This window comes from Lepus europaeus, chromosome 5 (assembly GCF_033115175.1).
Source record: "Lepus europaeus isolate LE1 chromosome 5, mLepTim1.pri, whole genome shotgun sequence".
Classification (NCBI taxonomy): Eukaryota; Metazoa; Chordata; class Mammalia; order Lagomorpha; family Leporidae; genus Lepus; species Lepus europaeus.
The window spans coordinates 102,720,641-102,940,924 of NC_084831.1; the positions used below are offsets into that span (position 1 = coordinate 102,720,641).

At 43.0% G+C, this 220,284-nt stretch overlaps 4 protein-coding genes across 12 annotated transcripts; 1 reads left to right on the top strand and 3 right to left on the bottom strand.

The window, feature by feature from the left end:
• Positions 1-19,255: 19,255 nt before the first annotated feature.
• Positions 19,256-73,308, top strand: GPSM2 (G protein signaling modulator 2). 2 transcript variants are annotated; one of them, XM_062191864.1, is made up of 15 exons: positions 19,256-19,344; positions 33,580-33,883; positions 43,782-44,003; positions 44,379-44,514; positions 45,168-45,310; positions 45,833-45,956; positions 46,069-46,184; positions 48,333-48,488; positions 49,447-49,555; positions 50,352-50,481; positions 54,358-54,428; positions 59,797-59,973; positions 63,319-63,478; positions 64,211-64,428; positions 72,342-73,308. In XM_062191864.1, exons 2-15 carry the CDS (start codon positions 33,828-33,830, stop codon positions 72,564-72,566), a joined length of 2,043 nt encoding a protein of 680 aa, XP_062047848.1. In that variant the 5' UTR covers positions 19,256-19,344; positions 33,580-33,827; the 3' UTR covers positions 72,567-73,308. The 2 variants fall into 2 exon arrangements, with proteins under 2 accessions (XP_062047848.1, XP_062047849.1); XM_062191865.1 differs by lacking the exon at positions 33,580-33,883 and having other exon boundaries at positions 19,264-19,344.
• Positions 73,309-74,996: 1,688 nt separating this feature from the next.
• Positions 74,997-103,138, bottom strand: CLCC1 (chloride channel CLIC like 1). Of its 5 annotated transcripts, XM_062191871.1 has the most exons (13): positions 103,021-103,138; positions 94,325-94,438; positions 93,591-93,730; positions 92,912-93,013; positions 88,775-88,882; positions 86,358-86,579; positions 86,011-86,151; positions 83,962-84,055; positions 82,020-82,117; positions 81,617-81,763; positions 79,633-79,974; positions 76,888-77,182; positions 74,997-75,282 (listed from the first exon to the last, which is right to left on the bottom strand). In XM_062191871.1, the coding sequence occupies exons 3-12, from the start codon at positions 93,717-93,719 to the stop codon at positions 76,922-76,924; spliced, it is 1,644 nt and encodes a 547-aa protein (XP_062047855.1). In that variant the 5' UTR covers positions 93,720-93,730; positions 94,325-94,438; positions 103,021-103,138; the 3' UTR covers positions 74,997-75,282; positions 76,888-76,921. The 5 variants fall into 5 exon arrangements, with proteins under 5 accessions (XP_062047855.1, XP_062047852.1, XP_062047853.1 ...); XM_062191868.1 differs by lacking the exon at positions 94,325-94,438 and having other exon boundaries at positions 103,021-103,129; XM_062191869.1 differs by lacking the exons at positions 94,325-94,438; positions 103,021-103,138 and adding an exon at positions 102,746-102,929.
• Positions 103,139-107,306: 4,168 nt separating this feature from the next.
• Positions 107,307-184,521, bottom strand: WDR47 (WD repeat domain 47). Of its 4 annotated transcripts, none has more exons than XM_062191875.1 (15): positions 184,413-184,521; positions 158,124-158,290; positions 154,891-154,974; positions 146,748-146,832; positions 143,894-144,696; positions 138,780-138,903; positions 134,872-135,050; positions 129,923-130,183; positions 126,806-126,881; positions 125,119-125,276; positions 119,610-119,779; positions 118,906-119,076; positions 117,655-117,786; positions 111,272-111,490; positions 107,307-108,636 (listed from the first exon to the last, which is right to left on the bottom strand). In XM_062191875.1, the coding sequence occupies exons 2-15, from the start codon at positions 158,279-158,281 to the stop codon at positions 108,494-108,496; spliced, it is 2,763 nt and encodes a 920-aa protein (XP_062047859.1). In that variant the 5' UTR covers positions 158,282-158,290; positions 184,413-184,521; the 3' UTR covers positions 107,307-108,493. The 4 variants fall into 4 exon arrangements, with proteins under 4 accessions (XP_062047859.1, XP_062047858.1, XP_062047857.1 ...); XM_062191874.1 differs by having other exon boundaries at positions 138,780-138,906; XM_062191873.1 differs by having other exon boundaries at positions 146,727-146,832.
• Positions 184,522-194,086: 9,565 nt separating this feature from the next.
• On the bottom strand, positions 194,087-208,590 carry TAF13 (TATA-box binding protein associated factor 13). The gene is made up of 4 exons (XM_062193461.1): positions 208,501-208,590; positions 207,571-207,649; positions 199,060-199,157; positions 194,087-195,338 (listed from the first exon to the last, which is right to left on the bottom strand). The coding sequence occupies exons 1-4, from the start codon at positions 208,525-208,527 to the stop codon at positions 195,168-195,170; spliced, it is 375 nt and encodes a 124-aa protein (XP_062049445.1). The 5' UTR covers positions 208,528-208,590; the 3' UTR covers positions 194,087-195,167.
• Between the last annotated feature and the right edge of the window lie 11,694 nt (positions 208,591-220,284).

The following is a 220,284-nucleotide window of genomic DNA, read 5'->3' on the forward strand; positions in this document are numbered from 1 at the left end:
TCTCCTGTGCGGATAGCAGAGACCTAAGTACTTGGGCCATCATCCACTGCTTTCCCAGGTGCATGAACAGGAATCTGGATCATAAATGGAGTAGCCAGGACTTGAACTGGCTCTCCAGTACGGGATGCCAGTGTCACAAGTGGCTGCTTAACCACTGAGCTACAATGCTGGATCCCGTGACCAGATCTTTTCAACCTCCCTTAGGAAATCCTATCTGGAGTTCTCCAAAATAGGAGTTTGAGGTGCAACCAAAGTATTCATGGTTTTAAGTACCATAGGGTTGGGCATTTGGCCTAGCCTTTAAGATCTAGTTGAGATACTTGCCACCATATTGGAGGGCCTGGGTTCAAAGCCCAGCTCTAGCTCCTGATTCCAGCTTCCTACTAAGTAGTGATAGCTCAAGTAGTTGGGTTCCTGTGACCCACATGAAATTCCTGGACTGAGATCCTGGTGTGAGCATTTGGGGAGTGTACCAGTGGACGGGAGCTCTTTCTCTCTCGGCTGTCAAATGAAACTAAAATAAAATACTCCGGATGTCATTTGCCCGTGTATCACAAACTGGCTCTAAGTCTTATCTACTGAAAGCCAGCTCAACTCAAACTTGACCACCCACCTTACCATTCCTGTGTTTTCCTTTAAGATTTATTTTTAATTGATGCATAGTAACTGCACATATCTATGTGGCACAATTTCTATACATGTACACATTATGTTTAAATCAGGCTAATTAGCATATCCATCACCTGAAATATTGACTATTTCTTTTTAGCAAAACATTCAAAATCCTTTATTGCAGCTATTTTGAAATATATAATGCATTTTGTCTACTACCATGCATTAGTGTCTACTGTTCAGTAGAACACCCCTTCTCCTGCACCCCTCCTGGCCTCTGGTAACCACTATTTTAGTCTCAAGTTCTATGCTATCAACATTTTCTACTAGTTTTTCTTTCTCTTTTCACTATGAAAGAGAGAGAGAGGGATCTTTCATCTGCAGATCACTCCACAAATGCCTACAAGGCTGGGGCTGGGCCAGACCCAGGCCAGGACCCCAAAACTCAACCCAGGTCTCCCATGTGGGTGGCAGGGATGCAAGTACTTGAGCCATCACCTGCTGCCTCTGAGGGTGCGCGTTAGCAGGAAGTTGGAATTGGGAGCAGAGCCAGGACTCACACCCAGGCACTCAGCTAGAGGATGCGGACATCCCAAGCGGCATCTTCACCACTAGGCCAAATGCCTGCCCTGCCTCAACCTTCTTAAACTCCCATAGGTATGCAATCATGTGACATTCGTCTTTGTATGTCTGGCTCATTTCACTTAGCACAATGTCCTACAAGGTTCCTTCTTCACCTGTCTCTCCAGACACTCTGGTTCCCTTCCCCTGATTTTCCTTTGTATGTTCAAAGGTAGAAGAACTAACAGAAATATGCCCAAGGGACAGAGAAGCCTCTACCAGCCTTGAGCTAAACATGCCTCTCTTCGAATTAGGGCCAATCAGGAGCCTGGGGGCAGAGGCTGCTGGCCTCAGGGCAGCTTGGGGATCCTCCTGGGAAAGATCAAAGCAAAACCAGCTTCCATTTGTTGCAGGGCCTTTTTCTTTTTAAAAAAAAAAACAAAATTTTAAATACCCATTTAGGAGTCTTTTCTTGATCTGTGAGCTTTTGAGACAACTCCTTAGGAACAGTAAAATGATTTCAAGTTTTACATGGAGTTACTGAGGCTCTGTCTTGCCCAGAGCCCCAGCCAGGCTCTGAGGTTTGCTATTCCAGCCTGACCACAGTCTCTGGCCAGCCTCCCTTTCTCATACAATGATGGGGTTGGGTGAGCCAGTCTCTGAAGTCCTCTTGCCATCCAAACTTTTATGATTTATTAGACAACCTCAAAGCTAAAATAATATGTTTGACCAAAAAAAAAAAAAATGAGCTAAGTTCTCCAAGGAAAAGGAATTGCTAAATGTGGTGAAGACATCTATGAAGCATTGCACAAAATGTTTAATTTATAGATACATGCCGGGGTCAGATTACTCAGTCAAAAAGATAGCTCTGGGGAGCAGGAGGGAGGAGCGAGCAAGAGATCATTGCAGGGTTCCTTTAAGCCATTTGTAGAGGTTAGTGTAGACTGTAAAGCCAGGGACATCTTCATGAGCAGAATTACAAGCTCCTCTGACCCAACTTGGACAACAAGGGAAAATGCACAGTCACAAGCCAGGTGGGAAAGCAGGAGGAGAGAGAGATGGACTTGAACTCTGGCTTCTCTGTTCGCTAGCTGCATGTCATCCTGCAAGTTATCTAACTTGTCTCAGTCTTCTCTTCTGAAACACAGGAACCATTGCCCTGAGCTCACAGCTTGCTGGATGACTGCACGAGATGACTCATGGACAGCACTTGGCATAGTGTGCGGCGCAGAATGAGGATCACAGACATGGTAGGAAAACAAGACCGCTCTTAGCCTTGGAAGACTGAAGGAACCCAGGTGCAGAAGAACCATGTATAGAAGACAATCTCTAAAAGGGCCTTAAAATTATTTTTAAGACCTACCCATAAAATGAGGGCAGGTATTTGGTGTATGGTTAAGACACTTGAGGGGTATAGCAGGCTAAGCCTCCGGCTGCAGCATTGGCATCCCACGTGGGTGCTGGTTTGTGTCCCAACTGTGCCTCTTCTGATCCAGCTCTTTGCTGGTGGCCTGGGAAAGCAATAGAAGATGGCCCAAGTGCTTGGGCTCCTCTGCACCTGCATGGGAGACCCGGAAGAAACTCATGGTTCCTGGCTTTGGATTGGGTCAGCTCTGCCATTGAGGTCATCTGGGGAGTGAAATAGCAGATGGAAGACCTTTCTCTCTCTTTCTATTTCTCTGTCTGTCTATAACGCTGCCTCAAAAAAAAAAGACACTTGGGATGCCTGCATCTCATATAGAGGTGCCTGACTTCAAGTCCTGACTCTGATTCCAATCCAGCTTCCTATTAAAGTACACCCTTGGAGGTAGCAAGTGATTGCTCAAATAGTTGAGTCCTTGCCTCCCACATGAGAGACCTGGATGTAGTTCCTGAGTCCTGTTTGTAGCCCGGCCCAGCCCCAGCTATTGCAGACATTTGAGAGTAACCAGCAGGTGGATGATTTTGCTCACTCTCTGCCTTTCAAATAAATAAATTTTAAAAACTTTAAATCTACTCATAAATGAATTTATTATTTGGAAATGAAAAAGATCACTAAGTTTTAAGCAAAATATTGTCTAATTTTTGAGGGCAAAAAGATGCCTCCAGAGAAAAGAGGAAGGCAAGACAGATTCTAGTTTTGTAGGAGTTTTAATGACCCACGGCACAACCCCAAAGCCATCCTCTTGCTCTCTCTGCATGTTGAGGGACTCAGGCTGAGCTCCAAGTCTTTGTTAAGGAGGAAAAGAGCTTTTGTTGGCCAGATCCCAGTTTCTAAGTATTTGAGTTCAACTGATGAAATGACACTTAAAAAGGATAAGAGAGAGACACTACTAAGATAAGCCAAAGCCTGAGAAACCTTCTCATAACACACAGGAAAACAGCTTTTCTGTGTGTGTATACAGAATATCCAGAGGATTTTTTCTGGGAATGGACAGTCCACATCCTTACCACTATAATGGGCCCCTTACCAGTAGCTGAAGGAACTGGAACATCTTCCAACATCAATACCCACTTCAACCTTGGAATCCAATGGTGCAGTCAAAGAGATTCTGGTTAGACGCCAACAGAACCTTCCTGTAGAACCCAGTTTGACATACTCAAGTCAGGTGAATACATTTGGGGCCACAACTGCTTATGCTGCTCCACTGACCATTGTGAGCTCAGCAACAGCTCACAGGTCAGTCTGAGCATGGATACTTTGAACAGATGAAGGCGGGACATCACAGTGACCCAGCCTGGGAGAGCTCATCGACAGGGGCACTGAGTGGAGATGAACAACAAGGTGCTCACCATGCTGACGGCCATTCCCTGTGCGGTCTACCTCGTTATGAAGTCCAAATCTGGTGCTGAAATGCGAATCTAAGCTCACTGACTTGCTTCTTTAGGAGAAGATAAGCATGACTGGGATGACTGGGAATCTGATGGGATCCATTAAGAATGTCTATGGATGGGAAGACTCAATCTCCTTGGTGGTTAATGGGCAGAGATGATCAGCAAATCATTGTTTCTGGATGATAGGTGATATTTCCTCTCTTCACTAAGCCAATTTAATCACAGTGCAATTTTACATATTATGGGAATGTCCTCATCACCAAAGAAAACCATGGGGCTATGGTCCTGGGACGATCTCTGGACCTCCCCGATACCCTCTGTTCTGTGTGTAGACCTCTGCTAGCCATGCAAATGGAGCAAATGTGCATGATCTAGGCACAGAGGAGAAAGCAGGCCTTGTTGCTGTTCTCCCTTCCCTGCCTCCCTGCACTAAGGCACTGGTAAGCACAGCCACCTAACACCCTACCCTCCTGGAAATAGCCCTCCTTCCTGACTTTGCCATGAGTAAGAGTTGATTCTTGGAGGTAACGGGTCAGCACTCCAAACGTGTCTTACTCCTTTATCTATTCATTGTTTAGAAAGAGAATTAATTACATGAGGCACCTTAAGTATTGGATCTCCCAGTATTTTTGTACCACTCAAAGAGACATGCTACTCTGATTCTGCAACCAACACAAAGCTGCAGTCAACACAGACATTAACCCAGGTATTGTTTGTTTTTGACAGGCAGAGTGGACAGTGAGAGAGACAGAGAGAAAGGTCTTTCTTTTCCGTTGGTTCACCCCTCAATGGCCGCTGTGGCCAGCACACCATGCCGATCTGAAGCCAGGAGCCAGGTGCTTCTCCTGGTCTCCTGTGCAGGTGCAGGGCCCAAGGACTTGGGCCATCCTCCACTGCACTCCGGGGCCACAGCAGAGAGCTGGACTGGAAGAGGAGCAACCGGGACAGAATCCGGCACCCCGACCAGGACTAGAACCTGGGGTGCCAGCGCCGCAGGCGGAGGATTAGCCTATTGAGCCACGGCGCCGGCCCCAGGTATTGGTTTTAATCATATGTAGGACATAGACAAATTACATTTTTATCATTAACCCAGGTGCAAGCCTATCCACTTCCAAGCTTGAGCGATCATGCTAGGGGGTTTCTATGCTCTGCCAAGTGTGATGTAGTCGACTGCTATTGTCCAACTGTTTTAGATCATAGTTTCAGACCAGAGTCTCACAGTGTGGGGGGGCACCTTCCCAGAATGGAGTCTCGGGTTTTCCAAAATGGAGTCCCTACTGTCAAGGTGTTACTTCAAAACCAGATGCAGGTGTCCCAAGCAGTGGCTCAGTTGACGAAATGCCTGCCCCGACTATGCCTTTCCAAATTCACTTATTCATTCAATGATTTGAGAAGCGGAGAGAGAGAATTCCCATACACTGGTTCACTCCTTAAATGCCTGCAATGGCCTGGAATGGGCAAGGCCCAAGTCAGGAACTAGGAACCCAATCCAGGTCTCCATGTAGGTAGCATGCTCCCTCCCACAGCTGCATTACCAGTAAGCTGGAGTTGAGAGCCAGAATCAGACATCAAAGCCAGGTACTCTGATATGGGATGTAGACAGCCTAACTGGGGTCTTAACCATTAAGCCAAGTGTGTGCTCCACATTTCCTCTTTTAAAAGCCACCTTTCTCTCCTTTGTATAAAGGAGAAATGAGAGGCTGGCGCTGTGGCTTAGCAGGTAAAGTCACTGCCCACATCCCATATGGTTGCCAGTTCCTGTCCTGAATGCTCCACTTTCAGTTCACCTCCCTGCTAATGGCCTGGGAAAACAACAGAAGATGGCTCAAGTGTTCAGGTCCCTGCCACCCACATGGGAGACCCAGAAGAAGTTCCTGGCTCCTGGCTTCAACCTGGCCCAGCCCCAGCCATTACAGCCACCTGGGGAGTAAACCAGCAGAATGAAGATCTCTCTGTCTCTCCTCTCTCTGTAGCTTTGACTTTCATTAAATAAATAAATATTAAAGAAGAAGAAGAAGAAATGAAATGAGAAACAAAGGCTCATAAAACACTGAGCTGCCAAAGACATTAGCAATCACCAAGATAAATACCCTTGCTCATGAACGAGTTTTCCGAGGAGACGGAAGAGGGACTGGCTCACCCTGGAAAAGCACTTTTCACAGAGGTGAGGCAGTGTGTACACCTTCCTGCCCTGTGAACAAGAGTTTGGATCAGGGCTGCCACTTCCTAGCTTCCTAGTCTGGGGAAGTTACTTAATATCTCTGATTCTTCTTCTCCTACTTTGTAAAATAGTGCTGACAACCCTACTTCAAAGTGTTGCTGTAAGAGTTCAAAGAGATCATGCATTTACTTAGCACAGCATCTGTCCTGTCCATAAATGGCAGCCATTATGGTGGAACCAAAGACCTTATGCCCTGTGAGTCCTCTCCACCCTCACCCCCAGTATGAGGAGTCCTGACGAGCCAGTTAGATATTTGGGAATTCATACAGAGTAGTGGTCCCTAAATAAATGTGACATGTGGAGCTGGATTATGCCATTTTAGCTTGAATGCAGGCACAGGGTTTAGAGCAGTGCCTGGTATATAACAGTGTCTGATAAACACTAGCTCTAGAATTTTTTAAGCTATTATACAAACTATCCCAATATTTCAAAAGTCAGCTTTTTTTAGTCCTTTGGAAAGTTTTTTATATACGTGATGAGGATTTGAAATATAACTGTTAGAAATTATCCCATGGTGGGGCTGATGCTGTGGTGCAGCAGGTTAACACCCCGGCCAGAAGCACCGGCATCCCATATGGGCACTGGTTCCGAGACCCGGCTGCTCCACTTCCAATCCAGCTCTCTGCTATGGCCTGGGAAAGCAGTAGAAGATGGCCCAAATCTTTGGGCCCCTGCACCCATGTGGGAGACCCGGAAGAAGCTCCTGGCTCCTGGCTTCAGATCGGCGCAGCCACGGCCATTGGGGAGTAAACCATCGGATGGAAGACCTCTCTCTCTTCCCCCACCCCGCCTTTCCTCTCTCTGTGTAATGCTGGCTAAAAAAAAAATAAAAAATAAAATAAAAAAGGAAGAAAGAAAGAAAAAGAAATTATGCCATGGTAAAAAAAAAAAATAGCTACCAATATTTCCCCAGCCCCTTTCTTGTGAAATCACAAAGCTCTTTCAAGTGGCAATAAACTGGACCCCCTCAACATGATTATGAAGTGAATATTGCCTAATCCAATGCTGAAATACCCACTTTTATTGGACAATATTAGCTTCTATATTAGAATACCGGAAGTGATGACTGTATGAAAGATAAATGAGCAACATTTAGCCCTTCATTATGGGCTTGTGCAGGCTAAACAAATCATTAAGTAATTAATGCTCACAGCGCCCAACGGGGTGAGGTATTTCTTGACCCTCTCAAGTCAGGCCATTATCTCAGAGATGAAAAAACAGTGTAAGACTAAATAGTTTAGGACAGGAAGCAATTACCTGCTCAGCGGATAGCACTACTTTGAATCTCAACATTTCCAACCAGGAGTATCCAGGCACTTTACAAACTCTAATTAGACACCCCCAGGGACTTAACAGATGTCTTGTTTAACTGCATGGAACAGGATGAAGAAAGGGAAGCAGTTCAGCTTATGTTACACAGTGAGGATTTAGTTCCTTGGAATCAAGCAGCAGGGCGAGTGAGGAAAATGAATGCTTACTGAGCATCTACAATGTGCTTGGCCAGGCACTGAGTGCATCATCTCTCCAGTCCCTTCCACAGTCCCCAAGGTAAATACTATCTCACTCCCATTTATGTATGTATGTATGTATGTATTTAAAAGGTACTCCCCAAATGGTCCAATAGCCGGGGCTGTGCCAAGTGGAAGCCAGGAGCCAGGAACTCCACCCAGGTCTCTCATACGGGTGGTGACAGGGACCCAAGCACTTGGGCCATCCTCCACTGCTTTCCCAAGTGGATTAGCAGGGAGCTGGCTCAAAAGCAGAGCAGCCGGGACTTGAACCTGTGTTCTGATATGGGATGTGCTACAACATTGGCCCCATGTATCATTCCTTCTTGAAGATGAGAAGCAACCCCAAGGAACAGAGCAGATGGGTCAGTCTTAATTCCAAAGACAACTTGCCTCAACTCCCGATAAATCACATGTCACACAGAGGAAGAAGTAGAAATAGATTCATCAGACATAATTTTTACAGGATTTAGTAATTGTATTTCCTTGGTAATTGTGTCAGTTTCCTTGCACTGATGCAACAAATAATTTTTAAAAGACACAACATCTCAACAAGTTAAGTTGAAGATCTAATTGACTTTCACATGTAGCCCTTATTTGGAATGCTGGGGCCCCTAAGTATTTTAGATTTGGGAGTTTTTAAAATTTCAGAATATTTGCATAAACTACTGGTGAAGTATTCCTAATCCAAAAACCCAAAATCTGAAATCTGAAACTTTTTGAACTCCAACATGGTGTCCCCAAATTTACAAATTTCTGAGCGTTTGAGATTTCTGATTAGGGATGCTCAACCTGTACTAGTGGTTCGTGAACTGGGCAGTGTCCCTCGACAAAATAGAAAGGTGCTCTGATGAGCTGAGTAGAGAGGACTGAAAGGGGCCGGTGCTGTGGCGTAGCAGGTTAAGCATCCACCTGTGGTACCGGCATCCCATGTGGGAGGCAGCTGGAGTCCCGGCTGCTCCACTTCCATCCAGCTCCCTGCTGATGGCCTGGGAAAGCAGTAGAAGATGACCCAAATGCTTGAGCTCTTGCACTTATGCGGGAGACCCAGAAGAAGCTCCAGGCTCCTGGCTTCAAATCAGCCCAGCACTGGCCATCGCAGCTATTTAGGGAGTGAACCAATGGATGGAAGACCTCTCTGTCTCCCCCTTTCTCTGTAAGTCTGCCTCACAAGTAAGTAAATCAATAAAAAAAAAAAAAAAAAAAGACTGAAAAAGGCAGAAACCAGGAACAAAAAGTGGACTGGTCATTTCCAAGTCACTTTCCCTATGGGGTTAAAGTGAGAGGTAACCTCTCGTCATTATTTTGGAAAATTGGCTCATTTGAAAGCTCCATTGGCAGACATGGCATCTAGCACATGTGACTCCCTCTAATTTTGGTCTGGTCTTTTGGGGGCAAGTGCAGGAGCTCAATCCTCCCACAAATTTTATTTAGCAAAAATATCATAAACGTACTGATGTAAAACAACACAAATATATTATCTTTCATTTCTGAAGGTTGGAAATCTGACAGTGATTTCTCTGCACTAAGATCAAGATGCAGGCAGGCCTCTGCTCATTCTGGAGGCTCCAGGGGAGGGTCTGTCCTCCCACCTTTTCCAGCCTCTACCTCCCTTGCCGTGACCCTTTCCTCCCTCTCAAAGCCAGCATCACAGCGCCTTCAAATCTCTGAGTCCAGCCCTCCTGTCTCCCTCTCACTGCTAAGGCCCCTTGTGATTGTGTTGGGCCCACCCAGTTAATGTCCCCTTCTCTAGTTGCCTAACCTCATGAGACCTGCACAATCCCTTTGTCATGCAAGAGATTCCCACACTCTCAGGACATTACTCTGTGTGTGTTTGTGTGTGTTTTATTTGAAAGGCAGAGTTACAGAGAAGGAGAGAGAGAGAGAGATATCATCCATCCACTGGTTCACTCCCCAAATGGCCACAGTGGCTGGGGCATGGTCAGGCCAAAGCCAGGAGCCAGGAGCTTCTTCCAGGTCTCCTACATGTGTGCAGGGGCCCAAGCACTTGGGCCATCTTCCCCTGCCTTCCTGGGTACATTAGCGGGGAGCTGGATTGGAAGTGGAGCTTGGACCAAGTAGGGCTTGGACCGGTGCCCATACAGGATGCCAGCGCCACAGGTGGCAATTTATCCTGTTATGCCACAACACCAGTGGGGGCCATTATTTTGATTTACCACCATTTTCTCTATGTTTTGGAGAACTCAGAATCAAAACTAGGACCCATGCAGCACCATTTCATCCCCAGGCAGTGTCTCTCATATCCTCAAGGGGGCGCCACCCCTCCCCCCTCCCGAGCTCCTCTCCTTGTGGAGCTTGGTCCTCCCTGGAACAGCCTTAAATTGTTGAGATCCAGTGAATACTGGAGAAGGGCTTTGCTCCAAAGCGGAAAGCTTAAAAGAATTAAAAAATGATAACGGCTGATCTGTGCAAGGGCATTAACGGATCTCAAAATAATTATGCTATTTGAATTGCTTTTTTGTATGATTCCACTTACATAAAATTCCAGAAAACACAAGATATAGAATGACAGAATGATAAGTGTTTGCCTGGAGTTGGGGCAGAGGTTGGGGAAGGGAGGGAGCGATTCCCACGGGGCATGAGGCAATGTTTGGGGGTCATGGAGATGCCCTGCTGGTTTCACAGGTGTGTATTTATGGCAGCCTGGGGTTCCCAGGCATGTGCATATGTCAGAGCCGAACAAATCATGCCTTTATATGCTGTCTATTGCATGTCAGTTATAGTTCAAAGAGAGCTGCTAAACATAATACATAAAAAGAAACTTTGAAATCCTGCAAGGGCGCACAGGAACTTCATAAACGAGCTAATAGAGCCAGGGGCAAATGTCTCACATTGCAGTCATCTTAGCTGTGAAGTTCTTCAGAAAAAGTCTCAGTGCCGCATTCAGATGCTGCTGTCTCAGATTTGGAAGGTAACACACTGGGGAGTTTATTATGAATACTTTCTAATTCCTTAGCTTGGCATAAGAGGCCCTTTGTGAACCGAGGATTCCTACTTTCCAACCTGTCTTCCCACCACGCCCTGCCCTAACACTCAGGCTGCAACTACCCCAAGCTATTTGGAGCTCGTCAAGCTCACCTGCTCTTCTGTGTTGCTGTCTGGGAATATGCGGCTGTGCTCTCTGCCTCCAGTGGCCTGCCTTTCTCTGACCACAAGAGGTTGGTGTTTCCTTCGTTGCCAGCCCCCTCCCTCTCCCAATCGTGTCGGGTCTGTCTAGGGTGCTTGCCTGTCTGCACTCACACCAGAGGATGCAACAGGGACTCCATGGAACTGGATCCGCTCAGCACGCGTCCCAGAGATAAACGTTGGCAGCTAGGGAGTGTCTGCAGGGAAGGAGACCCACCAGAGGGGGCGTTTGGTGTCAGTAGGGGGTGGCAGTGACACTCCTGCAGCCTGAACCAGAGGCAGTTGGTTCTTGGGAGGGCAGGACCGCCCTAGGGGCTTTCAGAAATGAAGTCAGAGCTGCTGCTGGCATTTAGTGCCTGGAAGAGGTGTGTGTGTGTGTGTGTGTGTGTGAACAATCCTGTACAAAGAGTGACCTCGTCCCAAATGCCAACAGGACCCTCACCAAAGAACACTGCTCTAAAGATAAAACGTGTTTTCTCTGTGAAGACCACAATTAGGGCTCCTCCTTTGATTTCGGTTGAGTGTGATGAGCAGGGTTGGTGTTAGGACCCCCAGTCTAGAGCAGCTCACTTCCTTTGCCCGCCCCCATTCCTTCTTCAATAAATACACTGCTCCTACCCACCCGGGACCGTCCCTTCATGCCGATCTCCGTGCCTGCTGTCTGCCTCACAGTCCTCCCACCTCCCCCCGGTTATCTCTTACTCATCCCTCAGCATGCCACTTCCTCCAGAACCTTCCCTCACCCCTACCTTGGGTCAAGGTCCCTGACAAAAGTCCTCAGAAAACACTCTGTGTATCTGTTTAATAGTACAGATCGCAAGGATAAATTATTGCTGCAAGGAAGAAGGGGAAAGAAAGAGAGGAAGTAGGAAGGCTAGGGCGGGAGGGAGGGAGGGCCATTTGGCTGCTTGCGAAGGGTGGGACGCCACAAGGGGTGAAAACATCATTAGACCCTGCTCCTCGTTGAGGAACTTAGGTATATCATCTACGCGGTAGATGTGTTTGTAGAGTTGTTTGTGGGGACGAGGTAAGTACAGTTGTGCTTCTCTGACGGAGTGGGGACGTGTTCTGAGAGCTGCATCATCGGGCGATTTCATCATGTGAGCGTCATAGAGTGGCACCAGGCGGTAGCATCTCAGGGGCCGCCATCATGCACACAGACGTTGTGACCGAAGCATCATCACACAGTGCATGACTATGCATAAACAGCCTTGCTCAGGCTCTGACGCAGCGCGCTGCTCAATGAATGTTAGATGTTTCTTTCCTCCGTCTCTCCTTCTCCCCTAACGGGAGGACAGGTAAGAGCAGAGAATCAATGGAGAAAGCTGGGACCAAAAAGCCTTTAAACCCAGCCCAACAGAGAAGAGAACGTCCGCACACCTTTTGAATAGGGCTGACAGGCTGAGCGCGCACGACGCTGTCCTACAGAGAGCTGGTGGTCAGGGTAGGATGTCAGGGCTGTGAGTAGAGGCAGTGGTCCAGGTTCATAGACACTGCCGTAGCAGCGTGGCTCAGATGGTCTTCAGACAGCTACACTTTCCTGCACAGCGTCCCCCGCATGCCAGCAACTGTGTGTAGCATGACTGCACCTGGTGTCTCAGGAGAAACTCGACCCCACTGGGAAGTGGGACACCACTAAAAAGTTCTTTATGTCTCTGAGACCAGGTGCTAACTAACGTCCTACTGATACAGAAAAAGAAAAACAACAGTTTGGAAAGGGTCGGTGACAACTGTTGAAGGTGGAATCTAGTACGGGAGAAAGGGCTCCCAATAATGGCAACTTAGATTCTGAAGATTTTCCTGCCAAAAGCAAACCTCTGGGCACATTTGCAATCCCATAATTAAGACTGATGATAGCATCATAAAACAGTGGTATTATCTTCAGAGGAGAATGTGAGGACGCCTCCTATCCTGAAAGCAAACTGACTCAGAAGTCGGGCACATGGGAGACTGCTAGGGGAGGCATAATAGTCTCGCTTCCTCTACACAATCCACCCTATGAACAAAGGCTGCTAAAGAAGCCGCATGGAACGATGGGCTTGAAGCTTCCTTTGCACATGACACCATGCCAATTAAGTACACTTAGTGTGTTGCTACAGACAGCCTCCAGATGTGATCTTAAAGAGTGACACTGCCCACCTCACTTTAGAGAACCTTGGCAGCTAATCCTGTTAAGGAACAGAAGTGTCATCTCTTGGTTAAATTCCTGAACTACTTACTCACTTTGTCAAAGAGGATTCTTAAACCTACCATTTTTGTTCCATCAGCCCTAAAGGGTTTCCATACTCAACTGCCTTTGCCAACTCAACAGTCCTAGTTTTATTTTTATTTATTTATATATCTGTTTAAATTTTTATTTACTTGAAAGGCTGGGAGACATAGACACAGAAGCAGAGAGAGAGAGAGAGAGAGAGAGAGAGAGAGAAAGAGAGAGAGAGAGAGAGAGAGAGAGAGAGATCTCCCATGTGGTAATTCATTCCCCCAAATGCCTTCAAAGGCTGGGGAACTAGGCCAGGTGTAGGCCAGCAACCAGAAACTCCATCCAGATATCCCAAGGGGATGGAAGGGACCCAGCTTCTCAAGCCATCACCTGCTGCCTCCAGCAGAGTATACATTAGCAGAAAGCTGTAATTGGAAGTGGAGCTGGGGCACAAACCCAGTTACTCTGATATGGGCTGCAGGTCTCCCAAGTGGCATCGTACGTGCTGCCTCAAACACCTGCTCCCAGTCCTGGTTTTAAAATTGCAGTCTGATGTCCTGTGACCCCTCAGTCCCCGGATGCTTGGTCATCTCAGCACAGCACAGATGCCCTGCTCCTGGCAACTCCTAAGCTCCCCATTATCCTCCCTCCCACAAGCATTTAATCCTTACTGTGTTTTTAAATAGAAATTACTGCATGTTTTAAAGAGAAGGACACCAGAAGGAAGTGACAGAGAGTGACACATATATGGGGAATATACAAATTCATAGTAATTTTTTGTAGTTTTTATACTTACATATTTATATTTTTATATTATGTAGTTTGTGTATTACTTTATGTTTTTCTGCTTATTGTGGGAAATGAGAAAAATTGCAAAAAGTATAGAGTCAGATTGTTTCCACATAATTCTTTCTACTATTTATATATATATATATATATTTTTTTTTAATTAGGCAGGAGAGAGAGAAAACAAGCACTCTCATCTAATTCTTTCCCCAAATGCCTGCAATGACCTGCTAGACTGGGCTAGATCCAGGAACTGGGAACATAATCCAGGTCTCCCACATGGGTGGCAGGAACTCAACACCTGTTCCATCATCTGCTTCCTTTCAGGACCTGAATTAGCAGGAAGTTGGAGTCAGGAGTTGGAGATGGGTATGAAATGTTGTGCATGGTACTTCAACGTGGAACACTGGGATTTTAACCAGTGGCTTACCTACTATGCCAAATGCTTGTCCCTCTAGTGTGTATTGACTTGAGGTCATAATATATAAACAATTTTGTGCTATGATTTTTTAAAAAAGATTTATTTATTTTGAAAGTCAGAGTTACAGAGAGATAAATCTTCCATGTACTGGTTAACTCCCACATGGCCACAGGCCAAAGCCAGGAGCCAGGAGCTTGTTTCATCCAGGTCTCCCATGTGGGTGTCAGGGGCCCAAACATTTGGGCCATCTTCCACTGCTTTTTCCATGCCATTAGCAGAGAGCTGTATCAGAAGTGGAGCAGCTGGGACATGAACCAATACCCATAGAGGATGTTGGTGTTGCTGGTTAACCCACTATACTGCAACCCCATACACCATGATTATTTTTAACAAAACATCAACATTTCCTCATTTTATTAAAAGCTTTGACATAAATACATTTTAAGTGAATTTACTTGAGAGGCAGAGGAAGGGAGATAGCTGTAGAGCTCCCATCTACTGTTGGGCTTCCCAAATGTCCACACATTGGTCCACTGAGAGTGGACCAATCTGAAGCTGGGAGCCGGGGACTCAATCCAGGTCTCCCCCATGGGTGGCAGGAACCTACCTGAGTTATCATCACTGCCTCCCAATGTCTGCGTTAGCAGGAAGCTGGAGTCAGGTATTGAACCCAGGTGCTCTGATAGGCACATAGGCATCCTAACTACTAGGATAAATGCCTGCCCTACACCTGTTCTTTTGTTTTTTTAAATAGTTTAGCTGTTTCTTCATTTATATGAAAGTGTGGTAGGAGGGAGGGAGAGAGAGAGAGAAAGAGAAAGAGCGAGAGCGAGAGCGAGAGAGAGAGAGAGAGAGAGCGAGCAGAGAGTCTTCCATTTGTTGGTTCACTCCTGCAGCAACCAGGGCCAGGCCAGGCTGAAGCCAGGAGCCAGGGACTCCGGTTCTCCCATGTGGTTGATGGGGATCCATCTACCTAAGCCAATACCTGCCACCTCCCAGGTGTGCATTAGCAGGAAGCTAGAACCAGAAGCGGAACTGAGACTCAAACCCAGGCATTCTGATATAAGACATGGGCATCCCAAAGCGGCATCTTAACCACCATGTCAAATGCCCGCCCCACAATTCTTGTTTCCAGTAGTTATATCCACTACATAGCTACAGGGTTCTCTTACTAATCATCCCTCTAATGATTGACATTTAGGTTGGATCTACATTGACATTTTAAAATAACATAGCAGTAAACAGTCTTGCCTGTGTTTACATTGTGTCTGTTGGATTGATTCTTAGAAAAGTATTAGGACAGAGTTTAAGTACTTTACTACTTGGCTACATATACAACATTGATTTCAGAAAGTCCATACAGGAGTCAGCATCGTCGTGGTAGAGCAAGTTGGGCTGCCACCTGTGACTCTGGCATCCCATGTGAGCGCTGGTCTGATTCCTGGCTGTTCCACTCACCATCCAACTCCTGGGAGGGCAGAGGAGGATGACCCAAGTCCCTCCCTTGGAGAGAGTTTAGGGTTCCTGATTTCGGCCTGCCCAGCTTCAGCCATTGCAACCTCTGCCTCACTTCTGTAACTCTGCCTTTCAAATAAATAAAATAAATCTGTTTTAAAAATAAATCTTTAAAAAATCCATACAAACATATATCCTTACAAACAATGTGGGAATGAGATATTGATGTAGTCTCTGTAACATCAAATAATAACATTTAATGGGACCAGCATTGTAGTACAGAAGGTTAAGGTTCCTTATGTGTGTCTTTCACGTAAAAATTAAAAATATAAACCTTATTTCTTAACATAAGCTCCATCAAATTCAAGACACTTTTTAAAAAAATTTTAAAGTCAGAGTTACACAGAGAGAGAGGAGAGGCAGAAAAAGAGAGGTCTTCCATCCACTGGTTCACTCCCCAATTGGTCACATCGGCCCAAGCTGCACAGACCAAAGCCAGGAGCCCGGAGCTTTTTCTGGGTCTCCCACACAGGTGCAGGGGCCCAAGGACTTGGGCCATTCTCTGCTGCTTTCCAAGGCCATAGCAGAGAGCTGGTTCAGAAATGGAGTAGCTGGGACTCAAACCCGTGTCCAAATGGGATGCCAGCACTGCAGGCGGTGGCTTTTCCTGCTATACCACAGCGCCCGGCTCCAAGACACTTTTGTAAGTGATAATACCGACCATTTAGCCCATCCCTAAAGCACTGAGGTCCTGGGACTTCAACTGTGGCAGTGCAGTCATTTTTATATTTAAATGAAGAAAAATAGGTGGTCTTTAAATACTTTTTTAAGATTAGCAACCAAAATGAAGTCAGAAGGAGCCAAACCAGGAGTGTAAAAGGAATGCCTGGTGATTTCCCAGCTACGCTCTGGCAAAGGTGCCCTTGGATGATGAACGGAATGAGCAAGAGCATTGTCACGGTGGAGAAGGACTCTCTGAGCAAACTTTCCGGGGCATTTTTCTGCTCTAACTTGGCTAACTTTTTCAAAACACTCCCTTAATTGTTCTTTGTTCCTCCAGAAAGTCAACAAGCGAAATGCCTTGAGCATCCCCAAAACTGGTGTCACGACTTTGGTCATATTCTGCCTACTTTCGCCCTGACTGCTTTTACTGAGTGACAGGATTGCTCTGTGTTGCTCATTACCATATTCCTAGTTCCTACAATAGTTCCTGACACACAGCATTCAATAAATACTTGCAGAATATGGAAATGATAAGCCGAGAGCTGAGGGATGAAGAGCCACAGCTTTAAAGAACCTGGGGGAAAACTGAGGCAGAGGGACCTGCCTGGGAGGAGATCCTGAGAGAGCACTGCAGTCTGGTCTGTCCTAGGGCTGGTGCAGTGCTCTATGGAAGCAGGGAGGGAAGGGAGCCAGGAGAGGGAAGCAGAGAACAGGTGCGGGGGGCCAGGCGGCTTCGGGTTCTGTGGGCCACGTAAGAGCTTGGATTTTGTTTTAAATTAAATGGGAAGGGGCTAGCACTGTAGCCTAAGGGTAAAGCCGCTGCCAGCAATGCCAGCATCCAATATGGGCGCTGGTTCGTATCCCGGCTGCTCCACTTCCGATCCAGCTCTCTGCTATGTCCTGGGAAAGCAGTACAAGATGGCCCAAGTCTTGGGCCCCTGCACCCACATGGCAGACCCAGAAAAAGCTCCTGGCTCCTGGCTTCGGATCGGCTCACCTCTGGCCATTTCTGCCAATTGGGGAGTGAACCAGCAGATGGAAGACCCCTCCCCCCTCTGGCTCTTCTTCTCTGTGTAATTCTGACTTTCAAATAAATAAATAAATCTTTTAAAAATAAATAAGTGGAAAGTCACTAAGGGTTTTCAATCAGGAAAGTGACACAATCTGATTTATGCCTCTTGAAAGATAATTCAACCTGTGTGACTAGGAACATGGAGATAGCTAATATCAGAAATAGGAAGTCACGTGTGAATGAGAAGATTTGCACAGGGTGGGTGGGGGGGAATAATGATTCATTTTGGACATGTTGGATCTGACATCTTGTACTTCCTTTTATAGGATCCATGCCCACCCCCCTCAAAGAATTTATGAGTAAGAAAGAATTATAATACCTACCTCTAGTACAGCCAGATAATTCAGTTGTTGTTTACAAGAACTTGATGATGTTAGAGGTGCTTGTTGATGATAATGATAACAGGTGCCATGTATCAAGCAGTTCTGTGTCAGGCACTGTTAACCCCATTGCAAACCTCACCTCACTGGCAACACAAGCCTTATTAGAAGCGGATGTATGGCCTGTGTTTTCCAGCTGCGGACACGAAGGCTAAGGAAGATACAGAGCCCATTGAGGGTCAATCGGCCCGTGAGTGGCAGAGCTGGAACTCAGACCCAGGCCCAGTTTATGCCAAAGCTGTTCCTTTAGGCAACCTGCCGCAACACCTACCTACTGAGACACGCTGCCTGGGTTACAGAGCATGACCGTCATTCAGAAAGATCCTGAAGCTGGGCTCTTCAATGGACCCTCAACCCTGCAGAAACATTCACATTTCACTTCAGTATACAAATATCTTTGGGAGATAACCTAGCTGGATTAACCAGATTCTTTGCCGCGGAGACTGTAGGATTGGTGTTTTGTGAAGAACAACCTGAGACCTAGTTTTTGGTCCGCTGGATATGAAGGGAAGGTAGATGGAAATGCAACTTCTTTCCAGGGTATTCGGACTGTAGCCGCTGACAGCCAAATGCAACCCGTTTTCCTGGGAGCCAGCGACTCTGCAAGTCCACAGGTTTGCTTTTCCAGCAGCTGCAAACTCCAGAACTGTATACTGAGGCTGCCTTGTTCAGACTTTCACACGGGCCCCTCTGTTCCGTTCACAGAAACCTCTTTTTCTTAAACACCCCGCATCCGTGGCTCGGGAAACCCAATCTAGCGCGGGACGAGCCTGAAGGGAACGACGCACTTGTACGGACGCCCATCTTTTAAAAGGGTCTCAGGCCAGACCCTCTCGGAACTCTCGTATCTACTGCCCACCTTTCAGTGTCTGTGGTAGACAGCACAGGAAAGAAACGGCAGGGTGAGGACAGGTTCCGGAGCAGAGAACCAAGCCCCCGAGGTCCCACCCCCGCAACGCCCCACGGGGGTCCCCCGAGGCCCCCAGGGGCCTGGCACATCAGTCCTCAGACGACAGGGAGGAGGCGGCGCGGGGGCGAGTGCCCCGCCCCTCCCGGGATAGCCCCACCCCTCCTCGTCCTCCGCCGCCGCCCATTGGCTGGTCCGAAAGACGCGGGGCGTTGTCGGTTTGAATGGGAGCGCCTGGAGCTGGGGCGCAGGCGCAGAGGAGGGGAGGTGCGGAGGGCAGGCAGCGCTGTGGGACCCCTGGGCAGCTGAAGGAAGCTCGGGGGAGGCGAGGAGACCGCGGAGCTCTAGCCCACGTGACCTGCAGCGGGAGGGGCGGGGGCGTGCGCCGGCTCTCGGTGCCCCCGCCTGGCGCGGCGCCGGGGCCGCGCGGACCCGCCTGGAGGAGGGGCCCTGACCGCTGGCCGGTCGCCCCGGGCGGCCGCTGCTGCAGCTTCGCCCCGTCGGCCGCGCACCCCCGGACCAGCCTGTCCGCGGGAGGTGAGTTCTGCCGCGGGGCAGGGACTGAGGCGTTTGAGGGGGGACCCGGCAGGCAAGGTGACTGGGAAGGGGTGCCTGAGGGAGGCGGCTTCGGTCTCGGGGGTCGGGGGGCGACCGCCTTTGTTCTCGGGGGGCTGAGCTCGGGGCGCGGCGGTCGCGGCGACCGGGCAGTGGGCGCTGCGGGGCCGCGGCTTCGCGGGCGTCGGGCTCCGGCACCCAGAAGTCGGCGAGGAGCCGCTCGCAGCAGTTCGCGCTCTCGCTTGCTTTCTTGTTAATTTTTAGGGCGAGTAAAGCGTTAAGAACCTTCTTTCCTGATTTCTTTTTAAAAGAATCCTAGTGAGCCTTCCCACCATTCCAAAAAAGTTGTACTTAGGAAATGCATGAAGTTTGTATTCCTTAAATAAAAGGTTTCTTGTGTGTGTGTGTGTGTGGGGGGGTGTCCCAGGCTATATCGGCTCCTCACGTATTGTGTGAGCGAGCCAGAAAGTCCGAACACCTGTGGAATTAAATCCCAAATCACTCTGTGTCGTGCGCTTGCTAGCCAAACCCGGCCAGTGTTTTGTCAGATGTTTGCGTTATTTGTCACATATTTTGTCAGATATTTGCGAACTTTTGGGCACCAACCTGTCGACTTACTATAGAAATTGGGTAGCAGCTGCAAAAAGCCCAAGTATAAAATGTGAGGAAAACCGTTCCTTATATAAAAGGGAAAAAAGGAACATCTGCGATTTCTTTACGTTTTCATGGTAATCAGTTCGATCTTTTTAACTCGTCTCGCTTGAATTCCGTTAAAGAAAACGAACAGGGATAGCACTTTTATTTTCCCTAATGCATAATTTATCGGTCGCTGAGCAGTCGAAGGGCCCGAGCGGGTTCTCGGCTTGCTTTCTGCCGCCCTGCGGTGCCGCGCCTCGGCGTGCGGCCACCCCGCTGCGTTTGCGCGCTGCCGCCCGAGAAAGGTGCACCCAGATCCCCCGCTGGGTTACAGCCGGGGTGATTACTGCTGATGAACACCGCTTGTGTTTGGCTGGATTGTTCCGAAGTAAGTAACATTTGAAAAAAGGGGAAGATCGCTGCTGGTTGACCTGGGTGTGTGCGAGGAGGGTGGGGCTCAGGGACTTCTCTATACCTTTGCCAGGGATTCGTTTCCGCACGTTACTTCTCTGGCTATTATTTATAATGGAAGGAGTTTGTGACGTTGTTGAAGAGGCATCAGCATTGGCAAGACAAGCAGTTCAGCTGTATTTTCTTTATCAAATGAGACGTGGTATTAAAAAATGTGTTTTAATGGAAGGGTGAGACTTCATAGTAGGCTAATTACAGCAGTGATAGGATATTGTAATGTGTTTTTTTAAGGAATTTATTGACACTAGATTTTCAGAGTCATAGCAAATATATGATAATTACTACAACACGATTCTCATAAAAGTTTTTTAAAATACTTAAGCATAAAATCTAATAGTTACTTAAAATTTTTTGGAATTAGTTCTATGGAATTTTAAAATTGAAAACCTGATGTAGACTTAGATTATTTTAAATCTGTTCTAATAGACATATCCTAGTTTATAATATAAACCACAATAATTATTGCTGCTAGATTTTATTGAGCACTTTTGTTATATTCAGAGTCAGGCACCTGGTTAAGTGCTTTACATTCCTTTCATCACAACACAGGGTAGATCAGCACCATTGTGCCCACACCAACTCTTGAGAGTTTAACCAGTGTTAAGATCACATAACTCACTGTGTTGGATTCAAAACCATGGCCTGGTCCCAAAGCACATGCTGTGTTGTTTTGTGTGTCTGTGTTAATTCCATGTGTCCCTGGATTCCATTTGTAGGGGCGTACTTTAAAAAGATGTCTGTAGGTGGTGTGTTTTGGTGTGAACTATGCAGAAATATTTCAGTCCTTCTTTTAGATCTATCTTGCTTAGATCTATCTTCCTTTCCTTATAAATATATAACATGTTCAGTATCTTTTTAGTCACCTTTTTAAAACTTTTATAAATTGAAGAAGACTTTCCTGAGTTAATTAAGGGACTATGAATATATTTTTTACTGTGGAGAGAAATATGTTAAAGTCAGATTTTCTCACTATTGCAGGATTCTTTGCTACTGCATAGTTTCTCTCTTCTTCCCAGGCAAGAAAAAGCAATGTGTTTGGTTTTGTGAGATGACAAAAGAAAGCTTCCTTTTTGATAGTTATGTTTGGATTTTTTTTTTTTTTTAAGATTTGTTTATTTATTTGAAAGGCAGAGCTACAGAGAGGCAGAGGTAGAGAGAGAGAAAGGTCTTCCATTTGCTGGTTCAGTCCCCAGATGGCTGCAATGGCCAGAGCTGGGCAGATCCGAAGCCAGGAGCTTCTTCCAGGTCTCCTACGCAAGTGCAGGGGTCCAAGGACTTGGGCCTTCTTCTGCTGTCTCAGGCCGTAACAAAGAGCTAGATTGAAAGTTGAGCAGCCCATATGAAATGCCACCAGTGCAGGCGGCAGCTTTACCTGCTATGCCACAGTGCTGGCTCCTCTTTGGAGTTTTTATAGGATCTTTATCTCTTTTGTCTTCCCACTCTGCACTATTTGTTGTCAGTGGTTCGTCTTCTTTGTGAAGATCCAATTTTACTATTCTTTGGTTGAAAAAAAGATTCCTCAGTGTGTAAATACAAATTCAAGTATGTGCTGCAGTCCCATGTTCAGAATTCCTTACCATTTGGTACTGTACTACCTTTTCAGACTCCTCCTAACCCAATATTCTTGTCCTGGAACACATTCTGTACGTTCCCACCTCCTTACTTTTACTTGAGCCATTTCCCTTGATGATAGTACTTTTCCTCCATTTAAGATCTACCCATCCAGGAACAGATGTTTGACCTCAGTGGTTAAGACATTCCCTTCCCACTTCAGAGTACCTGGGTTGGATTCCTGGCTCTGGTTCTGGACTCCAGTTTCCTACCAGTACAGACCCTGGGAAGCAGTGATGATGTCTAAAGTAATTAGATTCCTGTCACCTACAGTACTGGATTGAGTTTCTCAGCTGGCTTTGACCCACTTCTGCCCCTGCTGTTGAGTTTGGGGAGTGAGCCAGTGGATGGGAGTCCTATCTCCATTCCTGTCTCTGTGTCTTTCTGCCTCTCAAATAAAAATAAATTAAAAAACCAACTATTTGTCCTTCAACGTGTAGTACAGTTTTCTTTGCTTTCGAAGGGTAAAATTGGCTGGAGTAACTCAGATGCCTGCACCCACATGGGGAACCTGAATGGAGTTCTCGGCTCCTGGCTTTGGCCTAACCCATTCCCGCCTGCTGCGTTCATTTAGGGAGTGAATCAGTGGATGGAAGATCTAGCTCTCTGTCTCTATGCCTTTTAAATAAAATGAAAATAATTTAAAAATTTTAAATCTAAAACTTATTATTTCTAGAATTTTCTGGTTAATGATTCTGGACCACAGTTGAACAGGTTTACTAAAACTGTACAAAGTGAAACCAGTATAGTAATAAATGTATAATAAATAATATAGTGAGACCACTATAGTAAAAAGTATCTATGGGTCATGTTCTCTGTTGGCTTGGTAACCAGTTTTTCTCAAAGTTGTGTACTCCCCATTGTTTACTAATAAGTATTTCTCTTTTTTGTCTGCTGTAGTAATGTCTTTATAAAAGTATAAGTGTATTTAAGGTTTTCTTTTTTCTTAACGATACCAATTTTTTTTAATTATTATTACTTATTCATGAGACAGAGACAGACAGAGGTCCTGTTTGCTGACTCACTTCCCAAATGAGCCAGACCAGACCAGCCAAATATGGGAGCCAGGAATTCATTACAGATCTCCCACATGGGTAGCAGGGATTTAACTACTTGAGCCATCACCTGCTGTTTCCCAGGATATTTATTGTTAGGAAGAGGGTATTAGGAGTCAGGAATCTAACCTAGTACCTTGATATGGGATGTTGGTGCCTCAACTGGTGTCTTCATAACTAGGCCAAAGCCTGTCTGTATATTTATTTTTAATTTACTTCTCTGAGCCTACGTATGTCATGTTTGTCCAATAATTTTTATAAGCCCTAAAATGATAAAATTTAAATATGTATTCTTAAATTTTTAATTTATTATCACTTATTTCTATTTTATTTGAAAGGCAGAGAGAAAGAGAGCACAGCTGAGTGACAGTGAAAGGTCTTGTATCTGCTGAGCCACTCAACAGCTGGGGCTAGGACAGGCCAAAGCCAGGAGCCCAGAACTCAATCTCGATCTCCCATGTGGGTTGCAGGGACCCAAGCACTTGGGCCATCGTCTGTTGACTTCCATGTTGTGCATTAGCAGGGATCTGAAATTGCAAGCCAGTACTGGAACCCAGGCACTCTGTTATGGGATGTGGGCATCTTAACTGCTATGCCAAATATCCATCCTGTTTTTATTTATTAAGAAAATTATTGTAGATATGAAAGTGAAAGGCAGCAACAAATATGTATATATACACACACAAACACAAACATTGTTAGGCATTTTTTGGTAGAAAGTTGACTGTGAATCATCAGTATTTTTTGATTGCACACATTTTCTTGTATTCTTGCTTTTATAACCCGAAGAGTCAGTTGGGAAGCACTGAATACATAATTGGGTTGATTAAAAGTTATAGTATCTTGACATAACTGGTTAAGCTGCCACCTGCAACTCAGGCATCCTGTATGGGCATCAGTTTGAGTCCTGGCTGTTCCACTTCTGATCCAGTTCCTGGGAAAGCAGCAGAAGATGGCCCAAGCAATTCGGCCATTGCACCACGTGGAAGATCCAGATGAAGCTCCTGACTCCTGGCTTTGGCCTGGCTCAGCCCCAGCCATTAGGGCCATTTGGGGAGTGAATCAGTGGTTGGAAAATCTCTCTCTCTCTCTCTCTCCCTCCCTCCCTTCCTCTTTCCCTCCCTCTCCCTGTCTCTCTCTGTAACTCTGCCTTTCAAATAAAGTAAAAAAAAACTTGCAGTATCCTTTTTAAAGTTATTGTATCTGCTATAACTTTTGATTTTATACTTTGTTTTCAATTGTATGTGCTTATAATTAGCTAGAAATAATTTTTCTTAATTTTTTATTATTTTTTTGACAGGCAGAGTTAGACAGAAAGGTCTTCCTTCCGTTGGTTCTCCCCCCAAAATGGCCACTACAGCCGGCGCGCTGCGTCAATCCAAAGCCAGGAGCCAGGTGCTTCCTCCTGGTCTCCCATGCAGGTGCAGGGACCCAAGCACTTGGGCCATCCTCCAACTGCCTTCCCGGGCCACAGCAGAGAGCTGGACTGGAAGAGGAGCAACCGGGACAGAACCGGCGCCCCAACCGCTACTAAAACCTGGGGTGCTGGCGCCACAGGTGGAGGATTAGCGAAGTGAGCCACGGCGCTAGCCATAATTTTTTTTATATAAGTATCTAATTTAAACTCTTTCAAAAGGTTATTAATTTTACTAATGGATTGAAAGGAACATAGCCATTTCATTTTATTTGAGAAGCAAAAAGAGGCAGAGTCCATTAGCCATTGCCTGCTGCCTTCCAGGGTGTGCATTAGCTGGAATTGGAAGTAGACCTGGGACTCCAAGCCAGGCACTCCAACATGGGATGTAGGTTTCCCAAGTGGCAGGCAGCTTAACCACTATGCCCAGCACCTGCCCCTAAAATACTTTTGTAGAAGAGAAAGTTAACTTTATTCTTAAATTTTGGAATTCATTTCAGTGAGAAATAAGACCAAATAATAATTAGAGAAGTACTAGTTTTATTTTAATTGGTGTATAAAACACCTTTTTCCTACAGTTGAACATATCTGTATTTCTAAGTATAAAATAATTTTACTAGAGTAGAATCTTCAATTCTTAATTTTTTTGCAGGGAAAATGGAAACCAAGATTAGGAGTGTTGAATAAAGTTATCTTTTTGTCTTTGAACATTTTAAGCAATTGCTTTATTCTCTATTAAGTTACTGTAATCATTAAGAATTGTAATTATAAAACAGCAGTTCAGGCTGGCGCCACGGCTTACTAGGCTAATCCTCCACCTGCGGTGCCGGCACACCAGGTTCTAGTCCCGGTCAGGGCACCGGCTTCTGTCCCGGTTGCCCCTCTTCTAGGCCAGCTCTCTGCTATGGCCTGGGAGTGCAGTGGAGGATGGCCCAAGTCCTTGGGCCCTACACCCCATAGGAGACCAGGAGAAGCACCTGGCTCCTGCCTTCAGATAAGAATGGTGTGCCAGCTGTGGCGGCCATTGGAGGGTGAACCAACGGCAAAGGAAGACCTTTCTCTCTCTCTGTCTCTCACTGTCCACTCTGCCTGTCCCCCCCCAAAAAATCCACTGATTCACTCTCCAAATGCTCCTGCCAGCCAGTGCAGTAATTACTATTTCCATAATGTAGAAATTGATGGAAACTGCTGTTGAACTTCAAATAGTCATCATTTTCCATGGAAGTAGACTAATACGCTTGGTCCTTTCTCACAGTTTAATAACAGTACTAAAATAAAGGCTTGAAATATTAAAAATCACTTTCAGGCCTGCACCGTGGCTTAACAGGCTAATCCTCTGCCTTGCAGCACCAGCACACCGGGTTCTAGTCCCAGTCAGGGCGCCGGATTCTATCCCGGTTGCCCTCTTCCAGGCCAGCTCTCTGCTATGGCCCGGGAAGGCAGTGGAGGATGGCCCAAGTGCTTGGGCCCTGCACCCGCATGGGAGACCGGGAGAAGCACCTGGCTTTCAGATCAGCACGATGCGCCGGCTGCAGCGGCCATTGGAGGGTGAACCAACGGCAAAAAGGAAGACCTTTCTCTCTCTCTCTCTCTCTCACTATCCACTCTGTCAAAAAAAAAAAAATTTTAAAAATCACTTTCTTTTAGATTATATTTCACTTTAGTTTTTATTTATGTAAAAATTTCATGTGTGGCTTTTATTATTTTATATTTTTATTATAAAAATTATTATTCAAATTATTATTTTTGGTTATCCAGGTAGTAGATTGGATATCTTTTGGCTTTATATGGTGGGTAAAAATTTAAATGTTCCTCCCCAGACTAGCAAGTTTATACAGTCATCCCTTGGTATCCATAGAGGATTGGATACAGAGGCCCCCCCCCCCAAATATTAAAGAATAAAAATGTGTTTGAAATGAATTAGACCTTACTTTATGTATATGCATAGGTGATATATATTTTTTAAAGATTTCTTTTTTATTTGAAAGAGTTACAGAGAGAGGTTTTCCATCTACTGCTTCACTTCCCAAATGGCTGCAACAACTAGCACTTGGCCAGGCCATGGTCAGGAACCAGAGCTTCATCCAGGTCTTCCAGGCAGGGGCCCAAATGCTTGGGCTGTTAGCAGGGAACTGGATGGGAAATAGAGCAGCCAGGACATGAACCAGTGCCCGTGTGTGGAATACTGGTGTCTCAAGCAGTTTTACCCACTATTGTACAATGCTGGCCCCTGATATGTTATATTGACCTACACAGATTAATTTCAAATACATTTAGGAGCCCACCTCACTGCTGGTTTGCATTTAGATTTATTTGGAAATCTATAACACTTATTCTAACCCATCTATTGAACATTTATTCTACTTATTAACCTGGTTAATAGTCATGAACAGTTTATCAGTTTTTATAACGTGTGCTTAGTTAGCAGTTAACACCGTTAGATATGTGTTTTCTAAACTAACTTGACCTATGTAAACTAACTTCTCACAGACTGAACATTGCTTATTATTAAAGATTGCAATAAGTTAGAGCAACTTTAAATGAAGTACGTATTTTAGAACTATGTTTGCCTGAGGCGAACTTTATGATTAAGTTTTTGCAGCATAATCTGTAAAATCTGTTTTGCAGTGTAATCTGTTTATGCATTATGATTAAGTATTGGGGTTGTGAATCTACATTTGTTGTATATGACAATTGTCAGTTAATACTAAAACCTTGCTCAACACTGTTAGAGATAAGACACATGAGTATATAATCTTGAGTTCATCTGTAGAGTATTTTGCAACTGTTTGATTGTATTACTGATTTACAGGATGAGTGTGTTGAGTACAGAACTAGGACTTTTATTTATTACTTTCATTTTTTCCCTTCCTGGTGGGATTTCTCTTTAATTTTCCAACTGGACTTGCTACAGAATTAATATTTAAATCTCATTGATAGCTTTTAATATTTTAGTTTTAAAATTTGGGCAGAAATTCAGGGATATCAGTCAATCAGTTCTGCTTTATTCCTCTAAAGCCTTGTTTATTCATCAGATTTTAAAATCTGATTTCAGGTTACCTCAAGCCTAATGTCTTCATTTTTCTTTTATTGATTACTTATAAATATAGATTTCACTATGTTTAAGTATTTTGTTTTCTCTCTGCATAATATCACTCTTGTAATCCACCCTGCCTTTCACTGTGGGTATTGCTACTGTTTCATCTATCTGCAAGACTGGAAATCTTGTAACTTTCTGTTACTGCATGGCCCCACCCTCTCACATCTAGAAAATGGGCATTGTTTTCATTTTGCACCAGGTAGTCTTGGCCAGTTTACACGCCCAGCCATTCTGGGGCCTGACTTCCCTTGCTTCTCAGACACTAGTTTGTCACATCAGTGGTATGTTCTAGTGCCATAGTATTTTTTACTGCCTGTAGTTGGCTCCTCCACACCCATCACAGTAAAATAAAATCAGACACTGACTTTTTCTCTGTTGGGCCTTGCTCACCCTCTTCTTTCTTGTACAGTGTCTTCTCATATTCTTCTATTTCATTAGCTCACTTCTCTTACCACCCGACTCCTAATTTTGTATTTGTTGCTGCTGCTTCTTGCCATCTTGTTTTCCCTTTGTCTCTCAGATAAAATGGAGTTAGAAACAGAAGTTTAGATTAGGAGATAAGCTACATTTAGTCCACCCAAGTGAATTAGTGTCTACTTAATAAATGCATAATGCGGCTGGCGCCGTTGCTTGCGGCGCCGGCACACTGGGTTCTAGTCCCGGTTGGGGCGCCGGATTCTATCCCGGTTGCCCCTCTTGCAGGCCAGCTCTCTGCTATGGCCCAGGAAGGCAGTGGAGGATGGCCCAAGTGCTTGGGCCCTGCACCCACATGGGAGACCGGGAGAAGCGCCTGGCTCCTGGCTTCGGATCAGTGAGATGCGCCGACCGCAGCGGCCACTGGAGGGTGAACCAACGGTAAAAAGGAAGACCTTTCTCTGTCTCTCTCTCACTATCCACTCTGCCTGTAAAAAATAAATAAATAAATAAAAATAAATGCATAATGCTAGAAGTGGATGTTTTGGCATCCTCCTTTATTACCCCCTTAATTATTGCAGTGTGTTTGTTACTGTAATTTGTACCCTGAATTCTAATATTGTAGAGCTTTTGTTTTAAATATGTTCTTGATTCTTCCTCAGTATTTATCCCTGCTGGATTTGACAAAGAGCTACTGTGTCTAACTGGAAACATGACAGCTAAAAGGGATTTGGAGATTTTACATATTGTACCGTAGAAAGAATTATTGGGATATGAAAAGGGTAAAAAATTTAAATAATCTGGAGGCAAGAAAGTCACAGTCATTGTTTGCTGGGTGTTTTCCAGTTTAGATTCTTCTATGAAAGAAACAGGCCAGAAGTTATTGGTGTTTAAGTTGTATTCAGGAACAGATAGTTTAGGTAAATTCAAGAAAGTATATTTTCTTGAATTTATAAATATACATAATATATATAATTTCTTGGAAAAAATATATATAAATGTTAGTATCTATCCCCTACTTTGTCCCAATGCTCTAGTTTGCAGACTATAGCTGATGGAGTATAGCAGGGCCAGGATTCCTTTGACTAAGAGCAAGCCTTTCTTTTCTGTGCTGATTACATACCTTTCACAGGGCCTACAGGGTCCACCTGTCCGGTATCAAAGGAGTCTCCCTGCTTGACTTTCTAATCAGATAATAAAACATGAGGCAAAAGAGTTATATGTACTAGTTGATCTTTCTGTGTGATTCTATTTCTGGTATATGGAAAAACTGCTTTTTCTTTCTCTAAGTTCCAATCCGAAGATGCTGTAAGCTCACAGTTTTCTTGGGTATTTGGAGTATTGATGTAACTAAGGGCTATATGCGTTCCTTACAAATTATAGTTTTCTTTTTAAAAACTTTATTTTAATTTTATTTGAACAGAGAGAGAAAGAGAAAAATGCACACACATACACACTATGCAGTCAAATCTTCTACCCAATGATTCACTCTTCAAATGCCCATGGCGGCCAGGGATGTGCCAGGCTGAATCCAGGAACTGAGAACTCAATCCTGGGACTGTGACAGGGACCTGAGTACCTGTAACCATCATCTCCTGCCTCCCAGAGTATTCACAGGAAGCTGGATGAGAAAAGAGTCAGGACTCAAACCAGGCATTCCAAGTGGCAACTTAACTGCTATGGCAAATGCCTGCCTTTTTTAATTGTCCTATTGGAGTTAAAAGTTAATAATGGGATGATAGCTGTGACATTGTGGGGTATAGTAGGTTAAGATGCCACTAGCAGTGCCAGCACCCTAAATCAGTTCAGGTCCTTGCTACTCCACTTCTGATCCAGCTTCCTGCTGATGCACCTGGGAGAGCAGCAGAAGATGGCCAAAGTTGTTGGTCCCTGCCACCCATGTGGGAGACACAAATGGAGATCCAGGCTCTTGGCTTTGGCCTGGCCCAGCCCCAGCCACAGCCATTGCAGTTATCTAGGGAGTGAACCAGAGGATGGAAGATCTGTCTCTCCCTCTCTACCACTCTGCCTTTCAAATAAATAAATAAATCCTTAAAAAAAAAAACAAACTTCTTAGTATTCTTTTAAACCTTTAATTTCCACTCCAGCTCCCAGTCCTGTCATTAAATTTTCTTTTTTAAAAAATATTTATTTGTTTTCATTTTATTTGAAAGATAGACAAAGATCTTCCATCCTCTAGTTCACTCCCTCAAATGCCTACAACAGTTAGGGCTGGGCCGGGTTGAGGTCATGAGCCAGGAACTCCATCCCAGCCTCCCATGTGGGTGGCAGGGAGCCAAGTACTCAAGCCAGCATCTGTTGTTGCCTCCCTTCTTACTAATCCACAGAGGCCGGATGGAAAGCAGAGTATCCAGGACTTGAACCAGGCACTCCAGTATTGCATGCTGGTGTCCTAAGCAGTGACCTAACTGCTGCACCAAACACCTACCCCAAATCTTCTTATCCTGATGAACAAATTTGCAGTTTAATATTTCCTGCAAATTTTAATAGTTTGTGTGTGTGTTAAATAGAAGTTGATTTAACTCCATATAAGGTGGAGCATGAGTAATGAACACATTGTTACTAAATTGCTTAGAGAGTTCATACAACATGAATCATAAATCAAGAATTGCTTGCTTGTTAGGTTAAGTAATTTTAAGATATGAAATACTACTTAATGCTAAATAACTTAATTGTTATGGAGATTGTAACGTAAGAGTGACTTGTTAGGATACTCTTCTTTTGAAATTAGTAAGACCGTATTATAAATTGTTCTTAGTAAAATAGTGAATTGCATTCTCTCTGTCTTGTTTGTTTTAATTATTTTTAAAATGGCTCTCTGTAGTTTTCAAGTATTCTGCATCCTCATTTGTATACATTTGTTAATTTGTCAAACATTTGAAAGACTGCATGTGCATACTTTATTAAGTATGAACTTAACATTTCTAAATGATTGGTAAAATTTAAAATTTCATTATGATCTCATGGATGAGAAAAATATTTAAGTATAATTTAAGATAGCTTTAAATTAAATTAATCCTGATATCTTTCCTCTGCCCCATTTTGTAAATAACAGGCTAAATAAACCTCATAGTGAGAATGGAAGCTGGGTTGCCAGTTTAGCTGTTGTATAATCTAGATACACTTTGGAGCTACTGCTCTGAATATCTGCACTAATTTCTTTTAGTGATGTTATTTATTAAGGGAAAAGGAGGCATAATGGAATTCTGAACAAAAGGAAAAGAGATTTGTTGGATTAATAACTATTGCTTCCTTTGTTGGCCAAGAGAAGGGATAAGAGAAATAATATTTTGTGTTTCTTCTATGCCAAACTGGTCATTAATGTGAAAACTTCATTTCCTGTTGGAAGCTTCATCAGTATTCCCAAGGCTAGTCCTTTCCACCTTCCTCTCTCTCTGACCTTACTGCTCTATTCTCTACTACTCTAACTGTACTTCTTTAACAATAGAGTGGTATCAGTTATTAAGTCTGGTTTATGTCATAGCTAAAATAGTTAAAAGGATATAGTGTGGAATAGGAATGAGGCTTTATATTATTTGGTAGCAGAAGAAAGAACCAGGACAAATGAGTAGAAATGGAAAGATCACTCAAAGTATAAAAAAACTTCCTAATAGGGCTTTTCAAACAACTTTCTAATGGAACCATTCCAAATTAGGATGAGCTGTTTTAAGATCTTTGGGGGAGGTGGGGTGGATGCTGGCTTCACCACTTCCGATCCAGCTCCCTGTTGATGGCCTGGGAAGGCAGTGGAAGATGGCCCAAGTGCTTGGGCCACTCCACCCATGTTGGAGCCCCAGAAGAAGCTCCTGGCTTCAGATCAGCCCAGCTCTGGGCATTGCAGCCATTTGGGGAGTAAACCAGCAGATAGAAGATCTCTCTATCTCCTTTTCTCTCTCTCTCTCCAACTCTGCTTCTCAAATAAATCAATAAATCTTTAAAAATAAAATAAAAGACCTTTCTGGGAATGCTGTAGTAAAGTTTTGGACTAATTGTTCTGAAGGTTTTGTTTTTTTAAACAGTACTGAGATTCTGGGACTTGAGGACTGTATACTATTAATTTATTTTGGACTATATTTGTATATGTCATTTTTTTCCTGAACTGTTACCTTAAATGATATAATCAATATCTGATGTGTTGTAGCTTCTTTGTGATATATATGAGTGGGGACTCATTTTCATTCATTTTTATTTATTCTGTCTAGGACTTAGTGTGCCTCTTTAATCTGCTGATTCATGTCTTCAATTCTGAGAAATGCTGTCTATTACTAAAGATTTTGCCTTTACTCTTCTCCCTCTTTGTCCTCCTGGCACTCCTATTAGATGTGTTAGAGCTTTTCATTTTGTCCTCCTTTTCTCTGAACTGCTGCTTAATATTTTTCATTTCTTTATCTGTTTATCATTCTGTAACTTATATCAGCTCTGCTTCTTTACTACATTGAGTTATTAATATCAGTGTTCATGGCAATACTTTTATGAATAGCAAAAAAAAAAAGTCTCAAAAACCATAGTCCAGATGCTGATCAACAATAGAACATGAGGCTGGCATTGTGGTGCAGTGGGTTAAGCAACACCAGCATCCCATATCAGGGTTTGGATTCAAGTCCTGGCTGCTCAGCTTCTGATCCAGCTTATACTAATGCACTTGCAGTGTCTCCTGGGTTATCATCTTCTTTCTCCTCCTAAGTGATCTCTAAAATTAATTTTATTATTCCCTTGCTTATCTTTATAACTTCACTACAAATGTCTATTTAGCCCTAAATAACGTATCATTTAGGTTTTTAAAAAAGATTTATTTATTATTTGAAAGGCAGAGCAACTGAGAGAGAGGGAGAGGGAAAGGGAGGGATGGGGAGAGAGAGAGAGAGAGAGAGAGAGAGAGAGAGAGAAACACCCACACAAATGGAGGGGGAGAGAGATACCTTTTGTCAGCTGGTTCACTGCTTAAAAACCCCCAATAGCCAAGACTAGGCCAGGCCAAATTCAGGAGCCTGGGACTCCATCTGGATCTCACATAGGTGGAGACCCCCAAGCACCTCCCAAGGTGCATTAGCAGGAAACTAGATGGGAAGCAGAGCAGCCAGGACTCAAACCAGCACACTGATATGGAGTAAATCGTCCCAGTGGCAGCCCAATATGCTGCACCAGAACCCCCACCCCATGACTTGTTAAGCTTTTAAAAGCTTAAATATCATAATTTTTAGATACTAATGTGATACATACCCTTCTATGATTGTTTATAGTAGAAAGTATTACATAAAATTGCTGTATTTCAAACCAGCTTTGAAAACTAAAGTACAGTTCTCAAACCAGCTACATACACTCACATTCTTATTTAAAGCTCCCGGTGGTGGTTAAGCCCTCTACTGTTTTCTGCAGTGATGGACATGACAGCCGTCTGTGGAGTTAGCTGTGTGATTATGTTTAGCTCAGGGTTACTTTAGGTTGTTCTTTGAAAATAGGACTTCAAAGCAAAGCATCTTGTATTCCTTTTGCAGAGATGTTGCTGAAGTGCTGCTGAAAGGGCCAGAGATGCAAGGATTTGGGACACATTTTGAACCTTTAAGCTGTCTGACATTGACCTCCTTTCATTATTAATAAAGAAGAAGCAGGAGCTTAGGATGCATTAATACCAACTCATTAATATACTAACTGGACAATGTTCTGCACACAATTCTGCGTTGTAAAGAACTGGATTGGCACAGAATAAAATAATTCATATTTTACTCGCTTGTAATATGATTCAATGGAGGAAAACCTGATAAGCATGAGGGAAGACCATTCTTTTCATGTTCGTTACAGGTAAGACTGTTGGTTTCTTAGTGGGTGACTTTTAGTCCTTATTTAAACATGTATTTTAACTCTGACCATTTCAGATTTCAATTAAAAAATATTCAAAATACACCAGCTATAGTTAGTATCTTTTGTAGTTGTTTTAAAGTTTTTGTATCCTTTCTTTGGAAAATGGTATAGAGACCAATTATGTTGTACTATAGTTTGCTTATTAATGTTCTTTGAAAGACTTTACAAATAGTTACTTTATATTTTATAACTTTTTATGTAATACAAGTAAAAATGGAATACGTTTCAAAATATTTGGCAGTAAAAGATGGAGTGTTAAACAGTTTTTAAATGGTGATTTTCCACAAATTAGAATTTTAAATAAATGGGTATTAAATATATTTGGAATGGGTAGGTAGGTACTTTCTAAACATGACAAACCAGTAGCCATTTTAATATTTAGTGATAAAATGTTAATGATGTTCCTGATATGGTTAGGAACAAAGCAAGGATGTCTACTCTATCATTATTTAACGTTCATCTGAAAGTTTTGGTTATTGCACTAAACCATAAGCACAAATATCATTACTTAGATGATTAAATAAAAAACTTGCTTGAATTAAATAAACATCAGAAATTTGTAGCAATGGATGGAAATCAAAATCCTTGAAAATATTTTCTTCCAAATCTGAAATGTCTTAACATACAATGGGGTCTTAAAAAGTTCATGGAAATGAGCATTATAAAAAAATTCTGTCTACATTTTTCAGAAGATTTATTCATTTACAACATTCTGTTTTAAAAAAGAGTTACAGAGAGAGAGGGAGAGATACTCTGGTTTCTCTTCAGATCGTGTAAATCTTTCATCTTTTACAGAGAGAGAGAGAGGGAGAAAGACTTCTTCCATCCTCTGGTTTACTCCCTAGATGGCTGCAATAGCCAAGGCTGGGCCAGACCTAAGCAAAGAGCCTGGAGCTTCATCCAGGTCTCCCTTGTGGGTGCAGGCACCCAAGTACTTGGGCCATCTTCTTCTCAGGCCATTAGCAGTGAGCTGGATTGGAAGTGGAGCAGCCAGGACACAAATAGGAGCCTGGATGGGATGCCAGCATTGTAAGTGGCAGCTTTACCTGCTATACCACAATGCCAGTCCCAGTAAAGACATTTATAATAAAAATGTTAAAGCTTCAAATGGAAGAAAATGAAAGACATTCAACACAATTAAGATGAGTTTTGAATATGCAGAATGCCCTCACCAGCCCTTTAGACCATATTTCCAGAAACCTTGTAGTTTTCTTACATAGTTTCTTCCCTTGTCAATCTCCTTATCCAGCATGAAGTATTACCAATTTTGTCTCCTAAATGTTTCTTAGATTCATCTACTTATTTACATCTTTCTTACCACCACATGTCATGCTGTTCATGTCTCAGTGTCTTTGCTCATGCTGTACCTTATGACTTGAATTTTTTTCCTACTTTCTTTGTTTCACTAATTTTACTCAGCGTCTAAGATTGAGCTCAGAGATCTCCTCTTGGGAACCATTTTTAAACTCCATAGTTTGCCTGTGTGTTCACATTACATCCTTGCATATCTTCCTTAACACCAAATTGAGCGTGTCTGTTTCTGTGGTCATACTTTTCTTCCTCACCACTCCCTTCTTTGTTAGCTCCTTAGAGTAACCATAGGCTTAGCTTGTTGTTTGACATATAAGGTCATTGAACTTTTTTTTTTTTTTTAAGATTTAATTTATTTATTTGAAAAGCAGAGTTACAGAGAGTCAGATGCTGGCCCACTCCTAAGATGGCTGCAATGGTTGGAGCTATGCCAATCCAAAGCCAAGAGCCAGGAGATTCCTCCAGGTCTCCCATGTGGGTGCAAGGGCCCAAGCACTTGGGCCATCTTCTGCTGCTTTCCCAGGCCACAGCAGAGAGCTGGATTGGAAGTGGAGCAGCCAGGACTCAAACTGGCATCCAGACCAGGACTTTAACCGGCTGCACCACAGCACCAGCCCCAGGGGCATTGAACTTCATTGGACATAACCATCATGTAAATCTACCAAGATATTTGTGTCTCACTGAACATTCCTGATAATACTGTAAGAACAGTAGATAAGGAGGGAATGAGTTATACTTTTACATGTAGGAAGATCTTAGATTTGTCCTTTTTCCATAACATGGCACAGGTCAAACATTGTTACAGGACTTCACCAAACTATGCTTAAAAATTTGAACTTGTTGGGGCTGGCACTGTGGCACAGCGGGGTAACGCCCTGGCCTGCAGCGCTGGCATCCCAGATGGGTGCTGGTTCGAGACCCGGCTGCTCTGCTTCCAATCCAGCTCTCTGCTGTGGTGTGGGAAAGCAGTGGGGGATACGCAAGTCCTTGGGCCCCTGCACCCATGTGGGAGACCCAGAGGAGGCTCCTGGCTCTTGGCTTCAGATCGGCACAGCTCTGGCCGTTGCAGCCAGTTGGGGAGTGAACCAGCGGATGGAAGACCGACCTCCCTCTCCCTCTCTCCCTCTCTCCCTCTCTCCCTCTCTCCCTCTCTCCCTCTCTCCCTCTCCCCCTCTCCCCCTCTCCCCCTCTCCCCCTCTCCCCCTCTCCCCCTCTCCCCCTCTCCCCCTCTCCCCCTCTCCCTCTCCCTCTCTTCCTCTCCCTCCTCCTCTTCCTCTTCCTCTTCCTCTTTTCTCTCTGTGTAACTCTGACTTTCAAATAAATAAATAAATCTTTAAAAAAAATTTTGAACTTGTTATGTTGAGTCATGGCCTAGCCTAAGTTACTCTCCTTCTTTAGTAAATACTTAACATGAAGTGTTTAGGTTCTTTTGTTACAGAGTCCTTCATCTAACACTGGAGGAGTTTCTGTACAATGAGTTTGTAATTTTGAAATGAAATAGATCTTGGGACATCAGAATACCATGTGAAATATACCTGTTTGGGAAGGTGGACACTGATAGCACAATGGAGCTAATGTCTAAACTGAAAAATTTTATATGATTTTAAGGAATTATTATTTCTTTAGATATATATTTTTAAGTATAATATGATATTTTTTAAAAAGACTTTTTTAGAGACATTAAAATATTTACAAATGAAATTATATGCATTCTGGATTATACTTCAAAATAATTTGGGGTTGGAGGAGTGAGGATGTAGCAGAGATGAAACATATCGATAATAACATCTTATGTGTTGGTAATTGTTGGAATTGAAAAATGGATATGTAAAGTTCATTTTACTAGTTTCTCTAGTTTTGTATTTCTTTGGGAATATCCTTGTTCATACTTTGTAATGTGAATAATAAATATTTCAATAATTTAATATTATAAAAATTAGTTGTAAAGAGTACAACTTAGGTATTGACTTATTTCATTTTTATAAAGATAGTTATTAATAATATTCTTTCCTGAGAAATATTTTGAGATAACAGGGAGTAGTAGAAAGAGCTCTGGATTTGGAGACAAAGACAGGATTTCATTTCTCACCTTTGACATCCACTAATGTTAAACAGGCCATTTACCTGTCTGAGCATCAGTTTCTTCGTCTGTAATAATATCCATTTCAGAAGGTTATTTTGAGAATTAAATTTGATATGTTAAAAATCACTTTTAAAACTAAGTTGCCATGTAGTTTAAAATAATTTTGCACTACTCTTTCTGTTACAACATGAACTAGAATAGCTTAGAGCTATGTGGCAAGTTGAATGGATGAAAATTGCTGATTAGGGCCAGGACTGGTGATGAATGTGGAGTTAGGATTTATCATAGGGGATTCCACAGTGGAGAAGAGGATGGTACCTTGTTGTGGCCACTAAGTCCTGAGTCTCATTATTTGTTCTAAATTAGTATATAAATACTAATTTAGACATAATTACTATTACTCAATCGCTTTCATTGACATACTATTAACACAAGATACCAACTGAGGAAACAGAAGATGGTAAAGATCAAAATCTAGTGTGAAATAAAAGTTTAAAAATTTAGAAACTTTTAAATTGAAATTACATGTTTGTGTAGAAAATTAGGAATTACCTCTAAAATGTTCAATTTATTAGGAAAAATGTAAGCATTTAAGTCAGGATAGTAGTCATGTATTTATAGATATTAGAATTCTTTGATTATAGAACTAGAAAGAACTTTAGGAGAACAAAAGAAACTTTTGTATGTGGGATGTATTTTAATGGAAAGGTATTTTCCTGGTTTATCCTCTACACCCAGAAATGTTCTTTGTTTTCAACCCAACTGGTAAACAAATGAAGTAATTCTATTCCCTTATAGTGACAGAGAGGATATACAATTACTTTTTCTCTGTTACTATTTAATGATCTTCTAAAAAATTTATAGATTAACCTGCCCTATTTTGCAATTACATATATCTGATTGAGGTGTTGCAGATTTTGCCAGAATACTGATTTTTTTTCTAATATGTCAGACCCAATAGTGGATCTCAGAATTAATTATAAACAAGAGAGCTTTGGACTATACATTGGGCACTGGTTGCTGAAATAACTTTCTAAGACGGTCTCTCCTATAGAGCAGTCTCACAGCACGGCCTGGGAGGACAGCCATCTGGGTAGCAGGGTGCCTGTTTGCTATCTCTGTTTCTAATGACAGTTATATAAAAAGCCTTTTTACAGATGTGTAACTCTTAGAACACCATGTGTCCTGTAGTTAAATTTTGTTGGGTATCACATCATTTGGATTCATGGTTCTAGTGTAATTTTGTTTAAGTTTAAATCTAAAAGGTCAAATGTTTGTGACGAAGATATTTATTTGAAGAACACACTTCTGTGCTTTTTGTGGCTCTAGACAAACACTTCTAAACGTCTGTGTTTAAGAGTCTGTGGTGTTGTGGGTTTTTTTTTATTATTTATTTATTTTTATTTGAGAGGTAGAATTACAGACAGAGAGGGAGAGACACATAAAAAGGTCTTCCATAAGCTGGCTCACTCTCCAAATGGCCACAATAACTGGAGCTATGCCAATCCAAAGCCAGGAGCCAGGAGCTTCTTCCAGGTCTCCCACTCAGGTGCAGGAGCCCATGTACTTGGGTCATCCTCTACTGCTTTCCCAGGCCATAGCAGAGAGCTGGATTGGAAGAGGAGCACCTGGGACACGAACCAGCGTCCTTATGGGATACTGGTGTCGCAGAGGCTTATCCTACTATACCACATGCTGGTCCATAATCCTCTAATTTTTAAATGCCTTGTGTCTGAGTAGACAGTTTTGCTTTAACCCTCATTTCTTTACCTGAACTGATGGTGCTGCCTTGTGTGACAATCTCCCTGTCTCTTCCTCAGTTAAATAATGAGCCATCATCATTAGTGTTCCACTTCATGGTGGGGTGGTTTTGTTTTTTGTTTTTTGTTTTTTTTTTTTAATTAAACTTTTTGCAGTTTTGTTCTGCTCTAAATATCCTTTCATATATATCATTTTGAATTTGGATAAGTAAACCTAAGGTCAGTTTCTACCAGTGAGAATGCTTGATATACAATTTTTTTATACAGAGTGTTTAACTTACAGCTGTTTAATATGAAAAGTTATTTATATAGAAAAGTATCTACCAGTTTTTTCCTGTGATAATTGTTAGAAGTTCAATAGTTTCAGTACTTTGGACAAATAAGACAACTAGTTCAGGTTGTCATCTAGCAAAAGAATCTCATGTTTACAAATTAATATTTTGCTGACTTATTTCCCTTTACACACAGAATATGCCACTAACCTCATAGAATCTTAAAAAGGCAGACATTGGATGCCGTGGTTAAGATTCTGGTTGGGATGCCTGCATCCCATATCGGAATACTTGGGATAGATCCTGCTTCTGCTTCCAGTTTCAGCTTCCTGCTAATGCACACAATGGGAGGTAGCAGGTGATAGTTAATGTACTTTGGTCCTTGCCATCTACATAGGAGATCCCCACTGAGCTCCCAGCCCTGGCTTCAGCCTAGCCCAGCCTTGGCTGTTGTGGGCATTTGCAGACAGAACTAGTGGAAAATATTCATTCTCTCTCTCTCTGCCTTTGAAATAAATTTAAAAGTAAATAAATATTAAAAATTAAATCTTAAATAATCTTCATTTCTTTTATGAGATACTCTGATTTTCAAAACTACAATTCTAAGGGAAAAGTTTTAACTTATGAAAGATACAAGTAGGCTTATAAATTGTGAAATGACATATATAGTGATATAGAGTTTGACAACTGATTTATCTTCCCATGTGTTTTAGATCTTCCATCCTATATCTAATTGTTTTGATCTAATGAGGCAAAATGTTAAGTCAAGGTTTACTTGCATTATTTTGCAGAGATTCATAAATTGAAAATGAAGTCACTAGTCTTACTGTGAATAAGAAATAGCCATTGGCTAAATCACTGGAAGTTAAAAAAGATAAATGACTTTATAAATCTGCTTTTTCTGGGCCACAAGTCTGCTTTAAACCTTTCCAATGGCTCTGTTAGTCCTAGTCTAGACTTTTCTTTTAGCTTTATTGGATTTATTTTCTGTTTTTGTAATCTCATTTTGATTTATGGGTCTAAGTTACCTTACAGTGTTATAGACCTAAAACGCAGCACCTGAAGAAACATGTTCATTGACCTGATATCAGATATGTAAAGTATAATCATATTTGAATGATATTAGAGTAGGTGGGAGTTTAATTCACATTCCTGTTACAGCAGTGTCTCTACTCCAGTTTGCACAATAGAATTACCTGAGGACTTAAAGAAAAAAATACAGATGGCCAGACTTCAGGCAGAGTGGGACCTAGCCTTGAGAGTTTTTAAAGGGGCTCTGTATGAGCTCTGCTGTTGTGCAGCCAGGATCTTTGTTGCTGCTGCTGCTGCTCTTTATTTATGTGGAAGGCAGAGTGACAAAGAGGAGAGACAGAGATCTTCCATCTAGTGGTTCACTCCTCAAATGCCCACAGTAGCTGGGGCTGGGCCATGTCAAAGCTAGGAACCAGGAACTCCACCCATGGGGGGCAGAGACTCAAGTACTTGGGCAATTATCTTCTGCCTTCCCAGGTGCATTAGCAGGAAGCTGGATCAAAGCTGAGTGGCTGGGACTCAGACCAACACTCTAATATGGGATGCAGCTGTCCCAAGCAGTGGCTTTTTAACCTGCTGTACCACAATTCCTGCTCTACAGCCAGGAATAAGGACCTCTCTTCCATTAAATGGCTCAAAGCTAATTCTGATAAGGAGTAAATTAGTACTGTTTCAAAAATTAAAAAGTTGAATGAGCTTAATCAGCTTTTCAAAGGGCAAAATGTATCCCTCTGATGGTATGTAGAATAATTTTATGTATTTTTAAATTTTAAGTTACATATTTATTATGCATTAGATAATAAATACAAATATCACATCAGATTTGTTCAAGGATACTGATTTGGATGAAGATAGATTTTTTTTTAAAGATTTAATTTATTTGAAGGCAGAGTTACAGAGAAGCAGAGACAGAGAGAGAGAGGTCTCCCATATGCTGCTTCACTCCCCAGATGGCCACAATGGTGGAGCTGTGCTGATACAAAGCCAGGAGCCAGGAGTTTCTTCCAGGTCTCCCAAGTGGGTGCAGGGGCCCAAGGACTTAGGCCATCTTCCACTGCTATCCCAGGCCATAGCAAAGAGCTGGATTGGAAGTGGGGCAGCTGGGACTTGAACCGGAGCCCATATGGGAAGCTGCACTGCAGGTGGTGGCTTTACCCGCTGCAGCACAGTGCCAGCCGTGATTATGCAATCTTGACATAGATGAAGTGAATAGACATGGCAGAAATTATGAAGATGCTGAAGAAACACAGTGGTGACTTTGATGATGGAGATCTGCTAAAGTTTAGTATTAGAACCCAAAGTATCATTTTTTTCTCTCAGATATATTTATTTAATTTCTTTTTAAAGGTTTATTTATTTATTTGAAAGGCAGAAATATATATATATATATATATACATATGTATATATATATATATATATAGAGAGAGAGAGAGAGAGAGAAGGATGACAGCTATCTTCCCTCTGCTGGTTCCCTCCCCAGATAGCCGTATCTGCCAGTGCTGGGCCAGGCCAAAGCCAACAGCCAAGAGCTGCTTCTGTGTGTCCACATGGGTGCAGGGGCCCAAGCGCTTGGACCATCTTCTACTGTTTTCTCAGGTGCATTAGCAGGGAGCCAGATCAGAAGTAGAGCAGCCAGTTCTTGAACCAGCTCTCTGTGGGATGCTGGCACTGCAGGCAGAGGCTTAACCTTCTAGGCCACCGCACCGGCCCCCTCCCAGATATATTTATAGTGACTTAATACTTCTGGCTGTTTTCAGTACACGGACAGATGTTGAGAATTAGAATTTATGCAGATGTTTAAATTTTTTATAATTTAATTGCTTGTCTTTAGTCCTTTTGTGAGAGTGTCCTTGTGGATCAGATATTTTGCTCCATTTTTTCAGGATATAGATGGTGGTATATGGTAAGAAGGAGAAGAAAAGTGAGTGAGTGTTTGTGTGTATGTTGTGTGTGTAACCCAGTGAGGGGAAGAGAAAGAAGGAGAATGGAGGGAGGGAGAGAGGGCAGGCGGACAGGCGAGTGGATCACTTGGTGGATAAATGGGTAGAGAACAATATTATTTATAGGACCTCACCTTCTTTATTTATTTATTTTTTAAGATTTATTTATGCCGGCACTGCCGTAGCTCAATAGGCTAATCCTCCGCCTGCGGCACTGGCACACTGGGTTCTAGTCCCGGTCGGGGCGCCAGATTCTGTCCCAGTTGCTCCTCTTCCAGTCCATCTCTCTGCTGTGGCCTGGGAGTGCAGTGGAGGATGGCCCAAGTGCTTGGGCCCTGCACCTGCATGGGCGACCAGGAGAAGCACCTGGCTCCTGGCTTTGGATCAGCGCGGTGTGCCGACCATAGCGCGACGGCCGCAGCGGCCATTGAGGGGTGAACCAACGGAAAAGGAAGACCTTTCTCTCTGTCTCTCTGTCTCTCTCTCACTGTCCACTCTGCCTGTCAAAAAAAAAAAAAGATTTATTTATTTGGGGGCCAGCACTGTGGCATAGTGGGAAGGGCCACTGACTTGGGCCATCTTCTACTGCTTTTCCAGGCCATAGCAGAGAGCTGGGTCGGAAGTGGAGCAGCCTGGACTCGAACCAGCACCCATATGGGATGTTGGTACTGCAGGCGGCGGCTTTACCTGCTATGCCACAGCACTGGCTAGGACCTCACCTTCTGAGGCCCTCCTTGCCTTCCTCAAACTCTCAGGGACCCTGTCTGCCACAACTCAATAGTTTAGGAGACACTACTTTTGCTTTAGGTTCTCTCACTAGTTGAGTGGGTTGCTCTGGATGAGCCAGTTAAAGTGAGCACCAGGGGGACAGGTATTTGGTGCACCAGTTAAGATGCATCTTGGGATGCCCACATTACATGTCAGAGTGCCTGGTTTGAGTCTTGGCTCTGCTTCATGCTGATGTACAAGGTGGCAAGTGATGGTGCAAGTACTTGTGTCCCTGCTACTCATATGGGAAACCTGGATTGAGTTCTAGAGTTATTGCTTCTGCATGGATGGCCCCAACTGTTGCAGGCATTTGGAGAGTGAATCAGCAAATGGAAGATTCTGTCTCTCTCCTCTTACTCTCTACCTTTCACATAAAATAATGACAAAAATTTTTTAAATTATTCAAAACGAGTTCCGCTATTCTATCCTATGTAACAGACCTCTGAGGCTTAAGAGATGTTTAAATAGGCAAATTATCTTTTGCTACAAATAACTGTCTACTGTTTTATCAGCAATATGTGTGTATGTATGTAGATATATTTTTCAATTATAGAGGCAGCTGTTCTGAGCATGAGTAGCCACATAGTTGCATTCAAATTGTATTACTGAAAGTTAAAAACACTGAAATGTAGTTGTTATGTTGTAAACGTCTGCCCTGTATAATCTTATAGAATGGAAGCTTCCTGCCTCGAGCTCGCTTTGGAAGGGGAGCGGCTGTGTAAATCAGGGGACTGCCGTGCTGGTGTGTCATTTTTTGAAGCAGCAGTTCAAGTTGGAACCGAGGACCTAAAAACACTTAGCGCTATTTACAGCCAGCTGGGGAATGCTTATTTCTATTTGCATGATTATGCCAAAGCATTAGAATACCATCATCATGATTTAACTCTTGCAAGGTAATTAAGCTTTTTAATACTCTTCCTCCCTTAATTTTTGCTTTAAAAGATATTTCCATTCAATTAAAAAAAAAACTAACCTAATACATTTAATGAGTTCTAGTTCAGTAGCATTGCTTTTGAAAACTCATCTTTAGGCCAAACTATTACATGAATGAATAGTAGTGAAATAATCCTAGAGTTTAACTAAATGAATAAAAAAGTAATTACATTCAAATGCCAAAATGTTGTATTAAATTTTTAAAGTAGATGTCAAGCCTAATGGGTCTTTTTTGACTAAAGCATGTCGATGTCCTCTAGAAAGACTGCATTTTGCCTGCTTTGTATTCATGCACCATTTATGTATTTAATAACGTTCCCTTTTTTCTTTTCCAGGACCATCGGAGACCAGTTGGGTGAAGCTAAAGCTAGTGGAAATCTGGGAAATACCTTAAAGGTCCTTGGGAATTTTGATGAAGCTATAGTTTGTTGTCAACGACATCTAGATATTTCTAGAGAGCTTAATGACAAGGTAATAAGGAAACATTAGATGGTAGCCCAAATGCTTTCATTGAAATTGCTTTTTGCTTTAAACTATTTAATTATTTGTTAGTTTATCTAAAAAAAAAAAAAAAAGTCCATAGAAGCAAAAGAGGAAATGTAAAAGAAAAATTAAAATACAGATAAGTAGGAACATAATGAGACATCCTTCATTCATAACTAATCATTCGTTTGGTTCTAGATGGATGACCAATATAAAAATTTATTTTAAAGATTTATTTATTTGAAAGGCAGATCGACAGAGAGAGACAGAGCTTCTCCATTCACTGTTCACTCCCTAAATGGCTGCAACAGCCAGATCTGAGTCAGGCCAAAAGCAAGAGCCAGGAATTCCATCCTGTCTCTCACATGGGTAGCAGAGACCCAAGTACTTGGAACATTATTTTCGCCTTCACAAGCCTTATTAGTAAGGCGTTGAATCATAGCAGATCAGCCAGGACTTGAAATAGCATTCTGATATAGGATGCCAGCATTGTACTTGGTGCTTAACCTTCTGTACCATCACATTGGCCTTCAAAATGCCCCCTTGACAGTAGTATCAAAGATATTATAAATATATGTCTAAGTATTATAAAACCTGGCCTCTGATTTCCAAAGTGTAAATTTTACTTGTATCTTCATTAGGTTGGAGAAGCAAGGGCACTGTACAATCTCGGGAATGTATATCATGCCAAAGGGAAGAGCTTTGGCTGCCCTGGTCCCCAGGATGTCGGGGAATTTCCGGAAGAAGTGAGAAACGCTCTGCAGGCAGCTGTGGATTTTTATGAGTGAGTAGGGCTGAAGTGGTCATGGGGCCTAGCTGGGCTGTGGATCTGCTGTTGGTTCTCTATCCAGTAGTAGGTCTTTAGGTTTGGCAAAGGTTTTATGATTATGGGCTGGCAAATAAAAATAAGCCATCAGTCGTTTGTTTACATGTTACAGTATTATAGTAGTAATCTCCCGCTTTCATTTAAACTGCAGACCAGTGCCACTTAGTGGTGAAAACAAGAAATATCAATGGTTCGTCTAAATTATTTGGAGTAAATTTAGTATTTTACCAATAGAATTTTATAGGACTTCTCAGCTATGGGGGTTCTGGGACTAACTCTTGGGCAGAAACTTTCTTGAATGTGTCAATCAAGTGTTTACAGTTACTTCCTATAATTGCCCTCCCTCGTAGATATATCTTTAAACTGTTGCACATTATGGCTATAAGCTTAATACATTTTTTTCTGATTAAAAGAATTTGATCTGTAAATCAAATATTGTTTTCCAAGCTTGTTTTTTCACCATTTTTTATTATCACTTAGGGAAAATCTGTCATTGGTAACTGCTTTGGGTGACCGAGCAGCCCAAGGACGAGCCTTTGGAAATCTTGGAAACACACATTACCTCCTGGGCAACTTCAGGGATGCAGTTATAGCTCATGAACAGGTACAGGGGAGGCCTCAGAGCTGCAGCACTTCCTCCGTCGAAGTTCTGAACAATGATTACATTACTCTTCAGTTTAATTCTAGCTGTGTCTAATTCAAGTTTTCTGTTTCAGCGTCTCCTTATTGCAAAAGAGTTTGGAGATAAGGCGGCGGAAAGAAGAGCATATAGCAACCTTGGGAATGCATACATATTTCTCGGTGAATTTGAGACTGCTTCTGAGTACTACAGGTTAGTCTAATATTTCTGTAGATAAATGCAAAATGAGTGAGTAGTTCTGCAATCACATTCAATCATAGACTTTGGGCTTAAAATTTGTTTGCTGCTGCATAGCAGCAGCAGCACATTGGGCTTGTAAGCCTCAGCTGCACCAGAAGCCATCAAGGCCTTGCTTTCGGTATTGTTTGAGAGTTAAGTAACAGAATATATTAAGCAATAGCATAGTGCCTGGTACCTGGTACTCAATGCATACTGTACCCAAGACTTAATAGTATGAAATCCCGGTTCTTTTAGTACTTTTGTTCTAAACTGTTGAGGTCTTTTAAAGCCTGTGTGATATGTATGTGTGTATGCTTTATTTCACCTACTTATGGGTAGGAAGAGAGTCCAAAGGAAAGCCTGGTAACAAAAATTTGCACTGGTCCCGAAGCTCTGTTCATCTGCCTGGGGAATTGGTAATCCCAGCTTCTAATGCATAGTCTTTCCAATCTGTCAGTAGAATCAAAACAGAGATATTAGCAAAATGTAGAGTGCTTCAGGTTGCCTGGTCTATGCTTCCTAGATTGTTGGGAATTTTCTCCAGTTATTGGGGATCCAAGTCAGTTTGAACCAAAGCACAGGGATTGATTCGTATTTCTTTGTTAAAAAGAACCCACTCTAAGAGTTCTGGAGAGTTTCTCATCTAAAAAAAGCTAAAATTGCTTTAGGTCTGTCTAAAAAATTGAACAGCATCTCACTCTGCTTTAAACATTAACAAATGGTTACTGTTGTTAGTTACTTAGGAAATATGTTCCCACATAAATTGTATCACTGTGTGAGGAGTATAGTACATATTTTGCTTTTAAATATGTTTTAAAGCCAAACTATATAGAAAAGAGCTAATTATTAAATAGGATAGCTGTATTCAATACTGAAATATTCTATTGTAATGTAGAAAGTGGCTGTTTGACTAAAGAAACCTGAGTAAAAGATAATCAGTTTTTCCCCCAGTAAGCAGGGAGGAACTCAGAGCTTCACATATATTCTAAAAGTAGTAGTTAGAAATAGTTTTGAAATTCTGTTTTTGGGATTATTTTCAGATCCACAAAAGAAGACTGTCATTACACATCCAGTTGCTTCAGGATACAAAGCAGTAGCTCGGTAAACTTCAGTTTAGTAATTGAAGTTAATTCCAGAAAGGTTTCTGACAAGTTAATGATCACAGAGTAGTGGTGTGTCCGAAGGCTGCGCCCCAGGGTCTGAAGACAATTCCAGAAGTGTTCAAAAATGAGGGGAGGACAGGCAATGTTAGAATGAGTACATATGATGACAGCTTTGGTGTTTCACCATTAAATACGTAATTTCTAATTTCTTTGCATAAAATACCTGTATTTGGCAGAAATTATGGAAAAGAATTATGTACATTATTAGATTTAAAAGTATCTGTTGGTTTAAACACACTGAAATAGCACTGATGCTTGTAGAGCATCAGCTCTGCACAAGATGCCATTCTGAGTACTTGCTGTTCATCTCCTCCTCACAAAAGCCCTGTGAGGAAGCTGGCACACAGAAAGGCCGAGTGACTCGCCCCCGTCACAGAGCTCGTAATTGGCACAGCTGGGATGTGAGTCCAGGCATCCAGCTCCAGGATTCCTGCTTTTACCTGTTGTACTGGCTTCTCACCTGACAGTACCATGTGTCGGGTAGAATGTGGATAATGTTTAAACCAAGTGTTCCGTATTTTTCATGAATTGGTGGCAGCCTACACATAAGAATTTATGGAGTTATTTAGGATTTTGACAAAATAAAGGAAACATGATGATTGAAAGCAGTTATTTTGTGGACAAAAGCTTCTTTAAGTTATTGTCAGTGTAAAAAAGACACTTTTTTTAAATGTTGATCCTCTGTCAGTCTTAGGCACCTGAACTCTTGCTTCAGCACTCCTTTACTTGGGTGAATTATTTGAACTCTTAAGTTTATTCTGAAAATCTGAATCTGCTTTTTTTTGTTTCAAAAACATCATTTGTCTAAAAGTAATGGAAAAAGTCTGAGCTGTTTGGCTGTAGACCAGATTTACTTAAAAGGCAGCAGAAAGGAGCCTAGAGGACAAGTAATGGTTTTACGATTATTATAGTCAAAACTAAAATTGACCAGTATATAAGAATTAACGTCTGCTTTTAGGAAGACACTGCTGTTGGCTCGACAGCTTAAAGACAGAGCCGTGGAAGCACAGTCTTGTTACAGCCTTGGAAACACATACACTTTACTTCAAGACTATGAGAAAGCCATTGATTATCATCTGAAGCACTTAGCAATTGCTCGAGAGCTAAACGACAGGTAAGTTCTCCATTTTTTTTTTAAACCATAGTTAAGATGAAATTGAATCCCCAGAATGTTTCTTTTTTCCTTTTCCTTTTGTTTCCTTTGCTTTCTTCTTCATTTCTTTTTAAGCAATATCCTCTGATTCAGTAATGTCCCCACATATCAGTGTTGAAGGGTGGCCTGGTACAGGGTCAGTCTGGTTCCCGTGACGGGGTCAGGCTCAGCCGCCTCCACGGAAGCCTTTCTGACTAGACCAGTGTGGGAGTGATCAATATTGCCCAGTGACAGGGGAAGCTGCTGCCCACCTCAGCCTGGCACTGAGCTGCCAGGCAGGAACAGCATCCTTTAGGTCCAGAGCTTTCAGGTTTCTTTCTCTCCCCCCCCCCCCCCCAAGATAAGCTGGTAGTTCTGTTTTATATAAAATGTGATTTTCAATGAAGGTCGCTAATTTGTGATATTTGCTTTAGAAGAGATTTTTAACTCAGAAGGAACTTTTCAGTGCAGTTGCCTACACTGAGGAATGCTACCTCAGAGAGTTAGTTCTCTTTCCTGGTGATCACACACTGAGTGGTTCCCTGATAGAACTATTACAGAAAGGAAGTAGACTAGTCGGATAGAAGACTTACCCTGAGATTTTTATAGTTTAAAAGAATGTTTTCCTTGTTTTAATATGACTCGAGTTTAGTATTACCTGGCTTGCTCTCGTTCTCTCTCTCTCTCTCTCTCTCTCTCTCTCTATATATATATATATATATATACACACACACATACATACATATAAGATATAAATATTATGTTGTATATTATGAATATATATTATATATTTCTACCTAGCATCATGATGGTATGTTCTTTATACAAAAGACCAAGTGAATCCAAATTATTTATACTTGTAATTACTGCTAGGTGGCTTGTGTTCTCTACCCATACCTTTTTTCAGATAATTGCATGTTAGCTTTGAATTATGTTTTAGAATTGGTGAAGGAAGAGCATGTTGGAGCTTAGGAAATGCATACACAGCTCTAGGAAATCATGATCAAGCGATGCATTTTGCTGAAAAGCACTTGGAAATTTCAAGAGAGGTATGAAACTTTCAGTGCTATGGTAATTTACAAATGAGTGCTGAGTGGAGGGAACCCTGTTATTTCTCCACATTGTTTTATATGGCTGAAAAATACTGTTCACTTGACATCCACAAAGCATTTTGAGACATATCCAAGTTGGCTTCCATGTAGGAAGCCAGGAAAGCAAGACTGGGCTTGGAGGAAAAGATGAACATTCCTAAAACATACCCCAGCCCGTCCCTGCCTCTGCATGAAGTAGCATGGCACTGAAGAAGAAATATGGTTTTCAGAATCAAGGACTGGTTCCTGTTACATTTCTTCCACTTGATGGCCATTTGAACTTGGAAACCTTTTCTGAGCCTCATCTTAAGATGGGAGTAATATCCACCTTGCAAATTGTTAAGACAGTTAGAAATGACATATATATACAAAGCACGGATGTCTGGGACTGGGTTAATGAATGGTACCTCTTAAGTTTGGAAATTTTAGGGAACTTTTATTCATGGAATGTCAAGTTAATGTCACAGGATGACTTACACTATTCTTTAATATGATCTCAGCAGTCTAATAGTAACTGATATTTACTAACTAAAGAGTTTTGGTTATTAGTGGTACTATGGTTTTTTTTTTTTCTCTAGTCTTTAAAAAACTATTACTGGAAAAACCCTTTCATTCACTCATAGTCTCAGAATTCTAACACAACCATTTTCATTTATCTATTTTTTTTTTCAATTTTTAGGTTCACATTTTTAACTGATCTTCATCATTAATATCTTTAAATACTATTCTGAAATCTAAATGCTTGTGGTTGTAGGTTGGGGATAGAAGTGGTGAACTAACAGCACGACTGAACCTCTCAGATCTTCAAATGGTTCTTGGTCTAAGCTACAGCACCAATAGTTCCATAATGTCTGAAAATATTGAAATTGATAACAGCTTGCATGGTAAGTAATAGGCCTTCTAAAACTCAATTTATTTTATTTTATTTTTTCCTCAAGACTTATTTATTTGAAAGGCAGAGTTACCAAGAAAGGAGAGACAGAGAGAGATCCTCCATCCACTGGTTCACTCCCTAAATGGCTGCAACATCTATGGCTGGGCCAGGCTGAAGCAAGGAGCCAGAACTCCATCTTGGTCTTCACATGGGTGCAGGGGCTCAAGGACTTGGGCCATCTTCCACTGCTTTCCCAGGCCATAGCAGAGAGCTGGATCGGAAGTGGAGCAGTTGGGACTTGAACTGGCGCCCATATGGGATGCCAGTGTTGCAGGTGCCAGCTTAATCCACTGTGCAACAACACCAGCCCCATACTCAATTTCTTTATCCTCAAAATTTTCATTTAAATTACTTATCACATATTTAACACATCTAAAGAGAATATTTAAGTTTAACATTTTACATTTTTTTTTTACTTTACACTGTCCTATTGTTAGTATAGAAATATTTTATAGTTTTCATCATGAATTTAAGAATGGTCAAGGTATAGTTTTTTGTTGAAAATACATTTAAATTCTGTATCTTTACAGATCATATAAAACACCCGCTTTATCCTTTTTATTTCAAGTAGTTTTATGTTTCATTTTGTTAAATTCCCCACACACACACATTTTCTTTTTTCCTTTGAGATGGAGAGAGACAGAGGGAGCACCGATCTGTGGTTCTCTGTTCAGATAACTGTGTCCCATATCCAAGTGCGGGGGTTCAACTCCTGGCTTCATCTCGTGGCTTGGTTCCTGCCACCCACATGGGAAACCTGGACTGAGCTCCTGGCTCCCACCTTGGGCCTGGCCCACCTGTTGCAGGCGTTTGGGGAGCGCACCTGCAGTGGGGGCAGTGCTGGCGCTCCTGCTCCTGCTCTTGCTCTCTCTTCCTCTCCCTTGGCAAAGAAATAAATGAAAGGTCTGCTTCCTGAGCTTGAGGAATTCTTAGTCTGAAGAACGTTAACTGACATACAGATAGATATTCTGCACTTGAAAGTCAGTGAAAACTCTAGCTTTTATCTTTCCAATTTCCTTCTCTAAATCCCTAAGAAGAAAAGGATGAGGTAAAAGAAAATAGTAGTTAAGCAGTTAGTAGCTAAATAAGTTATTGTGATTAAGACTTTCAAAGAATACCTAGTGAAAAATTCTGAAGTGTGAACTGTGTCATAGTGACTGTTACTTTACTGTGTAAAAGCTTTCCTGTGTTTCACTTTCAAGTAGCCTGTGCTGTAAGAGCTATAGACCCTCTGGCTATAGACCCTCTGTTTCCTTTTATAACAGAGCTTGAAAAAGACATCAGTGTTCACTGTCTGGACTTCTTCACCTCCTGTTCTCTCCTGAGTCTATTCCGCTGAAGCTTTTAGCCTCACTATGACCTTGAAACTACTTTTCAAAGTTTAGTTTAAAAAAAATAATAAAAACTGCATTTTACCAAATTCGCTGACCAGTTTTCAGATGTGGACTGACTTGATTTCTCAGCAGTGGTAATTCCCGCGGCAACATAGCGTACCTAGCTGCTCTCTAGGATTACTCCGCCTCTCTGCCGTGCCACTGCCATTCTTCAGACTCCTCTGCTGTTCTTCATCTTCTCAGCCTTCACATTGTAGTGCTCCGGGTTCAGCTCCTGGCCTCTTCTCCCTCCCCTGTCCTCTCACTCACTGTTTTTTATCCATCTGTCCTTTTCTTCTGTCTGACTTGATGTTTTCTCCTTCTGTGCTGTGGGTCAGTGTGTCCAGTGGAACACTCTGTGATGATGGAAATGTTCTGTTTCTGTGATTGTCTAATATAATAGCCACATATGGTTGATGAACACTTGAAATGTAGCCAGTGCAAAAGAAGCAATGAATTTTTAATATTATTTAATTAAATTGTAAAAAGCCATAGGTAGCTACAGTCCGTCAGACCGCATGGCTGTCATGATGTCATCCATGTGCTTGACTTAGAGCAGTAGATCGTGTGCATTCTGATGAGTTTCAAATTCATATTTCCATTCAAAATTTCTCAAGTTGAATTTGAGACATAAATATAATATTCTCATACCATCCATAGTGAGGCATTATTGAAAACCTATGAAAAGAACAAAATTAAAAAGTCCAGTAATACCATATTGAAGTTGCAGGGTAATGGAAACTCATACAGGCTTGATGGGATAGAAATTGGTATGTTCTTGGCCGGTGCCGCGGCTCACTAGGCTAATCCTCCACCTGCGGCACTGGCACACCAGGTTCTAGTCCCGGTCAGGGCGCCGGATTCTGTCCCGGTTGCCCCTCTTCCAGGCCAGCTCTCTGCTGTGGCCAGGGAGTGCAGTGGAGGATGGCCCAAGCCCTTGGGCCCTGCACCCGCATGGGAGACCAGGAGAAGTACCTGGCTCCCTGGCTTCAGATCAGCGTGGTGCACCAGCCGTGGCAGCCATTGGAGGGTGAACCAACGGCAAAGGAAGACCTTTCTCTCTGTCTCTGTCTCTCTCACTGTCCACTCTGCCTGTCAAAAAATAAATAAATAAATAAATGAAGTTGGTATGTTCTTTTTTTATGATTATTTATTTGAAAGGAAAAATCAGAGAAACTAGGGCAGTTGGGTGGGGAGGTGTATTTCATCCACTTATTCACTCCCCATATTGCCGCAACAGCTGGGACTCAACCAGGCTGAAGCCGGGGGCCCAGAGCTACATCTAGGTGTCCACATGAGTGGCGGTGGTCCAAGTCCTTGGGCCATCCTCCACTGCCTTCTCAGGTACATCAGCAAGTTGAATCAGAAATAGAGCAACCATGTCTCAAACTAACACTCATATGGGATGTTGACAGCACAGGCGGCAGCTTAACCTGCTGTGCCGCAGTGCCAGCCCGTGAAATTGGCACATTCTGAAGCACAGCTGTCAATGTTCTGGTGAAGTTAAGAGTGTTCCATCTGTGCGACCCAGCAGTTGTGTTCCCAGTTGTGGACCCCTGATATCCATACTGGAAGAAATTCTTACTCACGTACACAGGGAGACATTTCCAAGAATTTCTGTACTATTCTATAACAGCAAAAATTTGTAAGCAGTCTAAATATGTCTCTAGTAAAAATTGACAATTTGTTATTCCTAAAATGGTAATGAAAATGAATTAAACTAAAGTGCACAGTGTTGCTGCATGGCTTAGACATAATAGGTAATGAAAATCTAGAAAAGCACAGGGAGGAAGAGGAAAATTATTAGTGTTGGTAATGTTTTCTTTATAAAACTGGGTGTTAGGTATCAAACATTCTCATACCGTTTAAATATATCTTCTTAAAAAAACTGAATAGATATGGAAATTCTCTGTATTTAGTATTTAATAACTTTATAGAAAAACCACTTTTAAGAACTATACCTTTTATTTAACTAGTTTCCTGACTGGTAGGAAATCTACCATCTTATGAGACCGCAGGATGAAAAGGAGTAACAGGAGAGTGCTGGGAATACTGCTTGGATTCTCTTCCCAAGATTGAAGGCAGAAAGCCTTTTCTTTATTTTTTTACTTATTCAAACCACTCTATAGTTTTGTTTTTTGAGACTGTGTGGAATGTATAAAACCAGTTATTTTAAAATGCCTCTTCTAAATTAAGGGGTAATGTTAGTAACCAATGTTAGTTTCCAACCAGAATATAACTTCCTTACATCAAAGCGTTTCAGAGGGCGTGTAGAGTCTACTTTCATGTAGTTGGTGTGGAAAAATTATTGTTCTTAATTGAATACAGTTTGTACCTGTGTCTTCCTTTCATTTGGGTTTGTATAGATAAACTTTAGACTTAAATAACATAATGATGCTGTGTTTGCACTCCTAATGCCTCCCTTGTTTATTTGAATTTCTTTTTTTATAAAGGTGCACGCCCCAAGTTGGGACGCCGACACAGTATGGAAAATATGGAACTTATGAAATTAACACCAGAAAAGGTTGGCCATTTTTGTTTTTTTAAATTTCATGAGCTGGGATAGGTGTGTAGCCTAGCAGTTCAGACTCTGGTTAAGATACGTATCCCATGAGGCTGGCACTATGGAGCAGTAGGTTAATCTTCTGCCTGCAGCGCTGGCATCCTATAGGGCACCAGTTCTAGTCCCGGCTGCTCCTCTTCCAGTCCAGCTCTCTGCTGTGGCCTGGGAAAGCAATAGAAGATTGGCCCAGCTCAAGCCTTCGTGGCCAACTGAGGAGTGAAGCAGCAGATGGAAGACCTTTCTCTCTCCCTCTCACTGTCTGTAACTCTACCTGTCAAATAAATAAATAAAATCTTAAAAAAAAAAAAAAAAGATACCTGCATCCCACGTCAGAGTTCCTGGGTTTGAGTACTGCCTCTGGCTCCTGAATGGAGTTTTCTACTGATGCAGACCTGGGAAGCAGCAAATAGTTGGATTCCTACCACTCATGGAGGAGACCTAGATTGAGTTCCCAGCTCTCAGCTACAGCATGGTCCAGCCCCAGCCATTGTGGGCATTTGGGCAATGAATCAACAAATAGGAGTTCACTCTTTCTGTCTCTCAAGTGAATGCAATTTACCTTTAAAAAAATCAGAAAAAGTACAGTGCACAAAAAATAGAGTATGTATAGGGGCTGGCATTATGGCATAGTGGGTAAAGCCACCACCTACAATGCCAGCATCCCATATGGGCACCGGTTTTATTCCTGGCTGCTCCACTTCTGATCCAGCTCTCTGCTAAAGCACCTAGAAAAGCAGTGGAGATGGCCCAAGTGCCTTGGCCCCTGCACCCATCTGGGAGACCAGTATGAATCTCCTGGGCCCTGGCTTCAGTCCATCCTGGACCTGGCCATTGCAGCCATTTCTGGGAGGTGAACCAATGGATAGAAGATCTTTCTCTGTCTCACCTCTCTCTCTCTGAAACTCCGCCATTCAAATAAAATGTAAAAAAGAAAGAATGTGTATGGTACATTACCAGCTGTTTTAAGAAAAAGATTGGGGCTTGTGTGGTGGTGCAGCAGGTTAAGCTGCCACCTGCAATGCATCCTGTATCAGAGTACTGGTTACAGTCCCAGCTACCCTGTTTCTGAAACAGCTCCCTGCTGATGCACCTGGAAAGCAGCACAAGGTGGCCCAAGTACCTGGGTCCCTACCACCCACATGGAGACCTGGACGGAGTTCCAGGCTCCTGGTTTCAGCCTGTCTTAGCCCCTGCCATTGCAGCCATTTGGGAGGCAAACCAACAAATGGAAGATCTCATGTTTCTCTCTCTCTCTTCTACCCTTCTCCCCTCCCTTCTCTCTGCCTTTTAAATAAATTGTAAAAAAAGAAAATTTTATATTGTCTATATGAGGGGCCTTCAAAAATTTCATGGAAGGGGCCAGTGTTACAGCACAGCAGGTTAAGCCACTGCCTATATCCCATAGGGGTACTGATTCAAGTCCTGGCTGCTCCACTTCCAATCCAGCTCCCTGCTAACGTACCTGGGGAAAGCAGCGGAAGATGACCCAAGTGCTTGGGCCCCTGCCATCCACATTGGAGACCCAGATGGGAGTTCCAGCCCCTCCACAAACTTTGAAGTACCTTGTGTAATACCCTTTGTAGAATCATAAAACATTATAAAGTTTTTATTTATTTGAAAGCCAGAGTGACATACTTCTGCTTGTTTTCTGCTTGCTCATTTCCCAAATGCCTACTACAGCCAGGGCTGGACCAGGCAGAAGCCAGGAGCCAGAAGCTCTATCTTGGTCTCCCACATGGGTAGTAGGTACTCAAGTATTTGGGCCATATTCTCTTTCCCAGGTGCATTAGCAGGGAGCCAGATCAGAAGTGGAGCAGCTGGAATTCAAACCAGCACTCTTGACATGGGATATGGGTGTCCCAGGCAACAGCTTAATCTGCTGCACCATAAGCCCCAACCCATAGATTATTCTTTTTTTTAATTTTTTTTTATTTTTTATTTTTGACAGGCAGAGTGGACAGTGAGAGAGAGAGACAGAGAGAAAGGTCTTCCTTTGCCGTTGGTTCACCCTCCAATGGCTGCCGCGGCCGGCGCGCCGCACTGATCCAAAGACAGGAGCCAGGTGCTTCTCCTGGTCTCCCATGCGGGTGCAGGGCCCAAGCACTTGGGCCATCCTCCACTGCCTTCCCGGGCCATAGCAGAGAGCTGGCTTGGAAGAGGGGCAACCGGGACAGAATCCGGCGCCCCGACCGGGACTAGAACCCGGTGTGCTGGCACCACTAGGCGGAGGATTAGCCTGTTGAGCCACGGCACCAGCTTCATAGTATATTCTTTAAAATACTTTTTATGAAATACATTCATTAGAAAATTCCAGCAAGGAAATTAATGTCACCAAGTATCCCACCTCTGTGGTTACAGTTAATACTTTAGTATCTATTCATCTAGCATTTTCATATGAATGCTGTATTATATACTATTTTCTAATATGTGGTAATATGCCAATGACATCTTTCCATGTCATGCAATATTCTTCTACCTTATGATTTTATAATTAGCATGATTTTTATTTTAAAAAGAGATAGAGGTTTCATCTGCTGCTTCACTCCCCAAATACAAGTAACAGGCAGAACAAAGCCAGGAGCCCAGATCTCAATATCTAGGTATCTCACATGGGTTGCAGGGATCCAAGTACTTAAACTATCACCTGCTGCTAGGGTGTACATTATCGGGAAGCTGAATCAGAAGTAGAGGCAGGACTTAAACCAGGCACTCCAATATTGGATGCAGGGGCTTAACTCCCGTACCAAATGCCTGCCCCTGTAATTTTTAAATACTGATACTTTAATAGCCTTGAAAAAAAATTTCAACATCTAATTGTCTTAGACTCATAGCCAAGATTTTTTTATTCTAATCATAGTTGTTTAAAAAAGTGGTGGTAACTTCTGAAGGATCTTGTAATTTTTTCCTAAAATATCTATTGCTTACCTTGTGAGTTGTTTTCAAACATAAATCTGTTAAACCCACAATTTAAAAAAAATTGAGGGCAGTTTTAAGGTCTCTTTTTTTCTGTAGGAACCTATTAGTAAGTAGCAGAAGTAACCTGCTCTCTTCTTCCTGCTTCTGTAAATGGTACTGATACTACACTTGATAAGTTTCAATTCTGTAATTCTCCAAGAGCCAAGTTTTACCTTTAATTTCAAATAGGTTTGAGTGGAATTGTTATGGCTTTGTGTTGATTTATTCACAGTAAAGTTGTCAAAGAATTCAACAAAGTGACAGAGTATCCATAGGAAGAAGGGAGACTCTGGGTTAAAATGCTTCTTGGGAAAAAGACTGGAGACTTGAATGTCTGAACCTGGATGTCTGAAATGCCTTTCTGCTACTGACATTGGATTGGTTTTGTTCTTTTTTTTTTTTTTTTTTTTTTTTTTTAGGATTTTTATTTTTTATTTATTTGAAAGGCAGAGTTAGAGGGAGAGACAGAATGAGAGATCTTCTGTCTACGGGTTCACTCCCTAAATGACCACAACAGACTGGATTGGCAGGAGCCAAAAGCTTCTTCCAGATCCCCCACATGGGTGCAGGAGCCAAGCACTTGAGCCATCTTCCACTGCTTTCCCAGGCACAACAGCAGGGAGCTGGATCAGAAGTGGGGAAGCCAGGACTCAAACTGGCGCCCTTATGAGATGCTTGCATCACAGGCAGAGGCTTACCCTCCTATGCCCCACCAGCCCTGACTATAGAATTCTTGATTGGAAACAATTTTCCTTCGCAATTTTTAAGACATTTCTCCTATTTTCTTTACACTAAGTAACTTTCCCATACCATATAACTATATGGGAACCATTTTTATTTTCTATTTTTTAAAAGATTTTATTTATTAAAGGAAGAGACAGAAAGGTTTTCCATCTGCCTCAACGGCTGGAACTGTGTCGATCCGAAGCCGGGAGCCATTTCTGGGTCTCACACGCAGGTGCATCTTCCATTGCTTTGCCAGGCCATAGTGGAGCACTGGGTTAGCTGGGTCTTGAACTGGTGCCTATAGGGATGCCGGTGCTGCAGGCAGAGGCTTAGCCCACTACTCCACAGCACCAGCCCTAACATTTTTAATTTCCCACATTTCTGCTGAATTTTCTCACCTTAAGAGCCATTACCTTTTTGTTCAATCAATAATCTATGAATTCCACTCCAGCAAGTAATTTCTCCTTGTAACCCATACATGCAAAGGAACAGATGGCTTGGTTCACTTATTTGCTGCATGTCTCACACCCATATATCATTCTATTTATTTATTTATTTATTTAGAAAGTCAGAGTTACACAGAGAGGAGAGGCATAGAGAGAGGTCTTCCATCTGATGGTTCACTCCCCAGTTGGCCGCAACAGCCGGAGCTGCACTGATCTGAAGCCAGGAGCTTCTTCCGGGTCTCCCACGCTGGTGCAGGGGCCCAAGGACTTAGGCCATCTTCTGCTTTCCCAGGCCATAGCAGAGAGCTGGATTGGAAGTGGAGCAGCCGGGTCTCTAATTGGCGCCCATATGGGATGTCAGCGTTTCAAGCCAGGGTGTTAACCCACTGTGCCACAGTGCTGGCCCTTCCTACCATTCTCAAGACAGGTTATTCCAATTTGTGCCATACGGACTTTTCTGGGTTGATGGATATGTTCTGTATTGTGATTATAGTTTGGAGTTTTATGGCTTCCAACCATACACTTAAAGTGTATGCATTTGACTGCATATGAGCTTTACCTATAAACAAATGTGCCTCATCAGAACTGGTAATTATTACATAGCATGTACCTTGTCAACACTTCAGACTGAATGTTGAGGTGCAAGTGTTACAGAGCTACAGTAGGTACCTATCTAATTTCTTCTGTATTCAGTGTTATTGAATCTGTTCATTTAGAGGTTGTCGTACTGTTTAAACTAGATCTAGACCTATCCAAGTTGATTTTTGCCTATTGACATTTTGGTATTGCATGAAAACAGTTTTAGCCACAGAAAAATCACCAGTGCTATATAATTTTTGATGTTAATTATGCTTAAAAATTTTGCATATGCCCAAAATTTCTAGTTGTAGCAAATTTCCAAATAACTCACATCCAGAATAAAATTTTGACTCCTTTTGATTTGTTTAAGGTTTATTTACAGGATTTTGGTAAAACTTTTCTTCTTAGAGTCTTAAAGCCACCATTTTAATGTTCTGATAATGAGAAATCCACAATGTACATTTGGTACAAGCTCTTAAAAACAGTGAAATATACTGAAAAGGGGGATTTATTAAGAGACCTAAAATTCTTCTCCCCAAAAGTGAGATGTCAGATTAATATTACAGGAAGCCAGAGAGAGTTGGTTTTTTTTCATGTCCTTCTTTCCATTTATATTTTTGTAGGTACAGAACTGGAACAGTGAAATTCTCGCTAAACAAAAACCTCTTATTGCCAAACCGTCTGCAAAGCTACTCTTTGTCAATAGACTGAAAGGGAAAAAATACAAAACTCATTCCTCCACTAAAGTTCTCCAAGATGCCAGTAATTCCATTGACCACCGAGCTCCAAATTGTCAGAGGGTATGTTCAAGTTTTTCAGTATTGTTTGCGTTCCTACATTTTAGTTTTCATGTATCCATACTGACTTTTTGGAAATTTAGACATTTAATGTATAATATCTGTCATTCAAACAAATTGGTTCATAGTACCTTATCCTTTCTTTTCTTGAGACTTATTTATTTGAAAGTCAGAGTTACACAGAAAGAGGGAGGGAGGTCTTCCATCTGATGGTTCACTCCCCAATTGGCCGCAATGGCCGGAGCTGCGCCGATCCGAAGCCAGGAGCTTCTTCCCGGTCTCCCACATGGGTGCAGGGGCCCAAGGAGTAGGACCATCTTCTACTGCTTTCTCAGGCCATAGCAGAGAGCTGGATTGGAAGTGGAGCAGCTGGGTCTCGAATGGGCACCCATATGGGATGCTGACACTCCAGGCCAGGGCATTAACCTGCTGCGCCAGCCTCATATCCTTTCTCTCTTCTTTTGAGCTAAAATTAGGACTTAAAGTTGCTTACATTGCTTTGCACAGTAACTATTACTTTGTGTTTCAAATCATTACTGTTGGTCAGAATACTGCCATTTATTTCACTGCACTGTCTCCTAATGAAACTATCCTCCACAAATTAAATTTAGCTGTTTGAAGAGTTGAGGTTTTAATTATTTTCTTTGAGAAGGGCAAGGAAAGAAAGAGAACACAAATAAGAGCTTCCATCTTTGGCTCACTCCCCAAGTGCCTGAAAAGCTGGGAACTCAATACACTTCTCCCAAGTTGGGTGATGGGGACCTGCTGCCGCCCAGGGTGCACATTACCAGGAAGCTGGAATTGGAAGCTGAGTGGGACTTAACCCAGGCTTTTTTTTTTTTTTTTTTTTTTTTTTTTTGACAGGCAGAGTGGATAGTGAGAGAGACAGAGAGAAAGGTCTTCCTTTTTGCCGTTGGTTCACCCTCCAATGGCCGCTGCGGCCGGTGCATCTCGCTGATCCGAAGCCAGGAGCCAGGTGCTTCTCCTGGTCTCCCATGCGGGTGCAGGGCCCAAGCACTTGGGCCATCCTCCACTGCCTTCCCGGGCCATAGCAGAGAGCTGGCCTGGAAGAGGGGCAACCGGGATAGAATCCGGCGCCCCAACCGGGACTAGAACCCAGTGTGCCGGTGCCGCAAGGTGGAGGATTAGCCTGTTAAGGCACGGTGCTGGCCTAACCCAGGCATTCTGATATAGGATGCAGGAACCTGAAGCAGAATCCCAAGTGCTAAGTCAAACCCCTGGCCTGTTCAATGATTTTTAAATACTATTTTAGAATGAAAAGTATCTGATGGGGCTGGCACTGTAGAAGAGTGGGTAAAGCCGCCACCTGCAGTGCTAGCATCCCATATGGGCACTGGTTTGAGTCCCAGCTGCTCCACTTCCAATCCAACTCTCTGCTGTGGCCTGGGAAAGCAGTAGAAGATGGCCCAAGCCATTGGGTCCCTGCACCTACGTGGGAGACTCAGAAGAAGCTCCTGGCTTCAGATTGGCGCAGCTCTGGCCATTGTGGCCAACTTGGGAGTGAACCAGCAGATGGAAGCTCTCTCTGTCTCTCCTCTGTGTAACTCTTTCAAATGAATAAATGAATCTTTAAAAAAAAAAAAAAAGTATCTGTTAACAACTTCTCTTGTACATTGTGATTTAATGCTATAACTAGTACTCAAACAGTATTTTTCACTTTGTGTTTCTATGTGGGTGCAAACTGTTGAAATCTTTATATACAGAAGATTAATTTAGCATATATTAAGAGAATTGAAAATGAATCTTGATGTGAATGGAAGGGGAGAGGGAGCGGGAAAGGGGAGGGTTGCAGGTAGGAGGGAAGTTATTGGGGGGGAAGCCATTGTAATCCATAAGCTGTACTTTGGAAATTTATATGCATTAAATAAAAGTTAAAATCAATTTAGTAAATGTAATATATTTTAAAATAAAATATGCCTGTGTGAGGGAAATATCTAGCTACGCTATATTCTTATAAAAGAGAATTGCAAAGAGGGTACTCCATACTGTCCAGTCCACTTTTTAAGTAATGAGAACCTTTGAAAGGATTGCACATTTTTGTTTTCTTGAATAGTCTGTTGGTTCTCTTCTCACATTGTATTTATTGTCTCTCTCACTGTCTATTTTTTGACAGGTAGAGTTTATAAAAAAATAAAAAATCTTGGAAATCACTGTGCAAGGAAAATAGTTGCTTTCTGAAATTCTGTTGCTGAAAAATCTTAGAATAGGATTTATAACCTATGTTACTGCCCTACTCCTGCAGTCATGTACCATATAACATTTCACTCAGGAACGGACTGCACGTGACAGTACATACACCACACAGCCCAGGGTGTGCCATCTGGGCCTAAGGAAGTACTGAGCCTTGTACAACATCATCACCCGGTGATGTATTTCTCAGAATGTTTCCCTGTTGGGAAGTGATATGTGACTGTATTTGCATAATTTATTCCATATCTATAGCAATTTTTTCTCTTTTAAGATTTTATTTGAAAGGCAGAGTTAGAAGCAGAGAGAGAGAAGGAAAGAGGTCTTCCATCCGTTGGTTCACTCCCCAGATGGTTGCAATGGCTAGAATTGTGCCAATCCAAAGCCAGGAGCTTCTTCCGGGTCTCCCACACAGGTACAGGGGCCAAAGGGCTTTGGCCATCTTCCACTGCTTTCCCAGGCCATAGCAGAGAGCTGAATCAGAAGTGGAGCAGCCGGGACTCAAACTGGTGCCCATATGGGATGCTGGCACTGCAGGTGGTGACTTTATCAGCTATGCCACAGTGCCAGCCCCAGCAATTCTCTTAAGTCTGATTCTTTAGGCTTGGAAATATAGGAATTAAAAAATGGAAGTAGGGGGCCAGTGCTGTGGTACAGAGCTGGCATCTCATATGGGCGTCAGTTAAAGTCCTAGCTGCTCCATTTATGATCCAGCTTCCTGCTAATGTGCCTGGGAAAGCAGCAGAAAATGGCCCAAGTCCTCAGGCCCCTGTCCCACATGGGAGACTTGGATGAAGCTCCTGGCTTTGGATCAGCTCAGCTCCAGCTATGCAGCCATTTGGGAAGTGAACCAGTGGATGGAACACCTGTTTTTCCCTCTCTCTGTAACTTTTTCAAACAAATGAATCTTTAAAAAAAAAAAAAAAAAAGCTGAAGTAACTATAAATGCTTTTTTGTTGGATTTACATAACTTTGTTACCAATATTGCCATCTTTTATTCTTCCTGAAGATAAAAGGTCAATTTTTTTTTTAGTCTTCATCCTTGACCTTTTGCATTTCAGTCCATTAGGATGATCACTGATGCTCTAAGAATACTGCTAGAATTCCCAAGTATAACTGATTTTTCTCTCAATGTTTTAGAAAATCAGTGCGGAGACTGTCGGAGATGAAGGCTTCTTTGACCTCTTAAGCCGATTTCAAAGCAACAGGATGGATGACCAGAGGTGCTGCTTGCAAGACAAGAACTGCCACACATCTTCAGCAGCAGCTTCTTCCACTCCCCCCAGAATGATGCAAAAAAGTAAGTCATCTATTCTCCTTTAGTTTTAATAGTTCTCTATGATATTCTTATGTCTGAGAATTTGGTAATAAATGAGCTTAAATCTAGGTATATCTAAAAAGCTAATATTTTATAGTTCAAGTTTTTTTCAGTTCCCTTAGACCCACCTATTTTTATTCCAATGTGCTTTTTACTATGTAACACCTTATTTTCTTTGGAGTTAGGAAAAGTCTGACTAAAAAGTAAAAATGAGGGCAAAATGATAGTTTTTTGTAACTTTTTATCATAAATAAAATGTAAAGACTTCATATCTGGATTACGAAAGGCAGGCATGGCCAGACTAGAAAGCTCAGCTTAGCTGCAGAGTTCAAGACTGGCCTTTGACCTAGAAAGCTCAGAAAGAGGCTACCAAAAGACTTCTGAGCTACAGACCAAGACTAGTCAGCAACAATGAACTCAAAATAATGATTCCTGTCCTGGGAGCGGAATTTAAAACTGTCCAAGAAAAAGTTTATTTGTCATTGGAAATTTACCTGTGTCAAGTTAACATTTTGGGTGCCATTAGGTGAAGGGAAGTACAGCCAACTGAGGCTCCCCTGTAGAACTCCGGGCTTGGTTCCTGCTCCCTGCCGATGCCAGCCACAGCTGGACAGTCCAAGCCGCTCGCTCTGGAGTGTTGATGTTGGCAAGGCAGAGAAGGATGAACGTGCCTAGACGGTCTTGTAACATCTTGGGTTTTTTTTCTGCTCGTAGCTCCATCCGTTTCTGTGGTGTCCCCCAACACAGATGAGTTTTTAGACCTTCTCGCCAGCTCACAGAGCCGCCGACTAGATGACCAGAGGGCTAGCTTCAGTAATTTGCCAGGGCTTCGTCTGACACAGAGTAACACCCAGTCAGTTCTCGACCACCTGCGGACTAAAGGCAGCCAGGAACCCGATGAAGACTTCTTTGACATTCTTGTGAAGTGTCAGGTATGTCCATGTATTCTTTTCCTTCCTTCTTTAGCTCAGAAACCATTAGGAGCTTGGCAGCGTTGTAATCTGCATTCAGGAAGCACTTATTTTGTCCATAATTCAACAAAAAAATGATTGGAAAACCTGTTTTGTCCCAGGTACTACTTTTGGCATTGGGGATATACTGCCCTTTGAAGGACTCTACATTTTAGTTGGGAGAGACAATGAACAAGAGTTTGTCTATATACACATATATGCAAGGGTACTTCAAGAAGTCTGTGGGGAAAAAAAGGCTTTGAAATCCCTCATAGTTTTTTCATAATATACATTTCTCATGAACGTTTTAGAGACCCCTGGCATATATATATGAGTTCAGAGACAAAGAGACAAAGTGTGTGAATCAGATCATGGTGCTACTATGAAAAAAGGTAAAGGAGTAATGGACAACCAAGGGTGCTGGTGGGGGAGGGGTGTGTGTGTCTGTTAGGATAGTTAAGAGGATATCTCAATGAAATGAAGTAGTCAGCTATGTGAATGGTTTGGCAAAGAGTATTTATGTCAAGACATGTAAGTCCTCTTTGCCATTCCTTGAACCTGCTAAGCTTTTATATTCAAAGTAAAGTAGCCAGTGTGACTGCTGTGAACTGGGCAGGCAGAGGGGAGAGCAGCCAGGGCCTGATGAACCATGCATGTATGAGGAAGCCACTAGAGAGCTCTGCAGGAGCATCCTGGCTCCTGGTGGAGCCAAGTAGAGCAGCCAGCGTTGTAGCCTAGAAACCAGGCAAAGGGTGACTTACACAGGGTAGCAGTAGTAGTGATCTGCACCTAGAATAGGGATATAGTTTGAAGCTACAGTTGCTGGGCAAGAAGAATGAGGGAAAGAGAAAAGACAGACTTTTGGCATGAATAATTGGATAAATGAATGGTGCCTATTACAATGGAAACTAGAGGAAAAGTGAGTTTGGGGAAAAAGCAAGAGTTCTATTTTATGTACATTTAATTTAGAATACTCAGAAAATGAAATGGGAGTCGGCACTGTGGCATAGCAGGTAAAGCTGCCCCTAGCAACGCCAGCAGCCTGGCATCTGCTCCACTTCTGATCTTTCTGCTGTTGAGCCTGGGCCCCTGCCACCCAAATGGGAGGCCCAGATGAGGCTTCTGGCTTCAGAATGGCTCCAGCACTGGCCAGTGCAGCCATTTAGGGAGTAAACAAGCAGATGGAAGAGTCTCTAACTGCCTTTCAAAGATGAATAGAACTTTCAAAAGAAAGAAAAGAAACGGAATGATTGAATAGGCTATTAAACAGATGTAAAAGCTGGAGCCTGAGGGAAAAGTTAGTTTGGGAGTAGTCAGCACGCAGCTAGTACTCAAATCCTGGAAAAGATTAGCCAGAGAACAGACTGGCTCCTGACTCCAGCTTCCTGCTAATGCAGACCGTGACAGGCAGCAGTGACGGTCCAGGTAGTCAGGTCTCTGCCAGCCATGTGGGAGACCCAAACTCTGTTCCTGGATCCCACCTTCGGCCCTGTGCACCTGGAAAGTGAACCTGCAGATGGGAACTTGTCTCTTCTCTGTGCCCCTCAAATAGATAGATGGAAACAGGAAGAGGCCCTGTCAAGGCATTCCAGGATCTGCTAGCAAAGCACTTACCGCCAGAGTTGGAAGAACCCAGAGAATGGGTATGGTGGAAGCCAAGTGAAGAGAGTGTCTTAGGAGTGTTTAGCTGTAGCAAGTGCTGCGGAGAAGCCAAGTAAGATATCTCAACTACATGATTTGGCAACATGGAAGTTATTAGTTGTTTTACTGGTATGATTGGGACAAAGAATTGAGCCAGTTGAGAATATAGAAAACTTAACAAGGGGTTTTGCTTAAAAAGAGGAGCAAGGAAATGGATCGTTAGCTGGAGAAGGATATGGAATAAACCGGGATTAGTGCAGACGTCTAGACAGGAAGGGGCAGGTAGAGTGGAGCCAGTGAGGCAGCAGCGGACAGGATGCTCGAAGGTGAGAGGGAAAACAAGGTATAGGTGCGGACAGGTTTGGAGATGGGAACAAATGGGAATTCTCCCTGGTTGCTTTGATTTTTCTCAGGAAAGCAAGAAGTAGAATTATTAGCCAAGAATGGGTTGGGGCATTACAAATTCAAAAGAAAGTACAAAATAGTTAACTTTGAGAAACTAAACTGACCAAGGAAAGGATTATTGATTTAGGCCACTGGAAGTAAGGCTGGTCAGTACAACTAGTTTCTTCAGTCACCAATCTTGATTAAACAAGCAACTGTGTTTTGCCAGGAGAACATTAGTTGGGGACATTTTAATAATATTGGGGGGGCCGGTGCTGTGGGTTAATCCTCTGCCTGCGGCATCCCATATGGGCACCGGTTCGAGTCCCAGCTGCTCCTCTTCTAATCTGGCTCTCTGCTATAGCCTGGGAAAGCAGTAGGAGATGGCCCAAGTCCTTGGACCCACGTGTGAGACCAGGAGGAAGCTCCGGCCATTTGGAGAGTGAACCAACGGAAGGAAGACCTTTCTCTGTCTCTCCCTCTCACTGTCTGTAGCTCTACCTCTCAAAATCTTAAAAATAGACTTGGGAATCTAGGCTGTAAGAAGGGAAATAAGGAAATGAAAAGTTACAGTAAACTGTAGCCGTAGGCCCAGTGGATTCAAGAAATATTGTAGAAACATACCTAAATAATACATGAAGCAAAACTGAAGGGAGATTTGGAGACTTAAATTAAGGAAACAGAGGAGGTGAATACAATATACCAACCAGATCTAATGGCCACTGTACCCACAACAGTAGCATGCACATTCGAGTGCACTGGGAGATTCTCGTAATTTGTGGCCTAATGTGTATCATCTATTCCATCTCAAAAAGATTTAAAATAATACAGTACCTTCCCTAACCACATGGGGTGAAATTAGAAGTAATAACAGAAGGAATGCTAGAAAAATCAGACAAATGGAAAGGATGCAGAGAAGGCAGTGATTGTGAGAAATCTCAAACATCTTTCATCCACTGGCTCACTCCCTAAATGTCCAGAGCTGGGCTAGGCTGAAGCTAGGCACCAGGAGCTTCATTGGGTCTCCTGCATGGGTGCAGGGCCCAAGCACTTGGGCTGTCTTCCACTGCTTTAGCAGGAAGCTGGGTCGGAAGTGAAGCAGCAAGGACTCAAACCAGTGCCCAGATGGGATGCCACAGTGCTGGCCCCGACTGTGAGAATTTATAACTTGACGTTTATTTTAATGTCAGCATCTACAATCATCCAACTAATACTTCAGGAACTAGAAAAAGAACCAAAGACAAAAAGCATTTTTTAAAAAGATTAATAAAGATGCAAATTACTAAAATCACAAATTACTAAAACCAGCAAATGGAAGACCTCTCTCTGTAACTCTACTTCTCAAATCTTTGAAAGCTTTGAGAAACAAAGTTACGTACAGAGGAAGAGAGGTCTTCCACCTGCTGGTTCACTCCCTAAATGGCTGCAATGGCTGGGCCCATCCAAAGACAGGAGCTTCTTCTAGGTCTCCCACATGGGTGCAGGGTACCAAGCACTTAGGCCATCTTCTGCTGCTTTCCCAGGTCATAGCAGAGAGCTGGATAGAAAGGAGCAGCCGGGACACAAACCAGCAGCCCTGAGTTAAGCCGCCTCCTGCAGTGCTGGCATCCTATACTATGCCACAGGGCCAAACCTAGAGTGCATCATTAATCAAAAACTCCCCAGCAAAGAAAAGCCCTGAATCTTGGCTTACTGCGAACTTCTGCCAAACATTAACAACTAACACTAATCGTTCTCAAACTCTAAGATTGATTGATTTAAAAGGCAGAGTGACAGGCAGTGAGAGAGGTCTTCCATCCTCTGGTTCACTCCCCAAATGGCCAGTGGCACCGATCTGGAGCCAGGAGCTTCTTCCGGGTCCCCCACATGGGTACAGGGGCCTAAGGACAGGGGCCATCTTCCACTACTTTCCCAGGCCATAGCAGAGAGATGGATCACAAGTGGAGCAACTGGGACTTGGACGATATGGGTGCTGGCACTGCAGGTGGTGGCTTTACCTGCTATGCCGCAGCACCAGCCCAGAGGGAACACTTTCTAATTCATGTTATGAGGCCAGTATTGCCCAAAGACACTACAAGTATAGACCACAATGTTCTTTATGAATAACAGAATACTACAAATATTAAAGGGGTTATACACCATTACCAAGTGAGATTTACTCCTGGAATATAAAAATCATTCAGTGTAAGAAAACCCATCCGGGGCTGGCATAGTGGGCTAAAACCTCCGCTTATGGCACCAGCGTCCCATATAGGTAACTGGGTCAAGTCCCAGCTGCTCCTCTTCAGATCCATCTCTGTGCCATGGCCTGCGAAAGCAGTAGAAGATGGTCCAAGTCCGTGGGCCCCTGCACCTGGCTCCTAGCTTCAGATCGGCCCAGCTCAGGCCGCTGTGGCCATAGATGGAAGACCTCGCTCCCTGTCTGTAACTCTAAACTCTACCTCTCAAAATAAATATTAAAAAAAAAATCCATCAAGTAATACAACATATTAACAATGAAGGGGGAAAGAAACACATGATCTCAGCAAATGCAGAGGAAACATTCAACAAAACTCATGATAAAAACTCAAATTAGGAATGGTAGGAACTACTATACTAATCATGCTTGAAAACCCCACAGCTAACATCATACACTCAGTGGTGACAGACTAAAAGCTTTTCTTCCAAGATAAGGAAAAGACTAGAATGCCTACCTTTTGCAACTTCTATTCAACATCATACTGGGTGTTCTAGCCAGAGCAGTTAGGTAAGAAATAAAAGACATTCAAATTGGAAAGCAAGTATCCCCGTTTGTGGGTGATATGATTTTATATATAGGAAACACTATAAAGATTCCACATATACAAAAACCTGCTAGAATGAATGAATTCAACATAGTAGCAGGAAATAAAGTCAATGCAAACAAAAATCAGTTGGGGCACACATTTGGCACAATAGTTAAAATGCCAGTTGGGATACCCATAATTCCATACCACCTTGGCTTTTGATTCCAGCTTCAAGCTAACACTCACCTTGCGTGTCTGGGTCCCTGCGACTCACATGAGAGTCAGTGTCCAGCTTCTGGCTGTGGCTTGGCCCAGCCCCAACTATTGTAGACATTTGTGGAATGAACCAACAAATCAGATATCCCTGTCTGCCTTTCAGATAAATAAAACCAGTTGCATTTTGTACCCTACCAATGAACTGAGAAGGAAATCAAGGAAACTAAGTAATTCCATTTAAAATACTATCAAAAAATTACCAGTAGAAACTATATAAAACATTGCTGTAAGAGATTAAAGAAAACATAAATAGATGGAAAGACATCCCATGTTCTTGGATTGGAAGATTTATTACTAAAATTTCACCACTGCCCAAGGTAATCTACAGATCAATGTGATCCCTATCAAAAATAGAAAAACCCACCCCAGAATTACTGTGAAATCTCTAGGGACCCTAAATATTATAACATCTTGAGAAACAACAGCAAAGCTGTAGGATTTGTACTTCCTGATTTCCAAACACACTATACTGCAGTGTGGTACTGTCATACAGACACACAGACCAATGGAATAGAGTGCCCAGACAGCGTATATGGTGAAATGATTGAACGAGAGTGCCGACTTACTCCTTTTGTGCTAACAGAACATCGTAGCCCGTGTAACTTACAATGAACAGAAATCTGGTTTGCGGTTCTGGTGGCTGCAAAGGCTAAAAGATGGTACCAGCATCTGGTGAGCCCCTTTGTGCTGTGCCATCTTAGAGACCGCAGGGCCGATAAGCAAGAGGAGGCTGAGCTCACTGTTACAGCCAGCCCCCTCTTTAATGACTCACTCCTCTGGAATAAAGAAATTCATCCATTATCACCTCCTGCCAGGCCCCAACCCATGAACTGTGGGAGACAGTCACGTCATAGGCACCAAGATCATTAAGTGGGAGAAAGGATAGACTCATCAATAGGTCCAGGCAACACACATGAAGGATGTAGGTGGACTCTTACCCAACACCATATACAACAGTTAACTCAAAATGGATGAGGGTCCTAAGCATCAGAACTAAAACTGTCAGGCCGGCGCTGTGGCTCACTAGGCTAATCCTCCGCCTGCAGCGCCAGCACCCTGGGTTCTAGTCCCAGTTGGGGCGCTGGATTCTGTCCCAGTTGCTCCTCTTCCAGTCCAGCTCTCTGCTGTGGCCCTGGAAGGCAGTGGAGGATGGCCCAAGTGCTTGGGCCCTGCACCCACATGGGAGACCGGGAGGAAGCACCTGGCTCCTGATTGGCGCAGCGCGCCGGCTGTAGTAGCCATGTAGGGGGTGAACCAATGGAAGGAAGACCTTTCTCTCTGTGTCTCTAACTCTGCCTGTCAAAAAAAAAAAAAAAAAGTCAAACTCTCAAAGTTTGGGAAAATTTGTGACATTAGGTTTCACAATAATTTCTTGGTTATACACCAAAGGCACAGGCAACAACAAAAAAATGACATACCTAAATAAAAAAACCTGCACACTATTGACAGAGGACATTATTAACAGAGTAAAAAGGCAACCCACAGAAAATACTTGGAAATTACATATCTGACACAAGATTAATATTCAGAATATAGGAACTACTAAAACTAGAAGTCAACCTAATTAAAAAATGGGCAAAGAACCTGAACAGACATTTCTTCAAAGAGAGTAAGAGGGTGAGGAATGACCCTGCAGAACAAAGGGGTAAGAACGAGGTGAGGAATGAGCATGCTAGGTCAGAGGTCTCGGAACTTAGGTGCTGGAGTGTTGGGTTAGCTGGAGGACGTTGGTATCATCAAGGATTCTGACAGGAGAAATGAGGCAGTCAAGTGAGGTGTGGGAGGTGGAGGGGGCAGTGACTGGGAGGCCAGCAAACAGCTGCACCTCAGTGTTACGGAGTTAAATGTCAGGGCATGAGCACTTAGCACAGAGCCTCGCCATCTGCTATCCACACTGCCATCTTCATTCTTGAGCTTTAAGACATTGTATGGTTTTAAATGCTCATATTTTATTTGATTAATAATATATTTAATATTCTTCTAATAAAAGGACCAATAAGGTTACAACTTACATTTTAGGAGCAAACAGAAGGAAAAGAGCTCCATGATTTCAGTCATAATATCAAAGAAAGGGAAATGGTAGTTACCCTGACTGGATCAATGCACACTGTATACATGGGTTGAGATGCTACATACATTCACTATAGCCCATAAATATGTACAATTGTTACTTTTAAAAAGTAAAGATTAAAAGTTGAAGGAAAATTTTAGTTCAAACTATTATTGGGCCTAAGACATGATAGGCAAACTTTTCCTATAAAGGACCAGACAGCAAAAATGCTGGCATTTGTAGGCCATATGCTCTGCTGTCATGGCTCAGCTTTGCCCTTACAGCAGGAAAGTCGCCTGCAAGTGGCACCTAACAAATGTTTTGGGGATCAAATGAAAACAAAACTATCTATAAAGGCAGGCATTGGGGATATAGGGTGCTGTCTACTGGCCTAAAATAGTGTTTAAGTTAGTGCTTCAGGGTTTTTGTACGTAGCATTACATTTCTAGAAATATGCTAAGTTATATTGTTGGTACATATTATGGTAAAATTAGTCTTGAACTGCCAGATTTGTGTACAGTTGACCTTGCACTTTAACCCCAGATTATTCCTGTGACCAAGTATAACTGAAATAAATGACTTCACATGGTACACTCACTTTTACATAGTACTTGTACAGCCAGACGTTTATGGAATGCTTATTCTGATAATATATATGCATATATCCTGTCACTTTAAATAGAAAACTACCAGGTGAGGCAAAAAGTTTACAGCTGCATTTTCTTGTTATGACTGACAGACATAATACAACCTGCTGTTCCCATCTTATGCGTTTTCAGGGGTCCAGATTAGATGATCAAAGATGCGCACCACCACCTGCCACCACAAAGGGCCCCACGGTACCAGATGAAGACTTTTTCAGCCTTATTTTACGATCTCAGGCGAAAAGAATGGATGAACAGAGAGTTCTCCTACAAAGAGATCCAAACAGAGACGCTGAATTTGGACTAAAGGACCTTTTGCAAAGTAATGCTCTGCTGGAATTACAAAATCCAGGAAAGTAATCAGCAAACCACTAAGTACTATGGATATTTTTAAAGAAAAGATCTTATTTCCTTTCAGAACACTACAAGGAAATTCAATCTATTATTTTTCCTTAAAAGGAAAATTTATAGCACCGTGAAACAGCTTAAAATGTGTTTAGAATGATGTCAGTACTTCCCTTCTGTCATAGGATGAAGAGTTCACTTCTTCCCGGCACTGCCTGAGTTCAGGGCAGAGGTATCTGCCAGGTGCTTCTTGAGCTTGTGACCACTGCTTGGGGTTGTTCTGTGGCAACTTGTTAGAGTCACTTACTAGTATCTGTGAAGGACGATTTAAATGAATCCTAGAGTAGAATTTAACCCTGAAATTTTTAAAAAATCTTGATGACATTTTTTATACTTAACCATGGATATAGTGGGGATTTATGCAGTTTAATAAAAATAATGTACTTGACCAGTGTAAAAAAGTTATAGAAGATAGTCTTGTTTAAAAAAAAAAACAAACTAGGTTTCTCTAAGAAAAATCTCTTTTCAATATTTTTAGGCCAAAGCCAATGTAAAAGAAACTCAAGCGCTCAGCTGAGCCACCACCTGGCCTGCCCAGGTTTATGGTCTCCATTCAACCACGTAACCCTCCTTCCCCGGTCCGAGTGACTGGGCACTCTATCCCCTTCATTCTGACAGGTGCCCTGCCCTCGATAAAACCTTATTACTTTGCAAAAAAAAAAAAAGAAAAAGAAACTCAAATAAACTGCTTTCCACATGTTTTGGGTAGTTTGACTCTTCTGTTGTATAATACTGCTATAAAATAAACTTTTATAAGATCTAATGTAAAAAATGACAAAAGCCAAGGTCAGTTAAGCCACCCCTTGGGACACCTGTATCCTGTATCAGATTTCCAGTTAGAGTCTCAGCTACTTCATCTTTTTTTAAATGTAATATGTAATGTACAGGAGTGAAATTGACATTGAGAATTACTATTGCTTTTTTTAAAGATTGATTTTATTTATTTGAAAGAGTTACAAAGAGGTAGAGACAGAGAGAGGTCTTCCATTGCTGGTTCACTCCCCAGATGGCCACAACAGCTGGAGCTGTGCCAATCCGAAGCCAGGAGCTTCCTCCGGGTCTCCCAGGTGGGTGCAGGGGCCCAAAGACTTGGGCCAGCCTCCACTGCATTCCCAAGGCCATAGCAGAGAGCTGGATCGGAAGAGGAGCAGCCGGGACTAGAACCAGTGCCCATATGGGATGCCAGCACTTCAGGCCAGGGCTTTAATCCGTTGCACCACAACGCCGGCCCCCCCCAGCTACTTCATTTTGGATCCCGCTCCTTGCTAATGCATCCTGGGAGGCAGCAGATGATGGCTCAAGTGCTTGGGCCTCTGCCAGAGGGAGTTCCGGGCTCCTTCCACCTGACTAGCCTTGGCTATTGTGGGCATGTGGGTAGTGAACAGGTGGATGGAAGATCTCTCTGAAGCACATGAACATAAACAAAACCAAAGAAAAACTAGGCCACAAAGAGAAAACAGATGAAAACTCAGAAGAAATGAAGTATGAAATGTCATTTGGGACCTTGGCTGTTGTGAACCCTATCCTTCCTTACCCTAGAGACTGAAGGCCATCTCCAAGGGTGCAGAATGGGAGATGACAACCAAGAATAGCCGAAAAAGGAGAATGGGACAGAGCAGGGCCCGCATTACAGAATGTGAATGCTCACCCAGAACAAGCTGGCAACTCCGACTCCGATTACTTCTGACTGCACAGCAGAGATGGGCTGTGGAAATCTGGGGCTCTGTCCATTCACAAAATCATTCAGTAAGAACCACTTCCCTAAATGGCCAATATTTTTAAAAAATTATTATGCAGCCACAGCCTGGAATTATCCATCAGCCAAAAAAAAAAGAAAAAGAAATTCTTGGTCCTGAGATAAAATTACCAAAACTTGGCCGGCGCTGTGGCTTAACGGGCTAATCCTCCACCTTGCGGCGCCGGCACACTGGGTTCTAGTCCCGGTTGGGGCGCTGGATTCTATCCCGGTTGCCCCTCTTCCAGGCCAGCTCTCTGCTATGGCCCGGGAAGGCAGTGGAGGATGGCCCAAGTCTTTGGGCCCTGCACCCGCATGGGAGACCAGGAGAAGAAGCAGCTAGCTCCTGGCTTCGGATCAGCGAGATGCGCCGGCCGCAGCGGCCATTGGAGGGTGAACCAACGGCAAAAAGGAAGACCTTTCTCTCTGTCTCTCTGTCTCTCACTATCCACTCTGCCTGTCAAAAAATAAAAATTAAAAAAAAAAAAATTACCAAAACTACTCCGTTAAAACCTGGATTCCCTAACCTTTCACATATGTTATGCAGAAGGTATGTTGTGCTGGCTAGCATCATTTAAAAGCCATGCAGATAACTTTCATGGGGCTTTTTCTTATAAAAGTCACTAAGCAAACAATATACCAAATCTTGATAATGTAAAAATACATGTTTATTTTGTGTATACAATGGTTATTGCACCCTGTAAACATTCAACATTATTCCATTTTGAAACTGCTTTTAACAGCTATTCTCCCCGTTCTGATTTTGTGAGCGCTTGTTACCGTTAAGCCGTAATTTAAAGACAAATATTGGCTATTCAACTTAGCAAGCCTTACGCTGGCCTTGACAGGTACAGTTTGGACAGCTGTCACTGTTCAACAGCAGTAGCGTGTTGCCTTGCTAGCTGTCACAGTGCTTTTCATCCCCCAAATGGGTATCTGTAATGAAAAAAATACAAAGAAGAAATTAAAAAAGAAATTTTTTTAAAAAAAGGATTCCTTTTTGGATTAAAAGCAGTGTGGAGCATGCGCTACAGCAACTCCTCTCCGTTACAGCCTGCCCCCTGAGGCTTTCAGCTCTCTTGTGAACCAGCCCACAGCACAGAGGACAACTCCCCCGTGCGAACACATTCATCTGAAATGTGAACAGCTCCAACCCCAGAGGGGACGACTTTAGACTCATCAGTGGGTTCACAGATCTATTCTGAACTGCCGGCATCCTTTCATTATTCATTTGTTGCAAGCCTGTTGTGCTCTGAATCAATCTAAAATACAATTGTATTTCTTGGGGAAAAAAAGAATACTCTTCTGATAAACCCTAAGGATGTTTGCAAGACCAATGAGAAAATAATATTAACATTAAAATTAAATTGTCACAGGCAACTAATACTTCTGGTAGCCAAAATGGGACATTCTACATTCCATGTAGAATACTAAAAAGCAAATACTTTGTCTTTTCCTGAAACAAATGCCTGGGTGCAAATTTTAAAATTTATTTCTGACTAGTATCACTCTTAGTAAGCAACTGAGTATAACATCTAATGTGAATATGGTTAAAGCAAAGGAGACTGGATCATGTGTGAAATCTGTCATCTAGCGACATGCACAAAATTTGTAAAAAGGGAAGAACTTGTGGACATCAGAAAATGTAATTAAAAATGCTGACCAATGACCTATCTGCAGGAGAACACCTCACTGTTTTCCTTAGGGGATCCTGCTCTATGCATAGATCTCCAAAAACCAGAACTCCATGCAAGCAAGACAAGTTTGTTGTAATACAGATAAAATAACGGAACACCCAGTGGTCTCCTGTGCTGGGGTTTGGAGGAACAAGTTAAATCTGTGCCACTCTTGGTCTAAGGAGTAGGTAAAACTTGGGTTTCTAGTACCACAAGCTCTGTTATCTAAAGTCCCCTGCTTGTCTTCAATTCTAAGCTAAGCCTACAGTAAAAGGCACGACAAGGAAGCAGCTCCTTAATGGCCGCAGAGAGAAGACACTTAGGCACCCTGGTGTGGGCAGCCTGCAGAGCAGCGGAGGGGTCCGTGGGACTGAGGCCGGGCACACGTACTCCACAGCTTTGGTACAAGGGTGGTGGTTCAGAGCCAAGCTTGCCCTAAGCAGACTTCCCTGACAGGCAGTTTCTGACCAGCGTATTGGAACACTGTCAATCCAGTGCAGAACAAAGGAGTTACTCCATTAACTAAAGTAGGTATTTCCTGACTGCTACTGGACTACACTCACTTGTGGTAGCCAATTCCCATAAACACCTGTAAACAACAGAATTTCTTTTTAATGTTCCCACAAACTAGTCACCTCAATTATCCAGAATCAGGGCTGCCTGCCATATGTTCAACTTAAAATGTAAATTCAATGAGTGCCTGTCCCAAAACAAACACTTCAAAATTTTAGAGTGTATCTTAGCTCAAGAGAAGAAACAAAAGCTTTTATATACATACATTTGTTAATTGACTGTCAGTTAAAATACTGAGTTGGCATCTTTACAGTAAATAAAGTGAACAGAAGTTGTTTAAAGAATACAAAACCCAAAGAAGTCTCCAGCGCTGTCGCCGTGCTCCCCTAGCCACATGGGCTGCTGGCAGTCTCCTTGCCACATGCTCCAGCTGCAGAGCCAGCCACGCTGTCGGCGATGCCTTCTGGTGGGCTGGCTTCGGCTTCGGTCTTGAGCTCGGCCTTTACCACTGCAGGTGAACCTTCCGTATTCCCTGCTCTCGCCTGGCCCGAGACAGGCTTAGCGGACTCGCTGCTTTCCGCCAGCGTGCTTTCTCCTGGAACGCCACCAGTCTCTTTGGGCTTTGCATCCAAAATAGGTGAGTTATGCTATAAAGTACAAAATTACATTTTGTTTTAAATTCTGCTAGTACTTCATGAAAGTTTAGTAATCAAGTCTAAATAACAATCTCCTACCCAAATCTGTTACAGCAAGCTCCAAACTCTTTCAAATCCTGGTTCCCATGCTAGATCATGATTATCTAAATGTGAAGCCTCACAGAGCTGTACGTGGAGGGGTGGGGTACTTCAGACAGCCTACATGGCCTAGTGACCCAGCATAGGAGGGGTCAAGAGGATTGGTGGGCCGGCCTGTGGTGTAACATGGTAAATCGCAGCCTGTGGCACCGGCATCCCAGATAGGTGCTGGTTCAAGTCCCAGCTGCTCCACTTCTGATCCAGCTCCCTGCCAATACTCCTGGGAAAACAGCGGAAGATAACCTAAGTGCTTGGATCCCCGCCACCCACCTGAGAGACCCAGATGAAGCTCCTGTCTGCTGTCTGGCCCAGCTCTGGCTGTTGTGGTATCTGGGGAGTGAACCAACAAATCAAAAAGACTTCTTTATCTCTTTTTCACTCTCTGTAACTCTACCTTTCAAATAAATAAATAAATATTTTTATTTATATTTTAATTTATTTGAAGGAGTCAAAGAGGGAGGTCTTCCATCCTCTGGTTCACTCCCCAAATGGCTGTAACAACCAGAGCTGAGCCAAACCAAGAGCTTCTTCCCAGTTTCCCACGTGGGTGCAGGGGCCCCCAAGGACTTGGGCCATCTTCTGCTTTCCCAGGCCACAGCAGAAAGCTGGATTGAAAGTGGAGCAGCTGGGACTTGAACTGGCACCCATATGAAATGCCAGCATTGCAGGCAGTGGCTTTACCCATTACGCCACAGCGCCCACCTCTAAATATTCTTAAAAAAAAAAAAAAAAAAAAAGGATTGGTGACCAATATCTCCACCTCCTCTTGGCCTGGTGAGAATAATTCATTCAGCAACTCATACATACTCACATATATGTTCTAGGGCTAAGGGTACAGCAAGAACAAAGCACCAAGGCCGGTGCTGTGGTGTAGCGGGTAAAGATGCCGTCTGCAGTGCCAGCACCCCATATGGGCACTGGTTCAAGTCCTGGCTGCTCCACATCTGATCCAGCTCTCTGCTATAGCCTGAGAAAGCAGCAGAGGATGGCCCAAGTCCTTGGGCCCCTGCACCCACGTGGGAAACCTGAGAGAAACTCCTGGCTTCAGATGGGGCAGCTCTGGCCTTTTGGGGAGTGAACCATCAGATGGAAATCCTTTCTCTCTGTGTCTCCCTCTCCCTCTGCCTCTAACTCTTGTCTTTCAAATAAATAAATAAATACATCTTAAAAAAAAAAAAAAAGCACAAACATTGCTCTGGAACTGACAGGCTGGGGAGAGAATCAGGCAGCAAACAAATTCAGAAGGTCTGATACCACCTACTGAATTAAGAGCTATGCAGAAAAGCAGAGAAGAATGCCGGAAGTGGGGTGGGGTGGCAAGTTGGACTGCAGTTTAAAGTAGATTGATCTGAAAAGGTGACACGAGTAATGGCCTGAAGAAGTGAACAACGGGACGTGTGCATTAGCAGCGCACTAGCCAGAGGGGACAGCAAGTGGAAGGCACAGTCAGCAGCGCTGTGGGCGAGGTTCAGTGAGCGTGGAGCGTGCGGACACAGGCGAGTTGGTGGATGTGGAGTGAGGGTAGATCAAAGGGGCCCCTAGGCCACTGCTGTAACTGGCTTTCCTTCGAGTGCGACGGGCAGTCAGTGGAGGAGTTTTGAGTGGGGTGACAGATAACCATTAACTAAAAAAGCCAGAAGGAGCGTCTTTGGGTTTTCTGTTTACATGGAGCTATGTTTCTTTTGATAAGAAATCCTGATGAATACAGTTCCTGGATTCTACTGTGCTTATAACCATTTCTCAAAGGCTCAGAGATACAAGTTAAACTTCACAAATGACAATAAAAATTCTTTCTCAAGCAGAAATGGAAACATTCCTTTAAATGACCAATGATGGTGAAAACTCCTCACCATTCTACAGTTAAAACGTGTAGTCTCACCATGCACTGACAAAAAAAAAAAAAAAAAAAAAAGAGTTGGGAGAGCAAGGTCTTGGATCCCTCCCCAGTCCACTCTTGCACCCAGCAAGGCCTTTAGGGCTGTCCTGCTGGCTCCCTACGCCCTCACCGATCTTGTCAAAGGCAGAAATCTCAGGGATGCCCACCTGTCGGCTTCCTGTGACATTTTCTATGATTTACCATCTGTTCTGACCATTAAATAGTGCTTAACAAGTAAATCTCATTTTATTTCTTCTAAGCTAGGTGGGCTAACTTTTGACCAGGAAGGGGAAGAGGAGATTAATTATATCATTAATGATATAATGAACAGTGAAGGAGGGTGAAAGAGTAAAAACATTCCATCAAAAGCTGTAGAGGAAGCACTCAGGCCTACTATGAAGGGAGAGCAAAACAGCTGCCGACTTACGCTGCGCACCACCTCGGGGTGCTCTCCCGCCTCTGCGTCTGGAATGTCAAACGCCTGGAGCAGTTCCGGGCTCTTGTTGCCAGTCTGCAATCTCAAGTCGACATCTCTCTCTCTCGGGACATCTCTTCTACCCTCATACGTTCTGTCATAAGGGCCTTGCTCAAGGCGGCCAGTTTGGCCCCTAGCATAGAAATCTGCATCACCTGCTCCACCACGGGGTCTGTAATCAACCTCCTTCCGCAGTCGTCTGGCGCCTGGCTCCAGCGCCAGGGGAGGGTCACTCTCAGGACCACCCAGGTGTCTCAGCAAGTTCACCGATTTCCCAGCACCATAGCAGAAACTCTACAGGGAAGAAATACGTTCTGAGGACTTGTAGCTTACAGTGAAGCTAGAAGGTGTTAAATTTAGGGTGCTAACAAAATGAGCTAATTAACTTCCTTTAGCAATATAGACTTTTAATATCATTGTTTTTTTCATTAGAGACCTCTTCTTCAGATTAATACAGGGACAGAATAGCCACTAAAATTTAATCAATCACTTAGAATTAAGTAGATATTTCAGTTAGACATTTTGACTGAATTATAACCATGGCAATAGCAGGGTAAAACCTAGAAATTTAAGTTGGAAGATTACGGTTGTCTGATAACTGTTCATATGTCTCTGTTAACGCCCAGAAGATAAATGCTGAAATTATTTAAATTTGTGCATTATGTACACATTCTCCTGTAGGTTTTTATAAATACAGACTCGGCTTAAGTTACAGCTAGAATTCAATGACTGACTCAGACTGCACGAGGAAGACTGCGCAGCAGTTTTCAAATGCGGCCTGGGGACCCTGCAGGGATCTCAGAGGCTCTTCTAGGGGATCTGCAAGGTCAAAACTTCACATAATTTGTCTTTTTCACCGCCTCTCGTGAGTGTAAGTAGTCTTCCGGAGGAGACTGACGTTTGTCCAATGACTGCTCACGCCATGTGTGCTCACATAGACTTGTATGTCTAGGTAAGAATACAAAAGGGTCCTGAAAACAAAAAGCTTGAACATCTCTGTGGTAGAGCTATACTACTGTCTGAAGACAGAAGCACAGAAGTCAAAGAACATAACTGTTCTTGGGGAACAGGTGTAGCAACAAGGCAAGATAGGGCTTTTGCTTACAACATCGGCTTCAGAGACTCAACTACTTCTATGGCACTAATGCCATCTAACAAAACCACACATCTAAACTATGGAATCCTGTCATCACGAGCCGAAAACAAGACCAAAAAGGAATAACTTCAAATGAATACAGTATGGTGACCTTGTATCCTTAGGGAGAAATTTCCATGGCACATCTGACTGCTGTACTTTTTGTTTTATGTGACAACTGAGCAGACCATGGATGAATGGCCATGTTTCCTCTTAATGTCTGCTCCTGGATCCCCCAGCTGTTTCTCAGTACACCAGCCTTCCCCATATCCCTTTCTGAATTGGTGTTAAACCAATGTTCTTCCCTTTCCATGCTGCAAAAAAACAGACTGAAATACAAAGGGCTGACTTTCCATGTATTAATTTGCAGTGACGTTGACAAACTAGAGAAGCACTTCCTTGATGAAAGGAATGGACATATAAGTATTGATAAATCTGTATCACTTAAATCATCCTCTTGTGCTATTAAGCTTGACTTAGTCTGATTTACAACAGAGAGGCCTAATGAGGCCACCGTTGTGGTACAGTGGGTAAGGCCTCTGCCCACAACACAGGCAGAAGGTAGTCCAAGTGCTTGGGCCCCTGCCACCCACATGGGAGACCCAAATGGAGATCCTGGCTCCTGGCTTCATTGGAGCCATCTTGGGAGAAAACCAGCAGATGCAAGATCTGTCTCTTCCTCTCTGTGTAACTCTCACTTTCAAATAAATCTTTTTGAGAAAACTTTAAAAAGCCTAATAATTTTGCAACTGTCTTGTTTTGGTAAATCTTGATAAATATCAACAGTGCTAATATACTAACCAGTACAGCTAACGCCATAATTATCAGCACTGGAATCTGAAGTAACACTGGGATCTCTTTCATAAGCGCTTTAATAAATTCACCAGTTCCTTTTCCAATGTGCTTTAATGGCTCCGTAACAAAATTGGTGAATGTAACTGCCAGTGCCTAAAACAAAAGAAATTTAATTTTTCCTCAAAAAATTCAGACACATAGAAAAAGCCAAAATTCACTGCGTGCTGAAGCTGAAATTATATTATATAAATTCACTTTTAATATGAAATTGACTGAAATACAAGTATTTTTTCTAGCACAAAAATTTGTTTTTAGTTCAAATCTAAAAAACACTAATTTTTTAAAATAAATACATGAGATTTCTGGCATACTTGATATTAAAGCAATTTTCACAGAACATATTCTATACCTTTGTTGGTGGGACCAGCCAAATAGGGTTGACTAGTAACAGCTCATAGTATTTTTGGCAGGGGTCATCCTTATAGGTCCACGAACTTCTAAACCATTCTGTTTAGAGAAACAAACATTGCATCTCTTTTTAAAGTCACAATAAGATGATATTTTATTTTGATCCTTCTTAGCCACTTACCCATTAATTTTAAATTGTTCTAAATTTAAAATAACCCATAAGGCTGATTTTTAACAATTTTCATCTATGTCAAAAATCATGTTTACTTAAATAAAAAATCCATTCAAATTATATAAGTCATATGTAGATATTATACTTTATAAAGATTTATGGAAAATAAGAGCAGTTTTTCACACGCACAAATGACTACAAGTTAAACTGGGGAATTCTGAGTAAGATTAATGGATGGTATCAAAGTCAGTGTCCTGACACTGTACTACTAACAGTTGTGTGAGCTGTTACCACTGTGGGAAAAATAGGTACACAAGCCATCTCCTTTTTTTTTTTAAATTTATTTGACAGGTACAGTTATAGATAGAGACGGACAGACAGAAAGGTCTTCCTTCCGTTGGTTCACTCCCCAAATGGCCACTACGGCCGGTGCTGCGCCAATTCGAAGCCAGGAGCCAGGTGCTTCCTCCTGGTCTCCCATGCGGAGGCAGGGCCCAAGCACTTGGGCCATCCTCCACTGCCCTCCTGAGCCACAGCAGAGAGCTAGACTGGAAGAGGAACAACCAGGACTAGAACCCAGCGCCCATATGGGATGCCAGTGCCACAGGCGGAGGATTAACCAAGTGAGCCACGGCGCTGGCCCTCCATCTTGTTTCTTAGAACTGCCTGAGATCCACCATTATCTCAATAAAATTTCAATTACAAAAATCAGTTCTTTACTGATTTTATAAAAAATAGAGTATCAGGGGCCAGTACTGTGGCGTAGTGGGTAAAGCCACAACTTGCAATGCTGGCATCCGATATGGGCCCCGGTTCAAGTCCTGGCTGCTCCTCTTCCAATCCAGCTCTCCAAGATGGCATGGGAAAGCAGTAGAAGATGGCCCAAGCCCTTGGGCCCCTGCACCTGCATGGGAGATCAGGAAGAAGTTCCTGGCTTCAGGATCAGTGCAGCTCCAGCCATTGTAGTCAACTGGGAAGTAAACCAGCAGATGGAAGACCTCTCTCTCTGTATAACTCTTTCAAATAAATAAATAAATCTTCAAAAAACTAGAGAATCCATTCCGCACGTTTTTCTAAATTATGTCCATTTGGAAACTAGCCTGAGCTAGAGGAGGTATTTCATTGCCCTGTGAAGCCAAGAAGCAAAACTGAATGGCTTAGTTCCCACAACCTAAGAAATGGTAATTTTGGCACCTGTTTATAAACTCCACTGAGATTTTATTCTGCGTCAGTCATTGAGGACTTGCATTTATAAAGTACCTTTGACCATTAAACCATTCCCAATGCTGGATAGACAGGTGGTCATTAGTGACAATGCTTATAAAATCTTTAAGAATAAAAAATAATTTTTCCTTCAGTTAAAAAAGTAAAGCTACAGGTAAGATTTCATTAGCCAATGTGACGAGAGAAAATCTCCGAAGGATCTTCATTCATGCATACATTCATCCACTTCCTTAGTAATCTTCTACAGAGGACGTAGACATCATGCCAGGACCTGGTGAACAAAACTGAGCATGGATCTCCACTGAAGTCTAATGGGGGCAGACAGCCAGTGTCACAGCCAACATATACGCCATTTCTGTTCCTTCCTTGTGACTTCACGTGAACACAAAGGTCACTGGTTTAAAGCTAAAACTCTACTTGCACATACTTCTGATGAGGACTTGGTCACAGAGCACTCCTCTGGCATCTTTCCATTTTCTTAAAGTTACTACCATATTCTGTCAGTCACAGAACTTCTACTCAAAAGAAGGCCAGGTGAACAGCTTACCCCAGAGACTTCCTGTCCAATCCATCTTCTCAGCACATACATTGTTAAATGGCTCCAGCTTGGCAACTTCGGCCTGATGCTGCGCAAAAGCAAGCTGCCCGACACGGAGGGAGAATTGTGAGAGGCTGGTGCCAGGGAAGCTCATGCCCGCACAGACACAGAGCCCAAGCTCAGCGTCTACCGCTCCCAGACACCAGACTGCTTGGCAATGTCTCGTACAGAGAAAACAGATTATTTTTAGAGAGTAGCTACTTTCAAATCACGGGAAAGCAAAGACTTAATGCAAACAGGATAAAGGACCAACTACAATTGCCGCATAGTAATTAATATTGAGGAGAAGAAAACCTTCTTTACTAAAAGGATTGTTTTAAAAAATTAGTTCAAACATAGTTCATACTATGCCTAAAAATATATACAACTACTACTTCTCATTTCCTTTTAGTTCATGCTTACACAGTGTTTTGCTCCAGATGGTTTCAGCATAAGGACCAATATGAAGATACTGTATCTCTGATAGATCGAATCAAGTTCCAGGGGAGGGCACTGAGGTACTAACATTCAGCCAAACTTCCTACACACAGAACCTATGTGTCTGATTTATAAAGAATTAGTCCAAGATGCTACAGAACTCAGAGAAAAGGTTAAGGAAATAACACAAGGATTCATTTCAATGAATTTCTTGAAAATACTTTGCTACTGGGGCCGGCGCCGTGGCACAGTAGGTTAATCCTCCGCCTGTGGCACCAGCATCCCATATAGGCGCCGATTCTAGTCCTGGCTGCTCCTCTTCCGATCCAGCTCTCTGCTATGGCCTGAGAAAGCAGTAGAAGATGGCCCAAGTGCTTGGGTCCCTGCACCTGCGTGGGAGACCCGGAAGAAGCTCCTGGCTTCGGATCGGCACAGCTCCAGCCGTTGCGGCCAATTGGGGAGTGAACCATCAGATGGAAGACCTCTCTCTCTCTCTCTCTCACCCTCTGTCTAACTCTACCTCTCAAATATATAAATAAAATCTTTAAAAAAAATAAAGAAAGAAAATACTTTGCTACTAAAGTCACTCTGCCAGGAAGTCTAATATTTTCCTCCATTGATTTTGTTATTTCGACAGAAATAGTAGTAACACTTCCAATTTCCTATATATAGTATGATCCCAATTTTCAAAGAATTAAAATTTATGAAAAAGATTGGAAAGAAATACCTCAAAATAGCAACAGTAATTATCCATAGGTGATTAATTAAAATTTCTATGTATATTTGTCTTCTTAATTTTCCACCATGCACACTTTTATATTCAGAAAATAATTTAATTTTTAAAAAATGATATTTTGGAATCACTTTTAGCAAAGAAGAAAAGGACATACCCCAAATTACATATAAGGGAATGTTTTGGAAGGGCTGCCTAGCTCTTTCCAGCTTGTCCAGACGCTACCCAACAGTAACAGGGTTTTAAAAATCAGGACTGCGGCTGGCGCCGTGGCTCACTAGGCTAATCCTCCGCCTTGTAGCGCCGGCACCCCAGGGTTCTAGTCTCGGTCAGGGCTCCGGATTCTGTCCCGGTTGCCCCTCTTCCAGGCCAGCTCTCTGCTATGGCCCGGGAGTGCAGTGGAGAATGGCCCAAGTGCTTGGGCCCTGCACCCCATGGGAGACCAGGAGAAGCACCTGGCTCCTGCCATCGGATCAGCGCAGTGCGCTGGCCGCAGCATGCCAGCTGTGGCGGCCATTGGAGGGTGAATCAACGGCAAAAGGAAGACCTTTCTCTCTGTCTCTTTCTCTCTCTCATTGTCCACTCTGCCTGTCCAAAAAAAAAAACACACACACACAAAAATCAGGACTGCACTTTTCCCCCCACTAACTGGTCAAGGACTTAAAAAAAGAAAAAAAAAAAAAGCCATACACAGCTGTGAACTGCCAACTGAACTCTTCCCCAGGTGGACCACCCCTAATTACCACCTCCAACTCACATCTGGGCAAGATTGCTCTGATTAGACTATAGCATCTTTTAAATTACAAATGAAACACCTTTAAGGTAAAAGCCCTCTAATTATATCATACCTTATATAAATACATCCAATTCCATCCCAAGCTGAAGAGAAAACTGATGAACAGAAGACGTCTCAACTGTGTGTACCAGCGGACGTACGTCCACAGCTCGGTAGCTACCAACATCACGACGCAAAGCAGGCACAGAAGCACCTTGAAAACAAGCAGAAACCAGGGTCACGGCCAAGCTGTCCTCCCCACCAAAAAATGCTGCTGGCAAAGAAATAAAAATACACAGAATCACTGGCACCACTCCACCGCTCGCTCATGAATGCAGTACTAGTGACTTCCTGTAGTTAATGTAATTAGGGTAGGGTTCTGAAGGTATGTGACAAACCATGTCACTCAGCCCACCTTACCATTAACACATTGTATGGGTCCACTCCAAAGAAATCTTCAAATCGCCACTTCCATGCTTCAAAATCGTGAAGCTTAAATTTAATTAAAATATCACTTAGGGCATCATCCAAGGCTCCTGGTTTCCAGTCCTCTCCACTGAGAAACTTCTGTATTTCTAACAAGGTTTGTCTTTTAAGGATAATCTGGGCATCATAATGCATGTCTCCTTTGTTTTCATCAGGCTGAATTACAATTACCAAAAAAACACATAATAGAAAAGAGAATTTTATTATTCTACTACTTGGTGGACAAAAGCCAATTTGTGACTATAAATAATTTACAATATTTCATATGCGTAATATCCTCCTGTGTGTCCTGCAGGCCAAAGAGAATACCTGTGAAAAACATTTAAGAATGATAGAACTCTATGTAAAGTACATACATTTTACTAAAACACAGTTGATTCTTGTTACAGTAGCAAAATTCTATAAAGTTACCTCAACACTAAGTACTGCAAAATACTGAACCATTACTCCCATAGGAAATGTAGGGTTAGGGTCCTACAAACCTCAGTTCACAACGTTCTCATAAACCAATCAATATATAACCTTGTGTTTGTTTAAAAATGCTTATGTAATATATATTGCTGATTCATCAACACTGAACACACAGCAAAGCCTGTAACTGATGCCTGAATGAAGCTTGCTTTCTCTGTGAGGCATGACCAGTCTCCTTGCACTCAGGGGCATCAAACAGCACTTCACTGCTACATTTGGGAGCCGTTTTTAAACAACAAAATCATTCCCCTACCAAAAACCTGTGAAAAACACAGCATTGAATAGAGCACAGAAGAGATCTGTGGTTGCACTCAGAGATGGAAGGAAGAGGCTATGTTTTGCTGCCTGTTTCCCACGTGGTGCAGGGGCCCAAGGACATGGGCCATCTTCCACTGCTTTTCTCAGGCCATAGCAGAGCTGGATCGGAAGTGGAGCAGCCGGGACTCGAACTATGGCGCCCATATGGGATGCTGGCACTGCATCGGTGGCCTCACCTACTACACCACAGTGCCAGCCCCTCAGCTTGTTTTTGTGGTGACTCTTGGACATGTGCAAAGTCGCTAACGGTGGGCTGCCCAAGAGCATATTCAGATTGAAAAACACAAAATCTGGGGCCAGCACTGTGGCACAGCAGGTAAAGCCATCATTTGCAACGCTGGCATCCTATATGGGCATCTGTTTGAGTCCCAACTGCTCCACTTCTGATCCAGCTCTCTGCTATGGCCTGGGAAAGCAGTAGAAGATGGCCCAAGTGTTTGGGCACCTGCACCCACGTGGGAGACCCAAAGGAAGCTCCCGGCTCCTGGCTTTGAATTGGTCCAACTTCGGATGTTGCAGCCAACTGGGGAGTGAACCAGTGGATGGAAGACCTCTCTCTCTCTGCCTCTGTAATTCTGCCTTTCAAATAAATGAATAAATCTTAAGAAAAAAACCATAAAATTTTAAAGCCATGCAATATTACATTAGAAAGCATTAAAAGCTATCACTGATTAATATTAGCATTTTTTAAAAATCAAGAACTAAGTATTCCCAAACATCTCTATCCTAAGTATGTTTTGCTCCATCTTTTCCCTCAGCTAGGTTTGGTTCCAGCCTATGCACATCTGTGACACTCACCTTAGAGGTGTATGGGTGAGGTCATCTGCCTTTATGTTTCCAAGACAGGATTAGTAAATTATTCACCCCAGCAAGTTCAGCCAGCCTACCCTCATCCTCAGGGATCCACTGTGATTGCCTCTGGTGGCTGCAGCTAACGGCCAGACCAAGACAAAATTATCTAGCTTCTGACTCTCTAGACCAATTCTGGTGGCATACGCCATAAAACAAAAAAATCTATATGCTTTCAAGTGAGCTTCAAAAGTTATGTCACCAAACAAGTTTTCTTGATATTATGATGACTCTCCAAAGTGAAAGGTCACTCTAAAAACAGAAATTTTAACATAATGAACAGTATGTGCATAACACATAATTCTACAAAGCAGTACGTGATTGGTAAACAGCCAGGAGAAAATGCTACTTGTACACACATTCTTCTTTTCCCTCTGTATAATGATCTTACATTATAGACAGAATGTATGGAAATGAGAGATAAGAAGTAGGGTCAGGACAGAATTATCACCCCATCCCCTCATCTCAATTAAGTGGTTGAGCAGTGTACACAGCTGGGTAAAAAAAAAAAAGAGCCATCTGCACAGCTTGCCTTCCACCAAACTAGTGTTAAGCAGGCAAGGACCTTAATCCTCCATAAATAACTTGGTAAAAATGTGAGTCAGGAAGTCTGCTAATGCATAATGATGCTGTATTACTTTTTTTTTATTTGAAATTGAGAAATACTGAAAATATTCACTCTGCTAATTACTATCACACCACCAAATACTCACAAGTCCAAGTTTTCCAGCTTCAATTAAAATCTTATTTAAGTATCTCCTAAAAACAGGATTGCTTTGACTTTCATAGTCTTCCTTCTTTTTCTTTTCACATTCATCAATCTGTAATCACACAATAAATTCAACATTAGTTAGCACCAAACTTTAATGCAAGTATCAAATTTCTAGCCTAGCAGGGGCTTTAAAAATGAAGGTAAGGAACTAGTGCTTTGCATTGAGCTTGCACTTCTCGTCTGTTACAGCGGAGAGTTTGCTGGCTTCCTGTAGGTTCTTCTTGCAAAAGGCAAGCAGGCGACAAATGAGGAAAAAATGCTCAATCCAGCCCAGACCTGGCAGCTTCTCCACTGACCTTTCGCAAAGTTGAAGCTTAAGATCATGAAGCAAGAAGGCAGAGATCCACAAGTAGAGCAACTGGACCAACCTGCTTCTTTCCAATCCAAAGCAGTAATTTAATGAGAAAAAAAGGAGGAAGGAGGGAGAAATATAAACAAATAAAAAAACACACACACACAGGTGGAGGGATGGACAGAGAAAAACAGAAACAGGATTAAGCCAGACGAGGAAATGAACACAATCAAGAACTTCTTTGGGGCTGGCATTGTGACACGGAGGGTGAAGCTGCTGCCTTTGATGCCAGCATCCTATATGGGCACCAGTCCAAGTCCTGACTGCCCCACTTCCAATCCAGCTCCCTGCTAACAGCCTGGGAAAAGCACAGAAGACGGCCCCCAAGTACCTGTGCTCCTTTCACCCACACAGGAGACCCAGAAGCAGCTCAGGGCCTCTGGTTTCAGTCCTGCCCAGCCCTAGTCACTGTGGCCATTTAAGGAGTGTATCAGCAGATGGAAGAGCTCTCTCTCTCCCTCTTTCTGTAACTCTGCCTTTCAAATAAATAAATCTTTTAAAAAATTTTTTCTTGAACACGGATATTACTTTTGAACTTTTCCTAATCTTTTTCATCAGTGATGGATCATCCTCTACTAAATGGGATGCTGGGAAGGCAGGAACCATGGCTACACATGGTAACCCTTTAGACCATAACTCTTCATTTGGAGTTCCTTTGAAGTTAACCCTACCACCAGCACAGTGCTCAAATTACTGAGGGAAGTGGATATTACACAAGCAATAAAATAACTTAGTTAAAAAAAAAGGTTAATAATTACAAAGTGTGGATTATGAGTTGAGTTGACCACCTGAAATGAGCTTCAGCTGATACACATGACAATCACTGAGCAGCACACAGACTTAAAGACAGGAGGACACTCAAGAAGTTACATGGTAGCTTCATCTGCTTTCAGGTAAGGTTCATTGCTGGAGTGTTTAAATCTTAAAGAACTTTTTTTATAAAACAAGAACTTGGGGCCAGCATTGTGGTGCAGCTGGTTAAGCCACAACTTCAGATACCTTCATCCTGTATCAGAGTGCCCGGTTCAAGTCCTGGCACCTCTACTTCTAATCCAGCTTCCTGCTAATGTGCCTGAGAGGCAGCGGATGATGGTGCAAGTAATTGGGTTCCTGCTGCCACAAATATGGGAGACCCAGATGCAGTTTCTGTTTCTTGGCTTCAGCCTGCCTAGCTTTAGCTATTGCAGGTACTGGGAGAGTAAACCAGTGGATGGAAGAATGGAAGATCTCTTCCCCTCTGTCACTCTCTTTCAAATACATCTTAAAGGGGCTGGCGCCGCGGCTCACTAGGCTAATCCTCCGCCTTGCGGCGCCGGCACACCAGGTTCTAGTCCCGGTTGGGCGCCAGATTCTATCCTGGTTGCCCCTCTTCCAGGCCAGCTCTCTGCTATGGCCCGGGAAGGCAGTGGAGGATGACCCAAGTGCTTGGGCCCTGCACGCGCATGAGAGACCGGGAGAAGTGCCTGGCTCCTGGCTTCGGATCAGTGAGATGCGCCGGCTGCAGCGGCCATTGGAGGGTGAACCAGCAGCAAAGAGTAAGACCTTTCTCTCTGTCTCTCTCTCACTATCCGCTCTGCCTGTCCAAAAAAAAAAAAAAAAAAAAAAAAAAACAGCGCCAGCATCCCATCATATGGGCACCAGTTCGAGAACCAGCTGCTCCAATTCCGATCCAGCTTTCTGCTATGGCCTGGGAAAGCAGTAGAAGATGGCCCAAGTCCTTTGGCCCCTGCACCCATGTGGGATACCCAGAGGAAGCTCCTGGCTCCAGATTGGCGTAGCTCCAGCCATTGCGGCCACCTTGGGAAATGAACCATCGGATGGAAGACCTCTCTCTCTCTCTCTCTCTGCCTCTCCTTCTCTCTCTGTGTAACTCTTTCAAATAAATAAATCTTTAAAAAAAAACACTCAAGATTCCATCTTACCAATCATGTTTTTACAAAGTTGAACCAAAGTCATAAGCAGAATAAAAAAAATATGTAAAAAAAACTATTTCTGCATTTCTTACTGTGCAACTGAACTAGCTCACCAAAAAACATGGTTAAATCAAGAAAATTTTACCCAAGTATGCCTTTGCTAGGACTGAGACAACATTCCGATTTGGTGAGAATCACAAACAGGTGCTTACAGGTATTGATTGGGATGAATCTGAATCTCAATAAACCATTCCCAGCCTCTCAAGCTGGAAACTTCACTCATTCTCTCCAGCTCCGACCTATCCCTGAGCGCCCTTCCCTGAGCCATCAGCATTTGCCTATTCTACCCTCCAGAAGTTTAACTTTGCCTCTCCTCTTCAATTCTGCCAGTGCCTCATTTCCGCCTATCTGGACCACTGTAAGCCCTAATGATCTCACTACCACTTCCTCCCCACCCACTCCAGCACCCTCCACACTGCTGAGTCCACTCTGCCCTCACAACTAATAGAGAGCAGCTCCCACAGCAAATAACAGATATGCTCAAACCCCTTAACAATCTTCATTTATTTCCTTTTGTACAAAATCCACCATCCCGCCAGCACCATGGCTCACTAGGCTAATCCTCCGCCTACGGCGCTGGCACCCTGGGTTCTAGTCCCGGTTGGGGTGCCAGATTCTGTCTCGGTTGCTCCTCTTCCAGTCCAGCTCTCTGCTGTGGCCCGGGAAGGCAGTGGAGGATAGCCCACATCCTTGGGCCCTGCACCCGCATGGGAGACCAGGAGGAAGCACGTGGCTCCTGGCTTCGGATCGGTGCAGCGCGCTGGCCACAACATGCCGGCCACAATACGCCAGCTGTAGCGGCCACTTGGGGGGGTGAACCAACGGAAAAGGAAGACCTTTCTCTGTCTCTCTCACTGTCCACTCTGCCTGTCAAAAAAAAAAAAAAAAAAAAATCCACCATCCCGGCTGCTCCACTTCCGATCCAGCTCTCTGCTGTGGCCTGGGAAAGCAGAAGATGGTCCAAGTCCTCGGGCCCCTGAACCCACAAGGGAGACCCAGAAGAAGCTCCTGGCTCCTGGCTTCAGATTGGTTCAGCTCTAACCATTGCAGCCATTTGGGAAGTGAACCAGCAGATGGAAGACCTTTCTCTCTACCTCTTAAATCTTTTTAAAAAAATAATTACGGGCCGGCGCCATGGCTTAACAGGCTAATCCTCTGCCTTGCGGCGCCGGCGCACCGGGTTCTAGTCCCGGTTGGGGCACCGGATTCTATCCCGGTTGCCCCTCTTCCAGGCCAGCTCTCTGCTATGGCCCGGGAAGGCAGTGGAGGATGGCCCAAGTGCTTGGGCCCTGCACCCGCATGGGAGACCAGGAGAAGCACCTGGCTCCTGGCTTCGGATCAGCGAGATGCGCCGGCCGCAGCGGCCATGGGAGGGTGAACCAACGGCAAAAAGGAAGACCTTTCTCTCTGTCTCTCTCTCACTATCCTCTCTGCCTGTCAAAAAAAAAAAAAAAAAAAAAGCCTGGGTTATTCCTGTGGAAAATGAAATTTACTAATGTTATTGATTAATTTTAATTACAGTGGTCATATAAATTGATTCAGTCAATAAATTTAATAAAAAAATTAATTACGACATAATGAGAGAAATGTTATTATATAAAATACAAAGTACAATTAGAAAATCCAAGGCTGGAGTTAGCAAAAATTTTTAAATATGTAAATATATTATACACAGAAACACTAGAAAAATATTAAGACGATAGAAATTGAACATAAATAATATAAAATTTATGAATAGAAAAGAAAATCTAACCTTATGAGTTAAAGAATCAAGTCTGCGGTAACATTCTGCCATTTCATCAGCATCCGATGAGTCAGGACCAGCATCCTTTTTCTGTGATATACCATATTTCACCTAAAACAAAGCAGAAAGATTTTATTTCTTTATAGTTCAACTATAAAATAACCTTCAGTTAGTAATTTTTTGACTTCATCATACCACTGCTCAACACCACCAAAAAAGTAAAAGTCACAAATGTATATAATAAGAACTACAATATACATTGTAAGAACTAAAATCAAATTAGTTTGCTGCTTGATAGACTATATATTCAAATTCAGACTGAGTTTTAAATAATCTTAGATTACAAGGGTCAGGAAGATGCTAACAAGCCTGGGAAGGCAGTGGAAGACAGCCAATACACTTGGGTCCTGCCACCCTCGCGGGAAACCTGGATGGAGTTCCTGGCTCCTGCCTTCAGCCTGGTCCAGCCCCAGCCATTATGGGCATTTGGGGAGTGAACCACCAGATGGCAGATTTCTCTGTCACTCTGCCTCATAAATAAATAAATCTTTTTTTAAGAGTGCGAGGAAGATATTCTATATGACTGCTAATCATTGATACAGGACTCTCACGGCTGTGTAAAATAACAAAAGCAGACTATTTCTATCACAGCACTGATAGGGCTCACACACATTCATCCTTCTGTTACCTGAGATTTTCTCATTGTTCCTGAAGCAGCATCATAGTTGAGCATGTCTGTGGGGTCAATCCACTCATCATCATGAGCATAACCAGTTACCAGCAAGAGACATTCACAAAGGAGTAAGGAACACAGCATCCTGTATAAGGCTAAAATAATTTTGACATGAAAAATACTTTTTAATAAATTATTTTATAAAATGGTACTTCCTTCTAGTGTTAACTCTTTCTGAATAGCAACTATGGAAAGTTCATAAAAACAAAAACAGCAAAATGGGAGTAGGCATTTGGCACAGTGGTTAAGATGCCACTTGGAACAGCCACATTCCATCTGGACTGTCCGGGTTCAAGTCCCAGCTGTGCTCCCTATCCCACCTTCCTACTAATGCCCACCCTGGGTGGCAGCAGGTGACAACTCAAGAACTTTCCCTGCCACCCACGTGGGAAACCCAGATTGAGATCCAGGCTCACGGCTTCTGCCTGAGCCAGCCCCAGCTACTGCAGGCATTCAGGGAATGGACCAGTGGATGGCAGCTCTTTCTCTCCCTCTCCTTCCAGCCCCACCCTCCCACCGTAAAAAACAAAACAATTAGGGGCAGTTGTGGTGCAGTGGGTTAGGCACTGCTTGGGACACTCACATACCCTATCAGCATGCCAGTTCAAGTCCCAGGCCCTCCACTTTCAATCCAGCTTCCTGCTAACATGCCTAGGAGGCAGCAGGTGATGGTCCACATACGTGTATACCTGCCACCCATGTGGAAGACCCGGATGGAATTCCTGGCTTCAACTTGGTCCAGCCCTGGCTGTTGTGGCTATTCAGGGAGTAAACAGATGGAAGGTATCGCTTTGTCACCGTGCCTTTCAAATAAAGAAATGTTTTCAAAATAAGGTTTTAAAAGTAGCAAAATGGTATTCACATATAAAAATAAAAACATGGGGCATTTTATGCAGCAGTTATGTAGCCACTTGGAGGCCATATTGGAGTGCCTGGTTCAAGTCTAGGCTTCTTTACTTCCAACCCAGCTTCCTGCTAATGGGCACCCTGGGAAACAGCAGGTGATGGCTCAGATACTTGGATCACCACCTCCCACAAGAGAGATCTAGATTGAGTAACAAGCTCATGGCTTTGGCTTGCCCAGAATCCAGCCGCTGTGGCCATATAGGGAGCGAACCAGTAGATGGAAGATCTCTGTTTCTCTGCCTTTCAAATAAAATGAAATTAAACATATATGTATATCACAAAAAAAAATTTTTAGTAGGAAAATAGGTGTTTTCCACATTGTCCCACAATTCCTAGGTATACAACTGAGAAAAAAATGAAAATATATATTCACACAAAAACTTGTACATGAATGTTTATAGCCACATTTTTCAAAATAGCCAAAAGGTGTAAATAACACAAGTCTCCAACAACTGATGAATAAACAGAATGCGTGAAAACCACACAACAGATTCACCATAAAAGGAATGAAGTAGTGATGCTGTGCTACAACAAAGATGAACCTTGAAAACACGCCATGTGGAAGAAACCAGTCATGAAAGCCCACATATGGTTCTGTTTATATGAAAGGTCCAAAACAGGCACAGACAGAAAGTAGACCACTGAGTACCTTAAGGCTGGTGGTAAGAAGGTATAGAGGGATTACAGATAAAGAGTATAGGGTTTCTTTTTGAGGTAATGAAAACTGGAGTATGTCAATAAGTTAAAAAAACCACTGAATTGCACACTGGGTGAATTGTATGACTGCTTAAAAAAAAAAAGAAACACAGGTATTTAACCACTCCCTCCCTCTTTTTTTAAAAACAAATGATTAGTAAGAAAGGTATGAAATTAAGATTCAAATAAGGGGCAGACATTTGGCCTAGCACCTAAGACGCCTGGGTACTTGGGTTCCATTCCTGGTTCTAGTTCCTGATTCTAGCTTCCTGCTAATGCCCTAGAAGGCAGCAGGGGATACATCAAGTGGTTCAGTTCCTACCAACCACGTGAGATACCTAGCCTGAGTTCCTAACTGCCAGCTTTGGCCCAGCCCAGTCCAGCCTGGTCCTGGCCACTGTGGTGATTCAGGGAGTCAATCAGCAGGTAAGAGCTCTGTCTCTCCACCTCTTGAATAAAAATATAAAATATTAAAATGAGGAAAAAAATAACCTAACCCATCTGAGCCTGTGTGTTGTGTAGTGAATAATTTAAACACTATCTTCTCTCTTCAATACTGTCTAGCATGGCTGCCAGGAGCCACATGTGGCTAGTGACGACTGAACTGGGACAGTACAGATATAAACATTTCTGTTTTAAAAAAAATATTTGAAAGAGTTACAGAGTGAGGGGGATAGAAAGATCTTCATCCACTGGTTGAGTCCCCAAATGGCCACAATGGCCAGGACTGGGCCAAGTCAAATCCAGGAGCCTTGAACTTAATCCAGTTCTCCTATGTGGGTGCAGGGGCCCAATCACTTGGGCCCCCTTCTACTGCTTTCCCAGGTGCATCAGCAGACAGCTGGATTGGAAGTGAAGTAGCTGGGACTTGAACCAGTGCCCTTATGTGTGGTGGAATGAGAAAGCCATTCCTGAGTAACTGATGCTCGCTTGCCAGCAGCCATCTTGACATCAGCCCAATCCGGAGAAAAGGCTAGTAATGTGATAAAGGCGATTAAGTCAGCCATGCTGGTCCTTGGTGTCCCCTGGATCATAAAGACTGATAACGGGCCAGTGTGTACATCACAGGAATTTAATTCCTTCCTGAAATCCTGGAACATAGTCTGCCACAGGTATCCCATACAAACCACAGGGACAGGCAATCATTGAAAGAACTCATAGGACAATTAAAGATCTCTTACAAAGACATCAAAACAATCATATGCCCCCAGACCCACAGCTTGCTTTGACTGAGGTCCTTTTCACTATCAATTTTCTTACTTTTGATTTCCAAGGGATCAGCCCAGCTTATAAACACTGGGGATCCTTTCCATCCCAGACCCCAGCCTCTATGGTTAGGTGGAAAGACCCCCTGACAGGAGAATGGAAGGGATCACACTGCTAAACAAGGGTCAAGGATATGCTTATGTCTTCCCAGAGAATGCGGGACAGCCCATGTGGGTACCAGCCAGAAACATCAAGCCTGCAACTGACAGCCAACCAGAACCAGCTAGCTGAACAAGACTGAAAGTCCGCCTTGTTAGCAGACGCACCTGCCCTATCATCCTACCCTGAGAAACTGCCCATAGCCACATCTGTTAGTGTTTTATACCTCACTAGCTCTGGTCAGCCACTCAGCCTGTGTGCGGTCATGCCATTCCTGATTACCATTGTTCCTCATTCCTACCCCTCTCTGAGCAAGCACTTCTGTGGTGTCTCGTTGAGTGCTGGTTAGTCAACGACAGGTAAGATCTCCGGGGGGACAACCTAAGACAGGCACAGCCGTGTACGCAGACCACATGGAAATGGGGTCAACAATGGTATGGCCAAGAATCATGCCTCCTGTTGCTCAAAAATAAACAAAAAGGGGGAAATGCAGTGGAATGAGAAGGCCATGCCAAGATGGCCGCTGGCAAGGGAGCATCAGTTACTCAGGAATGGCTTAGAAACCCACCTGGCAACGGAGCCTGCCTGGCAACAGGCTGTGATTGGATGGCTTCGGATACTGCCTGGCAACAGGCTGTGATTGGTTAGGGCAATCCGCCCCTTGACCGGATTGGCTGCCTTGGCTATTTAAGTCGCTGTACCAACTGAAATAAATGAGTCTGCGGGCTGCTCACCTCTGGCCTGCTTTCACCCGACTCCCCCGGGTCTGTGTAGTGACTCTGTTCCTCTTGCCCCCACTACGCACCTCTCAGAACAGATCAACCGCAACATCTATGGGATGCCAGTATCCCAGGCAGAGGCTTAATTTGATGCGCCACAGCATCAGCCCTGACAGCCTACCCAACTACATACAGGGTAAGAGGACCTCAAAGTGACAAAGGCCTGAGCCCACAGGCTTATAATCTAGTTGTGAAATTAAAGCAGCTCCTGGCTACTTTTAAAAATAGCTCCTGGGCTGGGAAGACGCTCCTGGCTTCGGATCGGGATCGGCACAGCTCCAGCCATTGCGGCCATTTGGGGAGTGAACCAATGGAAGGAAGACCTCTCTCTCTCTGCCTCTGTCTAACTCTACCTCTCAAATAAATAAATAAAATCTTTTTTAAAAAATAGCTCCTGAACTCCTCACATACCTTATTTATTCTTCCAGCATAACACAATGAAACCAGCCATTTATTGTCTGTTCCATTAACAGAGGCTCTTAGCATTGGATGCATATTAGAATCACCTGAGGAGTTTAAAATACTCCCAATATTCTGGCCAAATCTCAGAGCAACTGAATTAGAATTAGGTGGCCTGGGAACCAGGTGATGAAATTATTAAAGCTTCCCCAGGTGATTCCAACATGCACCCAAGGCAGGAAACCACTGCACTCTAATGGGAACTTCTCCAGGGAAAGATAACACCTTACACGAATCTGAATGCCCCTTCCCACTGACCTCTCTACCTCCCCAAGCCCAATACCCAGCCCAGTGGTTGGCACACGAAAGGCAAGCAATAAATAGATGCTGTCATACAGCAAGTGCGAATGATCAAAGACATAACAAGGGCTCAAAAGGTTTTAGACACTGAAAGAATGAAAAAGTACTCTGGGACAAACTGGAAAAATTTCACAGAGGAATAGCATGGGAAATGGAATTTTAAGTACAAGTAACAATTTTTTTAAAAAGATATATTTTATTTCAAAAGCAGAGCTACAGAGAGGCAGAAGCGAAGAGAGAAAGAGGTCTTCCATCCACTGGTCACTCCTCAGATGAAAGCAATGGCTAGAGCTGTGCCGATCTGAAGCCAGGAGCTTCTTCCAGGTCTCCCACATGGGTGCAGGGGCCTAAGCACTTGGGTGGTCTTCTACTGCTTTCTCAGGCCATAGCAGAGAGTTGGATTGGAAGTGGAGCAGCTGGGACTCGAACCGGCACTTACATGGGTTTGGGGAAGCAGAGGCAGAAGAACAAAGTATGTGCTTCCGAAAATGTGCCCTTGGGGGCTGGCACTGTGGTGTGGCAGGTTAAGCTGCTGCCTGCAGTGCTGGCATTTCATATGGGCACTAGATCAAGTCTCTGCTCCACTTCCGATCCAGCTCCCTGCTATGCACCTGGGAAAGCAGCAGAAAATGGTCTAAGTGCTTGGGCATCTGCACTCATGTGGGAGACCTGGAAGAAGCTCCTGGCTTCAGCCCGGCTCAACCCTGGCCATTGTGGCCATTTGGAGAGTGATCTAGTGGATGGAAGACTTCTCTCTGTCTCTCCCTCTCTCTGTGGCTCTGCCTTTCAAATAAAGTAGAATAAATCTTTTTAAAAAAAAAAAATTTGACCTTGGCCAGCGCCGCGGCTCACTTGGCTAATCCTCCGCCTGCAGTGCCGGCACCCCAGGTTCTAGTCCCGGTTGCTCCTCTTCCAGTCCAGCTCTCTGGTGTGGCCCGGGAAGGCAGTGGAGGATGGCCCAAGTCCTTGGGCCCTGCACCCACATGGGAGACCAGGAGGAAGTACCTGGCTCCTGGCTTCGGATCAACGCGCCAGCCGCAGCGCGCTGCCCATAGCGGCCATTTGGGGGGTGAACCAATGGAAAAGGAAGACCTTTCTCTCTTTCTCTAACTCTGCCTGGCAAAAGAAAAAAAAAAATTTTTTTTTTGACCTTAAGGATGGATGTGGTGTGATGCAGAATGAGACCGAGATGTAACAGCCAAAGTCAAGGCTTACAACTAACTTCAGTCTCTACTCTAGTGAGCACCACAATTACTATCAACATGGAAACTTTTCTTCTGAGCTTAAGAATGAGGGAAGGAGCATTGAAGGGATTCTGGGATACTGGCAGTATTCCATTTCTTGACCTGTGTGGTAGTCAAAAGAGTGACTTTTATTTACTAAGGTGAACATTTATATTTCACACATTTTTCTGCAAATATATTTCACATTTAGCAAAACCTTTTTAAAACAGGCATAAATCTAATTAATGAAATTGGCATTCATGGGTCTCATTAGCACATTGGAATCACCTGAGGAGCTTATGGCACTCTCAATGTTCTAGCCACATCCCAGGCCAACTAAATCAAATTGGACGGGTGTTTAGTGTGTGATAAGTCACCACTTGGGATGCCTGCATTCCACACTGGAGTGTCTGGTTCCAGGCCTAGCTACTGATTCTGACTCGGCTTCCTCCTAATGTACACCCTGGCAGGCAGCAGGTCAAGTACTTGGATCTCTACCACTCCCATAGGAGACCTGGATGGACTTCCAGGCTCCTGGCATTAGCCCAGCCCCAGGTGTTGTAGGCATCTGGAGAGTAAATCAACAGATGGAAGACCTCTCCCTCTCCCTCCCCTTTCCCCTCCCCTCAGAGTGCCTTTTAAATAAATAAAACTCTAAAAAATTATGAGCTACACTGTGTTACCCACTCTCACTCCCCACTCATAGGTTGAAGTCCTAACTCCCAGTACCTCAGAGTGTGGCTATATCGGGAGGTATGATCCTTGAGGAGGTAATCAAGATGAGATCACTGGGGTCAGCCCTAATCCAATATGAATGATGTCCTTAGAAGAGGAGGAAATTTGGACACGGAATGGTGTCAAAATGGCAGACAGACCGTCTACAAGCCAAGGAGGAGGCCTCAGAAGAAATCAACCTGTGACACCTTGAGCTCAGTCTTCCAGACTCCAGAATTGTAAGAAAATACAAGGACTGTTTAAGCCACTCAGCATGTAGTACCTTGTGTTGGAAGCCCTAGCAAACTAATACCAATTTTTTCAGACATAAAAAGACAATAAAAGGCTACAACCCAAAGACTACTAATGTTAAATAACTTTGACCACGATGAATCAAAGGAATAATGATGGGCACAGGAACTGCTTGAATGTATTAATAAACAAACTGATAAACAAAAATTTTAAATAACTTTGTGTTTAAAAATGTCAAACCAAAATACTAAAGTTGCAGTAAAGCTCTGATCGCACTTAGAAGTATTAAATAACTGCTCACTTTATTGGGAAAAAAAGGAACTTAAAAAAAAAGGAACTAATATTTGGGAAGAACCAAATGCAAGAGAACAGAGTGTAAGAAGCAAGGTCTGCCAAAAAATGCAACGTGTGAAAACCAAGAAGGTGATTAACTTCTAAGAAGAGGTGGGAAACAATGGTATTAAATATTTCAGGGAAGTTGAGGAAGTCACTGCTTTGGTGAATTGGCCATTTATGAACTTGGAAAGAGCGACAGGCAGAAGCCTAACTCTAAGTGGTTAAGTCAATTAAGCGACAAAGGGAGTGTGTATAAACTGAACAGATAGCATGGGGTGTTTGAACTCAAGGCTACAGGAAAGGTTCTTCATAAGCAACAAGACTGCACACTTCTTCATGAAGAGAAACGAGTGTGCAGGAATGAAGATAACATGTCCAAAGCAAAGACCAGTTGACAGAACCCGTATCATAATGTGACAGCAAGTGGACAGAGAAACACTCCAGAGGAGAGTCACTGTGTGGGGAGGCTAGACTGGGATAGTGGATCGGGAAACCGTACTCTAGGGGGCATTACACACACAAGGCAGGCACATGCGAGGCCGGGAAGCACCTGAGTTGACTGTGACATCCCCAGCCATGCTACTGGCGACTATGTTACTTTCTGCCACAACTTCGAGCAGTTCCAGAGAGGTACCCAGCAGAAATGACCGACCACCAGCAGGTGAGCCAGGATGGGCGGGCAGAAGGGCAAGTCCTCCTTCCACACTCCCAGGGTCACTGGGACCCCCTGACTAACCTTGTTTCAAAGATCCTGCTTCCGTAAACCTGGTGGGTCTGAGAGTCTGCATTCCTAACAAGCTCCTGGTGACGCCACAGACCTGATGCCCAGACTTCCCTCTGATTAGCAAAGTAATCATGTAGTTTACCTGTGCCCTTCAGCTGCTTGTCAGTGGGTACTAGTCTCTTTCCCCCAGTTGCTACTATTTTTACCATTTTTCATCTGCCCCACACCTTAGTACAATGTCAAAATTATAATACGAATATATACACTAGTAGCGGCTAACATTTTATTACTGATGGAACAAAGACTAAGCCTCAGCCCTTCTCACTCCTTGCCCAAAAAACAAGCATTGGAACGCATTCCTTGCCCTTGAATCTCAGTTGGGTCTCATACCCTATGGCCTTCATACCCCACCCGCCTAGACCACCTGAAAGACCAGTTGCTGGAACACTTGAAAGACCAGTTTCAGGAATTCTCATTCTCCTCCCCCTCCCCCTCCCCCTCTCCTAACCCCTAGCCCTCCTAAAATACGAAAAGGCCTGGCCCCTGGGGGTCCGGGCCTTCTGTCACGTTTTCCATCATGTGCACGCTGGCAGCTGGTCACCCACCTCTGCGAAGTTATTTTCTCTGAATAAACTCGGTCTGGCCGTAAGTTCGTACTCTGCCTCCTCTCTCTCCTGCGTCTCTTTTTCTAACACTTAAGGCGCCGCGTGTGAGGAGGCACCCATCTGCAACTCAATTCCTAACAACTGCCAAGTGTCAAGCACGGTTGCACCCATCCACTTGCTCTGGAAGGCCCATCGGCTTCCTTTCACAAATTTGGAAAACAAGCAACTCGCTCACGGCCATTGGACTCGGCGGTAGACTCCAGACTGGCTCGGCCTAAGTAGCTTCTCTAGAGCAAAAAGCTAGGTGGTCCCGGGGGAGGGGGGGGGGCGCCACTCGGAGGGGCAGGGTCTTAGCGTGGAGGAGAACGGGCGGGACCCGCATTTGCACACAGGGGAACATGGAGCAAAGGTTAACAGGGGCTTTCCTGCTTCGGTGCAGAAAAGGGGTTTCCCGATTCGTCCGCGGAGTCGGGGCCCTCAACCTCCATAATGCATCTTCCCAACGAGTCCCCAGATCGCAACGAAGCAGGTCTGGGGGGTCACGCCCTGCTCGTCACCGCCCTACAGAAAACCTGGGCTGTTTTTCACCAACTAGTCAGGACCAGCTTTTTACGTTCAAACCGGATCCGGAGTTGTAGAACTCCACTACGGCGGAATCCCAGCATCTCGCTGCCAGTGCTGGTTCAGTTTACCCTCCACGCTCTCACAGATAACCGAAGCCAACCAAGCTCGGGGCTCGCTTGGCACTTGCCTTTCCCTAGGCCGCTCCCGGATCCGAGTCTCGCCGCGGCACCCGCGCAGCAGCCAGAGCGAAAACCGCCCCCGGCCCGGGAGATACCCGGCAGGCGCTCGCCCACTCACGTAAACCAAGAGCTCGCAGGTCACCCGCGGGCCACAGGCCTGCGCTGCACAGAGCGAGGACGACCCCAGCCCCGCCGGGTGCCTGCGGCCTCCGGGCAGCCCGCGCCGTCCGCGGGGCCCGCAGCCCCGCCCGCCGCAATGACACAGTGGACAGCGCGGACTCACGTCCCTCGGGCCGCGCGCCTGACTCTTCCGGAAGACACGCGTCACGCCAGCTGGAAAAGACAGCGAGTCCCCGGCACCAGCCTCCGAGCGCCTCGGCGAGCACCCGCCCGTCTCGCGCGCCCCCTCATCGACTCGCTCTGCCTGCGGCTGTGCGTCCTTCCCGCGCGCGTCCCTGATTGGCCCCCGCCCAGGGGGCGGGGCGGCGTCCGCGCTTTTGTTTTACTTTCACCTGCGGAGCTGTGGGCCGGGTCTCTGGCAGCGCGATCTTCTGCGATACCGAAACGGATATGAAACACAGCTTCTTACTGTTAGTGTCCTTTATGAGCCCAACTGTGTAAAGTTTGCAATTCGATTTCGAGCCTCGTTTTTCAAACGGAGCATGGCCGCGAGAGTGAGTGCTATATTGGGGCGGTTTCCACCCCATGGAGCGGTGGGAAACAAAGTTTGGTTCCGTTTTTATCTTTCACGGTTGGCCTTACAGTCTCAAGAAACTCTCCAAGGAGTTTTTCCAGACTTGTGCACAAAAAGCAGGCTAATCGGAGCAAAAGTGCGTTTAAAAATTGATATATAATTCAGTACATTTGAGTGTGCACGTTACTGTCGGTTTTAAAAATTACAATATTCATGACAAAGTTTACCACCTACCGATTTTTAAGGGTACAGTCAGTGGCATTAAATACAGTCACGTTATGCAACCATCATCACCATCCATCTCCAAAACTACATCTTGCAACGATCAAACACGCACCACTCACACTGCCCATCTTCGCACCCTGGTAACCAGCTTTCTACTGTCTCTGAGAATCTGACTACTCTAGGTACCTCACAAGAGCAGACTTACACAACGTTCGTCTTTGTTGACTGATTCACTGCACTTAGTATAATGCCCTCAAGGTTCACCAAGGCTGTAATGCCTCGGTTTCTCCTTTTAAGGCTGCATAATATTGCACAACATGCTCTGGTTTCTTCGACTGTTCATATCTTGATGGACACTTGGGTTGCTCGTGCCTTTTGGCTGTTGGGAAATAATTAACTTAAATTTGGATGTCTATACAAGTATCCGTTCATTTCCCTGATTTCACTGCAAAATACGGTGTGTTGGAAGACCAAGCCAGCACAGCCATCAGCACAACAGAGTCCCCTGACCTCAAAAGACGAGGGAGTTTCTGCCCACCAGCAAGTGAGCCATCAGTTCTACAACAGTGACCCCCACTGTGTGTCCTGTGATTCAGAAACTATTTCTGGATAGCATCAGGGCCTATAGGGTTGAGGGCTTGGTGTTACCAAAAATGATCACTACTTTAAATGTCACTTGCAAGCCCCTGTTTGTTCTACCTATTGCTATAAATACAGGCTCCCACAACTCCCCTTTCGGTTTGTTTCATTTGCTTGAGCAGTTCACAGAACTCAGGATATTACAAAGGATATAAATGAAGAGACGCATAGGGCAAGGCATGGGGGAAGAAGGGGCCAGCCGAGCTTCCTCGCCCAGTTCTGGGCACACTGCTAACCTGCACGTGTTCAGCTCCCCGATCCTGCTGCTATACAGGCCTCAGTGCATACTCATGATTGCTAATACACTGGGTGGGGTGACCCAGGAGGCCTCTCTATTTAGATTTTTTAGCATTCCCTCCTCAGAAGCATGGGCTACTCTTAGGGAATGAGGGTCTGTGACCTACTGACAAACAAGATGGGTCAGAGAAAGGAAGGAAGATTAGTTTCTGTGACCTGCCATGTAGAAGAGAAATTCTGCTGCCTATCTTGGAGAGGGAGTGTGAGCCAACTGGGCGAAAACCAAAACATACACGCAGGTTCTTCTAACAGTAAAGGAGGGGCAGGTGTTGTTGCCACAGCTTGGGATGCCTGTAGCCCATACTGGAGTGCCAATTCCACTGGCAGTGCCAGCTAGTCTACACTGCCAATCCAGCTTCATGCTAACAAGGTTGGAAAGCAGCAGCAGATGACCTAAGTACTTAGCTTCTATTACCGTTATGGGAGACCCAGATGGAGCTCCTGGCTCCTGGCTTTGGCCTGGCCCAGCTCTGGCTGTTGTGGGCATTTGGGGAGTGAACCAGCAGATGAAAGCTTTCTGTCATTCTTCCTTTCAGATAAGCTTTTTTTTAAGGTCATAGAAAATGGAATGCAAAGATTATTTTGGTGCAAAAAATTCTGAGGTCTCTGCATAGTTTTTCTATAATATACATTTCCATGTCCTTTTTGAAGATCCCTCACCTGCATAGATTTCAAGGGTTTTCTTTTTTTTTTTATTTTATTTTTATTTTTTAAATTTTTTGACAGGCAGAGTGGACAGTGAGAGAGAGACAGAGAGAAAGGTCTTCCTTTGCCGTTGGTTCACCCTCCAATGGCCGCCGCGGTAGGCGCGCTGCGGCCTGCGCAACGCACTTATCCGATGGCAGGAGCCAGGTGCTTCTCCTGGTCTCCCATGGGGTGCAGGGCCCAAGCACTTGGGCCATCCTCCACTGCACTCCCTGGCCACAGCAGAGAGCTGGCCTGGAAGTGGGGCAACCGGGACAGAACCGGCGCCCCGACCGGGACTAGAACCCGGTGTGCCGGCGCCGCAAGGCGGAGGATTAGCCTAGTGAGCCACGGCGCCGGCTCAAGGGTTTTCTTTTTGCAACACACTTTTCATTCCATTTTCCATAAACTTTTTGAAGTACCTTAGATATCATTTCACAGGTATATATCAGAAGAGAAATTTATGGATCATATGGTAATTGTTTTTATTTAATGTATTTATTTTTATTTATTTGAAAGGCAGAGTTACAGAGATCTTCATCCACCGGGTCATATCCCAAATGCCCACAACAGCTGGGGCTGGGCCAGGCCAAAGTCAGAAGCCAGGAATTCCATCTGGGTCTCCCATATGGGTGGCAGAGCGCCAACTACTTGGGCCATACCTGTTGCCTCCTGGATACACATTAGCAGGAAGCTGGATCAGAATTGGAGGCAGGACTCAAACCCAGGTAGAAGGATATAGGATGCGGGTGTCCCAAGTTGTGGTGGCACAACTCCCACCCTGGTAAATCTATTTTTATTTATTTATTTATTTTTTTGACAGGCAGAGTGGACAGTGAGAGAGAGAGACAGAGAGAAAGGTCTTCCTTTGCCGTTGGTTCACCCTCCAATGGCCGCTGCGGTTGGCGCGCTGCGGCCGGCGCACCGCGCTGATCTGATGGCAGGAGCCAGGTGCCTATCCTGGTCTCCCATGGGGTGCAGGGCCCAAGCACCTGAGCCATCCTCCACTGCACTCCCTGGCCACAGCAGAGAGCTGGCCTGGAAGAGGGGCAGCCGGGACAGAACCAGTGCCCCGACCGGGACTAGAACCCGGTGTGCCGGCGCCGCAAGGCGGAGGATTAGCCTAGTGAGCCGCGGCGCCGGCCGGTAAATCTATTTTTTTAAGATCTCTTTTTATTTATTTGAAAGGTAGACTCAGAGAGAGAGAGAGAGAGAGAAGTCTTCCAAGTGCTGGTTCACTCCCCAAATGGTTGCAATAGCTGAGGCTGTGCTATGCTGAAGACAGGAGCCAAGAACTCCACCCTGGTCTCCCACACGGGCAGCAGGGAGCTCCAGGAGTCTGGAGCTTTTTCCAGGTCTCCCACATGGGTGCAGGGGCCCAAGCACTTGGGTTATCTTTTGTTGCTTTTCCCAGGCCTTTAGCAGGGAGCTGGATGGGAAACAGAGCTGTCAGTACTGGAACCAGTGTCTTACCCTGCTACACCAGAGCGCTGGCCCTTTTATTTTTTTTAAAGATCTTTTCTTTTTTTAGAAACAATTTATTTTTATTTATTTGAAAGCAGAGTTACAGAGAGGGAGAGACAGAGAGAGAAAGAGCAATCTTCCATCCACTGGTTCACTCCTCAAAAGGCCACACCAGCCAGGGCTGGGCCAGACGGAAGCCAGGAGCCCAGAGAGTCTTCCAAGTCCTCCCACATGGGTATCTGTATCTACTGAATACTCCTAGACTTCATTTCTGTGGGGAAGCACCCAATTCAACAGCCTTGAACACCAAGTTGGAATCTGTACTTTTTGCCAGGCTTTTTATAAATCACCTTTCACAATATATACAATAGAATGCTCTCCAAATCTTGGATAAAAGTGAGAAGATACACAAAAGTTATGCAGCTTTCAAGTTCTAACAGAACTTTAGAAATTTAAGAAACTGACAATGAGGTTCCATCCATTGGACCCATTTCCTCCAAGTCAACTGGAAAAATAACAATCTAAACTGAAAACCACAGACTCTGACAAACAGAGTTTTAGGTGTCAAGAGGTCTTTATTGAAATAATAGCACAGTTACACTTCTAATACCCTTTCCACTTGTGTACAATAGATTAAAAATGCTTGCTACATACAGTGCACAGACAGTTCAATAATTAGAACCAAATACAACTGCATTTGAAATAAATAAAATAGCCTATTTAATAATTTAAAGTAAAATTACTGTACAATATGAAAATAAAGATACATAATGTTAGGATCTACAGTGCAGTAGAAATAAAATCATTATTCTGCATTACACAAAACAGTGCAAAAAAATCCAAATAGGCTTTTGGAGTGCAAAGTTTAAAATTTCCATTTTAAATTATCATGCAGACATAGCATTTCAAGCCATGCTGTGGTCTATGGCAAAGTTTTTAAGAGGAAAAATGCTAGCCAGTAACTTTACTGTACCATCAAGTGTTGCATCACTTAACTGCTGCTGCTCTGCCTCTACAGTACAGTTTGGAAGGGAGGTATCTTGTTGCATTCAAAAATTTGAAATTAACAAGTTTCTGGGGCAAACACATTTACCTTTTAGCCTGAAACAAAATTACGTGACAAAACAGTAACCATATCCCTGGGTTTAAGAGAAAAAAAAAAAAAAAAGGCCTGTACCACATAATAAACTAAGAAGCAGTTTTCCATTCATCTTTAAACTCCATAATAATCCTGAAGTGAAAACAACCATGTAACTTTTGAGAGTTATAAAATTCTGACCTCTAGAAGACAGGTGATATAATATGGGATTGTGAGAAGAGTAAAAGTAATTTCTGAACACCTATGTTTAATCTGGGTAGAACTTGGTTGCATTATGTAGTAAGATACTTAAAGTAATTCAATTCCAATGTGTATATAAAACTGTTAATTAGGCAAAGAACAAGGAATGCATTTAATACTAAACCATAAACACATCGTCCACCTTGACTTGGAGCACACACCGACCGCACAAGAGCTCTTCGGCAGACTTTGGCAATGAGACTACACGTAGCAGGTCACAGCAGCACGAGCCACATGGAAGACGGAAAGCACTGCAGAATAACACCACCCAACACCTCCTATCAACGGGATACATGGCAACAAGGGGCCTCCTCGTGCTCTGGGACAGTCTATGTTCTTCTGAGTTGTAATTTTCCCAATTCAGTAGTCTTAGGTCTCTGTGCTTTCACTGCACAGACGGACATGGGGTGTACTCTACCCGTTGTATGTCCAGAGGGTAACAGTTCTGTCTGCAGAGGACGACAGGAAGGAAAGATCCTGGGTGTGCCATCTGCACTGAATCACTTTGTCCTTGTGCTCCCCTACCACCATAATAGGAAGCTGCTTGGTAAGATCCCCTGAATTAAAAAGGAAAAGAGATGTTGATTTATAATACAAAGTAAGCATACATATAAAGTTCACAAATTTCTTCTTCCTTTAAGATTACAGTATAAAAAATCTTAAAATTCTTTTTTAATTTATTATATATGTATTTTTAATCTTATTAAAGGTATACAAGTTTCATGTATTTCATATACATATACATATACATATACCCTCATATACATATACATATACCCTCCCTCCTGCCCATGCTCCAACCTTTCTTCCTCTTCATTCTCCTATTCCCACTCTTGATTTTTACAAAGATCAATATTCAGTATACTTTATACTCATAAGGTTAATCCTACACTAAGTAGAGAGTTCAAACTCTCTAACAGAACACATGAAAGAAAAAAACCACATTGAATATGCTGAAAGGTATCCACAGGGATGGTCACTGATGACCTAGTCACACCGTAGTTTGAACATGTACACACAGCAGCATTCGGCACGGCTGCAACTCCCTCCTTGAAATGCTCTCCACTGGATTCCTTCCCGACTGCAGTGCCACTCCATCTCAGCCTCCTTTGCTGGTTTCCCTCGTCTTCCTGACTACAGTCTGGTGAATCCCAAGAGCCAGCCCACAGATTGATTCTGTTCTCTTCGTATCATACTTCCTACATAATTTCATCCATCACACTTGCCATTTATAGAGGATACTTCAGAAAGCTCATGGAAAACAGAATTAAAATATATGTTTGGGGCCAGTACTGTGGCATAGCAGGTAAAGCTGCCGTCTGCAGTGCCAGCATCCCATATAGAACCAGTTTAAGTCTCAGCCGCCCTACTTCCAATCCAAATTGTATATATATGTATAAGCTTATCTGGTGAAGAAATTTAGTCTATGCAGTTTGTCTAGAATATGCCTTTCTATGAGGGTTTTTTGTTTAGTTATTTGAAAGGCAGAGTTACAGAGAAGAGGGAGAAACAGAGAGATCCTCCATCCACTCGTTCATTCGCCAAATGGCCACAACGGCCAGAGCTGGGCCAGATGGAAGCCAGGAACATCCTCCAAGTCTCCCATGTGGGTGCAGGGCCCACCACTTGGGCCATCTTCTGCTGCCTTCCCAGGCCCATCAGCATGGAACTGGACTAGAAGTGGAGTAGCCAGGACTCAAACCAGCGCCCATACGGGATGCAGGCATTGCAGGTGGGGCTTTACCTGCCAAGCCACATGCAGGCCCCTTCTATGAGCTTTCTGAAGACCTCTCCCGTACTTGTGATTCGTACATGTGTTACGTGTTCTACATGAATTCTCATCTGAGCTCCCTCCTCATATCCAGTCACTCAGCATCTCGCTTGATCTCCTGATTCTAATTTTAAATTTAACTTGCCTACAACCAAACATGATTTTGTCTACATCTTTTCTCCTCTACCTATCTTCCTCCTCCCAACTAACGGCACCCTCTAGCTGCTCATGCCAAAAGCCTAGGAATCATCACGGATGCCTCTCCCCTCACTTCCCAAATTAATCCAAAGTATATCCCAAATCCAGCTGCATCTTACCACTGCCAGCTCCGCTACCCTAGTCCAAGTCACCATCATCTCTCAACAGAACTACAGGAGCCTCCTCACTGACATACATACTTTTATTTTTGCCCCATTACAATCCACTCTATCTGTGGAACTCATCTAAAAATGTCACTCAGATATATCATTCTCCTGCTTAAAATCTTCCAAAGGTTTCATATCATACTTTTTAAAATGCCTACATTTCATCAGCTGTAACAAATGTACCCCTCTGGTGGGGGATACTGATTAGCAGAGGAGGCTACTCAAGCGTAGGACAGGGGCATATGGGAACTCTACCTTCCTCTCAATTTTTGCTATGAACTTAAAACTGCTCTGCCTACAAAACCTCACCTCTGATTTATCCTCCTGTTGCTTTCTTTCTTGGTTCACTAGCTTCCAGCCACTCTGCTTCTTGTAGTGTCATAAATGGACCAAGTTTTGTTCCTACCTCAGCATCTTCATACTTCCTATGCTCATCTCCTAGAGACCTGGCATGACTTGTTCCTTCCCATCCTTCATGTATCTATGCAAATGGCATTTCTAAGACAGACCTACTCTATCCTATTTTTTATAGACACACACACAAACACACACATCCAAGTCTCTGTCTTCTACCATGCTAATTTTTTAATAGCACTTACCAGTTCCTCAAAATATTTCAATTATTGTTTTTTTAAAAGCTGACTTGTAAGATATAAATACTATCCAGGCTAGGGTCATCTGTCTTTCTCTATTTGGCATATGGTAAATATCTTCTTAATGAATGTTAAAAAAAAACAAAACACTACACAATAAAGACATGATTATACAAATTGTACACCTTTTTTAAGAAGGTCATAAGAGTATATAAACCCACCTAATAGAGTGTAATAATAAATGTTGATTTTTAAAGATAGTTTACAGAAAATGAAAAACAAGATTTCACTCTGTTTAACAATTTTCTGTAAAATAATTTTCTGTAACACTCTGGCATATAGTCTCAGTAAATACTATAAAACTAAAATTTTAAATGTTGTATAGTCATGCCAGATTAACAACAACAACAAAAATCTTACTAAGGAGAGACTAAAAATAAAGAGGGAGGTCAATCTCAGTCACCTTGCAGGTCTGTCACTTTTATTTTCATGTCATAAGAGCCTGTTAGCAAGTAGTGAGCTCCAGGGGAGAATCGCACAGAGCGGACGTCACTGGAATGCGGGTGGTAACTCTGCACCATTCTTCCTCCTCTTATGTCATATAACATGCAGCTAGAGTCTTCTTGACCTGTGGCTAGGAGACGGCCACTGGGATCTACAGCTACAGATGCCACGGCACTGCCTGGAATTGGGAGGAAAAGGGAGGAAGTGAGAAAAGTTTCAATGTAGAAAATCTAGATTGTTAAGTAGCTAATTATATTCACTGAACAATACATTAATGATTTAATGTAGTTTATCAATACTGTTCAGTTGTGGAAAAATCCCAATTAACAGTCAATCAAAGCAATCAAAGCAATATTCTATAAGGAATGAAAAAGTCCATTTTTTTGCCTTTTGAAAGAACCCCCTGGAGCAGCATTATCTGCAGTAGGTGAGCCTTAAGAGAAATCACCTTTCCTAATCCAGTGTTCTCAATGTTGGGGAAGTGTTCAGAAACCCTTTTACCCAGCTTAGAGTCTACTTGGAGGAAAAAGAAATTTAAGAACAAAATACATTTTGGGACAACAATGTAGGAAATGTCCTAAAGCAACACATGATTTACCACCAACAAAAACTGAACGCAAAATAAGAGCTGAGTCCAAAGGCCACACCTCAACTCTATCATACATTTTCAATGGTGTCACTAAAACCCCCAGAACACAAAATGAATCTTACAGGATTAAAACAATTCTTAAGCATTAACAATTGTTTGTAGACTCTGCAAAGCTCAATTCTATAAAAAAAAAAAAATCTTATTTCTTAGAATTTTTCTTATTATGCCAGTTCAAGTCCCAGCTGCTCCACTTCCGATCCAGCTCTCTGTTATGGCCTGGGAAAGCAGAAGATGGCCCAAGCGCTTGGGCCCGTGCACCCGCGTGCGAGACCCAGAAGAAGCTCTTGGCTCCTGGCTTCAGATTGGCACAGCTCCGACCTTTGGGGCCAATCTGCCTCTCCTGATCTCTGTTTAACTCTGACTTTCAAAAAAATAAATAAATCTAAAAAAAAAAAAAAAGTAAGGTCAAGTAGCTCAGCAGGGTAACCTGAAGTTGAGACATAAAAGGCAGATTAGGGCTAGACCACAGAGGACCTTGATGCCAAAATGTAGAGTATAGCTTTGTTCCCAAAGACAGTGAAGCATCACTCTAAATTTCTCATCAAATGAATTACATGATACAAGCAGTATCATGGGTAGATTAATCTAAATGAAAACTGTTTCAAATTAAAATGGAGAGATGAAAGATGCAGACCACTGGAGTATAAGACAGAATGAGAGAATACAGGCCTGATGAGGAAAGGCAGATTTCAGGGGCAAAAAAGCTGAACGATGGATCAACAGCCATGGGGGACAAAAAAAGGATGTGAAAATGAGTTCCAGATGTCAAACACAGATGAATGACAAAATAAGCAAACCACGATCCTGTCCCAGTTGCCCCTCTTCCAGGCCAGCTCTCTGCTGTGGCCAGGGAGTGCAGTGGAGGATGGCCCAAGTGTTTGGGCTCTGCACCCCATGGGAGACCAGGAGAAGCACCTGGCTCCTGCCATCGGAACAGCGCGGTGCGCTGGCCGCAGCGCGCCAACCGCGGCGGCCATTGGAGGGTGAACCAACGGCAAAAGGAAGACCTTTCTCTCTGTCTCTCTCTCTCACTGTCCACTCTGCCTGTCAAAAATAAAAAAAAAAAAAAAAAAAAAAACAGGGAAAATGGGAAGAAAAGCAGATTCACAGGGAAGCTGTTGAAGTGGTTCAGTTGAGAGATAGTGATGACTTATCCCAGAGTGGTAGCATAATGATAAAAACAAAGCTAGATTTAATTTCTGAGGCTAAAAGAACAGAATTTAGTTATGGATTGGATACTGGAAGAAAGGAGAGAAAGGATCCAGGAAGATTCCAGGGTTTCTGGCTTGTATGAGGGTGGGTGGTGTCACTTATATGAGGGTTATTTTTGTTTGGGGAAAGAGGTCATGAATGAGTAGTTTGGGACTGGCATTATGGCATAGCAGATTAAATGCTTGTGATGCCGGTATCCCATATGAGCCCAGTTTGAGTCCCAGATGCTCTACTTCTGATCCAGTTCCCTGCTAATGCACCTGGGAAGGCAACAGAAGATGCCTGAGCTTTGAGTGCCTGTCACCACATGGGATACCAGGATGGAGTTCCAGGCCCCTGGTTTTGGCCTGGCTAAGCTCCAGTCATTATGGCCATTTGAAGAGTGAACAAGCAGATGAAAGATTTCTCCCTGTGTCTTTGCTCTTCGTAACTCTGCCTTTCAATTAAATAAAAAAAAATAGTAACCAGCTTAAGACATGCTAAGTTTGAAATATCCTGTACAATCAAGGAAGGAGGTTAGAATGATCAGCCTACCATAAGAATACACTTGAGCTAGAGAGAAAAATTTAAGGTCTTTCCGCATACAAGTTATGGTTAAAGCTTAGGAGATGAATACAATCATCTAAAGAAAGAGGCTGGTGCCGCGGCTCAATAGGCTAATCCTCCGCCTGTGGTGCCGGCACACCGGGTTCTAGTCCCGGTCGGGGCGCTGGATTCTGTCCCGGTTGCCCCTCTTCCAGGCCAGCTCTCTGCTGTGGCCCGGGAGTGCAGTAGAGGATGGCCCAAGTGCTTGGGCCCTGCACCCCATGGGAGACCAGAAGAAGCACCTGGCTCCTGCCTTCAGATCAGCACGGTGCTGGCCACGGTGGCCACTGGAGAGTGAACCAACGGCAAGGGAAGACCTTTCTCTCTGTCTCTCTCTCTCACTGTCCACTCTGCCTGTAAAAAAAAAAAAAAAAGAAAGAAAGAAAGAAGGAAGGAAAGAAAGGAAGAAGGAAAGAAAGATGGAAGGAAAGAAGGAAGGAAAGAAAGAAGGAAAGAAAAAGAAAGAAGGGAGACTAGAGTTCCGCGTCCTATGAAATAACAGAAATGCCAACCTTAAGAGGCTGAGCAGAGGAGGAAGAGCCAGCAAAGGAGTCATTATCCAGAAGGGGGAGAAAGAAGAGTAGAAAGCCCAAAAGAAAAATGGAAGAGTTCAACTGTGTTGCCTGATGGTGAAAGTTGAACTTCATTGGTGATGCTGAAAAAAGGCAGCATGTTAGAGTGTTGCGCCAGGAGTTGAGCTGGAGTAGATTTAAGACTGAGGGTAAGGAAACTGGTAACAATGTGAGTGGGAAAGACTCTACAGAGACACCTGAATAAGAAAGAGCAAAAATTGGAGAGCTGGGAGGAGAGGAACAGTTAAAAGCCAGCATGGTGACAAAATGGGTTAAGCTACCCCTTGTTATGCCAGCATCCCATACTGGAATGCAGGTTTGTCTCAGCTGCTCCACTTCTAATTCAGCTCACTGCTAATGCACCTGGGAAGGCAACAGATGATGGTCTAACTGCTTGGACTCCTACCACCCATGTGGGAGACCTGAATGAAGCTCCTATCTAAGGCTTGGCTCAGCGCTGGCTGTTGAGGCCATCTGGGGAGTAAATCAGGGGATGGAAGATCTCTGTCTTCTCTTTCAAATAAATAAATCTTAAAACAAAAACTAGGATTACAAGCCTGCTATTTAGAAATATGGAAATAAATACCAAAGGAACGCTGCTGTGGAAGTTAAAAATGGTTGCCTCTGGGGCCAGTGCTGTGCCCTAGCAGGTAAAGTTGCTGCCTGCTGTGCTGGCATCCCATATCGGTGCCAGGTTCAATTCAAGTCCTGGCTGCTCCGCTTCCCATCAAGCTCTCTGCTATGGCCTGGGAAACAGTGGAAGACGCCCCAAGTCCTTGGGCCCCTGCACAGCAGCTTCTGGCTCCTGGCTTCAGATCAGCCCAGCTTTAGCGATTGAGGCCATTTGGGGAGTGAACCAGCAGATAGAAGACTTATCTCTCTCTGCTTCTGCCTCTCTGTAACTCTGCCTTTCAAATGAATAAATAAATCTTAAAAAAGAAAAAAAAAAAAGGCCGGCGCTGCGGCTCACTAGGCTAATCCTCCGCCTTGCGGCGCTGGCACACCGGGTTCTAGTCCCGGTCAGGGCGCCGGTTCTGTCCCGGCTGCCCCTCTTCCAGGCCAGCTCTCTGCTGTGGCCAGGGAGTGCAGTGGAGGATGGCTCAAGTGCTTGGGCCCTGCACCCCATGGGAGACCAGGATAGGTACCTGGCTCCTGCCATCGGATCAGGGCGGTGCGCCGGCCGCAGCGCGCCGACCGCGGCGGCCATTGGAGGGTGAACCAACGGCAAAGGAAGACCTTTCTCTCTGTCTCTCTCTCTCACTGTCCACTCTGTCTGTCAAAAAAAAAAAAAAAAAAAATGGTTGCCTCTGAGAAACATGCAATGAGGCAGGGGGCAACTCCTAGAGCAATGCTCTTTTCCTTAGTAGGTCTTATTGAACCATTTGGTTCTTTAAACTATGTTACAGATTAATTTGATAACAACATAAACTAAACTTTAACACATCAAAGATCCCATATTTATATATATTTATACCTGTAAGTACATGTGCATTTATATTGAGAGAGATATGGACATAGATGTAAGTATATGTGCATATATGTGTGTATTAACAGATTCAAATTTACTGTAACAAATCATGTCAAAATCTGAATTGAAGTGTAAAAGAATAGAGTGGATTTTTGTGCAATGATTAAGATGCTATTTGGGACTGCAGCATTCCATATCAGAATACCTGGGTTCAAGTCCCAACTCTGCTTCCAATCCAGCTTCCTGTTAATTCATACCCTGAAAGGCAGCAGCGCTGACTCTAGTAGATGGGTCTCTGCCACCAACGTGGGAGACTTGGATTAAGTTCCTGCTTTCTAGCTTATGCCTGGCCCAGCCCTTGCTGTTGTAGGCATTTAGGGATTGAACCAGAAGATGGAAGACCTTCTATGTTTCAAATAAAATGAAAACAAAAGTTTTTTTTAAAAAGTATGACTTCACTGAAATAAATTCTTATTAAAAAAGAAAAAGAGGGCTGGCACTATGTATGGTGGGTAAGGCCACTGCTTGCAATGCCAGCATCCCAAATGGGCACCAGTTTATGTCCCAGCTACTCCACTTCCATTCAGCTCCCCACTAATGTGCCTGGGAAAAGGAGAGGAAGAAGGCTCAGGTGCTTGGGCTCCTGCTACGCACATGGGAGACCTAGAAGACGCTCCTGGCTCCTGGCTCTGGCCTGGCCCAGCCCTGGCTATTGCGGTCATCTGGGGAGTGAATGAACAGATTGAAGATTTCCCCCTACAATCCCCTGTTAACTCTGACTTTCAAATAAATAAATAATTAAAGGACAGGGGCTGGCACTGTGGCACAGTGGGTTATATATGGGCTCGAGTTCGAGTCCCATCTGTTCCACTTCCAATCCAGCTCTCTGCTAGGGTACCTGGGAAAGCAGCGGAGGATGGCCCAAGTGCTTGGGCCATTGCACCTATGTGGGCCACCCAGAAGAAGCTCCTGGCTCCTGGCTTCAAATTGGCACAGCTCTGGCTGTTGTGAACCAGCAGACAGGAGATCTCTTTCTCTTTGTCTCTACCTCTCTCTGTAACTCTTTCAAAGAAATAAAATAAATCATAAAAAAAAAAAGAAAGAAAGAAAGAGAGAGAGAGAGATTAGAGCAGAGAACAAAGAAAAACCTGGCAAGCCGGCGCTACAGTGTAGTGGGTAAAGCCGCCACCTGAATCATCAGCATCCCATATGGGTACTGATTCGAGTCCCGATTGCTCCACTTCCTATCCAGCTCTCTGCTATGGCCTGGGAAAGCAGTAGAAGATGGCCCAAGTCCTTGGACCCCTGCACCCATGTGGGAGGCCCAGAAGAAACTCCTAGCTCCTGGCTTGGGATCAGCACAACTCCAGCCATTGCAGCCAATTAGGAAGTGAACCAGCAGATGGAAGACCTCTCTCTCTCTCTCTCTCTCTCTCTCTCTCTGCCTCTCCTCTCTCTGTGTAACTCTGACTTTCAAAATAAGTAAATAAATCTTTAAAAAAAAAAAAAAAAGAAAAGAAAAACCTGGAGTCACCAAGCTAAACAGTCGCTTGCCACACCAGCATCTCATATCAGAGTTCCTGGTTCAAGTCCTGGCTGCTCTGCTTCTGATCTAGCTTCTTCCTAATGTGCCTAGGAAGGCAGCAGATCATGGCCTAAATACTTGGGTCCCTGTCACTCATGTGGGAGACCCAGATGGAATTCCTGGCTCCTAGTTTCAGCCTGGCCTGGGCCTGGCTGTTGGGGCCATCTGGAGAGTGAACCAGTGGATGGAAGATCTCTCTTACTCTCTGTCTTTCCCTCTTTCTGACCCTCTTGCTTTTCAAATAAATAAATCTTTAAGAATAAAAACATACCAGTTCCATGAAATGTTGTGCCAACAACACGAACACAGCTTGGTACTCGAAGATCCCAGAATCTAACAGTCTTATCTTGGGAACCGGATGCAATCATCCAGCCACTCCAGGTATAAAGTGCTAAAATGTGCCCTATAAAAGATCACATACTTACTCATTACTGTGGAAGAATACTTTTCTATACATATTTGAAATTAAGTACACAATACCAGACAAGTGATGATCTAATTAATCAAATATACTGTAAGATTTTATTCATGCATAGTGTTTTCATAACGTACATTTTCTATGAACTTTTGAAAAATCTTCATTTGCATGAATGTAAAAAATTTTGATGTCAAAATAAACATTTTTATATTTAATTTCCCTTCAATTTGAAGTTTCTTGTATAACAAACAAAATGACAATTTTCAAAAACATTAAAATTCAGTAAAATGCACACCATCAAGGGGTAGGTGTTATGGCACAGAAGTTTAAGGCCCCTCTTAGAACACCTGCATCTGTCAGAGTGCAGGGTTGAGTTCAGGCTACTCCACTTCTGATCCAGCTTCCTACTAATGCACCTGGAAAGCAGTGGATGATGACTGGAGTACTTGAGTTCTTGTCAAGCACATGGGTGACCTGGATGGAGTTCCTAGCTATTGGCTTTAGCCTGACCCAGCCTAGGAAAATGCAGTAAATCAGCAGAAAGAAGATCTGTACATCTATCTCTCTTATTCTGCCTTTCAAATAAATTAATCTTTTTAAAAAATGCACAAATCAAAACCATGTTGAAACATACTCAATCTTTCTTTTTTTAACTCCCTCACTGCAGTAGGCTTTTTCAGTATTTCAAGACATCACTTAAAATTATGGCAACATTTCTATGGAGGAATCATAGGATTCTGGAATTAGATTATCATCTTTATTGGGGTCCTAAACTAAGTTTTGCCACTTAGTAGCCTTATTATTTCGTTAAATAATTTTATCCTTTTGGCTTCACTTCATAAATAAAATCAGGATAAAACTTGTCTCATAAATTGGTTGTGAGGAATGAATTAAGGATTTATGTGTATAAGTAAAAAATTTAGCACACAGGGGAATATCAATATTAGTTATCATTACTGTGTTATCCGAAGTTCACAATCTAAATATCTGAAATAAATGTCTTCTATCTTGAAAAGATCAATTTTGATGAAATATACTCTTTAATGAAAATAACAAAAGTGCAGGTTGAATAAAAAGAAATGTAACACGACACTTATTACATACCAGTATGTCCGCTCAAAGCATGGAGGCCCTGTCCTCTTTGACAATCTGTTGTATAAATGTTACAATCGCCTGCTCCAGCACTTATTAGAATAGCTCCACCACTTTCTGGGCCTTCCATAAATGCCAAGTCTCTAATTGTCCCATCATGCATACTAAATTCCAGGTCTGGTCCTGAAACAGCAATAAGAATTAAAAAAAAAAAAAAAATGCTGCTCAACTGACTGTGATAATTTGAGATTGCTAAACTGCCTCAAGATTGACCAAGTATACTGGTGTAGTTCAGTTTGTTTTCATTTAGGGATTCATGATATAATCAATTTCACTTTCTGAGCCAAAAAGCCTTAAAGAAATCAAAACACTCAGTTATAGTATCCCTAAAAAATTTACATAGTTACTTTGTGTTTTATTCCAAAAATATAGGAGAGATATTCTACAGAAATTAATAGAATTCTAATTTGATAATTATTTAAAAATTACTTTTCTGATAATGATTTTATAAAGCTCAGATACAACCTGGCCAACTATAAAAAAGTTATTAAATAAAAATAATGCTTTACTGACATAACCAAATGATTAGAACATAAAAAATTTCTTCTTTAAATTTACACTCTTAGATTTCATTGAAGACAACACAGAGATAAACCAAAGGGAAATATAACATGTACACTGGTAAGCCAGTTACTGCTTACATACTTGGGCCCTACCTGTTGCATTACAGGTCTCAGCATTGAAGGGCAGCACTTTGACGTATTTGTCATTTGATCCTGTAGCTAGTAACTGTCCACAAGGACTCCAAGCCACACAGTAAATGGATCCTTTATGATGTTTATTCCTTTTAAAACGTACCACTGGCTGTTTAGGAGTGTCATGTGCACTGAGAAGAAAAATTACAGGAACATACTTCAATTCATAGGCTATGATTATTCGTCAGGGGCAGAGTAAAAAGTGTTTAAGATAAAAGGCTATTAATAGTTTTCAAAATCATAGAAAATAAATTTAAAGTATACTTAAAATCCAAAAGGTAAATTATAAACCATTATCACACTAACTCTAATTTCAGATCATATAGGAAATAGAATTTATGACAAAACTATTTCTCATATTTTTATGGAATTTTTAACTCAGACAAAAATAGAAAAGTAATACTACTTTCAAGTTAAAAATATTCAGAGCAGGTGATGTTGTGCAGCAGGTAAGCTACTGCTTGTGTCCCATATTGGAGTGCTGATTTGAGTCCTGGTTACTCCACTTCCAATCCAGTTCCCTGCTAATGGGCCTGGGAAGAAGCAGATGATGACTCAAGTACTTGAGTTCCTGACAGCCATACAGGAGACCCAGATGAAGTTTCTGGAACCTGGCTTCAGCTGGCCCAACCTCAGTTGCTGCAGGCATTTGGGGAGTAATCAGCAGATAGAAGACCTCTGTCACTATGTCTCTCTTTATGCCAAATAAATACATAAATCTTTAAGAAAAAAGTTAGAAGGATTACATAAATACAAATATTTAATAAACTTCTACTGAACACATAATATTAATGTGACTGGAGTTGTAGGGAAATACAGAATGTAAAAAAATTATAAAGGCAAATTCTCTGTCCAGAGTTTTATTTATTTATTTTTAAAGGTTTATTTATAGGGCCAGCATTGTGGAATAGTGGGTAAAGCTGCTGCCTGAAATGTCACAGCATCCAATTTGAGCGCTGGTTCAAGTCCTGATTGCTCCACTTCAAATCCAGCTTCCTGCTTATGTCCCTGAGAAAGTATTGGTAGACGGCCTAAGTTCTTGGGCCTCCCATCATTGGGAGACCGAGAGTAAGCTCCTGGATCCTGGCTTTGGATAGGCCCAGCTTTGGCTGTTGTGGCCATCTGGGGAATGAACTAGCAAATGGAACATCTCTCTCTCTCTCTCTCTCTCTCTGTAAACTCTGCCTTTCAAACAAATAAGTCTTTAAAAAAAAAAAAAAGAAAGAAAGAAAGAAAAAAAGATTTGTTTATCTAAAAGGCAGAGTGACAGAGAGAGGAAGAGTTAGAGATCATCCATTTGCTGGTTCACTCCCCAGACGGTTGCAACAGCCAGGGCTGGGTCAAGTCACAGGAACCTGGAACTCCATCTGGGTCTCCCACAAGAATGGCAGGGGCCTAAGCACTTGGCCATCTTCTACTGCTTTCCCAGGCACTTTAGCAAGGAGCTGGATCAGAAGTAGAACAGCCAGGGCTCAAACTGGCACTCAGATACGAGATGCCTGCATCATAGGCAGCAGCTTAATCCACTGAGCCCCAATGCCGGCCTCTCTGTCCAGAGTATTAAATCTGGCAGGGGTAGATGTTGTCATGACTATCCACATACAGTGAATGAAGTGCAGTCACAATCCAGTATAAAGTCCTAGGCCTTAAAGCATAGGGAGAATTTTCCCAGAAAAAGAAAACAGAACAGCTTCAGTGAAAATAAAATACACTGGGGAAAGTACTGGCAGAGCATGAGGCATAGGAAGGTTTACGTGAGGCTGGAGGAGATAAACATGGGGTATTCAGATTGAGTGGGATGGATGTGGTGGGTCAGGTGTCAGAGGCTCAGCTGTGAAAGGTCCCAAATGCCAAGCTCAAGATTTAGCTTCCAATGACAGCCAAGCATTGGTTTAGTGGAGTAACAGCATCTTATCAGCACTTCAAAAACACAAACTACTACATATTTAAGTATTTTAAGTTGGCTTAATGATACAATCAAGTTTATATAAGAAGATATGTGCATTTCTGGAGATTCATCTTGAAAGATGAAAGGGTATAATGACATGTTTTCTAGGATTTACTTTAAAATATGTTAGCAAACAGAGCAGGTATTTCGCCTAGCAGTTAAGATGCTACTTGGAACACCCCCTTCCCATATCCAAGTGCCTCAGTTAGAGTCCCATCTGCACTCCTGATTCCAGCTTCCAGCTAATGTGCACTCTGGGAGGTAGTACATGATGGTTCAAGAGGTTGGGTCCTTGCTACCCACGTGAGAGATCTAGATTCAGTTCCTGGCTTCCAGCTTCAGGCTGGCCCAGTCCTGGCAGTTGTAGGCATTTGGGGAATATACCAGCAGATGGGAGCCCTCTCTCTCTCTCTCTGCTTTTCAAATAAAAAAGCAAAAAGTTAAAAAATATATATTTTGGTAAACAAACAAAAAGGATGAATGGGGCAAACATGACAGTAATCTTGACAACTATTACATTTCAGTGTATTAATCTCTTTACTTTCATGTGTTTGGAAATTTTTATAATTAAGAAAAATTTATTTAAAATAAAACTCTAAAACCTAGAAAATGTTAAGTATTTTTTTAAAGATTTATTTATTTGAAAGTCAGAGTTACAGAGAGAGAGAAGGAGAGAGAGAGAGAGAGAGAGAGAGAGAGAGAGAGAGAGAGGTCTTCCATCCATTGGTTCACTCCCCAATTGGCTACAATGGCCAGAGCTGCACTGATCTGAAGCTAGGAGCCAGGAGCTTCCTCAGGGTCTTCCCATGCGGTGCAGGGGCCATCTTCCACTGCCTTCCCAGGCCATAGCAGAGAGTTGGATTGGAAGTGGAGCAGCTGGGTCTCAAACCAGCACCCATATGGGATGCCGGCACTGCAGGCAGCGGCTCTACCTGCTATTCCACAGCACCACCACGAAATGTTAAGTATTGATCTAAAGATTATATCAAGGGGGCCAGCACTGTGCTGTAGCAGGTAAAACTACCACCTGCAGTGCTGGCATCCCATACGGGTACCGATTCCCATCCCAACTGCTCCACTTCCTATCTAGCTCTCTGCTATGGCCTGGGAAAGCAGAAGAAGATGGCCCAAGTCCTTGGGCCCCTGCACTCCTGTGGGAGACCCAGAAGAAGCTCCTGGCTCCTGGCTTCAGATCAGCCCAGCTCTGGCCATTGCAGCCATTTGAGGAGTGAACCAGCGGATGGAAGACCTCTCTCTCTTTGCCTCTCTGTAATTCTGCCTTTCAAATAAATAAATAACTCTTAAAAATAATAATAATAATAATGTTTCCATGATTTTGTTTACTGGTATGAAAACTATTTCAACTGTGGCATTCATTTCCCTAGTCACAAAATCTACCAGATAGCTCAAGATTGTTGTCGTGATGGCTTTTGTTTTTTGGTTTTTTAAGATTTATTTATTTGAAAGGCAGAGTTAGAGAGCGAGAAATATTCCATCCCAGGTTCACTCCCCAAATGGCCACAATGGCCAGGTCTAGGCCAGACTGAAGCCAGGGACACAAACCAGTGCCCATATGGGATGCCGGGGTCACAGATGGCAGCCTTAGTCACTATGCCATATGCCACAACAGTGGCCCGAGGATGACTTATTTTGAGAGTAAACATTTTAACCAATAAATTGACAGAATGAGCAATTTAATCAAAGAATAGAGTTCAAATCCAGCTTTTGGTGACATTACATGTAAGCTATCTGATTTCTTGGTAATTTTTTCTTTTTAAAGAATATATTTATTTATTTGAAAGTCAAGGTTACAGAGAGAGAGACAGATAGACAGAGACAGACAGAGAGAGAGAGAGATCTTCCATCTACTGGTTCACTCTCCAGATGGCCCAACAGCCAAGGGAGGGCCAGGCCAAAGCCAGGAGCCAGGAACTCCATATGAGTCTCCCACATGAGTGACAGGGACTTAAGCATTTGGGCCATGAACTGCTGCCTTCATGGGCACATTAGAAAGAAGCGGGTTCAGAAGCAGAGCAGCCAGGACTTGAATCAGGAACTCTGATATGGGATGCTGGTGTGGCAAGCTTTATCCAGGTTTTGCATAGGAGTGGCAGGGGCCCAAGTACTTGAGCCACCTTCTGATGCTTTTCACAGGCCATTAGCAGGGAGCTGGATTGGGAATGCAGCAGCTGGGACACAAACCAATGTCCATTTGGGATGCCAGCATTGCAGGCAGTGGCTTAACCTGCTACAGAACAGCACCAGCCTCTACTTCTTGATAACTTTAAAGAATTAGATATATACCAAATAAATAAGGTCATACATCCATTTTTAATGATATATATAAAGACATACATTTTATTTCCAAATCCTATCACCTGTTACAAGAAGAAAATAAAACCACTGTTAAAATGATCAAATTAACTTTTTGAGGTTTAAAATAGTCAGGGGCCAGCGCTGTAGCATAGCGGGTAGAGCCGCCACCTGCAGGGCCTGCATCCCATATGGGCACCAGTTCAAGGCCCAGCTGCTCCACTTCTGATCCAGCTCCCTGTCGGTGGCCTGGGAAAGCAGTGGAAGATGGCCCAAGTCCTTGGGTCCCTGCACCCACGTGGGAGACCTGGAAGAAACTCCTAGCTCCTGGCTTCAGATCACTGCAACTCTGGCCATTGCAGCCAATTGGGGAGTAAACCAGTGGATGGAAGACCTCTCTCTCTCTCTCTGCCTCTCCTTCTTTCTCTTTCTAACTCTTTCAAAAAAAAAAAAAATCTTTTTAAAAAAATCAAATATTAGCAATTTCATATATTTCCACTTAATGATTTCCTGAAGCTATTATAACACATATGTGTTTCCTCAAAGCCTATAACTAGCCTTACTTTACCCTATACAATTTAATTAGAATATAAGAACTTTCTAGCTTAAAAAAAAAAAATTCATGAAAATAAGACTGGCATACTGATTGAACAATGGCCTAATCAAAAACATTTCCCCAAAAATCGTATAATATATGACTTAAGTATATTTCATAAGCTCTGAAAATAAAAATAAGGCTTAATAGAAGGAAAGGAAGCAAAAACTGAAATATCACTGAATGGCAATGCTTAAAAAGGAACCAACATATTAACAATAAAAACTAAGGCAAGGGGGTAGGCATTGTGGTACAGTGAGTTAAGATGCTGCTTGTGATACTTATATCCTATATCGAAGAGCCTGGTTCGAGTCCTGGCTAATCTACTTCCAATTCAGCTTCCTGCTAATGCGATCCTGGGAGGCAGCAGCTGCAGCTCCAATGGTTAAATCCGTATCACCTACGTAGGAGACCCAGATAGAGCTCCTGATTCCCACCTCCTTCCTAGCCCAGCCCTGGATATTGTGGACAGGCATTTTGGGAATTAGCAGAAGGAACAGATCTCTCTCCCTCTCTATGTCACCTGCCTTTCAAATGAAAACAAACAAACAAAAAAAAAAAAAAAAAAAAAAAAAACTAAGGCAAAAATAGCAGTACAAACCTTTGGTCCTTACCTTGGATCAATTACTTCTGGATAGGCACATACTCTCAGGGTTTTTGAATTTGAACCAACAGCATATAAATTACCACTTGGGTGGAAAGCCACTGCTCTAACAGCTTGTGTGTCTTCCAGGGTATTAATACAAACAAACTGCTTTTTTGATTTGTCATCCTATGGAAAGAATGAATATAAAAGTCATTCTATGAAAAAAGTGAATTCGAGAGAAATCATCTTAATCCTATTTTAAATTCATTTGAACTGTATTATTCCTCTTTGATCACTTTATATTTTTACCTATAGTCATATGTTCTTTTAAGTGGCAAATCCAAATTAACCTTCATTTTCTTAAATATTGCTGCTGCTCATTGTTAAACTAAAGTCAGATAGTTCATAAACATTCAAGTTTTTCTTTGCTGATTAAGATAAAATGTAAAATTAAATATGCATCCCACATAAAATTCTCTTTAAACTGTCAAGAAAAAATAAGCTTACTTATACAGAAATTCTAACAAAAACAACAGAGCATCATTTGTGTTTCTAGAAGCAGGAAGCACAAAGGACTACTATTTAATCTATTAAAGGTAAAAAGAAGGAAAAAGATGAAGTTTACTGTCATTTCCAACAAAGAATATTTCAGTATTTCAAATAGGTATGTAGAATACTCTTGTGAAACCATAAAGGTGATTTAATTAGAGCACTGAACTTTGAGTTTCATGTTTATTTTAAACTGCCGATATATCCACAGCTGTCTTCTGAAGAAGCAAGTTGAAGCAGTTCCATATAGAAGCTTTCAGGACTCTGCTAGTGAAATCACCCTGATACCTTGACAGGACTGACTGGATCTGGAACAGGGACCTCCACAGAGTACGGTCAACAGATTCAACCAAATTTGTGTTTGAGAAGTCCCAATGTCGAGTACACACACAGAGGCAGATCGTTTCAGCTCTGACTGCATCCAAGGGCTCCAAAATTCACGATGACCATACTAATAAAGAGACTATCTCTCTCTCTACCCAAGTTTTTATATACTCATGCAATATACCCTCACTGGGAGAGCAAGGAGCAAATTTAATGTTAACACATCATGTCCACCTAAGATAATTAAGTTGAATTCTTATGTTATTCTTATGAATATATTTGACTAGAAATACAGCATTTTCCATTGAGCCACATTTAAAAAAAAAAAAATGTGACTGGCTGCCACAGGAACAGCATGGGTAGTGGAGAAAAAGGAGGGGAATGACTAACTGATGAAATGGCCTATATTACATTAATAACTGCCAAGGGTTGATTTTAGCAGAAGCCACTCAAATTGATTTTATTTGCTTTCCTCTGATGCATAATAAACTTTTAAGGGGCCAGCACTGTGGCATAGTAAGCTAAGCCTCTGCCTGTGGCACCAGCATCCCATAGGGGCACCAGTTGTTTCCCAGCTGCTCCTCTTCCAATCCAGCCCTCTGCTATGGCCTGGGAAAGCAGTGGAAGATGGCCCAAGTGCTTGGGCCCCTGTACCCCATGGGAGACCTGAAAGAAGCTCCTGGCTCCTGGCTTCAGATCAGCCCAGCTCTGGCCACTACAGCCAATTGGGGAGTGAACCAACAGCCCAGCCTTTACAATGACTGCCAAAGTACATCTTTGAATTCAGACTTCCTTAGCAAAATTTACAAGTTTATGTGAAATTTTCTTCCCTAAAGTATTACCTCTTCCCCTCTTGATCTCGACAGACTCCCTGAAGAATCGCCAAGAGGTGGCTTAATGACCGAATGTTCTGATGAGCTGTGGGAGGAGAAATTTCAAATAAAGTTTACTATAAATACCAACACACAAAATAACTTTTAACCTGTAATTTTTCTTCTTCGTAAATGACTCTCACTGAATTCATTCAAAGTCACTTTCTGGAGAAATTTATTAAGAGGCTCGGATTCAGTGAAACTAAAATAGTTGTAAAGAGGGGCCAAAAAGCCACGCTGGGAAGTCAAAGCCCACATAATTTACAGTTGAGGTATCAAGTATCCTTCTCCTGCGTAGTTCCAGAATCTTGTTTGCTAGGCTTAAATCTTGTTTGCCCCAGGTAGGAACCTGGAGACTGCCCTTCAGGAAATTATGTAGGCCAAGGGAAAAAAAAATAATAATAAGACAGAATTTCCACTTACTCCGTTTTTTGGTGAGGTCAACGTAGTATATGACTCCATCGCCTCCCCTTCATTTTTTTTTTTTTTTTTTAATGCCTAATCCTTAACACATAGCCAAAAGTTGCAGATATTTGAAGAAAGCCTTCTACATGAAAACTAGCAACTAACAAATAGAGAGGCATGCATTTGCTGCAGCACCTGGAATGCAGCTTGGAAGGCCCACAGCTGATACCAAAGTGCCTGGACCGCAGCCCTGCCTCTGCTGCTGATTCCAGCTCCTGCTAATGTGCACTGGGAGGCAGCAGGTGATGACTCAAGTATTTGTATCCCTGTGCCCCATGTGGGAGACCCAGATCGAGTTCTGAGCTCCTGGCTTCAGCCTGACCCAGCCTTGGCTGTCACAATCATTTAGGGAATAAACCAGCAGATGAAATATCTCTGTCCCTCTTTCAAAATTTTTTTAAAAAATTTTTATAGACTAATTGAAAAAGGAACGCAAAAGAATGGCAATGTAGGGAACAAAAGATACAAAAATATATTCTTACAGATTTAAGAAGAAATAAAGATTGTGGAAAACAAGAGAAAGATCTATTTTTTTTAAAAAAAAAAAGTAAATTTAAAGCACAAGAAAGAACTCTTACAAAATAAAAATAGTAAAGAATAAAATCAATAAATAATTTTTCAATTTCCCATAATTTAAGTTTCCAGCTTAAAAGGACTCATGAAGTACCCGGCAGAATGAAGGAAAATGAACATAGAGCATCATGAAATTTCAGAACCTCAGCGAAGAGAACGATCTGAAAAATATCATATTTGATAAAGCAACAGGCTTCTTGCGCTCAGGAATTAAAAAGGAATCAGCCTTCATAACGTGACCACTGAGATTGGAAGATCAGGTAGCAGTGCCTTTGACATGCTGAGGAGTGATTTCCACCCTAGATTCTATATTCAAAATACTAACAAATCAGGAGTGAAATACAGCAAACACATTTTTATGCATGCAAGGTTGTAGAAACTTCACCTTTGATACACCCCTTTTCACGAAACTACATGAGATCCTGAAAACAGGGGTCCAGGACAGGAAGGAGGCAATGAAATCCCAGGAAGATGGTGATAAAGTCCCAGGATTCTCAAGGCCTGTCTAAAATGGCCTAGAAGAAATAACATGAAGTGAAGCAGGAGTAATCCTGGAAGGATTCCTCCCAGGAAAAAAGAAAAATGGAATAGAAAAATTATCTGATATCTTTTATAATAATGAGAAAAGTTTTGTGCTTTTATAATCATAGTTCTGTCAAAGCATCTGCAGAGTTTATAGTGATAGCTTCTAAGAAAACAGCATGTGGACATATACACACATACCAAATTGAGGCAGGTGCTGTCCCCAGGAAAAACATTTACATGTTCTTAGTAATATAACACTGAACACTAATTTAAACAAAAACTGGTATATGGTGAAAGAAGGGATAAACAAAGTATGTTCTGTGTGGGGAGCATGAAAGAAAATCAGTGGATAATAAAAATAGAAATAGAAACATACTATTCAGAAATGTGAAAATATATAGCAAAAGAAATAGCCAAGGGTGAGTGCTATGGTGTAGCAAGTAAAGTCACCACTTGGGACACCTCTATCCTGTAACACTGAGCCTGCTCAAGCCTTACTTAGCCTCCAATCCAAATTCCTACTAAGGCCCATCCTGAGAGGCAATAGGTGATGGCTCAAGTACTTGAGTCCCTGCCACTCACATGGGAGACCTGGATGGAGTTCTAGGCTCCTAGCTTTGTCCTGGTCCAGCTCTGGCTGTTGCAGGCGTTTGGGAAGTGAACTAGCAGGTGAAAGACCTCTGTCATTCTGCTTTGTAAATAACATTTAAAAAAAAATACCCAAATGGGTTGAAAAATGGCAGCCTACAGGAAACAGAAATGGTACACAAAGATGGTAAGACAGGGAATTCTGTTTTAAGCCTTTAAGTACGATTGGCTTCTTAAACCATGTATGTATATTACATTGATAAAAATTAAATTTAAATTTTTGAATTCTAGATTTGAGAGTACCCAAAACAAATATCATAAGAACTGTAATAAAGAAGTAAATATTAGGTAAACATATATTCTGAACTAATTATTATAAGGTTAATACCTATACACATCCTAGTGCCAAAAGTCAAGTTATGCATTTTTAAATTCAGCACCCTGAAAAGTGTTCTATGTTACAAATAAACACTTGTTTACTGAGATAAAAACTTTCCAATTTATAAAAACAAATATGCAAAGTCTTCAACTACTACAACTGCCAGTGCTACCAACTCTGTCTTGTTGTAATCATTCCATCATGTTATAAACCACACTTTCTTGTGCCCCAAAAGTGTGGTTTTTAACATATTTGTTAAAAGATGCCAATGACAATAAAAAAGAAAATCAGGGAGGACCTAATCCTGAAACTGTAGAAAGATGGCTTATAAAAAACAGAACTGTCTTGGTATAGTGAGGAAGCAGTAAAGGAAAATAGGACTATATAGAGACCTAGAAGTTGGTAGAAGAGAATATAAATGAAGGCAGATTAGGGGGAAAAATGGCAGAAAGCTCCAAAAACTTCCACTGTGAAGCTCCAAAGAGAAGTTCAGCTGTCTGTGTTTCTATTCATTACTGAGAAGTTAATATTTCCAGGTTTACAAAACAAGCACTTACATTTGGCTCCCACAAGAAGGTGATTCCTCAAGAAAAGGTATGTGATTTGCTGATCCAGGATTACGAGGAGTGCTTGTATGAATATTTGATGTATCATGTGTTAGTCTTTGACTAGAGTCTTGGGGCGGTGTAGCAAAACTTGCCACAGAAGAATTATTAGATCCATTGCCTTTGCTCCCATTACATTGCTGGTTAAGTGCTGACACCTCGTTACCAAGGCTATCCATTCCAATATTTAACTCACCAAGCTTTTGAATGGACCTATAAAATTAAACAATTATTTTAAGATAAAAACTTAATGACATTTCTAATATATACATTAAAAGTTTAAGGTGGTAAATATATGTACACATAATATATAATCCATGGTAATTATTTTACTGTGGTCTTTTTCTTTTTTCTTGTAAAATTACTGTTAGAATTATCATCATCATGGGGCAGACATTCAACACAGGGGTTAAAATGGCTGCATCCTGTATCACAGTGCCTGGATTCATATCCTAGCTCTTCTCCCAATTCCAGCTTCCTGCTAATGTGTGCTCTGGGATAGCCTAAGTAGTTGCATCCCTACCACCCAGATTGAGTTCCCAGCTTCCAGCTTCAGCTCCAGCCCAGGCCTAGCCACTGTAGGCACTTGGGGTATGAACCAACGAATGAGAATGCTCACCCTTGCATTTGTATTCTGTTTCTCTCTCTCTCTCTCTCTCTCTCTCTCTCTCTGTGTGTGTGTGTGTGTGTGTTTTCTCTCTCTCATAGTCCTGGTTTGAGTTCCAGCTACTCCACTTCCCATTCAGCTCTGCTAATGCAGCTGGAAAGGTAACAAATAATGGCCGAAATACTTGGGTCCCTGCCAACCACATGGGAGACCAAGATGGAATTCTAGGCTTCAACCTTGCCTAGCCCCAGCTGTTGCAGACATCTGTGGAGTAAACTAGCACATACAAAATACCTTTCTCTCCCTGTCATTTTGCCTTTCAAATAAATAAGTACATTTTTTAAAAGATTTTATTTATTTATTTGAAAGGCAGAGTTACACAGAGAGAGAGAGAGAGAAATAATTCTTCCAACTACTGGTTCACCCCGCAGATAGCTGCAATGGCTGGGACTGGGCCAGGCAAAAGCCAGGAGCCAGGAGCTTCATCCCTGTCTCTCAAATGAGTGCAGGGGCCCAAGCACTTGGGCCATCTTCCGCTGCTTTTCCCAGGCACATTAGCAAGAGTCAGATCAGCAGTGGAACAGATGGGACTCAAACCAGCACCCATATGGGATGCCGCCTTTGCAAGTGGAGGTCTAGCCCATTGCACCTCAATGCCAACCCCATAAATCTTTTTTAAAAAAATGTCAACATAACATTTTAACTCTTAAAGTGAAAAGGGATGGAGGAAGGGCAGGATATGCCAAAAATAAGTGTTAAATCAGTGGTGCCAATTATAGCATGAATAAAAAAAGATTAAGAGGTATACTGATACAGAACTATTAGTAAAAATACCATCATCAGTAGCTGATTTTTTTTCTAATAAGATCATGTAATATGCTTATTTCCCTGTTTCTTTCTATGCCTCTTGAAAGGAAGAAGCAAAGTTTAAAGCTAGAAACAATGATTTGCTGCCAGAATGATCTGAAAGAATAAAACTTTAAGGGAGAAAAGTACATTTTTATTTGCAGGTTCTGTATCTATTTAACTTGTCCTTGATTTTAGTTTGATATTTTAGAAATCCTGGTGCAGGAATCGGTATTGTAGCATAACAAGTAAACCCGCTGCCTGAGATGTGGCACCCCATTTGAGCTCAAATCTAAATCCCAGCTGCTCCACTTCTGTTCCAGCTCCCTGCTAACGTGCCTGAGAAGGCAGCAGATGATGCTGCAAGTACTTGAGTGGATCCCTGTCACCCAAGTGGGAGACCCATATGGAGTTCTAGGTTTTGGCCATCTGGGGAGGGAACCTGCAGATGGAAGATCTGTCTCTGAAACTCTGCTTTTCAAATAAATAAATCTTTAACAGCAAAAACAAAAACAAAAAAAGGTTAAAGGAATGACAAAATTTATAGGATAAATTTCCATTCACAGTTATAGACTTGGTTATCCTACAGATTTTTCTTTAAAGATTTATTTATTTATTTGAAAGGCAGAGTTATACAGAGTGAGAAGGAGAGGCAGGGAGAGGCAGAGAGAGAGACAGAGAGAGGGAGGGAGGGAGGGAGGGAGGTCCTCCATCCACTGGTTCACTCCCTAATTGGCTGGGATGGCCGGAGCTGCGTCGATCCAAAGTCAGGAGCCAGGAGCTTCTTCTGGGTCTCTCACACGGGTACAGGGGCCCAAGAACTTGGGTCATCTTCTACTTCCCAGGCCACAGCAGAGAGCTGGATTGGAAGTAGAGCAGCCAAGATACAAACTGACACCCATATGGGATGCTGGCACTGCAGGTGGCGGCTTTACCCATTACGCCACAGCGCCAGCCCCTATCCTATAGATTTTTATAACTTTTCTTTTAATGAAATTTTAGGCCAGCGCCGTGGCTCACTAGGCTAATCCTCTGCCTGCGGTGCCGGCACTCCAGGTTCTAGTCCCGGTTGGGGTGCCGGTTCCGTCCTGGTCGCTCCTCTTCCAGTCCAGCTCTCTGCTGTGGCCCAGGAAGGCAGTGGAGGATGGCCCAAGTGCTTGGGCCCTGCACCCGCATGGGAGACCAGGAGGAAGCACCTGGCTCCTGGCTTTGGATCGGCACAGAACGCCGGCCGTCTCAGCCATTTGGGGGTAAACCAACAGATGGAAGACCTTTCTCTCTCTCTCACTGTCTAACTCTGCCTGTCAAAAAATAAACAAAAAAAAAAAAAAAGAAATTTTAAATTTTGATTGCTAAAGAAATTGACAGAACTGTTGAATACTTACATGCTCTAAATTGAACCTACATTATATGAAAAACTCCTGAATTTTCTGTATGATTGCCATTTAAAGAAGGATGAACCTTCTTGAATAGTTTAGCTCTTTTTCTGAGGAAGTGTACCACTATTGGAGTCAAAGAACTTTGCCACTTTGTCTTCTAACTACTAGACATCTGCTTGGAAAATCAAACCGCAACAATGACTTTTATGCAAATGAAGAAGACATCTAAGAACGAGAGGTGGTAATTCATCAGATTAGGAAAATTGTGACAAGCCACTGAGCTATCAGAGGTTGGAAGAGAACAATTTCCAGAATGAATGTTCAGAGGCGACAGGATCAATCAGGGATCAATGACTTGCACAAACCTCACTGTCCAGCAAATTATTCCTAATATTATTAAACCAAGTGAAGAACCGATAGTCACCATGGCAAACACCTAATCATAATCATCTAAGAACCAACATTTAAAGCACATTTCCACATGCCAGGAATTATGCTAAGTAATTTTACATACACTAACTCATTTAATCTTCCAACAACTTTGTTCATTTTGTCTGGGCCCAGTGTTGTGGTACCGTGAGCTAAGCTGCTGCCTGTGACACCAGCATCCCAAATCTAGCTGCTCTGCTTCCAATCCATCTCCCTGCTAATAAGCCTAGGAAAGCTGCAGAGGATGGGAATAGCCCAAGAACCTGGAAAACTGGGATGGAGTTCCTGGCTCCTGACCTCGCTGCAGCCATTTCGGAAGTGAATCAGTGGATGGAAGATGGATCTTGCTCTATCGATCTGCCTTTCAATTTAAATTTTCTTTAAATAAATAAATACATACCTTCTGGTTTATTGACTTTTAAACTCACATACAGATATATACATAATCTTTCTATAGTTAAAAACAATCAGTTTGCTGGCGCCGTGGCTCACTAGGCTAATCCTCCGCCTGCAACGCCAGCACTCCGGGTTCTGTCCCGGTTGCTCCTCTTCCAGTCCAGCTCTCTGCTGTGGTCCGGGAAGGCAGTGGAGGATGGCCCAAGTGCTTGGGCCTTGCACCCGCATGGGAGACCAGGAGGAAGCACCTGGCTCCTGGCTTCGGATCGGTGCAGCGCGCCGGCCGTAGTGGCCATTTTGGGGGGTGAAACAACGGAAAAAGGAAGACCTTTCTTTCTGTCTCTCTCTCACTAACTCTGCCTGTCCAAAAAAAATATATATATATGTTCATAAGGCTTGGGCAAAAATTATAAAAATGAATTATTCTAATATATTGAGTCCATGAGGCTAACACTGTGGCACAGCAGGTAATTTCTTTTCATGAAATTTTAGGCCGGCGCTGTGGCTCACTAGGCTAATCCTCCGCCTGCGGCGCCGGCACCCAGGTTCTAGTCCCGGTTGGGGTGCCAGCATCTACGTAGGTGCCAGACCTACAAAACCAGCATCCCAATATGGGTGCCAGTTTGAGTCCCAGCTACTCCACTTCCAATCTGGCTCCCTGTTAACCCACCTGGGAAAGTAACTGAAGACGTTTGGACCCACGCACCCAAGCGGGAGACCAGAAGAAGCTCCTGGCTTCTTGTGGCCACCTGGAGGTGAACCAGCAGATAGAACATATCCCTCTCTGGCTCTCTCTCTTTGTAACTCTGTCTTTGAAATAAATAAATCTCCAGTCTTAAGCAGTCATAATAATAATAAAAATAACAGCTAACAACACAGTGCTTACAACAGGCTGCATAGTGCCACCCCAAACACTTTCCACAGATTAAACTCATTTACTCTCATGGCAACACTGTGAAGTACATGAAGAAACAGGCAATAAGAAACTAAGCTCCTCATCCTCAGTCACCCTGGGACAGAGCTAGATTTACCTGGCAGTCTATACACTGAACCACCATACTCTTCTGCACTAGCTGAGACCCCAGAATGCTATGGCAGAAAGACATTGTGTAATTCCACGTTACCTGAAATGCTTAAAAAAACAGCCTTAAAATTTCAAGCTATACATAAAAAGTGGCAGTTACTGTATGCTTTCAATAACTTTTAAATAATTCCTTATATTTCAGAAAGTAACTCAGACGAACCTATTAAGGAATTGTTCGGTGAGATTCTGTGGCTGATCAGGACCCTCTTCCTGATTCACACCCCCTTCAAGCAACATCTGTTGGTATATCTGTCGCTGCTGCTCCTTCTGTTCCAAATGCTGTTGATAGCGCAGTCTTTGCCTGTAATATTCTTGAAACTGTTCTGTTGAATCTCGAAGCTTAAAATATTAGAAAAAAATGATATATTTGGGCAGGCAATGTCTATAACTATGTCTTGACTCAATACACCATTTATAAATTATTTATAAATGCTACATATATATAATTAAAACATGTAACTAGCTATATTTAACAGTTATGAAACAATATATTGTTCTTTGAAACATAACATAGTATCTATGAGTTTTAATATTCCAGTAGAGGGGACAGCACTGTGGCCCAGTGGGTAAAGTCACCGTCTGCAGTGCCAGCATCCCATGAGGGTGCTGGTTCAAGTACCAGCTGCTCCACTTCTGATCCAGCTCTCTGCTATGGCCTGGGAAAGCAGAAGACGGTCCAAGTCCTTGGGCCCCCTACACACATGTGGGAGACCCAGAAATTCCTGGCTCCTGGATTTGGATTAGCCCAGCTCTGACCATTGTGGCCATTTGGGGAGTGAACCAGCAGATGGAAGACCTCTCTCTCTCTCTCTCTCTCTCTCTCTCTCTCTGTAACTCCACCTTTCAAATAAACAAATAAATCTTAAAAAAAAAAAAAAATTCAAGTACATCACAGCACTGTGGCACAGGGGGTTAAGCTACTACCTGTGACGCCAACATCCACAGAGTGCCAGTTCAAGTCCTGGCTGCTCCACTTCCTACCCAACACCTTGCTTAATGTGCCTGGGAAAGCAAGAGAAGATGGCCCAAGTACTTGGGCCCCTGTCACCCAAGTGGGAGACCCATATAGAGTTCCAGACTCCTGACTTCTCTCTCTGTCTCTCTCTCTCGAGTTCCAGACTCCTGACTTCTCTCTCTCTCTCTCTCTCTCTCTCCTTTCCCCCAACTCCGACTTTCAAATAAATATTTAAAATATATACACTCAGGGCCAGAGCTGTGGTGCAGCAAGTTAAAGCCCTAGTCTGCAGCACCGGCATCCTATATGAGCGCCAGTTCCAGCTGTTCTACTTCCAATCCAGCTACCTGCTATGGCCTGGGCAAGCAGTAGAAGATGGCCCAAGTACTTGGGCCCCTACACCTGTGTAGGAGACCAAAGGAAGTCCTGGCTCCTGGCTTTGGATCAGCTCAGCTCCGGCTGTTGAAGCCATTTGGGGAATGAACCAACAGATAGAAAATCTCTCTCACTGGCTCTGCCTCTCTCTATAACTCTTTCAAATAAATAAAATAAATCTTTAAAATAAAATAAGATACATATAGTCAAGTAGATCAGTTAATTAGCTTAATTCCACAGCAACAGACTAACCAAAATGAATGGCCACCTTTATTCCTTGACTATCCCAAAATAAAAATGTAAATTATAGTGGTTATAAGTGGTGCATAGTCAAAATATGAATGTAGATAAACACTAACCATAATTGGCATTACTTGAAAAAATACACACTGAGAGACTGCACTAATAGTTGGTAAACACAATATTAATCTTGTCAAAAAATACTTAATTTTAAGCATAGAAGTGGTCTAACAGATTCCTTTAGCAGGAAACAAAATTTTTTTCAAAGCCCAGTTCAAATATCCATTCACAAGAAAGAATAAATAGGAACAGAAGGGCTGGTGTGAACTCTTCTTTAAACGTCGAGCAGATTCACCAGTGATGCCATGTAATCCTGGACTGTGTTTTGTTGGAAGGTTTCCAGTTATTGATCAACCTCTTTACTTCTTATAGGTCTGTTGAGATTTTCTGGTTTTTTTCCTTGAGTCAAGTTAGATAACCTGTATGTCTTTAAACTTGTCCATTTCATGTAGGTTATCTAATTTGTTGGCTTATAATTAGCCAGAGTTTTTTATTCTTATAACGCTTTCTATTACCGTAAGGTCAACGGTGATGTCCTCAGTTTTGTTTCTGAACTAGCTGTCCTCTCTTTTTTAATCTGTCAGTCTAGATAAAGATTTGTCAATTTTTTTCACCTTTTTTGAAGAATAATTTCTGCCTTCATGGATTTTCTCTATTGCTTTTCTGTTTTCTATTTATCTCTATTATAATCTTTGTTATCCCCTTACTTCTGCTAGCTTTGTGTTTAATTTGTTCTTTTCTAGTTCCTCGAGTCATAAAGTTAGGTTACTGATTTAAGATATTTCATCTTTTATTTATTTATTCATTTCAGAGGCAGAGTGACAGAGACAGGAAGAGATCTCTCATGTACTGGTTCACTCCCCAAATAAGCCTAACAGCCTGGGATGGGCCAGGACAGGGCAAGGAGCCAGGAGCCAGGAACTCAATCCAGATCTCTAGAGGACCCAATTACTTCAGCACCACTGCCGCAACCGAGACTGCATTCACAGGGAGCTGGAGTGAGGCGTTGGAGACGAGTATCAAAACCAGGTGCTGCAATGCAGGACAGAGGCATCTTGATCAATGTCTCAATCAGTAGGCTAAACATCTAACCCGTTTTCTTCTTTCTGAATGTAGGCATTTATAATTCCGATTTCAAGCACTGCCCTCACTGTACCCACCATACATTTTGGTATGTTGTACTTCCATTTGTCTCCAAGTATTTTATTTTTATGAGCTTTTTTAAAAAGTTCTTTATTTATTTAAATTTAAAAGGCAAAAAGAGATCTTCTATTCACTGGTTCACTACCCAAATGCTCTCAGGCTAAAGCAGGGAACTGGGAACCCAATCTAAGTCTCCCATATGGGTGGCAGGAACCCAATTACTTGAGCCATCACGTGCTGCTTCCCAGGGTGTGCATTAGCAGGAAGATGGCATCAGAAGCTGACTAATGACTTGAATCTAGTCACTCCAAAAGGATGTGGGGAGTTCCAAGTGGCATCTTAACCATATTTTCTAATTTCCCTTATGAATTCTTTAGCTCATCACTATTCATAGATGACAAGATCTTAAATACAGAAAATCTACAGATTCATGAATTTCTAGTTTTCTTTCTGCTGTTAACTTCTAATTTCATTCCATTAAAGTCAGAAGATTCACTCTGCAAGATTCCAGCATCTCAAAACTTATTGAGTCGAGGCTACTGCTATAGTGTAGTGGGTAAAGCCACCGCCTGCAGTGCCGGCATCCCATATGGGTGTTGGTTCAAGTCCCAGTTGCTTCACTTCTGAGCCAACTCTCTGCTATGGCCTGGAAAAGCAGCAGAAGATGGCCTAAGTCCTTGGGCTCCTGTACCTGCATGGGAGACCTGGAAGAAGCTCCTGGCTCCTGGCTCTGGATTGGCTCAGTTCTGGTCATTGTGGCCAACTGGGGAGTGAGCCAGCAGATGGAGGACCTCTCTTTCTCTCTCCCTCTGCCTCTACTTCTCTCTCTGTAACTCTGACTTTCAAATAAATCAATAAATCCTTGAAAAAAATTCTATCCAAGCAAATACTATTACTTCTTAGAGAGTCATTATAAAGCACAATACAGGGGCCAGTGCTTGGTGCAGCGGGTTAATGCCCTGGCCTGAAGTGTCAGCATCCCATATGGGCACTGGTTCAAGAGCTGACTGCTCCACTTCCTATCCAGCTCTCTGCTATGGCAGAGAATGGGAATGCAGTAGAAAATGGCCCAAGACCTTGAGCCCCTGCACCTTCATGGGAGACCCGGAAGAAGCTCCTGGCTCCTGGCTTCAGATTGGCGCAGCTCTGGCCATTGCAGCCAACTGGGGAGTGAACTAGCGGATAGAAGACCTCTCTCTCTCTCTCTGCCTCTCTTCTCTCTGTGCAACTCTGACTTTAAAATAAAATAAATAAATCTTAAAAAAAAAAAACACAATACATGTGGTAAATATTACCTCATTTTTTTCTTGCTTAGCTGGTCCTGTGTTTTGTGTTCCATTTGCAGGCTCTTTTTCTGAAACTGAACTTTGGCCCAAGATTTCACCACTGATAGGCCGCTGTGCTTCAACAGGTGTATCACTTCTTCCAGAAAGGTGCAAAAAAAAAAAAAAAAAAAAAAAAAGCAGATGTGGGAGTAAAGAACAATGTATTTTAATTAGAGAAATTTTAATTTTTAATTTAAAAAATTTACATTTAACATTAGTATTTATCTACTAAAAAAGAACATTAAATTTTCCTTTCTTCTCTGAAAAAACTATAAGAAGTGTTTTAAGAAATAGAATGTGCTTTTGTTGGAGGAGTACTAGGTTAGTAGGCAAGGAGAACAGAGTCTCTACTCCAAAATCAGTTGTGTGGCCTTGGGACAATCACATTCTCTGTGGTTCAGCTTCATCTAAAAACTGAGTTTATAAGTTGTACAAGGTAATGCCTATAATCTCTTTATGAAATCTAAATCTGATTTTTTTTAATCCAAACATTTACTTCTCTTTTTTTATGATTCTACCAGAATTATAAGAATTTCTGTGATTTTATTACAATGCTCTCTTTGGTCTATCACACAACATAAAAACTAAACATACATCTGCCAATACTTCTAATGTTTACTAGCTATAAACTTGAGGTCTTATGTCAGGTTGTTTCTAATATTCTTCCAAAATATTAAGTTTGTACTTTTCATAAGCTACTCTGTGCAAAATTTTCAATAACTTTATCCAAAGACAATGAATAACAAAGACACATACACATACACCAATCAGTACAAGGCACTGTTGGAACAACTAGAAAAGTAAAATGATTTCTGTATTTAAGGAGCTATATTATGAGGCAGCCTTGTAACAATCTCTCAAAGCAGATGTGTATAAGATATGTCAAATATAATGTAGGGTTAAAGGAAGCAGAGCAAGTCATCCTTACAAAGGTGTATTAGTTAGGAGCCTGTATTCCCAAGTACTTAAACATACACACATACATATAAAGGAGAAGGAAGTAGAAAGCCCTGTGAAGAGTTTTCAGCTATCAGACTGTACCGTAAATTATTAATGACCACAAAAGCTTCCTTTTATGTCCATTAGATATAATTTGTAAGGGTTATTAACTATATAGATAGAATACAATTACCTTTATAAAGTAGCATTTGATTTTGTGATTTATTCAAAACTTCCATATGAATTATCTAACTTGCACAATAACCTGTGAAACATAACTCCCATTCTCCAGAGAGGAAACAGATTCAGAAAACAAGTGATTCTCTTAAAATGCATAGATAGGAAACAGAGGTAGAACTTCATCAGACTACAAATCTAATGCTGGCCCACACCCAAGGAGACTTCGATTTTGTGACCATTACACTGAATAGCCAAAGTTTACATATTTGAACTGATTTTTGTCTGTATTGAGTTTGTTTCTGTGCAAGCAAAAAGATATCCTTACAAAATACTATGCTCCCTTAAAACCTTTCTTTTGTTTTACTTTCTTCTTTAACACAGTTGCTTAATAATTTTATCCCCAGGATCCATCATTGTGGTGTAGTGGGTTAAACTGCCACTTGCGACACCAGCATCCCATATGGGCACTGATTTGAGTCTTGGCTGCTCTATTTCCAATCTACTTCCAATTAGCTCTTTGCAAATGCACCTGAAGAAGCAGCAGAGGCTGGTCCAAATACTTGGGCACCTGCACCCATATAGGAGACTCTGATGAAGCTCCTGGCTTCAGCCTAGCCCAGCCCTGGCCATTGCAGCCATTTGAGGAGTGAATCAGTGGATGAAAGGCCTCTCCTTCTCTTTTTCCAAATGCTTCTCAAATAAATAAATCTTAAAAAAAAATTGTACCCCCAGTATACAGGCTGGTGTTAGCATGTAGCAAAGACTCAAAAACTTTTTAAATGGATAATGATTTTAAACAAGTATTAAGAATTCCCAGTATTTTTTAAATTATAGCTTTTTTTTTTTTTTTTTTTTTTTTTGGACAGGCAGAATGGACAGTGAGAGAGAGAGAGAGAAAGGTCTTCCTTTGCCATTGGTTCACCCTCCAATGGCCGACGCGGTCGGCGCACTGTGGCCGGCACACTGCGCAGATCCGAAGGCAGGAGCCAGGTGCTTCTCCTGGTCTCCCAGGAGACCAGTGCCATCCTACACTGCACTCCCAGGCCATAGCAGAGAGCTGGCCTGGAACATAGCAGAAAGCTGGCAACCAGGACAGAATCTGGCGCCCCGACTGGGACTAGAACCTGGTGTGCCGGCGCCGCAAGGTGGAGGATTAGCCTGTTGAGCCACAGCGCCGGCCTACTAAAATATTTTTAAAACAAGGACTGTTCCACAGTAAATTCTTACACTTCACCCATATCACAGTAGATCTCTTATAGCATTTCATTAACAATCCTTTTAACACATTGTCATCAAGACTTTGAAGAGGAGTTCTGAAGGGAAGAAACTTATATTTATTGAGCACCAGTCACAAGATTGCCACTCAGGCAGGAGGTTCAGCGCACTGTGCCAAGTTCTGTTTTATAGATGTGGTAACTGAGGCTCAATGAGATTAAGTAACTTTCCCAAGGCCACACAGTCAATAAATGGCAAAAACTATTGTTAAAGCCCAAGTCTAACTTCAAAAACCATGTTGGATTCATTATTCCACACAGCTTTGCCTCACAAATTTTCTATTTCTGAGATATGACATATGCCTTCTGAATTACTGCTACTCCTCAGTAAACAATACGTGTACTAGTTTTACTTTTTTTTTTTTAAGATTTATTTTATTTATTTCAAAGACAGAGTTACACAGAGAGGCAGAGACAGCAAGAGAGGTCTTCCATCCACTGGTTCACTCCCCAGATGGTCGCAACGGCCAGAGCTGAGCCGATCCATAGCAGGAGCCAGGAGCTTCTTCCAGGTCTCCCACATGGGTGCAGGGGCCCAAGGTCTTGGGCCATCTTCCACTGCTTTCCCAAGCCATAGCAGAGAGCCGGATCAGAAGAAGAGCAGCAGGGACTAGAATCGGCGCCCATATGGGATGCCGGTGCTTCAGGCCAGGCTTTAACTAGTTATTTTTAAAACTGTCAAATTTTACATCTCTGCTTTTTCTATCATGGTCTAAAAACTTATACTACACTTCTTTCCCCTTACATATACAGTCAGATTTGACTAGATTTCTGTGTACCCTTTCTCTGCATAAGACAATCCTGCTGCACAAGTCCAAATGTGCCATTCCTACGCTGACCAACTATTCTTATAACGTCAGCAGTTCCCCCAAAATTGAATCCCAGCACCCCAGACAATGATCATTTTTCTTTAAAGAGCTAGGAAAGACCAGGACAAGTTTAAAATATTCCCCATCAGTGTTCAAAATGCCCTACTCCTTTGGGATTTAAAAGCTACCCTAGGGGCTGGCATTTTGGCAATAGCGGGTAAGGCTGCCACCTTTGGTGCCAGCATCCCGGTTGCTCCACTTCCAATCCAGCTCCCTGCTAATGCTCCTGGAAAGGCAGTGGAGAACGGCCCAAGCCCTTAGACCCCCAGATCCACTAAAAAGACCCAGAAGAGGCTTCTGGCTCTGGACCAGGCTGGAACTCTTTCAAATAAATAAATAAATCTTTATTTAAAAAAAAAAAAAGTTACCCTGGCCGGCGCCGCAGCTCACTAGGCTAATCCTCCACCTGCGGTGCCGGCATCCCGGGGTTCTAGTCCTGTTTGAGGCGCCAGAGTCTGTCCCGGTTACTCCTCTTCCAGTCCAGCTCTCTGCTGTGGCCCGGGAAGGCAGTGGAGGATGGCCCAAGTGTTTGGGCCCTGCACCCGCGTGGGAGACCAGGAGGAAGCACTTGGCTCCTGGCTGCAGACTGGCGCAGCGCACCAGCCATAGCGGCCATTTGAGGGGTGAACCAAAGGAAGGAAGACCTTTCTCTCTGTCTCTCTCTCTCTCACTAACTCTGCCTGTCAAAAAAAAAAAAAAAAAAAGATTGAAAAAAAAAAAAGTCACTCTAGCCTTTAGGAAGTACCTCACTTACCTAATCCTAGTTAGATTTCCCCTCTCTTTTAAAGAACACTAAGAAAGTATTACAATCCCTCTCCTCTAGTCTCACAGCAACTTAACAGGAAATGCTTCCCTATATATTATTTTTATCTTTTTTTTAATGTCTGAATTAAATATCTCTACTTGCTCTCAACAGAAATTCTGAGTCCAGGATCCTTCTTCTCCAAAGAATGCCTCTATCTACGCTATGTAATATGAAGATGGTAAGCTTTTATGCTCTTTTGAGGGAAAAAAATTATTACAGTCAATAATAATACTTCTTGGTACCAACTTTGAGTTATAGAAAACCATCCGTATGTCCCAAGGGATTTTCTGAAAAAGAGAGGCAAAACATTTCCTAACCTCTAAAACAAAGAACTGCTGATTAAGATTATTATTTCAGGTTTGAAGAAAAAACTGAGTGGTGGCTTTACTATTTATTTCCTTCATATATTTAAAGAATCATATATTTAAATATGATATATATTAAATAATATATTTAAATTCATATATTTAAAGAAAGAGAAACGGAAATAATCAGAGAGTTTTATGTACACAGTTGTTCACTATAGTATTATTTACAAGAGAAAAGAGTAGAAACAATTTGAGTTCCTTCAACAAGGAATTAAGTTTATAATATAGTCATACAGTGGAATATTGTACACATCATTAATCACTGAGCTCAAGAAAGGCTTAAGAATATAGAAAATATTTATGATTTATCTAGTAAAAAGGCATATATGAAACATATACAGAATATTCCCAAGATATCATCTAAGTATAAAACTGTGTAAGATTTTTAATTCTCCTGTATTCTTCTGTATTTTCCAAATTTTCTTCACAGGGTATATATTGCCTTTAAAGATCTCAAAATGATAACATAAGATATAAAAATAAATGTTTTCCCTTTATAAGTTTAAGTATCAACATTTTTAAAGCCCTTTCTAAAGTTGTAAAGAATAACTTTTAACTAAAGAGAATTGAACATTAAGAAAACACACACCATAATCGGATTATCTCACACTTAATGGAGATTTCCTCATTTTCATGAGCAAATGCTTACCGCTCAGGGGACTCTTCATAAATACTGTGACATTCTGTATTCTCAAGCATGAGACTTCTACTGAGGTTCTGTACCCCCGGATAATGGAAATTAGCGAAGGAGTGTGACATGGGGGAAGTTTTGTTTCCAAGGTCTGCGATTCTCTTATCGTGACTGGTTAGTCCACAGGTGAGGCCGTCTAAAGCAGGATTCAGAGAGCGGGTCATGTAGGCATCAGCTGATTGAGGTCTTCTCATTGGGGATGATGGATAGGGAGAAAGTTTGCTGATAAGAGGAGTCAAAAGATCAGCATATGCAGCTTTTGTGGGTTTCAGAAGTTTGTCAACATGAATATTAAGCATTTTCTGTTCAAAAGCACAAGAGAAGACAGAAGATGGGAGATTCTGAAGCCATGACAATAAACTTAGATCCAAATCATCACAACCATTACCACATAAGAGGTCAATGCCAAGAAGTACTTCACTTTCTGTAATTTCTTCTCCAGTTGCTTTACTCTGACAAAATTCCACGCAGCATTCGTAAAGTAGGCCCTTCATTACAAGCTGAAATAAACGATTGTTACTTGCTTTAAATCCAGCCTCACTTAGCTTCCTATCAGCAGGGATGAATTCTGCAACCATGACACAGGCCTCTTCAAAACAGTGAACTCGTGCAGTGCTGGGATTCCAATCCTTAAATTCAGCGTGATTGGTCAAACGAGGCAAGGTCAAAAGCAAACAAAGCTTGCTATAGTCATCTTTAGAAGGACAGTACTCCTCCAGAGCATGTAAACATTGCACAGCTTCTTGCATTGTAAATTCCAGCTGTAAGAAAAAATATAACTATAAACAGAGATGCTATGAAACATGAAAACAATATGAGTATAAGGATAAACCCAGTGCCATAGAATACTCATACAGTTTTTAATGTATGAAACAATTTTCAACTCAGGAATGAAAATGTCACAACTGAAATGAAAATAATAAACAATTTGGCTATAATCAGTATATAAGCTTTTATCTGTAAAAATAGTATTCTAATTCAGGCTTAAGGTTATTATTTTCAAATGTTTAATTTTTAAGGAGTAAGAATAACTGAGTCTTCTACAAAAAAACCTGAAGCATGCAAATATTCAATTGTATGTAAAGCTTGCTATTACTCCAGCTTATCCAAAAAGCCAAGAGCCATTCTTAGTCCAAAATTTACCTTAGGACAAATTTGTGTGGGGATACAAAGCAAATAAAGAAAGGGAACATCTAACAGTTGAACTACTACAAAAATAATAGAGCAAAAAGAAGCTTAGCTGAGGTGTGAATTATGACAATTTGCACAGTGATTATGTCTTACTTAGAATCATAAGCTTTTAATAATATGAGTAACCTTAGAACTTATCTAGCCTAGCCTCCCTATCTTACATATGGTAAAAGTTAGGGTACAGGTTTAAACAAGATAATTCAGTTAGTGACAAAAACAGAATAAAAATTAGGTCTCGACTCACATCGCAATGTCTTTTCCACATGTGAACATCATTATGTGGCAGACATTTCTCTAATATATATGAAAGTCCCCACTGTAATATCCTTTGGTTTTTTGCTACCATCTGAATGTGTGTGGCCCCCGAGAATCCCAGTGTTTAAATCCTAACCACCAAGGTGATGGATTTAGGAGGGTACAGCCTTTGGGAGGTAATTATGTCATGAAAGCTTAACCCCCATAAGTGGGATTAGTGTCGTTATAAAAGAGACCACTTAGAGCTAGTAAGTCTCTTTGATCGTGTGAGAACATTGCTGGAAGGTGTCATTGTCATCTATGAACCAAAGTGTGAGCCCTAACCAGACACTTACTCTGTCAGAACCTTGATTTTAGACTTCCTAGTTTCCAGAACTGTAAGAACTAATTTTCTGTTGTTTATAAGATACCCAATTTATCATATTTTCCTATAGCAACCAAAATGGATTTAGACAATTTATTTCAAAGAACACTTACTCAAATTTAATAAAGTTGTCTTGGTTTTAGATAATGATATTTTGAAACTTTTAAAGTAACTTTCTAATAAAGAGAATCTAACATCTTTAAATTATAATAGTCACAAAGATAAAACATTTCATTAAAAACTATCCTCGGACCAAAGGAAATTCTGAAAAGACAAAGGAAAAAGAGGTAAATATAACCAACTCACTATGGGTTAAGAAAAGATGCAGGGCCAGCATTGTGGAGCAGCAACTTTAACCACTGCCAGCAACACTGGCATCCAATATGGGTGCCAGTTCAAGTCCCAGCTGCCCTGCTTCCAATCAGCTACCTGCTAATGCACCTGAGAGGGCAGTGGAGGATGGTTCAAGTGCTTGGGCCCCTGCAATCTACGTGGGAGACCCTGATGAAGCTCCTGGCTCCTGATTTTGAATTAGCCCAGCAACTGCCATTGTGGCCATTTGGGGAGTATACCAGTGGATGGAAGATCTCTCTCTTTCTCTGTCTAGACTGTCTCTCCCCCTCTCTCTGTAACTCTGCCTTTCATATAAATAAATAAATACATCTTTATAAAAAAAAAAAAGAAAAAAGAAAGAAAAGACACGATGATGAAGAGTCATCAAGTCGAACATCTAGTCTGTCTGTCTGACTTACCTTGAACATGGAGGAACACACACTCTTCCACTTAGCCAGCTATTGATATGTATCATCTTGGCTTAAATCAAGGCACAAGTTAGAAACACAACAAGCTGAAAGAACTACATCCAAAATAGCAGACTCTGCCCCATCCTAACTCTTTAAAACTTTGGTAACTCATGACATTAATCTTCAGTTTTAACAAAAAAAAAATATTTATGACTGAAAACAAGACTATGGAGCAAACCTTCAGGAATAAAAATCTTACATGCTGGGGCTCATCTTCTGCTGACATTGCATTGTTAACACATAAAGCTTCTAAAAACTTCTGCTTCAGGATAATATAACGAAATCTGCAAAAATAAAATGATATATTGATTAAAAATCTGAATGACAGCAAAATAGGCCAATTTTATTTCAAATGTTTATTTTTTATTTTTAAAAAGACATTTTTGGGGATGGACATTGTGGCACAGCAGGTTAAACCACCATTTGAAATGCCTGCATCCCATACTGGAGTGCTAGTTAGAGTACCAACTCCCCTGCTTCCAAGACAGCTTCCTGCTAATGTACCTGGGAAGGCAGCAGATGATGACTCAGGCCTTGAGTGCCTGCCACCCACATGAGAGACTCAGATAGAATTTCTATTTTCTGATTTCAGCCTGGCCCAGCCCTGGTTGTTGCCTGCATTTTGGGAATGAATCAGCAGATAAAAGATCTCTCTCTCCTTTCCTCTCCCTCTCTCCCTATATTTAAAACAAATAAATAATTGGGTTTTTTAAATTACATCTTTTCTTTAAAAAAAAAGACTTTTTTAGAGGTAAGCATTTGACTTAGTAGTTAACAAGCCAGTTGAGACTCCTGCATCCCATAGCAGCATGCCTGGGTTTGAGTTCCAGTTTTACTCCTGATTCCAGCTTCCTGCTAATGTACACCCTGGGAGGCAGTCGGCAATGCCTTAAGCAGTTGGGTTCCTAAAACCCTATTAGAGACCTAGATTGGGTTACTGGCTCCTGGCTTCAATCTGCCCAGCCAAGGCCACTACAGGCATTTGGAGAGTGAACCAGAAGATATGAGTTTTTTGTCTCTCCATCTCTTTTCCATTGTCTGATAAGTCAAATGTACTTACAAATTACTCTGCTTTCAAAAAATTTTAAAAATATTTTATTAAGCTGCTTATCACACTAAATGCATAACAAATAATTTTTTTTTTTTGACAGGCAGAGTTAGACAGTGAGAGATAGAGACAGAGAGAAAAGTCTTCCTTTTCCATTTTTCACCCCCCAAATGGCCGCTACACCAATCCGAAGCCAGGAGCCAGGTGCTTCCTCCCGGTCTCCCATGTGGGTGCAGGGCCCAAGGACTTGGGCCATCCTCCACTGCCTTCCCGGGCCACAGCAGAAAGCTGGACTGGAAGAGGAGCAACTGGGACAGAATCCGACGCCCCAACAGGAACTAGAACCTGGGGAACCGGCACCGCAGGCGGAGGATTAGCCAAGTAAGCCATGGCGCCAGCCAACAAATAATTTCACTCAAAAGCAATTAAACTCTCAGACGAAGGACTTTAAATACAGCATTAATTCTATACAAAAATTTAATTTTTATGGAAGATGTCAAATATTACCTAATTTGAAATTAAAGCCCTTTAAATTAAAAAATGTTTTGTTTTTCTGAAATATATCCTTTTTAATGCTTTAAAAATATTTTTCAAAGACTTATTTACTTATTTTGAAAGAGCTATAGGGGGTGAGGGGAGAGATGGAGAAAGAGATCTCCACCAGCTGATCCACTGCCCAAATGGCTGCAATAGCCCAGGCTGGACCATATCAAAGACAGGAATTTCATCCGGGTCTCCCACCTAGGTGCAGGGACCCAAGGACTTGGGCCATCCTCCACTGCTTTTCCCAGGCACAATAGCAGGGAACTGGATCGGAGGCAGAGGAACCAGGACTCAAACTGTGCCCAAATGGAATGCTGGCATTGCAGGTGTTGTCTTACTCTGTTATGCCACAATGGTGGCCCCAAATTCCTTTTTTTTTTTTTTTCTTTTTTTGACAGGCAGAGTGGACAGTGAGAGAGACAGAGAGAAAGGTCTTCCTTTTCCATTGGTTCACCCTCCAATGGCCGCGGCAGCTGGTGCACAGCACCGATCCGAAGCCAGGAGCCAGATGCTTCTCCTGGTCTCCCATGTGGGTGCAGGGCCCAAGCACTTGGGCCATTCTCCACTGCACTCCCAGACCACAGCAGAGAGCTGGACTGGAAGGGGAGCAACCAGAACAGAATCTGGCGCCCCGACCAGGACTAGAACCCGGGGTGCCGCACCGCAGGCGGAGGATTAGCCTAGTGAGCCGCAGCGCCGGCCAAGGCCCCAAATTCTTAAAAAATTTAAAATAGTGGGGGCAGCACTGTGGCGTAGAAGGTTAAGCCTCCTTCTGCAGTGCCAGCATCCCATATGGACACTGGTTCATATCCCAGCTGCTCCACTTCTGATCCAGCTCCCTGCTAATGAGCTTGGGAAAACAGTGAAGATGGCCCAAGTACCTGAGCCACTGGCACACATGTGGGAGACCTGGAAGAAGCTCCTGGCTACTGGTTTTCTCCTGGCCTAGTTCTGGCCACTGCAGCCATTTGGGGAGTAAACTACTGGATGGAAGATGGAAGATCAATTTCTCTATTTTTCTCTCACTCTCCTTCTCTCTGTATCTCTGCCGTTCAAATAAATAAATCCTTTTAAAAAATAATTGTTTACTTATTGATTTGTTAAAAATTTATAAACTGTAATTGTATATATTTAGAGTGTACAATGTTGTATGTTATATGTATATATTCATATACTGTAGAAAGATAAAATTAAGCTAACTACCCATTTATGAAAAAGAGATTTACTTATTTGAAAGTCAGAGTGACAGAGAGACAGACAGAGAAAGAGGGATCTTCCATCCCCTGGTTCATTCCCCAAATGGCCATAAGAGCCAGAGGCAGTCCAGGTCAAAGCCAAGAGTCTGGAACTCCCTTCAGTTCTCCTACATAAGTGGCAGGGACCCAAGCACTTGGGCCATCTTCCAGTGCTTTCTCTGGGACATTAGCAGGTACCTGGATTCGAAGTGGAGCAGCCAGGACTTGAACCAGCACTCCAGTATGGAATGCTGGCATCACAAGTGGCAGCTTAACTTGTACCACGACCTTTGCTCCTAACATTTTTGTTTGTAAATACTGTATTTTTTTTTATTTGAGAGGCAGAGTGATAGACAGAGGGAGAGACAGAGAAAAAGGTCTTCCATCCACTGGCTCACTCCCCAAATGGATACAACAGCTCGCGATCCAAAGCCAGGAGCTTCTTTTGGGTTTCCCAAAAGGGTGCAGGGGCCCAAGCACATGGGCCATCTTCACTGCTTTTCCAGGCCATAGCAGAGAGCTGGATCAACAGAGGAGCAGCCAGGTCTCAAACTGGTAACCATATGAGATATCAGCACTGCAGGCAGTGGCTTTACCCGCTACACCACAGCGCCAGCTCTCTGTAACTCTGCCTTTCAAATAAATAAATAAATCTTAAAAAATAGAAAAAAAAAAAAAAAAAAAAAAGAAGAAGAGGAACCGCCAAGACAGAAACCGGCACCCATATGGAATGCCTACACTGCAGGCAGAGGCTTAGCCTACTATTCCACAGTGCCAGCCCGTGGCTCCTAACTTTTTAAGCATCAGAAAGAACTAATAAAAATGGGGCTGAAAGGGTAGTAGCAAATGAACAACATTTCTAAAAAAAGTCACAAAATAACTACATTAAACTTTGTAGCTGTGATTGTTCAGGAAAGGGAAGAGCGAACAAAATGTACTTCTCTAAAAATCAAGTAAGTTTGGACACTTTAAGAACTTTCAAGAAAAAAGTGGGGGCCAGCATTGTGGCATAGTGGGTAAAGTCACCATCTGTGATGCCAGCATCCCATTTAGATGCCAGTTCAAGACCCGGTTGCTCTACTTCCAATACAGTTCCTTGCTAATGTGGAAAAGATGAAAAGTAGCAGAAGATGGCCCAAATGCTCAGGCCCCTGAATCCATGTGAGAAACCTGGAAGAAGCTCCTGGCTCCTAGCTTCAGCCTGCCCCAGCCCTAACCACTACACCCACTTGAGGAGTGAACCAGTAGACAGAAACTCACTCTCTGTATGTCTCTTCCTCTAATTTTGCCTGTCAATCAACAAAATAAATCTTATCAAAAAAAAAAAAGTGTTTCCAAAGGTTGAAAAGAAAAATTTTAATGAACCTTCCTTCATTCTTCCAGCCACTGTTATAGAAACAAATATCCAATAAAACAAAATCCTTGCCTTTAAGAAGTCATCTAATGCATTTATAAAATATGCAGAGGGTTCAGCAAGATCACAAAGGAGAATGAAACCATTTCTACCAGAGAGTACAGGAAGTGAAAGAAAGATAAGGAATTACTCTTTTTTTTTTTTTTTTTTTTTTTTGACAGGCAGAGTGGACAGTGAGAGAGAGACAGAGAGAAAGGTCTTCCTTTTGCCGTTGGTTCACCCTTCAATGGCCGCCGTGGTAGCGTGCTGCGGCCGGCGCACCGCGCTGTTCCGATGGCAGGAGCCAGGTGCTTCTCCTGGTCTCCCATGGGGTGCAGAGCCCAAGCACTTGGGCCATCCTCCACTGCACTCCCTGGCCACAGCAGAGAGCTGGCCTGGAAGAGGGGCAACCGGGACAGGATCGGTGCCCTGACCGGGACTAGAACCCGGTGTGCCGGCGCCGCAAGGCGGAGGATTAGCCTGTTGAGCCACGGCGCCGGCCAGGAATTACTCTTAAGAGGATAACTGAGAGTGTGTCGGGACTCTAGGCAGGAGATGGTAAAAGGAATAGTATTCCAGGTAAGACATCAGTCAAGATGCCTGTGTTGGGGCTGGAGCTGTAGTTTAGTGGGTAAAGCCATCGCCTGTAGTACCAGCATCCCATATGGGTGCCAGTTCAGTCCCAGCTGTTCCACTTCTGATCCAGCTCTCTACTATGACCTGGAAAAGCAGAAGATGGCCCAAGTCCTTGGGCCCCTGCACTCACATGGGAGACCCAGAAGCAGCTCCTGGCTCTTGGCTTTGGACTGGCCCAGCTCCAGCCATTGCAGCCATTTGGGGAGTGAATCAGCAGATGGAAGACCTCTCTCACTCTCTCTGCCTCTGTCTCTCTGCAACTCTACCATTCAAATACATAAATAAATCTTTAAAAAAAAAAAAAAAAGCGCCTGTGTTCCATATCACAGTGCCTGGGTTCAATACCTGGCTCTGGTTCCTGACTCCAGTTTCTTTGTAATGTCTCATGTAATTGAGTCCCAGGCTTTTGGCATCTGGGGAGTGAACTCACAAATAGAACTGATTTTCTCTGCCTCTCAAATTTATATATATACTACACACACACACACACACTCAACTGATAATCACAGAGTAACTTGTTCATGGCTAATTTTTCTGCTAATAACAATGCTAAATCCTAGATAAATAAATAATTAACAATTTGAATGCACTAAAGACAATAAAAAATTGCCATACCTAAAAGGAAGTCAATCCTTGAAAAAAATAACTTTAGTAGGTGGGACTCAAAAGTATAAGGCTTTCCAGCTGAGGACACTCCCTAGTCCACTCAGTGTGAGCTAGAACTCACACAGAGCGCTGCCACTTCACAGGCTTGAGGAAATTAAAAAAACTGGTTCTGCCAAAGCAGCTGAAAAGTAAGGGGAGTCCAAAAACAGGGGTGCATTTCTAACTAATGCATCAAAATGTATTGTAGAAACTCAAGTGTCCAAATCCTCAGCTATCCTCCAAACTAAAGATGTAAGGGAGACTCCAAGAAACGCAGTAAAAGCACTAGCTAGCAGGCTAAAGGAATGAGCAGGAGGCCAGCATTGTGGCAAAGCCACCATGTGCAACGCCGGCATCCCTTATGGACGCTAGTTTGTGTCCTGGCTGCTCCACTTCCAATCCAGCTCCCTGCTAACGGCCTGGGAAAAGCAGCAGAAGATGACCCAAGTATTTGGGCCCCTCCACCGACATGGGAGACCCAGATGAAGATCCTGGCTCTGGACTGGCCCAGCTCCAGCCATTGCAGCCATTTGGGGAATGAATCAGCAGATGGAAGATATCTCTCTCTCTCTCCCTCTCTCTCGCCCTTCCCCATTCCTCTGTGTGTGTGTGTGTCTGTCTGTCTCTCCCTCTCTCATTGTGGCTCTGACTTTCAAATTAATAAATCAGTCTTCACAGGAAAAAAAAAAAAAAGAGCTGAAATTTCAGCTGGCAGCCATTAGAGGGAGACAGCCTGCATTTTGGGGCTAATTGTGTACCTGAATAAAAATCAACACTTATTAAAGTAAGATAACAAAATTGAGAGTCTCAACAATTAATATACAATGTGGAATTTTCATTTTATAAAATACTACATTGTTTTTTAAATGACTCTTAGTTAAGAAAAAAGACAATCTAAAAATGAGCCTGATATGATTAGATGTGTAAATTAGCAAATAAAGACTACTCTAGCAAACAAGCAGTTATTATGAATTTGTTCAAGGATTTAAAGGATAATATAATCATAATAAATTGATCTACAGGAATAATTCATCAAAAAATATGAAAGAAAAATTTGAAGCTGAAAACTATCAGAAATGAAAAAGTCAAGGGTGGCGCTGTGGCGTAACAGGTAAAGCTGCTGCCTGCAGTGCTGGCATCCCATATGGGCGCTGGTTCAAGTCCAGCTGCTCCACTTCCCATCCAGCTCTCTGCTATGGCCTGGGAAAGCAGTGGAAGATGGTCCAAGTCCTTGGGCCCCTGCACCTGCGTGGGAGGCCTGGAAGAAGCTCCTAGCTCCCAGCTTCACATCAGCGCAGCTCTGGCCGTTGCAGCTATCTGGGGAGTGAACCAGCGGATGGAAGACCTCTCTCCCTCCCTCCCTCCCTCTTTCCTCCTCCCTCTCTCCCTCCCTCCCTCTCTCTACCTCTCCTTCTCTCTGTGTGTAATTCTGACTTTCAAGTAAATAAATAAATCTTTAAAAAAAAAGGAAATGAAAAAGTCATTGTTTATCATTGCATTGGTAATAGCAGAAAAGAGTCAGTAAACACTGAATTAATAAAAATACTCCAGACTAAAAATGATAGAGAAAAAAACATTAAGGACGTGTGTTGTAGTGCAGCTGCCTGGAATGCCCACATCCTGTACTGGGTGTCTGGGATTAAGTTCTACCTCTAACTCCAATCCAGATGCATGATAATGTGCTTCATGGGAGGTAATAGTGATAGCTCAAGTAGTTAGGTCCCTGTTACCCATTCGGGAGACCTAGATTGAGTTCCTGGCTCCCAGGCTTGGCATGGCCAAGTCCTGGTTATTGTGGGTATTTGGGGAGTGAACCAACTGATGGAGGATCAATCTTTCTCTCCCCTCCCTGTCACTCTTTCAAACAAATAAAAATAAAGAAACTTAAAAATGCATATAGTAAGGAGGGCATTTGGCATAGCAGTCAAGTTGCTACTTGGGACACCTGCATTCCATATGAGTTCATGGTTCAAGTCCCAGCTCTTCCACCTCTGATTCAGCTGCCTGCTAATTTATACCCTGAGATGCAGTAGACAATGGCTCAAGTACTTTGGTCCCTGCCACCCACTTGGGAGACCTGGATTAGGTTCCTAGCTCTGGCTTGGCCCAGCTCTGGTTATTGTGGGCATCTGGGGAGTGAATCAGTGCATGTAAGATCTCTTTATCTTTCCCTCTCTCTGCCTTTCCAATAAAATGAGAATATGTTTTTTTTTTTCCCAAGGTTACAGAAAATAAACAAAGCCCCAGTCCAGTGGGACAAAATCAATTTGTCTAAGATTGTGTCCCAGAAGGAAAAGAGAAAAAATTTGAAGAAATAATGGCCAGAAGCTTCCTTTATTTTGATAAAATACAAACTTACAGACCCAAAATGCTCAGCAAACCCCACAAGTGGGAAGAACACAAGCTTTATTTAAGCACTTAATAAGCAAACCGCTGAAAAATCAGTAAGATCTTGAAGGTCACCATTTAAGGATGAGAACGTGTGCACACACTCATGTAACTGTATGCAAGAAAATAAGATACAAATTTCAACTGACTGTGCATCAGAAACAATGGAGGCCAGGAGACAATGGAATGACATCTTTCAAATTCTTTATACTGTTATGAAGAAATAGTTCTTCTGGCTTTTTAAAACATATACACATTATTGACTAAGTAACTTGCATATCAGATTTTTGAACAACCCAAGTATATGCAACTGGTCCTCTAGAGGTGCTCCAACTCAAAGGGATTGGAAGTACTCTTTTCTAGGAAGAGCTAAGAGTTTAAATTTTTTATTGTTTTGTTCTTTGCTTAGCTTCTATCAACCATAATATGCTAAAACCTTCAGATAAAATCTTACCTTTTTTTGTCAAATTTTTCCATACATTCTAGAGGCTGAATGAACTGAAGAACTTCATCCCACTGGCCATCAAGAATTAACTGCCTAAATAAAGAAAAACCACATGTGTAATCAAACTCAGGTTACACACCTAAATGTAGAATAGCTGACAAAATAGAATACATCACAAAGCACATGAGATTACCATTTTATTTGGTTTTCCAAATATTAAAATAATATTTTCACAATTTATGACAACATGCTATATGAGAAGAATTTGTTTGGATTTGGCATTGTGGCAGAACAGGTTAAGATGCTGCTTGCAATGCCAGCATCCCATACAGGAGTGCTAGCTTTATTCCCAAAGGCTGTTTCCAATCCAGCTTCCTGTAAGTGTACCTGGGAAGGCAGCCAAGGATGGCCCAAGTCCTTGAGTGCCTGCCACATACATGGAAGACTTGGATGCAGTTTCTGATTTCTGGCTTCAGCCTTGCTCAGACATGGCTGTTACAGCCACTTGGGGAGTGAAACAGCAGATGGAAAACTTTTAACTTTCCCTGTCTCTGCCTTTCTAACACATAAATGAATATATATTAAAAAAATAAAAGAATCTGTGAATGTATAGCCTATTCACAGTAATATGTATGTGTTTTTGATCTACATAAAAAATTATTAGAGTTGCTTTATTTCACTACCTACCTTGGCTGTTTTAAAGCTATTACATAATATTTAGGAATTAGTGTATGAGTATGTTATACTCTCACTAAATCAATGGTTCTGATTTTGTGAGAGATTTTTTTTGTCCCTAACAGATATTTGGAAATGTCTGGAAACATTTTTGGTTGTTACAAGTAGAGGTACTCCTGGCTTCTACTGGGTAGATGCCAGGGATGATATTAAACATTCTACAATATAGAGGATAAACTCCAGCAAAGAATGATATAGTCTCTATGTTAATAGTGTCAAGAATGAGAAACTCTGCTCTAAATTATGACTTCTACATCCCTGAAAATGAAAATAGCAAAGAATAAGAACAAATTTCATCCCACTTTTAAATGGTCTATGTGAACTTCCAAAAGTTACAAGGTACTCTTCTCCCTTCCTATCAAATAACAATTTCCCTATTTTGGATTTTTTTTAGAACAGTAAAATTTAAAAAGGACAGACAGGAGGACCTACATATGATTGCCAACTTTTTATTCTGCAAAGGAATATTAATAATAGCTGTTACATTATACAATTTCCTAAAGGGACACTTTAATATTTAAAAAGTAGGAAGGACACAATTTCAAAGGCCAATCCATTTAGTTTAAATAAAAATTTAGGGCCCGGCACTGTGGTATAGCAGGTAAAGCCACCACCTGCAATGCCAGCATCCCATATGGGCGCTGGTTCAAGTCTTGGCTGCTCCACTTCCAATCCAGCTACCTGCTGTGGCCTGGGAAAGCAGTGGAAGATGGCACAAGTCCTTGGGCCCTTGCACCTTCGTGGGAGACCTGGAGGAGGCTCCTGGCTTCGGATCAGCCCAGCTCCAGCCGTTGCAACCGTCTGGGGAGTGAACCAGTGGATAGAAGACCTCTCTCTCTCTCTCTCTCTCTCTCTCTCTCTGTCTCTGCCTCTCTGTAACTCTGCCTTTCAAATAAATAAATAAATCTTTAAAAAAAAAAAAAAGAAAGAAAGAAAGAGTTACTGTTCTATAATTCTTTGCCCTTCACTTCAGACCAGTAAAACTTCAACGTAAACCAACAGGCTCTTAGGAGATACTTGAGACACACTCTAAATTGCAAGAGTATGAATGATTAAAAGAGAGAGCCAAAAGAATAATATCTTGGTACTGGTTCCTAGCAACTCCATTATTTGACTAAGTTACATCAACCTATAATTAAACTCTTTGGGGGTAGATGACATTCATAACAAAAATACATGGAAACGCTATGTGAGGTGTTTTTTTGGTTTGTTTTGCTATGTGCTTTAAATAAACTCCTCTAATGTAAAAAGCTTTATTTTCTTAAAAGTTCCTTTTTAATAAGTTAGGAATACTTCATCGCTTAAAGCTTTCCAAGTCACAAAATGAGACATATCCAAAACTCTGTGTTCCTCATCAAAGATATTTGGTATTATACGAGAATGGAATACATTTATGCCTGGAAATTTGGGACTTTTTCCATTCAAGTTAGGATATTTTTAGCAATCCATTCTGGCAAACGTTTACTCCCTTTGCCTTGCAATTCCACCCCCGAGAATATTGTCCAAAGGAAATAACGCAAGACACAGAAAAAGTCTCATGTTTAAAATTTAATCAGTGGCCGGCGCTGTGGCTCACTAGGCTAATCCTCCACCTGTGGCGCCGACACCCTGGGTTCTAGTCACAGTTGGGGCGCCGGATTCTGTCCCAGTTGCTCCTCTTTCAGTCCAGCTCTCTGTTGTGGCCCAGGAAGGCAGTGGAGGATGGCCCAAGTGCTTGGGCCCTGTACCCACATGGGAGACCAGGAGGTGGCACCTGGCTCCTGGCTTCTGATTGGCGCAGCGCCGGCCGTGGCGGCCATTTGGAGGGTGAACCAGCGGAAGGAAGACCTTTCTGTCTATCTCTCTCACTGTCTAACTCTGCCTGTCAAATAAATAAATAAATAAATAAAATTTAATCAGTAGAGCATTTAAGGAAAATTGGAAACAACTGTCTAAAAATAGGGAAACCACTATGAAATTAAGTAAATTGGAGAAAAACTTAAAGTAGAAATCTGTAATCACATAGAAAACTGTAATATCAATAGACAGCAGCAGGATTTTACATTACAAATACAACAAAATTGCTGTCATGTTTTAATATGCACAGAAATTATCAGGAGTATGGATGGTAGAGTGATTTTTTTTCTTTTCTTTTCCTATATTTTCTACAATGACTATATAATGAATGCATTTCTAGTAGTATAATTTATTTTTGTCGCTAAAAAGATGGCATTTCAGAAATATTTTCCTTACTTTCCAGAGTACCTGATTTCTTAGTCAAATGTTCTTTATGATGACCCATTCACAACAGGGTTGTGACTCTTTTTTTTTTTTTTTTAATAGATCTCAGGATCTTACTACTAAACATTCTACAGTATTTTGTAAATAATACAGTATAAAAACAAACATTTTAAAAATTATATAGCCTTTCACAATTATAAATTTCTGTATGTATTAAATATATTTCCTTTTTAATACTTAACATTTTTAAAAGCACCACAAATCTCATAGTATTAATGGAATCATACCTCAGGAAAAGCATATCATCAGAAAACAGGCCATTTATGACTCCACTTTCCTTCTCAAGTGCCAGCATACTAATGTGAAGCTTCTTTGAGTTCAGGAAGTCCAAAATCAGCTTAATTATTTCAACCTCTTTTACATTCACTGTTTCTTCTGCCGTCATATTGATAGCCTAAATATTAAATAGAACAGTAACAACAACAAAGTTAACTCTATTATTTTATGTCCAGGTTTACCTGCCTGGACACTACACAAAATCAGTCTCCTTGGATTTTTAGTATAAGTATTCTGAAATGAAAACTATTATTTATTAAAATCAAGTCATTCTTTAATGTATAATACAAGTATGACTGATTTTTAAAAAACTAGTTATCTTCAAGAGATACACACTGGAACAACTACAAAATAAATGATATAAAACTTGTGCTCTGCTTCAAAATAATATAAGAGGCAAATGGGAAAAATAAAGATGAAATAATCATGACTATTGAGGTGTAGTGATGACTGAATAAGTTTCATTATATAATTCTGTCTACTCTTACACATTTAAATTTTCTATAACAAAGAAATGTTTTTAAAAGTCACTAATGGGGGGCCAGCACTGTGGTGTAGTGGATAAAGCTGCCGCCTGCAATGCCAGCATCCCATATGGGCGCCAGTCAAGTCCCAGCTATTCCACTTCCATCCAGCTCTTTGTTATAGCCTGGGAAAGCAGTAGAGGATGGCTCAAGTCCCTGGGCCCCCACAGCCGCAGAGGAGACCCGGAAGAAGCTCCTGGCTCCTGGCTTAAGAGTGGCACAGCTCCAGCCATCGTGGCCATCTAGGGAATGAATCAGTGGATATAAGACCTCTCTCTCTCTGTTTCTGCCTCTATGTAACTCTTTCAAATAAATAAAAAAAACTTTTTTTTGACAGGCATAGTTAGACAGTGAGAGAGAGACAGAGAGAAAGGTCTTCCTTCCGTTGGTGCACACCCCAAATGGCCGCTACCCAGCTCAGATCCAAAGCTAGGAGCCAGGTGCTTCCTCCTGGTCTCCCATGCGGGTGCAGGGCCCAAAGACTTGGGCCATCCTCCACTGCACTCCCGGGCCACAGCAGAGAGCTGGACTGGAAGAGGAGCAACTGGGACAGAACCAGCGCCCCAACCGGGACTAGAACCCGGCGTACCGGCGCCGCAGGCGGAGGATTAGCCTCGTGAGCCGCATCGCTGGCCAATAAGTAAATCTTAAAACGCACACACACATACACACACTCACAAACACCATAACCACGACTTAAAAATGAGGGACATGTGTGTGGCTTTGCATAGGAATGTGAGAAATCTGACTTAAAAAAAAAAAGTCATTAATGGGAGGTCTGTGCTATGGCATACAGGCTATGTCTCTGCCTGTGATGCCCATATCCCATATAAGCATTGGTTGTATTTTGGCTGTTCCTCTTCCTATCCAGCTCTCTGCTTATGGCCTGGGAAAGCAGTGAAGGATGACCCAAGTGCTTGGGCCCCCACACCCATGTGGGAGACCCAGAGGAAGCTCCTGGCTCCTGGCTTCGGATCGGCCCGGTCCCGGCCTTTGCAGCCATTTTGGGGGTGAACCGGTGAATGGAGGACCTTTCTCTCTGTGACTGTGCCTCTCAAATAAATGAATAAAATCTTTAAAAAAAAAAAAAAGTCATAAATGGGCCAGCACTGTGGTACAGGTTAAGCCACCGCCTGCAACACCAGCATCCCAAATGAGTACCAGTTCAAGTCCTACAGCTCCACTTCCTATCCAACTCCCTGAAAATGTGCCTGGGAAAGCAGTAGAAGATGGCTCAAGTGCTTGGACCACTACCACCTATGTGTGAGACCCAGCTGAAGCTCCTGGCCCAGCCCTAGCTGTTCAGCTATTACGGGAGTAAAACAGCAGATAGAAGATCTGTCCCTCTCTCTAACTCTGCCTTTCAAATAATAAAGTTTTAAAAATAAATAAGTCATTAATAACCAAACTTTCTTCAGCTATGTCCTAGTATTGCTCTAATTAAATTCATTCAAAATACTTAATGCCTTTTCTCTGATAAGTACCATCCTGTGTTCAGGAGACACTGGCCTTGTCCTTAAGAAGCTTACAGCCTAGTAGCAGCATCTAAGTAAGAACCCAGTATAGGGGGCCAGTACTGTGGCGCAGCAGGTTAAAGCCCTGGCCTGAAGCGCTGCCATCCCATATGGGTGCCAGTTCTAGTCCCCAGCTGCTCCTCTTCCGATCCAGCTCTCTGCTATGGCCTGGGAAAGCAGTGGAGGATGGCTCAAGTCCTTGAACCCCTGCACCCATGTGGGAGACCTGGGAGGAAGATCCTGGCTCCTAGCTTCGGATCAATGCAGCTCTGGCCATAGCAGCCATCTGGGGAGTGAACCAGCGGATGGAAGACCTCTCTCTCTCTCTGCTTCTCCTTCTCTCTCTGTAACTGTCTTTCAAATAAATAAAATAAATCTTTAAAAAAAAATAACCCAGTATGTTGGAGCTAAACAAAACTAGCTAAATACGCAACTTTGGTCATACTGGTAATATCAATGAAATTTCAATATTCTCTAAAATGTTTTCTAACACTTACCTATAAATCTGCAGTGACACAATTGAGCATAGGTTATGAATTCATAAAGATTTAGAACTGGGAGGACTGTGAAGATGATTAGGTCAATACTCTTATTTTACAGATGAGGCTACACAGTTAAATGGCCTAAACTGTTGCAAATGTTAAGGCTCACAGAAATGCAAAAGATATCATACCTAGTGGACTTAGCTGTAAAGGAACCTCATTAGATGAAACAGATCATTCTTGCAGCACAAACTTTAACCAAGCATACAAAAATATAAACACAGAAATACAGGCACATGGGTTCATCTTTTACAATTTGTTTATCTGATTATTAATTTATTTCTTCATAATAATAAATGCAGTCTAGCAGACCAGGATGATCTCATCAGCAGGTGAGTACTTTCTGTGTTCTTTTTTTTTTTTTTTTTTTTTAAGGATTTTATTTATTCAAAAGGCAGAATTACAAATAGAGGGAGACACAGAGAGAGAGAGAGATCTTCCATCCACTGTTTCACTCCCCAAATGGCCGCAATGACTGGGGCTGGGCCAGGCCAAAGCCAACAGCTTCCTCCTGGTCTCCCATGTGGGTGCAGGGGCCCAAGGACTTGGCCATCCTCCGCTGCTCTCCAAGGCACATCAGCAGGGAGCTGGATGGGAAACTGAGTAGCCAGGACAAGAACTGGCACCCATGTGGGATGCTGGCCCCTCTGGTTGCAGCTTTACTCACTACGCCAGAGCACCAGGGATTCTCCACCCACTGTCCACCCCCCGCCACCCCACTGCTGCCTTCCAATACATTCTCTTAGGGAGAGAAGGTGTTACAGTAAATAAGGGACAGCACATAGGAAGATCATTATACAACTTAAATATTTCATGACGTCTGACCAAACTAATCCCTCTCCATAATAAGAATACTCCTGCCTCGGGAAACAGAAAAATCACAAACCTCTCTACAGACTGGCCAGTGGCACAATTCCTCATGCTTTGGATTTTCCTTAACTACCTTCTTCTTCTTCTTCTTCTTTTAAAGATTTATTTATTGATTTGAAAGTCAGAGTTACACAGAGAGGAGAGGCAGACAGAGTGGTCTTCCATTTGCTAGTTCGCTCCCCAGTTGGCCACAGTGGCCAGAGCTGCACCGATCCAAAACCAGGAGCCTCTCTGGGTCTCCCATGTGGGAGCAGGGGCCCAAGGACTTGGGCCATCTTCCATTGCTTTCTTGGGCCATAGCAGAGAGCTGGATCAGAAGTGGAGCGGCTGGGATTCGAACTAGCACCCATATGGGGTGCCAGCACTGCAGCCAACTGATTTACCCATTCGCTATGCCACAGCACTGCTCCCTTTGCTATCTTCTGAGCCGAGAAACATCCCTCTGTTCATAGATTTTGCCCAAAAGAGGATACAATAAAATTAATGAGATTTCCAGTCATTAAATGCTGATCACATTTCAGAAGTCTCTCTGGGATTACTCACTCATTAGCAATTTTAGGATTTCCCAAATCTTCAGCTAATTCTTACTAACAATAGAAGGGCTTTTACTCATTTAACTCAGAATAAAAATACTAGGGGCAGGCTTTTGTTGCAGCAGTTAAAATATACCACTTTGGATGCTCACATCCCCTGAGATTTAGTCCTGGCTCCAGTCTCAATTTCAGCTTCCAGCTAGTTTGCACTCTGGGAGGCAGAAGATGAAGGCTCAAATACTTTGGTCCCTGTCAATCACGTGGGAAACCAAACTGCACTTCCAGCTTTATCTTTGGCCCGGCTCAGCCTTGGTTCTTTCGGGCATTTTGGGAGTGAACCAGAAGACGGGAGATCGATCAATCACACTCTCTCTCTCTCTTACCTTGTCTTTCAAGTACAATTAAAATTAATTTAATAAAGAAAAATATTATCCCCTTCCTTTAATAATTTCTTAGGTGGCACTTCATTTACATAAACTTGTACCACCCATACAACCTAGCAAAATTTTATAGGGTACTTCAATATACTCAATAATATTAAACATTTTATAGGCCTCATATTTAACAGTCATTCTAAATATCAGTCAAAATATTAAGCAAGTCTGTGATGGAATTTATAGCAACAGTCCTACTTCAAATCACAGCTACAAGTTTAATGCTGCAGTCATTTCTTGTGAATAATGTCTGATAGAAGAAATACATTCTTACTAATACATATTTTACACTGATTTTTGAATAGGTAACAGAAAAGGTATCCTAACTAATCTAGAACAAGTTGTGTTTTTTAAAAAAAAAAAAAATTTTAATGACAAGTTTAGGCCAGCACTGTGGCGTAGCAAGCTAAGCCTCCCCCTGCGATGCAGATAACCCATACGAGTGCCAGTTCCTGTCCCAACTGCTCTTGTTCCGATCCAGTTCTCTCCCATGGCCTGGGAAAGAAGTGGAAAACGGCCCAACTGCTTGGGCTCCTGGACCAACATGGGAGATCTGGAAGAAGCTCCTGGCTCCTGGCTCTGGGTCAGCTCAGTTCTGGCCACTGCACCCATTTGGGGAGTGAACCAGAGGATGGAAGATATTTCTGTCTCTCCCTCTGTCTGTAACTCTACCACTCAAATAAATAAAATCTTTAAAACAAAAAACATGAGTCCCAATACCATGTGACATTCTTGAAAAATAAATTAAAAAGACAATTTTTAAATCTACACTGAAATTCCCAGTAGAAAGATATGGCATTTTAATCATATAACCAAGAATTTTCATTCTTATAAACTGTTTGTGGATACAATATAAACATAAGCATGGGACTGGCGCTGCAGCACAGCAGTATAAAGCTGCCACCTGCAGTGACGGCATCCCATATGGGCACAGGTTCAAATCCCAGCTGCTCCACTTCTGATCAAGCTCTCTGCTATGGCCTGGGAAAGCAGTAGAAGATGGCCCAAGTCCTTGGGCCCCTTCACCCACGTGGGAAGACCCAGAGGAAGTTCCCGGCTCCTGGCTTCAGATCGGTACACCTCTGGCCATTACGGATAACTGGGGAGTGAACCAGAGGATGGAAGATCTCTCTCTCTCTCTGCCTCTCCGTCTCTGTGTAACTCTGCCTTTCAAATAAATAAATAAATAAATAAATCTTTTAAAAAAATAGGCATGTATTTGATAATCGTATCTTAGAATTATTGTCTTCTGAGGCTCTCATGTCACTGAAATATTAGAGGATCTTAAATTCCTAAATATATAATTTAGAAATTTTATATATACTAAGTATGTATTCTGATGTCTAAAAACATAATTTATGAACTTTTTTAATCTCCTCAAATGATTCATCATTACAAAGCCAGCATTTTTCACTGATTCACAGGAGCAAAATGCACTAATAAATGTTTCTTTCTTACAGAGGGAGCTATAAGTCTGTAATATTTAACTAGCTTAGGAAGTACCAAAGTTAAAATTACCTTTTAAAATGAGGTATAAAAATGCAATGTGTTCAATAAATGTTAGCTGAATTTACTTGATATGCAAAAATTACTGAAAAATGGTATCTAAAGGGGCCGGCACTGTGGTGTGGTGGGTAAAGCCACCACCTGCGTGATTAGCATCTATTATGGGCACTGGTTCAAGTCCCAGCTACTCCACTTCAGATCCGGCTCCCTGTAGTGTACATGGGAAAGCAGCAGAAGATGGTCCACATCCCTGAGCCTCTGCATCTGTGTGGGAGACCCAGAAGAATCTCCTGGCTCCTGGTTTTGGCCAGGCCCAATCCCAACCATTGTGGCCATTTGGAGAGTGAACCAGAGGGTGGAAGATCTCTTTCTCTGCTTCTGCCTCTCCTTCTCTGTAACTCTGACTTTCAAATAAAGTATCTACAAAAGTACAGATGACTTTGTTTCCAACTGTTATAAAAGCCTTCAAGAGAGGATTAGATTAAGATGGCAGAATAGGGAGGGAGCTTATTGCTCTAGTCTAGGAGAAAGTAGTTTTAAAAAAGTAGAGAGAGTGCAGTCTCAAGAAAGAGTTAGGGAAAAAATGGCAGAGGAAACTCCACAAAAATTAGAGGGATGCTGTGGACCTACAAGGAGGGTATGAACACACACAACTTAAGACCCCCAGGAGCCAAGAACCTCAGCACCAGCTCTGGAGTTAAGATGAAACCAGTCAGCAGCAGCCCAAGCCACTGGTGACAGAGCTGCGGGAAGAGCCTGCCGGGAAAGCGGCTTGGAGCCCTGTGGGGGAACAGTGTACCTGCCAAACCAGAGGAGAAAACAAAGGTGGGGCTTGTTTCTCTCTCCCCAGCCACACTGCACTGGCATCCTGTAACGGATAGAGGGCAGGCCCATAACCAAGGACCCTCCCAACAAAGAAAAGCCCAGGACCAGATGGTTTCACTGCTGAATTCTACCAGACATTTAAAGAATTCCAATTCTTCTCAAGCTATTCAAAACAACTGATAGGGAAGGAGTCCTTCCAAGGTCTTTTTATGAAACCAGCATCACCTTAATTCCTAAACCTGAAAAAGATACAACAGAGAAAGAGAACTATAGACTAATTTCGCTGATGAACATAGACACAAAAATCCTCAACAAAATACTAGCCAACTGAATCCAACAACACATCAGAAAGATCCTTCACCCAGACCAAGCAAGAATTATCCTTGGTATGCAGGGATGGTTCAACATTCACAAATCAATCAATGTGATACACTCCACTAACAAACCAAGGAAGAAAAACCATTATGATTATCTCAATAAATGCAGAGAAAGCATCTGATAAAATACAACTTTCATGATGAAAACTTCAAGCAAATTGGATATAGAAGGAACATCCCCCAACACAATCAAGACAATTTATGACAGAACCATAGCCAGCGTCCTATTGAGTGGGGCAAAGCTGGAAGCATTCCCACTCACTGAGATCCAGAATCAGACAAGGATGTCCAATCTCACCATTGCTATTCAATATAGTCCTGGAAGTTTCAGCCAGAGCCAATAGGCAAGAAATAGAAATCAAAGGGACACAAATTGGGAAGGAGGAAGTCAAACTATCTTTATTTGCAGATAACATGATTTTTTTTTTTTGACAGGCAGAGTTGGACAGCAAGAGAGACAGACAGACAGACAGAGAGAAAGGTCTTCCTTCTGTTGGTTCACCCTCCAAATGGCTGCTATGACCGGTGTGCTTCACCCCAACCAGGACTAGAACCCAGGGTGCCAGCGCTGTAGGCGGAGGATTAGCCTACTGAGCCACAGCACCAGCCGATAACATGATTCTATATACAGGGATCCAATAGACTCCACTGAGATTATTGGAACTCATAGAAGAGTTTGGTAAAGTAGCAGGATATAACATCAACACACAAAAATCAATAGCTTTTTTACACCCAAACAATGCCATGACTGAGAAAGAATTTCTAAGATCAGTCCCAGGAACTGGCACTGTGGCGTAGTGAGTAAAGCCGCTGCATCCTATATGGGCGCCAGTTTGAGTCCCAGCTGCTCCACTTCCAAACCAACTCTCTGCTATGACCTAGGAAAGCAGTAGAGGATGGCCCAAGTCCTTGGGCCCCTGCACCGGAATGGGAGACCTAGAAGATCTCCTGGCTGCTGGCTTCGGATCCGCACAGCTCCAGCCATTGCAGCCACCTGGGGAGAGAACCATTGGATGGAAGACCGACCTCTCTCTCTCTCCCTCTCTCTCTCTCGTCTCTACCTCTTGTAATTCTGCCTTTCAAATAAATGAATCTTTAAAAAAACAACAACAAAAAATATCAATCCCATTTACAATAGCTACCCAAAAAACCAAATACCTTGGAATAAATTTAAACGAGGATGTCAAAGATCTCTATGATGAGATTAGAAAGGTTCTATTCCCGGTTGGGGCATCGGTTCCATCCTGGTTGCTCCTCTTCCAGTCCAGCTCTCTGCTGTGGCCCAGGAAGGCAGTGGAGGATGGCCCAAGTGCTTGGGCACTGCACCCGCATGGGAGACCAGGACGAAGCACCTGGCTCCTGACTTCAGATCGGCACAGCATGCCAGCCATAACAGCCATTTGGGGGGTGAACCAATGGAAGGAAGACCTTTCTCTTTGTCTCTCTCTCTCTCACTGTCTAACTCTGTCTGTCCAAAAAAAAAAAAAAAAATTAAAGAAATAGAGGAAGATACAAAAAAATGGAAAAAATCTTCCTTGTTCATGGATCAGAAGAATCAATATCATCAAAATGTCCACACTTCCGAAAGCAATTTAGATTCAGTACAGTACCAATCAAAATACCAAGGCCATTCTTCTCAGATCTAGAAAAAATGATGCTGAAATTCCTATGGAAACACAGGAGACCCCAAATAGCTAAAGAAATCTTGTACAACAAAAAACAAAGCTGGAGGTATCACAATACCAGGTTTCAAGACATACTACAGGGCAGTTCTAATCAAAACAGCCTGGTACTGGTACAAAAACAAATTGATAGACCAGTGGAACAGAACAGAAATGCCAGAAATCAATCCAAACATCTAAAACCAAATTATCTTTAACAAAGGAGCTAAAATCAATCCCTGGAGCAAGGACAGTCTCTTCAACAAATGGTGCTGGGAAAACTGGATTTCCACATGCAAAAGTATGAAGCAAGACCCCTACTTTACATCTTACACAAAGTCCACTCAAAATGGATTAAAGACCTAAATCTATGACCCGATAGCAAATATTGGGGAAACACTGCAAGACATTGGCATAGGTAAAGAGTTCTTGGAAAAGACCCCTGAGACACAGGCAATCAAAGCCAAAATTGATAAATGGGATTGTATCAAATTGAGAAGCTTCTGTACTGTAAAAGAAACACTAGGCAAAGTGAAGAGGCAACCTGCAGAATGGGAGAAACTGTACAAATAAATGATAAAGGATTAATAACCAGAATCTACAAAGAGATCAAGAAACTCCACAACAACAAAACAAACTACCCAGTTATTAAATGGGCAAAGGACTTAAACAGACTTTTTTGAGAAAGTCATTTTTTTTAAAGATTTATTTATCTGAAAGGCAGAGTTACAGAACAGTAGAGGCAGAGAGAGACAGAGAAGTCTTCATCCACTGGTTCACTTCCCAGATGGCTGCAACGGCCGGAGCTGTGCCGATCTGAAGCCAGGAGCCAGGTGCTTCTTCCCAGTCTCCCATGTGGGTCAGGGGCCTGAGGACTTGGACCATCTTCAACTGCTTTCCCAGGCCAAAGCAGAGAGCTGGATCAAAAGTGGAACAAGCGTGACATGAACCAGCACCAATATGGGATGCCAGCACTGCAGGCAGCAGTTTTACCCATTACACCACAACACCGGCCCCATTTTAATATACATTTTTCAAAAGAGGAAATCCAAATGGCCAGCAGACACATGAAAAAATGCTGAGGATCACTAGCTGTCAGGGAAATAAAAATCAAAACCACAATGAGGTTTCACCGCATCCCAATTAGAATGGCTTTCATACAGAAATCAACAAACAACAAATGCTAGCGAGGATGTGGAGAAAAAGGTACCCTAATCCACTGTTGGTGAGAATGTAAACGGTAAAGCCACTATGAAAGACAGTACGGAGATACCTCAGAAATCTGAATATAGACCTACCATATGACCCAGCCATCCCAATCCTGGAAATTTACCCAAGGGGAATGAAATCAACATACAAAAGAGTTATGTATCCCCACATTTATTGCAGCCCAATTCACAATAGCTAATATATGAAAACCCAAATGTCATCAACTGCAGACTGGATAAAGAAATTATGGGATATGTACACCATGGAATATTACACAATGGTTAAAAAAAAATGAAATCCTGTCATTCACAATAAAATGGATGAAAATGGAAAACATCATACTTAGTGAAATAAACTAGTCCCAAAGGGACAAATATGTCCTTCCTGATCTGTGATAACTAATAGAGAACCTAAAATGCTATTTGTAGAAGTGAAATTGACACTTTGAGAAGCAATGACTTTGAATAGCCCTTGTTTTGACTGTTTAGGAACAGCTGGGTTTTTTTGTTTGTTTTCCAAACTATTTGTTGAACTCTTTACTTAACATAGTTAACTGTATGTGTATAAAGTTAACTGAAAATTGATCTTAGTGAAAAAACAAGAGTGGGAATAAGAGGAAGGAGGAGGGGGGGTGGCACGGTGAGAAGGATCACCATGTTCCTAAAGTTGTAATTATGAAATGTGTGAGGTTTGTAACTTTAAAGCTGTATAGTTCTGCATACATTCTTACAGACTTACTTCTAAGGGTACAGTTTGCCATGGAACCCTAAATTACCTTAAGCTGGGTGGTAAAAATAGCATTTTAAGTGTTAAAGTGATCATATGGATAGGGTTAAGTGGTAATAATAAGAGTTAAAAAGGAGTGAATGTCCAACACGGGAAGCAGTCCACACAGCAGACTCATAGAATGACAATCACTTTTAAGTAGCACTCTGACCTCAGAATCAGTCCTTAAGGAATTCTGGCATGGAAAGCCAGGACACTGTGACAAAGAGAGTCCTACGTGAAGGACCTGGCCGGGGGGGCGAGTGAGACGCCAGCAGAAAGAAGTGGTTATCAAAGAAGGAGGTACTTTTCTCTGAAGGGAGGAGAGAACTTCTACTTTGCTTATGGCTTTGTCTAAATACTGACGGAGTTTGTGGATTCAAAAGGCTTCTATAGCCTAGGCAGCTCATGTCAAGAGCCTCAGGTGATCATTGATGTCATACATAAGAGTGTTAACTGTTAAATTAACAAGAGGACCGGCACCATGGCTTAACAGGCTAATCCTCCACCTTGCGGTGCCGGCACACCGGGTTCTAGTCCCGGCTGGGGCGCCAGATTCTGTCCTGGTTGCCCCTCTTCCAGGCCAGCTCTCTGCTATGGCCCGGGAAGGCAGTGGAGGATGGCCCAAGTCCTTGGGCCCTGCACCCGCATGGGAGACCAGGAGGAAGCACCTGGCTCCTGCCTTCGGATCAGCGAGATGCGCCGGCCGCAGTGGCCATTGGAGGGTGAACCAATGGCAAAAAGGAAGACCTTTCTTTTTCTCTCTCACTATCCACTCTGCCTGTCAAAAAAAAAAAAAAAAACGACTTGGAATAGGAGAGGGAGGAGGAAAGGGGGTGAGATGTGGGTAGGAAGGCAGGTACAGTGAGAAGAATGACTATGTTCCTAAAGTTGTATTTATGAAATGCATTAAGTCTGTATTCCTTAAATAAAAGGTTTTTTTTGGGGGGGGTGGGGGGGAGCGGGAGCCTTCAAGAGGATGGAGCTCTGGCCCTACAATCCAATTATTTTAAGTCAGCTCTTACAGCTTCTTAGGGAGACCTCTGAGCCCATAGTACATGTGAACAATTATTTACCAGATAGAATTTCTGTAGGGTCAATAACAGGGTGTATTCCACTGGAAATAGAGAGCAAAATAGAAAAGAAAAAAAAAAAAGCAGTGTCTCAGTATTTCTATATTAAATTAAAGATTTTTTAGAAATCAGAAAACAGGGGGCTGGCACTATGGCTTAGCAGGTAAAGCTTCTGCTTGTGATTCCAGCATCCCATATGGGCACCAGTTCAAGTCCCGGGGGCTCCACTTAGGACCCCTCCTGGTGGCCTGGGAAAGCAGAGGAAGATGGCCCAAATATTTGGACCTTTGCACCCACATAGGAGACCCAAAAGAAGCTTCTAGCTTTGGACCAGCCCAGCCCTGGCTTTTATGGCCATCTGGGCTGTGAACCAGCAGATGAAAGATGTCATTTTCTCTGTCTCCCTGTCTTTCTCTCTGTAACTCTGCCTTTAAAGTAAGTAAATAAATCTATTTTTAAAAAATCATGAAAACGTAACTGGATTTTCCTTTAAGAAAACTTTTATTTATATCCAATATCTGGATTAGCTGAGGTAAAGAGATAAGAATTGTCTTTAAAAAATAACGATATCTCGGGGCCGGCGCTGTCCTGCAGCAGGTTAACATCCTGGCCTAAAGTGCCAGCATCCCATATGGGCACTGGTTCAAACCCCGGCTGCTCTACTTCCGATCCAGCTCTCTGCTTTGGTCTGGGAAAGCAGTAGAAGATGGTCCAAGTCCTTGGGCCCCTGCACCCGTGTGGGAGACCTGGAAGAAGCTCCTGGCTCATGGCTTCAGATCGGCACAGCTCTGGCTGTTGCAGCCATCTGGGGAATGAACCAGCGGATGGAAGACCTCTCTCTGACTCTCCTCTCTGTGTAACGCTGACTTTCAAATAAATAAATAAATCTTTAAAAAAAATAATGATATCTGGGGCTGGCACTGTAACATAGCGGGTAAAGCTGCTGCCTGCAGTGCCAGCATCCCATATGGGTGCTGGTTCAAGTCCCAGCTGCTCCACTTTTGATCCAGGTCCCTGCTATGGCCTAGGAAGGCAGTGGAAGATAGCCCAAGTCTTTGGGCCCTGCACCTATGTGGGAGACCTGGAAGAAGCTCCTTGCTCCTGACTTCGGATCAAGCCCAGCTCCAGCAGTTGCAGCCATTTGGGGAGCAAGCCAATGGATGAAAGATGCCCCCCACCCCTCTCTCTCTCTCTGCCCCCTGTGACTTTGCCTTTCAAATAAATAAATGAATCTTAAAAAAAGAAAAAATATAATGATATCTGGAAACCAAATGGAAACTTGTTAGTATTTTAGTACTTAGATACAATTAACATCTACTAAATTCCAGATGGGGTCTATGTGGACTCCGACTGATTATTATCCTACTGAAACAAGATTAGAATAATGTATTAAGGAACAAGAAATAAAATTATTATTATTTTTATAAAGGTAAATTATTAACCATAGGTAAGGAAAAAAAAGAAAAAATGGCAATAGAAATCTATTCGATGTATATTTCCAAACACAGAGATGGAAAAAGTTTCAAGAAAAAATCAGTAGTAGCTTTCTAACCAAATATAAGTAAATACGACTTAAATGTGCCTATGCAATGAGGTTATTTACTTAAAATACAGATTAGGAAAGAAGAAAAACATACGAAGCAAAGAATGATTAAGAAGTATAAGGTTAATGGAATTAGGGCACAGCTATTATAAATTTTACAGTCATGAAAAAAGTGCTTAAGACTCCATTAATCCTCATCTCCATCCATATAATAAAAACAGGTCTCTTTAATCTTCCAAGTATTACAGACTGCCTAATATTAAAAACACCTTTACAGGCCGGCGGTGCGGCTCACTTGGCTAATCCTCCGCCTGTGGCACCGGTACCCCGGGTTCTAGTCCTGGTTGGGGCGCTGGATTCTGTCCCAGTTGCTCCTCTTCCAGTCCAGCTCTCTGCTGTGGCCAGGGAGTGCAGTGGAGGATGGCCCAAGTGCTTGAGCCCTGCACCCGCACTGGAGACCAGGATAAGCACCTGGCTCCTCTGGCTTCGGATCGGCACAGCGCGCAGGCCGTAGCGGCCATTTGGGGGGTGAACCAACAGAACGAAGACCTTTCTCTCTGTCTCTCTCACTGTCTAACTCTGCCTGTCAATTAAAAAAAAAAAAAAAACTTTACAATCCTAGTGTGCAGGTGAAAATGAAAACAAGAAAATGAAGCTATGAAGTTTAATTAAAAAATCAAACTGCAAATAGTATTACTGCACCATATCTTTTATCAAAAAATGGAGGAAAAATATTGCTAGCTGTCTTTGTAAGAACAGCAGCATTCCAAAACCTGATGTTGCTGCCAGGCCATTTAACTGTAAATGTCTGGTCCTTCATGTGATACTGCAAGTCACTTAACTTCTATGGGTCACAATTTCGTCATACACAACACAGGTGAATTAATTTGCTAATTTTTGAGTTTTCTTCAGTTTTTATAATTTTCTTTAACTCACATTTTAATAAGAAATATATATTCTTGCGATGGAGGAATATATAGTGTGGGACAATCAGAAGTCTCAGAAGAAAACAGATTTATTTTAGATCATTAAAGCAAACAAAAGAAAAGCCCATCTTGCTGCAACCCTTGTAACGCAGAAGAATCATATAACCCCTTCTACTGCTGACAGCTGTTCTCCATTCAGCAATCATTTTAATTTACCTTCTGGAATTGTTAATTATTTTTGGCTTAAAGAAACAAATTACGTTTAAAGAAGGTGCAGCTTTATCTATTTATAAAAAGGAATGAATTCAATTAACATAAACTACAAGTTGTGTATACATATAAAATATCTCTGGAAAAAGACACAAGAAATTGGTAATAATGGTTGTGTTCAAGAGGAAAACTAGATAATTAAAGAATGGGAATGAGGCCGGTGCTGCGGCTCACTAGGCTAATCCTCCGCTTGTGGCGCCGGCACACCGGGTTCTAGTCCCGGTCGGGGCACCGATCCTGTCCCGGTTGCCCTTCTTCCAGGCCAGCTCTCTGCTGTGGCCAGGGAGTGCAGTGGAGGATGGCCCAAGTACTTGGGCCCTGCACCCCATGGTCTCGCGGTGCGCCGGCTGCAGCGCGCCGACCGCGGCGGCCATTGGAGGGTGAACCAGCGGCAAAAGGAAAACCTTTCTCTCTGTCTCTCTCTCTCACTGTCCACTCTGCCTGTCAAAAAAAAAAAAAAAAAAAGAATGGGGAAGAGGGGCCTATGCTGTGACACAGGAGGTAAAGCCAAACCCTGCAATGCCAATATCCTATATTGTAGTGCCCATCTGAGTCCCAGCTACTCAGCTTCCCATTCAGTTTCCTGTTAATAAGCCTGGGAAGCAAAAGATGATGGCCTAAGTGCCTGGACTCCTCCACCCCTGTAAGAGACACGGATGGAGTTCCTAGCTTGTGGCTTCAGACCTGTTGAAGCCATTTGAAGAGTGAACAAGTGAATGGAAGATCTGTGCGTGTGTGTGTGTGTGTGTGTCACTATGCCTTTCAAATTAATCAATCTTATAAAAAAAATAGAAATGGGAATATGATTTTTCACTGTGTCATCTTTTTTCTGTAGAATTCTGTACCATATATAAAAATTATCTATTCAAAAATTTAAAAATACAACCTATCTAATCACTTGAAAAATACTGTTCCAGAATGATTTATATTTTTTTCACAACTCAACACCTCTTTTCAGACCTGATCAATATTATTTTAATCACTTTGAAATTAAAATTTGTGTTTTCCTATATTCAAATGCACAAATATTTTGAAACATTATTATTTAAGCTCTGAAACTTTACAAGAAAAACTAAAATGTTCTTGACTCAAATTGCTCAAATAAGCCACATAACCCAGAAAAGGTAAAGGAAAAAATGTGATTACCTTTGACACTAAAAATTTTAATATAAATCTTTCATTCAACAGAACTTGTCACAATGAAAGTTCAAAGACATGGGAAAAATTAAGATTTAATGCGAAATGCATAAGGAATTAAACAGGTGCCATCTAGAACATATAAATAGCATCTTGAAATCAATATACAAAAAAAAAAAAAACCCAGTTGAAAAATGAGCAAAGAATACAGACAATTCAAAAGAACTACAAATGACCAATAAATTAGGGATGTTCAACCACATTAGTACAGGCAGAACATTCTTAATCTGAAAATCTGAAATGTTGTGAAATCTGAAACACTCTGGTGCCATGATTTTTATTAGATAAGGAACATTCAACCTGTATTTTTTTTTTTTTTTTTTTGACAGGCAGAGTGGACAGTGAGAGAGAGACAGAGAGAAAGGTCTTCCTTTGCCGTTGGTTCACCCTCCAATGGCCGCCGCGGTAGGTGCGCTGCGGCCGGCGCACCGCGCTGTTGCGATGGCAGGAGCCAGGTGCTTCTCCTGGTCTCCCATGGGGTGCAGGGCCCAAGCACTTGGGCCATCCTCCACTGCACTCCCTGGCCACAGCAGAGAGCTGGCCTGGAAGAGGGGCAACCGGGACAGGATCGGTGCCCCGACCGGGACTAAAACCCGGTGTGCCGGCGCCGCAAGGCGGAGGATTAGCCTGTTGAGCCACGGCGCCGGCCCATCCCTCTGCCGGCAGTGCAGGCATCCCATAGGGTACCAGTTCATGTCCTGGCTGTTTCTCTTTCAATCCAGGTGTCAGCTAATGGCCTGGGAAAGCAGTGGAAGATGGCCCAAGTGTTTGGCTCCCTGCATCCAAATGGGAGACCCAAGAGAAGCTCCTGACTCCTGGCTTCATATTAGCCCAATTTTGGCAGTTGCGGCCATTTGGGAAGTGAAATAGAAGTTGAAGATCTCTCTCTCTCTTCTTTTTCTCTGTAATTTTGCCAATCAAATAAATAAATAGATTTAAAAAAAAAAAAAAAGTGAGCTGTGACAGACTTATTGAGAATTCAACAGTGTGAAATTTTTCTCTACTTAAATTTTAAACATATATGATGCTGACTCATCAATTTCAATTCTACTTCCAGAGGCTGGCGCTGTGATGTAGCAGGTGGACACCGGTTCGAGTCCCGGCTACTCCACTTCTGATCCAGCTCTCTGCTATGGCCTGAGAAAGCAGTGGAAGATGGCCCAAGTCCTTGGGCCTGTGCACTCACGTGGGAGACCCAGAAGAAGCTCCTGGCTCCTGGCTTCAGATCAGTGCAGCTCCAGGCTTTGAGGCCATTGGGGAGTGAACCAGCAGATGCAAGACCTCTCTCTCTCTCTCTCTCTCTCTCTCTGCCTCTGCCTCTCTCTAACTCTGCCTTTCAAATAAATAAATCTTTTAAAAAAGAATTCTACTTCTGGGAACTATACCTACAAAAATACTTTAAAAATACTCAATGATACATAAACAAAGATGTTCTTTGAAGGTTTGCTTGCAAAAAGAGGAAAAACTAGAAATAAAATGAATTCTCATCAATAGCAAATTGTTAAATTATGGTAAATTCACATTGTGGAATACTAACACAACGAAAATACATCTAAGATCTTAAATAAGTACGTATGTAATGGATTAATATAAATAAGCCCATATGATATCCCTGTGTCTAAATGAATACACAAAGAAAAATCTGGAAAAATACATACCAAATTGTTCAGCATTGTTAACCTCTAAAAAGAGGAATGGGACTGCAACGGAGGGAAGGATTTAGGAAGGGAAAGGTTGAGGGAAGATTTTTTTATTCTTTATTTGAATGATTTACAACCAATATGTAAATATATTCATGCATTACTTCTATGTTTATAAATGCATTCTTTTTTAAAAAAAAATTTATTGATTTGAAAGTCAGAGTTACACAGAGAAAGACAGAGACAGAGACCCATCTGCTGGTTCACTCCCCAAATGGCCACAACAGCTGGAGCTGGGCCAAGCCAAAGCCAGGAGCTTCTGGATCTCCCACATGGGTGCAGGGGCCCAAGCACATAGGTGATCTTCCACTGCTTTCCCAGGCACATTAGCAGGGAGCTGGATCAGAAGTGGAACAGCTGGGTCTCAAACTGGCGCCCATATAAAATGGCACTACAGATGGTGGCTTTATCTACTATGCCACAATGCCAGCCCCAAATGCATTTCTCTTATGAAAATAAGTTTTAATTTTAAAAAGAAAAAAAAAAAAAAACAAGGGCCAGGCATTTAGCCTAGCAGTTGTATCATAGTACTTGGGTTCAATTCTCAGCTGCAGATCCTGATTCAAGCTTTCTGCCAACGTGAATCCTATCAGGCAGTAGTAATGGGTAAAATTGGGTTCCAGGGGCTGGTGCTGTGGCACAGCGGGTTAAAGCCCCAGCCTGCAGTGCCGGCATCCCACATGGGGCACCAGTCCCTGCTGCTCCACTTCAGATCCAGCTCTCTGTTGTGGCCTGGGAAAGCAGTGGAAGATGGCCCAAATCCTTGGGTCCCTGTACCCGCATAGGAGACCTGGCTCCTGGTTTCAGATCAGCTCAGCTCTGGCTGGTGTGGTCATCTGGGGAGTGAACTATCAGATCGAAGACTTTCTCTCTCTCTCTCTAGCTCTACCTCTTCCTGTAACTCTGAATTTCAAATAAATAAAATAAATCTTAAAAAAAAAAAAAAAAAGTTGGGTTTCTGCTTCCCTTGTGGGACAGCTGGATTGAGTTCCTGGATCCTGGCTCCAGCCCAAGCCCAGCCTTGCCATTGAGGACATTTGAGAGTGAGCCAGCAGAGACGAGCACTCTCCATCTGTCTCTTGGCCTCTCAAATTAAAAAAATGGTGGGGCTAGCACTGTGGTGTGATGGGTAAAGCTGCCGCTGCAGTGCTGGCATCCATATGGGTGCCAGTTCAAGTTCCAGCTGCTCCACTTCCAATCCAGCTCTCTGCTATGGCCAGGGAAGGAAATGGAGGAAGGCCCAAGTCCTTGGGCCCCTGCACCCATGTGGGAGACCCAGAGGAAGCTCCTAGCTCCTGGCTTCAGATCAGCGCAGCTCCGGCCATTGCAGCCACCTGGGGAGTGAGCAGCAATTGAAGACCTCTCTCTCTCTTTCTGTGCTTCTGCCTTTCTTTAACTCTGCCTTTCAAATAAATAAATGACTCTTTAATTAAAAAATAAAAAAAAAAAAAGGAGGTGCAGCATTGTAGCATAGCACATTATGCTGCAGCTTGGGACACCCACAGCCCATAATAGAGTATCAGTCCTGGCTACAAGGCCATTCTGATCCAGCTTCCTGCTAATGTACCTGCGAAGCAGCAGATGATAGCCAATGTGGGAGACCCAGATGAAGTTCCTGGCTCCTTACTTCACCATGGCCTATTCCTGGCTATTCTGGACATTTGAGAAGTTAACCACCAGATGAAAGATCTCTGTCTTCTGTTCTTTCAAATAGATAAATTAAGTCTTTAAAAAGAAAATGTTTAGGAAATTACAGGATTAGATCTCAAAAGTTCTCATCTATATCAAGGGACCCAGTATAGTATAATCCAAAATCAGGATTAACTATCATGTTTACAAAGCAAAAATTACTTTGCACATTGTTTAATTAATCCTTACAAAACCGACTCTTCACAAAATATAGTTTCCAGATCCCCTACCATTGTAGTTACCTCCTATGAATATCTATTAATCATCCTCTTAAGACACCCAAAATAGAACACAATACTCCAAGTGTGGTCTGGTCAGCAACTGTACACAGGAAAACTGACAGTGCACAATGTGGACACTTTACAGAGAACACAAATACTGTATTCTCACTCTCAGAATTTCATTTCCAACATTTTTCTTTCAGTTGGAAAGCAAAACAACCTAATAAGTTTCCAAAATAATGTAACTAAATTTTAAGAGACATAAATGGACCTTAAAGCTTAATTATAGCTTAATCTTTTCTCAAAGATTTTATATTTATATAAGGTTTCATTTTCTTTGAGTCACAAAACATGGTACTTAGCCATAGAAAAACCATATTTTGAATTAAATGTGTCATGTATAAGTAGTATAAAAATTTATACACTTTTTCATGTAGTACTATTTCACTATAAACTAGGATTTTTGTTTTGTTTTATTTGAAAAAATTTATTCATTTACTTGAAAGGCAGAGTTACACAGAGAGAGGGGGTGATAGAGATCTTCCATCCCCTGGTACATTCTCCAGATGGCCACAACTGCCACAGCTGGGCCAGGATGAAGCCAGGAGTCTAGAAATCCACCTGGATCTCCTACATGGGTGGCAGGGGCCCAGGAACTTCAGCCATCATCTGCTGCCTTACCAGACACATGAAAGAGGATGTTGACTTGTAAAATGAGATACAGCTCTCATTTTAAATTAAATATAATTTAAATGTAAATTTCTTCCCTTCAGAGCCCACAACCTTGATAAGGACAATGTGTCAAAAGGACTGATAATGAAATGCTCTGAGATAAGTACTGTGCTGGGGGTGAAATATAAAAATTTACTGCAGAACAAGTTTCATTTTAAAAATGTTTTAGGTGTAACTACAAAAAATACTGGGGAGTTCAATTAGAACAATTATGTTATTATGTTAAAGACGCCACATGCAGAAATTCCTATTTGTGGTAATACTTGTTTGAAATCAGTATCCACTTAAAAAATAATTAGGTGATGGGACAGTGGTGCAGTGGTTAGCCTGCAGTGCCAGCATCCTATCCTCTATGGGCATCAGTTTGAGTCCCAGCTGCTCCACTTTCCATCCAGCTTCCTGCCAATGTACCTAGCAAAGCAGCAGAGGATGGCCCAAGTGCTTGGGCACCTGTACCCACGTGGGAGACCCAGATGAAGCTCCTGGAACCTGGCTTTGGCCTGGCCCAGCCCTGGCCATTGCAGCTATCTGGGAAATGAAGAAGCAGATAGAAGATCTGTCTCTTCCTCTCTCTCGGTAACTCTGGCTTTCAAATAAATAAATAAATCTTTAACCAAATAAAATTTTTTTGAGGGAGTGGCAGTGTATTCTAATAGTTAAGATGCCCTTGTCCCATACTGGAGTACCTAGGTTCCATTCTTGGCTCCCACTTCTGAATTCAGCTTCCTGCCAGTGCATTCCCTGCCAGGCAATGGTATTGGCTTCAGTAACTGGCTTCCTGCCACCCAGACAGGAGACCTGGATCTCCTTCCTGGTGCCCAGCTTCAGCCTCAGCTCAGTCCTGGCCCTGTGCAGGCATCTGGGGAATAAACCAACAATTGAGAGCTTTCTTCTCTCTCTGTCCATATCTCTATCTCTCTCAAATAAATTTTCTAAAAAAATTTTAAATAAGAAATATTTGTGGACCAGGCATGTGGTACAGCATTTAAAATACTGCTTAGGGCCGGCGCCGTGGCTCAACAGGCTAATCCTCCACCTTGCAGCGTTGCCACACTGGGTTCTAGTCCTGGTTGGGGCGCCGGATTCTATCCTGGTTGCCCCTCCTCCGGGCCAGCTCTCTGCTATGGCCCGGGAAGGCAGCGGAGGATGGCCCAAGTCCTTGGGCCCTGCACCCGCATGGGAGACCAGGAGAAGCACCTGGCTCCTGGCTTTGGATCAGCGCGATGCACCGGCCACAGCGGCCATTGGAGGGTGAATAAACGGCAAAAAGGAAGACCTTTCTCTCTGTCTCTCTCTCTCTCTCTCACTATCCACTCTGCCTGTCAAAAAAATAAAATAAAATAAAATACTGCTTAGGATGCCTGCATCCTGTATTAGAGTACCTGGGTTCAAGTGCTGGCCATGCTCTGGATTCCAGCTTACTGCTAAGGCATACCCTAAGGGGCAACAGGTGATGGCCCAAGTAGCTGGGTCTCTGCCACCCACATGGGAAACCTGAATGTAGTTTCTGTCTCATGGCTTTGGCCTCTCTTAGCTATTGTGGGTATTTGGGGGATGAACCAACAGACAGAAAATCTACATCCGTCTCTCTTTGCCTTTCTTTTTTATTTTTATTTTTTTTAAGATTATTTATTTGAAAGTCAGAGTTTCAGAAAAAGAAGAGAGAGAAAGAGATCTTTCATCTGATGGTTTACTCCCCAATTGGCCGCAATGACCAGAGCTGTGCTGATCCAAAGCCAGGAGCCAGGAGCTTCTTCTGCGTCTCCCACATGGGTGCAGGGGACCAAGGGGACTTGGGTCATCTTCTACTGCTATCCCAGGCCATAGCAGAGAGCTGGATGGGAAGTGGAGCTGCCGGGTCTCGAACTGGGCCCGTATGGGATACTGGTGCTTCAGGCCAGGGCATTAACCCACTGCGCCACAGTGCCAGCCCCTCTCTACCTTTCAAAAAAATAATTTTTTAAAAATATCTGAATTTTTGCCGGCGCCACGGCTCACTAGGCTAATCCTCCACCTTGCGGCGCCGGCACACCGGGTTCTAGTCCCGGTCGGGGCACCGATCCTGTCCTGGTTGCCCCTCTTCCAGGCCAGCTCTCTGCTGTGGCCAGGGAGTGCAGTGGAGGATGGCCCAAGTGCTTGGGCCCTGCACCCCATGGGAGACCAGGAGAAGCACCTGGCTCCTGCCTTCGGATCAGCGCGCCTACCGCGGCGGCCATTGGAGGGTGAACCAACGGCGAAAGGAAGACCTTTCTCTCTGTCTCTCTCTCTCACTGTCCACTCTGCCTGTCAAAAATAAAAAATAAAAATAAAAAAAATTAAAATATTTGAATTTTTTCCACATGTTAACACTATGCTACATACTAAGTATACAATGATCAAGCTACTATGGTAAACAAGAAGACAAAACACAAAAGATTACCAGGCAGGCAGTTGGCAGAGTGGCTGCGACACTCACATCCCATAACAGAGTGCCTGGGTTTGAGTTCCGGTTTCCTTTTGATTCCAGCTTCCTACGAATGTTCACCCTGAGTGACAGCAGGTGATGGCTCAAATACTTTAGCCCCTGACACCCATGTGGGAAACCTAGAATAAGTTCTAGGCTCCTGGATTTGGCTAGACCCAGCTCTGACTGTGTAGGCATTTGGAGAGGGAGCCAGTGGATGGGAAGATCTCTATCTCAATCTATTTCCATATATTTTACAAAAAGTATAAATATGCTTAAGTGGTTTCAAGACAGTGTGGTATTTTTGTAGGATATTTTTTCAATTTGAACAGAAACGCAAAATAAACAAAAATCACTTGAAATACATAAGCCGTGGCTATTCAATGCAATGGTCTCAAGATTAAGTATTTTCAGGTGTGAGTCAGCATCAATTCGGAATCTGAAGACCTTGGATCAAGACTTCAATATGAAAAATAGCACATAAAATACAAAGTAAAGAGTACCATAAGAGAATTACAAATAAAATGCCATGGAAATTCAGGGGGTAATGAGGTTTCCTGCTAAGAATGGATTTAAAGGATTACTGATATCCTAAATATGCAGAGCTAGGACATGGAAAGGTACTAGCTATTATTGTGCATCTACTACATGTCAGGCCCTGAGCTAAATTCTTACATGCCTTTTCCATGTAATTCTTACAACTCTATAATATTTTTTTTTTAATTTTTTTTTTTTACAGGCAGAGTGGACAGTGAGAGAGAGAGAGAGAGAAAGGTCTTCCTTTTGCCATTGGTTCACCCTCCAATGGCCGCCACGGCCGGTGCACCACGCTGATCCAAAGCCAGGAGCCAGGTGCTTCTCCTGGTCTCCCATGCGGCTGCAGGGCCCAAGCACTTGGGCCATCCTCCACTGCCTTCCTGGGCCATAGCAGAGAGCTGGCCTGGAGGAGGGGCAACAGGGATAGAATCCGGCGCCCCAACCGGGACTAGAACCCGGTGTGCCGGCACTGCAAGGCGGAGGATTAGCCTATTGAGCCGCTGCGCCGGCTATAATTTTTTTTAAACAGGTGATTAGCTAACATTCACAGATGTTAGGCATCTGTCTAAATTCAAAGAGCAGGGAAATGTAGAATCAAGAACAGGACAACCAAGACTATCTGAGTAAACTCCTGTGACCCTTCCATTACAACATTCTGGTGTCTGCAAGGAGAAAAACAAGAAGGGAAGCCTACTGTCAGCTAAAGTTTTAGAAATTAGAATTCAGCTTATTTCCTATGCTATGCAATGATCTGCCATTCGTTAGCTAAGTCTAAGATACTGTTTCTTAAACTTTTTTACTTAAGGACAAAATAAACTAAAACAAACACATCCCAAGGGAATCCTTAAGCATGGAATTTCTTTTGAAGTCTTTAAATTTTACTTTAGAAATTAGTGTGACTTTTGCATTCTCCCTATCATCTTTTTGTGTCTTAATATAAAAAAAAAAATTTTTATCGAAGCCTTCAGGTGAAACTAACAACAGCTCCATAAATGTGTGCCATCTTATGTGACCACAGGTTTACCTCTTAGCACATGGCAGCGTATCTCTACTAGTGGACATCATCCAATTTGAGAAGCACAGGTCAGAGGGGACACAGTAATCTATTTCTTCATTATTAAAGAACCAGTGATCTACAGAAGATGATTTAGCACCAAATACAACTCATGTCACTTATCAGCCATAACTTTATTTACAAGAGAATAACAATAACAACACATAGGAAGGAAATACTCCTTTCTCCCAGTCACCACAATAATAAAGAACCCTGGCCAAGAAGCAGCGATGCATCTCAACAGTTCCCATGAGCACTATAAGGCCACTGTAAGAAGTACGGTCCTGGACCTAGAAATGTTAGATTACGCAGAAAGCTTTAATTCTCTTTGTCAGTGCTCTCCTCTATTAAAAGGTAATCAACAGATGCCTTACATTTTTTCCACAGGGCTTTCGAATGCATTTTTACATTCAACTTCAGAGTCCATTCCCAGACTAAAACTACATCAAGCCTTATCCCCATTTTACAGAACGCGAATCAGAGCGAGTGGTAGGGTAAGCAACACTTCCAAAACTGAAAACAACAACAGGGAAGCTTAAATTCAGGGAATCTAATCTCCTCAAAGTACATATTAAGCATATCACATGCTGTCCACTTAGTAACTGATAAAGTTGATTTCACAAACAGAAAATGAGGCTGAACATAATTATGTAATTAGGAACATAGGATAATATTCCAGTTTTCTTATGTTACATTCCTACTACTGGTTTTTATAACAAGGGAGAAAAGAGTTACGAAGTAGGAGGGTGAGAGATAAAAATTAAAATCTCCTCACGGAAAATTACATATTCATATTGGCATCCAAACGCAAGTTTTTTTTTTTTTTAACCTACCAATAGACCATTATAGCGTAATTATTTATTGGCCTTTTCCATCACTCTATATTTTTTCTTTCCTGTTGGAAACAACCTATCCTCCCCTCCCCAACCTAAAAACATTCATGACATCTTTCTCCTAAATAAGACCTTGATAACATGCCTTACATATAAAGAAAAATGCGTTGTTAGGCGTTTCTCCTTTCTAGTAAAATGTCAGTGCAACACATGGCAACACTGGAAATGAAACAAAAATTCTCCTTGGATTTACCGTGAAAACAAATTTACAGCATTGAAAAAAATCGACATGCTCATTTCTGTGCCATTAACTTTGTGAAGCATTCTACGGAACTCTGCAACAAAGGGAGGGAAATAAGTGTACGGACCACAACCTATGAATCTGGGTGGAACAAAGACTTCTCATTATGCAGAGAGAACCAAGTTGCCAAAAAAAGCTTCTCTCAGACACCATGCGCGGTTGCTAACTGCACGTCTGGGTAAAGAGAAAAAAAAAAAAAAAAATCACCTGGCCAAACGCTGCCCCTGCCTACCCCCCGCCCCCGCCATTCTGCCAAAGGCTGCGCCCAGAGCTGGAGCGCCAACCTTTTTCTCCCCAACCTAGGGGAAAGCGCCTTAGCCCTGCGAGTTCTGCACCCCTCCGCGTCTCCTACGCAAGAGCCCCTGGCACAACCCCCGATCCAAATCCAGTGCCTGCCCCTCTCCCCGGACCCCGCCCAGACCCCCAAAGGCCTGCCCGCGGTGACCACAGACTCACGTAAGAAAAGGCCAAAACGGGCCCCGCTGGGCTGCCCCGCGCCCCGCCGCTGCCTCCCCACCTCCCGGCCAAGGCGTGCCCAGAAAGGGACGCGAGCGCGTCCCCCGGTCCTCGCCCAGGCTCGGCAGACGCGCGAGGGAGGAAGAATCCGCGCAGCCAGCCCCCTGCTTCCTGCCTCTCAGCCCGCGGGGTGGGCGCGAACCCGGCGCCACAACCAGGGGCGTCGCTCTGCCCCCCAGGATCCGGCTGGTGGGGAGGGAAAGGTGTGGTCGCGGAGTGGCGGCCTCGAGAGGAAGCCCCGCCGTTCGCAGGTCCCCATCCGGCGGCCGTCAGGGCCTCACCCACGACCCCAGCTCTCTCCCAGTCGCCACCCAAGACCCTTGTCCCGGGCTGGGAATGCCGTTTGCTCGGAGCCCCGTCAGGAGGAGACAGGTGGCGACGGTGACCATGGCAACCTGAGGTGTGCCACGGCCCGACCCCGCCTCTGCCTCCCGGAGTCACTCACCTGAGGGCGGGCTCCCGGACGAGCCCGGAGAAGCCCGGCGAAGGAGAACGCGGCTGGGAGGCCGGCTTTGCCGGGGCCCCGAAGCGGCCGGCTCCGGGCTGGGGCGGCGGCGCGAGGGCGGCGGTCTGCGCTTGGCGGCGGTCCTCCCTCTGGGCCGCCCGCGCGTCACTCCATCAGTTCGTCAGTCCGTCCTTCTCGCGTCCGCCCCTGCGGGCCACCACCGACCGCTCGGCTCAGCCTCCAGCAGACTGCGGTTGTCAAGCGCCGCCGGAGCCGAGCTCCAGCCGCCGGCCGCAGCCAATCGCCGCGCTTCCCCGAGGCGCCTCAGGACCCCGCCGTGCGGGGAGGCCAGGCTGGTGCCTGAGCCGAAGGGAGAGCCGGCGGGGCGGGCCCGAAGCCCCGGCGGGGCGGGGCGCGGCGGGGCGGGGCCGAGGGCCGGGCTCTCGGGGACCACCGGCACCCGGAGGGGGCCCAGCCCTCGCGCGAGACCCCGGTAGCCGGGACGTGGACGCTTAGCCAGCCCGTGACCCTGTGTCCCGCAAAAGCGTGGACAGCGGTGTCGCTTCCAAAGAGAGAAGTCGTCTGCGCACAAGGACTGACTCACTGCGCCTCCCCGATGATGTATTAATAAAGGCGAATGAAAGAACTCCAGCAGCTCTTTCGTCCCCTTCCCGGCTTCGCATTTTATGAAGCTGATGTGCCCAGAAGCATTTTGCAGTTACTTAACATTTAACATCCTCACGGTGTTCGCGCGTTTCGGATGTAAAGCCTCTTATTCCACCCCATGGGTGCAGCAGTATTCCACAAACATACATGATGCTCAGCCGGGCTGAATTCAGCATCTAGGGGGTATAGCCTTACAAAGAGAGAGAAGGAAGAATACAACGACCCAAAGCTGTGAGAACATCGTCCTCACAAAGCCTGCAGCCACAGTGCGCTGGGCCTCCCAAGGGGAAACAAGGAGTTCAATGAAGACTTGGTAAAGAGAATAAACATGAAAAATAATTCCGGAAATTTTTTTTTTATCTAATTCAACACAAACGAAGTGATAGCTTGAGAAAAATTTCTAAGAAAAATATTTTTAAATTACGGGGGAAAACAAGGTTCAAAAGCTGAATTGCAAAGCTTCAATTGCCTGGTCTTAGCTAACAACTCCTGGAAAAGTCATTATGAACCTTTTTATGACGAGTGCCAAGCAAGTAAATATAAACACAATTTAAAGTTACTCAAGGTCTGGATAGTGAAAACAAGCAAATAAAATGCTTTGCAGAATGTTTAAATTGAAATAGTCTCTCAATTATCTTGCCTGTATAGTTTATCTAAGAAACCACTCTAAGTGTTAACTCTCAAACAGCAGCAGCTGCAACAAAGAGTGTCATTTAAATAGTTAAATCCTCAATTGAATCTAGAAAGAGTCGGGGCAATCAGACAAATATTTGGAGCCCCTGACTAGGAACCATGTGCTAGAAAAAAAGGAAAAACTGACCTTACGGTAGTAGATTGGTTTTGGCATTCATTCAGCATAAAATGAAGTGCTTTGCCTATGTTTTCATTTAAGCTTCACAACCTCCCTTAAGGTGTTTATTAATTATTCCCATTCCAGAGAGTAAGAGAAGTAATTTGCCAAGGTCACATAGGTGATAAGTAGCAGAGTGGGATTCTCACCATTCTGACTTCCCAAAACTTTTTTTTTTCATTCTACCTCACTGTATCAACTGGACATTTTAGCTTGTAGGAAATAAACTCTCTTCTGACCAAGTAGAGAGGATAGAAGATCTTATTTATCACCCTCCTCTATGGCATAGTGTTATTTGCATCTAAGTTTTAAATAAATAGTAATCAATATTGTCAGAAACAAATACATAACCATTATATTTCTGAAAAAGGGTGGGGGGCTGGATGGAGGGAAGAAACCAGGACTGAAATACGAGCCATCTGGTGCACCTTATCACCTGTACACTGGTAAATACATTGACTGTGTATCTGCTTCCTACTGTAAAATCAAGTTTTACACTACAACCCTAATAGCTACTCGTCTAAGTATCACCTTTCCTTCTATAATCAGCCACACTAGTTAAGATTAGATCTTCTTTTCTTTCACTCTGGTTGTTGAAATAGCAGTGAATTGTTCACAAAGGACAAGGCTTTCTTAGACGAAGCACTGTCCTTAGACCCTAGTCAATGCCTCAGTCATTCACTAAACACTTACCAAATGCTTGCTCTGGGTCAGGAACTAGGTTAGGCATAGTTTGGAAACACAAGTTCTAACTTGATGGAGTGATTCATGGTGCCTTGTGACTTAAATGCCTACAGGCTAAGGTGGACTCTTTATTTTAGTATGATTCTCAAATTTAATTTCTAAAAAGGGAAATAGGAGCTTTTGGTTTTCCCCAACTACATTCTAAGGGCAAGCCCAAGCTAGGAAATCTTAACTTAAGAAATATAAGGGAGTTCAGCAGGAGGAGTTAGGGAACTTACTTTAAAAGCTCCACTCTCATTACTAAGACAAATTAAAGAGCTTTGTGCTTCAGAGCCAGTTACCACCCTGGCTTTGGGAAAACAAAATACCAGTACTGCCACTTCTCTAAACAGAGTCAAAGACGCTGGAGGGAGAACTACCTGGGTCTGCCAGGGCTCCCATTGAGGTGCCTAAACAAAACCTTAAATTATATGTCAACAGTTAAGCCTAGCTGAGAAAAATACATTCTTGTCACAATATAAAAGAGATGGGGCCAGCGCGGTGGCACAGTAGGCTAAGCCTCCTCCACCTGTGGTGCAGCATCCCATATGGGCAATGGTTTGTGTCCTGGCTGTTCCTCTTCTGTTCCATCTCTCTGCTATGGCCTGGGAAAGCAGTGGAAGATAGCCCAAGTGTCTGGGCCTCTGCACCAGTGTGGGAGACCCAGAAGAAGCTCCTGAGTCCTGGCTCCTGTCTTCAAATATGGCTGTTACTTCCTCTGGGGATTGAACTAGCAGATAGAAAGAAGACACTTCTCTCTGTCTCTCCCTCTCTCTGTAACTCTGCCTCTCAAACAAACAAAATCTTTTTTAAAAATGCACTTTTATTTACATTAAGTAAATATATGATGTATTGTTGAAAACAAAAATAAGAAATATTTTTAGAAAAATATACAATCCATTTTAATCAAGTCTACTTTTGAAAGTTCAAGGAAATGAAATTAAAAGATTATTTGGCGCAAAAAGTTTTTCAAATGCACACATAGTTTTTTCATTATACACATTTATCATGGTTTTTTGTTTAATTGGAAAGACAGAGACAGAGAAAGGGCACCCCCACCCACTGCTTGACTCCTCAAATGCCTAAAATGGCTGAGGCTGGGCCAGGGCATAACCGAGGAGCCAGGCATTCAATCCAGGTCTCCCATAAGGGTGACAGGAACCCAAGTACTGAACCATCACCTCTGCCTCCCTAGGGTCTGCATTAGCAAAAACCTAGAGTCAGGAGCCAGAGCCAGGTATCAAACCCAGGTACTCCAATATGGGATACAAGTGTATTGACCAGCATCTTAACTGCAAAGCCAAACATCCTTTTTTTGAAAACCATTTCTATACATGAATTTCAAAAATGTTTTCCACCAAATAAATTTATCTTTTGATTTCATTTTCCATGAATTTTTGAAGCCCCCTCCTTATATCAAAATTAAAAAGGGAAAAAAAGGAAAATAAATGTTAGGAAATGCCAGTTATACATAAAGTACATTAAACATAATTTCAGAGAGGTTAGTAAATAATTTCAGGATAAGGTAAGTAAAATTTCTATTAATAAGTTTGAGACCATTTAGCAGGGCTTGATATAAAGAGAGAAAAAAAAGCATCATAGAGATAGTGCCTCCGGGGGCCAGCGCAGTGGCTCAGTGGGTTGAGGCCTTGGCCTGAAGCACCAGCATCCCATATAGGCACCAGTTCTAGACCTGGCTGCTCCTCTTCTGATCCAGCTCTCTGCTGTGGCCTGGGAAAGCAATAGAAGAGGGCCCAAGTCCTTGGGCCCCTGCACCCACATGGGAGACTCAAAAGAAGCTCCTGGTTCCTGATTTCAGATCGGCGCAGCTCCAACTGTTGTGGTCATCTGGGGGAGTGAACCAGTGGATGGAAGACCTGTTTCTGTCTCTCTGCCTCCAGCTCTCTGCTGTGGCCCGAGAGGGCAATGGAGGATGGTCCGGGTGCTTGGGCACCTGCACCTGGCTCCTGGCTTCGTATCGGCACAGCACCGGCCGTGGTGGCCATTTTGGGTGAACCAGCGGAGGGAAGACCTTTCTCTGTCTCTGTCTCTCACTGTCTATAACTCTACCTGTCAAATTAAAAAAAAATTTTTTTCAGATCAAAACTATCAACCTACTGGTAAACATATAAGTTTACTCTGTTATTTATATAACTTTAGGATTCCACTTATTTATCCAGATGCCATATAGAAAACTGTATTTGTGCTAAGCCACAAAAACAATAGGTGCTTAATAAATACTTGTGTGGGGGCTGGCATTGTGGCCTAGAAGGTTAAGCTGCTGCCTGTGACACTGGCTTCCCATATGCATGCTGGTTCGAGTCCCGGATGCTCCACTTCCAATCCAACTCCCTGCAATGTGCCTGAGAAAGCGGTGGAGGATGGCCCAAAATTGGGCCCCTGCCACCCACAAAGGAAACCTGGAAGAAGCTCCTATCTCCTGGCTTCAGCCTGGTCCTGCACCCAGCTGTTGTGGCCATTTGGGGTGTGAACCAGTGGATAGAAGACCCTTCTCTCTGCCTCTTCTCTTTTTCCTCCTCTGTTAACCGTGCCTTCCAAACAAATACAATAAATCTTTAAAATAAATAAAATAAATACTTGTCTGATATTGTATGTCCAAACATTGTTTTGATCTCATCCCATAGTTTGACAGTCTGAATAGCTCATGTAGCCATTACTAAGGGCCAGGAAAAGTGGCAGCCTTTGTCATCACATTTAACACTTCACTCACTGATCAACCACACCTCTGAGGACCTTAAGAAAATTAGGCCTGGAGAGTTGGGACTGTCCTGGGAAGCAGGCAGAGTTTTTTAAAGTTCTTGATTTTCTGCAACAATACTCAGTATTATCAGTTCTCATGATCAGCTCTGAGGCTTTGCTAAAGAAGTTGGATGGAAAAGTGCCTCACAGGTCAACAGTTAATGAATTAGAGATAATGTAAAATCACCTTAAAGTGACAAACAGAGACAAGGCTTGGTTAGGTACTGTTAGTGGAAGTGAAAACTCCAAAAACTCCAGCCAAGTTTCCAGTGTGGCTAACAAGACAATCCTGAGGCCCCTCAGGCACTCCATCCTCAGCAAGACTTCAGGCCCTGGTGAGCCATTTTGCTGTTTCTGTATTAACCCCTTCCTATCTCACCCAATGCTCTGGATAATGATTCTTTTAAACATAATGTAGCTCATTATGATTCACTCTCATAATTCTGTTTCCACGTTGTCTATCTGACTAGAGAAGGGAAGAATGCACTGATCATACAGGTGAGTTTTACTTACATCTACAAATCGGTGTCCTTTTTCATTCGCTGGTATTATGAGCTTGGTTTCTGTGTGTCCACCACAAGAGATGGATGTGCCCTCCATTTGCAGATGAAATCGGATTCTGAGTCTGCAATACTGCAAAACAAACTCTGAACTGTAATACATTCACCTAAGTAACACAACCTCTTGAAGCTTCTTGGAAAATGCTCAACTGACTCTCCAGGCAACACCTCTCTGTTGATAAGAGTCCAAGTGTGCCATTTCCTCAATTTCAAAAATTTCTACACTTAGAATTCATATTATAGTTTTTACTCAAGAACCCCAGTTTAGATACAGCAAGATCAACCATTTGGAGTACAATCATAGATATATTACTAGGCACTCTGCTTGAACATCTAATAAACATGCTAGCTAAAACACGAGCACTTCATTTAAAGTAGGAAAGGAACTATCACAGATCAAAGAAATTTAGACACTCCAAAAAATGCAATAGAGGATACCTTGTTTAGATCCAATTTCAAAAAATTCTGGTAGGCAGAATAATAGCCCCTCAGAGACGTCCGTATCCTAATCCCCAGAATCTGTGAACACATTACTTGAAGTTGTAAGAGACTCTGCTGGTGTGATTGAGCGCCTTGAAATGGGAGGAGCCTCCTGGGTTATCCAGGTGAATTCAACAGAACTACTGTGAACCCTTCCCAGCTGGGATTAGAGGGAGACATGATTTCGGAAACGCTGATGAGATAAAACTTTGACAATCGAAGGAGAGCAGGAACCCAAGAATGTACCCTCTAGAAGCTGAAAAAGGCAAGTAGATTCTCTCCCAGTCATCTAGAAAGGACCACAATCCTGTCAGCACCTTGATTTTAGCAGTGAAGCAAGTCTCAGACTTCCAACCTAGAACTGGTAAGATAACAAATTTGAAAGTCACTAAATGAGCAGTATTTGTTACAGCCTGATACACAAACTCAAAAAAAACATATTGAGACAAATCAGGGAGATTTAAACAGGAATTGTTTAGTAGATGGAATACTGAGGAATTAGGGTTAATTCTTCACAACGCATGCTAATAGTATTTGGGCTACCTTTTCAAACATTTTATTTTTAAAATGTGTACTAAAGGATTTGTAGATAATGTAGAATCTGGGAGTTGTTTTAAAATAATACTGTTCTAGGCCAGCGCCGTGGCTCAACAGGCTAATCTTCCGCCTAGTGGCGCAGGCACACTGGGTTCTAGTCCCAGTCGGGGTGCCGGATTCTGTCCTGGTTGTCCCTCTTCCAGGCCAGCTCTCCGCTATGGCCCGGGAGTGCAGTGGAGGATGGCCCAAGTGCTTGGGCCCTGCATCCCATGGGAGACCAGGATAAGCACCTGGCTCCTGCCTTTGGATCAGCGGGTGCGCCGGCCGCAGCGCACTGGCCGTGGCGGCCATTGGAGGGTGAACCAACGGCAAAAGAAGACCTTTCTCTCTGTCTCTCTCTCACTGTCCACTTATTATTAATAATAATACTGTTCTAGATGCCAGGGCTGTGGCACAGCATCTTAAGCCACCCCCTTTGATGCCAGTGTCTCATACAAGCACTGGTTTGAGTTCCAGCTGCTCCATTTCCAGTCCAGCTTCCTGCTAATGAGCCTGGGAAGGCAATGGAAAATGTCCCAAGTGCTTGGGCCTCAGCACCCATGTGGCAAAACTTGGATGGAATTCTAGGCTCCTGGTTTCAGCCCTGGTCATTGTGGCCATTTGGGTAGTGAATCAGCAGATGAAAGAGCTGTTTCTTCCTGTATCTAACCCAGCCTTTCAAATAAGTAAACAAATCTTTAAAATAAACTAATACTGTTCTTCCCCCCTCCAAAAAAAAAGTTGGTTACTTGTTGAAGCTGGAGCTAGTATTATTGTGTACACCAGAGATTTTGCAAAGTTAAAAAAAAGTAACATGAATTAACTTAGGAGTGGGCACCTATATACTCTTGATCAGCCCTGTCCAAATTATCTGAAAGGATGAAAGTGATCTAAATCAGCACTATCAAAGGCAGTAGCCACTAGTTACAAGGCCACTGGGCACTTTAAATATAGCAAGAGCAACTGAGGAACTGAATTTTATTTTAAACAGCCACATGTGGCCAGTGGGTACCATTTTACACAGTGCAGCTCTGGATCCTGGAAGACAGCCATGCTGCCACACTATCACAATTCAGTTATAAGCAAGTTCATGAATGAATCAAGTCGGGGCATATCTGCTATTTTTATCTGTTCAGCTTCCCTGTCTCCTTTTTGTTAATAGCAGAATTCAGCTCCCTGCTTACAAATCTATCCTCGCCCCCTTTTCACCACAGAGCTGGGGCAGGAAACCCAAGATACAGTACAATTTCTTCCTGGCCACACTGATTAGTCCAAATGACCAGAGCCAGGACATAATAATCCTTGCTTGGAATTTTCTGTATTCGAAAGGAAATAAGCTCTCTCAATTTGGAGATGCAGAGATAAAACAATACAAGTAGGGGCTGACGCTGTGGCATAGCTGGTAAAGCCACCACCTGCAGTGCCGGAATCCATATGGGTGCTGGTTCAAGTCCCGGCTGCTCCACTTCCAATTCAGCTCTCTGTGCTGTGGCCTGGGAAAGCAGTGGAAGATGTCCCAAGTCCTTGGGCCCCTGAACCCAAGTGGGAAGACCCAGAGGAAGCTCCTGGCTTCTGGCTTTGGATCATTGGAGCCAGCCATTATAGCCAGTTTGGGAGTAAACCAGTGGGTGGAAGACTTCTCTCTCTGCCTCTCTTCTCTCTGTGTAACCCTGCCTTTCAAATAAATAAGTAAATCTTTAAAAAAAAAATCAGCACTTAAAAAAAAACAACTCTACAACTGCTTGTCATCATGTTCCTTTGCCATACTGAGGGATAAAACCAAAAAAAGGGTAAAAGGCAGTCTTTATTCTCCTCAAGTATTTGGATCCAGTTAACCCTGAAGTTAGCATCATCCTTTCTTTAAAAAAAAAAAATTTATTTATTTAATTGAAAAGTAGATTTACAGAGAGGCAGAGAAAGAGGTCTTCCATCTGCTGGTTTACACCTCTGATGGCTACCAATGGCCTGAGCTGCACTGATCCAAAGCCAGGAGCTTCTTCCGGGTCTCCCACATGGGTGCAGGGACCCAAGAACATGGGCCATCTCCCACTGCTTTCCCAGACCATAGCAGAGAGCTGGATCAGAAGTGGAGCAGGGCCGGTGCCACGGCTCAATAGGCTAATCCTCTGCCTTGCGGCGCCGGCACACCGGGTCCTAGTCCCAGTCGGCGTGCCGGATTCTGTCCTGGTTGCCCCTCTTCCAGGCCAGCTCTCCGCTATGGCCCGGGAGTGCAGTGGAGGATGGCCCAAGTACTTGGGCCCTGCACCCCATGGGAGACCAGGATAAGCACCTGGCTCCTGCCATTGGATCAGCGCGGTGCGCCGGACGCAGCGCACGGGCCGCGGCGGCCATTGGAGGGTGAACCAACGGCAAAAGAAGACCTTTCTCTCTGTCTCTCTCTCTCACTGTCCACTCTGCCTGTCCAAAAAAAAAAAAAAAAAAAAGTGGAGCAGCCAGGACTCGAACTGATGCCCACAGGGGATCCCAGCACTGCAGGTGGCAGCTTTACTAGCTACGCCACAGTGCAGGCCCCCATTCCTTCTTTCTTATTTAGGTAAGCCACTAAATTCCTTTTGGGCTTACATTAGTTTAAGTTCCATTACAACATTAAAAAGTTTTAATACAGAGTTTCATAAAAGACTTACATTTGAGGATCCTAAGCAGAATAGTAAAACACTCCAAATTCAAAATGACCAAGACACGATTCAAGCCAGTAAATGTATATATCGTGTACCCCTCTTCACAGGTTAACTTTTCTCATGCCAGTTACTACCAGTTCCTTTTTTAGGGTGAAGCGGGCCCTGAATAGCAAAAATAATGATCCTGATCTTTTATTATTCCCTCCCATCCTTGATTTTAGCTTAGATTGGGGTAGTTTTCCAATTTTTTTTGGTCATCTCTCTGCCTTAAAATAAAAATATCAACCCAGCTATGCATTGAATCAATTAAAATGTATTATAAGGTACAAAAACATTTTTAAGGACATTAAGCAGGTAGCTATATTACCATTAACGGACATAATATTCTGGGAGAAAAAGTTATTATAAATTACAGACAAATTCAAGCATTAATTATTTATTTTTTCATACCTTATTTCTTATATCAATAGGTTAAGAAAGTAAAATTTTCCCAAGTACTGATTTATAGAGAATGTTTATAAGCAGCACACAAAAAGTTCAGCTTCAGGAAGAGTAATATTCAATAATCCCTTTAAATGCAATTTTAATCCTTATTTTAAGCTAAGTGCAATAATAATTTAATACAGTAAGCTAAACACACACAAAACCTGTATATCCTAGACAACAAAAGGGATTTCCATAGCCACATAAGGTTTTAGTCAAATACACATTTCCGCAATGAACAAGTACTTACAAATGTTAATAAAACACTACCTCAAATGCTAATCCTGCCATCAACTTTTTAAGCAATGCCATTCCTGCTACTGAAAGTATTTATTTTTAGAAGCTTTAATCTGATCTGGGAAAATGAGTTCTCCTAAATCATAACTAACACCATGTTATAAGTCCCAAAAGGTTTTAAATTAAAAAAAGCCTTTCAATACAAAGCATTCATGTGAAACTTTCTCAAAAAAAAAAAAAAACTTATCTGAAGAATATTAAAAACAAATTATATTTTAAGACAAACATTCTTACAAAACTGTATTTTCCTGTATCTTCCTAAAAGAACAAAATCAGTTTATTATCGTTAATAACCTCTTAGACTACTTTTACCTAAAAACTTCAGCTTACATGAAGCACTACCTTAGTTATCATAGTCAAACATGCTATTTAGGTTTCATACATTAAACAGCTACAGTATTGCTTGCAATGGCACAATCATATCTTACACATAAATACTACTTCATCTAGATGGTCCAAAGTCAGAAGGAACTGAGTGATTTGCAAGGTACTTTAACTTTTGTGTAGTCATTAAAATCCAATAAGTAATTCAAGTATAGCTGTATAAAGGCAGCAGTTAACATCGCAAATACTCTAAAATTGAAGACATGAAAATAAAGGCTGAAAACTGTTTCTATGTCTTTCATGTATATGTCTAGATATCAGGACATTACTGTAGAAAATCTGCTATTATATATGGTTTGCTCCGAAGATAATGAAGTTTCAGAAAATACAAAAGTTGTCATGATCCATAGTTGGCTTCATCAAATGCTTTTCTAGCTCGCTTCAATTCTTCATTCATAGTAAGCAAGTCTTTAACCCTAGCAAACTTCCTTGGGTCCTTTCGAATCAAGAAGACAATATCTTCAACTTGAACTCGACCTTGTCTTCCAATTGACATTGCCTTGTGAGTCTATTACAAAGAAATACATTGAAATCAATGGAAATGTAATATTTTACTATTTTAATTTGCATTTGTTAATTGCTGGTAAGGTTGAAGATTTACTCTTCTAATTGTTATAGCTATTCATTTGTGAACTATCTCTCTACTCATGTCCTTAAGTCCATTTTCTACTGTGTTATTGCCAATATTTCTCTTTACGTTTCACTGCAGTTTGTAATAATGACATTAAAATTATGAAAATGTATTGATTTTCCTTTTTTTAGATACACATAGTTTTTTTCTTTATTTGTACAAAATAACTTCCTTATTTTTTTTGTAACCATTTCATTTATGCTTTGAGTCCTCTTCCATTTGGTGGGTTTTCTTATAATCAAACTAAAAAAACCTCTTCTCCCATCATCTTATGTTCATCTTGTGCAAAAATAAAAGTTTACCACAGCATTATTTCTAATGAATAAAATATAAAAGGTATAAAATTGGAAACTAAATATTTAATAATAAGGTATTGAGTAAGTGAATTTGAGTACATGCATTCAATTAAATGCAGGAAGCAATAAGAACATTATAGTGTATTATATAATTATAAGGGGGACACATTCTAGACTTATTTAACATAAAAAGCAGGTCCTAAGACTGATGTACTATATGATTCCCAATTTTATAAAATTGTTTAAATATGTGAAAAAAGACAAAATATTAACCAATATTAGTACTAGTTGTTGCTAAATGGAAGAACTACAGATTTTTCTTTCTTTTCTTTTTTTTTCAAAGATTTATTTATTTGAAAGGCAGAGTTAGAGAGGCAGAGGCAGAGAGAAGTCGTCAATCCACTGGTTCATTACCCAAATGGCCGCAACAGCCAGAGCTAGGCCGATCCTAAGCCAGGAGCCTGGAGCTTCTTCTGGGTCTCCCACACAGGTTCAGAGGCCCAAGAACTTGGGCCATCTTCTACTGCTTTCCCAGGCAGTGGAAACAGAAGTAAAGAAAAGAAGTATAGCAGCCGGACCTGAATTGGCGCCCATATGAGATGCCAGCACAGTAGGTGGCAGCTTTACCTGCTATACCATGGCACCAACCTCCAGATTTTTATTTTATTCCCTGTGCTTTTTTTATACATTCTAAGTTATAATTTAATATTAATTACTTCTACAGGTAGAAAAAAAGATTTTTTTAAAATGCACATTCTCCAAGTAACTTTTTACTATTATATCGTAGAGAAACACAGGATGAAAATCCTTAAGAACTAAAAAATCAAACTCAGTACCGTCATCCCTGAGAATATATCCAAAAAAGGTGGGGAGGAGCTCCCAATGTGGTGCAGCGGGTTAAGCCACCGCTTGCAACGCTGGTATCCCACAGTGGAGCACCAGTTTGAGTCCCCGCTGCTCTGCTTCAATCTAGCTCCCTGCTAATGTGCCTAGGAAGGCATCAGAAGATGGCCCAAAATCTTGGGCCTCTGATACCAATGTGGGAGACCAGGATGGGGTTCCAGGCTTCTGACTTTGGCCTGGCCCAGCCCTGCCAGCTATCTGGGGACTGAACAAGCAAACAGAAGATCTCTTTCTCTCTCTCCCCTTCTCTGTCACTCTACCTTTAAAACTAATAAATTATTTTTTTTTAAAGGAGAGAAAAGTCATGAATATGGCCAATCAAAATTAATGATTGAGTTAAAAACAAAATTATCTGTGAATAAGTTAGACAATAAGAATATTAAGTAAATTAGAACACAACTGAACGATCAATATGGAGCTCTAAAATAATTATAATTTTTTTTTTTTAATTTGAGAGGTAGTTATAGACAGTGAGAGAGAGAGAAACAGAGAGAAAGGTCTTGTTTCCATTGGTTCACTCCCCAAATGGCCGCTGCGGCCAGCGCTATGCCCATCCAAAGCCAGGAGCCAGGTGCTTCTTCCTGGTCTCCCATACAGGTGCAGAGGACCAAGCACTTGGGCCATCCTCCACTGCCCTCCCAGGCCACAGCAGAGAGCTGGACTGGAAAAGGAGCAACCGGGACTAGAACCTGACGCCCATAATAATCATAATTTTTTTTTAAAGATTTTTATTTGGGGCCAGCGCTGTGGCGCAGCAGGTTAATGCCCTGGCCTGAAGCTCCGGCATCCCATATGGGTGCCAGTTCGAGACCTGGCTGCTCCATTTCCCATCCAGCTCTCTGCTATGGCCTGGGAAAGCAGTAACAAGATGGCCCAAGTCCTTGGGCCCCTGCACCCATGTGGGAGACCTAGAAGAAGCTCCTGGCTTCGGATCAGCGCAGCTCCAGACGTTGCGGCCAATTGGGGAGTGAACCAGATGATGGAAGACCTCTCTCTCTCTCTCTCTCTGCCTCTCCTCTCTCTGTATAACTCTTTCAAATAAATAAATAAATTTATTAGTATTATTTATTATATATTATATTATGTTTCATAATATATTTATTATTATTATATTTATTATTTATTTATTTATTTATTTGAAATCAGAGTTACACAGAGAGGTCTTCCATCTGCTGGTTCACTCCCCAGATGGCCACAATGGCCAGAGCTGAACCGATCTGAAGCCAGGAGCCAGGAGATTTCTCCAGGTCTCCCACGTGAATTCAGGGGCCCAAGCAACTGGGCCATCTTCCACTGCTTTCTCAGGTCTTAGCAGAGAGCTGTATTGGAAGAGGAGCAGCCAGGACTTGAACCAGCATCCATATGGGAACCTGGCACTGCAGGTCGAGGATTAGCCTACTAAGCCACAGTGTCAGCCCTGCAAAATTACAATTAGAACATGAGAAATATTACTACAAAATGCAGAATAAAAAGAATGTTGGGACTGGTGTTGTGGCATAGCCTATTAAACCACCACCCATGATGACAGCATCCCATATGGACACCGGTTCATGTATCAGCTGCTCCACTTAGGATCCAGCTCCCTACTAATGGCCTCGGAAAGGCAGCGGAGGATGGCACAAGTGTTTAGGTCCCTGTTATTCATGTGGGAGGCCCAGATGAAGTCCCTGTCTCCTGGTTTTGGCATGGCCCACTGATGGCCTTTGCAGCCATTTAGGGAGTGAACCAGTAGACAGAAGATCTCTTTGTTCTTCCCTCTTTCTCTTTAACTCTTTCAAATAAACAAATCTTTTTTAAAAATTAAAAATATAAAAAGAATGTTACCATGATCACTGCAATATATTATATTATCTTTAAATACTAGAAGTAAAGGCAAAAAAACAAAACCACAAAAAACTCTAGGTTAGTAATGGGATTAAGTAATTTAAAAAATTTTATTCGGGGCTGGTTTGTGTACTCGCTGCTCCACTTCCTATCCAGTTCCCTGCTCATGGCCTGAGAAAAGCAGCAGCAGATGCCTAAGTGCCTGGGCCCCTGCCATCTGTGTGGGAGACCAAGAAGAAGATCCTGGTCCTGGCTTCATCCTGGTCCAGCCCTTGCCATTTTGGCCATATGGGGAGTAAATCTGCAAATTGAAGATATCTCTATCTCTCTCTGTAACTCTTTCAAAAAAACAAACAGTAATTTTAAAATATTTACTCAGGAATGTAATGTCTTTTCAGGAAGGAGGACAGAATAACATGCACATCCTCCATCCTTAGTGATTAATATTAACTTCCACAAAATTGCACTCAAACGGATAGTTGATTTCAAAAGGATGCCACGTTTTGTCTGATCTAAAGCTTAGAATTTCAAATCTATCCTTCAATTAAATAAAATCAATTACAAAAGAATCTTACCATTTCAGTGATGAACTCTATGACCAGGTCTTCAAGAATATCCACTGACTCAGTGTAAGGATTCTGGTCATCCCCAAAACCATACATCATACATCGCACTGAAAAAGAACAATCGCTTTTGTTTACTCAAACAGACTGAACCATTTCACTAGCACATTTTTCTTTTTCTTTTTTTTTTTTTTTGACAGGCAGAGTGGACAGTGAGAGAGAGAGAGAGACAGACAGAAAGGTCTTCCTTTTGCCGCTGGTTCACCCTCCAATGGCCGCTGCGGCCGGCGCACCGCGCTGATCCGATGGCAGGAGCCAGGTGCTTATCCTGGGCTCCCATGGGATGCAGGACCCAAGTACTTGGGCCATCCTCCACTGCACTCCCTGGCCACAGCAGAGAGCTGGCCTGGAAGAGGGGCAATCAGGACAGAATCCGGTGCCCCGACCGGGACTAGAACCTGGTGTGCCGGCGCCGCTAGGCGGAGGATTAGCCTATTGAGCCGCGGCGCCGGCCTCACTAGCACATTTTTCAAATAAACTATAACCGATTCAAATTATAGATATTGGTGTTAAAATATTTACTTTGTCTTTGTAGTCTTCAAGTGTGGATTTGGTATTAAAGGTTTTCACCACAGTCTTATGACCAATTATTACCATCTGGCCTCCAACAAACCTCTCCTTTCTTCTTAGCTACAAAACCCTAATTTTTTTTTTTTTTTTAACTTGAAAGTCAGAGTTACACAGAGAGAGAAGGAGAGGCAGAGAGAGAGGTCTTCCATCCACTGGTTCACTCCCCAATTGGCCACAACAGCCGGAGCTGCGCCAATCTGAAGCCAGGAGCCAGAAGCTTCTTCTGGGTCTCCCACACGGGTGCAGGGGCCCAAGGGTTTGACCATCTTCTACTGCTTTCCCAGGCCATAGCAGAGAGCTGGATAGGAAATGGAGCAGCTGGTACTCAAACCAGTGCCCAAATGGGATGCTGGCACTGCAGGCGGTGACTTTACCCACTACGCCACAGTGCCGGCCCCAAAACCCTAATATTGCTATTCTTTTCCTAATCTCTGTCATCTACTCCCATCAACCTCAGGATACTTTTAACTATGAGACTACATAGCAGGGACAAGATAGGTAGCAATGGCTTAGCTTTTTCTGGAAGTGTTTTCCGTGAGCAGGTGAATCAGTGGGATAATGGCAGAATCTTTCCTGATGCTATCATAGGGGAAAGGACATTGGAGAGAAAGTGCACCAATAATCTTCTTATAGGGGAAAAAAAAAACAAAACAGGGTAATCAAAAGGAAAAAACAGAGAGCTTAATACAAAGAATCTTGACAATTTCATTTCCTAGATCAACACAACTATTCATAAAACCCTTTCAGGATTAATTTGAAAATGAAGGGAAAATGAAAAAGAAAAAAGTCTAACTGCAGAATAATAAAAATAAATGCTGGGGCTGATGCTGTAGCATACTGGGTTGAGCCTTCGCCTGCAGCACAGGCATCCCATATAGGTACAGTTTGAGTTGCAGCTGTTCCACTTCCGATCCAGCTCTCTGCTTATGGCCTGGGAAAGCAGTGGAGGATGGTCCAAGTGCTTGGGCCCCTGTATCCATGTGGGAGACCTGGAGGCAGCTCCCGGTTCCTGGCTTCGGGTCCACCCAGCTCCAACTGTTGCATCCATTTAGGGAGTGAACCAGCGGAATGAAGACCTCTCTCTCCCCCTCTCCCTGTCTGTAACTCCGCCTCTCAAATAAAATTATTTTTAAAAATTTTTTAAATGCTAATAATTACATTTCTTTACACCAGGTACTGTTTTAACTGTTAACTTTAGTTTAATCTTCACAACAATCCTCTGAAGTAGACACTCTAATTATCCCCATCTGATAGAGAAAGCTGACGTACCAAGTTAGGTGAATTACCCAAGGTCACACAGCTAGAGAGGTAGAATATGAATCTGAAGCCAGCCAATCCAGTTCCGGAGTCCCTATGCCTACCCTTACGAGGCTTACACTTTGGTAGTTTCAGACAGATGGGATCCATATGGATTCTCATCCTATACTCTATAAACTTCCAGTTAGTCCACAGATAAGCCTCAAGAAATCCTGGAAACTCCCCTGAAATTCTACAGAAATTTTGTATAAATCATCTATAAACAGGTGCATTTTCTGGGAAGAATTACAACTTTTATCTGATTCTCCAAAGTGTATGTAAATGTTTAAAAATGCTGTCAAGTCATTAATATTGTGCTTAGTATGTCCATTCCATGTTGGAAAGCCTAGATTCTAATCCACAATCTGCTTCTGATCCAACTTCCTGCTGATGTACCCTGAGAGGCAGCTGATGATGGCTCAAGAACTTGGGTCCCTGCCATCCATGTGGGAAACCCAAATGGAGTTCTAAGCTCCTGGCTTTGGCCTGGTTCAACCTCAGCTGTGGCAGGCACCTGGGGAGTGAACCAGCAAATGGACGATCTCTCTGTCTCTGTGCCTTTCAAATAAATAAATAAATAAAAATTTAAAAAGTAAAAATGCTGGAAATGTAACCTGAGTGTGGTGATACGCATACAATAAAACCACCTTAAGATTTGTACAATTTATTAGATGTAAATTTTTTTTTTAAAGGAAGGAGTTCCCAGAATACTTCTAAGAGCAAGAATGGGTACATTAAGAATAATTCCTATTTAGAAGAAGCAAAAACTGGCAGAAGTGAGAAAAAATTAGAGCAGGCCTAGGGAAGGGAAAAAGGGTTGAGCTGGAAGCCAGCCTGGCACAAAGGTATCCTCAGGGTTTACACTGGCAAGAACTTTCAGGTCCAGATACAAGAGGAAAAAAAAACAAGCAGAGGAGCCAGTATTTCCTCTCTCTCTTTTTTGGAATTTGTCATTTTTCTTTGCCTTTTTTTTTTTTAAGATAATTTTAGACTTACAGATCAGTTGCAAAAATAGTTCAGAGTTCCCATATGCCCTATATCCAGCTTCCCCTTATGTTAACATCTTATATAACCATAGACATTTATCAAAACTAAAAAATTAACATTGGTACAAGTACAGATCTTAGTCAGATTTACCAGTTTTTCTACTAATATCCTTTTTCTGTTCCAGGATCCCACACTATTTAGTTGTCATATTTCCTTCATTTCCTCTAGTCTGTGACAATTACTCAGCCTTTCCCTTTCTTCCAAGATCTTCACATTTTTGAAGAATACTGGTCTTGAAAAATGTCCCTGAATGTGAATTTTTTTTGAAAGATTTATTTATTTTGCTTGAAAGTCAGAGTTACAGAGAGAGGGGAGAGGCAGAGAGAGAGAGAGGTCTTCCATCCGATGGTTCACTCCCTAACTGGCCGCAACAGCCAGAGCTGCGCCTATCCGAAGCCAGGAACCAGGAGCTTCTTCCAGGTCTCCCATGTGGGTGCAGGGGCCCAAGGACTTGGGCCATCTTCCGCTGCTATCCCAGGCCACAGCAGAGAGCTGGATCGGAAGAGGAGCAGCCAGGACTAGAACCGGCGCCCATATGGGATGCCAGCACTTCAGGCCAGGGTGTTAACTCGCTGCGCCACAGCGCCGGCCCTCCTGAATGTGAGTTTGATGTTTTCTCATGATTAGATTGAGGTTACACATTACTAGAAAGGATACCAAGAGGTTATTTAAGGTATCCTTTTTTTTTTTTTCTTTCTTTCTTTTTTTTTTTTTTTTTTTTGACAGGCAGAGTGGACAGTGAGAGAGAGAGAGAGAGAGAGAGAGAAAGGTCTTCTTTTGCTGTTGGTTCACCCTCCAATGGCTGCTGTGGCTGGCGATCCGAAGCCAGGAGCCAGGTGCTTCTCCTGGTCTCCCATGGGGTGCAGGGCCCAAGCACTTGGGCCATCCTCCACTGCACTCCCTGGCCATAGCAGAGAGCTGGCCTGGAAGAGGGGCAACCGGGACAGAATCCGGCGCCCCGACCGGGACTAGAACCCGATGTGCCAGTGCCGCAAGGCGGAGGATTAGCCTGTTGAGCCATGGCGCCAGCTTAAGGTATCCCCTTAATGCATCTTACCAGATGTATGTGATATCAATACATATTACTGGTGGGGCTAATTTTGATCACATGGCTAAAGTGACATCTGTCAGGGTTCTACACCATAAGCCTTACTGCTTTTCCTAAATAATTTGAGTAAGATACTTTTTTTTTTTTTAAAGACTTATTTATTTATTTGAAAGTCAGAGTTACACAGAGAGAGGAAAGGCAGAGAGAGAGAGAGAGGCCTCCCATCCGATGGTTCACTCCCCAGTTGGCCACAACAGCCAGAGCTGCCCCAATACGAAGCCAGGAGCAAGGAGCTTCTTCTGGGTCTCCCACGCAGGTGCAGGGGCCCAAGGACTTGGGCCATCTTCTTACTGCTTTCCCAGGCCACAGCAGAGAGCTGGATGGGAAGAGGAGCACCCGGGACTAGAACCGGTGCCCATATGGGATGCCAGCAGTTCAGGCCAGGGCGTTAACCTGCTGTGCCACATTGCCAGCCCCTTGAGTAAGATACTTTGTCACTAACATTTTGATGGGTAGAATTCACCAGCAGAAAAACATACCTCATGGAAAAGGGAAATAGGTTACACAGAAAGTATATAAACCTTATTTGGTCAACGGGTCTGTAAAGCATAAACAAATACCAGTAAATTCTTTGAAAACCTCCTATGGCTGGTGGTGTGGCACAGCAGGTTAAGCTGCTGCTTTTGACAGCAGCATCCCATAAGAGTGCCGGTTTGAGTTCCTGCTGCTCTGCTTCTGATCCAGCTCTATGCTAATGCACCTGGGAAAGCAGAAGATGGCCCAAGCACTTGGGCCTCCACCACACATGTGTGAGACCTGGAAGGAGCTCCAGCCTCCCAGATTTGGCTTGGTCTTGCCCAGTCCCAACCATTGCAGCCATTTGGGGAGTTAACCAGTGGATGGAAGATCTCTCACTCTAACTCTGCTTTTCAAACAGATAAAAAAGATCTTTAAAAAATTTTTTTTCCTCAGGGCAAGCACTTGGTATAACACTTGAAGTAACCGCTTGGGATGCCGGCATCCCATATTAGAATGCTTGGTTCCAGTCCAGTTTCCTGCTAATGTGTATCCTAGGAGGCAGCACGTGACAGCTCAAGTACTGGAGTACGGGACAACCAGAAGGGAGACCAGGATAAAATTCCAAGCTCCCAGCCCACCCTAGCTGTTGCAGGCATCTGGACAGTGTTTAAGCTGATTGATGATCTCTGTCTCTCTGCCTTTCAAATAAAAATGAAAAATAAATTAAAAATAATCTTTTTTTCCTGGGATCAGTATGTGGTACAGTGGGTTAAGGCACCACTTGTAACGCCAGCATCCTAGATCAGGGTGCTGGTTTGAGTCCTGGCTATTTCACTTCCAATCCAGCATCCTGCTAATGCACATGGGAAGACAGCAAAGATGGCCCATATACTTGGGTTCCTGCCAACCACGTGGGAGACCAGGATGGAATTCGTGGCTCCTGGCTTTGGTCTCGGCCAGACCTGGCTGTTGCTGCCATTTGAAGAGTGAACCAGCAGATGCTGGTTCTTTCTCTCTTTGTCATTCTGCCTTTCAAATAAATAAGTAAATAAATCTTATTTTAAAAATTATTTTCTTCAAAAAGAGGAGTGGGGAATCTTTTCTCTGCCAAGAGCTATTTGGATACTTATAACATCATTTGCAGGCCATACAAAATTATCAACTTAGGAATTAGCCTGCTACAGATTTGCTGAATCTTTATATATAGATATATTGAATTTTGAGTCCTGCCTGTGGTTGTCTTGGCTGGGCCACACCAAAAGATGTCACACATCTGGACATTTCCCACCTTTGGTGGCAAACAGATCTTAGTAAGATATATGAAGACTCATAAGACATGGAGAAGACTCTGAAAATTCCAAATTCTTGTCATCATAAAGATAAAGTAATCCAAGTATAACAAAGGTCTTTGCTAATAACCAACTGTGCAAGCATCACTTTGAGATACTCTGGAATAGTGATCTTTCTTATGTTGGTAAAGTAAGTAAAATGTAATACAAATGTAACAAATATTATCAAAGAGATGGGATAAGCAATGTTCAGCTTCAGGTAAGATACAGAAAAGGGTTGCTATTAAAAAAAAAAACATGGCAGTGGACTGGCACTATGGCACAGTAGGTTAAACCACTGCTTGCAGTGTCACCATCCCATATGGGTACCAGTTCGAGACCCGGTTGCTCCACTTCCAATCCAGCTCCCTGCTAATGACCTGGGAAAGTAGAGAAAGACCATCCAAATGCTTGGGCCCCCACAACTATGTGGGAGACCCAAAAGAAGTTCTTGGATCCTGGCTTCAGACCTGCCCAGTTCCAGCTGTTGTGGCCATTTGGAGTTAACCAGTGGATGGAAGATTCTCTCTCTCTCTAACTCAGCATTTCAAATAAATGTTAAAACACACACACACACACACACACACACATGGTGTGGGTATTATGGCGTGGCAGGTTGGGCCACAGTTTGGGACACCCACAACCCTTGGCCGGCATTTCACAGAGTGCCTCGTTTGCCTCCCATCTACTCTACTTCTAATCCAACTTCCTGCTGCTGTGATTCTGGAAGGCAGCAGGTGATGGCTCAGGTACTGTGGCCACTGCCACCGACGTAAGAGACCCAAATGGCATTCTGGGCAACTGGCGTCTGCCTGGCCTAGCCTAGCCTCAGCTGTTGTGGGCATTTGAGTGAACCATCAGATGGAAGATCTCTGTTTTTTTCTGTCACTCTGCCTTTCAAATAAATTTCAAATAAAAAAAGACATACTGATGTGCAGTTTTAACAGCACATGTAAACTGCTCGTATCTGTCCCAACCTTAATAAACAGGTATTCTTAAATCTGTGTTGTCTCATCTCTCAATACCCAGCTATACAGATATAAAGGAATCCGTACTGGGAGATAAAAAGCTATTCTCATGATGACTTTTTTTTTTTTTTTTTTTTTTTTTAAATTTTTGACAGGCAGAGTGGACAGTGAGAGAGAGAGAGAGAGACAGAGAGAAAGGTCTTCCTTTGCCGTTGGTTCACCCTCTAATGGCCGCCACGGTAGCGCGCTGCGGCCGGCGCACCGCGCTGTTCCGATGGCAGGAGCCAGGTGCTTCTCCTGGTCTCCCATGGGGTGCAGAGCCCAAACACTTGGGCCATCCTCCACTGCACTCCCTAAATGTTGTCCTGGACTATCAGCAGTAGGAACAGATCTCCTTTCTTCATGCTGCTGTCTAAAAAGGGTAAAATCTGTCTACTGAGGGAGTGGGACAAAGCACTAACACATTATATCATCTCTATGCCATTGTATGTCTCACATTGTTCCTCACCTTCCTGCCTTGTTCATTGCCTTTAGTCCACTGCCTTTAGCCCTTACCCTCAGCACCTGTTTCAGTGCCCAGTCAAAAGAACTCCTGCTTCTACCGTTGCAAAGGTAAGGGCCAGGAAAACGTGGAGGTATGTTGTTTTGTCCTGAATTGAAACACTGATCATATTTGTTAGGAAACTGGTGCAGTTTTATCTATGGCGTGATCTACACCCTGATTTACATCCTATGCCCTGGTTCTCCACTGCCATTGCTGAAAGCCAGGTAGCCACAGGGCCCAACCACCAGTGTCAAGCTCCACCCCCATCCTAATAGGATTCACTGCTCCTGCTTCCCTGCCTACCCTCTGGCAAAGTTTAAAAGGGCCATTTCCTGAACTCTTGGCTCTTCTCTCCTGCTCTGTTGGCTCCTCTCGTCTGTTCTCCTCTCGTCTCTCTCTCTGCTCTCTCTCTTCTCTCCTCACTAGCTCCTCTCTTCTCTGTCTCTCTCTTATACTCTCCTCTCCCTTTTTCCCTTCATCACCTCACCCCTCCGGTCTGCTGGCTTTTCCCAATAAATCCTTTCCCTTACTCCGGTGTTTGGTGTGTTTTTGTGACAGCCTAACAGAAAGACATAACAATATTCCCTCACTTAAATTCTGTACAATTTAAAACACAATTATATGTTAAACTGGGGTTAGCATCTGTGATTCAAAAATTAAACTGAGGGGCTGCTGCTGTGGCGCAGTGGGTTAACGCCCAGGCCTGAAGCGCTGGCATCCCATATGGACAACAGTTCTAGTCCTGGCTGCTCCTCTTCCGATCTAGCTCTCTGCTACGGCCTGGGAAAGCAGTAGAGGATGGCCCAAGTGCTTGGGCCCCTGCACCCATGTGGGAGACCCAGAAGAAGCTCCTGGCTCCTGGCTCCTGGCTTCGGATCAGCACAGCTCCGGCCATTGCGGCCATCTGGGGAGTGAACAAGTGGATGGAAGACCTCTCTCTCTGTCTCTACCTTTCCCTGTAACTCTTTCAAATAAAATAAAAATAAATCTTTAAAAAAAAAAAAGGCAAAAATTAAACTGAACTTTACTGGCAATTTTGAGAATATTATCCTTGCAAACATTTTCAGAATATAAATCTATTCCAAAGGACATGTCCAAAAGTTTACATGATCTATAATAAAATCATTGTCAAATACAACTTACATTCTTTAGAAAAGAGTCTCTTTCTTTTACCCTGTCCACCTTCTGCACCTCCTCCAATTTCTTCATTTTCTTCCTCAAACTAGAAGTTAAAATGTATATATAGAAATGTCAAGTGATTGCATTGCATTTGATATTTTAATAACTTGCTTTCATTTTTAACACTAATATCAGGCCAAAACGCCTAAAAGCAAGCAGCAAAAAATCATAACTAAGCACTAAAGAGCCCTTAGAGACTACCTAGTCAAAATTCCAATTCCCGCAAAAATGGTTTCTACAATGTCCACTACAATCCTGCCTAGACACGTAAGCCTTTTAACGGCCGCCAAGTTCTTTTTGTTTTAAACCAACTAAGTTGGTCTACTGCTAGCCAGTGTTGCCATTCAAGGACCGATACTGAATCCAAGCCTACCTCCCTGCAGCAAAAAAGGAAAAATTTTAACTAAGCACCTGCTTATGCAGTGCTAAAAACTCCCCTTATCTGTCTTAACCTTCTTTTATATCAAGAACAACCGATGCTGATAGTTAAATAACTTGTTCGGTGAGAATGGAGATTTTGAAATCCAGGCTCCTGATCTGCGGTCCCTTATTTCTCCAACACTTCACAATAAATATCCAATTCTGTTAGCAGCCAGACTGTTGGTTCATTTAACGAGCACCAACAAACACGAGTGATTAGCTCTGACGATCGTCTAGTTTCACAAAGTGTCTGGCAGATTCAGCCCGAATCCGAAGGGAAAGGGGCTACCTTCCCACTACTTCTTCACGTCCTGCCCCGTAGTACTAAAACCATGAAGCTGAAGGAAAAGACAAGCACAACTGGTCCCCGAACTCTCTCGACTGAATTCACTAAGGAAGACACCCCATTCTGAACTCTGCTTCCGTCACTAAGCCTGAGCCAAAGGGAGGATTGGGACAAAGGCGGTCACTCACGGTGGGATCTTCTTCCTCATCTGCCATTACACTAGCCCGCCAACCTACAGTGCCGCGCCGGCTCGCTCTCAGCGGGTTTTTACTACTTCCGTTGCGTCACTTCCGGTGACGTAGGGCGGGGCGGGGCCTCTGCAAGCACGCGTGGGAGGGGGAGCTACCTAGCGACCGCAGAAAGAAGACGGTCTGTAGGTTAGCTGCGTGAGCTCTGGGTTCTGCAGTCCCGAGGAAGGAACTAAAATTTAGCAAACTGAAAGAAATGCACCAGGCAGTGTGTATCCTCTTATGCCCTTACGTCTCCTTTTGCGTGTTGAATCCACCTCTCCTGACCTGGAGCGTAGGAGGGCGATCCCCCGGTCTTGCTCTGAGTGAGGGGTGTATTTTAAAGTGCAATGAATTACGCCTGCACTATTGATCCCAAGTACTTTGTTAATTATTGTGGGATACTATACTTCACTACTAGTTCTCAAGGGGGCGCTATCCTTAGATAGAGACGATTTAAAATTTTATGGAGAAGGATTTGGGTTGTAACAATGAGAACACGCTGTAAGAGGCTGGAGTTGACATAAAATATCCTGCAACTTAAGGGATGATGCCACACGATAAAAAGTCCAATAATACACACGATTTCTCTATGTCCTGCTGAACATTCAATGACTGAAAAAATTATTTTATATAAACAGCATTTTTCCCATGCTTTTAATGAACATTGGATTTCCTGTGAATATTACTTCTTCAAAATTGGTGATCCGTTGCATTTTGCTTTGTTCAGAACTTATTAAGAGGAAATACTGCCACCAAAGGCAATATCGCTTGTAATTTAAATAGTCAGTGCTCACCTGGAATCTGCCTACATTTGTAGTTCCTACATTCAAGGTAAATTTACATCTAGGTATAAGCAACCACATTGTTATTATACCCCCTGTGTTGTCATGCCTGAGAATTTACATGTTAAAGACATATTAATAGATTCTTTTATATTTATTTCTTATTTGGGCATTTTTTGATAAGTTCTCATTTTAGTTTCAGGATTTAACAATTTTCAGCTTTTTGCCACGTATTTTTTTAAGATTTATTTATTTATTTGAAAGGCAGAGTTACAGAGAGAAAGAGGCAGAGAAAGAGAGAGAGGTTTTCCATCTGCTAGTTCACTCCCCAAATGGCCGCAATGGCCAATCTGAAGCCAGGAGCCAGGAGCCAGGAGCTTCTTCTGGATCTCCCAAATGGGTGCAGGGGCCCAAGCACTTGGGCCATCTGCTGTTTTCCCAGGCACATTAGCAAGGAATTGGTTCGGAAGTGCAGCAACTGGGACTCAAACTGGAGCCTATATGAGATGCCTGCACTGCAAGGAGATACCCACTATGCCACAGCGCCAGCACCAGCCTTGTATTTTTTTTTTTTTTTTTTTTTAGATTTAATTTGATTGGGGCAGGCACTGTGGCCCAGTAGGCTAAGCCTCCACCTGTGGCACCAGAATCCCATATGGGCGCTGGTTCATGTCCAGCTGCTCCTTTTCCAATCCAGCTCTCTGCTTACGGCTTGGAAAGGCAATGAAGTATGGCCCAAGTGTTTGGGTCCTGCACCAGTGTGGGAGATCCAGATGAAGCTCCCGGCTCCTGGCCTTGGAATGACTCAGCTCCGGTTGTTGCGGCCATTTAGAGAGTGAACCAGCACTTTGTCTCTCTCTCTCTCTCTCTTTCTTTCTTTCTCTCTCTCTCTCTATAGCTCTACCTTTCAAATAAAAAAGATTTATGTATTTATTTATTTGAAAACCTGAGTCACAGAGAGAAAGCGGGAGAGATAAGAGATCTCCCATCTGTGGGTTCACTTTCCAAATGGCCACAATAGCCAGGACTGGGCCAGGCCAAAGCCAGGAACCAGGAGCTTATTCTGAGTTTCCGATGTGGATGCAGGGGCCATCTTCCACTGCTTTCCCAGGCACACTAAAAGGGAGCTGGATGGGAAGTAGAGCAGCATCCACATGAGATGCCGGCACTGCAGGCAGCGGCTTAACCCACTTCGCCGCAGCACCAGCCCCTGTATATGTTCTTAATTATGTGGGTAGGTAGGTAATCAGTTATTACTGTGCAACAAATTACCCCAAAACCTAGTGGCTTGGGGGCCAGCATTGTGGCACAACAGGTTAAGCCATTACCTGCAATGTGGCATCCCACATTGGAGCACTAGTTTGGGTCCCAGCTACTCCACTTCAAATCCAGCTCTCTGGGAAAGCAGTGGAAGATGGCCAAAGTGCCTGAGCCCTGCCACTCATGTGGGAGACCAGTTGGAGTTCCTGGCTCCTGGCTTTGGCCTGACCCAGCAAGCAGCTGTTACAGCTACTTGGAGAATGAACCAGTGGATGGAAGATTTTCTTTCTTTCTCTCTGTAATTCTGCATTTCAGGTAAGTTTATGAATCTTAAAAAGAGAAAGGCCAGCGCCGCGGCCCAGTTGGCTAATCCTCTGCCTGCGGCGCTGGTCCCCCGGGTTCTAGTGCTGGTCGGGGCGCCAGATTCTGTCTCAGTTGCTCCTCTTCCAGTCCTGCTCTCTGCTGTGGCCCAGGAAGGCAATGGAGGTTGGCCCAAGTACTTGGGCCCTGCACCCACATGGGAGACCAGGTGGAAGAACCTGGCTCCTGGCTTCGGATCAGCGCAGCGCGCCAGCCATAATGGCCATTTGGGGGGTGAACCAATGGAAGGAAGACCTTTCTGTCTCTCTCTCTCTAACTGTCTAACTCTGTCAAGGATAGGAAGTGGAGCAGCTGGGACTTGAACCAGCGTCCATATGGGATGCCAGCTTTGCAGGTGGTGGCTTTACCTGCTATGCCACAGCACAGGCCCCCAGAGAGTTTGTTGATTGGTGCCTCAATTACCAGTCTCTAAGATAACTGCTATCTTCTGACCTTAGTAGCGGAAGGACATCCCTCCCAATGGAATCTTTATGGCTTACTGCGTATAGGAAGAGACAGGCAAAATGATTCCTTCTGAAGTTATGGGTTTTCAAGTGATTTCATCTTGAAATAATCAGTATGCCAATTTGGCATATTTGGAAACGGTTTGTGCTTTGTTCAGGGGCTCAGAGGCTGCCCACCACAGTAAGTTACAGTGTCTGTGAATTTCATTATTCAAGGGATATTGTTGAGTCTGATAGAGTTGAGAACTGCTATGTTAAGCAGTAACAAAACACACCCTTACCCAAGTGGTCAGGCATAAATCCACAGTTCCTGTTATCAGGGGAATAGATAGGCTAAATGTGCTGTATGTACGCCAAGGAGTACTATCCAACAACCAGATGCAGTAGACTAGCAGTTTGGACAGGGCTTAAAAACAGAATTAGGATAAAAGAGTAAAAACCAGAGTGAAATCTGTAACACAATATCATATATGTGAATGAAAAATATACACCAACAGGCAGGATTTTGCCTAGTGGTTACACCCACATTCCAGATCAAGGTGGCTGGGTTTGAGTCCCAGCTCTGCTCCCTATTCCAGCTTCCTGCTGGGATGCACCTGGGAGGCAGCAGATGATGGCTCACAAAACTGGTTCCTTGCCACTGACTTGCTAGACCTGAATTGAATTCCTAGCTCCTGACCTCACATTGCAGGCATATGTGGAATGAATTAGCAGATAGGGGTTCTTTTTCTCTCTACCTGCCTCTCAAATTAAAATAATAAATTAATTAAAAATACACACAAAACAATGTATTTTATAGGAACATGAAAAAGCATAGACTGGGGCAAGTATCATGGTGCAGCAGGTTGAGCTGCTGCTTTGAGATGCCTGCATCTCATATCAGTGTGTTGGTTCGAATCCCAGCTACACCATTTCAGATTCAGCTCTCTGCCAGTACTCCTGGGAAGCCTCAGACAATGGCTCAAGTGCTTGTGTTCTGGCCACTCATGTAGGGTTCTTGGCTTTTGTTGCAGTCATTTGGGGGAGTGAAGCTCTCTGCCTTTCAAATAAAAAATAATTTAAAAAAAAAAAAAAAAAGCAGGGGCCGGCGCTGTGGAGCAGTGGGTTAACACCCTGGCCTGAAGCGTCGGCATCCCATATGGGTGCTGGTTCAAGACCCAGCTGCTCCACTTCTGATCTAGCTCTCTGCTATGGCCTGGGAAAGCAGTAGAAGATGCTTTGGGCCCCTGCACCCACGTAGGAACCTGGAAGAAACTCCTGGCTCCTGGCTTCAGAATGGCCAATTGGGGAGTGAACCAGCAGATGGAAGACCTCTCTCTCTCTCTCTCTCTCTCTGCTTCTCCTTCTCTCTCTGTGTAACTCTGACTCTCAAGTAAATAAATAAATCTTTTTTTTTTTTTTAAAAAAAAAAAGCAGACACATTACATGTATTAGAAAAGTTGTAGTGTAGGAGAAATGGGAATATGGATAAAGGGCATAAGTAAAAAGCAAAGGACTTTGAAAAGAAAGCCCATTTAAAGTTACATGCCATGCACTGTGAAGTGTGAATAATTCAGCTCTCTGAGATCCAAAATACTAACTGAAAAAATGTTGCAGTGTGGTGAGTAGAATGCCACGGCGTGTTTCTCCAAGGTGTTCTGGATGGGTTGCTGAAGCACAAGTGTGTTGAATGGACATTCAGGAAATGCGGTTGGAATGAAGCTGGAATTAGAGTGTGAACAGTCTTAAATCTGCTCATCAGAGACTGAGTTTCAAACCTCAGTACGTGCCCTCTCCAGGCTTCAGATTGCTCCGTTCCTGCCCCCATTGGAATACTTCCCCTTTCTATCTATTGAAATGCTATGTGCCCTTTAGGTCCAGCTAAAATCCTGTTCCACACAAAGCCTTCCCAGCTCTGAGGCTGAACCGTTTCTCCTTTATACTCTCACAGTCATCAGCCTTCTTGTTCCTTTGACGTTTCTCACTTTCTACCGTATTTATATGTACAGCTTACCCCTTTCTTCTAAAGCTCAAATGTATTAAGAGAGTCTGTTTCTCATTCATCTTTGAGTTCCCAAAGGCTTGCACATTCCTTAGACTGAGAAGTCCCTGGAACAAATATTTGTAGCATAAATTAGTGCCTGTTTGACATCCCTTTTCAAATATGTTGTAATTCAAATGAAGGTATTGTTGCAAGCTGTGCCTTCAGAACTGAACTCACTCTTTGGTTAAACCATTATGCCACAGTCATGCTCCCCAAAACTGATTAGTGTTTACCACAATGACCGCAAACAGCCCTCACAAACAGGCCACTGTTCTTGACTGACAGGCTTTTGGCAACAACTCCCGGTTCTGCTGTGTAAGACTGTCAGAATTGAGAATCCCCAGCCCAGTGGGGCTGTATTTATTCCTTGTACTTGGGCTGTGAGAGCCAATGCCCCAGACTGTGGGCTGCTGTGAGATGTGACTGCAGGAGGTGGGTGCTTTCCAGGGTGACAGAAACAGTTCTGCTTGGAACAAAGTCATCCAAGATCCCTATCGGGGAGGGCATTGTAATTGGAGGCAGCCTGCTAACAATGGGAAGGGAGCTTTGAAGTGGAGCAGACCTGGATTTGGATCCCAACTAGCTGCATGATCTCACCCATGTGCCTTTATTTTGAGCCTGAAGACGGTGCATTCATATATATATATATATATATATATATACATATATATATATATATTCTGCAAAAAAAGCTGTGAAAATCAAAACGATGTCTTTAAATACACAAGGCCCATACTTTGTTTTTTTTTTATATTTTAAAGATTTATTTTATTTATTTGAAATAATTACAGAGAAAGGTAGAGACAGAGAGAGAGGTCTTCCATCCACTTGTTCACTCCCCAGATGGCCACAGCAGCTTGAGCTGTGCCGATCCGAAGCTAGGAGCCAGGAGCCAGGAGCTTCTTCCAGGTCTGCCACGCGGGTGCAGGGGCCCAAGGACTTGGGCCATCTTCTACTGCTTTCTCAGGCCATAGCAGAGAGCTGGATTGGAAGTGGAGCAGCTGGGACTAGAACTGGTGCCCATATGGGATGCCTGCGATTCAGGCCAGGGCTTTAACCTGCTGCACCACAGCTTCAGCCCCCTCTTTGTTTAAATGTGTTCATTATCTTGTATTTTGTTTTCTGAGGGCAAGGGCTTATTTTTGCCTCTATTCCTGCAAATGCTAACAAAGTAGCCAGCACAACAGTAGACTCTGGTAAACACCTTTGAAATAAATGAACAACAGCAACACAGTAGTAACATTACCAGAGATGGGTGGGGTAGATGGGGTAGATTCTTGTCTTTGCCCAAGAAAGAATTCAGATGGGAGACAGAGAACAGTGGTAAGCAAGGTAGCAAGGGTTAATGGGTGTAGGGCATCCATCAGAATGAATGGGACAGAATCAAAGTGACAGTGCCCAGTCACTCAGACTGCAGAAAGCAAGGTTACAAGGTTAAGTGGAGAGCATACACCTGGCAGGCCAGGCGGGAAGCTCAGCAGAGAGCTGAGTGCTGAGTGCGCAATCTGTATCCAGACTGGGGCTTATAAGGCAAAGGGGTTCAGTTCTTCCAGCTGTTTCTCCTTCCCCTCCTCGTCCTACTCCAGGACAGAGGGTTGCTGAGTATGAATCAAATGAAATTCCTCCCAACGGTCCACTACTCAGTGCCATGGGAAGAAGGGCATAATGGTTTTATTGCTCAGTGTTACCAGGCCAGGTAACCCATTTGGTGCTGAGGACAGAGGATTCTCCTGGGGAGCATTTCTTGGGGAGGGGGGAGGTACTGAAACCACGTGTAAAGTTAAAGGGTACCGGCAGGACTTTGAAGTATAAAATACTGGGCTGCTTCCATGGTGAGTTTCTGTGGATGCTTTGTTCTCCTCAGGCCCCTCTCATGCACATGGGCTGATTTCTAACTTCCTACCTAATAGTAACAGGTAACATTTATGGAGTACTTATTTCAGACCAGACATTGTTATAAATGGTGATTCACTTAATCCTCCAACAACCGTACCTTTATAGCCCAATTTTACAGAGGAGAAAACTGAACTTTTTTTTTTTAGAAAATGTCAATTGCTTTTTTTTTAAAAAAAAAAAAAAAGGTTTTATTTACTTATTTGAGAGCTAGAGAGAGAGGGAGAGACAGAGAGAAAGATCTTCCATCCACTGGTTCACCCCCAAATGGCCGCAGCAGCTAGAGCTGGACCAATTCAAAGCTAGGAGCCAGGAGCTTCTTCCAGGTCTCCCATGTGGGTGCATGGGCCCAAGCAATGCTTTCGCAGACCATAGCAGAGAGCTGGATCAGAAGAGGAGCAGCTGGGACATGAATTGGCACCCATATGGGATGCTGGCACCGCAGGCAGAGGCTTAGCCTACTAGGCCACACCACCAGCCCAAAAACTGAACATTTTTTAAAGTTTTTACTTAATTTGTTTTTATTTATTTGAAAGGCAAAATGACAGAGAGAATGAGAGAGAGAGAGAGAGAGAGAGAGAGAGAGAGAGAGAGAGAGAAAGAAAGAAAGAAAGAAAGAAAAAAAGAAAGAAAGAAAGAAAGAAAGAAAGAAAGAAAGAAAGAAAGAAAGAAAGAAAGAAAGGGAGAGAGCTTCCATCTGCAGTTCACTTCTCAAATACCTGTAATAGCTGGGGCTGAGGAGTCAGGCCAAAGCTGAGTCTCCCACGTGAGTGGCAGAGACCCCAGTACTTGAGCCAATGCCTGCTGCCTCTCAGGATGCACACTAGCAGGAAACTGGATCAGAAGCAGAGGTGGGACTTGATTCCAGGCACTAGGATAGGAAAAAAGAAGGAAACAATTTTTTAAAAAGATTTATTTATTTCTTTATTTGAAAGCCAGAAATACATAGAGAGGAGAAAGACAGAGAGAAAGAATATCTTCACCTACTGGTTCACTCACCAAATGGCCACAATGGCAGCCGCTAGGCCAGGCTGAAGCTAGAACTTATTCTGGGTCTCCCATGTGGGTGCAAGGGCCCAAGTACTTGGGCCATCTTCCACTGCCTTCCCAAGTTCATTAGCAGGAAGCTGGATCAGAAGTGGAGCAGCTGAGACTCGAATCCGCACTCATGGGATGCCAGCACTGCAGGCAGAGGTTTAGCCGTCTATGCCACAGCACTGCCTTGGAAGGAAACAAATTTAAGACTGTAAGAAATAGTAGGGGGGTCGGCACTGTGGCATAGAAGGTAAAGCAGCTGACTGCAATGCTGGCATCCCATATGGGCGCCAGTTTGAGTCCTGGCTGCTCCACTTCCGATCCAGCTCTCTGCTATGGCCTGGGAAAGCATTAGAAGATGGCCCAGGTCCTTGGGCCACTGCACTCATGTAGGAGACCCAGAAGAAGCTCCTGGCTCCTGGCTTTGGATCGGTGCAGCTCCAGCCATTACAGTTATCTGGGGAGTGAACCAGCAGATGGAAGATCTCTCTCTCTCTCTGTCTCTGCCTCACTATAACTCTATAACTCTGCCTTTCAAATAAATAAATAAATCTTTTTAAAAAATAGCAGGAAGACACTTGAAAACAAACAAACAAACAGAAAAACAAATTTTGAGCAGAGTAAAAGATACCCGATAAAATAATTTGGTTCAGAAATTATTTATTGGAGTGGGCATTTAGCCTAGGGGTTAAGATTAAAATTAAGATGCCCATGTCCTGGATCTGGCGCTATGGCCTAGCAGGTTAAGTCTCTGCTTGTGGTGCCGGTTCATGTCCCAGCTGCTCCACTTCCGATCCAGTTCTCTGCTGTGGCCTGGGAAAGCAGTGCAAAATGGCCGAAGTCCTTGGACCCCTGCACCCGTGTGGGAGACCCAGAAGAAGCTCCAGGCTCCTGGCTTTGGATGGGCCCAGCTCTGGCCATTTAGGGAGTAAACCAGTGGATGGAAGACTTCTCTCTCTCTCTCTGTTTGTGCCTCTCTGTAACTTTACCTGTCAAATAAATAAATAAATCTTAAACAACTAAAAATAAATAAATAAATAAAATGGTGCCCATGTCTCCCAGGGTGCCTGGGTTCAGGCTCGTCCTGACTCCCACTTCCTGCTAATGCGGACCCTGAGAGGCAGCGGTGATGACTCAGTAATTGGGTTCCTGCCACTCATGTAGGAGACAGGGATTGAGTTCTCAAGTCCTGGCTTTGGCTCCCAGCCTGGGTCACTGCAGGCATTTGAGAGTAAAAGTGCATAGCATCTCTCTCTCTCTCTCTCTCTCTCTGCGTTTCCCTGCCTCTTTTTAAAACAATATACAATTTTTTTTAAGTATCTATTTTATTTGAAAGGCAGAGGCAAAGAGAGAGAGAGAGAGGTGTCTTCCATCTGCTGCTTCACTCCCCAATTGGCCACAACAGCCAGAGCTGGGCCAATCCGAAGCCAGGAGCCAGGAGTTTCTTCCTGGTCTTCCATGTGGGTGCAGAGGCCCAAGCAATTGGACCATCTTATACTTCTTTCCCAGACCATAGCAGAGAGCTGGATCGGAAGTGAAGCAGCCAGGACTCAAACCAGCACCCATATGGGATGACAGGCACTGTAGGTGGCAGCTTTACCCGCTATGGTACAGTGCTGGCCCCCTTACTTACAATTTCTAAACTTTTATGGAAAAGGAACAATGATCATAGGAACTGAAAAATCAAGACAATGGATTTGGCTTTAAGCAAACTTTTAAATGTAGGACTGGAGTTTGGGAGGGACCTCAAATTATGAACTCTGTATGGAGGTATAATTGAAGTCATTGAGCAGAATAGGTCCCTGATTGGGTTAAAAATAAGAGGGGAGAATAAGGTGTAGGAGCATCTATATTTAGGTAGAAGAAAAACTTGGGTGAAGAGAATCAGTTAGGAATATGTTAGTGATGATAGCACAGTTCCATAGTATTCAAGGAAGAATTTTTTAAGATGGAGATGACCTACCTGACTGAGTCTAAATTACTGAACATGAATCTGCTGAAGGCCTGGTCAGAATGGTTTTGGGCCTTCATCCAGCCCTGGAGCAGAAATTAGAGACTCAAGTGCTGCTGCTGCTGTTTCAGACAATGGTTGATCAAAGTGTCAAAGGCCTAGACAATAGGGATTGTTGTTCGCAGTTCTTTTGAGCAAGGGGGTTTCTCTGTGTGTACACGAATGCACATGTAATCTGAGGTGTTGTCTGGCCTTTTCCTAAGTTTTGTTCCACACCTTTTCTATTTGTCTTCGTATTTATCCATTTTTTTTTTTTTTTTGACAGGCAGAGTGGATAGTGAGAGAGAGAGAGACAGAGAGAAAGGTCTTCCTTTTTGCCGTTGGTTCACCCTCCAATGGCTGCTGTGGCCGGTGCATCTCACTGATCCGAAGCCAGGAGCCAGGTGCTTCTCCTGGTCTCCCATGTGGGTGCAGGGCCCAAGGTCTTGGGCCATCCTCCACTGCCTTCCCAGGCCATAGCAGAGAGCTGGCCTGGAAGAGGGGCAACCGGGATAGAATGTGGCGCCCCGACCGGGACTAGAACCCGGTGTGCTGGCGCCGCAAGGTGGAGGATTAGCCTGTTAAGCCACGGCGCCGGCCCGTATTTATCCATTTAGGTACATTTTCTCAGAAAGAGTCTGTCCTATGTCAGACTTTTTTGGCTTGCCTGTCCACTCCAGCTTCTGACAGGTGGCTTTGCTGGATTATCTTCTTTTGGGTGACAAAGCAGGCCCCCACCAGCACTAAAGCCGAGAGGGGAAGAGGCCCTTCAGGTCCTCAACAACCAGTGGGGCCGATCCTGTAACCTTGCAACTGCTGCCTCCAAGGACCTAGTGTCACACTTCCAGACTCTAGCTGTGTGTAATGCAAGATTTCAATTTGGGATCAGCATTGGGGCGAAGCGGGTTAAGGTGCCACGTGCAACACCAATATCCTCTCAGAGCGCTGGTTCGACTCCCATGTGCTCTACTTCTGATCCAGCTCCCTGCTCATGCACCTGAGAAAGCAGCAGCAGATGACACAAGTACTTCCACCCCTGCTGCCCATATGGGAGATGGGGATGGAATTCCAGGCTCCTGGCTTCAGCATGGTCCCAGGCATTGTGGCCATTTGGGGAGTACCTGAGGATGGAAGACCTTTCTTTCTCTGTCCCTCTGCCTTTCAAATAAATAAATCTTTTTCACAAAAGAGATTTCAGTTTACAAAATGGAATGTATAGATTGTTTTATCTCCTCCACCTATTCTTGTTAGACTGATCATGTCTTCTCTTACATCCTCAAAGTGACCAGAAGTCCTTTCTGCCTATTTCTGGCTATAGTGGCTGAGGTGACCCCAGAATGAATTAAATAGAGGAGATAATGGAGACTCTCCTAGTAGTTTAAAGAAAAGAAAAATCGATTCAAGCAGGCAATTATCTCAATATTTTCCAACAACATAGAGTTTTAGGATTTGAAATATGCAATGAGGTTTTGTTTTTATCAAATTCTCCATTTTGTGCCCAAAGTTCAGGCACAGTCTATCTAGATTTCTGCCACGAAGTAGGGAATAGCTGTGTGGCAAGGACAATCCCAGGGGCAGCAATGACTGTTTCTTCTCTTTTTCTTCCCCCGAAACAAAACCCCTCAAATATTCATTACTGAGCCATCCTATTGGTGCAGAGCATAGGAACAAAATGCAAAATAATATTCCCAATAATGTACTTCCAACGATCCCGTGGTGACATTTTCAGCTGCATGCCATAGGATGGTGGCAGAGTTCATATGTGTGCCATCTCATGTGCAATTACTTGGAGGCCCGCCTTGCTTCTCCAATGTCTCCTCCTGGAGATGCACCTGATTTTATTACCAGTTTTCATACAAATCCTTTGGGGGAATGGGACAGTTTTGCTTTTATTTCTTGGTCAGCAATCGATTCATCTGAAAGTCTTTTGGCACG

Coding starts and splice junctions, on each gene's coding strand:
- GPSM2 (XM_062191864.1), top strand. CDS start 33,828: ATGGAGGAAAACCTGATAAGCATGAGGGAAGACCATTCTTTTCATGTT. Junction 44,004..44,378: donor CATGATTTAACTCTTGCAAG/GTAATTAAGCTT, acceptor TTTCTTTTCCAG/GACCATCGGAGACCAGTTGG. Junction 49,556..50,351: donor ACTTGGAAATTTCAAGAGAG/GTATGAAACTTT, acceptor TTGTGGTTGTAG/GTTGGGGATAGAAGTGGTGA.
- CLCC1 (XM_062191867.1), bottom strand. Junction 82,118..83,961: donor TTGGACAGGAAGTCTCTGGG/GTAAGCTGTTCA, acceptor TTCTCTAAACAG/AATGGTTTAGAAGTTCGTGG. Junction 81,764..82,019: donor GGCTGGTCCCACCAACAAAG/GTATAGAATATG, acceptor CTTTTGTTTTAG/GCACTGGCAGTTACATTCAC.
- WDR47 (XM_062191872.1), bottom strand. CDS start 158,281: ATGACGGCAGAAGAAACAGTGAATGTAAAAGAGGTTGAAATAATTAAG. Junction 154,975..158,123: donor GATGATATGCTTTTCCTGAG/GTATGATTCCAT, acceptor TTCTTTATTTAG/GCAGTTAATTCTTGATGGCC. Junction 144,697..146,726: donor TAAGATTTTTATTCCTGAAG/GTTTGCTCCATA, acceptor TTTTTCTTACAG/CTGGAATTTACAATGCAAGA.
- TAF13 (XM_062193461.1), bottom strand. CDS start 208,527: ATGGCAGATGAGGAAGAAGATCCCACC. Junction 207,650..208,500: donor ATGAGGAAGAAGATCCCACC/GTGAGTGACCGC, acceptor TTTAACTTCTAG/TTTGAGGAAGAAAATGAAGA. Junction 195,339..199,059: donor TAGAGTTCATCACTGAAATG/GTAAGATTCTTT, acceptor TCTTTGTAATAG/ACTCACAAGGCAATGTCAAT.